A 252,848-nucleotide genomic window follows, 5' to 3' on the forward strand; every position below is an offset into this window, starting at 1 on the left:
CAGCACGGCACTCCCCTAACAATTGAGAGGGAAACTGGGTTTGGGGGAACTGAGCTAGCTGATTACGAATCAGATCTAGAAAGTTTCTCCCCCGAATGCCTGATTTCTGTCATCAACTAGCAAGGAGGAGGCGCTCCCAGTCATCATGACCCCAACAAAACTGTAGATCAGATTTCAGAAGACAATCTGACCCAAGACGCCCCACAAGATGAGGACGAAGCTACTCGCACAGCACGCAGGGCAACAAATCAACATAAAGGAGAACGCAGGGCTCGAGCTACCGAGCGTGCTCGTCTTCCCCCGTGTAACCTCAACAACGAATTCAACAACGTCGCGGATCCAGTCTTCACTACTCGTATCACCGTGATGACAGAAGCAACCCTGCGACTCATGCAGATGCCTTAAAACCCGGAGATGGAGCGCGTCATACACCTCGCCAAAAATGCTGTCGAACAACTTGAGAGATAAAACCCCTTGTCCTCGCTTTATGGCACCCGATCAAGGGCTACCGCGATAGTCATACCTCAAGCAAGTCGTATCCCCGGAGGACATCATCGCCAACAACGTCCGGAGCAGCAAAACCAAAGAAACCAAGAGGATTAGGAAGTCGCAAGCAACCATCACCCCAGGGGTGGCCAGCCACCAGCTAACCAAGCCCCTGGGCCGCAGCCAAACCGCAACAACAACAACCGAGAAGAAGTAGCCGATTCCAGCATGGACGCTCGGGACATTATCAACGCAAGACGCCGAGCGCAGCTTGCAGATAATTCTGATCGCTTTCCAGCCCTCAGCAGCGTCTTCAACAACGCCGAGTACCCAAAGGATTTCAAACCAACAAATATCCAGAAGTACGACGGTAAGCAAGACCCTGCTCAATGGTTACATTTATACTCGACCGCTGTTAGTGTTGCAGGAGGAGACACCAACACCAAGGTCCTCTACTTCCTGATGGCCCTGGAGCCCGCACCTCTGACGTGGCTCGAGAGCTTGGCGCGCAAGTCCATACACTCATGGGAGGACCTCAAGAAGGCCTTCATCGACAACTTCCAAGGATCCCTACATCGAGTAGCTACTCGACACACCTTGTCTATGTGCAAGCAGGAGCAAGGCGAATCCATTAGATCCTACATCAAGCGCTTCTTCGACACAAGATCCACCATCCCCAACGTCGCGAACGACGATGTCATCGACTACTTCTAGAGTGGCATTACTGTCCAATCTCTCTACCGTGACTTTGGGCGTAATCGCCCCAAGATAGTAGTGGAGCTACGCGACATGATGCAGCACTGGGCAGACGAAGAGGAGCAAGAACGCAGCCGCTTCCCGCGCCGTAATAACGACAACAACGGGAAGCATCACAACGATCATGGAGGGCCCAACAACCAGCGGGATCCTGCGCGCAAGCGCAAGCCTGACGATACTGTCGGTACTATGGATCGTACTCTGCGTGGTAAGAAGAAGGAAAAGCCGTAAGATCAGTTCGACAAGATCCTTCATAACAAAAGGTGCCCAATCGACCCCAAGAGCAACCACTCAATGTGGGAGTGCACGATCCTGCGCAAATCCTTCCAGTCGGCACCACCAGAGACTCCTAAGAAGCAGCAGAACAAGGATGACGAGGATGACAAGAAAGACCCTGATAGGTTCCAACAACAACAAAATGTCGTCAACATCATATTTGGAGGAGATCCTAGCTTCTCCAAGCGGGCCCAGAAGCTACTAAGAGAAATTCTTTCAGTTGAGCCAGCAATTCAGAGACCACTAAAATACAGCGAGAGCCCTATCACCTTCTTTAGGGAGGATCAATGGACCAGCTTCTCTGAACCAGGAAAGTTCCTACTAGTACTCGATCCGGTCGTTCAAGGATCTAAGCTCACTCGAGTACTCATCGACGGCGGAAGCGGGTTCAACTTGATCTTTGCAAGTACATTGGCTAAAATGGGCCTCAACTACATGAGTCTGCTTACTCCAAGCAAGGCCCCGTTCTACGGCATCGTTCCCGGAAATTCTTCTACACCAATTGGCTCGGTCACCCTTCTGGTCACATTTGGTACAGAACACAACTTCCGGACAGAGTACATCAAGTTCGAAGTAGCCGACTTTGAATCTTCCTACCACGCCATACTGGGAAGACCGGCACTGGCCAAGTTCATGGCAGTACCACACTATGTGTACTTGCTCCTCAAGATGCCGGGCAATATAGGAGTCCTTTCCCTACGAGGGGACCTCCTTAAATCCTTCGAGTGCTACAAGGAAGCAATAGATCATGCTGCCACAATTCGAGTCCCTAGCTCTGTCTGTGAAATACTTGCTGCCGCCAAGGAACTCTCACTCAACAAGGACTCGATGCCTTCCAAGAAGCCAAGCCAGTCGTCGGTTAAGCCAACCGGTGATGTAGGCACCAAGACTATTCAGCTACAAGAGGGAGATGACTCCAAAACCACCATCATAGGAGCTAGTTTGAGCGACAAATAGGAACTCAAGCTCGTCAACTTCCTTAGGGCCAACCGAGATGTATTCGCGTGGAAGCCAGCGGATATGACAGGGGTGCCCAAGGAGTTGATCGAGCATGCCCTGAAAGTCAACCCCAAAGCCACACCAAAGAAGCAATGGCTACGGCATTTCTCCCCGGACAAGCAAGAAGCCATCAAGAAGGAGCTGGCAAAACTACTCGCAGCAGGGTTCATCAAAGAGGTCTATCATCCCGAATGGTTAGCCAACCCTGTACTCGTCTAGAAGAAGAACAACAACGAGTGGAGGATGTGTGTTGACTACACCGATCTAAACAAGCATTGCCCAAAGGATCCTTTCAGGCTACCCCACATTGATCAAGTAATCGACTCCACAACAGGATGCATCCTATTATCCTTTCTCGACTGCTATTCAGGCTATCATCAGATTGCCCTAAAAGAAGAAGACCAAATCAAGACGGCATTCATCACCCCTTATGGGGCATACGCCTACAAGACCTTGTCCTTTGGGTTGAAGAATGCTGGTGCCACTTACCAGCGCGTGATACAGCTGTACTTTGCCGATCAGCTACATCGCAATGTTGAAGCTAATGTTGACGACGTCGTTGTTGAAGGCCCTTAAGTCCTAAAATCAGCCGTCAACCCCTGCAGCTTTTCATAACATTTCATCACCAAACTTAGTTGTGGGGCTTATATCTAATCAAGTTCCACGAGTTTTGGTGAATCATGGTCTGTAGGCACCCACAGTCGAAATGCAAGGGAAAAGACAAGTGAATGCAGAAGAAAGGCACACATCCAGTCATGCGTTACACTTACAAAAAGGGCCCACAAACCATAGGAAATGGGCGTGCCAAGCAAGATGCACCCAAGGGATAAGGTTAGGGCCCACCTTCCAGCTAGCCAGAGGAAGGAGGGCCTGGGGGAGTGCCGTCTGGGGCCGGCCGACCCCTAGGGTCGCCCAAACCCAGACGGGCACCCGTCCAGGTGCGTCTTGGGGAGGAGTAGCGCCTACTCAACCTTGATTCCTTCCATATATGCATACGGCGGGAACCGACCTCCTCAGGCTATGAAAGGGGACCTCTCTCACCCCTCATTTCACACACCATCCAAGAGAGTAGAGTAGTGCCACATTGCAAAGGCGACGCGCTAGTTCGCTAGTGTTTAGAATAAAGGAGGAGAGTGAGAAGTATTTCGGGGAAGCGCCGGCTTGTCGGTGTTCTTGTTCAAGCTTGTACCTCTACAGATACTGGCTTCTTTCAGAGTAAAGTTAGTATTTGTGATTCTCTATTCTTGCATAGTACTTATCTTTGAGTGAGATCAGTTCTCTTACTCGCGGGTTCGTCGCTCTGTTTTATACAGAGTACCGTAGTTTGCTACGGGGTACCAAACGTAGTTAGACTACGGTAGTAATCAATAGCATAGACTTGGTGTCTAGGCTAAGGGTTATCTTCGTTTGCCTTATATCCCACGGTCTGTGAGGTAGTCCACAGGTGGTGACAGCCATGTTGGTCCTTAGTAGCCCTCCACGTTCGGATATAGCGTAGAGCCGTTGGCCGGAGTCTCCTGATCATTTCAGGGGTAAGCCAGTGCCCGAAGTGAGTATCTAGCCCGAGAGATCGACCATAACTCATCCTTAGTGCTACCTCAGGATTCCTCTCTATCCCCGCCACTTATCTTGGTGTGTCCTTGGACCGACTTAGTAAGAAGTTAGTGCACACACGTTCCCTGTGGATACGATACCCTTGAATACTCACGGGTGAAAGCTACAACGGTATCCGTACGCTTGCGGATTTATTCGCATCGTTAAAATACCCAACAAGCTTTCTGGCGCCGTTGCCGGGGAGCGGTTGCTGTATCTTTCTTCTTGCCTAGTCGTCCTCGTATCTTATCTTTTCAAAAAAAAATCTTTTCTTTTTGTTCTTATCACTATCTTCACCCCTTCTATCATGGAGCAGCCCTCTATCCTAAGCTTCCCCGCTCCTAAGGGTGAGCTCATTGAGCCACCAAAATCCGAACACCCAATTCTTGCATCTAGCTATGAGCTCAGCCCCGAACTAATCGCTTTGGTTCAGAAATCTTCCTTCTCTGGGATAGATAGCGAAAACCCATACCATCATTTGCGGGAGTTTGAGCAAGTGTGTTCATGTCGTGCCATCGCAGGCATGTCACACGATACCCTCAAGTAGAAATTGTTTCCCTTCTCACTTGTTGAGAAGGCTAAACAATGGTACACATATACCGTAGGCAGCGTGAACGGAAGCTGGAATGAACTTAGAGACAAGTTTTGTCTCTCGTTCTTCCCCCAGTCCCGTATCGTCGCACTACGAAGGGATATCCTCTGCTTTCAGCAGAATGATAAGGAATCCATTGGTGCGGCTTGGGCCAGATTTTCACTTCTGCTAATGTCTGGCCCTAACCTGTCGATACCCGATCATGTGTTTCTTCAACATTTTTTACATCGGACTCGACACAGAATCCGCCTTTTATCTTGACGTTACCTCTGGAGGATCCTTTACCCACAAGACTCCATCCGAAGGAAGGAAAATCCTAGATCGTATCACCGAAAACACTTCCTTCGTTGCCAACTCCGAACCCTCCAACGAAGAGTGTACACCAAGCCATGAGGATATTCTAGCAGCCAAATCTGATCCTTTACCTCCCATAACTCTAGATTCAGCTCTAGAACCCTTTTCTGAACCACAGGCTCTGGAGGAAGAACTTCAACCTTCGGAGTTTCCTTTCGAGTTCGAGGATGATCTTTTTGAACACTTCGGAAACACCTCGAACTATCCTTGCACAAGGAAGCCGTCGGTTCCCATCCCCTCCACGGATCCTATAGAAGCCACATTCCTTAGGGAAAATGTTAAGAAGATAACATCCATTATGGCTAGTGAATGGTCAAGGGAGGTAGAGCTCTCACCGGAAGTTCTCCGGATCAACGCCCCTCCATCAACCATTCCTTGCAACATACAGGGAACCCCGGTAGACGTTCTTTATTGTCCCACTATCGGGGCCAAAATAATCTCCAGTGAATGCGCGTTCCAACTCTTGGGAGATGAGCCGTTGGTTCAAACTGACAAAACCTTCCAGACTTCCTCTAGAGAAATCCTAGAAGGAATTGGGATTTTTGCAGAACGTGACTGTTAAGCACAAGAACGTCGATGTGATCCTTGATTTTCATGTTTTCGATGTCCAAGACTTCGATCTCATGATCGGGCACCCCATTGAAAAATTGCTCATGGATACTCCGACTCAAGGTAAGCTCGATGTCCGTCTAGGGAAGGAAACGTTTTCTGTCCAAATCTCTAGAGCCACAAACTCTATGGCTGAACCTTCCCTTGGGACTGAACCGATCATGGAGGTTACGAGAATTCTCCCTTTTGACTCACTAGAATCCCTCCTTGAAAAAGATGCTGAAATGTTTATTAAAGAGGAGGATGAACCCACAGAACCCATAGACATATCCGAGTTTGAGACCGCCCATAGACCTCCAATCGAATTGAAACCCTTACCCGTAGGCCTCCGTTACGCCTTCCTACACGGTGATACCGAGTCCCCAGTAATCATTAGTGATAAACTTTCAGAAGAAGAATCTGCGAGACTAATCACCATCCTAGAGAAACATCAAGCCGTTCTGGGATACTCCCTCCATGATCAGAAGGGAATTAGCCCAACTCTTTGTACCCATCGCATCCCCTTGGAACCAGATATCACACCTTCTAGGGAACCTCAAAGGAGGTTGAACAATGCGATGAGGGAAGTCATTAAGAAGGAGGTCCTGAAACTCCTACGCGCCGGAGTTATCTACCCCGTGCCGTATAGTGAGTGGGTCAGTCTCGTTCAAGTAGTGCCTAAGAAGGGAGGGTTGACAGCTGTCCCTAATGAGAAGAATGAGTTGATCGCTCAACGTCTCCCTACTGGATGGAGGATGTGCACAGATTATAGGAAACTCAACAAGGCTACAAAGAAGGATCATTTCCCGCTGCCCTTCATTGATGAAATGCTGGAGCGGCTTGCAAATCATTCCTTCTTCTGTTTCCTTGATGGTTATTCCGGTTATCATCAAATCCCCATCCATCCCGATGACCAAAGTAAGACCACGTTCACATGCCCTTATGGAACGTACGCCTATCGTAGGACGTCGTTCGGGTTTTATAATGCACCCGCTTCATTCCAAAGGTGCATGATGTCTATTTTCTCGGACATGATTGAGCAGATCATGGAAGTTTTCATGGACGACTTCTCCGTCTATGGAAAAACCTTTGATCATTGCCTTGAGAATTTAGATAAGGTCTTACAACGATGCGCGGAGAAAGACTTGGTGCTTAATTGGGAAAAGTGCCATTTCATGGTCCGCGAGGGCATTGTCTTGGGGCCCCATATTTCTGAACGTGAGATAGAGGTGGACCGAGCTAAGATTGAAGTTATAGAAAAGCTTCCACCTCCTGTCAATGTCAAGGGAGTTCGTAGCTTCCTAGGCCATGCTGGGTTCTACCGCCGTTTCATCAAAGACTTTTCTCACATCGCTAGACCCCTCACGAGCCTCTTAGCTAAGGATGCGCCCTTTGACTTCAATGATGAGTGCCTCGCTACCTTTCACACTCTCAAAAAGGCACTCATTTCGGCGCTAATCATCCAGCCTCCAGATTGGATGCTGCCCTTTGAGATCATGTGTGATGCTAGTGACTACGCCGTAGGGGCCGTCCTCAGCCAGACTAAGGATAGGAAGCATCACGCGTTCGCTTATGCTAGCAAGACTTTGACAGGAGCTCAACTAAAATATGCTACCACTGAAAAAGAGCTCCTTGCCGTTGTCTTTGCTATCAACAAGTTTAGATCTTACTTAGTAGGAGCAAAGATTATTGTTTATACCAATCATGCTGCTTTGAAATACTTGCTCACTAAGAAAGATGCTAAACCACGCTTGATACGTTGGATCCTTCTACTCCAATAATTTGACATTGAAATAAAGGATAAAAAGGGAGTAGAAAACTTTGTTGTAGATCATTTGTCGCGTATGCATTTCACTAACATGCAGGAGCTACTGATAAATGACTTCCTGCGAGATGACATGCTCATGAAGGTAACGGACACCACACCCTAGTATGCGAATATTGTGAATTTTATGGTTGCAGGGTATGTACCACCAGGAGAAAACAAGAAGAAGTTGATCTACGAAAGTAGACATCACTTGTGGGATGATCCGTACCTCTACAGAGTTTGTGCTAATGGCCTGCTAAGAAGATGTGTACCCACAGCGAAAGGAATGAGAATCAATGAGAAATGTCATGCAGCACCTTATGGTGGACACTATAGTGTATACCGTACTCAGGCCAAGATATGGCAAAGTGGATTCTTTTGGCCAACCATGTACGAGGACACCAAAGACTTCATTCGAAGATGCAGAAGATGCCAACAGCATGGAGGAATTACTGCACGAGATGCAATGCCCCTACAAAATAACCTCCAAATAGAACTATTTGATGTATGGGGCATTGACTTCATGGGACTATTCCCAAAGTCTTATGACAGCGAATACATCCTGGTGGCAGTTGATTATGTGTCCAAATGGGTAGAAGCAATGCCATGCCGTGCGACCGACTCCAAGCATGCTTGACGGATGTTCCAAGAGATCATATTTCCTCGTTTTGGGACACCAAGGATGGTGATAAGTGACGAAGGGTCTCACTTCATTGATAAGACCTTCTAAAACTTTCTCAAAGAGCTTGGAGCAGAGCACAACATTGCAACTCCATATCACCCCCGAACCAATGGTCAAGCAGAAACATCAAATAAACAAATCAAAAACATTCTGCAAAAGACCGTACAAGAGACGGGGAAATCATGGAAGACAAAGCTACACGATGCACTTTGGGCATATCGAACTGCCTACAAAACACCACTGGGCATGTCACCCTATCAGCTAGTGTATGGGAAGACATGCCACCTGCCTGTCGAGCTAGAACACAGGGCACACTAGGCAATCCGGAGATTCAACATGGACTTTAAGAAAGCCGGAATGCACAGAAAACAACAACTATTAGAGCTAGAAGAATGGAGGAACAAAGCATACCATAGTGCCAAGATCTATAAAGAGAAGACCAAGAAGTGGCACGACAAAAGGATCAAGCAAAAGGAGTTCAAGCCAGGAGATAAGGTATTACTCTTTAATTCCAGGATTAAGTTATTTGGACATGGGAAGCTTCGAAGCAAATGGGAAGGACCGTACACCATTGTCGACGTCGCATCACACGGATCAATCACTCTTCTAGATGACTATAACACCCGGTTTACAAAAGGACATAAACCGAGCAATCATATACGTGCCAGGATCAAGTCACACATATATACAACAGAATGAACAGTATATCACAGTATATATCATGTAAAAAGATATAATAAAGTGAGTACAAATGTTATTTATTACATAAATGACAAATGTCTGATATAGAGTATGCGGAAGCGTAAAACAAGTACGAAACTCTCGGAAGCTGGGCGCCACAGGGACGTCGACTGGAAGACGAACGCCTAGAAGTCCTCGTACTCCTGGTAGCTCCGGGTGAACTCCTCCGCGTCGCCGGGAACTAAGTAGCAGTAGAGTATCCCCAAAAAGAACAAGGGAAAAAGAGTAGAGGAGGCAAGTGTGAGTACACAGCTTGTACTCAACAAGTATAACATAAACTATGAGGCTCTAAGGTTGGCTGACTTAACTGCATTAGCTTTTAATCTTGGCAAAATTTTATTAAACCTATTTACTACAAGTTGATGAATTACCATACCCCAGTTACATAGTAATTAATCAGAATTAATTATGAACTACTGAGAACCAAACCAAACCACCCAGGGAACCCCCCTAATCAAAGGAAGATAACCCCACTAATCAAAAGGAGGATCTGGGCTGCTCATAACCGTGAGCACGGCTAGTATACCAGTTTTACACTCTGTAGAGGTTGCACAACTTTACCCACAAGTCGTGAGCTACGCTAATTGTTCATCACACTTCCTTAGGTGAGATGGCTAGCAAGCACACTGCGAGGCCGTTACAAAGAATCTCGTTGGTAAGGAGTAACCGCGAGGGTTGGATCGGCGACGATGGAGCAGGTCTAGTGGGCGTCAAGACACGTAGCATAGACGAGGCCACTCAGTACGAGGGCTATAAAAGCTTACCACCCTTGCCCCGCAGGTAAGTTACTCCAAACTAAAAAGACCTAATTAGTAAGCCAAGACCGTCCCATTCCAATCTTGTGGTAGCACTGTTGTCCCAGGTTGTCGCTCTATGAACCGGTCCTTATGGAGAGTGGCCAACCAAGCACTAAGCACCGTGCTGGCCCCCTAAACCAAGTTTCTAGAAAAACCAATGTTTAACGAGACGTGAGCCACTCAAGCACAGAACACAGAGGGCCACTCTCAGAATTAAGTTGCATATACCATTAATCAAATTAATTAAAAAGGACCAAGTGTATTATAGCACGGCACCTAGCACAACTAACCAAAATGCAACCCAAGGGATATATAAAGGATAAATGTGGCTAGGAAATCCTTATAGGCATACAATATGAAAATGTATTTAAAAGTGATAGGTGGTGTTCATATTATACTTGCCTTCCTCAAAGTTCTCCTACTGCTCAAACTGCTGTGAATACGGTGGCTGCTCCGGGTACTGGTACTCCTCCGAAGGATCAACGTCTACTCACGATCGCAACGCCAAAACAAGTCCAGCACATACACATACATGCAAACAAAGGCAAACACTAAGAAACAGTACAACAATACATAAAAAAACAGCAAACAAAACTGAGCTAGAACTATTCTACGCGTTACAACGATCGTGTGGACATAAAGAACACCTAAAACGGAGCTAGAACGCGAAAACTAGGCTTAAAACAAGGACTAAGGGATAAACTGCAAGAAAAATAGAGTTCTAGGGGCTTCTGTGCAAAAACTAGGGGCTAAAACATAATTAAAGGATAGATCTAGGGTCTAACTCGCAAAACTACAGGGACTGGTCGGCGGGTTGTATTTCTGGAAAGGTCAGGGGCCTAAACGCTAAAAATTGGGCCTAACTGTAATTACTTTTGAACTGTCTAGGACATAAATCCGAAAAAGGGAACTATAGCATAACTCTTCTGCCTCATCTGAGAGATTCTCAAATTCTCCTATACTATATGTAGGCCGGGGTGTCACAAGAATTACCGATGCTGACGGTAATGAAGTACCCAACTCTTGGAACATCGAGCACTTGTGCAAGTTCCATCCTTGATTCAGTTGTATGATAAGGGTGTCAGCTGATCTCTTTGATAAAGTAATGGTTTCCAGTACCTCTCGACTATATTAAAGGCAGCAATCATACTAGTACTCTCTAGATCGACTACTATCATTAAAGAGTTTTTCCAATCAGGGTAATCTTTTTAGATTCATACCAACCTGGATAACCCAATTTGGATAGCCTACACAGTTTTTTCTACCGGGATAACCTATCAAAAGTTCATCCGAACCGGATAACTATACAGGCCACATCCCTATGCTCTATTTAGGACACATTTTACTCGCTCGCCCGAGTAGATTTATGGATATCTTTACAAGTTTGTCCAACTTGGATAGCCCAACGGGGTTCATCCTAACAGGTCAACTCTAAAGGTGACTCCAGCCTTGCGCTCAAGGCACAACTACTCGCTCGCTTTAGTACATTTTGGATATTTTTAAAATTTGTCCTACTGGGGTAACCCGACGGGGTCCATCCTAACCGGTCAATCTTAATAGTTACTCCAGTCTACAAGTTAGACAACCTACTCGCTCGCTCGAGTAGCATTTGGATATCTCTATACAGTTTTTTCTATCTGGATAATCCGACGGGATTCACCCAAACTGATAAACTATGGTGGTTACTCCAAAGCAACACCCTACTCGCTCGCTAGAGTAGTTTGTATATCAACTACTTATCCTATGATTTTAGATTAAGTTTCTGACAATGTATCAATGGGATAAAACAGTGATTTATACAACAAAAATAAGTCTGTACAGATCTAAGGAGCCATTACAGGCAGATCATTCTGCCAGGTTCTTCAGGATCTCCTCAACAATCGTTTTTGTTTCCTTACAATACCAAGGAAATCCTGATCTGAGCAATCAGCGGCTATTCCTTTTGCTACTGGAACTAAATTATGTTGAGGCCAGTAAGACTTTACAACTGCAAGCATGTGCGACAGGTAGTTCTTGGAGGTCGCCGTCATGAAGTCAATAATCTTTTTGGGAGCTTCTTCTAAGCGTTCGACCAGAGATCTACTACTCGATGCTTCTCCTTCTTGAGGATCAACCATGTCCACAATCGCTTGAGCTGCGGCTACTAGCCGAACTTGTTCACTTGATGGACCTGCAAAAGAACATTCCAATGATTTTGCAAACAATGGCCAAAAACTACAAGGTATATTTCGAGTATTTACATGCCTGGGCAGTCTGCAGTTGCTCCTGGAGTTTGGCTTTCTCATCTTCTAGGCCCTTGACTTGCCGCTTCAATTCCCAAATCTCTCATGTATGCTTCCGGTTAGCTTCATAAAGATGGTTCCGCATATCGAGCGCTTGGTCAAGGCGCTTGGCAATCTCGGCATTCTTCTGAATCAGGGTGTTCCGGTTGTCTACGGTCTTATACAAAGCATGAGACTTCAAGAAAGACCGGTTGACAATGTCCTATAAAGATGACAAGTCAAAGATAAAAGACTACTCGACCTAGAATAGGACTGGATGGGAGAATTCATACCTTGGTGAATTTAAAGCTCCACTGCATATAATATGCAAGCTTCTTTACATTCTCCACAGTAAGCAAGAGATCATCAAAGAGCTCCTTACCCAACTCTTCTTGAGCACAAGAAGGGAGAGATTGGAAGGGTACTAGTCGAACTCCAGATCTACCCAACCCTCCAGCCTCTCCACCAGTACTAGCAGCAGCAGTAGTGGCGGCATCATTAGCAGCCGCAGGTGGAGAAACTTGTTCTGTAGATGGGGAAGATTTCTCCACCCCATGAGCATCTTCATTTGATGTGCCAGAAGTACCCACTTCTTGGCATGTAGCAACATTAGAGCTCTCAACCAACCCGATTATTGGCGAATCGGGGGCTGATCGAGTAGATGCTTCTGGGTTATCTCCTATCCAGTTGCAGAAATCTTGAACCTGAGTCTTCTCATGCTCAGGGAGGTATTGTATCCTGAACAAATCAGAATCAGCACAAGACAAAAACTGGAACTAAGAGGGAAAACAAGGCACTTACTGGCCACTGTCGAGATGATATATTTTCCTCTGCAACAATGATCCAGGTGCTGCCTTCCGCTTCTTTTCATTATCGCCACCAGACTGGGCGGCATCAGTGAGAGACGGAGGCATACAATACCATGATTTGTAGTTCTTCTGCATGAGGTGGTTTAATCAGAAAGCTAAAAGAATTACGCATAAAAGTACTCGAAAATGCTTACTAGGATCTTACCCAGACTTTGTCGGGAGGATTACCAGCCCAGAACAATGATGGAAGAATCAGGGATTTGTAGATGTTATTGAGTACTTTGCAACATCTTTTGATTAAAACAAACTCAGCCATGGGTTCAGGAGACATCCTGGATGGATCCTTGGTGCCTTCATATCTGAAAACAGGATGTGTCTGATGTTGCAGTGGTTGTAGTCGACGACTCAGAAAGGAGAACACTACATGATCTCCAGTGACTCCATTCTTCTTCAATTTTGCAAGAGCTTCAAGGAGGCATGTTACTTGACCTCCACCAGGCCCGGCACTCATCCAATTTGCCTAGGCCTTGGGGGTGCCAGGAGTTCTCTCAGGAAGTGGAGATTCAAAGTTCCCGACAAAAAACCAAAAACTTTTCCACTCGACTCCCTTACCAGATGGCCGGTAAGATAAGTACTCATCTCGGTTTTCAGGACGGAGTACTAACTCGCATCCACCGACGACGACGGCAGGCTTGCTAGCGTCAGGGATTGGTACAAGGAAAAAGAAATGTTGGAAAATATGAAAATAAGGGAGGATGCCAAGGAATGCTTCACATAAATGTGTGAATATAGAAAGATGCAAGATAGACTGTGGGGTCAAATGATGCTATTGGATTCCCCAGAATTGAAGAAGGGCGTGGAAGAACTCTGAGACAGGCACTGCAAGACCGCATTCTACAAAATCGCGGAACATAACGGTCTCAAGAGTACCTTCATAAGGACGGTCTTCCCCCTCAACGCCACACAATTGGATAACCGCGCGACTCTGGAGCAGCTTCATCTCCTCCATTTCTTGCACGGCCGCATCGGACATCTTACTTTTCCTCCATCCCGTGGCAAGATCAGGAATTTCCTCGACATCAAGCTTGGACTTGTTCTTCTTGGGAGCCATCTCAGCGTCACGAGCAAAAATCTTAGCTCGGGGGCTAAGAGAGGGGCTAATGAAAGACAAACAGAGCTGGGAAACACTTTGAGGAGTTTGGATTTTAAAATGGCGGCGGCCAAGAAAAGAAAGGGTAGAAACCCTAAGAATTACCACACGGTTAAATAAGATTGCGAGTGGCAATTTTGTAAATTTCCGGAAGTTAAAAGGTTATCCCCCATTCTGAGCAGTTTTGCATATACCATCAGAACAGGGATATATGCCACGAGTTTTAGATCCTTGAATCTAATCAGAAAGATTTAAATTTAAGGCTCGGAGGCTGTGGGGTATGTGATATTAATGATTTATTTTTCAAAGTTTTTTGGAAAATAATGAAAGAAAAAGACTGAAGTGACCCTCAACCTGATTCTGCGATTCAACCTAAGGCTCGGGGGCTACTCCATATGGAGCGCGACTACTTCGCGCACCATATATGATCAAGATTTCGGGAGATGAGCACCTCACAGCCTCGGGACAACTGGAAGTACTTGGAAGACTACTCGACGTATCTGAAGGAAGGCCCAAAATTAACCAGAAGGATGTTCTTACTTGAAATACTCAAAGACGCCTCGCCAAGTACTCGACGCCTGCAGGACTCGGCTACGAAGAGCTCGGGGGCTTGTCAGACCCGGGGCAGCAGGACTGCTTATAGGCATAGAATGTTCCAGAGTAAGGGATAACACATGGATTTACCTTACCTTTCTTGTAACTACCCGAATAGGCGTAGAACTGGCTGTAGTACAAGGAAACTACCCGACCATGTTGTAGTAGGACTCCAACTATACTCGGCTAGGACTTTCCATGTAACCATGTCCCCCCGGATATATAAGGGCGGGCAAGGACCCCCTCGAAACACATCAACACCTAAGGCAATACAAGCAACCATACAGGACGTAGGGTATTACGCACCTCGCGGCCCGAACCTATCTAAATCCTTGTGTTCGTTGCACCATCGAGTTCCAGAGCAGTCGATCCCTACCTACAATCCTACTGCTAAGGGTATCCCTGAGCAGGCTTGGCGGTAAACACTGACAGTATTTGCCCATTCTTTCTACTCCCTCCATTCACTTTTGATAGCTATATTTCATCTTGACACAATGACCAAAAAAATAACTTTCATTATCATATAGTAAATGCAACACAAACTTTTTTAGAGCAAGTATTATGGCTAGCTGCAAGCTAACTGAATCCCTGCTGGCGGAGAGAGAAAAGGAGAGAGAGAGTGCAGCGGGCGTCTAGCAAAACGGCCGCTTGAGGCCGGCGGATACCAGCGCGCTGCACTCCCATTGGTTCTCTGTTGTTGGGCTCTCTACACATTGGCTGCATGCGCTGCTGCAAAGTTGATGCTGCATTAATTGACAGCCACGCTTCAGGTTATTTCGCCAGCAAGCAGGCTCTATCATTGCCCTTGCTTTTATTGGTGCTCTAATATTTTAACTGGAAACTCCTCGTTACTAGTGCTATTTATTGTCATAGGCCATGCCAATAGCGAATCTATCATTTATAAATATTTGAGTTTTTGAAATATATCTATCAAAGGTGAATGGAGGAGTACAACTGTCAAAAGAGAGGGGGAAAAAAGAGAAACTTTGTGATCTGTTCTTAAATGCAAGTGATGTTGCCAAGTGCAAAGCAACGCAGGATGAAAGATCTTGACAATGTGACCCTGCCTCTGATTACAAATGGTCTGTATAATCTTAGTGGAGACAAGTCGAATATGTACCAAAGCATGCATCATAACCCATCCCCATCGAATAAGTCGATCGTGCAAGTCAAGTGTTGTGGGCAAACCATTTCCCCGGCAACTCTTGGTGCTTCTACGATACGGATCACTCACCAAGTCACCAGTCATCACCTCATCATCTCCTAATCCACCCACCCACCCACGCACGCACGCACGCTCAGCCGTCCATCAGGACAGGGACGGCTGCTGATGTGGTCCAAGCCAACCTCCGGTGTCGAGACGCCCGCAGAGAGCAACCCCATCGGCCATCGCCTCCCAAGTCCCAACCAAACCACCGGCGACCATGGAGTCATGTCAACTCTTCTCGTCGTCTTCTTCCCAGTAAACTAAAAAAAAATACCCGTCCCGTATTTCCTACGTACGCTCTAGAGAAATTAATTAATTAATTAAACGCCGCTAAAATACAGTAATTAACTGACATCGATCACCGCTTGGGCGTCAGCATCTGGACGCGTTCGTGGCCGCATGCATCAGCTAAACCGCCTAATTGGCCGGTCGTCGCTCGCGTCCATGGATCGTCGGTGGCTGTCGTAGTGTGAAGGCAGGGAGTAATGCGAGATACTGATGAGGGATGACATGGACCTTCCGTGGACCGGGTCTATACGCCGGCGATTTTTCCTGCTGTATTATTGTACATATACGGTCGTCTTCGAGTTGCATACGTACGTGTATTTTGAGTCACGTATGCCTCTGACTGGACTAATTCACAGTGCATTCGTGTGCAGCACAGGAAGTGATGGGAGCTGACTGATGGCTGATGCTGATACTAACGAGTCAAGGGTGAGTTCAAATTTTTCCTGATGAATCAAGAGCGAACAATTCGAATTTTGAAATGGTTTTGATTCCGGATCGAGTGATTTTTGTCGGGCTTGTTCGTCGCCAGGGACGAGTGGATGTACGCACGAGGTGTCCGCCATGGATGAATGATCCAACGGACCGTGCCGTGCAAGTTGTGGTAGTATAAAACGTTGTAAAAACTACCACTAGCAAGTCATGAGCCATCACTATTTGGAAAAGAAGAAAAAAAGAATCAATTGTGCTTCGTAAATGCAGTATGTGAGAATAACGGCAGCAGCAAGAATTAGACCGGTCTTATGTACATGTGCCTTTTCCTTTTCTGCGACTCGTCTAGACGTCTAGAACATGTGTTTTGCATGACACTTACACCGGAAAAAAAAAGATATATCTCAGCTTTCATCGTTCTCCAAATAAACCTTGTATTGTTGCACTTCTGCAGACCATGTTTAGTCTCGAACATAGATGGATCCATCAGGATCATCGGCTCATCGCAGAAAAAATTCCATGGACCTGCAAAATCACAAGGATTGTTTAGCGATCCCCAAGCAGCTCCTAGAACTCTATGCACATACATTATCCTTTGAAAGGAAAAAAAAGAGAAAATGATAAAAAAATCTATGCACCTCTCATGGCGACCTGACTTGCCCATCTGACCTCCCTGTCCCACGTTATCTCCCATATTTTCTTTTGTCACCATCCATGGATCCACAGCCCATAGATGCATAGGTCATCTTCACAGAGTCATACGCCGTAGGGCCAAGGCAAACACCGACGCTTCCTTCCTTCCTCTCGTTCTCGCAGACGTACACATCACCCAACGCTCCAAAAGTAAACGGGGCGTAGCCGCAGCCCGGCCAGGCCCCTCTCCCCGGCGCCATTATCCTGAGCTCCGACCTCCATCCACTTGCTCCGCAATCAGCCACAGGCTGCGCACACATTGACCAGGACGTTAATGATTGCCTTTTAAAAATTATTAGGTCGATTAATTATGTGGGGGATGAGGCCGGAAGATATGTGTATCAAGATAACTAGATAAGTGCGAAGTGCTCTTCGATGCACCTGCCACTTCCTCCAGAAGTGCCCCGAGCAAACGCGAATCTTCAGTGCCTGATCGGCTGTTGGCTGTTGCTTTCGCCTTTTCCCTGTTCTGCGAAATCGTTCCGGAAAAGGGTTCACAACTGTCAGGAGAACATTGCGATGGGCCCATGTAAAGAAAACGAGCAGTTTCTTTTTGCAAGAAAGAAAGATCTGAATTTAAACTGTCCTAGGTCATAATTTCCATGGTCAAGTGATTTGTTCTCAAGGTTTTCATGGCGCAGAAACTTTCATGTGACATTAGGTTGGTGAAAACCACGGTCTGGTTTCTTATCAATTAAGAGTCCTATCATTGATTCAGAAGATATGCATGAATATATGCAAATATAGATTATATCAGCATGGTGCAATATTCAATACCAACCTGGGCTCCAAAAAGATATTCAGTGGCAACTTCCAAAGTTTGATGACGACCTAGAGAAGGATAACCAACTAAGGCTTTGTACAGGATAGTTGGACTTTTGCACGTAGAGTTGTAGCTACCGAAGCAAAACGTCAAACATGTGAAGTGGGCAAGAAAAGTATTTCCTTTTTTTTTTCCACTCTGGACTCTAGTGAAAAAAAAATATATGCTGGTGGCAAACGTGTAAGAAACTGATTTGGATGTGTCTGCAACATATACCTTTGCCATTTTTCCTCCAGGGAAGAAGACGAGGAAAGATCAACAACACAAAAAGAACAAACAGCTTCTTCCTCCACCATGCTGCCGTAGAAAGAACATCTGGTTCTTTAGCTAGTCAGAGCCCAAATCGAGCGCCTCTGCATCAGGGAGTTTCATGAGAGAATCATGCAGCCACTGAATTTGCCATGCAGCAGCAGTAGCAACTCAAAACTACCGGTGCCTTTCTTTGGCCTCGTCTTCGTTCTCCTACTCTCCTCAACCTCTCTCGTCAGCTCCTGCACGGAGCAAGAAAGGAGCTCCCTCATTGACTTCCGAGATGGGCTCTCGCTGGAGGGCAATGGCGGCCTCAACATGTCATGGATCAACAGCACAGACTGCTGCCACTGGGAAGGAATCATTTGCAGCACTGGTGGTGTGGTCACGGATGTCTTGCTTGGTTCTAAAGGCCTCAAAGGCAGAATCCCACCATCCCTCAGCAATCTCACCGGGCTGCTGCGCCTCAATTTGTCCCGCAATTCACTAGGAGGAAGTCTACCGGCAGAATTGCTGTTCTCCAACAGTATCATTGTCCTGGATGTCAGCTTCAACTACCTATCTGGTTCTCTGCAAGAGCAGCGGCAATCCTCAAATCCTGGTCTTCCTCTCCAGGTATTGAATATCTCAAGCAACTTCTTTAAAGGGCAGTTCCCATCCACAACACTGGAAGTGATGAAAAATCTGGTTGCTCTTAATGCAAGCAATAACAGTTTTACTGGATTGATGCCATCTTCTGTTTGCAACTACGCCCCATCAATTGCCATGCTTGACCTTTGTTTAAATGAATTCAGTGGCACAATTTCCCCAGAGTTTGCCAATTGCTCCATGTTAAAAGTACTCAAGGCTGGCCAAAACAACCTTACAGGGGTTCTACCTCATGAACTTTTCAATGCAACCTCATTGGAGCAGCTCTCTTTTCCAAGCAATGACTTACGAGGGATTCTTGATGCTTCCAACCTAGTCAGGCTCAACAATCTGATCATCCTTGATCTTGGATCAAATGGGCTCAGTGGTAATATACCAGATTCTATTGGGCAGTTGAGTAGATTGGAAGAGCTCCACTTAGACAACAACCTGATGTCTGGAGAGCTACCATCGGCACTAGGTAACTGCACAGGTCTCAGGTACATCACCATCAGAAATAACAGTTTTATGGGAGATCTTAGCAGAGTTAACTTTTCCCGGTTGGATCTGAGAACTGCAGATTTTTCAATGAACAACTTCACTGGTACAGTTCCTGAAAGCATCTATGCATGTAGCAATCTAATTGCATTACGGCTGGCTTTCAACAAATTTCATGGCCAGTTCTCACCAAGCATTGCCAATCTCAGGTCCTTGTCCTTCCTTTCAATTACAAATAACTCATTTACAAATATCACAGATGCACTTGAGAAGCTAAAGAGCTGCAGGACCCTCACCTCCCTGCTTATTGGAACCAACTTCAACGGTGAAACCATACCGCAAGATGAAGCAATTGATGGTTTTGGGAATCTTCAGGCCCTGACTATAGATGCTTGCCCATTGGTTGGGAAAATCCCTCTTTGGCTATCGAAGCTCACAAAGCTGGAGATGTTAGATTTATCAAACAATCAACTGACTGGACTTATACCACCCTGGATTAATAAACTGCAACTCCTCTTCTATCTAGACATATCAAACAACAGCCTTGCAGGGGATATCCCAATTGCATTGATGAATATGCCAATGATACAACATCAGAAGAACGCTGTCCAGTTGGACCCCAAGTTCCTAGAGTTACCAGTATATTGGACACCGACACGTCAATACCGGATGCTCAATGCTTTTCCCATTTCATTGAATATAGGCCACAACAGATTCACAGGTTCCATTCCCCCAGAGATTGGTCAGTTAAAAATGCTCGATGTCCTAAACTTCAGCTCCAACAACTTATCTGGAGAGATACCATGGCAAATCAGCAACCTCACAAGCCTGCAAGTGCTAGACCTGTCAAACAACCAGCTCACAGGTGAAATCCCACAAACATTGAGTGAACTGCACTTCCTTTCGGTATTCAATGTGTCTAACAATGAACTAGAAGGGCCTGTTCCAACTGGATGGCAGTTTGATACATTTGCAAATTCTAGCTACAGTGGGAACTCCAAGCTATGTGGCCGTATGCTCAGCATCCAATGTGACTCAACAAGAACACATACAACCCCCATGAAAAGGCGGAACAGAAAAAAGACCATTTTTGCACTTGCTTTAGGTGTGTTCTTCGGCGGGCTTGCTATACTTTTGTTGCTGGCACGTCTTCTTATATCCATAAGAACCACAAAATCTGCCAACAGAAACAAGAGCAGTAATAATAGGGACATAGGAGCAACTTCATTCAACTCTGTTTCAGAGCACTTGTGCGATATGTTAAAGGGAAGCATTTTGGTGATGGTACCTCGAGGAAAGGAAGAATCAAATAATCTCACATTCAGTGATATCTTAAAGGCCACAAATAATTTTGATCAGCAGAACATTATTGGCTGTGGAGGTAATGGTCTAGTGTATAGGGCTGAACTACCCTGTGGATCCAAGCTTGCAATCAAGAAACTCAATGGTGAAATGTGTCTCATGGAAAGAGAATTCACAGCAGAGGTTGAAGCACTCTCCATGGCACAACATGAGAACCTTGTGCCACTATGGGGTTATTGCATCCAGGGAAGTTCGAGGCTCCTCATATATTCTTTCATGGAGAATGGGAGTCTTGATGACTGGCTTCACAACAAGGATGACGCCAACTCATTTCTCGATTGGCCAACAAGACTCAAGATTGCACAAGGAGCAGGCCGCGGCCTTTCATATATCCACAACACCTGCAAGCCTCACATTGTTCACCGCGATGTCAAGTCCAGCAACATCTTACTTGATAGAGAATTCAATGCTTATATTGCTGATTTTGGCCTCGCCAGATTGATTCTTCCTTATAACACACATGTCACGACAGAGCTGGTAGGCACACTGGGTTACATTCCTCCTGAGTATGGGCAGGCATGGGTGGCCACGCTGAGAGGTGATATATACAGTTTTGGAGTGGTCTTGCTTGAGCTGCTCACAGGGAAGAGGCCTGTCCAGGTCTTGACCAAGTCGAAGGAACTTGTCCAATGGGTACGGGAGATGCGGTGTCAGGGAAAGGATATTGAGGTCTTGGATCCTGGACTTAGAGGAAGAGGACATGATGAGCAAATGCTGAATGTGCTTGAAGTCGCTTGCAAGTGTATCAACCACAATCCTGGCCTGAGGCCAACCATCCAAGAGGTTGTGTCCTGCCTGGACAGTGTAAATGTGGACCTCCAGGTGCAGATGTAGTTAAAGGACAACAGACTCTAGGTGGTCATCTTGTACTTCACCTAATTAGTTGTAACTTCTGTAGAAGAATGGTTTTCTAACAAATTGTACTCGTACAGTAGTGTGTGCAGTGTGTACATCTCTGAAAAGAAAAGGCTCACGGTTATGAGGCCCTTTATACAATTTTACTTCTTTTTTTTAAAAAAAAAACATGTACTTCCAAGCTCAATTGCATGAACATGGAAAGTGCATGAAAAGAATACTGAGATCTAGTTTAATTCATCCACATTTGGTATTTTGGTTTTCTAACAAATTGTACAGTTGCGTGTGTACTTCTGTGAAATAAAAGGCTCGCAGTTATGAGATTTATGTATTCACATTTCTTTCTCTTCGGTGGATATTGTGCGTTTCCAAGCTTAATTGCATGGACATTGAAATTGAAAGTGCAACAAAAGCATATCGAGCTATTGCTTAACCCATCTACTATTTCTGGTTTGCTCAGCATATTTGTACAAATAGTTATATCAAAAAAGTGGCAGATATGTGGACTGCATAATTCAGGAACGGGGCTGGATTTTGTTGGTTGCCCTGGAGGAGATGATATGAACTAGTGTTGCTTAAAATGTAACTTCGAGGCATCATCACTATTGTTCAGTTTCAATTGCTTCTTTCCCATATGATGTTCAAGTGCCTTAACTCCCTTCCTACAGTCCTACCAGATTCAGAGCAACCATAGCAGTACAATGGGAGAAGTAAAACCACCCAGTTTATTAATTGATTCGAGCAAAACGAAAACAATGCACACTTCGACAGGCCATAGTATCCTAACAGTCCGACAATTTCGCATGCGGAATGCTAGCATCTACAGACCATACAATTCCGACGAGCAAGCACTGGAAAGGACAGCACCGACATCCAAACAAAACAAATGTCAGGGGCATCAAATGATATACTGACCAACGGGGACTGGTCGCGGTAGCTGGCTGCAGTTGGTTTCCCAGCAGCGCCCGCGCGAATCCATGGCGGAATGGCACCGGCCGCTAAGGGAAGCCAGGCGGTGGCTGCGGCCGCCGGCGGGGGGAGGGGATGGATAGAATGGAAAGAGCTTGGGCCTGGGCCTTCTGGTCGTTAGTGGGCCGTCTATGCAAATTGCCGTGCGTTTCATCTTGTTTCCCAGATGTGATGAGCCTATGGGCCCTGACTGATGGGATGGAGTAAGGACGAAAACATTTACTCCCTCCTTTCCAAAATTTAGGTCGTTTTGATTTTTTTATATTCATATATTTTGTTGTGTATCTAGACATTTGTTATATCTAGGTGTTTAGCAAACACTATGAATCTAGAAAAATCAAAACGACCTATATTTTGGAACGGAGGGAGTATGTACTAGGCCCAAAAGGGATTAATACACATGAGACATATTCCTTCCTTCTTTGACCGAGTATACAAACGAATGCGTTTCAAAAAAAAAAATTGCAGAATCGATCATTGCACGAGAACGTGATCGACGATGGGTGTCGCCGGGCCGTGATGTATGGAAGATAAATGTTGATGCAGCTTTCTCGGAGAAGGACCTTGGGGGTGCATGGGGCTTTGTGGTTCGTGATGACCATTCCAGAGCAGTCTTGGCAGGTGCTGGTCGGATTGCGGTGGTGAGTGATGCCCTCTGTGCTGAAGCCCATGCTTGTATTGAGGCGTTAATGGTAGCAGCGAATCAAGGCATGCAACATGTCATGGTGGAGACAGACTCCCAGATCCTGGTCAAGGCTCTACAAACGGATGAGTTCGATCGTGTTCAGGGGGGTGTGTTATTCAGAGAAGCGAAGTTCCTGATGGCCACCATGTTTAGTTCGGCATCAGTGGTACATGTTCATCGTTCTTGTAATTCAGTAGCTCATGAATTGGCTCGTGCTGGTCGTATTAGGGACTTGGATCACCCAGCTGTATGGGTGCATCCTCTCCCAGACTTTGTAAACGCTTTATTGGTTCGCGACTCCGCTGAACCTCTAGTACCTTAAATAAAGTGAGGAGCCTTATCTCCAAAAAAAAAGATTAAAAAAAAAGAGTACAAACGAATGGAACTGAAGAAACCTGCAAATGTACAGTTATTTCCATCCGAAGTTAGCATCCGGTGGATCATGGTGAGTAATGGTTACAGTACAAATTACTGAAATTAGGCGTTAACAGACTGCAGAAGTTACAAGCTTTTCTTGGATCCCTCCCTGGCTCTGCACCCTCGGTTTTTAAATTGCTTTGCTCCCCGCTCCAGCTTCCAATCCATGCTTCTGCTTCGAGTTGCAGCATCAGCAGCACGCCGGTGGACAGGGGGATCTGCGCGCGCAGGCAGAGCAGCATAGGCATCGTACGTGTCCGGCGATCCAATCCAACACCGCACAAAAACAATTCGGACACCTCATGATCATTTATTAGGTACGCCTAATCAAGCGGCCGCGTCGGGCTTGGACCATCCTATCCGTTTCGAGAAGAAAGGGTAGCTCCCTTTTCCAGCTCTGAACCATGGCTGGTTCATGAGCAAGTGCACTGAACATTCCCCTGAAGAACAGCTTCAGCAGACATAGTTAACAGCGGCAGACACAGTTCAGCGGCAGGAAGAATCACCATCAGTAACTGTTAGCGGTAAATCTGTCGGTGCCGTACACCATTAGGAACCCAGGTCACGTTCCCCGCACGCGGCTGGCCGTCCTCCAGGAAAAGTTCGCCGCCTCCGCCGCCGGTCGCCGGCGCGTGCAGCTCGTACACACACGTACCGCGTGTACTCGATGTACCGTGCTCAAAAGGGGAGCGGTGAAAAGGCAGCCGAAGCTAGCTGGTGCTCGCCGGCCGGGGAGGGGCACGTGGCGGCGGCACGCCGCCGTACCGTACCGATCGGGGCGCCAGGAAAGGAGCCTTCACGTTCCAGCCATGGCTGATCACCAGCTAGCTCTGGTGCCTGCCCACCCGGCCTGTATTTTATCAGGCCTGCACGCGCGGCGCCCTCCACGCGCGCCAACAGTTGTGTGGCGGTCGCTTGACTCGCTCGCGCAGCCATGGATGATGGATCAGGACCGAGCCTCTGGCGCGCTCTCATCATACAATCGCTGCTGATCTTTGCTTCCAGATGCAGATGCTCTCGTCGTCTTATTACCGCGTTACAGGCTTAAGAACACTGCAGGATGTAAATTTAGAAACTGCGAAGTACATGGTTGCAGAGTTCAGACTTTCAGACTGTCTCAAGTCTGAACTAGAATGCCCCGAAATTCAGAGCATCTGCCGAACAAAGTGCGTCACCACGCAGCCTGATTAAAAAAATTACCGACCATCAAAAGGTAACTGCCCTCGAGAGTGCCTGCCATATTCTTCCTTCCTAGGATCCATTCCTTTCCTGCCACTGACTGATGAGACGCCGATCCCAACGCGAATGCACGACGACACTGGCAGAAGTGGCAGGCTGTCACTGAACCTGCAGGGTTCGTCTCCAGTCAGTCAGCGTTAATCAGACAGGTTAGCTACTTATCTGCGCACTTTAAAATTTTAACTGCTATCAACTTGCATACGCTGATAAACCCGACAATTTGGGCGCTACAGTTAATCAACCTCCACCAGCCCTGCGGTTCCTTGACGTGGCCGGGCGATCATTCAGATCGTCTCTCTCCTTGTTTATTCAGACATTCAGAGGGCACGCCGGGGGCACGATGCTTTGCAATAGTCTATTGCTGTTCCAAAACCAAAAGTGCCTCGAGTGTAAAAAAAAAAAAGTGCCTCAAGTGTGAAGACTACTGCTGCCACCGACTGTGACAAGACTTCAGGGTAGTTTCACCAGCAAGTTCAAACTGTCCCTGCTTCTTTAATGCTCGAAGTTCAGAAATCTGAATCGTGTCGGTGCAATGCCGACTTTCTGATTCTTGGGATTCAGTTTGAACTTCTGATCTGCAAAAGCATGTATGAACTGTTGTAGGAAAAAAACCAGCATGCAGTTAATTCTCTTGAGGCTTCCTGGTTTTGATGCAGCCATTGTTGAGTCTGATGAGATGAAAACTGAAAACTGGAACTTTCTAGGATTATCTGCATTACGGTTTAGTAATTAACAACAAGAAGAACAGATCAGGTGCTATGCTTCTACGGACTGACTGTTTAGGAGAAGAAACTTCCACCGGTAAAAGTGAGATGGAACAGCAGGAACCACGAACATCTTCTGCAGATCACGTGCCTACATCACGTGATCCAGCCACCTCCCCTGCAGAAAGGAACATGGCGAGCAGTTAAAAAACTGGCGCATTAGTCCAAGGGACCAACTAACCCCAGTCTTAGACCGAATTAAGCCTAAGGTTTTAGGAGTGCAGTCAAAGATGGAGCACATGCCGCCTAGTGGGAAGATGCCGGAAACAATCAGCACATGAATTCTGTGATGGAACCGTCAAAATTAAAACTCTAAATTAAGCGTAATGGCCGTCATTTGAACTTATCGGGCGCATTAGCTTAATGGTTTAATTTGATGGTCCTTTCTCAACCCACGGCCCGATCGAAACTACACCAGAAGTCCCACGCGAAGGCGGGCGCAGATGGTACAAGCACGACAAAATACTTGAAAATATACAAGGATGACAGCCGATAACGAGAGTTTTACTAATTGAGTTCAAAACACAACCTCACGAAATTTACATAAATTACATAATTTACAAACTTTACATAGCGTAGCCAAGCTCAAATGGAAGAGAAAATATACAACTACATTACTTCACTGGTTCAGTTCTAACACCACCGGTCAGACCGGTACGTCTCACCGGTCAGACCGGTGCTACCTGGCCCTACCAACCACCGGTCAGACCGGTCGAAACAAAACTGAGGGCTGCACACCCTTCCCTCAAGTGTGCAACCCGCCAAATCCCTAATCTAAGGGTCTCTATCCACCACTTCCCACCCCTCCGCATCTCTACGCATGAATTTGACGCAGCAGGGCAGAAATCAACGTCCGGTGTCCTGTAATAAAAATTGGTAGCAACAAACCCTGAGCAACTAGTACTCAGCAAGACTTACCCGACCAGTTGGTATAACTTAGCCCACATACCTAGACATGCGAGTCTTTTGGCTGGTGGTTAATTTTGCAGAACAAGCACTAGAAGTAAGTCCTTATTTTTCCAAGTTTTAGCTCCCAATTATATCAATAAATTGACTAACTATCTAGGATTTGCAAGGCTACAACAATCAAGGTGAGCAAACATTTATTAAATAATATCAGCCCTCATTGCATCTCATCTCATTCTTATTCCAATTCCTTTCTACGATGTGACCAAGAGATCAAGGCTCTCATGACCGCGAGACACGGCGAATCGATCCGATTTAACATTGTAAGGTGGACCTAACCAACACGGCACGCAAAAGACCCGTCAGACCCCACGCACCAACCTTTCCCATCTCCGCCTCGAACTACAGGAACCAGCCCAACAACATATAGTCAGTCGAGCCCTACGTGAGACCACCAAAAGTAAACATATGCGACCCCTTTCTCCGCGGCCACTCGACTCGCCCTAGGAGTTGGGTACGGGTTCCTGTACTTTCGAAGCAAAGCAGTACTCGGCTTACCGGTTTCGACTACCTCCTACTCCCGGCATGCGGTTAGTACAATTCAATCCCCGATCAGCACAGCCGACAACGGAACGGTCCTTAATCAACACAGATGGGGCTACACCTTCCCCCATCCGGTCTCCCATCCCTTTCCTTCCATTTTGAATGTAATAATTCATATACTGTAATATAAAGACATCCTATATCTCGCGAGTGACAGAATTATCACTCGACTTCTATCGAGCTCTATTAAGCATAGCAGTGCTAACGACCTATTCATACTAGTATGAGGCTCAGGAAAACCTAGGGATCATGCAACTAAGGTTTCAAACAATTCCTAAACCTAATGCACAATTATTAGAGACATATATAGGTGTCATAATTTGAAATAGTAGGATGTGCACCGGGGCTTGCCTTGAGTCTGCTGCTCAACACTAGGGTGAGTCGGCCTTGGGCCGACTCCTCGCAAACCTCATGCTACGGGGCTTGCCCCCTGGGGCTCCTGTGGCTCCGCAACCACTTCGTATACCACCTCCTCTGCCGCGGCTGCTACACGTATGCATATGATATGAGTTAATGTAAATACGATTTTATAATTACAATTAACCATCGACTGAGTACAACTACTAAAGATATACCCCAATTGCTCTTGTCCACCCAAAAATATCCAAAAACCCGGAGTATCCGGACACCTGCTCGGAGTATCCGGACTCCCAAGTCCGGAGTTTCCGGACCTAAACCCGAAATGTCTAAACCATCACAAACCCGGAGTATCCGAACCAGTGGCTGGACTGTCCGGACCCCTACCGGTCAGACCGGTCCCTCCGGCCGGTCAGACCGGTCCTGCCCAGATCAAAACCTAGAATTCTTGGCGCGGCAAAAATCGCCCACAAATTCTAAAACCCTTATAGGTACTAGTTCATGGATACATTTGGACGTTTTTGACAAGAGGAAATCTCCTAAAACCTCCTAGGAAAAGAGATCGGCCAACACAAGCGTCCTACCTTGAGTGAGCTCCTTTGTGCACAAGAACTTGAATCCCGGCCACCCCAGGGAGGAAATCGTGGGAAGGGTGATCCACCACGCCGATTTGATCCTTCCTTGGACTTGGAATCAAGTGGAAAGGGTGGATTGGTGGATTTGGGCTTAGAGAGAGGGAGAGCTCGGGGTGGGAGCGTGAGGGAGCTGAGGGAGGTGGGTGAACTGATGAGTAAGAGAGAATGAGTGATTTAAATGTTGTGGGCCCAACCAGTTGAACCCAGTTCAACCGGTCAGACCGGTTGCCCCCGACCAGTCAGACCGGTCCGGCTGAGCTGAGACCAAAAACTTTGGTTTTGTGAAGTTTGGTCGTATGAGTTTGTAACTAATGGCTGTGCTTAATCCTAATTATCAGTGATTAACACCTGAGGTGTTACAAATTCCCACAGGATGCTCTGGGTGGTGGTCATTGATATCTTGGTCACTGTATGTAGCGGGTTCGGGTCACCGTGTAGCATCCGACTCCGTTAGATGTTTTTTTAATCTTTTCGAAAATTTTCAGGTTTGAAGAAAGGAAAAAACAAAATCAGTGTGCATGCTGCATCCTGAAGAATTGTTTATTTGTACAGAATGTTTTTTTTTTTTGCCATTGTCATCGGTTGGGGCTCAGGAGTTTCATTATAAGCTTCTATTTGGAGAAACATTTTCTCATTGCACTAACACTATTTGTCTACTTGAATTTGAATTTTGAAATCATGCGGCTTGCGGGGGCGCAGCTAATGAGCGCGCGCTAGGAGTCGTATCGGCGCTCCATCTCAGACAGCTAGTCGTATCGGCGCTCCATCTCAGACAGCTAACGACTTTCCTTTTTAGGTAAATTTCTTTCTTCATAATTTTCTACTTTTGGAAAATTAGTTCTAATATATGTGTGTACAACTTTTTTCAGACAAATATCAGGTGATCTTTTTTCAACATAACTGCTAAATGATATATTTTCAGCATAACTTTTATGATACTTATAGTTTTTTAATTTTTACATATAATTTTTCAAACTAACTTTTTATAGGATAACTTTTTTAAACGGCATGTACAAATTTCACGCATAACTTTTTCAGCCTTCTTACTAAATGGTAACTTTGAACATAACTCTCACGCACAACTTTGGAGCATAAGTTCGTCGAAAGCTTGTAAAAATACAACTTATCGAGATAAGTTTTTAAATTTTTTTTTGCAGAGGATAATTTTTCAGCACAACTTCTATGAAAATTTTTCCTACAATCTTTGTCAAGAAAATTTCTCAAGAGAAAATATAGTAGAAACATCTTATCATCAGCAACGTACGGTAGTGTTTACAAAAAAAACAAGATAGCTGCGACCATTACGAAACACAGAGAGGAAAAAATAGAAAGTGAAAAGAAAAAGCAAATAAACCTTAGCTTGTCACGTGGGTGGGTATGGATAGGCGGAGTGGCGGACAGCTGCATCGCGCGCGCGCGATGGTTGTTTTGGATTTGCCGGCTTGCGGTCCGAATCTGCCACCCGGTCCGAGATCCGACCCGGTTACCAAATAGCGCCGCTTGCTACATGCTTGCTAGTGGTATGATAGTGATTATAGTATCCGGCACTGAAATAAAACCCGCCCAAAGCCCATGTTAACTCCCACCACCTCTCCTTGATCCTTGCTCTAATCCACACACCACCCACTACCTCCCCTGAGCTCGCACACTGTCCCAGGAGGAACAAACCACCAGGCACCAGGGGCCTGCACCTGCAGCCTCTCTGCACTTCTTCAGTCTGCAGATGATGGGTTCTTCCAGTTCCAGCAGGGTTTGTCCGGTAGCGCTGCCACTGCTGGTGGTGGCGCTCCTCCTACTCAGCTCGTGTCCAGCTGCGTGGTGCACGGAGCTGACGAGCGCTGCCAATGCGGGTGACAGCGGCCGACCGGCGGCTCGGCGGCTGCTGGTGTCGCGGCCGTCGACGAGCCGGCAGAAGGCCGAGCAGGCGCAGCAGCAAATGCGGGTCTACGGCCGGAGGACGCCATTCAAACAGGCCGCGGCGAGCTTCGGCCGGAGGATACCCAGAACCGGCTGGAACCCCATCCAGAACAGATGAGGTATACACACACTCACACACTCTGATGCTAGCTCATCATTCTTTTTCCCGATGGTGTAATGGACAAAATTGTCGTGTGATCCAAACTAAAATGCTCTGTAATTAAAACAAGTGGTAATTAGCAGCGTCCTCCCTCGATCATTCTTACACATGATCCGTAGTGCTCGTTCATGGGAATAGTAGTAGAGCAGGACCAAGCTCTGCAGCCTTCAACCTCCACTGATTTCTGCAGCATGGTGTCCATGTTTCAGGGATTTGGCGGCGGTGAGGTCCTTCCTGAACGAAGCCATGGACAAACCTGACCATCGGATGGTTTGGAAGCGCGCGCGATCGAGGAGCAAGGAAATCGCACACCGTCCGATCGAGCTTAGGATCGTCGCGTCTACTTGTACTAGCTGCTACTTAGCTTTTGCAATTTTGTAGTGTCAGTAGTTCAATAGTTTTTTTTCTTCTTCTATTTTTTGGTTTATATATATAGTTACTGTTAGTGTAAGTTAATTAGACAGTCAGACGGGCAGTAGCTAGCAGGTTATGTCAGCGTAGCTAAGCTCTTTTCCACTCTCTCTCTCTCTCTCTCTCTCTCTCTCTCTCTCTCTCTCTCTCTCTCTCTCTCTCTCTCTCTCTCTCTTTCAGATGTTCTTTTATTTGTTGGTTTAGCAGGCTGCAGGCAGCTGTAATATTATAAATTTTTGGTACATGGAAGAAACTAGCTTGTTTTTCTGGTTCCGAGTCTTGTGAATTTTATCCCGAGCGCCGTCATGCATGTGCCCGCCGAATGTTCTGGGAGCCCAGGCCAACTCAGAAACGCTGATTGGTTGAGTACTTTGTTTTTTTTTTCTTCTTTTTTGAAAATTACTGGTTGAGTACTTGAGTAGGCAACGGGTACTGCAAATCGTTTCGCAAAAAAAAATAAAGATAATGCAAATCGAACCTGCTGTGCTGGTCAGGTTCGAAAAAAAAGATAATGCAAATCAAAGATGATATACTAATATCTGAAAAAAAAGAGAGTACAAAAACTGTGGGGTACAAAACAACTCTGACCGACTCAAAAGATTCGACAGCTCTCGCAAGATCGCATCCTGCGCTGCACTTCATAAACTGATGCAGAATTCGTCGTTTCAATTTTTTTTTCAAGTAGGAGTCTGTCAAATTCAGCTCCGGCCATCAGGGACCTTTTACATCTTCGGATGACTCGCCGCCGATGGTGTCCACGTTCTCGAGCCCGCTGACCACATCCTGGATCGCCGGCCGGCTGAACGGCGCGGCGTCGACGCACAGGCAGGCGAGGTCGAGCACGTAGAGCATCTGCGCCTCGTCGCCGCCGCCGCCGCCGCCTCTCAGCCGGCGGTCCAGCACCTCGGCGTGCCTCCCCAGCGCCCGCATCCGCGACACCCACCCGACCAGCTCCCAGCTCTGCCGCTGCGCCGGCAGCACCTCCACGGGGCGCCTCCCCGTGAGCAGCTCCAGCAGCACGACGCCGAAGCTGTACACGTCCCCGCGCCGCGTCGCCACCCACGCCTGCCCGTACTCCGGCGGGATGTACCCCGGCGTGCCCACCAGCTCCGTCGTGACGTGGGTGCGGTCGGGGAGGATGAGCCTGGCGAGCCCGAAGTCCGCCACGAGGGCCTCGCGGGACGCGTCCAGCAGGATGTTGCTGGACTTGATGTCCCGGTGCACGATCCGCGGCGTGCAGTGCTCGTGGATGTGGAGCACGCCGCGGCTGGCACCGCGCGCGATCCGGAGCCGGTCGCGCCACCGCAGCGCGTCGGCGCCGCCGGGCCGGTCGTGGAGCCAGTCGTGGAGGCTGCCGTTCGCCATGTACGGGTACAGCAGCAGGCGCAGCCCGCCGCGGATGCAGAAGCCCTGGAGCGGGACCAGGTTCCTGTGCCGCGCCGCCGCGGAGGACAGCGCCTCCACCTCCGCGCGGAACTCGCGCTCCACCAGGCACATGTCGCCGTTGAGCTTCTTCACGGCGAGCCTCGTGCCGTCCTCCAGCTCGGCGAGGTACACGAGCCCGAAGCCGCCGGACCCGATGATGCTCGCCGGGCTGAAGTTGTTGGTCGCCTTGAGGATGTCCAGGAACGTGACGCTCCTCGCCGCGTCGCCGCCGGCCTCCGACGACATGAACAGGATCGTGTCCTTGAAGTCGTCGCCGTTGAGCTCCGCCGTGGAGGAGTCGAACAGCGACGCGTCCGCGATCTTCCCGCCGTCGCTGACTGATCCCTTCGACCTGACCCTCCTGACGGCGATCACCACGCATCCGAGCAGGACGACGAGCGACACCACTCCGAAGCAAACTCCGAGAACGATGGCCACGAGAACCCTTCTGCCGACGAGCTTGGATGACGACTCGCCGTCGCCGGAGGCAAGGGGTACGGCGCATGGGACGGCGATCGCCGGGCCGCAGAGCTTGGGGTTGTCCCTGAAGCTCCACGGCGGGAACGCGTCGAACTGCCCGCCCGTCGGGATTGGCCCCTCGAGGTCGTTGAACGAGACGATGAACACGGCCAGGAAATTGAGCTGGTTGAGCGCCTGCGGGATAGGCCCCGTCAAATTGTTCCGGCGCAGGACCAGAACCTGCAGCTTGGCGAGGTTGCAGAGCTCCGGCGGGATCCCGCCGGAGAGGTTGTTGCTGCTGACATCGAGCACCTGCAGCGTCACCAGCTGCCCGATCTCGCGCGGTATCGTGCCGGTGAGGTAGTTGTTGCTGAAGTTGAGCGTCGGGGCGACGCCGGACATCTGGTAGTACCCGCGGCCCTGCCTGCTCGCCGCGCCGTTGTCCGGCGTCAGGGTGAAGGTCAGTGGCATGTGGCCTGGTCTGAAATCTGCCATGGCCTGCTCCGACGTCAGCAGCGGCAGCTCCGTCAGCGACGGGGGGATCTCGCCGGACAGCTGGTTGCCGGAGAGGTCCACGTAGTAGAGCTTCTTCATGCTGCCGATCCAGCTCGGGATCGGGCCGGTGAGGCGGTTCTCGGCCAGATTCAAGATGCTGAGGTCCTGCAGCTTCGACAGCCACGACGGTATCTGCCCCGTCAGCTCGCAGTTCTTCATCACCAGCAGCCGGACATTCTTGACATGGTCGCCGACCCAGCCGGCGTCCGGCAGGGCCTCGCCGTAGAAGTTGTACGACACGAGCAGCGCGGTGAGGTTCCGGCATCTCCGGAGGTTCCAGAACATGCCGCTGATGTTGGCGAACGAGTTTATTGTCAGCGACAGGAACTGGAGCTGGTGCAGGTCGCCGATCTCCGGCGCCACCTGCCCTGCCATCTGGTTGTTCCCCACGCGGAGCGCCTTCAACGACGCGCAGGAGTAGATGCTCGGCGGCATGGTGCCGGTGAAGTTGTTGGAGGCCACGTCGAAGACGGTGAGGTTGCCGAGGCCGGAGAAGTCAACGGCGTCGAGGTCCCCGACAAAGCTGTTCGACCGGAGGTCGAGGCACCGGAGGCCGGTCCAGTTGCTGAGCGCCGGCAGGAGCGCTCCGGTCAGGTTGTTGTGCCCGAGCCGGAGCTCCTCCAGCTTCGGCAGCTGGCTGATGGACTCCGGCAACTCTCCGGTGAACGCATTGTCGCCGAGATCGAGGGAGACGAGATTGCTCAGCTTGGCAATGCGCTCGGGATCGAGCGTCCCTTGAATCTTGTTCGACGGAACCAGCAGCCGCTGCAGCGGCTTCACGTCGAAGATGTCGTCGGGGAGTTCGCCGGTGAGGTTGTTGCGGCCGACGTTGAGAACTCGCAGCTGCGAGCAGTTGGCGAACCCCGGAGGGATGCCTCCGCCGAACTCGTTGACGGAGAGGTCAAGAACGGCAAGCGCCGGGCAGCTCACGCAGAAGGATGGGATCGAACCTTCCAGGCTGTTGTTGCTAGCGTTGAGCGAGACGAGGCTCGGCGTGTGCTCCCAGATCACGGACGGGAACCGCCCCGCCAAGAAGTTGCTCGACACGTCGAGCACCTGCAGCGGGAGCGCACGGCCGCCCACGCCCACGGGCGGCGACAAGTCCGGCAACGAGCCGGAGAGGCGGTTGTTGCTGACGTCGACGACGGCGGCACTGGGCAGCGATAGCAAGGCCGACGGGAACGCGCCGTCGAGGCCGTTGCCGGAGAGGTTGAGGTGCGTGAGGGCGGTGAGGTTGGCGACCGCCGGCGAGATCGTCCCGCCGAGCCCGCGGCGCGGCAGCCACACGCGCGTGACCGCGCCATCGTCGCCGCAGTTCACGCCTTCCCAGGCGCAGCAGTCCGGCGACCCTTGCCACGAGGCGGCGATGCCGTCGCCGGGCCGCGGCGAGAGATCAGCGAGGAAGGACAGCAGAGCCTCCCTCTCCTCCGCCGTGCACGCGCCGGCGCGGTCGCAAAGAGACAGCAGCGAGACGCCGGCGCGGTCGCAAAGAGACAGCAGCGAGATTACTAGTAGCACCCCCGAGACGATGACCTGGTGATTCAGTTGCATCGGCCGCTGCCAGACCGCCATGAAATCGCTGAGTCCCAGGTGCTACGCATGGTGGTGACCAATGGTGTTACAGAACCCTCAAGTCTCAACTCTCAAGCGTAGTCGATGGGCAGCTCTCTTCGCTTAGTTTTGAAAAAAAAAATTATTTATCGAACTGTCAATTGTTAGCTGATGCCCTCTTCTAGAAAAGAAAAAAAAAGAAAAAAATGGTCATTAACATGCAGGTCAACTGCAGGCAGCTGAGCTGATGCTAGTGCGCTGCAAGTCATCTCGTAGGGGCAGGGTTGACTTTTGGGACTGCCCCCTCCCGGCTGAACCGTGATTAGGTGTTGAAAGGGCGGATTATTATTCTATAAGAGCAATATTAATAATACAAGCAAGTCTATCTTTTAGCTCACTTATAGTTAGCTCTTCACCATTAATATATGGTGTACTTATCTCTCTTACAAAGTTTTTTTTAGCTCTTGTGTTGAAGATGGCTGTAAGCCTATTTGCCTTTCTCTTAACCCTCTTCTATTCTTTCCCTCTCCTCTCTCTTCTACCTCAGCATTCAATATAGTTCAATCTACTTACTTACTTCATATTATTATACTTGCTCTAACCGTCGAAGTACCATGATGCAATTATCTAAAGCTGATGAGCTAAATGGTTAGTTGGTCAGGGAGAATATTTATAAGTGCATGTTAGAGTGGTAATGCTTTGGGTTCATGTACGTGTCGTGATGATGGCAACCGCAGGATGGCCTATTGCAAGGATAATGTTTTTATTTTTCCGTCCGGGTCAATGCCGAATGGGCGTGCAGTTTTCTATAATCTGGTGGATGAATTTCGTAACTGAAAATGTTAGAAACTAAAAGAGTTGAGTGCCTGTTTAGTTCCCATAATTTTTTCTGCGCTGCAGTAATATCAAACATTTGACCACTAATTATGAGTATTAAATGTGAATAACCGATAAAACTCATTCTATAATCCTCGGGTGAAATCGCGAGACAAATCTAATGAACCCAATTATGCAATGATTAGACAATGTCGTGCTACAGTAAACAATATCTAATGCTGGATTAATTAGGCTTAATAGATTCGTTTCGCGATTTCCCGTCCATCCATGTAATTAGTTTTATAATTAGTCCATATCTAATACTCCTAATTAGTGTTGTAAAGTTGCCAAAAAAATTTGTCCAAATTGTTTTCGGCAACTAAACGCCCCCTGAGTTTTTAATTATTTTTGTGTCATGGATTCAGTGCTACAATTGTGAGGCTACAAACTACTAGGGAGTGGATGAACTTTTTTTCAAGAGAAATATTGTACATATATGAACAATTAAATGCACATTGGGTTCATGTCTATTTGGGACAAGGATTAGTGGTTTGCAAGATTGGATATGATAAAGGAACTCAGGAGTGTCCTTTTCTTCACAAGAAATAACAAAATGCACCTTGGGGTGTTTTCTATTTGGGATGGTGACTAGGCATTGATGTGCAACCGGCTATTATAAAGAAGGGTTGGTCAAAGGAGAGGTGGTAGATGATTAGTGGTTTATGGAAGAAAGAGTAGGCAAACCGAGCCCACAACATTTGCAGTACGAGGTACTCGCTCTTATTATGGGAAATCAAAATTTTCTGTTTATAAATTCGTCATAAATTTTGCTAAGGGTGTGTTTAGTTGGTGAAAAAGTTTGAATTTTGGTACTGCAGCACATTTCGTTGTTACTTGACAAATAATATTCAATTATGGACTAATTAGACTTAAAAAATCGAGCTCGTGCTAATCAATTAGGCTATATAATTAGTTATTTTTTAATTATATTTAATGTTTCATGTATGTATTCGAAAATTCGATCACAGGGACTGTGTAATTTTTTTTGGGAAAACAGGGTCTGAGTGTCGATGGCATACTGAAATCTGAATCCGTTCCGGTTTCTGAACTTATCCAGAGACACAGGGTCTGGCTCGTCGCTCCGCCATACCGTTCGATCAACCCACCACATCGGATCCAAAACAAGCGGCCAGATTTTTGTTGGTCCCACTCTATGACATCTACTCAACCGCCGGTTCTGTCCAAACCAGATTCGCCGCCGGGCCGGTTCCGCTCCACCGCCGGCCGCCGGCCGGGCCGCAACTCGCGAGCGGACCGCGCGGGGATGGAGACGCACGGTATGCGTACCGGCTCGGCTCGGCGGCACGCAGTGCCGAAGAGTCGCGGAATGGGGGGAAGCGGCGGTTCCCCACTAGGCCACGGGGTACAGTCGATGGCGGCGGCTGGGCGTTCGCTGCTCCGGCTGCTGACACTGGCAGCGTGCGCAACGTCAAACGCTTCGAGCCTGCGTGGTAAAACTTCGAATTTTTTAAATCCCAGAGTGCATTCTGAATCCCCTTGCTGTTGTATGATTTTCTCTTTTTTTTTGAATTTTTGGTGGATTCAACAAAACACTTTAGGCGTTTATCTGCTTAAGAATCACCAAATCTGAATAGATACATGTAAATTGCTACTTTCTCCTTTCCAAATTAAAAGAATATCTAGGTATGTACTAGAAATTCCAGATTTACTGCAGTAGCAGTGCAGCATTTTTTTTGAACGAACCGCACAAGATAGTGCGAGATTCTATTGATATAGCAGAAGAATACAATACTACAGTCCTGGAAGACCATAGGCAGGAAAAAAAAGAAGAAGACTCACCCGGTTGGATTGGGACGTCAACACGGGGAACTCCGCAAATCAACTCTCCCGGGGAACTCCACACCTCAACTCTGACCCGATTGAATTGGGACATCAACACGGGTAAAACATTCAAAACTGCAGAGCCACGACAGTTGAGCAATGCCGCGGCTACCAACCTTCACCTGCCCAGGAAGTCGCCGTCGAAACACGATCTCACGTCGAAAAAAGTCGAGAAAAACAGACTGCATCACACCGAGAAGGCCACCACCATACAGGACCTATCGCCGTAATGCCGCTGCCCCACCATACACCATCCGATAGAGTGAAAACCATTAAATCCAGACCTCTCGCGGCTGCCTCGCCGTCACCACCGCGAAAACACAACGCGCGGGGGCCTTGCCTCATCCGCCGTTGGACCTTCTCCTCACTCTCGTCGCCACGCAGAAGACACCGCACGCGGGGGTCTCGCCACATCCGTCACAGTACTCTGTGTCACGGATTCGTTTTTTAAATCGCCATCAGAATGATGAATGGTGTTGCCCCGTATTTCAAGATCCCCATCAAACAGCAGGACCGCACCCACCAAACGAACGCATCACGTTGTGCCACCCACGCAACAGCCTCCGCCGCCATACTAGCATGCCAAGTTGTCACTTGCGCCATCTATCGACGATGTACCACACCGGAGTTGCCGACCAAAGCTGAGCAACCCGCGCGCAGTCCGCTGCAAGCCAAGCCATCCCACGATGATGGTGCCACAAGCGCTGCCTTCCGACGCAGTCCCACGCCGCACTAACAATTGCCAAGCAATGTCAACCGCCGCAGTCCGCTGCAAGTAGCAAGATCCAACATCCTTGTGACCACCCCCGGCTGCCAGTATGATTTTGGTCGCCGCCGCAAGAGCTAGGCAACCCCCTTCGAGCTCTCCACCTGCACCAAGCCGCCCCGCCAAGCCACCAGCAAGCCAACCACCGTCTGGCCGAGATGGGTCACCACCAACGACGCCTCCAAGAAGGTAAGGACGCCAATGGCACCGCCGTCGCTCGTCCAACAAGTGGACAGGGTTTTCACCCAGAGAAACCCGCGCAGGAGGGATGAGCTCCAAGATGACGCCCCAACAGGGAGAACGACGCCCTCGAGCGTCGTCGTCATCGCCACCAGTAAGAAGCCGGTGAGACTTTCGCCTGGAAAATCACGTCCCTAGCTGCACGCCCACAGCCGGCAAACCATGGAAGTCTTCCTGGGGCCGGTGGCGCCACCAAGCCAACACGCGCCACGGCCAACTTACGCCACCTTGTGCCGCACCGCCCTCAGTCGCACTGCCGCACACCGCAGCCACACGAACAGCCACTGCGCATCGCAGCCTTCCCGGGCCTCGTCGCGCCTCACCCGCCACAGCCCACGGCCGGCCTCCACCTGCGGCGGCCGCGCGCAGCCTGCTCGCCGCCCCTGCCACCGCCAGCTGCACCCGTACCTCGGCAGCGCCACCGGCCCGCCGCTGCCTCACACGACGCGCCGCTCGCCTCGTTCACCGCCCACCGGGACACCCCCGGCCTTGCCCGCAGTCCGCAGCCGCCACCCGCCCGCCGAGACGCCCAGATCCAGCAGCCTCGGAGGCCTCCACCTGCCGCCACCGCTGCCAGCCCCTTCCGCACCGAGCTCCACCGAAACCGCCCCGCCGTCCCCAGCTGCCGCGGCACTCCGCCGCCGGCCAAGAACTGCGCCCCCCGCGCGCAGCCATCGGATCCGGCCGGCACCATGCCGGATCCGTGGCCCTTGAGCTCCGTCGCCGTGGGAGACAACCCACGCCGGTGAGCACCCTCCGGTGGCTGCGGCGGCCGCGCCCGCCCAAATCCACCAAAGGAAGGGGAAGGAGCCCCACCGCCACCCTCATTGCGAGCCGCACGGGCTTCCGGCGGCCCGCTCGGGCGGCGGCGTGGCGAGATGCTGCGGCGGCGGAGGGGCGGCGGTGGGGGATTCGGGGGTCCGCCCGAGTCGCCTACGCGGGGCGACGCGGGGGAGGGCACCTACTGTCAGCATTTGTCCAGAGAATTATTTTACCTTTGTGCATGGGTTGATTTGAGAACCTCAGTTTACTTTATACACATACTACTTGATACTTCCGGTCACTTATTCACTTTATCAAATTTGGAAGCAATACACATGCCACGACAAAGTTTAAGAACTGGTAGTTCTAGAAAAGGTTTAATAAATGTACACGGGACTATCCGATTTAGTGAATGAAATTAAAAAGGCTAATAAAATCTCAATGCTCAAAGCATCATACAGTCAGTAAAGCTAGCGCCTCCGAAGGAGAACTATGTTCTCAGTGTGATCGTCATATACCAATTTTGCTATCAGGAAGCATGCAAGCAATGCAAGAGCGGCAAGTCCTCCAAAAACAAATCCAAAGATGACTGCAAGATGTGATCTGTGTTCTCGTGAAGTTGAGGTTGTATGTGTTACTGTTGAGTCACATCGGACGCTGACCATAGGGCCACATAGCTTGGAGTTCCCACTGTAGCTTGAATTTGCAAATGTATCAAACTGCCATCCAGTTGGAACAGGCCCTTCTAGTTCATTGTTAGACACATTGAATATCGAAAGGAAGTGCAGTTCACTCAATGTCTGTGGGATTTCACCTGTGAGCTGGTTGTTTGACAGGACTAGCACTTGCAGGCTTGTGAGGTTGCTGATTTGCCACGGTATTTCTCCAGATAAGTTGTTGGAGCTGAAGTTTAGGACATCGAGCATTTTCAACTGACCAATCTCTGGGGGAATGGAACCTGTGAATCTATTGTGGCCTATATTCAATAAAATGGGAAAAGCATTGAGCATTCGGTATTGACGTGTTGGTGTCCAATATACTGGTAACTCTAGGAACTTAGGGTCCAACAGGACAGCGTTCTTCTGATATTGTATCGGTGCCATATTCATCATTGCAATTGGGATATCCCCTGCAAGGCTGTTGTTTGATATGTCTAGATAGAAGAGGAGCGACAGTTTATTAATCCAGGATGGTATCGGTCCAGTCAGTTGATTGTTTGATAAATCTAACATCTCCAGCTTTGTGAGCTTTGATAGCCAAAGAGGGATTTTTCCGACCAATGGGCAAGCATCTATAGTCAGGACCTGAAGATTCCCAAAACCATCAATTGCTTCATCTTGCGGTATGGTTTCACCGTTGAAGTTGGTTCCAATAAGCAGGGAGGTGAGGTTACTGCAGCTCTTGAGCTTCTGAAGTGCATCGGTGATATTTGTAAATGAGTTATTTGGAATTGAAAGGAAGGACAGGGACCTGAGATTGGCAATGCTTGGTGAGAACTGGCCATGAAATTTGTTGAAAGCCAACCGTAATGCAATTAGATTGCTACATGCATAGATGCTTTCAGGAACTGTACCAGTGAAGTTGTTCATTGAAAAATCTGCAGTTCTCAGATCCAACCGCGAAAAGTTAACTCTGCTAAGATCCCCCTTAAAACTGTTATTTCTGATGGTGATGTACCTGAGACCTGTGCAGTTACCTAGTGCCGATGGTAGCTCTCCAGACATCAGGTTGTTGTCTAAGTGGAGCTCTTCCAATCTACTCAGCTGCCCTATAGAATCTGGTATATTACCACGGAGCCCATTTGATCCAAGATCAAGGATGATAAGATTGTTGAGCCTGACTAGGTTGGAAGCATCAAGAATCCCTCGTAAGTCATTGTTTGGAAAAGAGAGCTGCTCCAATGAGGTTGCATTGAAAAGTTCATGAGGTAGAACCCCTGTATGGTTGTTGTGGCCAGCCTTGAGTACTTTTAACATGGAGCAATTGGCAAACTCTGGGGAAAGAGTGCCACTGAATTCATTTAAACAAAGGTCAAGCATGGCAATTGATGGGGCGTAGTTGCAAACAGAAGAAGGCATCAATCCAGTAAAACTGTTCATCTCAAAAAATCCAGTAAAACTGTTCATCTCAAAAAATCCAGTAAAACTGTTGTTGCTCGCATTAAGAGCAACCAAAATTCTCATTACTTCCAGTGTTGTGGATGGGAACTGCCCTTTAAAGAAGTTGCTTGAGATATTCAATACCTGGAGAGGAAGACCAGGATTTGAGGATTGCCGCCGCTCTTGCAGAGGACCGGATAGGTAAGCTGACATCCAGGACAATGATACTGTTGGAGAACAGCAATTCTGCTGGTAGACTTCCTTCGAGTGAATTGCGGGACAAATTGAGGCGCAGCAGCCCGGTGAGATTGCTGAGGGATGGTGGGATACTGCCTCTGAGGTCTTTAGAACCAAGCAAGACATCCGTGACCACACCATCAGTGCTGCATAAGATTCTGAAAGTGATCGGGTGTTCTAGTTTAAGAGAGAGAGGGGGTGAACTAGGCACTAATAAAAACTTTGACCTATGGCTCCAACTAGTTTGCACAAAACTTAAACTAAAACAAACTATCTAAATGTGCAACTAGGTTGTTCTAGTGTGAAACCCCTATCCCAAAAGAGTTATGCACCCTATAGCCTTTCCTAACAAGAAACTACTCTATGAAAGTAAAGGCACAAAGATTGCAAGTAATAAATGCGGAATCTTAAAGAGCGGGATAGGAGATAGCAAACTCTTGACGCGGGTGTTTATCCCGTGGTTCGGTTAGTCACAAAGGCACACCTACATCTACGTTGTTGTAGCACTCACTAAGAGTATTACTACTCGGCCACCAAGTCTCTTCCGTGAACACAATCACGGTCACCTTGGCCCCGGGTTCCACTAAGGAGCTTCTCCATAAAGGATGGGGGTCTCTACGTCCCCCGCACAAAGATGTCGTCGCCGCTCCACACCAAGTCGGAGGGTCGATGACGTTGCCGGCGAGCTTCACGCTCCAAGGTGCCGGCGCACCAAGCTCTTGTTTTGATTCACTAGAGAACCACAGCACAAAGACTCAAGGCCTTGCAATCACACTCACTAAGAGCTAACATTTACACAACACTCTCAAAGTGTGCTAAGAGCTAAGGATATGATCTTGATGCTTTTGTATGGCTTGGAGATGTTCTTGGGTGTGTGTGGGATGTCCAGCAACTCCAGCAATCTTCAAATGGCCGGGGTGAGGCGTATATATAGGCCACCAAGTCTTGTAGCCGTTGCTCCAACGGTCAGCTGAAAACCTGCGTACCATCGGATGAACCGATGCCTCTGGCAGGGGTAGCATCGGTTCATCCGGTCACTCATAACCCGGAGTAGCCGTTGAACTCCTGACAGCTAACACAGTGATCATCGATTGAACCGATGCTTTGTTCCGATGCATCACCGGTTCATCCGGTGCTTAAGGATCTTCTCCTGACAGCTAACGTCATTACACCGATGGTATGCACCGATGCTTCACCGGTTCAACCGGTGCTGAAAAATCTTCTCCTGGGCTCTTGACGTCGTCTCTGGAACATAGGACGCCCAATGCACCGATGCCCCTTTTTAACCCGTCGGTTCATCCGGTGCCCATAAGCTGACTTGGCTTTGATTCCCTTCTGCCATGGCGTCGGTTCTTCCGACAACCATCGGATGCACCGATGCTTCATGCGTCGATTCTTCCGGTGCTTCCGACCGAAGAGCTTTCAGGGCGCTGCCCTGAGACCCGCGAGGGGCGGCTCCCCCTCGACCCCCGTCCGCTAACCAGGTAGCAGAACCCCCGTAGGGGCGTCCCTTCGGGGCTTGCTACGCCTATCTTTTCTTTCTCTTTGTCATCACTTGAACTTAAACCGTCTGAGAATGGTCATCTTAACAATCATATTAGTCCAAGTGTTGTGTTGTCATTCGATCACCAAAATTACTCGAAATGGCACAAATAGTGCCAAGTTCCTTACATATTCCTTCCCATTGGCAGCAGTCCGTGCTTTTGATCCATGACACGTTGAGGCCACCATTGCCCTCCGGCGAGAGCGCATCCTGGAAGTCAATGAGGGAGCTCCTCTCTTGCTCGGTACAGGAGGTGGAGAGAGAGGCAAAGGAGGGCAGGAGGACAAACGCCAGACTACAAAAAGGCATGGCCAGTTTGATGTTGTTGTGCTCGGAAAATTGAGTGGCTGCTTGATTCTCTCATGAAACTCACATCTGCTTGTTTGCTCAGTTTGGGCCCTGATTGGCTACAGAATCAGCGGTACTTTCTGCAATTGCATGGAGGAAGAAGATAATTGCTACTTCTGTGTTGTTGATCTTTTCTGTACTTTATTTATGCTGACCGACTAGTAGCTGCAAAAATCTATCACCACTTGTCGACTTCCATAGCGTGGCCCAATTGGATTCATCCCGTGGTCATCTCTATCTCTGGGAACAGGAGAAAAGTCGCCGAACCATCCCAATTAATTTAAGGTTTCACCTGATGATTATCAGCATCATGCCCTTTGTTTCTACCGAGTACTAACCACAGACTACTCAGTGTCTTTCATGATTTAATTTACAAACAAATTTCAATCTTGAGGACGACAATGGTACTGTAAAAGACCAATTTCACTGGTGGACTGCCATGGAGAGAAATGTGGGAGAAGCTGAGGTTCATCAACCCAGTGAAATATGCAGAAATCTAGGAGGGAGAACTCTACTCCTGCTCTGTCAGGAACAGGTGGACCAGGGGAAGGTGAGCAGCAGCAGAACAGCAAGGCCACAGCACGTCGTAGTGAATTTTTGTTAGTGTTGTTCAGCACAAAAGTGAGAGGTGACAGGGTTCTCATGAATCTGGACTGGACTGAGTAGCGCATTGGTTGTGTAGATCTAAAGATCTCAACGGAAAGGAGAAGATAGAAAGAAAACTATGCAAATTGAAAAGTTTTAAGCCCACTACTCTAGAGTTCTTTTTATACAAACCGGTTGTTACGTCGACTTCAAATGACAAAATCAGGAGAGCCAAACCACTAGGATTGGGGCAGAACCACAACGATAGTAGCTACACTTGAAGTTTACACACTGAAGAGGGGTGAGTACGGTCAGAGCCAGTGAACATTTCCTACCCCGTTGTAAATTGCAGAATGTTCATTCGGTATTCCAGTATAAAGTCTCCTCTATAGGATAAATACGAAGGAGCTACAATTTTGGTTATATTTTTGTAAACGCAGTGAGCTGTTGCAGTTATGAGGTGACAATAGGGTTATCAGCAGATTCATGAGAACGAGAATGACCAGTCATCCCAATGGGTTATCAGCATTTTCCGCATGAGAATAGGACTCAGTCGTTTCTCATCGTTTGGCCTGTATTCTTGTTGATCGCTATGCACGTCACTCTCAGTCAGAGGACGACCACTTCGAATTAGGACAGATCGTCTAGTTGCTGACATATTCATCTTGTCCCTACTCCAATGGTATCCAACTCAACAAAAAGGCATCACTAGGAAAGAAACGTAATTATATTTGTCGGTGTCCTCATCCGGCGGACCGGACCCAACTAGTGATGATGTTGTATATTCCTCGTCCCAAATGTTAATGCAAGAGGCAATACAGTAACGCACGAGTTTATCCTGGTTCCGGCCGTGGGGCCCTACGTCCAGCAAAGGGGTGTGCGAGAGCACTGTACTATCTTGCACCGGGGGTGTCTGTAGCAGGAGTTACAAGCGAGGCGAGAGAGGGAGGGAAGCTCCCAAGTCTTCTGCTAGAGGAGGAGTTGATTGAGGCGAGTGCCAATATCGGGGCTCAGAAGAGCGTATGTGCTCTATGAGTAGTGCTGAGTGTTGTGTTCTACCGAATGGGCCGAGCCCCCTAAGGGAAAGCCCGCCTCCTCCTTTTATAGACACAAGGAGGGACGGTGTACATGCACAAGGGATCGTGGAAGTCGTCGTCTTCTCCCCGAATCGCGGGGGTGCAGTGGTCGAGCACTGTGGGAAGTACACTGTGGGGTATGGCGCCGGGCGTGGCAGTCGTCCTGGGCATCGTCCTTGGTCTTGCGTAGATCGCGCCGGCGTCCTGGCGGCTCCAGCGAGCGGCGTGGTCGTTGCTGTGGGGGTACCGTCCTCCAGGTGTGGCGTGGCGGCGTTCCGAGGGTCCTACAGTCCAGCGTCTTGTCCTGTGTCGAGGCCGGAGCCGCTTCCGAGGGTCGTGCCCATGCCGTTTGAGGGCTCCGCGGAAGAGAAAGTACAAAGGAGGTATGGGGAGTTGGCAGTATAGTAGCTAGAGCAGTGCCGAGCACGTCTTGCACTGGGTCGCAGGTTCCCACAGTGTCGTCACAGCGTCCGGAATGGCGGAGCAGTGACCGGAGTTGGCGGACGAGACTCCGGTCACAGCCACTGTGGGGAATGACGGCCTGACGCCGTCTGACCCGGGCGCTGTGGAGGAGTGGTTGACATTAATGCCTCCGTACAGCGGGCGGGTGAGCGGAAGGTCCGTTTGTCCTTTCCGTCGAAGGGTGGCCTCGAGCGAGGCGGAGACGTTATGCTTTCTCGAGGGTAGGCTCGCTACCCTCGAGCGAGGCGGAGACGCGGGGCGCGGTCGAGGGCTTCGGCGGGGAGCCCTCGAGCGAGACGGAGATCACCCCGCGGGCACGAGAGGGGTGCGGATGGGCCGCACTGCGTACGTGGGCCGCGTGTTGAGCTTCTTTGAGTCTTTTTTTTTCTTCCAGATTGGAAGGAGCTTGTAGGCCTTCGTGTGCCTAGTTGCCCAGCATGTGTTTGCGTTTTTAGGACGGTTTTAGTCCCTTGATTAAAGTGCCCCTAATTATAGTACCCGACAATATTCCTCTAATAACTCCAACAATTAATAAATGGTGAAAAAAATGGAGCGGAGTAGAAACCCAACAAGGCAGCCACTACTGCAAATCTGGTCCTTAGCAGCACACAGTAAAGGAAATACTAGTGCAAATCTCTTGATCAAAGCAATGGATGCTACTCCGGCGATGTTGGCGGCTGCAGTCGCAGTCCTCGCCGTTGTTGCATCCCTCCCAGTACTGCTCCGCCTCCTCTCTGCCAGGGCCGGCGGCAAGAAGACGAAGCCCCCACTGCCTCCCGGCCCATTTGGTCTACCTTTCATCGGGCAGACGCTTAGCCTGGTCGGCGCCCTCCGCGCCAACACCGCCGACGACTGGCTCCGGCGCTGCGTTGCCGCGTACGGCCCCGTGTTGCGGCTCTCCCTCTTCGGCTGCCCGACGGCCTTCCTCGTCGGCTCCGCCGCCAACAAGTTCATCTTCGCCAGCGCTTCGGTGACCGCCAAGACCCCGGAGTCCTTGGCCCGGATGGTCGGCCGCCGGACGATCAGAGAGGTGGTCGGCGACGAGCATCGCCGCGTCAGGGCCATGATGGTCCAGTTCCTCAGGGTGGACGCCGTCAAGAGGTACGTCGCCAGCATGGACGACGAGGTCTGGCGCCACCTCGACGCGGAGTGGCGAGGCCGGGGCACCGTAGCCGTGATGCCGTCCATGAAGCTGCTCACGTTCGACGACATGTGCACGGCCATCTTCGGCCTCGGGAGGGACGCCGCCGTCCGGCGGGAGCTCTGGACGGAGTTCCAGCAGCTGGTGAGGGGCATCTGGGCGGTCCCGGTCAACCTGCCCTTCACCACCTACAGCCGGTGCCTCGCCGCGAGCCGCCGCGGGCGGCACGCCGTCGCTGGGGTCATCAAGGAGAGGAGGGCCAAGCTGGAGCGCGGGGAGAGCTCGCCGTTCAGCGACGTGGTCACCCTCATGCTCGCGGAGGGCCTGCCTGACGAGGAGATCATCGACAACGTCATGTTTCTCATGGTCGCCGCGCACCGCCACCCTCCTCACCTTCCTCATCCGGCAGCTCGAGGCCGACAAGGATGCCTACGACAATGTTGTCCAGGGTAACTAGCTTAGCTTGCGATCCTGATCATAAGCTAGCACTAAATTTTGATGGGTTCTAATCCATCCATGGACGATGGGATTCGATCAGAGCAAGAAGAGATCGCGCGGAGCAAGGCGCCCGGGGAGGCTCTGTCGTGGGAGGACATCATCAGGATGCGGTACACCTGGGCGGCGGCGATGGAGACGCTGCGGATGGTCCCGCCGGTGTTCAGCACGATGAGGAAGACGGTGGCCGACGTCGAGTACGGCGGCTACCTCATCCCCAAAGGCTGGCAGGTGATCCACGCGGCCAACATGACGCAGTGGGACCCGGCCATCTTCTCGGAGCCCGGCAGGTTCGACCCGGCGCGGTTCGAGAACCCGTCGGCGGTGCCGCCCTTCGCCTTGGTGCCGTTCGGCGGCGGCGCGCGCGTCTGCCCGGGGAACGAGTTCGCCAGGGTGGAGACACTAGTGGCCGTGCACTACATCGTGACGCGCTTCAGGTGGAAGCTCGCCGCCGGATGCGACCGCAGCTTCTCCAGGTTCCCGCTGCCGTACCCGTCCCAGGGCCTCCTCATCGACATTGAGCCTATTGAGAAATGAATGCTCGATTGCATCCGATTCAGGAATCCGTGTGCAGAAGCAGGAAGCGCCTTGAGAAAGCTCAGTAACAGCTGTAGTTCAGTTCAGTTGGCTTGATGTGCAGGTTTTCTGGCTGTGAATTCGCAGCATAATTTTGTGTTGCTTGTCAGTTATTATGCCAGTACACTGAAATATATAATCGAAGTTACAGTGATGTACTGAATATGACTATATTTATTATTTAAAACTAGTCGCACACATGCACGGGCAGTTGGCTACTTATAGTACAAAACTTAAGAATTATACATACAGAGAAGAATCATAATCACCCCAAAAATTTACAAAATGTACAACAGCTAATCTTTTCAGTTTTCACTATGTCAAAAATGCCCACTCTTGTTACTTTCTGCACATATCCAATGCGGATTGTTTCAGTTCTGGCACCTAACATTTTCGGACAAGAACAGGTACCGAAATCTTGAATCGAATGGGATAACGCTAAAACTGCGAACTCCTAGGAGACGCTGCTTGTGCGAAGATGAAGTATCTTGGATCGCAGCGATTTGGTCCGGGGTTAGATGACGGCAGATCCAGTCAGCAAGCAGAGAGTCCTCCACAATGCCCTTGGCATAGCTCTGCAGTAGCTTTGGGACTATAAGCTCTCCTTTGTCATTTATACCAACTGATGCTCGGATGTAGTCTCTCATTGATTCTTGAAGCTCCTGTCGAACATTTGCAGCAGAGAAAATCCGTACCTGGGTGACAACAAGTTATCGTTTCCACAATTGATAGGCAATAACAACACAGTGTAAATATCATGATAGCTATACTAGAGCACTGAACTTGAATTTCTTGTTGCCAAAATTTCCTGAAGCCATAGTATTTAGGATCCATGCTCAATTACTTTAAAGCATGTAATACTACCATCTGAGAAAACTTAACTCTAGAAACTACACACTGAAGCATCTGAAGAATTTCTTCTAACATGGTATGTAGCTTAACAAAGTCGTTTGAAAAAAAAAAGATATTTTAACAGAATATACTGATAACTTTTAGTTTCAGTAACAGAGTTCCACTGTAACTCATTCACTTACTGCAGGTGAAGAGAACATCCCACAACAGAGTGCAACGAGCACAAGGGGCTCAGTATCATCTATTGAATATTTTTTGAGCTTCTCTGAAGTTTTAAATTTGTGAAGGGCCAGCATCAAGGACTAAAAAGGAGGAAATAGTAAGATACGTTATGACTTGTATAAATATAACTGGCAAATAAGGAACAGAGTAGTACAAGCTGTGGCCGGTGCACTGGAGTCTTCATCTTCAAAATCACAAACTCAATTTCAGCTGCACTAACAGTCTGCCCACCGACCGTGTAACAGGCCTGCAATATTATCTCTACCTTGTCAAATTACCGTATGTTGAAAATCCAGCGAAAATTATAAGTCAAAAGAGATAATAGTCAAACCTTTTGCATTAGCGAGAAAAGCTTGATGTCATTTTCAGGGACACCATATGCCAAGTATGCCTGGTAAAGTCCAAGTAAACATGCAAAGTATTCAGGATGCAGACTATTTTTCAAATAAAGAACAAAAGAAAACATCATCTTCCATGTCTAACAAGTACGAAATCCTTAAGAAAGCCTGATAGATCATACTTACATGCATTATTAATGCATTGTACAAATTAATCCAAAATGCTAACCGTTCATCACAGTTCATAGAAGAAGGGTCAACCTGTGATAGTTGCTCCACAAGAAACCTGCAAAAAGAGAAAGGGAGGAACAGTTAACTACCACTTTACAAGTAAATTGCAGTAGTGCAGCTTAGTTGTATTTTTTTTCTCACATATTTACGGTTGCCTCCAAAATAATGTCGATTCACTTTTGCCAGGGTTGATCTAACTTTAAATGAATCATTTTTCGAACATGCGATGTGTCAATTAGAATCAATAGCTGAAGGAAAGTGTTTAACTGGAAACCTGAACTTCTTCAGAGCTCCAGATGCATATTGAAATTGTTCATTGACAATATACATCCAAGACACTTCAGTTACTGAACAATAGCTTCCAATGTCTCTCCGGGCTTCCTTCCCGTTAACATTGTATGGGTCAAAGATTTTAACTTCATCAACATCATCGTGGTGCAAGTCAATTGAAGGACTACGCAACACTGAGGCTATTACTGATGAATCTGATAAAGATGTCAATGTTGAACCAGATAGACGCTCTGCTGATGAAGATGAATTAGCAAAAGTTGCCTTTGGTGATATCTTGGAAGATGCCGATAAGTGAAGGAAGATATCTTTCATGGAGCGCACCATCTCTTCAGATAGCTCATTTGGATTATTCCACACATTTCCACCCGTGCTGCTTTTCTTCAAATTCGATTGGCTAAATGGTATTGCATCTATATTCTGATCTTCTTTGCTTTCTTTTTTCATAGAGCATGCCTCTTGCATCTGCAGGAATACAATTAGATCCTGCTTCACTGAAAACTGAATTTATGTACCAAGATGTGTAAAACTGAGGGAAATATAACTGCAGAATAGGACCTCTTCTTTTCGGTGTTCCAACAATCCAGTTAAAGAAACATCTCTGTGCTTTTCTAGCAGCCTATTTAGAGTTACCCGCTCTCTATCCTCACTGTCTTTTCCGTCATCCTGTAGATCTTCAGGTTCAGTAGAAAAATCTTCTTCCATTGAGTGATAATATCTGAACCCCAAATCTCTTAACATTGATACATGCTTAGAAAATTAACAAAGAATCAGTCACTAATTGCATAGAAAAATGTGTAACTTCTAAATTAGATTAAACCATGAAGATAATTTACTTCTTCCCCTGTACAGTCGCAAGCTGTGGAGGGTTGGCAATCTGATGATGTAGGTAGCAAGCATCCTGGATTATTCTCTGCAAGTAGCCTTTCATTCCTTGCATGGCATAACTGGTAATGTAGGTGATTTAGATCCTCCTCAAGCTTTGTGATAGCGATTTCCAAAGAGGCTATGCTAATCAGTAGTTCATGTGCCTTTAGAAAGGAGAGGACATCATAAGATTACAGGGTGCACAACTAGTGCCAGAAACAAATGGGTACATTATTATCTAAAGAGTGCACCTTGTCTGGAAGCTTTATAGAAGACTTGAGTATCAGTGCGGCGTTATATGTAATGGCATCCGCCAATGCCAGATGCAAGTCAATTTCTTCTTGGAGTTGCCTTTGCAATTTCTTAACCTGTAGAGGTATGTCAGGATTAGAGTATTACACTTAGTACTCAATCGCATCTGGGATTATTTGCTTTTGTTCTTTTAAACTTTGCAAAAAATATTCTTATGTTACCGAAGCTAGAGATTTCATGGAAAACTGCTCGAATCAGTTTCAAGAATAAACATAGTATATTTTGAACAAATTGCATGCATTCCCTGTGATTAAATGTTCGTGTCTAACATCGTGCAGGGCATGAAAAAACAAGAAATGCGCATCAGAGGACCACTCTGAAGAGCAATTTTCCATGAACCACTGGATATGCCCACGGCCAATAGCAGCCAGTCCCATTGGCAAATGCTTCCATTTAGCAGGCACAGAGCTCATCAAAACTCAAAACAAGCAAAAATCTTTAAACTTAAAACATCGTTCTACAAATTTCAAAATTTTGGAGTTCATAAACCAAGAAAGGCACTCACCTCCTGCTCCAGCTGCAACCTGTACTGCCGAATGCTGCACCTTCGCCCACCTTCCCTCTTGCCACTGCCAATGCTGGTGTCATCCTGCAAAGAAAACACAAACACCACCAGATCAGAGCTGCCATCAGACTCAATGCATCACCTGAAACTGTCATGGAACCAAGAAACAAGCACGCCATTGGATTGGAGGATACAGCCAAGGAGGAAGAAGAAACAATAGATGCCCCCAGCCCCTGCATGCATGCGAGTATGTGACCACTTCACAAGGGCAGAAGCAAAGGGGAAAGCGACATGTCATCTGGGCCTCCGAACACGGAACGCGAGCAGACAGCTTGTCTGAAGCTGCTACCGCCGCCTTACTAGCCTGCCCGATGGGGGACAGAAATGCACAAGACAACCGGAATTCTTGGAGCGAAAAATCCTCGAACGATGAACCAGAATGGCACAGAAATTGTCGTAAGGATTCTGAAAGATCGCAGTAGTGTGGCACTGTGGGCAGAAGAGAAGCTTCAGGAAGAGAGGGAACTTTGATCGCCAAGGAGGAAAGAACCAACCCCAGAGCAGCTCGCCGGCGCGCCGCCGCCGGCCATCCTCCGCACCGCCCTCTGGATCGACTCGCCCCTGCACACGTGCAGACCAAGAGAAGAAGAGCAAACTTTGAGCAAGACTCCAAGACCTGACGAAGCGTGCTTGCAAATTGCAGGAGGCAGCCAGAGAGCAGGGGCAGACAGGGTCACGGAGCGCATCTTGTCGGACGCCGCGGCCGCGGCTGCAGCGGCGGCCAGCGCGTCCTCCGCGCGCACGCACAGCATCCAACCCGCCTCCAATTCTTTACTCCGGCGCGGTACGCCTCCGGCACTAAACAAACCCGCCCGCCAAGGCGGCCGGAGACACCGCAAACGACAACCCCGCCGCCGCCGCCGGAGCCGCAGCGCATGTGCGGTGCGGCGGAGGATCAAAGAGTTTCTTTCCGGAATGGGACTGTGCTGCCGCGAGTGGCCGAGCAGCTAGTGATGGCAAGCAGGAATGGTGGCTACGCTATGATGGCTGCCATGACTAGCTCCATCACCGAGAACTACAGCTGCTACGACGCGGGTAGAGGCGATGGGCCGCGCGGTCAGACCCACGCCTTTGACGCCACACCTGTCGCTTCGCCGCGGCAATAATTGCGACGCCAGGACGGGGTGCGGGGGCCGTCAAAAAGGGCAGCGGAGGCCGGAGGCCCGGAGTGGTAGCTCAGGTTGGTCGGTTCTTGTTCGCGCGCGGCCGGCGGGGCCCCCCGGCGCAGCGGGAGGGGGAGCGGCCGGCCGGGGACGGGGAGAGTGAAGAGGGCACGAGCGGGTTGGGTGGAGTTGGTGAGCCAGGGGAGCAGCGTACCGGCCCGGAGGCTTCGGCAGCTTGCGCTTCAACTCCAAGTGGGCCCGCACCCGGCCGGGGGGGACGCCAGGGGAAAAAAGCTTTGCTCCGGCATGCGTCCGCGTGAAACTTTGCGCTCCACTCCAGCTTTCACTTTCTTTCTTTCTGAGCTGAGGCAGATCATCGGAGGATAATGGTTGCTGCTGGAGGCGAGCAGATCGTGGTGGCTTTGGCTTCGATTCGGATCTCGTGTCTTGCACATGAAACTTCCGAGGTAAGTGACGTCCGTGCCACGCCAACCGGGGCGGCTCGCTCACTCGCTCGTCACTCAGGGGCCGTTTAGTTCCTAAAAATTTTCGACTTCTCTTTGAACACATGTACGAAGCACTAAATATAATTAAATAATAAAATTAATTATACAGTTAGGATATACATGACGAGACGAATCTTTCGAGCATAATTAGTGCATGATTAGCCATAAGTGCTACAGTAACCCACACGTGCTAATGAAGCGGTCAAAGGTCTCAAAAGATTCGTCTCGCGGTTTTCAAGTTAGTTCTGAAATTAGTTTTTTAATTAGTGTCCGAAAAATCCTCCCAACATCTAGTCAAAGTGTCGATTTGACATCCAAATTTTTTTGTTTTTGAACTAAATTGGGATCTCCGCCGGGAGCCCGGGACAGCAGGTAGCTGAGCTTGGGCAGCGACAGCTGCAGCATTTTTTCCCCTTTCGGCCTTTCCCATGTCGCCCGCGGCTTTCGCCTGCGTCTTCCTTCCCGTTGGTCTGCTGCATCAAAAGCAGAGCCGTTGCAATATCTAGCTCTCCCAAGTCAATGCCAGGGTGTTTCTCCATGAATCCGTAATTAGCCATTTTAATTGTGATCTGCAGCTAAGCAACGGCTCGGGCCGGGTTACAACGTTTGGCATTGTTCATGTTACTATTTCCCAAACAAACTTTAGCTGAATCTTAACAGTTCAAAGCTCCGTCACTGGAAAAGTAGTCATCCTAAAAAAACAAAAGGAAAAGGCTATCACTCTTGAAGCCTGTTCGGCTGTTCCCTGCAAAGATTTGGTTGTGAACTTATGATCACGATACTGAACAATGCAAGGACGTTTGGATTTTAGCAGAGACAAGCAGACATCAGCTTTTGGTCATCAAATCCAACGTCCCTGTTTATGCAAAAAAGACGGCACAAAAGGAGGCCAATTTGAGCTGCTGATACTTAGCTTAAAACCAAGAATTTTTAGAGAATTCCTGAAACCAAGTGAAAGCATATCCGCCCGCATGCGTACCACCATTTCTTCTTGTTTTCTTAGAGATGATTCACTTAAACCTGACGAGACCTGAGAGTTTGTTTTACCCAATCGTCTTTTATTTGCGGAAGAAGTCTACATAACCCCATTAACTATTGGACATATACTACTTAACTCTCCAAACTACAAAACTGATTATTCTGCCCCCTGAATTTTCCAAAACCGGCCAAATAACCCCCAAGATGGTTTTGAAGGGTGGTTTTGTATTTTTCTTTATTATTTATTTCAGCTAAATCTTTGAAAAATCATAACAATTCACAAAAAAAATCCAAAAATTGTAAATTAAATTTTGTTGGACTCTAAATGAGTAGATCTACATAGTGAACATATAATATGGTATGCTTTAGTATAAATTTTTTGTTGTAGATTTAGATCTATACTTTTTTTGCAATTAATAGAAATAATTCATATCTGCAATTTCCATTGTCCAATTGTGGTGAAATTTTTATGGTGGGCTAACTATTGTATGCTTGAACTCTAGTAAAAACTTCATACTCATTGGATCATGTATACCTTTGTTATAAATTTATTTATTTTCATGCTGGTTAAATTTAAATAAATCTATAGCTAAATTATACATGATCTAATGAGTATGAAATTTTTACTCAAGTTCAGGGATACAATAATTAGCCCACCATAAAAATTTCATCAGAATTGGATAATGGAAATTGCATATATGAATTATTTCAATTAATTGCAAAAAAGTATAGATCTAAATCTATAATAAAAAATTTGTACTAAAACATACCATATTATATGTTTACTATGTATATCTACTTATTTAGAGTCCAACAAAATTTGATTTTCAATTTTTGTAATTTTCTATAATCTGTTATGATTTTTAAAGATTCAGCTGAAATAAATAATAAAGAAAAATGCAAAATCACTCTCCAAAACCGCCTTGGGGGATTATTTGGCCGGTTTTAGAAAGTTCAGGGGATAAAATAATCGGTTTTGTAGTTTGGGGTTAAGTAGTCTAGGTCCAATAGTTGATGGGGTTACGAAGACTTCTTCTTTTATTTGCTATTTATCATGAAATTCAGGTAAGTTGCAGCGCATAAAAGCAGCTGTGCGGCAGAGATGAAGCGTCCTGAAACGCAAATCCGGCTCAAGCGGAATCAAACGCAAAGCCCAAGCATTCCCCTTCCATTCCACTTCAACTACTCCAATCCCAGTATCCCACCAGTCGCATGGTCGATCGTTCTGGTCGGGCGACAGGCCCCGATTATTGGCGGAAGTCCACGCGACCTCGCCCATGGTCGACGCCACGCCGAGGAGCCAGGGGCCGGAGGCCGGTGCGTCCGTGGAGAGGACAGGAGCATGCATGATGCGCGGCGCGGGGATGCATCCTGCTCCTCTGACCTCTGCGTGTGGCAGCCCCTCGCTCCGATGGGTGTGCTTAGCTTTCTTGCCGTCCACGGCGACGTGGGCAGCACGGCGACGAGCGCAGCGTCGCTGGGCAGGAAGCTAGCTAGCCAGCGACGAGCGGAGGCCTCTCCTGCTCCTGCTCCCGTGAGAGCGGAGGGTTCGGACGAAGTTCAGACGGCAGCCGCATGCCCGGTGGACGGTGGTGACGAGGGACGCCGGAGGCCAAGCTTGCCTCTTCTCGGAGTCGTCGATGGTCTTGGCCACAGCCGGGCCTTCGTCGTTGCTTAATTTTGGGCTCCAGGTGGTGGCCATGGGGCCCGTGGTTGCGCCGGTGATGTCAGCCGGGTGCCCGGGTGACCTAGGCAATGGACGATGTTTCGTATACCGTCCGGGGTGGACGGCAAATGAAACACCGTCCACCCTGGATTCTCTGACAGCCGTCGGATGGGACATGTCCGGCCAAGATTTATGGCGAGAAATAACAAACGGAGACGCCTTTCTTCTTCCTCGCGCTCTCCACCGCGCCGTTCCCCTCGGCAGCTCGGGTGGTCTAGTGACGCAGTAGAAGCAGCTGTGACCCGTGGGAGCTCGCAGTGGAGTGGAGGCCGCGCCCCCGAATGCCGGGGTATCCGGGCCGGTGAATAGTTAAGGATCCGCTGGGCTACCGGCTGGAGGTTCAAGGTTGAAGCGGATGACCGCCGCCGAGGTGTTGCGGACCAGTTCAAGCATCTGTGCCCGGTCATTGTCAGCCATGGCGAGCGGTATTGTGCAGTTCGTCCTTCACTACTGTTATCCATTCATCAGCTTCGGCTTGATTAAAACCCACTCCCTTTGCCTTCACCGCCGCAGAGCTTTTTGCCAATTTGACAGTTCAAACGTTTGGCTTCGCCGATTTGCCACCGTCAACAATGGCTTCGCCGATTTGCCAATAAAAAGACTGCAACCTTGTTTTTCTTGCCATTTTGCTGTTTGGAATCCATTTTAATTTTCTCTCCCATACATACCCACGCGAAATGACAATCTTACCCCTTATCCTTCGTTCAAAGGATATCCCCTGGATGGCTGGTTCATTTAGTGCTCTCTCTCTCGTTTGCTCGTTCTGCCCTGCACCCGGTGCTTGGAGGTTCGACGGTGGCGAGCTTGGCAGGCGGATCTGCTGCTCCAGCCGAGGTAAGTGGTTCGAGTGCTCGTTGGCAGGCTGATCTGCTGCTCCAGGCAGATCCTTCCCATAATCTGTATAGGCTGAGTTCTCAATTTCTTCTCTTTCTCGTTGGCCTGAAATAGGTTTCCGATGCCGGCCAGGAGCAGCCAATGAGGACAGGAGCAGGCGGTAGAGGGTTGTGCCCCAGCTTGAAGGACAACACCGTTGGGTAATTTCTATTTCTCAGCCTATGTTTTCATTTTTAGTTGTTGCGTTGTGCATAAGGGGAACTGATGTTAGATCTAACTCTAACTCAGTTCATCCCTTTATCTTTGTTAGGGATGATCCGGATGGGGTTTTTAGTATTTCGATTAGAGTTCTTCCTTATGCTGTGAGGCTTGATGATGGAACCGTCAAGCAGTATGAAAGGCAAGATTTGGATTGGGATGTGTCCTTGAATGGGTACACAATGGATAGTTTTCTCACAGATCTCAAGCAGAGGTTGCATTTTGGCAGTACACAAGAGCCTCAGATCTGGTGCACTAACATGAGCACAAAGGCCCAAGAAAAGGTTCAAATCAGTGAGCATCTGCTAACCATATTCAAGGATAGATGGTCTACAAAGTGGGTGTGCTTCTTAGTTGAAATTGTTGACATAGGAAGTAGTTTTTCGTGCCAGTCAAGTGTGACTTTCTCGAGTAGTGGTACACAGGAACCCATAATTCTTGAGTCCCAGCCATGTGAGCAACCTGATGTTGAGTTGATTGATTGGGACACACTGGTAATTCAGGAAAGCCATGATGAGGAAGGAAGAATTGAAACCATTGGACAAGATGAATTGTACATTATTTTGGGGTTGAAGGATGAGGATGAAAGGGCAAAGAAGGCTGCAGAGGCTGCTGCAAAGGAGGCTGCAGCACAGGCTGCTGAAACCCAAGGAGATACCATGCCATTGGACATAGATGGTGCGGCCATTCCAGTGGACGATGTCATACCAGAGGAGTTGCATCTAAGATATGATAAGGATAAGCCACAAATGAAACTTGGCCTTTGTTACCCTGATATGGATGAGTTCAGGATGGCTGTGAGGCAGTATGCAATTAATGAGGAGTTTGAATTGGGTACAGAGAAATCAGATAAGAAGCGATTTAGAGGGTATTGCACTGGTGAAGATTGCCCTTGGAGAATAGTCGGCAATCGGCAAAGCGATAAGAGAACTATCATGGTACTAACTTGTTATTTTTCATGTGTTTGTAGTGCCTGACCTGCAGCTATTTTTCATATGTTTTCAATTGCTCATGTGAACTAATTTTCATCGCTACTTGAATGCAGATCACCCTTTTAGTGAATAAACATGATTGTATTTCAACCAGCAGAATAAAGACTACCACAGCTTCAAAATCCTGGGTGGCTGCAAAAGCTGTCCCTATCCTCATCAAGGACGAGAAAATGGGTGCTAAGCAGCTGCAGAGAAAGTTGGAAGATGACTACAACATCACTGTTGGGTATGATACAGTATGGAAAGGAAGGGAGATGGCTTTGAAACAGATATATGGGTCATGGGAAGAGAGTTTCCATACATTGTACAGTTGGAAGGCAGAGATTGAGAAGGTGTCTCCAGGAAGTGTAGTCGAGATTGATACCGAGGTTGTACAAGGGAGAGTTTACTTTCGTAGATTTTTTTGTGCACTAGCCCCTTGCATTGAGGGATTCAAGGCTGGTTGTAGGCCATACCTATCCATTGATGGGACTGCACTTAATGGAAGGTGGAATGGCCATTTAGCTTCTGCTACGGGTATAGATGGAAACAATTGGATGTATCCAATAGCTTTTGGATTCATAGATTCAGAGACTGAAGACAACTGGATTTGGTTTATGAGTCAGCTCAATAAAGCAATAGGGAATGCTTACCCTTTGGCCATTTGTACAGATGCTTGTAAAGGTTTGGAAAATGCAGTTAAACAAATATTCCCTCAAGCTGAACATAGGGAATGCTTTAGACACTTGATGCAAAACTTCATCAAGAGGTATTCTGGTGACACATTTGGAAGGATGTATCCCGCTGCAAGAGCATATAGAACTGCTGTTTTTGATCATCACATGGAAAAAATTTTGGAGGCAGATTCTGAAGTGGGGATGTACCTAGCTCAGTACCATCACCTATTGTGGATGAGGTGTGCTTTCAACCCAGCCATCAAATGTGATTACATCACAAATAATATTGCTGAGGTGTTTAATAACTGGGTAAAAGACTATAAAGACCTGCCTGTTACAGAGCTAGCTGATAAGATAAGGGAGATGATAATGGTACTATGGGATAAGAGGAGAAGGATGGGAGAAAGGTTTCATGGATGGTTACTCCCAACTGTAAGACTACAGCTAAGGGCGAGGACTAGAGGATTAGGACACCTGAGAGTTGTCGGCTCTGCTAGATTTTCTGCAGAAGTTTGGGACAACAGTAGAGATAACCATGTGAGGCATGTTGTTAAATTATTGGATAGAACCTGCACTTATGAAGAGTGGCAACACACAGGTAAACCATGTGAACATGCCTTGGCTTTTCTGACGACACAAAAGCAAGTCCCATTCAATGATTATGTTCATGAGTACTTCTCAGTTCAGAGGTTTATAGCAGCATATGAACGAGTGATTGAACTAATGACTGATAGAAGTATGTGGCCAAAGGTTGACCTTGGCTATGTCTTAGGGGCACCTCTTGGGAAAAGGGGAGTTGGCAGACAGAGAAAGAATAGGATCAAAAGCTTCCTAGAGGGAGGTAGCAGGAAAGGGAAAGTAGGAAATGATAATGAGAATGAGAAAGAAAAAGAGAAAGACATAGAAAAGGGAAAGGAGAAGATAATGATTAGAGGCCCAGTGACATGCCGTAGATGTGGAAATAAGGGCCATCGGCAGACTAGCTACAAATGCCCACTGAATGGCACAAAAAAGAAGCCAAGGAAGCCAAGGAAAAATAAAACAAAGCAGCTGAGAACTGATTCTACACCTATGAAGTCTAACATCACAAAGGGTCCACTACTGGAAGATAGCCCTGGGATGCTCACAAGAAGGTAATGAAGCTCCTTCTTCGCTAAAATTGCTTGTATTATTATTGTTTGCAACTTTACCTAATCTAGCTTTGTTTTCATATGAAGGCGTCTAGCGATGCTTAGGGGAGAAGGCACTTCCAATCAGAGCACTGCAGCAGCTCCTGCTACTCCAAGCACGCCAACAGCTTCAGTTAAGACTGCTAGCAAGACTGCAGTGAAAAAGATTACTCCAAAGAAGAGGAAAAGGAATCTGGAAGACTGCTACTAAAACCCTCTCTTTTGTACCATGAAAGTGCTCTATTTTGTTGAGCCATCTAAACTGTGTGATGACTCCTCTATTTTGTTCAGCCATCTAAACTTTGTGATGACTGCTATCTTGAATTATGATTTGTATGCTAAATAGTTGCAGTCTGAACCTTGCAACTCATTATGAATGAATGAATCAATGGACCATGATGCTGTTGGGTGTCAAATTAATTCTCAAATTTTCTTGTCAATCGGACTGGGGCAGAGCTGGTACGCCACCAGGATGAGCTCCTTTTGTGACATGCTTGCTGGTGGACCCAGACAAGAAAAACAAGAGGATGGGAGGGAGAAACGACTTCTGGGACGTGAGTGCTAGGGAAAGAGATAAGGGGTAAGATTGTCATTTCGCGTGGGTATATATGGGAGAGAGAATTAAAATAGATTCCAAACAGCAAAATGGCAATGAAAACAAGATTGCAGTCTTATTTGTGGCAAATCAGCGAAGCTATTGTTGCCGGTGGCAAATCGGCGAAGCCAAACGTTTGAACTGGCAAATTGGCAAAAAGCTCACCGCCGCATCCTACGATAAAAATTACACACATATCGCTCTCCCGCGAGCTCCAGATATTTTGCAAAAACATCCTCTGGTTTCGTAGAAATCACAGCCCAATCTAGCACACCCAAAACGAACAGTAACCACGTTCATATGTTTTACAAATAAACCCTCGTACTCAAATTTATTTCAACACAAAGAAGCGAAAAAACAAAAATGCTATCATTTTCACAAAAACCACCCCGAGGCAATTTTGCAAACACCCCCTCCCACCACCCAACCGGCCACCTCCCAACCGCAACCCTAACCCGGCTCCTCAGTCCTCCTCGCCGCCCGCCGCCGCCTGCCCTCCCATTCTCCCTCTCCTCCTACCTCGACGCTCCTCCCCGCCGGCTGGGGCCCTCGCTGGAGCGGCCGGTGCCTAGTGCCGCGGCGCCCTTGCTGGGACGGCCCGCCCAGCCTTGCGTCCCCCCTCTCGATGCGGCCGGTGCCACGGCTTGCGCGGCCGGCCCCAAGCACCGTGGTCCCCTGCCTGACGCAGCCAGCCCCCAGCCTCGCGGGCCCCTGGCTGCCGCGACCGGCGCACAGGCTCAACGACGGTGCCGATCCGGCGACACTGCTGTGGCACGGACGACGAATACCTGGATCCGGCGGACCCTCCATGGCTCGACCCGCCCCGCGGCTCGCTGCTCACCTGGGTCGGGCAGCCTCTCGGTGGCTTGGGCTTCCTCCGACGCACTCTTGGCGGTGCTGTGCCGCTGCGACTGGGGCGCCTGCACCGCTGTCGCGCGAGCGTGGCGGAGGCGGGGTGCCGGCACCGTGGAGGACGGTCTACGCCAAGTCGCCAGGCTAGGCACCCTGTCCGCGCACTGTGTCCTCGTGAGGGGAGTGTCGCCTCGATCCCGCACGCGCACTCGCTCAACCTCGATGAAATTACTGACAAATAGCTCACAGATTGCAGTATGCGCCATCAGTTTGCTTGCTTTGAAATTTCACTGATTATTGGAACTGACCCCGTCTGATATATGCTTTTCCTAGGAAGAAACTTACGAGTTTCGAGTATGTGGAGTCTAATGGAAAAGATGTTGGTCTCAACGTTCCAAAGAATCCTTAAACAGTTCTAGCCATTGTGGATTATAGGGAGATGGTCTCACCGTGTGAAAGAAGGCTGAAACAGTTCTAGCCATTGTGGATGATTGGGAGAAACTTCAACCAAGTCATTGAGAAGGCTGCTGCTAATAAGGCATTCACGTCTGACTTACTGATGCAGCACTATTCTTTTAGCAGATTAGCAGAATTCTCATCTTGACATGGATGGACCTCATTGTAGGTACTTCGGTTTGTCATCGGCTGAGGTAAAGTATAAGTCAAAACACAGGTTACACAGCATCATTTGGCAGTGCCAGCTGCGTCCATGTGCCTGCCCTGTTTTGTGAGAACTAGCTTGACTCTGATCAAAGGAAAAAATACTGTTAAAGTAGGATGGCAATGCAATCTGAATAAGAAAGAAATGGAATGAGATATGAATATAATGTTTAGTAAGTTAATTGCATCAAAAGGTAATAAAAGGACACTCGATAATAGGGTGTGGTGTATAGTGTACACTCGATAAGCTAGCATATAAAAGGACATTCTTAGCACAGGAGAGTTATCGCTGTCAACTAAGGCAAGAGTTCTCTTACATTTTCGCCTATGATTTTTGGAGTTTCAATTTTTACCTATGATTGTTTGGAGTTCCATTGCACTAATGCAACAACTTTCTAAACAGATATTACTGCCGTCCTAGGAAAGAAAGTACAATCCTACAGTGGATTAGAGGTAGTATTCCTCAACCTCTGCACTAGCATAATCTGATAATCATCAAAAGTCTCAGCATGCTTTTTAAGTTGAGTAGTTGACAATGCCGTACTTCTTTTTTTAGGTTTGGGCTGGGCTGCGCAGCAACAACAAGGCTGCTATTCTCTAGAATCGGTAGGACTACCATGAAACTATCACCACACAATGGTCAAACATCGGGTGTATACAGAGGGGGGGAGGGGTGGAGTGGTCTGTGATGCTTGGGACCAGTATCTTGGGATGGAGCATACTGACACTGCACTCTACATGCTGTATACAGTGAAACAGGTATGAAGTTTTCTTGTGAAATGATGATCTCAAATTCTCCACTGTTGATTTCTTCACCATAGTTGAGAATTCACTGTTATGCTAAGAGAGATGTATTTGCAGACTTTTTTTTTGTAAGAGTGCAATTCATTAATTCGAAAATGTTTACAATCAAGATGTACAAACTCATGAAAACAAGCAGTAGATTGATATCTCCAAACCGGCGAATGCATACAATCTTATGGAAGTATGTTGTGTTCTAGAGATAGATTCAGTTTCAGTTTCATTTTCAATTTATGTTCATGGCCATATTCAGAGCTTTGTCAATTTTTAGGAATTTTGACATTTACAAAGCTGTAAAGGATCCAAAGGCCTATGCAATGAAATTTCATATACTTTGGCCAAATGGTTTGGTAGTTATAGCTACTTTGTTTTATGGCACCCTGGAACTTCCAGACTCTTATGTGTGCATTTATATACCGTTTTGCCCTACATATAGTTAGAAATAAAAATAAGGTGTCCCAATTTAGAAATAAAAATAAGGTGTCCCAATTTCCACTGTGCAGAGGTTTCAGCAGTAAGCAAAGCCGTGTTGCCGAGATCACAGCCTCAAAGATAAGGTGCTGGAGTTGTTGTTTCTCTTGCTATCCTCTAGATTTGTGTGCCTAGAACTAGAAGATAGGAGTAAGATCAATGAATGAACTTGATCAGTCCAATTCACCAGGTCTATTTGATCATCTTTTGGTAAATGAAGACCAAACATGTAATTGATGCAGATCATTGCTACCTTGCCTAACCTTTTTTACATTGCTAATATAATTATTATTATTGTGTGAGCTCAACTTCCATTATCTATATCTGATATATTATGAGCTATAGAAAAGCAAAATCTTGCCTGTACTTCCACCATCTGGAACCATGCATATCTCACCATGCATATCTCAGGTTCAAATACTGCAAATTAGTTGTTTAGTAGTAGTTAAAAAAGTTAATGTCTTTTTTATTCCGGGCTCCTGAGGGGAATTGATTTAATTTAAAGAGATCTTTGGATCTTATCATTTTTCTAGATGCATGTGGGATAGGCTCATGATTTGTACTGATGCAGTGATGACGCCGATTTTTGTAGAAAGTTGGCAAAGGGGGAATCAGTCATGGTGTTGCCTGGTATGTGGTCAGAATATATTGTGTAGACTATAGAGCTGCATATTTATGCTACTCATTGAGAATGTTATTAAAAATGATAGTCAGTACTTGATTTTGTTAAGGGTATTATAGTCATAGCACCTAGTCTAGGGTTTGGGGGTATCCTCTTGTATTGTATATATAGCCCAAAGGGCCTCTATCAATACATACACACAGAGTTCAGTTCTCCTCTCTCTCATTCGTGACATGGTATCACAGCTGTAGGTTCCTCGATCCGGTCCGCCACCCTCGTCGTCCCGCTGCGCCGTCCCCGGGAGGATCCATTCTTCCCTCCTGGGGGCGGCAACCCCCAACCCCAAACCCAAATCCATTTGTTTTCGTAGATTGAGTCGTAGCAGCAGCAGCAGACATACCCATTCTTTTCCCTATCGGGATCCGTTGCTTCCATCCGCCGCCGTCGCGACTCAGCTCGTCGTCGATCCGCTCGCGGGAAGGGAGCAGCAGCCCTGCCCGTCATGGATTCGCTGTCGTCGCGCACTGTCGCGCGCCGCCGCCTGTCTGGCCGCCATCGTGGCTCTCCTCTGCCCGCCGTCGCGTCCGCCCGTCGCGGATCCGGCCGCCCCGCCGCCCATCGCGGCCGTCCTCATCCTCGTCCGCACCAGATCTGCGGCGGGAGCGGCCCGCCACCGCCCGTCCGCACCCGTCGCCGCCGGCCCGTCCTCTTCACCACCCATCACCGCCGGCCCGTCCTCTTCACCGCCCGTCCCCGCCGGCTCGTCCTCCGCGCCTGTCGCGCGGCCGCCGTCCGCTCCGCCCGCACGTGTCCATCCGCGGCCGCCCGCGCATCTGTCGCTCGGAGACCGTCCGCCGCGCCCGACGCGCGGCCACTGTCCGCGCCGTCCGCGAGCCTCCATCAAACCGGCCACCGTCGCGGCTACCTCCCCCGCCCGTCACTGTGCCGTCTATGGAGCAGGGGTGGGGAAGCTGGGGAAGAGGAGGAGGCCGCTCAGCTCTAGATGGCGCGGCCCGTTGCTGCCGCTGTCGATTCATCGCCGCCCTCCCGTCCGTCGTCGCAGCGGCCCGTCACCCCATCCTGTCGCGCGGCCACTCGTCGCCTCGTCTTCATCAACCGCCGCTCGTCAGTAGTCATCAGTGCCGCCGCCCCACCCTCCTGCCTGGCTGCCTGCTTGCAAGGGCAAGCTTTTGCTCGTGCTGTTGTCATGTTGGGCCTCATTTTGGACTGTTGCCTGCTGGAGGCCCGGTTGAGGAGGTTGCCCAATTTTAGTGCTGCACTGCTGCTCGCTGTTTTGCTGCTGCTCTGTTCATGTATCATGTCTTGCTTGAAGCATGCCAGCATTGCATTTGCATCCTTGTGCTAGTATCTACTGCCTATCTGCATCAGTCCATTGCCATCTTTTGTTGCTTGCTGCTTGCTGCTGCCTATCCATAGTATATTGACATATATTTCCGCTGTTTATCATCTCCATTGTGCTAGCATATTAGTCAGTGTCATGTTCTTCTGTGTTCATCTAAGTCATTATCAATCCAAGTCCAATTGCATATCTTCAGTTCGTCAATGCCGTGCGTGTCCACAAAATTCATTGTCAGATCAGCCAATTTCTTTGTTTTGTTTTATGGTTAGCCGAGTCCCGTCGATTTAGCTAATCACATCATCATTGTGGTGCGACAATGCCCTCTTGGTCTCTTTCAGAGCCGTTTTGCTCCACGTCATGATCAATGGCCGTCTATTTGTCGTCATCACCTTCCTGTCTCGCCACTTGCCGTCTTGCAGTGGTGCTTTCTACCTTTGGCTAGTTTGACACATCCCACTACTTTGTCGTGTTCAATTCTCCAAAGCAAGGCTCGTGTTTGAGGAGTCGACGTACTGGTTTGTGAAGACTCGAGGTATTTGCTCAAGTACTGGTTTGTGAAGGGAATACCCTCTTGTGGAGGAACTCATCTACATGACATGTTCAAGAGTTGCACGCTTCGACGATATCAAGATTTTAGACTTGGATGTATCTTTTTCCTTTTGTTGAGTCTAGTGCTTAGTGTCAACTCTCCAAATGCAACGTCATTGCATTCACGTGGCATTTGAGAGGGGGTGTTAAGGGTATTATAGTCATAGCACCTAGTCTAGGGTTTGGGGGTATCCTCTTGTATTGTATATATAGCCCAAAGGGCCTCTATCAATACATACACACAGAGTTCAGTTCTCCTTCTCTCTCTCATTCGTGACAGATTTATCGGTAGCCAACTACTTTTAGTGATTATATGGCCTAATCAGGCCTAAGTAAACAGGCTGGCTCTATAACACTGCTAGCAAAATGTATGTGTAGAATAATTTCTTAGATTGAGGCTCCAAGATGACATATTTTCATGTGTCCCCATGTAGTAATATAATATTCTCAATTTTAACTAAAGAAGGCAAGGGCACCGTCCTTCACTTTGTGGGTACTACAAAACGTTTCTTGTTAATTTGCAGGGACTGCCTTAGGCGTTTAAAACTGGCTGCACATAACCTTTGCTTCGGATCCAGCAAAGCTGAAGCAAGGAAAGGTTGAGATGCTGGACAGAACCCTGATGCATAGGAAAGCCTGGTGCTCTTGGATGTGTTGTAATATTCATTATTCAACAGACATCTAATGGCTAGGCCTATGATAGCTTCGTGATCGGATATGTTGTAGTATTTATGATTCAAATGCCGGATAGATATCTATATTGCCATGCATATAGTTTAACTAATACTTTTTGTTGTCTTATAATTACTGATACCTGATTGTTCAAACGGTAGGGCACGTGATGCACGCCGAATGTTCTAGTTGTGAGTTTCATCAGACCCGTAACCCATTGAGTTCAGGAGGCTACAGATAAAAACCAGAAAGGCAACAATTTTGGTCTGATAAAACTGAGCTTGCTGGCCCATTCTGACCATCAACCACATTTTTGAAGCCCATCCTCCTTTCAAAGACCAGAATTCTGTTTGTTCTACACAAGAGCCAGAGTCACCGACTGCCATATAAGAGTACTCGCCTACGAATTGGCTCGTAGTCCAATAGTAGGACGGTCTAGTGGGATGCTACCCATCGGGGTTCAAATTTAGGTGCTCGCACCTTTTCCTTGGATTTTCCTAGGATTTACAGGCGTTATGCATTAAGTGGTAAGCGGCATTCCCGTCGACAACGAGGCGCCAGTAGTGACTTCGGGAATCTTCAGATCTGTCGGTGCTCAGTCCTTCGAAGGTGTCAATAGTGGTAGGGTTCTAACTCGTAGTGATGATATAGGCACGGCACGATAAAGGGGCTGACACAATGGTGGCCTGATTATTAATGATAGTTGGATTGATTTGCAATAGTTCTAACCGTTGGATTGACTTACTCTAGGTATAAAAGCAAGTCTCTTCTCATTCTCTCTCATTTTTCTCTTCGGCTCGCCCGACGCCACCTCACCCATCGGCGGCGGCGGTGCTAGGTTGAAAGACCGAATCGTGTGCTCTAGCCTAAGAGGGGGAGGGGGTGAATTAGGCAACTTAAAACTTAGACCTATGGTCCAACTAAATTGCACAATATTAAACTAAAACATGCTATCTAAATGTACAACTAAGGTTGTTCTAGTGTGAAATCCCTATCCCAAAAGAGTTTAGCAACCTATAGCTTTTTCTATCAAGATACTACTCTATGAAAGTAAAGCCAAACAAGAATTGCTAGTATGAAATGCGGAAGCTTAAAGAGCGGGATAGAAGAAAGCAAACCCTCAACGCGGGTGTTTATCCCGTGGTTCGGTTAGCCACAAAGGCACACCTATATCCACGTTGTTGAAGCACTCACTAAGAGTATTGCTTCTCGGAAATCAAGTCTCTTCCGCGGACTCAACCACGGTCACCTTGATCCCTGGTTCTACTAAGGAGCTTCTCCACAAATGATGGGGGTCTCCACGTCCCCCGCACAAAGTTGTCGTCGCCGCTCCACACCAAGTCGGAGGGTCGATGACGTTGCCGGCGAGCTACAAAGCTTCAAGGGGCCGACGCTCCAAGATATCTTCTTGGTTCAACAAAGAACCATAGCACAAAGGCACAAGGCCTTGCTTTCTCACTCACCAAGAGCTAACCTAGCACTAACACTCTCAAGAATGTGTTAAGGGCTAAAGATATGATCACTAAGCTCTTGGATGGTTTGGAGATGTTCTTAGGTGTGGGTGTGATGTTCTTGAACTCTAGCAACTCCAAAATAGCCGGGGGATGGCATATATATAGGCCACCAAATGAAGAGAGCCGTTGAGAGCCGTTGGGGCATTCCTGCGTATAGCACCGGATAGACCGGTGGTAGGGCACCGGTGTATCCGGTCACTCACGGCTCTGACTTAGCCGTTGGGTCTTCTGACAGACCACCGGGTAGACCGGTCAGTTGCACCGGTAGTGCACCGGTTCAACCGGCCATGAACATTTTCTCCTCGCCCTCCTTGATATTGCACTGGTGCTTTACTCCGGTGGGGCACCGGTGTATCCGGTCCTGAAGGCTTGCTTGCTGGCCACTTGACATGCTCTCTGAGTAATAGCATGGTGGTTGCACCGATGCTCCCTTTTGTCATCATCGGTGCATCCGGTGACTCTTTGTTTCTCTTCACATGGCCTAGTCATTGCTCGGCCCATTACACCGATGATAGAGCACCTGTAACATCCCGAAAAATTTACCAAAATAAATCACTCTCTAAAAATAAATTTCAACATCCTTTTCAAGCGTTGAGCTCAAATCGTTTCATAATCTTTTCGACCAAGCTTCCGATCACCCGAAATCTTTCCCGGCAATCCGCCATCCCGACACTAGTACCAATCACCGTCCCATCTCTTTCTTTTCCTCATTCCGCGTGTCGCGCTGCGTACCGCCTGACCGCCGCGCGTGCTCGACCGAACCCGCGGTCGCCGCCGTGAATCCCGCCGCGTCTCTCTCTTTTCCCCCCTCTCTTCTTTTTCTTCTCCTTTTCCCCTTTTCTTTTTTTCTTTTTCCCTCCATTCTCCTTCTTCCTTCCTTCTCCCTTCTTCCTCCCTCTTCTCACTGCCACGCTCGACCACGCGCAGCACGAGCAGAGCTCGGTGCCGCCGTGCTCACTTGCGCTGCCCCACCCCCACCGGCCACTGCCACCGCCGCTACGCGCCACTGCCCCCCTGCTCGCCTCGGCGCCCGCACAGCACAGCGCTGCCGGCCACGCGAGCTCGGAGCACGCGGAGTCCGAGCTCCAACGCCGCCGTACCCCCTTGCGCCGCCCCCTACCCACTTGCCTGTCCCTCTATGCACGGCAGTCCTCTCGCCGTCGCCTCCGAGCGCCACCGCGCCGCTCCACGACACCAAAGCCGCCCCCACACCATTAATGGATGCCGAACTCGCCGTCCGGCTGGTCACCACCGCGCCCCCTCTTCCCCGCCCTCTCCCGGCCTATAAATGCGCCCTTCGCCGCGCCCTCGAGCTCCACAACTCGCCTGCTACCTCCAGCCCTCCACTCCTGCGCCCCAGTGCCGCTGCCACAAGCTCCACCGCCGCCTCCCGCCAGCACGCCTCGCTCCACCTTAGCCCTTGGTCAGTGGGGGAAAAGGATCCCCTCGTCGCTCTGTCCGTTTTCCCCCAACCCCCGACCGCCGCCGTAGCCCGAGGGCCGCCGGCCAGGCACTGCCGACACCGCCCCCCTCCCCTCCCCTGTTTTGGTCGCGGGAGGGAGGAAGAAGAAGGCAATTTTGCCTTAAGCCCCCAATCCTTTCCCCTTTTCTATTACGAGCCCTCCCTTCTCTAGGTTCTCTTCTAAAGAAGCCCTTCCTATTTTTCCTTTTCGCAAATAAACCCTCCCCCACATAGAATTAATTCTAAATAAACCCTACCCATTTTCAGAGTAGCCCGAATATTTTCTAAAATCCAATCTAGCCCTCGCCATCTCAAAAATAATTACAAAGAAGCCCTTGAACCCCCGTTTGACCCCTAACCACTCCTTCGACTCGTCATTTCATGCGCCAAAAATCCTCTGATTACTCCAAAACTTTACCACGCCAGTTCTAACATAATTTCGGCCGTGCCATTATAAAATCACCCAAAAAATATTACTCCTATCTCCATATCTTAATTTTCCCCGATTCGAGCTCAACGATAAAACCTTTATTTCTTTTTTTTATTGTGTGCATGTTTGTGTGTGCCGTAGATCACGGTGTGAACAAGGAAGAACCCATCGACGAGCAGTACCGCGAGTAAGAGTGCGAGGACCAGTACCGCGACCTCGAACCCGAAGGACAGTACCTCGATCAGGACTTCCCGGAAGGCTTTGTGAACGGCAAGTTCAATCTCATCCTTTGATGCATATTTTGTCCCAGTTTTATAAACACAACCTATTGGACTGTTTTACAAAACTGCATATACTTTTACTGCTAAGACATGGTTGGATAGCCACCCCTTGACTTGTTATGACCATTCCTTGACCACCTAGATTGATGTCTACATACGATTCGTTCTATGTGGATGTTAATCCCCGCTAGAATTGCTTAGGACCTTATACTCGTTCTACTACACATCAAATATGATTATTTATAAAGGAAAATGTGTGCATGTGTGGGAAGGGAAAAGGTGGATTTGTTGAAAATAAATGAAAGATGTGTCTCGATGAGATGGATGGCATTTCTGTGTGAATTGCCAGAAGGTGTGCTCGTACCTTTGTGGTTGAGCAAGAAGGTTGTTAGATATCCATCTTGTCACAATTAAGGACCAAGTTGATGTGTCATCTTGTCTAACTAAACTATCATGCAAACCACTCGATCGTTATATGTGGCAACGGCTTAGCATAAACCCCACTAGTTAGCCTGATAGTCGTCAGGAGAGCTGAGAGCAATGGGTGATCAAGGAGAAGGGATAAGCTCTGTGTGACTTATGCCCCGGTTAAACCTCGGTGAAAGGTCAATGACCCCTTGGTGGATCCCGTGTTGGCTTGTCAGGTCTAGCTAAGGTGGGTAATGGCTTTGTTGGGATCTACACCGACACTAAGGTGATCGTGCTGTGGTACCCCACTTGTGGGTAAAGTTGGACGCCTCTGCAGAGTTAAAACCTATTCGAATAGCCGTGCCCACGGTACTGAGAGAGTTATGGTTTGGTCACATAACTAGCGTTTCTTCTGGGGATGGTTGGAATGGCGTGAGTTATTTTTGAAAAGTGTCCGGCAGCAGTGCCGTGAGCTACGGCGGATGAGGAGTCCGGTAGCAATTTAAAACTTGAATCCTGTGTGGATTAACCCCACCGGCTATAAAAGAATTGTTTTAAGGAAAACACAGTTTCAAAATAAACCCATGCATAAAAATTTGCTTTCCACAAATCAAACCCTAGTCTTATCCTTGATTTATCATGTGCATATATTCTGTTTATACCCCCCTCCATGGGTGCGGTTGGACTTGCTGAGTACGTTTGTACTCACCCCTTGCTTAATTTTTACAGAGGAATATCCAGACTTTATTCCCGAGGACGTTGAGTAGGGGTTCCGTTCTGCACCCAACCTTGCATGTGGATAGGGTCACCCGCAGGAAACTTCGTATGGCGCAAGACTCTGATGACCTCTTCGTAGTTAACGTCCTTATTTGGGTTTTAGTTGTTATCCTCGCGATAGTGGCGCTTAATTGCCCATTACCGCGTAGAGTTGTATGGTGATGTACCATCTGATGTAATAAATGTGTAATCGGCCTCCTGGGACTAATATTTGTATCACATTTAAGTCACCTCTTATGAGGGGACGCTTCAGCACCGGTGTATACGATGCCAACCGGTTAGACCGGTGCAGTGTCACCGGTGCATCCGGTGCCACTGTTTCTGCAGAACTCGTCCATTTCAACGTTTATTTGAGTTCTTTCTTCGTATTTTACTTTGCTTGGCCTTTTTGCTTTATCCCTATGATCTATTAATGTTCACTTGACAAACTCATTAGTCCCATTGATTGCATTGTTACTCAATCACCAAAATCACAAAACAATGGCCTAATGGGGCCATTTTCCTTACAATCTTCCCTTTTTTGGTGATTGATGACAACACAATCAAAGCAAGTATAAATTTTGCAAGAATTTAAAAATTAATACCAATTGAAATCTAATTGAAACCTCTTACATTTGCTTGGATGCTTACCATCATCCAATGATGATTTAGCCTCCCCCTAAATCCATCATTCCCCTTTGTTTCTCCCCATTTTCGCTACATCTTCTTCTTTTTCTTCTCCTTTGGAATCAAAGTTGCTCCCCCTTAGAAAGATACTCATTTTCACCTTGTTTTGATCCAAACTTCTCCCCCTTTGGAATCAAATCACCTAAAAAGACTTGGCAAACCAAAATAGCTCAAAGGAAAAAGTTAGTAGTATAGGGAGTTAGTTCCATGAATCATGATCCAAATGTATGATATCAATGAAGATACTAATTAAGTGATTACTAAGGTGGATCACAAAATCACGAAACTAGTATGACATGAGCTAAGCTTCCCACAAAGTGTGTGCACAATATGATGATGTGAAAATTAAGTGCACAACTAGACATTGAATGAGAAAGTTTAGATCATTTCATGCACGAAGTTAGCCCTAAAATAACAAGGAATTGACAAGACTACCAATTGAAGGGGATTAGTCCATGCATACCCCCGGGAATGTGTAGTTACCTTGCATGTACCAATTTGAAGGTGACTTGTGTCAAATGATACCAATTGAAGTTGTATATCATTTGAAAGTCTTTGAGGTCAAAAACACTTGGTACACCAAGGTGAGTATATACATGAGCACATAGTCTATGAACTTAGATATAGAATTTTTGTTCAATAGATCATAGCTCAAAATGAGACTACAAGAAATAATCTTGCAAACACGTTAGTCTCCAAAATCACAAACCATAGGATGAACTCCCCCTAAATGTGTGCATTTAGTGTTTGAATCACTAATCAAAAGTATGCACATTGTTTTTTATAACAATGGAAAATTTACCCTATAGCTTGTGCTCATGGTACAAATGAAACACATACCTCATGAAGTCCATGTACCATGAAGGGTAACCTTGTCTAGCTTTCTACACACGTATCAAACCATGTAGGTTGCTCATGGGTTAGAATCATGACACAAGCAACCCACCATATATAACACTAGGTGATGCAATACAAACAACCTAACAAGGGCAATGGAGCTACATGATGCTTGAATTGAAATCAAGCTACCATTACCTTATGGGGGACTTGGGCACCGAATGTCCAAGTTGTGAGCTTAGCTTCTTTGGTTTGAACCTTCTGATCATCTTATAAGCTAAGCCTCCAAATCCTCTCGAAGTCGTTCTTGGGCTTCAAGTCTCCTTTGGAACCCACACCATTTGAGGCCCCTTCATATTGGTGATGACATCTTTGAGCATCCAAATAGAGTGATTCCAACTCCTTTCTTGCTTCCCAACTTTGTGAGCAACCACCTTGTCATTGATTTTCTTTTTGATCACATAGGAGGTGCTATTGCTTTTGTTCCTCCGGTTGGGCTTGGTGTAGATGAGAGAACTCTTGATTGTGAGTTTCTTCTTGTTCTTCTCATCCGAAAGCTTCTTCTTTGTTTGAGAACACTTGTTGGACTTGTGCCCTTTATGATCGCACTTTGAGCAAGTCACGGTGGACCCGTTCTTAAGCTTCTTCACCATGTCTTCACAGTTATCTTGAGAAGGTTGAACATTGCTCTCTATGCTTTTGCCTTTTAACCTAGCCAAGTCCTTCATGAGCCTTTGTACTTCTTATTTGAGTTCATCATTCTCCTTGGCAATGAGATCATCACATAATTCTACAACAACATTCTCATAGCATTTCTCATTGCAAGGGTTAGACTTATCAATTGAATCAAAACAAGAAGTTGAAGCATTATTAGTGTCATTAATGCTCTCAATTTTCAACTTGAGCTCTTCATGCTCTTCGCTAAGTAATTTGAATTTGCATAACAAATTTTCATAATTTGTAGCAAATATAGCATTAAGATTATTAAGACCATTAAGATTTTCAATTTCATTTAATTACTTCTTAATTACTTTTTGGTGCTCATGAACTAGTTCAAGAAGTTCTTTATATGAAGGAGAGTCGGAGTCATCATCACTTACATTGCTTTCCATACTTTTGGCCATCAGGCAATTGTTTGATGATGATCCAAAGTTGGTGCGGGTGGTGAATTTTTTGCTTGATTCATCATTTGAGCTTGCACTTGATTCTTCACCACTGCTTACCCATTCACCAAATATGGCAAATGATTCATGTTTGGGCTTCTTCTCCTTCTTTTCTTTCTTCTTCTTGAACCTCTTCTCAACCTTCATAAGTTGGTGATGAGGCCCATCTTTGAGGAAGATCATATACCCCATTGAGTAGATTTCTTGCAAGAATTTGTTCATCTTTTTGACTTGCATGTAGAGATTGGGGTCCATTGGCTCTTTTTCATCATTTGAGGAGTTTTGGCATTCCTCCTCTTTTTTCTCTTCACTTGAGCTACCTTTGATGGCCATCTTCTTCAACTTCTTGACTTGCTTGCATGCAAGTGCGCTATGTGTTGGTGAAGAAGGTGGCGCTCTTGGCTTGATGTCATGGCGTAGCTCATGGGCGATCACCTTGTTGAGGACTTGATTTGATGTCAATGTGTTGATTTCTTTCTCATAGAGAATTGTGATCACCAAATCATACTCTGACCTTCGGAGAGAGTGAAGGATCTTGCGAATGAGCTCCAAATCATTAATCTTCTTCACATCTAAAGAGTTAATCTCATTCACAAGAATATTCAACCGTGAGTATATAGATTCGGCATTCTTATGATCAAGTTGCTTAAAGCTATTAAGTTTATCAATGAGAACATACTATTTTTCATTTGCAACATCTTTTGTGTCTTCATGGTTCTTACTAATAGTTTTTCATAAATCTTTAGCATTTTCACAAGCAAACACACGGTTGAACACATTGTCACCAAAAGAGTTTAAAATAGCACATTTGGCTATAGCATCATATTGTCTCTCTTGTTGACTTTTACCCTTCATTCCCTCACTAGTTACCCTCCAAATATTTAGGCCCTTTGCTTGGAGGTGAGCTTCCATTAAAACCTTCCAACATTGGAAGCCCGTGCCATTGAACTGTGGAGGGAGTTCTAATGAATCCATCCGTTCCCCAAAGAGCTAACTCACTAGGCGGTGAAGCCTAACCGATCAAGTGAGCCAGTAAACACAAACTGCCAATGGAATTGACTTCCTTTGTGAGAGGTGTGAGTCCCGGTTCTGATACCAATTGAAAGACCGGATCGTGTGCTCTAGCCTAAGAGGGGGAGGGGGTGAATTAGGCAACTTAAAACTTAGACCTATGGCTCCAACTAAATTGCACAATATTAAACTAAAACATGCTATCTAAATGTGCACCGGATAGACCGTTGAGAGCCGTTGGGGCTTTCCTGCGTAAAGCACCGGATATTAAACTAAAACTAAAACACCGTTGAGAGCCGTTGGGGCTTTCCTGCGTAAAGCACCGGATAGACCAGTGGTAGGGCACCGGTGTATCCGGTCACTCACGGCTCTAACTTAGCCATTGGGTCTTTTGACAGACCACCGGGTAGACCGGTCAGTTGCACCGGTGGTGCACCGGTTCAACCGGTCATGAACATTTTCTCCTCAGCCTCCTTAATATTGCACCGGTGCTTTACTCTAGTGGGGCACCGGTGTATCCGGTCCTGAAGGCTTACTTGCTGTCCACTTGACATGCTCTCTGAGTAATAGCATGGTGGTTGCACGGATGCTCCCTTCTGTCATCATCGGTACATCCGGTGACTCTTTGCTTCTCTTCACATGGCCTGGTCATTGCTCGGCCCATTACACCGGTGATAGAGCACCGGTGTATCCGATGCCAACCGGTTAGACCGGTGCAGTGTCACCGGTGCATCCGGTGCCACTGTTTCTGCAGAACTCGTCTATTTCAATGTTTCTTTGAGTTCTTTCTTCGTGTTTTGTTTTGCTTGATCTTTTTGCTTTATTCCTGGGATCTATTAATGTTCACTTGACAAACTCATTAGTCCCATTGATTGCGTTATTACTCAATCACCAAAATCATAAAATAATGGCTTAATGGGGCCATTTTCGTTACATAGGTACAACTTGCAGCAACAACGAAGTGCGCTCGGGCGACCAGACGATGGTGACGCGTCCTCGTGAAGACTAGAAAGAACACGCGGCAGTTGCCGCGTGAGACCATTGTTGGACATGGATGAGGACTCAAGGCATACATATTGATTAAGCACTGTTAACCTATTTATCATCGAATGTATTCACATGGTATGATCGTGATTTGATTAATCAACAAACAGAAATATGTTTCTATGAAGTAGAAACATATAGATATCTGATCAAGCAAAATACTCCAATCAAGGGTATCGATATCTCTTTTACGACTGTACCTGCATATGGCCTGTGTACAACAGTGCAGACCTACATGGCAACCATTGGAATGCAGCTGGTGAGTATCGCAGTGAATATATTGCATATTCAAGGATTTAAACCAACTATGATCTAAGATCTCAGCTACTAATTACCTATTAACTAAATACCCTCTTGACATGAATTTCATCTTACACAAAAGGGAACAAATAATTTTGTACTCCCATTTATTTTCAGTACAGGATCTTTCCCCCCTATGGAACACTCGGAAAGGACAGTAAATAGTATGGAAAATTTTTGTGGAACTGCCAAACATTATCTGAAATTACCAATCATATGAATGAATTTGTAATTCAACTGTTGCAAATGACATAAGTGTATAAAAGTGATAGGTTCATAGCCCAACGGATCATTTGCAAGAACTTGGGCTTCCTAAACATGGTTTATCTTGAGAAGATCTGATCTTGTATCCTACTAAGTGAGGAACTGATATTATTCAACAAACTTTAATGGAGAAATAATTTTTTTTCATGTAAACCAAATAGTCGTATATAAATAAATATTACACTGAGTACATGTCTTAGAGAAGGAAAAAAGGTGCCTCGGCAAAGATAAGTACTTTATTTTCTTTCTTTCTTTCTTGATAGCCTTGAGCACATTTTTCTTTCTGTTTTTGCATCAGCTAATTCTTAGCCCCCTCGAGTTCCTGTTGAGCTATGCTTATGCCAGTAGGACATGAGACTGCTACGCCACAACAGCTTGACACTAAATCAGTCTTGTTGATGGAGCGCACATATTACAGTGATGCGATCAGATTGTTTTCATAAATGCTGAGACATAATCTATTTAACTATCCTGATATTTGATTGACATTGCTACTATTAATCTCATCTACTCAATAATGAGAATTGGAGAATAGAGAAACCGACAATTTTGAATATGGTAGAATAAATGTGACTCCTGCTTCGTGGTATCTCTTCTTGCATTCATGCATAGAATTCTTTGGGCCAAAGGTGGGCAATTCAACAGACTCAGGCTTTAAGCTGTTGCAGCTAATGATTTGGAAGCCACTTCCCTTCCTGTCCATTTGCTGGTGGTGATGCAGGACTTTTCCAGTTCCTGGATGGCCATATCTTCGTCATCATGTTGTCCTTCAAGTGTCTAAGCATACTCCATTTGCAGATGCAGTGCCACAATTAAAAAGAGAAGCCTTCAGCAGCAGCTGCTGCGAGAATACCACTGCATAAATCGACACTTGAGCAATTCATCGAATATCTATGGGACATATTAGCTATTTAGCTTCATTTAGCTGCTGCAGAAGATGGACAAAAAAGAACGGTGGTCGCTTCATTTAGCATGATGTAGATTTGGAGGTAGAGAGGAAAGGAAAGGGTGTGGTGCGTACAGTTCCGGAGATCAAGGAAGGCTAGGGAAACCATAAATCCTGGTCCAACGTGGCACAAAAACTTTTTCCATGCTTGGTCCTGCATTAAGAAGCACCAATGCATCAGTTCTCGAACAGACTTGGCTCGGATTGAACAAAATTTAAGTTGGGCAACAGAGGAGCCAGAGGACCAACTGCCGTGAGGCTAGGAGCTACAACGAACATTCGCGGACCCTTGCCTCTCATGCAGCACCACGAAGCCAAGATCAGGCAGGCATTTCCACAAACAGGCGGTGCGCACGCGGAAGGGTTCCAGTTTTCCATTAGCTAGTTGCTTGTACAGGTATGGAACGCGACGGGTCTCGCTTACCTTGGGCGCAGCGGGAGCGTTGCTCCCTCTCTGTCCGGCGAGCGCCTCGATGTTGACCACCACTCCCGCGGGCGCTTGCGCGGCATCCATCGGTAGCTCCCGTACGTGGCACGGCGATGGATCGAGCAGGCTCGTTCGACCGGAGTAGGACGATGGCATGGGAAGAGGAGGACGAGGCTAGCTGGCCGGCCGGCTAGGCAGCTATGCGTAGCTCTTCGGCTCTGGCTGGTTGAGAGCGAGATCGATCTCTGTCTGGGAGGGGCGCGGAAGGCGATGGATGGTAGAGGCGACGCGGCCAGAGGGGACGCGGGGTGTCGGCCAGGGTTGGGATATGGCCGGGGTAGGGAGGCACATCAGGGAGCTGGCCGGGGCGGAGGCAGCAGCGGCCCGGGCCGGCGCGTGAGGGAGGCGGCCGGGTGGCGTGAGAAAGCCGGCGGCGCTGGTGGGATCTGGAGCGTCGAGTTCGTCGCGCGTAGGGGAGTCGCGCCGCCGGGGATGCGCGACGGAGCCCGAGAGGATTCCCGAGGTTTCAGGTTGACAAAGAAACAGGGATCAAATCGATTCGCAATCGAATGGACAACATTGCGCGTTCGCCGGATCGGACGGCCAGTGGACTAACGGGTGACGTGGCCCTATCCGTTAGCCCGCTTTTGGTCCAGGATTCGTAATATAGAGATGCGACTGGGATCGATGGCGTCCTGCCATGGCGACGGGCTAGCAAAGCCCCAATGGCCTGCTGTGCCCATGATGACTGAGTGTTATAGTGCTGTGCCGGGACCGGAATGCTGGCACGATATGTACCGTATCGTGTCGTATCGTGTCGTGGCGGTTTTTTCTTTTTTATATTTTAAAAAAATAAAATTTCAAAAATATATGTCCGTTTTGAAATATTTCAAAAATATACCCCGGTCGCCCTCCCATTGGGCGACAGGCCCAATGTGTAATTTTTTTTTTCAAATTTGCAACGAAGTCCCTGGAGAAAAAAAACAAGCCCTGTCGCCCGTTGGGGGGGCGACAGGGGCCTGTCGCCCGGCCCACGGGGCGACCGCCGCTGGGCCCGGCCCACAGTCGCGGCAGGGGGCCTGTCGCCCCCCCCCCCCCCCCCGGGCGACCGGGGTCTCCCCCTTATAAAAGCCCCAGCCCTCCCCTTCCCTCCTCATTTGAGCCCGAAAATTCCACCAAAAATCCAGAAAAAAAGAGAGGAGTGAGGAGAAGGAAAGCGGCGAAGCCCTGCCGGATTCAGCACTTGTGATCTGCAGGTTAGTACATTTAGTTTAAATATTGTTATATTTAAGTACTACGTATTTAAATATGAGTAATTTAATTTAATTAGTGCTATAGTAGATCCATTTAAGTAGGAGTTCAATGATACTTTAGTTTGTAGTTACGTAGTAGTAAATTAGTTTAGAAAATTAGTTCTACGCATTTATTATTACAATTGCAGTGCTATTAGAGACATGTTTATAAATTAATTATGATTTAGAATAGAATTTGGCATATGAAGTATAGAATTCGAGAGTCATCACGTAGTTATGAATACTTATACGTTGTAGTTGAATTCCATACTTAGTTTTTACGGATTATTGAATAAGGTAGTGAAGTAAAGAGTATAACTCGATAAGTATTATGTGATATACAGATATGTCGAGCAAAATGCAGTTTCAAGTATTTTATGGTGAATACAATGTTATGTATGGGCCAAATGGAGTAGATCTTTCTGCCTTTAAGCGCACATCTAGCGGCATAGATAAACCTCTGGAAAGGAGTTTTGGTTCCATATGTAAGTGGCTGCAGCGTGGGTTCCATGTTGATCCGTTGACACATGTGATCACTGTCCAGTCTCTTGTTAATTGGGAGGTAGAAAGTGAATTATGGGAATTAATGATGATACACAGCACTGATGACTGGCAGAAGTACATGCAAGCAGCTCTAGAGCGTGGGTGGCCTCTGGCCATTCTTGTTCAAATCCGGGAGAAGACACAAAATGAAATCCAACATTGTGCAGATCAAGGAACTCCGAGTATTCGAAGAGAGACCAATTATGTTGAGCAAGATGAGTCAGAAGAGACAGAGAACCAAAACATGGGACCACAGGGCCTTGCTGATGAGGGAGAGAGGATACATAGCATTGTGGACGAGATGGAGGCAGAAGACCAAACCGCAATAGAGATGGAAGAATATGAGGACTCATCTGATGACGAGCAATACTCATTGCCAAAAGAGTGGAAAGAGCATGGTTTTGGCAGTCATATCGCAGAAGATGTACGAAATCAGGAGTGGGAGTACAGAGGGAATGAGGTAGAGCAAGGTGCAACATATCCAAACATTGAAGCCGTAAAAGATGCTGTGAGACTATGGGCAATCTCATTGAAACGAGAATTTAGAGTCGTGAAGTCTGGCAGTAAAGAATATGAGGTGAAGTGTGTGAATGTTGGATGTTCATGGCGAGTACATGCATTCAAGGGAAAATGGAAGTCAAACTGGAAATGTTCCATTGTCACAGAGCACACTTGTTTGCTGTCAGAAGTTATTCCCTCGCATCGCAATATATCATGCGACTTTATTGCAAAGCAAATGTATGTGTTTATTATGGACAACCTAAATTATGAGCCAAAAATGAATATTCGACACATTGAGCAGACTTACCAGTACACCATCAGTTATTTGAAGGCATGGCGGGCTAAACAAAGGGTGTTCGAGATGCGGTTCGGCACATACGATGCATCATATGATAACCTACCTCGTATGTTATCCCAGGTTGCTGCTAGAAATCCTGGAAGCTTTTATGACAGATACCTTTTACCAGCCGTGACTAGGGGACAAAGAATTATGCAACGAGTCTTCTTTTGCATAGGTGCTTCTGTTAGAGCATTTCAGTTTTGTCTTCCGGTGATCTGCATTGATGGCACATTTTTGACTGGAATGTATAAAGGTCAGATACTCACCGCAATCGGTGTAGATTGCAACAACCAAATTGTTCCGCTCGCATTTGCATTTGTTGAGAATGAGAACATAGACAGTTGGTATTGGTTCCTTGAACAAGTGAAGAATCATGTTGTTGCTGCACGTCCAGATGTGTGCCTTATTAGTGATAGGCATACAGGTATCCTGCAATCAATACTGAAATTGCAACGTGGAACTGCGACAACGCCTCCATTATGGCCTGATGTCCAAAACAGGTGGTGCATTAGGCATATGGGTGCAAACTTCTATGAACACTTCAAGAAACAAGGATCTTAAGAACCTGTTTAAGAGGTTGTGCACCCAAAATCAACAGAGAAAATTCAATGCATTATGGCAGATGCTTGATCAGTTGACTGCAGAGCTAGTGAAGGTAAGGGCATCAGGAGCAGGCACGAGTCAGGCTGCAGAGGCTAGGGATTCAATTGAAAAGCCATTTTCACACTGGATTCGAGGTGCACCTAAGGAGAAATGGTTATTCCTTTATGATACCAACGGAATACGGTATGGTATTCAGACAACGAACCATGCAGAGTGTTTCAATATGGTTATGCGTTCTTGTCGTGCCTTTCCACTTGTGGGAATTGTTGAGTTCATCATGTATGGGTGCATGAAGTATTTCAGAGAGCGTTACACAGCTGCAAGCATAAACATCAGCAACCCCCAAATTCAGTTTTGCAAAAGAGTGACACAATATATGCAAGAGAAGATTGAAAAGGCAAAACTGCACCGCGTCATATCCACAGGTACAATGGAGCATAGATTTGAGGTTCTATGTAAGGATAGAAGTGGTCGTGGTATCCGTAGAGATAGAGTGGTACAGGAGAGTTTGATTACAGTTGATGGCAAAGCATTCTGCTCCTGCATGAAGCCTAAGTTATTGCATATGCCATGCTCCTATCTCATTGCGGCATGTGCAGAGTCTGCGTTACAGCCAGGACTATTTGTTTCACCGTACTTCAGCAAGGAAGCAGCTGTATCCACATGGGGACATGAGGTATACGGGATTGGAATTGTGGGGCCTTTCACTCAGGATAATGAGAATAAGATGTTTACTCCTGATCCAGCCACTAAGAAAGGCAAAGACCGCCGTCAGACACGTCGTATTCGGAATGGTATGGACGAGTCGGAAGCAAGCAAGGCACAAAAGCGTTGCAGCCAATGTGGATCATTGAGTCACAACTACAAGAAGTGTCCTCAGAATGCACTTCACGATGCTGCTGACGTCGGTCCTTCCAGAAATCCCAGAGATGGAGCACCTCCTACGTTCAGACGAGCATCGGCGAGAATTGCTCGTGGAAGGCATTCGGTGTCATGATCCACAATTGTATTTCATTATTTGTAATATGTAGTAATGAAATATGGCAGGTATGTAATGAAGTATTATTGTATTTATGTGTCCAATTTGTATGAAATATATATTTACCTATGTGTTCTCATATATTTTTGAATGCAGGTATGGAGATGGACTCCTTACTAGACCCAGTGATCGACTCGAGCCACAGGTCTTACTTTGCAGCTGTTGAGCACCGAGCCCTAGAGGTGCTACGTCCTCGTCCACCCGGCGAGGCGATCTCTATACACCACGATTGGTGTGACCGGTATGTAATGAAATATTATTGTTTATCACTTTTGTATTCGCCGGTATTCCTTTGTTTCGACATTTTTTGTTTTTTTGCAGGTTACGTGAGGGCGGCCTACTGACTCTGAGCCGTCTTGTCGAGGTTGGGCCTATTCAGCTCGACCGATCCCTCCTGACTGCGCTCGTTGACAGATGGAGGCCGGAGACACACACGTTCCACCTCCCGTGTGGGGAGATGACTCCTACGCTGCAGGACGTGGCCTACCTCCTCGGCCTCCCTATCGTCGGGGAGGCTGTAGGTCCGCGTGTGGTGGCGGCCTCGTGGAAGGATGAGCTGGAGGCCCGTTTTGCCCTGGTTGACCGCGTGGACGAAGCAGGTCCGATCAACCCGCACCCGCGAGCAGCAGGTCCTTCGAAGACCTGGTTCCTACAGTTTACAGTACGTATTCATTGCATATATAAATTTAATTGTTACAATTCACATGTTCCATTGCCAGTTGAAACCATTAATCTTAATTGTTTATGCAGCCTGCCTTGTTGGCTGCGGATGCCGACGAGTACAGTGTGACCAGATCGCTAGAGGCGTACCTACTTTGGTTGCTTGGTTACATCATGTTCAACAACACTCATGGCAACTCGGTCGATAGGATTCTCCTTCCGTATGCACGGGAGATTGCGGATGGGGATGAGGACGTACCTCCCTACAGCTGGGGTGAGGCGGTACTTGCAGCCACTTACCGTGGACTCTGCGATGGGTGCATGAAGACACATGGGAACGCTATCTTGTCAGGGTGCCCACTACTGCTACAGCTTTGGTCGTACGAGAGGCTAGCCGTTGGTCGCCCCTTGGTCAGCCACGAGCCTTACCACGGGGGCATGTACGGCGACGAGGAGGACGAGAGGCCCACTATGGGAACTATCTGGATCTGGCGTCAGGTATGTTCGCAACAAACCTAATTTTGTTATTCATTGTTACATGATGTATTAGCGCAATTTTAATTTTACTTATTCGGAATGCAGAGGTCCTGAGCACATGCGCGGGTTAAACGCGCATATCCTGAGTTTGTTTCGGAGCTCGACATGCTGACGCCCGAGGACGTTGTCTGGGAGCCTTACAGCCCAGAGGCTGTGGCTACCCGTGCTCCAGCAGGCCTGTCTTCGCACTGCTCCGCGAATGCGAGCCTGTGGCTTACTTCTGCCGTCCTGGTTTATGACATCGCGGTTGAGGCATATTGCCCCTGGAGAGTCAGGAGACAGTTTGGGCAGCGCCAGGAGTTTCCGGTGCCCACCGCGTTGGAGCGTGTCAGTCGCCAGGACCACAGGTAATTATGAATGAACTTGGCTCATACATTCGTGTCGAATCTAACGATTCTTCGTGGTCCACTTTGTAGGTTGTCAAGGAGTGGCTTGCCGTGCTCTGATGATTGGCTCACCAAGATCCAGCCGTGGGTGGACCAATGGGAACAGGCAGACGAGCACTTGGTCCATCCAACAGGACCACACACAGATAGCTCCTTTAGGGTTTACCTCACCTGGTACTTACCCCGGACTCGGGCTCGTCTGGTTTTTGTTGACACTCACCCGCAGCCACACCAGGCGAGGCCTCAGGATGACTATGCCCGGCACCACGTGGAGGCACTAGCTAGCGCGGTGAGTCTCTTGATCATATTTGCATATATATATAATCATATTCATAAGATAATTCATGTGTTTGTAACTTTACTGAATTGATGCAGCTTCGCCTTTGCAACATGATGGAGACGGACTACTCGACTTACTTGACGAGGGTACGTGCCGGATCCCCAATGACCCAGTTTGAGCAGACAGAGGCATGGTCGATGCAGCGTGATCAGTTGCGTCAGGTAGCGCACAACTTCGGAAGCCGTGTGCAGTACGAAGACAGCCATGGGTCGTCTCAGGCCTCGTCGTCGTTCCCGTGTCCGTCGACCATGCACGGGCCGACGTCGCAATTCTTCCCAAGTGCAGGTAACGTACATATCTCTTTAAAATTACATCAAGTGTTCCTACATATTTACTAATATCACATACAGGATACGATCCAGCTACTGCGTTCGACCATACTGGAATGTTTAGAGGGACAGCACCAGTTGGCGGACCGTATCCAGGGATGGTACCGGGGCCACAGATACCGGCCTACACAGGTTAATTTATGTTTCGTATTTCGGTTTCTACATGTCATTACGAAATATACGAGCGTACGCTAACATCCACATTTTTTGCGTAGGATTCTACCTCGATGCGGGCGCCGGACCTTCTTCTTCCTCTTTTCGACCAGATAACGAGACATTCACCTTAGACGACTTCGACAGCTTGAGTCCAGAAGAGCCTGCCGCGCAAGGTGACCCCGATGTCTTGGGGTATTCACAGCTAGGAGGAGCACCACTTGGAATCTCTCAGCAGCAGACACCGCAGCCCCTTGCGCGTCCTGAGCGACAGGTGAGGTCTCCGGATGTTCTCACCTACTCCGAGGGACATGTCCGTGCCCAGCAGAGGGCTAAGAGGGTCCGACGCCCTAGGGGTGGTTAGATGTATATGATGTTTATTTGTAATGAGATAGCTGTGGACCGCTTATTTGTATCCGATGTTTATGATTGTGGTAGGTTACTTGTCATTTGTTTTTATAGATATTATTTATGTGAACTTATTATGTTTGTGGGTTCCATAATGCTCGTGAAATAAGGGAAGTTCTTGCGATTTTTTTCCGTGATTTAATGAAGGACAAGTTACGTGCGGTAGGAGTTAGCGGCCGAGATCTTGCCGACGATGATGACGAATACACGCTCGAATAGCTCAAAATAGGTCCCTGCAAAAATAAAAGTCCGAGAAAAAAAAGGGGGGGCCTGTCGCCCCCCCCCCCCCCACGGGCGACAGGGCCCTGTCGCCCGAGGGGTGGGCGACAGGCCCCTGTCGTCCGTTGGGGAGGCGACAGGTCCCCCCTTTTTTTCTCCAGGGACTTCGTTGCAAATTTGAAAAAAAAAATTACACATTGGGCCTGTCGCCCTATGGGAGGGCGACCGGGGTATATTTTTGAAATATTTGAAAACGGACATATATTTTTGAAATTTTAATTTTTAAAAAATATAAAAATGAAAAAAGTTCCGTGTCGTGCTTCGCTGTGCCGTGCCTGGACGGCCCGTTTGGTCAAGTATAAGCCCACGACGAGTCCAGAGAAGGAGAGGCCGTAGTACAGTCCGTCAGGAACCGGTCGCCGTCGACGCGCTCAGGCTGCCACTGGTCGGCTGGTGTCCTAGCCTCCTTGGTCGTGCTGGCCACGCTGGCGGCTCGCTGCTCTTTCAGAATCACAAAGCTCATCCTCGTGTACGTGTCAACGGGACAAAAAACCTGACGCAAAAGTCTCGCACAAAAAATAATCAGAAATTCCATACAAGAGCCACGCTTAGTCAAAGTCGCCGTTCAGACTCACCCACTCTGCGGCTACAAGGGGGGAGTAGACAAGAGGTGCGACTGCGGAGTAGGACTGGCCGTGCACAGGAAGCGGCCATGGCGCTGCAGGACAGCTCGAGCGGCCCGTGGACCGTGCTGGGGCAGGCCTCGAACGTGGCGCAGCTGGTCGGCGTGGACGCGCTCGGGCTGGTGTCCATGGTCGTGCAGGCCGCGCTGGCGGCGCGGCGGCACCGCGACGCGTGCCGGCGGCTGTCGCAGCACGTGGAGATCGTCGGCGGCCTGCTGCGGGAGCTCGAGCTCGCCGAGCTGATGCGGCGGGAGGCCACGCGGCGGCCGCTCGAGCAGCTCCGAGGCGCGCTGCGGCGGTGCTACGCGCTCGTCACGGCGTGCCAGGATTGCAGAGGTGGGTACCTCGGCCGCCTGTTCTGGGGAACCCGGATGGCCGAGGAGCTCCGCGCCGCGGAGCAGGAGATCGACATGTTCATCCGCCTCGTCCCGCTCATCGCTTTGGTGGACACTACGCATGATCGCCGGGTCAAGGTGAGGGTCTTTAGATTTTTTCGATATGTTTAAGTGCTAGTCTGAATGTCTGATAGACAGGATGATTGCGGTTCAGTTGAGTCAGAGTCAAATAGCAATTGCGACTTCAAACTAGACAACTTTGTATGAACTTTGCGGATTTGAAATTCATTGGCCGTTCATCTAGAAAAATAAATTCATATATAGGCCGTTTCAAAACACTGATGAAGACTATGCTGATCGATTAGTTGTACTTGTATATCGATAATAATTGTCATTTTCGTTATCCTTATCTGGCAGGCTACAGAGCGCTTGCAGAGTGTGGCTGCAAGCTGTTCAAGCCTTCGCACAAGGTTGGTTATATTTTGACTTGCCTATAAAACAATCGTGAGTATTGACGACTGACTTTAATTACTGATGGTGCATGACTGGTAATGTTGAATACTATGAAGTGTTTGACCATATATGGCCGAGTACCGATTAATGAGTTTTGAGATGCCAGCTGTGTTCTAGATGCCTTTGTACCGATTGATTCTGAAGCTCTAAGAAAGTTTTGTAGTACTTCATTCAACTTCATGGAATGAAACTATTAGCATCTTAGGAACTTCTAATATATTTATCCATACACCAATATTAATTTGATTTTGAGTGAATTTATGTGAAATCCCCATCAACAGTTAACATTGGATCTAATTATGCCTGTGATTGCGTTCCAGCTGTTCATTCCATTTTTCAATCAGTTCAAAATGTTACGCAAAATTAATGGAACTCATATATTGAAAGTTAATCTGGTATGGAATATTTTGTCAGGATTGAAATTAGAACAATTTATAGTTTTGGCACACAATGACAAGATTTTGCCCATTCTAGGACCCAGACAAGATTTGTGGAGTTTACTGAAATAAGTGTTCAAGGAGCCATTGCTAAAGTTGGGGAACAACTCTTAGAAGGTAGTTGCTATACCAATTCCCTATCATTTTTCTATTGGACTAAGGAAATATAACAATTAAAACCATTTTTATCCGCTTCCAAGAACTTGTGTATCTTTCTGCCATTTGTCAATCTAACAACGTACTACTCCTGCTTATTATACAACTATATTGCAATTAAGAAACTTCAGATTGCTGCTATGACATCATTTTACTTACGCATGCATCTTAGCTCATGACTGATATCGGAGCACAATGTAAGGAAGAGTACATGGTAGTATATTGTCATTATTAGTGTGTTGACGACCAAAATTGGCATAGACTAGGCCAGACCACTTTGACCGGTGCCCGTAAGCGGTCTGACCGGTCGGACCTATTTCGGATCCGGCAAAGCGCCGACCGGTCTGACCGGTGGGTTTGGTCTACCTGGAATCCGAGTACTACTATGACTTTTTGTAGATTTAGATCTACAATACGATTTCTTGCGGGATAAATCCACCCCTGTTACACCCGGTTTCAAAGGCAAAACCAGATGCATATATTACATGTGCGTCAGGATCAAAGTTTACACACATGTAACGACTCAGTGAATACCAAAAGACAGTGAAAAAACGTAAAGAGAGTATTATAATTATTACATGACCGAAAGTCTCATAAACAAAGCAAATAAGCGAGTACTAGCAGCGGAAATAACACGGACGTCTCCACAGGCAGTCGACTGGAAGCACGCTCGCCTAGAACTCGTCGAAATCTCCAGGGAGATCCTCAAATCTCTCGTCTAAGCAGCAGTCCGGGTAGTGTAAATGCAAATAAATAAACACAAGCGTGAGCATATGTCGTACTCAGCAAGAGGAGAATAGTATAATAAACATGCAAGACTTTATAAGTGGAAAGGCTGATGGGTTTAAGCGGTTGGCATTTTAGTTGGTCAAATTTTATTAAGCAACATAATTACTAGCAAGTGTAAGTGTATACCATCCCACAATATAAAATATCCTCAACATAAATTAAATGCACAATTTAAGTCCATCTTCCATAGTTTAATCATGTGAGGGTCCAGGCCGCTCATGACCGTGAGCACAGCTAACCGGTTAGTTTTACACTCTGCAGAGGTGGCACATCTTTACCCACAAGTCGTGTTTTCCATGTTGCCCTGGTTTGTAAAGCACTTAAACACTTCCTTAGGTGAGTGGCTAGGGATTCACTACGAGGTCTTTACAAAGATTCCCTAGTGCAGACTGCTCGCTAGGTTACATGACAGCGCAGTGTATAAAGCTCCCTTAAGGATAACGTGTCTTAGCTAAGCCCACAACCCAAACGAGCAGGTCTATACACCAACTACCGACACCCCCAGCCCTTTTCAGGTAAAGCATATCGCACACTAAGGTTTCTAATTAATTGACCAAGCCAGAGCCATATAGCCTTGTGTTTGCACTGTTGTCCTGGGTGGTCGCTCCATGTTCCGATTAATATTTATGGTCTTGTAATTGTATCATCACAGTTGAACATAGAGCATAAATAAGTATTCAAGTTGTTTAATACCATCCCAGTTAAGCAAACTAAGCAGCATCTACCATCAAAATTAATTAAGTAACCCGGCTACAAGGTAAGGGTAAAAAAATCTAGTCATCCTTGGTAGGAACCCATCAAAATTAATGCAAGCAATAAATAAACAATGTAATTGAAATGCATGTTGTATAGGTAAAGCGGGTATGCATCAAGGACACTTGCCTTCCACAGGATCCGAAGACTGCTCAGAGTCTTCAAAGCCTTCACCTTCAGCAAACTCCTCGAACTGCTCGTTCTCTACGCATCACACAACGGTACATACAAGCACACAAATAATAAAATAAGAAAACAGTACACTAATCAATATAAACAGTACAAAACGACATTACAGAATTGATGTACGCGTTACAACGATCGCGTGAGCGTAAGAATCGCTTAAAACAGAGTTACAACAAGAAAGTTATGGCCAAAATAGGGTTCTAGGGGTTTATTTGCGAAGAAATTAAAAGAACAAGGGCTCTGGTAAAGAAACCGAGGGCCCAAACATAATTAAACCTATTTTGCAGGGCTAGCAAGCAAAAAGGCAAGCTAGGGACGGCGGCTTCTATTTTACGAAAATGCAGGGGTTAAAACATAAAGAACAGGGCTATTTTGTAAATACTTTTGAACTGCGACGGACCGCGGGTTGATTCCAGGAAAGCCTAGGGTCTCTTTTGCAAATGTGCCCGGGTTGACCGGTATTGGTTTCTTTGACTCAGATCTGATCCGATCCGGGCCGTGGGATCTAGATACGGGCGGCTTAGGGTAAAAGGGCGGGTTAGCGGCGGTGCTGGTTCGCCGGCGGCGACTCTTGCGGCGGCGGAGCTCGCCGGAGTTCACCGAAGCGGTGACTCAGGGCTCAACTTCGACTCGGGTTTGGGTTTGAAGCGAGCTAGGGCCACGCGGAACACGACTAGGGCATCGGGATAGGGCGCCAAGGACCGGAGAGGGGTGTTCGACGGCGAGGGGCGGACGGCGACGATGGCGGACGATTGCCGCGGCAAAGAGGCGCGAGAGAGAGAGGGAAAAGAGGGGGGCGTGGCGTCGCTCACCCTGAGGTGGAGCTCCGGTGATGCGCGGGCGTCGAGGGGAGGCGGCTGAGAAGCAGTCGACGACGACCCGAGCTCGTGTGGAGCTCCAATGGCAGCGGCGGTTTTGGAGCTAGGGTTTGGAGGTGAGGCGGCTGCGGCGTCAGGAGGTCAAGGAGGGGGCCACGATGCACTATATAAAGCGGCTGTGGGGCCTCGGCGTGCGGCCCCGGGAGAAGGCGCGGCGGTGCGACCTAGGCGAGCTCGTACTCACACCCGAGTCCGGCTCCGCGGGGAAGACGGGGCTGACGGGCGGGCCCCGTCTGTCGACGACAGGGAGAGAGAGAGGAGAGGCGCGAAAACGGGCCAGGCGCGAGGAAAAACTGGGCCGGAGATGGGCTGCGGCGGGAAGGAGGAAAGAAAGGAAGAGAGAAAAAGAAGAAAAGAAGAAGAAAAGGGCAAAGAAAATGAAAAAGGTATTTTTGGTGAGCAGAAAACAAAATTAACTCATAGAAAATAGGTAAAAGCTTCAGAAAAATCTGAAAATTTTCTGGAAACTTCATAAACTCAAACACAATCATACAAAAATAAAATATGCACCAGCATGAATGCAACAAATCAAATTAGAGCTTAAGATGAGTTTTAAATATTGCTAAATTAATTCCTTTTGACTCCAAAAATTAAATAGCTATTGTGAACAGTTTCAAAAGTAAATTTTAGGGTGTTACAACCCCACTCTATAAATATAAAGGGTCACGGCTGATTGAGGGTATCCAATCAATCAATCAATACAACTTTTATATTTTTATTTTCTCTTGCCCTAATTTTTCCAATCTACTACTTGCTATTCCTCCGTCGTCTCCACGTCGATTGAGGGCATTCTAGGTGGCCTACCGACCCTAGAACAACCCTTCGTGCGCCTGCCCCGACGGGTCTTCCCGGGCTAACGTTCGTAGGCTTCGTCACCAATTCTGCCGGCGGCGACCAGTCTGACCGCTCCAAGGAACCGGTCTGACCGGTCTACGCAGGAGGCGCCGCAGCGAGCTCCTCCTCGCGCCGCACGTTCGAGTGCGTTCGTGTGTTGATCCCGAAAGGCGTCAACATAGTGGGAAAAGATGCTTAGGCTCTGCTTCGATATATGCAAGAATTATTCTACTCAACCTCTTGGATTGGCGGAGGAAATTTGTTCATACCATTTTTGCCCCAATCTAAGGGGATTGGTTCATTTAAACTTAACCTAAGTATCATACGATTTTAAATTTGATGAAACAGAGAACATCAATATATGCCATTCCAGTGTCAGTTGGCTCATATAGTCATCTCCGAGGCCGGTGAACTGGCTTCGAGCCCCACTTGGGCAATATAAAACCATCAATTTTTGTAATAACAATAAGTTTAGCATTTTTTATGATAGCAACGTTTGATGTAAAGATATTGCCATGGTTCAGAAAAGGTGCATTTTGAAGAACAGAATATCAAGGATGTGGAAGAGTTGGTGAAGCTTTTTACCTGTACTCAAGAGAGTTACCCAGGATTTAAAAAGTATGATTTGTTTCAGATAGTAGATGGCACAGAAAATTTTTCAGAGAAAAGAGTCATTGGAAGTGGTGGATTTGGTACAGTTTACAAGGTAAATATTAACAGAAACAATAATCATAGATTTACTTGATAAAATGTCATCTGAACCCTACTGGTAACCATTTCAGGGGAAGCTGAGCGATGGAACCATAGTTGCCGTCAAAAGATTCAATGACCATGCAACAGATTTCAACAGTGAACTGCAGGTTTTACGTCTTCAACATTGCAACATAATTAAGCTGTTGGGATGGTGTGTACATGGAAAAGAAAGGATTCTAGTATTTGAGTTCATTCACAATGGCAGCTTGGACTCCAGCATCTTTGGTATGTGTACCTATAGTTTGCCTAGATGTGTTTTTTTCCCATGTCTCCAATATATACGAGAATGAATTATAAAACAACTATGACCAAATGATTAGAACAGTTCCATTTCAGATTAATGCTTTCATATGTGGTGTAAATACGTATGAAATTAAACAAACAATTCTTTCTTGTTTAAATATTCTGCAGATAAAACAAAAGGGCCATTGCTAAGTTGGTATAAGCGACTTGGCGTAATTAAAGGCTTAGCTGATGGGCTTGTTTACATGCACAAGCACTCACTTTTATGGATGATGCATGGGGACATGAAACCGGAAAACGTTCTCTTAGATCATGACATGAACCCAAAGATCGCTGATTTTGGATCAGCTAGAACATTGAGTTCAGAGGCAGGGCAAGGGCAAACAAGTAGAGTTGTGGGAACCAGGTAGGTGATGTGCAAAATATTAATCACAGCACACTGCAACAATTATGCCCGGCCTAGTGTGATAATACACTTGTGATGTCTATTTTCAGTGGTTATATAGCTCCCGAGTATGCATCTAGAGGCCTTTATTCACTCAAGACAGACGTATTTAGCTTTGGGGTGTTGGCTCTTGTGATCATCAGTGGACGAAAGAATGTCATTCTACAGCAGCAAGGTGATACTGTTGGCAACCTCGTACGAGATGTGAGTGAACAACTGAACCGTGTGCATTTCGAGCATTGCCTACTTGCCGCTGATTTAACACTTAGATATATCATGCTAATCATCTGTGCATATAGTTGCATTAAGATTTGCGCAACAAATTAGTCATTATCGATGCTAAAAGGATGTGATTATTTCAGGCATGGCATATGTGGAATGATGGAAGGCTGCATCAGCTTCTTGATCCGATTTTAAGTGATAGTAGACACGAACTTGCTGAGATAGTGCGATGTGCTCAGGTGGCGCTGCTATGTGCTCAAGAAGACCCAGCAGATCGACCCACCATGTCAGATGTTGTTGCACTACTGAACTTGGAAAGTGTAAGCTTATTGCCGAGTCCAAAGCAGCCGTCTGATCTGAGTAACGGAGGTGCTATTGGCGACAAGTTGTCAGCTCACTTCGGCCAATCAAGTAGGACAGTAGACATAACCATCACGAGTTCAGCTCCAGTGTCAACTAGAGTGCGCATCATTTTAGCGCCACAAACTTAATGTGAAAAACAACTTTATCTGGTCGCAGAAAGTTTTACATGACTATGAAATCATGAACTTTAGGTGATTAGTGATACTGTAAAACAACCGACAGGTATGCAGTTGCTACTGCAATTTTCCTAATTCTGTTTAAGAAAACAGCAAAGCCAAAGAGGAAAGAGAGAAAAAGGTAATCTAGTTATGTGTACAGAACCCTGCCCTCGCGTCGCCCCCGCGCGGGCGGCTCGGGCGTCCCCGAAACCCTAGCCGCCGCCACCGTCAGCCGCGCCGTCGCCGGAGCGGGCCACCGAAAGCCCGTGCGACCCGCGATGAGGGCGGCGGCGGGGCCCTTCCCCTTTCCTCCGGTGCTCTCAGGCGGGTGCGGCCGTCCGGTCCATCATTGGAGACTCGCCGGCGGGGGCGGCATTCCGCAGCCGCGGATCCCGCGGGGCCTCGGATCCGGCGTTGGGGGCGGCCCGGCGCGGCGGTGGCGCGGCGCGGCGGCTGCGCAGTGGAGGTGGCGCGGCGCGGCGTCGGCTGCGGGCGTTGTGGGTGGTCCGGCACGGCGCAGTGGAGGAGGCGCGGTGCGGTGGTGGCGCAGCGATGGCGGCGTGGTGCGGCGTCGTGACGGGGCTGTGCACCATGGCTGCCCCCCAAGGTTCCTCGGTTGGATGCTGCGCGTGACGATCTGCTGCGATGCGGCGGCGGCTTGAGGCCCACTTTGTGCGGCGACGGCGACGGCGACGGCGTGTGCGGGACGACGGTGGCTAGGGTGTGGCGCCCCTGGCTGCTCTGGAGGTCAGTGGGCGGCAGCGGAGGTGCGTCCAACTGGGAAGAGGCAACGCGATGGTGCGAGTTCCGTGGCGCGAGGTGGCACGGCAGTGGCGCCGTTGGCCCTGGGGAGGCTTCCGTGGTTTGCCTGGCGGTGGGCATCCAGGTAGGGACACGATCTCCGGACGAAAGTCTGGCCGGCTACATGCTGGTGGTGATGACGATGGCGTCCGAGGGCATCATTCTCCGCATTGGCAGCTTCATCTAGAAGTCTGTCCCTGTTGCACGGTTTTCTCTGGGTGAAAACCCTATCCACATATTGGACGAGCGACGGCGGCGCACTTGGCGTCGTTACCTCGTTGGAGGCGTCGTTGGTGGAGACCCATCTCGGCCAATTCATGGAAGACTCGCCGGTGGCCTGGCAGGGCTGCACGGTGCAGAGTGGGAAGCTCAAAGGGGGTTGCCAAGCTCAAGCAGTGGCGACCGAAATCATGTTGGTGGCAGGGGTTGTCACATGGATGTTGGTTTTGGCTGCTTGCAGCGGCTGGCATTGCTTGGCAACTGTCGGATCGTTGTGGAACTGCGTCTGAAGATGACGCTTGCAGCAACAACATTATAGGATGGCTTGGCTTGCAGCGGATTGCAGCGGGTTGCTTAGCATTGCTCAGCGACTTCGGTGTGGTACATCGTCGATAGATGGCGCAAGCGACAACCTGGCTTCCTGGCATGTTGATGGAGGCTGCGTGCGCGGGTGGTGCAACGAGATGCTGTCGTCCTCAGGGATGGTTCGGCTGTTGATGGAGAGCTTGGAAACGAGGCAAAATTTTCATCATCTTGACAGCGATACAATAAATGGATCCGTGACTTGGAGTACTGTGGCGGACGTGGCGAGACCCCCACGTGCGGTGTCTTCTGCGAGGCGACGAGAGCGAGGTGGAGTCCAACGGTGGATGTGGCGAGGCCCCGTGCGTTATGTGTTCACGGTGGTGACTACGAGGCAGGGGTCCGGATTCGGTGTTTTCACCCTGTCAGATGGTGTGTGATATTGCAGCGGTACTATAGCGTCGGATCCTGCATAGCGGTGGCCTTCTCGGTGCGGTGTGATCTATTTCTCTCGTTTCTTCGTCGAAACGGGGGCTATGCCTTGCCGGCGACTTCATGGGATGGAAAAGGTTGTTAGCCGCTGCGGCTATGTTTCGTTTCTGCCTTCGTTGCCCTGAGGATTGGCCCTGTCCGTGTCAATGCCCGTTTTGCACACCGTCATACTTGGAGGTACTAATGGAAATCACTGTTCACACTTGCTAATAGTGCTTGATGACCCTGTCGTTTGATGGACACGACCCCTGTGAGTTTGTGTGCTGGCTTCGCCCCTGCATATTGTACTGCTGGAATATCGCTACGTGACTTGATCAAGAAACGAAGCCGAATTAAACTTCATGTATAAGCAAGGGATATCGTGCCACTTCCATCACAACTCAAGCACGACAATCATATCCAGCTTATTATATTGCCGAGTAGCAAAAAATAAGTTACCAGTATTACACACGGAAGCAAAAGCCACAGCATCAGACATATAAATAGTGGAGTAATGTCCGGAAATTAAAGAGCAGAGCACACATGGACCAGAAAACAGAATGAACAATGGATGATGGCCACGAATGTTGCCATAGATGATGATTCGGCAGGGAGCCAGGGAGGGATGGAGTTTATATATATGCTCGGCTGAGAGCTCGCGGAGTAGGTAATCTGTGACTTCGTTTCTCCAATCACCACTCCAGATCGATGCGCTTGCCAAAGCTCCAAACTGAAGTCACATGCAGTTGATTTCTTTTCTGCAATGTGAGGATAGTAAAGCGTGTTAGCACGTTTCAATCACAAACCTGCTAGTTGATGAATTGAATTCGCTGGAGGGAGCACGACCCTGGAGCCGAGCCGGAGGCATACCTTTAGGCGAGAATCCGCCATCAATGCTGTATGAGAGTTTTCCCTTGATAATGTTTTACGACAGGGACATGACGGGTGAGATGGTAATCCTCACCAGAACCCACTGCGCATCTCATGCTCAGTGCTGGGCAATCACGAATCACAATTTTCTTAAGAGAGGTGAAATCTTGGATGAAACTTGGCAGCTTCTCCAATCCTTTGCAATCATTAATGCCAACATATTCGAGAGAGGACGCAGCGGATTTGAAGCTATCCGGAAATCCCACCAACTTTGGATGGGCAAAAAGACTGAGCGTTCGAAGGCAGCACAGCCCGCTCAAGGCTTCCTCTGGTTCCATCAAATCAAACTCGGCGCAGTTATGAATAGCCAGCATCTGGAGTGCGGAGAGCTGACACGTGGCGGAGGAAAGAGAAACCAACTTTGGACAATTGAAGATGCGGAGCACTCTGAGGCAATGGCGAACCCAATGGGTGGGTCATGTATGCCATAGCATACCTAAATATTTTGATCCACCTAGTAAATAATAGTGTTATTGATCAAATTAGTTAAGAGTTTGATTATCAATTTATTGTGATAGACATGGAGTTGCTTTCTTGTATATATGCCTTCAATCATTCCAACTCATTTGCTTCTTTTGATGCATAAAAGGTACGTAGACTAGCTGAGTGAAAGTGATCGAGTGCTCTAGCCTAAGAGGGGGAGGGTGAATTAGGCACTCTAAAAACCTTAACCTATGGCTCCAACTAGTTTGCACAAAACTTAATCTAAAACAAGCTATCTAGATGTGCAACTACAGTTCACCTTAGTGTGAAACCCTCATCCCAAAAGAATTTAGCAACATATAGCCAATCATATCAAGAAACTACTATATGAAAGTAGAAGTACAAAAATTGCAATATGAAATGTGGAAGCTTAAAGGAGGGATGAGAGGAAGCGAACTCTCGACACGAAGATTTATCCCGTGGTTCGGATTGCCACAAAGGCGCCTCTACGTCCATGTTGTTGAAGCACTCACGAAGAGTATCCCTTCCCGGCAATCAAGTCTCTTCCGTAAACACAATCACGGTCACCTTGATCCCGATCTTCACTAAGAGAGATTGCCCACGAAGGAGGGGTCTCCGTCCCCGCACAAAGTTGTCGACGCCGCTCCACACCAAGCCGGAGGGTCGTAGACTTGCCGGCGAGCCACCAAAGCTCCAAAGATGGCCGGCGCACCAAGATACAATTTTGGTTAACTCTAGAATTACAACACAAGGATCTAAACCTTACTTGATCACTCACTCAAGAGCTAACTTAACACTAACACTCACAAAAGTTTGTGCTAAGGACTAAGGATTTGATCTCTATGCCCTGGGATCTAGAAATGTTCACTCAACAAAACCATTAGTCACATTGATTGCGTTGTCATACGATCACCAAAATCACTCGAAATGGTATAAATGGTGCCATGTTCGTTACACTGAGTTCTACCCTAACAACATGATTTGGTGAAACTTGATTTGCAACTTGACAATTATATTGATGATGTGAGACAAAATGATAGCTTCAAAGACATGGTGAATCTTGCTTACCTCTCTCTAAAGCTTGTGCACAAACAAATAGACACACGTTATATAATATGGTTTACACGCTTTTTAAATTGGCATGGCTTTTACCGATTGCGATGACAAGTGTTGAAAGGGTATTATACCGTATAGTAAGTGAAAAAAATATCGTGGCATACCTTCTATAAAATCCTAGGTTCGCCACTGCTCTGAGGGCAGCTAGGCTGCCAGATCCCTCTGTCAATGATGTTAACTCGGGACAGGTACTCAAAAACAAATTTGCCAGGAAAGGCCAACTGCAAAACTCGTCCTTTAACAAATATTTCTGCTTTGATGTTACGGTCAAAAGCGAAAGGTTAACGAGTGCCTGCACATCTCTTGGCAGCTCCATTAGTTGTTCACACCGACCAAGATTAAGTGTTTGTAGATTCACCAGCTTGCATAAAGAATTTGGAATGTATTTGATTTTCCTATTCCATCTTAGATCTAAGTACCTTAGGTGCCTTAAATTTCCTATAGAACTTGGTAGTTCTTCAAATCCAACATTGCTGAAAATCAGGACACGAAGGTGCTTGAATGTTGAGAAAAGATCTTCAAGAAAGGATTTACTCACAATGCCAGTGTTACGCACGCTTGCAAATGTCCTTGCCCGGCATGCCTTTTTTAGTTGCTTGGGAAATTTCGTCTCCGTTGAGAAGTTCTGCCAGTCCCAAACTAGATGTTTCGTCCGCTCTGACATACCCTGGCCACCCTATAGGTCCACCAATGGGGTATGTCTAATATTAAGGTCAGTCTCAACGGGGAGTGTCATCTCACGGTTACCTAGACTGTGAACTAGGTAACCGAGCCGGAGAAGTGTCATGGTGATGATACTCCTCTCACATCTCATAACACTCTCATGACCCTCTCATTGAGATTGGTCTAATCTCACTTGGACACTGACAGCACAAAAGGTCCATTCAGACTTTCAGAGTATGGAATTTCACATTTATTCTCTTCCCTGAAATTTGGCACCCGCAACAATTAATGGCAATGGCTCTCTTTAGTACCTACGTGTCCATGCCAGCTCAACTTATAGAGAGTACAATAGGCGACAACTTCAACGATTCATCTTTAGCACAGAATCCACCATAAATATGGGTCCCATATGGCCGCCGCATGCTTGCCGCGTGCCTCTTCTATCTGCACCCCACCTCCCCTAGGTCCATAGGGAACAAGGAAAGCACATAGTGGGCCAGTTCGGCGTCGAACGAACTGCTGACGACTCTCGCTACGTCTAGCGACCATTCTTTCTCTCTCTCTATTTCTCTCTCTTTCTCTCTCCGACGTGGCTTTCCTGTAGAGAGTGCTATCGGTCCGTTGCGGGCGCCGTTAGACCCTCCACAATGTTGGCTTTGAGTGAAGCTAAAAAAAGAGAGAGTGTTTGGACATCACTTTCAACATTGCAGCTAGTGATGTCTAAGTGATGCCTAAGCTTGAAAAAATGGGAGCGGTTAATGTTCTGGCATCGGAACTTGTTGATAAAATATTGAATGGAGAAGAGAGACTAGATGGGAGGAGAGAGAACCTGATGTGCAGCTGAGAGAGAGATGAGATGAGTTGCTTTCAGCTTTTGAGGAGAGAGAACCGATACTAACATTGTGGAGGGCCTTATGAGCATTCGCAGTGCTCTCTGGTTCATTTTCAGGCTTCGAAAGGCTTGTTTGAGCAGTACTGATTCACTGCCCACTGCACTGGTTCCCTTGTCAGATTTGATATCATTCTCTGATGCACATATTCGCTACGCACATCTGATGCACTCTCCAACCTAGCAGCATCTGCATTGAGGTTTTGCTGAAATGCTTCCCTACTGTTAAGCATCAAGTGTGAGGGCTCTACGTAAAGTTGTCTGGGCACTCAAATTTGGATACGCAGGTCCAATCTCGTGTCCTCCATACTCAAATCTTCTGGAAGTTCTTTTGCATGATGAACTTCTTGGATCTATTTCAGCCTTCAAGCTACCATTCTGAAGAACACGATTGCCGGATTTCACCTCTTCAGAGAAATTCCCTAGTTCCCCCCTTAGTGTTTTCTAGATAAAGGAGAATCCTGGCCTCGGCCACTCGTAGGTGAGCGCATGTAGCCAAAAGAATAGAACACGCAGTACGCAGACTGCATAGCCTACAGCTTAACAAAACACAACCCAAAGCGAATAGAACATGCTACCGGCTTTAACCACTATCCTGCAACCTTCCTCTGAAGTTCCAGGCACCATTTGCAGTGTACAGTCGCCAATCTCAATTTCTTGCTAAGTTCGACGACTATAGGCTGAACTTCATCACGAACTTTTCAGTGGCCCCCGTCTCTCAGACTTTACACATCAAAATCAGGATTCGCGTTATGTGCATACTATTTACAATATTTATTATTTTCATCCTAAGCATTTGGTCCAGCCAAACGGTGCACATAACGCGAAAAAAGATAACTATTTCATGCTGGGCTTGCTTCCTTAAAAATGGGGGTATGATTTCATGCTGGGCTTGCTAATATTTGCCCACTTCCTATGCTCTGGGCCAGCCAAACGGTGCACCTCAAATGAGCTCTGCTTGTCACGCCTCCTAAATTATAAGCCCATAAACTAATGCGGCCCAGAAACAGCCCAAAAAAGAACATCGCACTTCGCAACTATTTGTGTACCTGAACCTTTTTGCGAAGGGGAAGATATATTAAATTGAAGAACAGTACAACCCCCGTTTTACATATAGGACCCTAAAGAAAAAAATGACAAAGGAGTCCGAAGAGCTCCAGTTCGTCTTCCTCATCTCAGAGATCCTGTTAGTCAAACCGAGCTCCGATTCGCCTGCACCAGGACCAAAATCGAAGCACCCACTTTCAGATCCACCGCCGGCAGCCTCCAGAACTCGGAAAAGCCGCAAGAACCACCACCCCAGACCTCCTATCGAGATGAATTTGAGCCACTAAAAGGATATCGGCGAGCTCACCGCTGGGGGGAGAGGAAGAGCAAGCTCCAGCAGAGGGTGGCTCTGCCTCCTCCCACCAGAATCAGCAGCCCACCAGAGATTCCGCAGCCGGCAACTCCGACCCGGAAAGAGAAGCTCACGGGGGAGCACGCCAGATCCCTCCCCGACGCAAAGAGAAGGACCACGGAGAGGATCACTAACTTGACCAAAAGATCGCCGAGGTTGACGGTAGGACTGCCGTCGTCGTCGGCGAAGACTTGCAAAGCGGGGGAAGGACGTTCCCCTCTCACACAAAAAGAGGAAGTCACTGATCTCCCGAAAATCTCACCGGTGATGAAGCAGTACTTGCCGCCATCACCGGAGATCACCTTTATTCGCCAGCAGAGGAGCGCCATCACGGCCGCTACCCCCGGCAACCCTAGCTGCACCGTCGTCGCCGACGGCGAGCAAACCGAAGGTCTAGATGGAAAACTATCTAACCTATATACATTCGCACGGCGATTCACTGGCTTGCCTCCCTCTCCGGCGCCGTACCGGCCGCCGGAGAGGAAGGGAGCTGGCGAAATCGCCGCCGAAAACCGCTGTGGGACCGGTGTCGCCCTTATCGCCTCTCTACTGTAGCAAGGGGAAGAGAAGGGACCCAGCATGACTCGATTTACCTGACGACGATCTTGGACATTTTTTTTATAAGAACACGATCTTGGACATTTATTTTCCCCTCCAAATAAAAAAGCTTGGACACTGATCCCACTCCTGATTCCTCCCCCAAATGAGTCGGTACACTAGCCGCAAAAAAAAAGGATGCGTTTTTCTTTTCGGCAGTGTGGCAATACGAGGCAACGGTGAATAAAAAAAATACGAGGCAACCGTGAATAAAAAAAATACGAGGCTACGGGCAATGGCATGGACATGCTTGACACTGTAGCTGTAATAACGCAGATTTGTTTTCGCCATTTCTAGAGACGTGACACTGATAAGAGAGAGTTCTCTCGGCACCGTCGGCCGTCGGTGTCAGCAGGGCAGCAGGCCACGGGGAGGAGCTCCCTTTTGGCCTTTTGCACAGTGGAACCGGTGGCAGAAGCCAGCAGAAAGGCCCTTGGCTTCGATCCCCCGTGCAGAGAACGCTCGCTTCGCTTCGCTTCCTTCCCTTGTTTATAAGCAACCGCCGCCGCCCCACCCATCTCACACCCCGGCCAGCCAGTAGTCAGTCACACTCACACCCACCTGAAGTTCTGAACCTGTTCCATGGCCGCACGCATCCGTGGACTTCACTTGAGAAAAAAAATCACAAGAAAGAAGAAGTAAAACTTGCACGGAAACGCATGTGTTTGTCAATGGGTTGTACAGCCGCACGCCAGTCAGAGTTATGGCGAACGGTTGAAATTCAGACAAAGCTTCCAGTTTGAGATTCGACGCTCCGATCGCCGCCGCGGCACGCCGCCGGGCGCACGCGATAGCGAGGCTCCGCTCGCAGCGCGGCGAGTTCGCAGTGACCGTGATTTTCACGGCATGAATTTTTACAGCTCTGTGTCCTAGGTGAGCTCGAAAATGAGGTGTCGCCGTGTCGGGTTCCGTTCAGCTCAGCTCAGCAAGCTGACAGGCTGAGGTGTGCTGAAGGCTCGAGCTGAGCTCTGGCACTGGCAGTCTGGCTCTGCTGGTGGTGCTGCGTCTGCTGGTAGCGCAACCGCCGGGGTCCTGTCCGAGTCCGGTCCACCGAGCACCGCGCCCAACCCACCCCGGGCCGGGGCCGGGACCGCCGCCTCCGTCCACAAAACGCCCGTCGCCATCACTCGCTCAGGCCTCCCCCGCGACACTCGCGAGCGCACCACCCCTCCCCTCGCCGTTACTGCCCATCAATGCCCGCTCCCATTTCCCTCCTCCTCCGCCACTTCGTCGCGTCCCGTCTCCCTCCTCCTGCTCCTCTGCTTTGATCGCCGTGCGTGCTCATTTCCCTCCACATCTCCGGCATTGCCGTGGCCAGAGGAGAGATGAAGCCGCTGTACCTGCGGAGCAGCGGCAGCTTCAAGAGGCTGCTCCTCTCCATCGGCGGCCACCGATCACCGGCCAAGCCCGCCGCCGACGCTGGTAAAGAAGCGCCGGAGTCCCCGCACAGACCCGCGTGGCGGTGCTTCTCCTACGACGAGATCAACCGCGCCACCGGCGCCTTCCACGAGGGCAACCTGGTGGGCCGCGGCGGGTCCTCGGAGGTGTACCGCGGCGAGCTCCCCGACGGGCGCGCCGTGGCGGTGAAGCGCCTGATGGGGGCGTCGGCGTGCGAGCGGCGGGAGCGGGACTTCCTGGCGGAGCTGGGCACGGTGGGGCACGCGCGCCACCCCAACGTGTGCGCCCTCCTGGGCTGCTGCGTCGACCGCGACCTCTACCTCGTCTTCGAGTTCTCCCGCCGCGGCTCCGTCGCCGCCAACCTCCACGGTGCGGTACACGCAACATTACAGTAGCCGCCGCCGCCGTTCGTCGAAACGGCAGCGATTTGGCGAGTGAATGAATGCGCCGGTGCCTGACGGTTTCTTGCATGATGATCGGCAGACGAGGCGTCGCCGGCGATGGGGTGGGCGGCGCGGCGCGGCATTGCGGTGGGCACGGCGAGGGGGCTCGAGTACCTGCACAAGGGTTGCCAGAGGCGGATCATCCACCGGGACATCAAGGCCTCCAACGTCCTGCTCACCGACGACCTCCAGCCACAGGTGCGTGCCGTGGCCCCGCTCGTGATCCTGCAGCCAAATCGTCAGAAAAGTGACTGGATTTTGATCGCCCTCACCTTCACGTTGCAGATTTCTGATTTCGGGCTCGCCAAGTGGCTGCCGTCGGAGTGGACGCACAGGGCGATCGCCCCCATCGAAGGCACCTTCGGGTAGTCCTGACTTGCTCTTGATCGAATCGAAGAACGAAACGAAGGCGAATGGCCATGGGGATGAAATGACGGCGTGGTTTCTTGCTGATCAGGTGCCTGGCGCCGGAGTACTACACGCACGGCATCGTCGACGAGAAGACGGACGTGTTCGCATTCGGCGTCTTCCTCCTGGAGCTCATGACCGGCCGGAAGCCGGTGGACGGCGGCCACCGGAGCCTCCTCAGCTGGGTAAGCAAAACGTCGCTACCTGCCACGCCCGCTTTTCCAACCAGTACGCTACGGATCAGTGATCACTGAAAGAAAACCGCTCGTGAATTCTCGCGCGCCGCCGTGCAGGCCCGGCCGCTGCTAGCCGACGGCAAGGTCGACGCCCTGGTGGACCCGAGGCTCGGCGGCGACTACGACGGTGAGCAGGCGAGGAGGGTCGCGTTCGTGGCGTCGCTGTGCGTCCGGGCGCCGGCGACGTGGCGGCCGTCCATGACCGAGGTGCGTGGGGTCAGCTCAATCTGAAGTGGCAGGTCACCGTATGCGCCTTAACAACGCAAACAGTGCTTGTCTGCTTCCGAAGCACTGTGCTTAGGCTGGATTTCAGCCTACATTACCGTCAACTTGCAGGTTTTTTTTTTGTTAGCGTTTCGAGGTAAATTAGGTCGTAGTTTACGGCCAGCGTCCGTGGCAGGACGCCCGAAGCACATGTCTCCGTGCGTGAAGCTTACTAGTGACCCACCACAAACCACTCCTCCGTTGCTTAATTTACCTGTAACGGTTGTGCCATTAGTGGTAATGTAATGAGGTGGTCTATGGATTAACGTTGATGGTGGCAGGTGCTGGAGTTGTTGGAAGGCGGCGAGATCCGGCACGACCGGTGGGCGATGCCGGAGGCGGCGGCCCACGATGAGGAGCCATGGTGGTTCGACGGCTTTGACGACGACGAGGATGAAGAGGACGACGAAGATGAGAAATTCAACACCCCGTCCCCCTCTTCGTCTTCATCGACCACGAGCAATTAGCATGCGTCATAACCTAAACAAATTCTGATGTGATTCTTTTGTTAGCCGTCCTAAACGTAGGGTGGGCCCACTTTGTACATACAAAGGTTATCTTCGTCTACCGTCAGTGTACGAATACGAAAAGGAAGTACTACAGTACCAACCAGTCCGTTGATCGTGACATGATCCACACACACGTCACACATGCACACATCAAAAGGCTGTACTTTGCATCGCGCTAATACGGGCGATCGCGAGCACGATAGTGTCTTAACTCGGAGGCGAAATAGCCGGAGGCGAACTGAGATTTCGTCGGCCGGGCGCTGACAGGCTGACTTGTCACTTTGTCAGGTTGCAGCATCAGTTGGGTTACAGTTGGACGAAGGTGACCGAGCGCGTGACACTAATTTAGTGGGCAGTTGGGGGTGCGCCGCTGCCCCGACCACACCGGGCGGGTGGTTAGCTGCCAATGCCAAGTGGTGGCGTGGCTGCTGGGGGCTGCGGCGAGGACCGTGGCACGGTGGCAGTTTGGGACAGGTCGAGCTGTGCCCGGTAAAGCCGGGATACGTGCCCGCAGCCAGCGCCACAAGGACACGCCAGGCATTGCCCGGGCAGCTGGGCTCCGCTTCAGGGCTTGGACGCTTGCCCCTGCGATAGTGTGATGCCATGGGGAAAGGCGAAGGGTCAAGGATCCTATGGGAGTAGCAGCTGCTGAATGCTGATGCCCATCTTTCCAAGGCTATGGAAGTAGTCGAGGGTGTCTGGAGCTCGGCAAGCAACTCCCTCTGAAGAAGGGCAGGGAAGAGAGGGGTTTTGTTTAGAAAACGATTACATGGTGGGGTGCTAGCTAGAATGGAGTACTCGGGACTCAGGTCTCCACGCGTACAATGGCCCAATCGAGTGTACATTGGTTCTAGAGCAGATTAGTATTCGGTGCGTGTTCTTCTAGTACAATTGTAGTGCGAGTACAGTAACATGAATAGTGGAGTTGGCACTCGATCTCGAAGCCTTTTTTGGGGGGCCTGCATGCTTGGACGTTCTGCCAAATGATTTGTTCTGTAGTTGCACAGTACAGTAGGGCAGAGTACAGTGGCTTTCAGTTGGGAGGAAGTGAGCCAAGAAAAGAATCCTGTGTGACTGGTGATGGAAGGGAGCAGGATAGTTTTTCAAAAAAAAAGAGAGAAAGGGAGCAGGATTTCGTGACCCTTTTTACGTGTCACCACTCACCAGTGTCCGCCTGTCCGGAAGGGAATAATATCTTCGCTGTTTTATTAGGGGGTTTAGGTACCCAAACCCAGACAAGGACCAAATTTCGACTTGTCTCGACTTATTTTCTCTCACATAATACTATTCATTCTACCAGCCGAAGACTATTCATTTAGTCAGCCAAACAGCCTCAAGGGCTAACACATGGCCAATGCACATCCAAGCGTGCAGTGTCTGACCTATTCTGACCTATTGGGAAAGAAACAAGACCTTGCTTCTTTGCAAACGACAAGTGAGGGGGTTCAATGCTGGAAATGACAGTGTCAAACCTACCGTGTCCTCAGTATGCACAACAGCTCAGTACTTATGGTTGGCAAAGTTCAAACCAAACTGGAATTGTTTCCGCTGCCTAAACAACATTGCAAGTTGGAAATGACGTGGGACAGAGAAATCACAAGCAAACATTTCCGATGAGCACCTGCGTCAACGAAAATAAATCCATATTTTCTAAGAACTTCGGCATGACCTCATCCAAGAGTCAGCAAATTAGGCATCTCTATCTCATTAACAATTTAAAGACGAAAAATTCCCATGGTCATCTCTTGCACAGCTGCACCAACTAAAATGCTACATATGGGCTGCCTGAGGTTAACTGCTGTTGACAGTCCACCAGACCCGCAGCTAATGTTCCCACAGCACAGGAATGAAAGGTGTTGTTCAACAAGGGTACCATGCTTTTCCTTAAATACAGCTTAACCGTTTGGATTACAACCTCAATTAACAAAAAAATAGTTTTTTAATGGCCTAATTTCCTTGCTGATGCATCATGACGAAAATAAGCCAACAAAAAAAACAAATATAGTATTGAGATAATGTCAATATCAGCAAGTTCTTTATTTATGACATTCATTTTGGAAGTCTATGGTAAGGACTACCGATCAATAATTCTGGTACATGGATGAATGTACAAATGTTTGACTTGAATTGATTAACAGGCATTAGAATATAAGCTAGTGTTCTATCAACAAAAAATTCCAGAAACATGTACGGGTGGCTACTACTTGTATTGTCTTAATGGTTTGGAATACTATGGGGCAATCAAACAAAATGTGCTGGCAGGGTTCAAGGGAACCAAATGTGCTGGCAGGTTCAAGGAAACCAAACGTGCTGGGAGCCTGGAAAATGACACCCTCATGTAATTGCCTATTTGAGATAATGTCTTATTTCATCTATATCATGGGTTCTATGCATGTTGCAGGAAACATGTTCATGAGTATACAGCTACAAAACATTGGACAATCAGAAGATAAAAAACCAAAAACATTGACCTGGACAACAGCACAGTATGGACCTGGTGCCGATGTATCATATCATGCACAACTCTAAACATATTGTTTGCTGATGCAAGTGAGATTTAGGAACAAACATCGGACATGGTATATTAAATATCCCAAACATCAAACCGCACCAGAACGTTAAGTACAGTATAGCTAATGCAGGATGCGTTTTAAGACGTCACCCACAACGCATGCTTCATATTCAATTCACGGAGAGCTATTATATGCCATCTTCAGAGTAAATATAATGCAGAAGGATCTAGCATAACCTGTAGAAGGTTCCAAGGTTAGTAGTGTATTAGCAAACTGGTATTGGTTAGATAGGAAAATTAAGAATCCTTTTTTAGGACGTGTACAATTCTGATCAGTAGATGGATTCTCAAAATCCTAGCTTAGGTGAGCATACTCAAGAAGCTATTGTGCACAATTATTGTCCAGAGCAGATGAAGACTTATTTTGACAAAGTGGCCTAAATGGAATAGAATGTGTTCAACATATGAGTGTAAGACCAACTGAAATGGTTGACCTTACAATTTGAAGAGTGAAATTTTCAGACCAAACCCCTATTCTTTGATTCATTCTAACTGTTTCTTATTCGATCCCATGGCACTTTGCATAGGGCAAGACAGAAATACTATATTTGAAACGCAGGTTCAACTGCAAACACCAGGCAAAAAATTACCAACCAAAAGAGAGGCTGAAATGGATGCTGAACACCAAGTTTATCTCCAGAGTAAACATACTAAAAATAAAATGGGTAAGATCTCATCATAAGTTCAAAACTCATAAGCATAAAAAGGGGGGCTAGATAAGCATGGAAAGAAATGGATGAGAAGATATCACCGTATATCTCAGTACTCAATTAAGAAACAACAACAAGCAAACAGTACTAAGCAGGTCCATCCAGCAACTCCCACATGCTAATGGTCAGCATTCCAATCGATCTGCATGTCTGAGTAATTTACTTGGCAACTAACACATGAGTGCTATATGTACAAAATGAAAATGTGTGCTAGACATGGATACTCAAAGCATTTACATGCATGCTGTTCAGTACCTATAAACTGGAACGAATGTCATATATTGTTATACTAGTCTTGAAGATGATTGCATCGATGATCGATCAGCCATTTACAACAGACCTGAAATGGTAGTCATCGATGGTGGAATAAAGGCAGGCCAAGTCAACCAGCTGCACAGCAGTGACCCTGCAGATTTAAAGATAACATTAATACTCAGCATTACGCATATGCATGTGTTGAAATATTGGGGGGGGGGGGGTATACAGAATTTGCGCTCTTGTCATTCCAAGTCTCCTCGCCACTTCATCAACATGTACTCCATCTTCATGTGCGCTGAGTAACAGTGGAGGCATGGTCAATTCAGAACTCTAAAACAAGAATACTTGCATGGAAATCAGTATTTAAATACTAGGCATCTAAGTTGGGCAAATCAGCATTAAGTCATGTAACTGTTGAAGGACAACACAAACAAAATAAATCACAGAGTCAGTAAGATATCCAGCCTGTCCCAAAACGAGATTTCTGCCTGGCAAGATACCAATACATAATATGCCCAATGCAAACTTGGAAAACATGGAATTTTGTTGTGACTAAAAGTAAAAAGTAGGAGACAAATCAAAGAAGCCTTAATACTTGAAAAGTCAGAAGACCCCCAAACAAGTACCATACTATAACTTTGACAAATATCACTCGAAACAGCTCAAACAGTCACATAAGTTATTTATAGAAAAGACTTCAAACAAAAGGATCAAGCAACCATTAGATTACTTGATTCTTTGTGAGGCTCCATAATATAGTTACAGCTTACTTCACGACACATTGCTTGCATGAAAACACAAGACGTAGGCGCCAAACCACTTTTTATGTGCATTATGATTAAAGCCTTTCCATGTTATTTCAGGGTTATTTTTGCTGTTTATGTAACCAGACCTTGTACTAACAGCATAGCTCAGCATCACTTTACAATATCAAGAGTAGTGGAGATTTACTAAAGCCAAAGCAGCAAAACATCATATTCATTTAAATCTCAAAAGATGTAATAACATCAACACATTGCTTTTAAGCTTTAATAAAGCTGGCCAAGAGCTCTTTGGTCAAAAACGAAACATTACACAGCTACTCCTTTCGCTCAAAAAAAAAAGAATGCAGCTCTATTCTTTCTCATGAGTCAATGCCAATCCATGTTCTCTTTACTAATCTTTGAACATCTAATTAGTTTATGTATATTTACAAGAAAAGGGTAGTTTCTTTTTGGAACACACCAAAAGATTCCTACATGCAGGGCACCAAACAAGCATTAAGGATGTAACTTGTAAGGCTGGAACTGACTTGCAACCACTGATTGGGATTAGGGGCATAGGGCTAATCAATTTCGAAGCTTTTTAATATCTTTATCATTTACTCACAGTTTTCAGCAAAGAAGTAGAACTTACAGTATATCTGGTTGTTGCATAACTTCCATAACCCTTCTCTGCAGACCATTCAGCTGTACACCAGTACCTGGGTGAGCTGAAAACTGAACAATAAAAATTATCTTAAACAATCAGTTACACATAAGAGGTAGACATAGTTACCCAACAAAAGGGTGGTTATGGATATAAATTGATGGATAAAATTAAAGACAGTGATGAAAAATTCCACCACAGGCAATAAACTAAATTCATAATACCATAATGCTCAAGTGTAAATTTGCAGATCAGGATCAAATCAACACAATCAGATTCAGATCCCTAACATGATTTAACTCATAGATTCAGCTATTCTCCTTTAGCAAGGAACTCCGAAAAGTGAAAGAATGAAATGATTTCTTACTTGGTTTGATCGAGGAGTAAAATGAATTTGATGGTCTCTCACTCCACCAGAAAAGGGTACATGAGTAGATGTGTTTGTTTGAACTGACGGATGAAATCGCCCTTGGTTTACTTCAGAAGAAAAATGAACTTGATGCTCTCTTACTCCACCAGAAAAAGGTGTACAAGCAGGTGTATTTGTTTGAACTGTGTGAGGGACTTGTCCTTGCATCTCATGAGTAGATGCATTTGTTTGAACAGCGTGAGGGAGTTGACCTTGCATCTACAGATGGAAAGGAAATAACAGTTTGTGCTTTCTCAGATTATCAAAATAGAACTGTCAAAAAATTGAGTCATTTGCTCTAATTACCTTTGGCCGGACATTTTCCAAATGCACATGCATACATTCAATGAAATGCAGCACAATTTCAGTGAAATTGGTAACAGGCCTGTAAAACACATTACAAAGATTTAAGTACTAGTTGTAAGCAGCTGAAACAAGTATTAATCCTTACAGACTAGACATCGCAAGAAATAATTTGGTTTCCTCAAGTATTCATAAACAAACACTACAATAATAAGCTAGATTTCTACAGATCAGTTGCTCGTCACATTCTGCACTGTGAATGTAATAAGAATGCATAGAGAATATTAATAAATCCAAATTCCATCTTGGATGATATTTCAGCTGCCACTAGGCTTCAGAAGATCAAACCAAAGGAAGAAGGTGCACAAGGAATGTAATTACAATACAGTTCTTTAGTGCAAACTGTGGAGATATTATCAACACTTTAACAGTGCTTATCATTCACTACGAAATGTAACCAGCACAGCTTCAAGTCAACCCCAGCCAAATGCAAGCACAAAGAAGAGTGTGAATACACTAGACAAACTGAGAAATACAGGAACAAAAATAATGACAAGATAGAGCTTGTTTTCCAGACAAGTAATAAATGAAATCACATGGGACCTTCTAAGTTCTAATGTCAGTTTCATCCAATAATAACAAATAACAATCATATGCAAGATAACTGGTTACAGCCCAGAAATAATTAGTATGAGCAAGGCCATGGTCTCAACCAAATTAAAAGGTATGCGGTGGACCGGTGGTGGACCACAATAAAAGAGACAAGTGAGGCAAAGCCTATAAAGAATTATATTCACTTGCCCCTACATCTTCCTCAAAAGAATGATTGTTTGCAATTCTCCCCTCTGTTTCTGATCAGAATATCCTAATAACAAGGCTAGCATTCCATTCAAATGATAGACCTTATCTCACTGAAAAGGTAATAAAATGTTTACCGTACAAACAGCATTCAAGCTTTGTTCACAGACAGAAGTACAAAACTTTGGAACAATAATTTTTTAGACAAAGTAAACAGCCCCAACACGCTCTATGAACATTGAAGCTCCATCTTACAGCAACAAATTATATTAAAACTTTGCAAACAAGACAAGCACTCCACCTGAATTATAAATATAATCAAAACTTAATGCATACAGAAACAGAGGGGAAAAGACCATAAATACCAAAGAAACTTAGATCCTTTACCTGATAGAGCGTGCAAAACCCTGCTGCTTAGCTTTAAACCCTACGAGAGTGACTTGAACCTTGAGGTACACTCCATTCCTTCATACACACCAGCCAGGTAAATAATAACTGTATCAAATCAGTTTCCCAATAGCAAAAAGCTAAATGCCAAAAATATCAAATGACTTCTAGAAAGCTAATACTAAAACTGAACACATCTCAGAGCCTATCAACATCACATTGACATACTGGACAAAAGCCACCTCGTTAACATCCATCTGGTCAGTGATCCTGCGTTCCAAGAAAAGTTGTCACATATACAGTATAGGATCAGCACTGCATCCACAAAAAGAAAAAAAAACATGGAACACTAATCGCAACTCACCACCGCACCAGGGCGATCTTCCCAGTGCCGTCGTCGAGCGTGAATTGCACGCCAGCCTCCATGTTCACCAAGCTCACCACTCTCCCCAGAACCCAAACCTAAACGCACGAGTTGGGGATTTTTCAGAGGAATGCGGAGCTAACCGAAGCGACACGGATGCAACGCTAGAGGGGGCTTACGTTGGTGGCGTCGACGCCGTCGATGGAGATGACGGGGTCGCCGCCGCCGGCAGCATCGGCGGCCGCGGCCGCGGCGGCGAAGGAGCGGGCGATGTGGCGGACGGTGGCGGGCGCGCATCCGGAGAAGCGGGGGTCCCGCGACTGAGAACGGAGAGGCGGATGGGGTTAGGGTTCGGCGGAGAGGGGGAGGTGGAAAGCGGGGTCACGAGGGTCACGGACCTTGGCCGGGGAAGGAGCGGCGGCGGTGGCGGCGGCGGAGTTGTCGGGAGCCGCGACGGCGCGCTGCGACGGCATGATGGCCGGGCCGGCGAAGTAGGAGGAAGCCGCGGCGGCCATCGCGCTCGGGTCGGCGCGGGTGCGTTACTGCGGCTTCGGTGGGGACGATGACGACGAGGAGGGGATTTGATCGAGCGGGGTTGCGGTTGTTTGAGCGGGAAAAGAAAAAAGGAATTGGATTCGCCGCCGCGGCGAGCGGGTGCCGCCGGGTGGGGGTAAAATGGTCCAAGTTGGACAGCTGTCACGGTGTATGCATAGGTGGCGGCGTGGGACCCGAGCTCCAACCTGGGGCCGCTTGTCAGTGAGGTAGCTTTGCGGCTCACAGACGTGGCACGCCGGCACGTACGGGGACGGCAACGAGCCAGCGAAGGGGAAGCGACCGACTGCGGCCCACACCTACCGCGGTAGAACCCCGCAGAGCGCCTGTTCGGCTGGCTGGTTTCGGCTGGGCTCATGCTGCGGCTGACCCAGCCAGCTGAACCAGCCAGACAGCTTTCAGCCAGCGCAGATAAGTCAAATTTTAGATGAAAGTAGCACTGTGCTAGAGCAGAGAGGGAATGAAGGAGGCTGAGGCTGCAGGTTCAGACCAGCTGTTCGGCTGCAGGTTCAGACCCGCTGTTCGGCTGGACTGGAGCTGCCGAATGGCGGGGCTTTAGCCAGATCAGCCCAGCCTGCCGATTTCCAGCAAGCCGAACGGGGTGACAACGACGTCAGCTCGAGCAAGAGGCCGAGACGCGAGACGCATCACGAGCAGCCGCCTCCGCCCACCGGTTCCGGGGAGGAAAGGAATCGGACAGTGGGTACTCTTCACCGACGGCGACTCGTACTCGGTAGTATGGATGAAAACGGTCGGAAACGATTGGAAGAAGCCTCAATTGTTTTCAGTTTCACATTTTTTCTCGGAAATGATATTGATAACAGTATTGACGGAAACGAATACGGTGCCGATAATACGGGAACTTCGGAAACGAAACTATCCGATTGAGAATAGATCGATATCGGTCGAAAATCGATAATTTATAGGTTAAAAAACGGTTAGACATGACAATACATAGGTTCAATAAGACAAGATCATACGGAAAATATTATCAGTTTATCACATCAACATGGCGACACGTCAACATAAGTAATAGAATATTATAGCACTACAGCAGGTCAAGTTCAACCTTAGCCATTAAACAAAACACACGACAGGGTTCAAAAGTGACATAGTAGTGCTAGTGCAGTGCTGCTGCTGCTACACACACATGCACATATGACATATCAAAGTTTGACGCATTTGACAAAGAAACAAAATAGTGCAAATTTGGCCATCTGAAGCTTTAGACATCTAGCTTGCTACAGATGAACAGCAGGCATGTCATTATCATCAGCAGGCACCTCCATCTCCATTTCCATGACCTCCTCCTACACGGAGGATATATTATTCAAGTCAAAAATCTTGTAGTGCAATGGTAATATATTACAAACAATAAAATAGTGGTAACACCTACTTATGACCGGTCAATTTACTTTTCATAGTTTTTTTCATACCTCAAGTTCAGGTTGAATCTTCATATTCTCGCGGACCTCAAGATCAGAAACAATTGAAGAAACCTTCCTTGTACCTACAAAAAATAACAACAGCTCCATTGGTAAACTATACAAAATGGCAATTGGAACGAACAAAGCAATACCAATACAATACAATATTTTTTTTTAATGTTTTTACCTTTTTTATCAGCAAGTATCCAATCTCTTGTGCAAACCAAAGCCTCTACCATCTCAGGATCAAGACGACTACGATATGGATCAACGACACGACCACCAGCACTAAATGCGGATTCAGAAGCAACAGTTGATGCTTGCATGGCCAACACATCACGGGCAAGTTGGGAGAGAATAGGATATTCATCCTTTTGATTTTTCCACCATGCTAAGATGTCAAATGTATGCTGATTGGCTTTACTAACCTTAATGGTTGGTTCAGCCAAGTATCTTGTTAATTCACTTGATTCCTCAGGGCCATCACCATGTGTTGCATTATCAAATAGGAAGCTATCTAGCTCAGTATCTATGCTGTCCACGATCTGATTTGCATCCATTGAAGCCGCAGGAGCAGGAGCATCACACGAGGAAGGAGTAGCAGCAGCATAAAAGTGATACATCTTCTTAAGAACAACATTGAATTTGTCAAGCTCAACTTGATAGGACTTACTGTATAGCTTTCTCAAGTAAAATTCAACAATTCTCCTCTTGAACCTAGGATCAAGAACATTCGCCACAGCGAGAGCGACATTGGACTTCTTCCAGTACTTGTCAAACTTAACAATCATAGCATTGGCCATTTCACTAATGGTGGGGTCTGTACTAGAACACCATTCATTGAGCATGAGCTTAATTTCACAAAATCCTCTAAAGAACAAGTTTGCAGTTGGGTATGAAATACCAGATAATATTGCAGTGAGGTCATAAAACTTTCTCAAGAATGGAAGTAAAGTTTCTGCATTCTTCCACTCCTCAGCTGAAGGTGAAATATGCTCGTACCTTTTGCGTTCATATGACGTGAGCCTGTCGAAAGCCAGCCTATAATATATAGCATCCTTCAACATCAAATAGGTTGAATTCCACCTTGTGGAAACATCAAGTGACAGCCCAGAGTTTGTGTCCAAACCACACTCAGTAGCACACTTTAGAAACTCCTCCCACTGCACAGTAGATCCCTTCACAGCTACTATGAATGCTCTAATGTTTTTAGTTGTTGACTGAATCACACGCATACCATCTCTAGCAGAAAGATTAAGGATGTGGTTGGCACACCTCACGTGAAAAAATTGGCCATCACAGACTAAAGGACTATGCTTCTTGAGTTCTACAATCACATCCTTAACAGCAACTTCATTTGCAGCAGCATTATCCAAAGTGAGAGAAAACATTTTTTTTCAACATACCATTTCAAAAGACATGAAGTGAAAGTATCTGATAGCTTCTCACCGGTATGGCGTCCTTGCACATGGAGAAAATTAGCAATTCACTTCTGAATTTTCCAATCATCATCAACCCAGTGGAGGGTGATACACATATATCCCTTGTTCTGATTAGAAGTCCACATATCCATAGTCGCACTAAAACGGCAGTTAATAGTTTTGAAGTATTCATACATATTTTCCTTATCTAGCATACAGAGATCCCTTACTTCTTTCCTCACAGTGACACGAGACTTAAGAGGATAATGTGGCCGCAAGGATTTAACCCAATCTTGAAAAAATTCATGCTCAGCCATATTGAAGGGGTACTCATGCACAATCATGGCCATGTAAAATTTCTTCAGACTTTCTTCTTGATCATATTTGAAAGGTTTAACAATAGTTACACCATTTTTATCATCATTTTCTGTTTTTATTTGCTGCTGGCCTTTAACAATACTGTGATAATACCTTAGATGAGTCCAAAAACCTATTGTTCCAAACCTGCTCTCACATCTACCTTTGCTGGTCTTGTTTTTACAGCCTTGGAATTTACATTTTGCCCAGTGCTGCTGCTCCTTCTTGCCATTTACCTCCACTGTCACCCAGTACTTGTCAAAGTACTCCCAAACACCTGATGTACACTTCTTTTGCTTCTTCTCGGCAGGTTCATCGTCACCGCTCCCACCTCCATCTTCAATATTGATGACACCAGCATCCTGTGTGCCACTTCCGCCTGTTGCAGGACTTGGCACTAATGCTACGTCCAATGAAGCTGCAGGTGCTCTAGGTGTTCCTGAAGAGGCGGCCAGATCAGTCTGGCTCTCCGCTGAAATGAGAAATGGAATATTTAGCTAATGAGTATTGATTCATTTAAGTGGAAACAAATAGCCTGATAAATGACAAGGAATATATAGAAATAACAGGTGAAAAGTGAAATAGTAATCACTCTGAATATTATAGGATATAATACAAGAGGAGTAACGTACTGTACTTTAAACACTAAACGACAAGAGACCATCTCATGTCAATGTGTTGAAGTAATAAATAACTAAATCGCACTACAGCTCACACAAACCTGGAGGTTGTCCACGTGATTTACTAATTAAGAAATGCCTCAAAGCAGTACACCCATGCAACGTCTACACTCTCATGCACGCATGTACGTCTGTTACTGTCCTACGCAGCGCTGGAGGCGGAGGAGCACGCCGCGGCACCGGCGCCGGCGGCGGACGCGCAGCTGTGGCAGATGGTGGACGCGGCCGCGGCGCACCACGGGGTGCTGGCCGAGCTGAAGGCCGCGGTGGCGCACACAGAGCTGAGCTAAGATTCAAGAGACCAGTGGACCATGGTCCCCTGCTTAGTGCTTAGTGCTTAGTGCTTAGTGCTTACCACTCGCACTGAACGGTGCTGCTGGAGATTCGGCTGTCCGCCGGGTTGTTGGAGCCACGGATGTCGGCGGCGGGGGTGGTTCCATCAATCGGCGGCGGGTTGACGGTGGCGACGGCGGCGATTCCTCCGTCGTTAGTCCTCGGTGTCGTGTTGTCGTAGGCGCCATCGATGCCGATTTGCTGGAGTCTGAAGCTGGTGGTAGACGAGGCGCTTGGCCAAGGCCAAGGTAGGCGGCGGGCTGGCGGCGAAGTCGAAGCGTCAAGGTCTCGAGGAGACGAGGATCGAGGAGTCGCCGACTGTGGTCGACTAGGGTTCTGGCCTTCTGGGATGGGGTGACGGATGGTTAAAGTATTTATTTGACTAGAGTGGAGATGGGCCGAGCTGGGCCTTGGGAGCTCGATGGGAGATTGGGAGAATGGGAGTACCTGTCGGACAGGAAGGTTTTCCGGTAAAATACCAGCGGAAATTACCGGGGAAATACGATAAAACGCGGAAACGATCGGAAAGAGGTAAAATCATTTTCGTTATCGTTTCCGTATTTTTTTACCGTTATCGTTTCCGTTTCTTTGGTTACCGTTATCATTTCCGTTCATTTCCGTTTTCTTTGAAACAGCGGTAAAACCTCGAAAACAGCCCCGGTAAACGAGATTTTCGGTTACGGTTTTCATCCCTACTCGGCAGAGATAGCCTGCCCGCCCTATTAGGCTGACCACAGCGGAGGGAGCAAGAGCAAATTTGCTCCCTCCTCATTTCCCACGCCCTCTTTGTCTACAGTGCCAAACAGTACATCTACAGTGTCAAACAGTGTATTTGCTCTTTCATTTGCTCCCTCCACTATGGACGGTCTTAGGGCTAGTTTGGAAGCCCACCATCCCGGCCTTTTCCCCGGGCAGGCGCCCCACGCGGAAATCTGACCCGGCTCATGATTCCCCGGCCTTTGGAAGCCCACCCGCGGGGCGAGCCCGACCTGATCCCCCCCCGTTTTCCCCCGGGACGGCGCTCCCCACCTCCCGAGTCCGGGCGGCGCTTCCCTGCGCCTCCCGATTCGACTCCTCCGCCGCCTCCCGAGCTGCACCACCCGCCCGCCCCTCCGCCTTCCGTCCAGGCTGCGCCGCCCTCCATCGCCTCCCCGGATCTCCTCCGTCTGCCTCCCCGTCCAGCCACCATCGTCTGCCTCCCTGTCCAGCACCGCTCGTCCGTCTCCCCGTCGAGCCGCTGCGCCGTCCGCGCTCGCCGGCGACCCGGACTACCTCCAGGACCTCTGCGTCGCCGAACTCAACCCCGGTAAGCTCCAGCCTTTGCCCTGCACCTTACCGCTACATCTTTGCGCGACGCCAAAGATGTTCAGTGTTGTTCGCATAGTTGTTTGCTGTTCAGGGACAGATCCAGAGAAGGCATGAGAACAACTCCATTACTATTTCCCCCTTGTTCCGTCGCGTAGAATCAAAATCCATCCAAAACAAAATCAAATAGCCACATGCTACCGATACGTAGTCCGTGCCGTCGACATGAAGTTCGTAGCTTGCTGAAACGGCTGGATTTTGTTTTGTCAGACCCAAGATTGAAGCCAGGTTTTACTGAATTTTGTGTGCTTGCTAGTTGCATCAGATTACTCTTTGCAATTTCTTTATCAGATTACTCTTTGCATCAGAACCAGGCATATAGATTTGGCGTAAACTTGTTCTAAATTGTGTGTTTTCAGATGCATAAAAGACAGTTCACTTGTAATTGGAAAAACGTAATATCGAGTGTAATAATTATCTGAATCCAGATGCACATTGACATTTAATATCCAACAGTATCTGCAACTTTTTTCTAGTGGTCAATGCAGAAGTTTCAGAACCTGAATGCAGAAGTTTCAGCGTTTTTCTTTTCTTCAATTTGTAGGCAAGATTTCCGACTTTAGCAACGCCGATGTTGCCGTTGATCAGTACCACCGTTTTAAGGTTAGCAGTTCTCTTCAAGAGTGGCATATATGCAATATATGTCATGTGCCAATTATTTTTATGATGGTTTTGGACTTCTGTTTTTCAGGAGGATGTACAGCTCATGGAAAACATGAGAATGGATGCTTACCGGTTTTCGATTGCCTGGTCGAGGATTTTGCCAAGTATGTGGCTTCAAACCAGAATAGCAATGCTCCATAGATATAGCAAGGGTCCATTGATATATTTCAGCTTCTTCCATCTGAACATGTTCACTTGCCGTCAGTTACTATTGTTATACTCATTTTGGCCTTGAATTATTCTTGTTGCTTCAGATGGTACCGGCCAAGTCAATCAGGCTGGCATCGACCACTACAACAAAGTGATTGATACAATAGTATCAATCAGTTAATTTATCAATTTCGGTGAAATTGTCTTACCGTTCCCTTCAAAATCACATTATTTTCTTTCTCTGGTTCAGGAAATCATTAGTTCGATTGTTTGACAAAGTTAACAGTGGTTTACTGAAGGAAGGTAAGAAGCTATCCGAAAGGATACTAGACATGCATCGGAAAAGGTATCAAAATAAACGATTGATGAACATAATATGAGTACTAAAAGACAATTACCTGTGCTTGTTGTTTTATCTTTGATCTTGTTTGGCTCTTCAGACAAGGCTCTCCACGGAAACGAAAAGGTCCCGTCTCGGGAACAAAGGGCAAAGACAGGTTTCGGTCAGAAGAGGCGTTTTATGAGAATCCTCTTCCCGACTGCATGTGTCAACCAGGGTCTCCAGACAGCGATGATTCTCTTGTCAGCATCTAAGCAACTACCCGTACACTGCAAGAGCAACTACCCGTACATTCCTTTTTCCGGCTGCAATTCCTGTGCAAGTATTTGTAGTTGAATGTAACTAGGAAACTCACTGAAGATACAATAATATGTCATATAATCTTCTGTCAATTGCCCGAGCAGAGATGCAGTAGCCCAGTTTTTCAGTGTGGGATTGGACTACAGTTTTTACAGTCAACAGTTTTTCAGAGCTTCTCCACTTCTTAGAAAAATGATAGTTCTAGCTTAGTTTCCAAAGGAACTTCGAATGTGGTCTTTATGTTCTGTTTGTAGTAAAGTGCTATTGTATTAAGAAAGAACTATGTATTTGGAGAAAAGTGAAATAAACTGTAGTCCAACAAGGAGCAAAGCTTACACTTGTCATTTCTCTTCAAGATGATCAGTCATCACAGTCAACACGTTTAGAATTAACCAAGCAACCATTCAAGAAGCTCAACAGGATGAACAGAGAAATGTAAACAGGGCGGCATCAGACCAACTGGCGTTTCACTCCAAGCTGCAACTGCTGCATGTCTGAACCAATATCAAGTTCAGATTTCACGAGGACATTCTCAAACGATGGGCAATGCAAGGATTCACAAGAACACAAGCACATGAATACAGATTAGATGTCATTACGCCATTACTCATGAGAAGTTCATAGCAAGATCATCAGGAGTCGTCGTCATCACCATCATGAACCAAAACAGGATGAACTGAAAGGCGAACACGGCTACTACTGGTTCTTGAGCACTGCTACAACTGAACTACGAGACCTGGACCGATCGTCCGATCGGATTCCATCGCCCTCCCCTACTCGACCTTGACCTGGAACACGTCCTTGCGGTCCTCGACCTTGATCTTGGGCAGGTTGACCTTGAGCACCCCGTCCTTCATCTCCGCCTTGATCCGGTCCATCTTGAACGCGTCCCAGGATAGCGCGATGCAGCCGCCGTACCGCGCCGGGCCCTCCTCGTCGTCGTCGCCGGTGTCCTCCCCCGCGATCACCAGGGCGTCCTGGTCCGCCCACACCTTCACGGGCGGCGCGGCGCGTACCTGCGGAGAAGAACTAGGGGCCGGAGAAGTCGCGCACGCGGCGGCAGCGGCGGCGGTCGCAGAAGACGTCCTCGTCGCCGCTGGACTCCTCGTAGTCGTCGTCGTCGTCGCGGCGGAACCGCGCGCCCCCGGTGTTGAAGAGGCGGCGGGCGGCGGCGACGGACGCCGGGCGGAGCGCGATGGGGACGCCAAATGCTGCCCGGGATGGCACCCCCGCGGGGAGAGCGCACCCCCGGGGTCCGATGGGCGCGGGGGGGTCCCCCTAGGGGGCGGGACGCGCGCTGAGAGAGAGAGAGAGAGGGAGGGAGCGCCGATCTGTTTGAATTGCCGGCGGCTGCAAGGGCATACATTGGGTATGTCTCCTGGTTCATTCTTTGCGCTATAGAGATCTTGGTCTTATGTTGGCATTCTTTTTGAAGAGAATTCTTTTGGCCATTCTCTGTTCGCTGTCATGGCCTAACTCGGTTGGATTGCAGATGACGGATCGACCACCACAGCACCAGAAGTAAAAAAACTCGACCTGCCAAAAAGGAGATGGCGTTCAAGATGCCGAAAGGAGAGGATCAGAACTGACACTCCCAGAGGTACGAAATAGTGATGAAATTCCTTATCTTGACTGCGATTGTGTTTTGATGTTATTATTCGAGAATATGGGAATTATTCCATTTATGTTGATTTCTAACCCCATGCTTCTTGTGCAGGATTTACTTTATCACATACATGCTCTCATGCCAATGAGAGATGCTGCCTGTGCTGCTAGTGTGTCCTGGGGATTTCTCCATTCTTGGGGATCCTTTCCCAATCTCATATTTGACATAGAAACACTTGGCATAAATGATGATGATCATAAAATAGATGAAATAACAACAGATTTTATCACTAGAGTTGACCACATTATGCAAAATCACTCTGGCATTGGGGTGAAAATATTTAGGCTTCTTACCTACCCTTGTGCCAATGTGCATCCTAGCTATGTTGGCCGTTGGCTTCAAGTTGCTATCACACCTGGTATTGAAGAATTTGAATTGCGAATGCCCTTTTTTTTTTTGAACTTAAGGCAGGAGCGCTGCCAGATCATATAAGAAGGAGAAGAAGTACAAAGTTCATACAGGTTGTGATTACATAAATAACTAAATGACTCATACTCTTAGAAACGGAAATCATTATGAAACTACATTATTCACCCGAAGCTCACAAGCCTGCTGCCGGAGCGCCATCTCCTCCTTGATGAGCCCCAGAATTCTTTGCGGTGCCTGAACGACTCCCTGAAAGATGCGCCTATTCCGCTCATTCCAAATGTTCCACGCCGTGTAGATTAGTATAGCTGCAACCCGGTTCCTTTTTGCTGCGTCAGGCATTGCGAATGCCCTGGCAGAACAAGATTGAGTACAAATTTCCATGTTCACTATTATCTAGCGAGAGAGGAAGCTCAATGCACTCCTTTTCCCCAAGTAACTGTGCTTTCCATCCTGCACTTGAAGTGCGTGTGTTTGAGTTATGTCCACATTACCGGGGAGGAACTATGTGGCTTTCTGTCCAAATCTTTGGCCTTGGAGCAATTGAACCTTTTTGAGTGCAGTGATATAGTTTGTTTGAAGATACCTTCTGTGCTGTTACAGCTTAATTTCCTACAGGTGCAAGAATGTGTTATGCTTGAGTTGATTGAAAGCGATGCGCCAAATCTTTCTCTGTTCTGTTATACAGGACACCCAATCCATCTCTCACTTGGATATCCGTTGAGACTGAGGCACATACAGATGAATTCTGGTGAGTCTAACATGCTATATTGCGCCAGTGCCAAGCTTCCGTCCGTTGCACCAAACTTGCAAACTCTTTTTCTGACATCCCGTTATGAGGTTAGTGTCTGCTTTTGCATACTAATCTTTTGCACTTTGCTTCAAAATGCCGGAACTATCTATCTAATTCCTATACCTTTGATGCCCAATTAATCTTTTATGCTCATTTTTTTTCAGATTGTCAATACGCCCATGGTGCTTGGAAAGTTCACACATCTCAAGTACCTGGAGATAGTGCTTCTCCAACCAAATCAATCACAAGACTATGATTTTTGTTCTCTAGCCTCTTTTCTTGATGGTTCACCTTCTTTGGAAACCTTCATCTTACGTGTAAGCCATTATCCTCTCGAAGCTATCAACAGCAAAATAATAGTTGTCCTTGGGAACTTATCCTAAAAAATAAACTTGACATAGTAATTTTTTACTAAGATGAAGAGTACATTGGATCCTTTTTGTTCTTTTGATTAACTATATTTAGCACTAATTGTGTGATAAGGCACATCGTACCTATTGCCATGCTACACATGTACTCACACTTTTATGTCTATATTCACTGAATTTTTTATTGCGTTGAAAAATAATTAATCATTGACTGATCCTATGCAGATAGAATTTCTAGCTATCAGGCATGATTCAATTCTTGAATATCCTGATTATAGCTTGTTGCATCCAAGGCGCCTTCCACAACAGAGACATGACAACCTAAAAAATGTGTTGATCACAGGTTTTTGCTCTGCAAAGAGTATGGTTGAGCTTACAAATCATATTCTTGGGAATGCTCCAGCCCTAGAGTACCTCACGTTAGACACCAGCCGTGGCCATGAAAGAATGATAGGCAAGTCGATCATATGCAAGCATGTGTCTGAGGAGGTTCTCGTTGAAGTCCAAAGAGCTCGCTTGGCTATCGCGCGGTACGTGGAGGGGAATGTGCCCTCGACTGTTAACCTGAAGCTCATTGAGCCCTGCAGCAAATGCCTGTCCTATCGGGTCTAGATGTTTGTAAGTTGGTAAAATCTACCTTGCTCATTTAATCCTCTGTTCTTTTGCTGGGAGTGACTACGTATCACTCTAGTGATTTTTTATTTGAGTTTCAATCGATTTTTTAAACCAATCCAATCATGCCACGTATAGCAGAGGAAAATCGAGGGATAAAACAAGTAAGATCCAATCTATTTTAATCAAAATTAAGACTAGGAAAAGGTGAGTGAAAACCAATCCAGAATCAACCAAAAAGTGGCAAAAAAAAATGAAACAACGGCAGCTACTCAATCGTAGATAGTACCTGATCTTGGCCCGTCGAAACCCGATTGTGTGTTCAGAATCAACTGGTGTCCCGTGCTGTATGCATCAAGAAAAACAATTACTACAATACATCCACAAGCAGTGACTGCAAGAGGAGAAAGTAGACATGAGCCTAACTCAACAATTACAAAACAATACCAGCCATCCATTAGAAACATCGAGTGATAACAAAAAAAAAACAGTGGAGCACTCATCCCCACGAAATAGCAACGCTCCTGTCACCACGGCCGGACTCATGCACGTTGATGGACCGGGCTCTAAAATTCACACATCGAAACAGTAAAATGCAAAGAGGAAATTACTCGTGTGGTAGTTAGAAATTTCGTTACTGGTTTCAGATTTAGGGGACATCTTTTATGGAAGTGCCTTTGCTGATGCACCTCAGACCCTCATGACTACGGGATTCAAATGGAAAGCATCTGCTACTATAGTCTGGGCAGTGTGGAGTTTTATTTTTCCGGGAGCCGGCGGCAAGTGGCATTAGGGGAATTTTTTTATTTTTTATATTATTTATTTTCTGATTTTTCAAAAATATATACCTCAAATTTTTTTTGCAGATCTGACTCTCTGTCGCCAGTTCAACTGGCGGTAGGAGCTTACCGCCAGATAAACCGCCGGTAGGGGGTACTGTAGCGATGCTATCGCCGGTTCATCCGGCGGAATTTTTTTAGACCTGAGCAACTCATTTTCAGAAAAACATAACTAATTTATATGAACTCGGATGAAGATAAACTTTATATGAAAATTATAGATCTCGACGAGAACTACAACTTTTTTTATTTGGAGCCATTTTGGTGCTCAAATAATCAATGCAAATTTCAGATCTAAAATTTAAATTTGGTATGAACACTGGGTAGCACACCTTCAAAAATTCATAATTAATTTATATAAACTCATATGGAGATAAACTTTATATAAAAATTATAGATCTCGATGAGATATACAACTTTGTAGTTCAAATTTTTTTCATTTGGAGCCATCTTGGTGCTCAAATAATTGTCAAAAGCATCAAATTCAAAATTAAATTTGAGATCTGGAGCATTTATCGATTATTTGAGCACTAAGATGGCTCCAAATGAAAAAAGTTTCAACTACAAAGTTGTATATCTCATCGAGATCTATAATTCTCATATAAAGTTTATCTCCATCCGAGTTCATATAAATTAGTTATGATTTTTAAAAAATGAGCTGCCCAGGTCTGAAAAATTCCGCCGGATGAACCGGCGATAGAATTGCTACAGTGCCTCCTACCGCCGGTTCGTCCGGCGGTAAGCTCCTACCGCCAGTTGAATTGACGACAGGAGGCCAGATCTGCAAAAAAAAAATTAGATATATATTTTTGAAAAATCAGAAAATAAATAATATAAAAATTAGAAAACTCGGCATTAGGGTTGGGCCTTAGCCCATTATTCCGTAAATATATATATATATATATGCCGAGGCCTATAGTCTGTAGGCCAGGCCCAACCCCGAAAGGCGGTGGACGGGTGGAGGCCTCCTGACTCCTGACTGACCCAAGCGCCGACGTCAGCAACAAACGCGGCCGCCTCGCCCTCGCCTTACTTCTCTCCTCCCCCTCTTCCCCGCCCCGCCGCCACTTCTCCCACCACTCTTCACCACCGCGCCGCCGCCGCGAAGAAGGCGAAGCGGCACCGGAAGGAGAAGAAGCGAAGCGAGGCCCTTCCCCGCCCGTGCCCGACGAGGCAAGCCGAATCCGGAAGCGAGGGAAGAGAAAGAGAGAGCGGCGCGAGGATGCCGACGGTGACCTGCAACGCGTGCAACGCGGGGTTCGACGACGAGGAGCAGCAAAGGCTCCACTACCGCTCCGAGTGGCACCGCTACAACCTCAAGCGCAAGGTATGATAGCCCTTCGCCGCAGCTGTCCGTCTCCTGCGAGCGGGTTCTAGGGATTAGGGTTCATCGGTTCATGCGGCGGGCAGTGCCTTTCTGTAGGCGACATGATGTCTTGGGTGCTTTAGGGGCGAGAACGGGAATCAACCGTAGCGGTCCTGAGCCAAAGCTTTGCTCCGGTATCGGAATTTTGGGTTTACGACTAAGGCCTTGGAATGCTTGACCCCCAACATCTGAACCTGAGTTTTTTATTAGATTTTTATGGATGTGTGTCGCTTGTATGAATAATTTGAGACAGAAATATCACTGTGGATTGGTAGTATTTGAATTTTGTTCCTTCTAGATGTTTTAGAGTTCCAGCTCATCCATGAGAATTTGTTAGAAGATAGAAATTCAAGATATTTTGATATTTTTATGGACTTGGATAGGATAACGATCCTATATAGGCAATTGTCTCACCTGGTATTATGGAGATTACTTGTGGATAACTGGTTAACTTATGTTTGCCCTTTTTTTATGCTATTAGTACTTTGTTGCTTCCTTCAGTTGGAAATTCCTGTTGTGCTCTGCTTTGTCTTGATATGTTAAATGGCTTCAGGTGGCTGGAGTTCCTGGTGTGACCGAAGCTCTGTTTTTGGCTAGACAAGCTGCTTTAGCGGAGGGGAACAAGCCTGCAAGCGCCCCTATGCTATACAGCTGTGCTCTCTGTGGCAAGGAGTACAGGAGCTCCAAAGCTCATGCACAGCATCTTAACTCGCGATCACATCTTCTGAGAGCCTCTCAGGAGCCCAATGCCTCAATTGCTGGAATTACTATAGTCAAGCCACTTCCTGAGCGAGTTCCACGTAGAGCTCCATCTGCAGTAGATGAGGATGAAGATGAAGATGAGGAGGAAGAGTGGGTTGAAGTTGACCCAAATGAAATGGAGTTGGCTGATGAGTCTACTTCAAACATGCAAGTAGATGAGCAGTCATCCAAATCTGATGATGATATGGATGATCTTGAAGAGTTGGATATCTCGTTGTGTTTCATGTGTGATCTCAAGCATGACACAATAGAAGACTGCATGGTCCATATGCACAAGAAGCATGGTTTTTTCATACCGGACAGTGAATACTTGAAGGATCCCAGTGGTCTTCTTACTTATGTTGGACTGAAGGTAGAGTTCATCTGTAACATCTGATGGTTCATGTGTGCAAACATGCAGTTTTGATCTTTAGGTTGAATTGGTTATCCTACCTGCAGGTGAAGCGTGATTTTATCTGCCTCTACTGCAATGACAGATGCCAGCCCTTCCTAAGTCTAGAGGCTGTCAGGAAACACATGGATGCAAAGGGTCACTGCAAATTGCAGTATGGGGATGGTGGAGATGATGAAGATGCTGACCTTGAGGATTTCTATGATTACAGCAGCAGGTTTTTATTAAGCTTAGCTCTATGTTACTAATTCTTTTTGTTTATATGTCATTGTTTGTTCCTGTTTCTGTGACAGCATGAAAGGATTTCTCAATGAAAAGGGTTTCAATTTGGTAATTGAGCAGTTGTCTATCCCTTAGCGATTTACTTAGGGAATGGGCTTGTTTTGTACAATATTCATTTGGAAGTCGCATTGAACTGCTCTATGGAAGGGTTTTAGTAAGCTACACTTCAAAAGCATATTGGGTTGGTGGATGTGTTTTGCAAATTTTAGAAACTCAATCATGCTATATTATTACTATGTGGTCATGTTATGCTACTATTACTACCTGGTCATGTTATGCTATTAGACCACCTGGTTTGTGCTGTTGAGTTATGACACCCTGATATTCCATAAAATAAAATTGCTTAGAATGATTCATCATTCATTGGTACTCCCTTTGTTCCAAAATTATTGGTCGTTTTGGCTTTTCTAGGTTCATAGTTTTTGCTATGTATGCAGATATAGCGTATATCTAGGTGCATAGCAATAACTATGTACCTAGAAAAGTCAAAATGACCTATAATTTGGAACGGAGGGAGTAAATAATAATCTTGTGAGTGCAGACTGTTATTCGGTCATTTATGATGGGGCAATGTTTGTGTTTTTTAGAAAGATGAATTATGGTTGAGACAGTTTTGTAGATAAAAATAATCTTAGCTTTGGTGGGTCGTTGAAGTTTGGACACATCTAACAATTTTACTCACTGCAGTTATGTTGATGTGGAAGGCAAGCAGTTGGTTGCTGCTGATGACGCTAACAGCAACTTTGAGCTGGGAAGTGGTGGGTCTGAGCTAGTAATAACGAACAAGAGTGAGAAAGGAACTCGTGTCAGAACTCTTGGTTCTAGGGAATTTATCCGCTACTACCGCCAGAAGCCACGGCCTTCTGTTGCGACGGATCGTGCTCTTGCACTTTCACTGGCTTCCAGGTACGAATCTTTGTGCTGTCCACTCGTCCGTTTCAATGTTGACTCATGTTATTTCACTCATGAAATGTCTAAACCTTTGGTTTGACACTGGACTTGTGATTTCTATTTTCCCTGCAGCTACAAGAGCATGGGCCTGGTAACAGTTCAGTCTAAGGAGCAGATGGTAAGGCTGAAGGTTCTCCGGGCAATGAACAGGACTGGGGTCGAGACGATGCGAACCAAGATTGGTATGAAGAGCAATGTGATCAGGAACCTCCCAAAGAACTGCCCATATTAGTTGATAACACCTCATCGTGCTTGGGTCCAAGCCCATGTCTCATGTTTTTTGTCCATCACTGGCCATCGTGATGCTTAATGTATTCCCAATAGCAGTATACCTTCCATAAAGTGTTTTTTTTTTGGGTGAACTCTGAGGTGCGATGGCCGAAGTTATATTCTAACTATTCTGTGACATGTTGAGCTGTGTTGATGACATGGTATGTTATCCTACATTACTGTGTTTGCGTCATGTGCTGATCCTGGCGTGTGTTCGCTGATGCGGCCTGCTGGTGGATGAATGGTGTGGCCGCCCGTTGCATCAACAGTCAGCTGGACAGCAACAGAGTTACTGAGCCGATCAATGACGACGAGCTGACCGTGAGGGCTTGGAACAGCCTGTTGCAACATGTAACTGCAATATGCTGGCAGCTATCAGCCTGATTGCACCTTTTCCTGTGGCTTGGATAATATTCAGTTGGAAAAGCCCCCTTCTTTTGAGCTTCCTTGTGGTGCAAGGAGTCCATGTGGTCCGCCCGTTGACTTCAATTTGCCACAACAAGATTGCCAAATTTGACTTTTGCATTCATGTTTTGTCCAGCAACGCTTTTGCCACATCAGGGCTACTTTCAGAAGTTTGTGCGCTTCTAAATACTTGCATAGTTGTTTGTTGAAAATTAGTGGTCAGGCATAGGGATCAAACTCAAACTTGTTAATTTACTTAAGTTTAATTACTATAATTTTCCATCTACAAAAATAAGGAATTCTCGTATTTGTTGGGTTTCAAGATCAAAATGCCTCTCCTGAGATTGACATGCCAAAAACGATGTTCTTGCAGCACAGAATTTCAAAATATAAACCCACAAGGTCAGGATTTGATGCTAGTCTTTCTAATCACCGTGCACAATCGTTTAATGCCACAAATTTCACGTGAGCAACTTGGTTCCTTGGAAACCAAGAACACGTGAGCAACTTGGTTTCTTGGAAGGTATACTGCTGCCGGGTCCTAACGGGCCTCAGTTCTAGGAGCCTATAACTTGCCACTCCTAGAGTCCTAGTCCTAGAAGGGGAAGAAGAAGAGGGCGGTCGCGAAAAGAAGAAGAGGGAAAAGGAAAGCGAAGCTCCATTGCAGTGCTGCTCGTCCCTGCCAACCGAAGCAACCGAACCGAGAGAGGAGAAGAGAAGGGGGGAGCGAGGATGGCGACGGCGAACTGCAACGCGTGCAACGTGAGGTTCGTCGACGACGAGCAGAAGCGGCTCCACTACCGCTCCGACTGGCACTGCTTCAACCTCAAGCGCAAGGTATCGATCGCCCCCTCCGCCGCGGCTCTGACGCTTCGTGCTGCATGCGTTCTCTGACGTTTCATGCTTGTCAGGTGGCGGGAGTTCCTGGCGTGACCGAGGCTCTGTTCTTGGCTTTGCAAGCTGCATTGGGGGAGGGGAGCGAGCTCACGGGCACTCCAATCCTGTACGGCTGTGCTCTGTGCGGGAAGGAGTACAGGAGCTCGAGAGCTCACGCGCAGCATCTCAGCTCGCGATCGCATCTGATGAGAGCCTCTGATGAGGAGGGGCCCGATTCCTCCATTGCCGGAATCACAGTCGTCAAGCTCAAGCCACCTGCTGAGCGCAGAGGCCCGGCTGCGATGGAAGAGGATGAAGAGTTGGCTGGTGATTCTGCTCCAGACATTCAAGTGGATGAGGATCCCTCCAAATGCGATGAAGAACCTGAAGAGTTGGACCCCTTGCTCTGCTTCATGTGTGACCTTAAGCATGACACAGTAGAAGACTGCATGGTCCATATGCACAGGAAGCATGGGTTCTTCATACCTGACAGTGAATACTTGAAGGATCCCCATGGTCTTCTTATCCACGTTGGATTGAAGGTGGACATTTTGTTCTGATTTGTGTAGCATCTACTACCATCTAGTGTTCTGTTTATGCAGTTTAAATCTTCATGTTCAATGGTTGCTCCACCTGCAGGTGAAGCGGGATTTTATCTGCCTCTACTGCAATGATAGGCGCCAGCCCTTTCAGAGCCTAGAGGCTGTCAGGAAACACATGGATGCAAAGGGTCATTGCAAATTACGGTATGGAGATGGCGGGGAGGATGAAGATGCCGACCTGGAGGATTTCTATGATTACTGCAGAAGGTTTTTGTTCTAGCTTGATTTTACTAAGTTCCTTCTAACAAAAGTTCAAGATCTCTTTTCCTGTTTCAATGAACAGGATGTGAAATTTAAAAGGTTTAAACTTGGGGATTTTCAGTGATGTTAGTATTCTTGTCGGGGAAAGATCCTGTGGGGATACCCTGCTACTATATTCATCTGAATGTCACGTGAATTGTTGTATGTATAGATTTCAGTTATTAAAATGGATGGATTTCAGTTATTAAAATCTAGAGATAATTTAACATATCTAGGTTGTCGTCATGGATATATTTTTCAATTTTCAGAGATTCAAGTCATGTTATGCTGCACATGCCTGATTTAGGCTGTTGAGTTGTGGTTCTCATATTCCATAAAGTTACTTGGGTCGGACTCTACATTAATTAGATTTGTTAGTTCTGTTATATCATGGCATGTTTTTAGATAAACAGAATCTTCTTTTTTTGGATAATAAAGTAATAAAACCAGTAAGCATCTGGTCTAACAATGTTACTCTCACTGTAGCTATACCGATGTCGAAGGTAAGCAGTTGGTTGCTGCTGGCGATGTTAACAACAACATCGAGCTTGGAATTGGCGGGTCTGAGCTAGTAATCACAAACAAGACTGGTAAAGGGACTCGTGTGAGAGCTCTTGGTTCTCGAGAATTTACCCGCTACTACCGCCAGAAACCACGGCCTTCTGCGGTGACAAAATGTGCCCTTGCACTCTCCCTGGCATCCAGGTAGGTCATGCACTTGTCCATTTAAAGGTCTCTACTGTGTTAGTACATAACGCATGACGCCTTACTGTTTGTAATTTTTTCCATTCAGCTACAAAGAGCATGGATTTGGTGACAGTTCAGTTTAAGGATGAAAGTTGTCTGAGCAATTTCAGTTGCAAAGAAAGTCTGTGAGCAATGAACATGAGTGAGGCCGACGAACCGAGATCGGTGCGAAGAGCAGTTTGATCCAAAACCAAAACCGAGTGTACTAGTGTCAAGCTGTGACAGGAGCTTCACCATGACGCTTTTTATGGTGTCTTATGTTTATTTCTGTCCACTGCTGACATATTTTTTTGTGCTTACGACCGGTCTACATTTCATGCAAATCTTTTTGTGTGATTTTTTTTAACGAATCGGGCTGAAGAGCTACCGATTATATTAAAAAGAAGATCAAAACTTAGATTGAGCAATACAAAAAAAAAACCGAAAAATGCAACAATCCAACACCAAACCTCTTCAACAAACATATCACACCACTCAAACACACCTCAAATCATACGTGTTTCTTCTCTGTTCTTTTTGCTGAATCTTGCCACGAGGAATTTGTATTCGCTGTTATAATTTGCTCGTGGCCAAATATGTAACTCGTCCCTTTGTTTTCTCCGAGAACCCTACACAATCATTACATCAGCAGCGTCGATCTGTGCATCAGTGTTCAGAAGATGTCTCCATGGACTGCACGATGCAGCAGCCATCAGTGTCATCTGCTCATTCCCTTCGCATCAAACGTCCAAGGCCTGTTTGCAACCAAACTTTTTTCAGAAATCTCTATCACATCAAAAAAAATCTTACTATTTTATAGTATTAAATAAAATCTATTTATAAATGTTTTTTTTGACAGCTGAGTGCTTTTTCGCGAGACGAATCTAATGAGCCTAATTAATTCATAATTTGCTACAGTGATACTACAGTAGCCATCCGCTAATCATAGATTACTATACCTCATTAGATTCGTCTCACAATTTAGCCCCAGGGTTCTGCAGTTAGTTTTATAATTAACTTTTATTTAATACTTCTAAATACTAAAAAATTCCAGGGACTTAAAAAATTCTTAGAACCAAACTTTTATTTAACTTTTATTTAATACTTTTAAATACTAAAACTTTTGTCTCTCTCTTTTGGAAGCTACCACATTTCTCTTCCAGTCTTCCTCCCTGCTCGCGTCATCCACACTGACCTGTTTGTCGCGTCACCATTGTCAGAGTGAAAGCCCACGCGGCCCACGGTACTTTGTAGTTTGTACACGGTTTTTCCCATTTACAAACGACGGATTTTTCACGTCTTTGACGACGACAGTGAAAACACGCCATTTGAAATTTCAACGCTCCATGACCAAAACTACTGTTTCCACACAAAATTCTGACAAACTAATCCATCATAAAACTACTATTTAAATGTGTTTTTTCCGAATCGTCCACCGCTGAAGTCTGTAGCATACTTGGAACACATGAAGTATATGCAAATAATTTAAATTTTGTTGACGTTATGAATGATTTTTTTGAAAGCTAATGAATGAAAAATATAACACTCGAAGAAATGGGGTCATCATATTCAGAGACCACTATCATGGCCTCATGGGAAGATGAAAGTGTTCAACACGTGACCAAACATCTGGGAAAAAAAAGATGAGAAGAAAAGAAAATACTAAAAAGTCGCGGAGGCAAGCGGTGGAAAATGTCAAACAAGAGCCGAGAGCGGCGGCAATCGCCGGCCCGGCCCCAGGCCTCTCTCTCTCTCTCTCTCTCTCTCTCTCTCTCTCTCTCTCTCTCCCCTCGTTTCTCTCTCTCTCCACTCGACGCACGCAAGCGCAAATGGCTCTAAAAGTCCAACTCCAAACCTAGACTAGACTCTCCCCGAGGCGACGCCGCAGCCGAGCGCGACGCCGCCGCCCCTCCCTACCCGTCCCGTCCCGCGCCGCGCCGGGCCGGGCCCACCCTCCCTCCGCCGGATCCTCCATCCGCCGCGGCGCCGCCCCTCTACCGGTCGAGCGGAGCGGAGATCCGTGGTCGGTCTCGTCGCCTTTTGCTGGTGAGTAATCGCTCCTGCTTGTTTCCCTGGATGGATTCCCTTTCCGGCGGTTTTGTTCGCAGTCGAATCCAGAATTCCGAATATTTCCTGAATGGACTCGATTCCGTCGACGTGTGGATTTGTATGTGCTTCGTTATGCCATCCAGTTAATCCAATCCATCGGCGCGCGAAATCGATCGATCTCAAGTGACATCGCGCCGCGCCGCGCCGCGCCGTAGAAGTTGTTGTAGGTGCCTGTTCGCGCGGTTTATTTTTCCGAAAATTTCGGGGGTTCAACTGAACCCCCCACCCCCCGCGTCAAACTCCCACCGTGGGACGAGATATTTTGGGATCCAAATCGGATTCTGACTCACGTGCGCTTGGTTGTTTCTGTTGCATTTCTGGGGTTCATAGAGTTTCTTCAGAACTGTAAGTTGTATGAAATCATTGTGTGGATGAGTTCTCTTAGTCCCTTTCCACTGTCAAAGTAGTCATGTGGGTTTACGGGGAATCATTACATGGATTGATTGGGGGTATTAGGATGTTTGTACTTGCCGTGCTGTCCTTTGACGGAATTGCTAATTATATTAGTTCGTTCCCTCTGTTGTTGTATACGGAATGTGCACTATGTTTATGATGGAGTAACTTGGAATCCATCTGATTACCTCTTGATGTCATACAGGTTTGTAATGAAAAGTTGCGCCTGTTAGGTTCAGGAGTTTTGGTTGGAAGTCTGTCATGGGCTCAGGAAACCTGCTCATGAAGAAGGTGGTAAAGCACAGTTCTTTTGACCTGGACATACAGCTTGATAAGAGTTGGTTGGAGGATGTTACTTGCCCTATCTGCCTTGATTACCCTCACAATGCAGTCCTGCTGAGATGCACCTCTTATGAGAAAGGCTGCAGGCCGTTTGTCTGCGATACAGACCAGACCCGCTCAAACTGCCTAGAGAGATTTAAAGGTGCATATGAGCTGCCGGCCAATGTGAAAGTTTCTTCGTTGGCTGTGCCTCCTCTCGATAGTATTATTCATATTGTGCCATCTAATGCAAACAACCGCCCAAGCTGCCCTTTGTGTAGAGGTGATGTTATTGGTTGGATTGTTATCGGTGAGGCTCGGATGCATCTTAACCAGAAGAAAAGGTATTGTGAAGAGGATTGCTGTTCGTTTGTTGGTAACTTCAATGAGCTTCAGAAGCACACACAACAAAAGCATCCAGATTCACGCCCTTCGGAGATTGATCCTGCTAGGCAAGTTGATTGGGAGAACTTCCAGCAATCTTCTGATATCGTAGATGTGTTGAGCACAATACATGCACAAGTTCCCAATGGAATTGTTCTGGGAGATTATGTGATTGAGTATGGAGATGATGACACTGGAGAGGACTATGAAGTTTTCCGCAGGGTCAGGACAAACTGGTGGTCATGTATGTTTTGCAAGGCATTTTCAAGGTCTTCTAGAAGCCGTAGAAGAGCAAGAGCGAGGGAAAGAAGAGGAAGGAGGAGTGGCAATCAGGCTAATTTGGAAAATTTCAATCTCGAGGTTCCAGCACAATCTGTTGAATTAAGGGAAATCAGATTTGATGAAATTGATGATGAATACATAGTAACAGGTGCTATTCCTAGTATTGCAGCACCTGGAAGAATGGCTAGTTTCCATTACAGGTATGTAAAGTAATCGATTTTCAATTTCCCGCACAGTAGTTGGAGTATGCTATTGCAAATGTTTGGCTACTAAGAACCATGTGCCTTTCAAAAAGATAAAAACATACCCGATTGCACAACAGGATCATGCTGTTTGAAATATAAACCAAATAAAATCCCTCACATATTTGTATAAAACATGGAAGACAAACATATTGTTCTTTTCTGTAGTTCATGTTGTACTTCTATAATGGCTACCTGAGCTGGTGAGCTATTCAGCTATATAGATTTTTTATTTTATCTTACTCTTTGCTATGTTTTCTATCACCCCTGCCGATGTCAATATGCACTATGAATGCCATCTGAATCCTATTTATTCTGTCTGATGCATGTTCATGGGGTGCCAGATTAGGGCATATTGATTTAGTAGGGACAGCAGAAAAAAATTAGACAAACTTTTAAAATGTACACGGAGTCTTGGGGTTGGAATTTTGCTCGCATCCTATGGACAGTATTTAAAGCTGCTCTCTAAAATCAGCCTGAACTACTGATAATAGTATTTACATCTTGTAAAAGAATATTTGATCAAATCAATTAGATTCTCAATGCTGATTCTTTTCATATGCTTCTCCTGTGGATGCAGAGATACAAGATATGGACGTTAATTCATAGAATCCATGGTTAAAAAGAAAAGGGAGAATAGCTGTTATGCGATGTATCCATCGTCGTAACCATTGTACCTCCGCTCATTTGAATTTCTTTGCACCTCTGTCCTCGTAGGCTCTGCCCCAGTTTAAACTTATCTGTGCATAAAAAGTAGCAACAGAACCCGCTGTTCGTTTGCAACAAGCCTCATCATCCTAGTTTTATTTTTGTATATATATTGACAGTTCTTTTCGCCATGCTTCTTTGATGTAGCGCAGCTTTGCATAAATCCCCAAAACAAACTTGAGTTAAGGATTTTTTGGAGACTTCTGTCTCACTGGGCAGTGCAGATAATGTAGATGTGGTTGGTATTTTCCTAATAAGACATTGGGATAAGACACAACATCTTGGGCTTAATCGTGTGTCAGTTCTGTGCTCTCAAGTTGAAGCTTTCCTCAGGCAACTTCAGACAGGTGTCTGGAAAGCTACAGGTGGCCAAGTTGCTCTTCCCTTGTGCTGGTGGTAGGTTCTCTTTCTCCTGATGGGCTTCCGTGTTGAAGGTGCTGAGAACTGTTACCAGCAGGCTCTGATTTCTCGCGTGCCATCCATTTGGATCCATGGCGATGGTGTTCACATTTGTCTATGATTCCCGCTGCACTGTCAGAGACGTGTATTGAGATGAGCAAGGAAGGTACATGTTGCTGGAGAGCCTGTTTGACCCTACCACCTGTGTTATTCTAAACTGGGATTTGAGTACGGGCTGAATGCATGTCTGGTACATGCTCCGTCGTGGTCCAAATAATTGAGCTTTCGGCTTGCCTTCGTGTTACGTTTCAATTCTTTAGGTGATCTGGCTGGTGATGGCCTCGACAAGGACCTTGCAAATTATTTCGATTAGCTTTTCATTTTTGTCGGTTTGCCTGTTCTTTAACCATGTCGCTGACATTAAGAGCCTGTTTGGCAGAGCTCCGGTTCCTCTGGTGGAGCGGTTTTTTTGGTGGAGCTAGAGCCGTTTTAGAAAACATTTGTCAAAATAGCTTTAGCTATTGGATTGAGATTGTGAAATGTCTAAATTGCCTCTTTCTATATTTTTCTTTTACCTTTGCTTTTTTTTTCTTTTTCTTTTTCCTCTCCTTTTCTTTTTTTCCTCCCTCTTTTCTTTTTTTCCTCATCTCCTCCTTATCCAATCGTCCACCTTCTAACCTCTCGTCTGCTCCGCCTCCCGATCTCCGCTGCGCTGCAGCCTCTCGATCTCCGCTGCACCGCCGCCTCCCGGCCTTCGCCTGCATCGCCTGCTCCCCCAGGCCCCTCCCCGCATCCGCCGCCAGCATCCTCCTCCCCACGGCCGCCGCCGGGCCCCTCCTCCCTCCGCAATGGCGACGGCGCCGGCAACGTGGCCGCCTCCGCCTACGCGCACTGCCCGGGGCTCGACCTCTTCTTCGCCGACCTCCGTGTGCCGTGCCACTTCGGCGAGTACGGCTGCGGGAGCTTCGTCCCCTACTTCCGCAACGACGAGCACAGGGGCGCGTGCGGGCACGCCCCGTGCCACCGCCCGGAGCCCGGATGCTACCTCGTCTGCTCGCCGCGGGCGCTCGCAGCCCACCTGTCCGGCGAGCACTCCTGGCTGGCCGACGAGATCACCTACGGCACACCCCCTCATGCTCGCCCTCCCTCCGCCGCCGCCGGCCGCTCGGGCCCCGCCCCGGGCGCGCGCTCCCTCTGCCGCCGCGGCCACCTCAAGCGCGCGCTGGCCGAGACCCGCCTCCGCCGCGCGCTGCCGTCCTTCTCCACGCCGCCAGCTGCCTCGGCATCCTCCTCTGCCTCCGCCGCCGCCGCCGGCCGCTCAGGCCCCACCTCGTGTGTGCGCTCCGTCCGCTGCCACCAGGGGAGGGGCATTCTGGGACCGAGGGGAGGGGGGCGGAGCCGCTTGGAGCCACGAAAACGTGGCTCCGCCTCCCGTATGGAAGCCACGACCGACTCCAAGTCTGGCTTCTTGTTTGGAGCTGAAGCAAAAATGGGCGTTTGGCAGGGCTCCGGCCGGAGCCGCTCGTGGAGTCCTGCCAAACATGGCCTAACATATTGATCTTATCCTGATCTCCGGAGTCCGGAGCATCAAATCGAGGTATTTTATACTCTTCTGCAATACGGATTTCGGAATGGGGCGATCTGTCCGACTGTCCGTAGGTAGGGTACCACGTTGCATTTCTGGAATGATAAGCTAGAAAATCTCTCTTGTTTGTTTAGACAAAAGAAAGACATTCTGGAATAATAATCGAGTGGGTTTTCAGACAAAAAAAAAAGCCACGTAGGCCCAACGTCCCAGATCATGCTCAGCCACGACGTCGTATCGGTGATCAGTCCATTCTCTCAAAAGAAAAGGAAAAAAGAAGTATAAGGAAGGTGTGTCCCTTGGTGTTGGGCCTTCTACTCATTTAGCCCACCGGCAGAAAACAAAGTTGGGCCATTCAGTTCCGGGCTTTGATGACAGTGAAAGCTAGTTCGAAGTTTGGAGCTGCGATTCATTGAGGAATGGATAGCGTCTCTGATTTCTTCCGTGTTTTCAGCAAAAGGCATGTTGGAGGAGAGGGCGCCAAAGGGCAGCTATAATGAAATTGAAACCCTACCATCTCCCTCTTTGAGTTTATGAATTATTTTATTTAGACTTATCTTTGTATAGAGGCACCATAGCTGCCAACTTGTGATTAGACTCTGGATCATTTCGTTTATCGTCACACAACTCGTCACTCTGTCGTACAAGTATAGGTACGATCACATAGTGACATAGACAAGCTGGATCACAGAAAGACTAAGGCCCTGTTTGGGGGAGCGGCAGCTTTTCCAAAAGCGCTTCCTGGAGAAGCTCACCCCGCTGGTGTAGGAATCAGCTTTTGGAAAAAGCTAGCTGTGTTGTTTGGGGAAGCTTCTCCAATGGAGCTTTTGGCGAGGATGGCGGCGCGGCGGTCCAAGCAGAGGGGAGGGGCGTCGGCCGGGCAAGCCGCGCGGAGGGGAGGGGCGGCGGCGCGACAAGCCGCGCGGAGGGGAGGGGCAGCGGTGCGTCGATCCACGCAGAGAGGAGGGGCTCCCGGGCGGAGGCGGCCGGCGAGCCGAGCTGCCGGGGCGTGGAGGCGGCCGCGGATGGATCCGTTGGGCGGAGCTCGGCAGAGGCGACCGCCGGGCGGAGCTCGGGTGGAGGCAGCCGGAGCTCGCAGCTCGGCTCGCCGGCCGCGAATGGAGGGGGACGTCGGGGTGGGCTCGGGTGGAGTCGGTAGGAGCTCGAGTGGAGGCGGGTAGAGCTCGGGTCGAGGGTGGATCCGTCGGGTGGAGCTCGGCGGAGGTGGCCGGCGGGCGGAGCTCGGGTGGAGGTGGCCGGCGGGCGGAGCTCGGGTGGAGACCATTAAAGGTGGCGAGGAGAAGAGCCGCCGGCGGGGCCGCGCGGAGGGAGGGCGGCGGGTGGCGACGGATCTGGGGCGGCGACCTCGAGGGAGGGGGACGCGCGGAAGGGAGGAGGGACGCCAAAAGCTCGGGAAGCTGCTCCGATGGAGCTTTTCCGCTTGTAGTGTAAAGAAGAGCTTTTGGAGCTTCCGCGGTTTGGAGAATCTGACCCCGTTTGGGGGAGCTTGTGGCTTTTGGAGCTTCCTGGAGAAGCAAAAGCTCCAGGAAGCTCCCCCAAACAGGGCCTAAACCAAGCTAGGATACACCAACGGCCGAATAATCTAATCTAACCAATACAGTGTACACTGGGACGCAAGACAGGCTGCAGTGTCCGAACTTGGATCGTGAAAAATAAGTACTAGCTCTGTTTTCAAATACATGATGTTTAGAACAAGCTAGCAGGTTCATTTTTGGACTTACTAGCATGAACTAAACGCTATATATTTAAGAATGGACGAAGTATCCTGAAGTCATGAGCACTTTCACTTCTTAACCCCGGGTAAAGTTAATTCATCAAACTGTTTTGTCACTTTTTCTAGCCTAGAAGAATATTGTGAGACCGGACTATATCCGTAATCCGTTTATGGTTACAACCAATCAAACCTGTCTTAGACAGGGCAAAATATGTAAGGTTTGTCATCAATCCAAACAAGCCCTAATAAAGTACACAGATTTTAAAACTCCACCAGCAGGCCATAGATGGGCACATACAGAGTGGAGGAAAACAAATTCGGCTCTTTTACAGCAACTCATCAACAAATTACACGAGCTAGGTATCAGAGACGTTTCGGACTTGGACCATAAAGTTCAAAACCTGTTCATGATCAATAGTACATGATGTCTCCATAATGATAAAACATGTCAGACAATAGGAAAATGCAAAAAAACATAGGACAATGCAAATACAACGAGCTAAGCTCACCTGACTGAAACTAGCTACGACATATTACAAGTTTTACAAAAAGAGGGTTTATCAGTCATCAACTATCAAGTTGTCAACAAGTACCGTACATCAAAAGATTAAACTATACAGCATAGTCCTTTGTGCCCTACCATATTGCAAGTCAGAAACATCTGAGAATACATATAGAATTTGGTACTCGTCTCACAATAGCAGCTTATGAATTGTAATTATCTGGTAAAAAGGCCAAACAAACAGCAATAAAAATGAACATATCACTACCCTTTGTCTACATAAAGCGAGCAATCCCGAGTAAGCTTATTATCTTCAAGCCAAGCCAAACAGCTGCCAAAAGATTCAGTATGCTCATTCATTCTTCCAGTCCTGTCGGTGAAGACAATCAATCAAGCTTCAGGTCGGAATAAGAACTCACATTAATTTGCAAGGAAAATGACTAGAACCCCTTTGGAACTCAAACTGAGTTGCTAACCAGAGAAAGCTCATGTATTTCTGTAAGCACCCACTCTTCTCCAGTTTGTCCACCAAGCACTATGGCTTTTGTTCCTCCAACAACACAAGTGCTGTGGCCCCAGGCGAAGCGAGGAGGACGCCCGGGAACATTCAGTATTCTCCAGGTAGGCTTTTCTTCAGTCGGATCCAACAGATACAGCTGTGACGCTGAGTGCAGACCTGCCACTGAGCCACCAAATATCAAAATCCTTCCACCAGGCAGACTCACCGCGACATGATCAAGGCGAGGAGGTGGACCTGCCCCGGCTGGATTTCCAGCCCCAGGCATTCCACTACCAGTGAGGCATCGCCAGCAAGGCTCTTCTTCACTTAAGTCCATTGTGTAAACATCACTAGACCGGAGTCGCAGAGGGCCGCTCTTAGCAAGACCACCAAACATCAGGATTTTCCTGCCACCATAGACAGACATTGAATGGCCCAGTCTAGAAGGTGGTTTCCAAGATGCAGGTACCTCTCTCCAAACTGGCCTGTCCATGGTCACATCGAGAAGATATGTGTCACTGAGTAGTACACCTGAATCAGCACAGCCACCAGAAACCACCAACTTTGTCCCATCCAAAGTGCAGGAGCTGTGCCATGAACGTGGAACTGGGGGTGCAACTCCAGGTATCTCACGCCAGGTTGGTTGTTTTGCATCCAAATCCAGCATGAATACATCATTCAGCAGACCCTGCCTCCCACATCCACCAAAAACAACCAACCAAGATCCATTTAAGCATGACAGAGTATGGCCCCAGCGACCTGGAGGAGCTGCGCTTACATTGATGTGCCTCCACTCTGGATTGCTAGCATTTAAATCCAATACAAATGTATCATTCATTGGTTGCATGTTTACACCTTCCCCACCAAAGAGAACAACACGGTTCCCTACAGCACAGGCACTGAAATTACATCGAGATGGTTCCACAGCACCCCCAACTGTCAATTTCCTCCAGGCAACAGCTTCCAGTGTGGTCAGTTCTCTTGCCAGCCGACCCCAGCCCAATCTTCTTGCAGCAGGCACTGTCTCAAGAGCTTGAGTAGTCTCACTGCCCCAAGCATTCTGGCAAACCATTCTCCAAAGATCTTCATTTCTTGTTAAGTGGTACAAGCGCCTGCACACAGAGCTCACAGATGCTATATCTCTTGGTGACAACCTTGACAGTATACTTTGACAAAGCACTTCATCCATCAATTGGAAGATACTTGAGTATTCCCGGCAGAAATTGCTCTCTCCAGGCCCCGTGGATATGGGTCGAAATGAGTTATCTGGAGCAAACCTTGTAGATCTCACAGGTTCCTTTGTTATTGAGCCAGGCAATGGTCCCAAATCAACATTAGCATTAGTGAAGAACTGAATGCCCATATAGTGGGTTATGGTTTCATCATCTCCATATATAGGGGTCAGATGCAACCTGTTCATCAATGGAGAGCCATCCTTTCTGAAATTTAGTAAATCACCGCGGAACTCAGTACCATTGTCTATGCATCTTCGAATATTTGAAACCACTGCAGCATCAACTAGGGGGTGCCTCCTTTGAGCAAATGGCCCTCTACATTGCAGGAACCGGCTGAAAGAGAGAACAAAATGGTAGTGTAAAAATATTTAATGAATATTAATTAACTAATAAATAACCGCACAGGCTATATTGTGACATAATTCAGGAAAATAATGAAACAAGCAAAGAGGAGAGATGCATTCAGACGTGATATATTTTTGACTTCCATTGAACCTGGGAAATTCATTTTAAACCACATTTTAGCAAAGCAGAATTTCTGCCTCACGCAAACACCAAAGTACTCATAAGCACTCTCCCGTGGAACTAAGGTCATATGCTTAGATTTCCATTGAGAATACACTTAATCCCTGCGTATGTTTTGACATGAACAATGGTGCTTGACAATCAAATTACACAACAAATGTAAGAGCAAGCATACGTAAATCCATAGGGTAAGAATCAATTAAGCTGCATCACACAGATCCTGGGAGTTCAGAATTGCACAGGTCCCTACTGTATGTCAGTACAACCATCTATGAGCCCTAATTAATTGCTAACTAGGCAGAGTGACATGGGGGCTCACTCTAAATTCCTGTTGGCAACACAGCTGTTATATCAGATCAACAAGTATTTAGTATTGTGTTGGGGCATTTACAAATTTGACGCTGGTTTTTATTTTTGTTGCAAAAAGACCACTTGAGTGACAGTGTTAGTAGCATTTTTGCAATTCTCCAGTGTCAAGCTTGCAATAACAGTTCAAAGGAGTATCAATCTTGCAATTTCCCCAAACTTTAAATATCTTTGAACTGTAATTCAACATATATAACATGAAAGTGCACTTGGATTACTAATTAGCCATAACAAACAAGATAATGTTTCTGCAGTCTTGACTCAAATGAAAAGGTTGAGGGAAATTAAGATGCAAATCAGCCAATCAAGTTACAAACCAAGTATAGAACCTCAATGTGCAATTCTTAGCATTACTATTTCCCTATTTTCACTTTTACTTACTACCTTTTAGCCACATTACTGATTTTGCAATTAATAACACTACTATTTTTTTTCTCTTTAGAGTTACAGCAAGTGGAGTATTCTTCTCGTCTAGGTTAATTGTTAACTATAGGAAGAATAGAATTGGTATAATTGATGGATTGTATTAGCTTGAGGCCTCGGCCGGTATATATAAGAGTACAAGGCTTGGGGTGCAAGGCAACCCCACCGGATATGTATGGCAGTCCGGATACAATAACTAAACTACCAAATATACTCTAACATCCCCCCGCAGTCACAGCGGGAGCACTGCAGACGGTGAGACTGGAAGAGAAGCCGAAGGTAGGAACCAACAGACTGACATCCCCCCGCAGTTGTAGCGTCGGCGCAATGCGGATGCTGCGACTGGAGAGAACCGGCGAGAAACTCATGCGGATGGTAGCCCTTTGTGCCGATGTCGAAGAAGCCGAACTGGGGCAAGTAGCCGTGGTCGAGGAAGTCGTGTGTAGGGTAGCCGTGGTCGATGGTGAGCTGTCGAGGTCGCCGATGGTAAGGAGCCGCACAGGAATCCGCGGTCGCACGAGGAAGCGCCATGGTGGAGTCGTAACGGAGACGAAGACGGCGACGCGTCGAGGGAGTCAAAGAGAGAGTCGATGCTGCAGTCGACGCAGACACGCCATCGAGCGACACATCCCTAGGTTTGCCAGACCCGTGAATGCATCGGGGGCGATGGCACGCACCGGTATTGCCAAGACCGGACGTGCGAGGGAGAGTGCACCACCAAGACGCCGTTGTCTGAGGGACCAGCAGAGAAGGCCTCCACGACGGTCGCAGGCGCAGAAGAACGGTGAGGAAGAAGATGCCGATGCAGCCCGCAGTTGCTGGAGTAGACGAAGGGGTAGAAGTGGACGGCGACGATGGCGACGAGGTGGTGCTGGACGAAGCGACGAGGTAACCCCGGATGATCTGGCGCAAGGTCTGATGAACCGGAGGACGCAGCGGCGGAGCTCGAAGAAGGCGACGAAGAACTCGAACAGCTCGGTGAAGACCATGTGCGCGCAAGGCGCGCACTGACGTAGTCGTAGACGATGTCGAAGATGCGGTCGAAGTGGCCGGCGTGGACGAAGTCGAGGACGTAGTCGGCGGCGGTGAAGATGCAACGACGAGGAACACCACTGACGGTATCGCTGCTGCCCGAAGAGGCGAAGCAGCAACCACCCTCCATACTCGGGGAAGAGGCGCGCAATACGATGATGGACGTCACGGGAGCCAGGTGGATCGCGCACGTCGGCTGATCAGACCGAGTATGTGCGAGGCGAGACGACGATGGGCGAAGTCGGTGGAGGCGTCCCGATCGGTGGAGGCGACGACGAGCCGGCGAAGATCGACGTGCGGACGAGGCGACAAGGTGGGCGGCACAGATGGGCGTCCCCTAGGGCACCGTCCATGTCGCTATGCCGCACAGTCGAAGACGAAGAAGAGGCCGGTGAAGCCGATGCTGATGTCGAAGTAGAGGCGTGCGGTCGACGGGCGGTGGGCGACTCAATCTCGAGCAGTGCTCGAGTAAAAAACAGAGGAATTACCAAAAAAACAAATCAGCAGCAACTCTCGTGTAGCACCTCTGGGTGCGCGTAGCGCAATCCTCTCAATCTCCTCTTTTTCTCTCTCTCGTCACGGTCAATGACCGCATCTGAAGCGGAAGAAACAGAGTGAGGGACGGCGGACGGCGATGAGGGAGGCGGGCGGCCGGCTCCCTGCGGCGGCGCTGGAGGTCCTGCGCCGGGTGGCTCCCCGCCGAGAGGGGCCGTGGAGGGGCGGTTGAAGCCGGGCGGCTCCCTCCCTTGCGGCGTCTGGAGCCCACTCGGTGAAGGGGCGGCGCCGTCATGCATGCCGCCGGCGACGAGGTCGACGCGCCGTGTCGGGGCCCTTGCTGCCACCACGGCAGCACGGGGTAGGGCACAGACGCCAGAGGAGACTGCGGCTGCCACCACGGCAGCGCAGATCGGGGTCGTCGACGACAGCTTTCATGGCGGCGGTGGCGAGGTATGTCACGATCTGCTGCTGATAGACGGGAGGATGGCGGCGGATTAACTCGATCTGCCGCGATGGAGGGCGCTGCCCCCGGCGGAGGTCATGGGAGGACCTCCCCGGGGGCGTGCTAGGAGGCCGTCGAGGGGGCGCCCTGGATGGGAGCCGTGGGGGACGGCCGGCGGCGCGTAGGAGGCAGGAGGGGCGCCGGCCGCTAGGGTTAGGACAGCGGAAGATAGCCTAGGATCTCAAACCCTAATCTCGTGATACCATGTAGGAAGAATAGAATTGGTATAATTGATGGATTGTATTAGCTTGATGCATCGACCGGTATATATAAGAGTACAATACTTGGGGTGCAAGGCAACCCCAACGGATATGTATGGCAGTCCGGATACAATATCTAAACTACCAAATATACTCTAACATTAACTACCTTGGAAAATCTCTTTAAACAATATGGACCTACCATTGAGTTTCTACCATCTAGTGTTAGTTGCAGACCAGAGGTGAAAACTGAAAAATATCAGTACTCTTGAGTACTTATCACTATCAGGTACCAACTGTTCAGCCGTCAAAAATTAAATTATTCCAGTAGACACAACAGATAAAAGACTGATTAAAGATCCGCCCTAAACTGATCAGGTCCATCATTTTGTTTCCCTAGAAATCAAACATTCTATTGATTCCATCTGATGGTGCTTGCTAACATTAGAGAATTTTTCCTCCAAATAACAATGGTTAAAGAATATGACCTCAAAACATCGATATCATGCAAGTTTGAGGCTCTCGTGATATTTTGTTTGGAATCAGTAGTACGGTATCATGCTAAATAATCCTATAATGAAGTAATTATAATAATGGTGAAGCATGAAAGTTAAGCCACATACTTGCACGGTAGCATTAGATGCGAGATTTTCAAATCAAATAGCAACTCAAATACCATGGTCTCAATCTAGCACATCAGCCAAGATATGATTAAGTAAGTATAATATACAGTAAATAGAGCCCCCCAAAAAAACCTGTTAAGCAAACCCCACACAAGCAGATGCAAAACACCACAGCACTCTGCGGTGTTAACTTCTAGTCTTCTATGCTATCAGCTGTACACTATATGACCATAAACCAAAGACCACACATTTATAACATAGAATGAGCAAGCTGAACACAAACTGCGATACCAGGAGGGACTTTTCTAGCAGCTGAATGAATAAATATCAATAGTTTCCATTTCTCTCAAAGAGCTTGTCTTCAAAAACAGCAAAATCGAGCATGTCCCATTCTAATATCCAGAACCACCAAAACAGAAGCCCACAACGAAACCGACAGAAAAGCAGTGCTACACTTTCCTTGATTCTAAGTACCAAAATCCTCGCACCTAAAATTAGCAAACGGTTGCCTGCCACTACCTACTTCCTTAAGAGGTTGAGGCTTCAAACAGCAAAACCGAGCACCTTCCAGTCCAGTCCACTTCTGATACTCAAAATCACAACAGAGATGCTTACGACGTGTCTACGAAAATAGCAGTAGGTTTGCTCGTTTCTAAGCGGAACAAGCTAACCCTTGCGTCGAAATCAAATTGGTCCGAAGCTAATTAATTGAGTGGAACGCATGTGGGGGAAAGGGTGACGAGGCACCGACCAGTTCCTGCCGAGCACCTCCTCGGCGCGGTATCCCGTGGCCTCCTCGAAGCCGCGGTTGACGTAGATGATGGGGCAGTCGGGCTCGAGCGCGTCGGTGACGACCAGCCCGCACGGCCCGGACGCGCGCAGCATGCCTTCGATCGCGAACGTGAACATCCCGCCGGCGGCCGCCGCGTCACCGGCTCCCGCCACGCCCACCACCTCCTCCTCCTCCTCCTCCTCCTCATCCTCTTCCTCCTCGCCGGCGCCGACGCTGCCGGCGCCGTCGGACTCGCTGTCCCACTCCATGGCGGAACCCTAGCTCCGGATCCGGGGCTCCCCACCGCGGCGCGGTCAGCCCATGGAAGGCCGCGCGCGTGGCGCGGGGGATTAGGGTTTGGTGGCCTGGCTGGCTGGCTCGGGATTGGGTTTTGCGGGGTAGAGGCGACGGGGAGGTGGGTTCGGGCTTTGGTTTGGGTTGGAAGGAAGCCAGAGAGCAAGCAGCCTCGCTCTCTCCGGGTCCGGGGAGACGCCAACGAGTGGACGGGACAGGGGCACAGTGCCCGTCAACCGACTCGCCTGGGCGCTGGCTGGAAGCGTCCGGTCCGGCGGATCTGCGCCGTTGGGGTATCCTGGTGGGGGTACGTGGACGGCTGGAATGGGCGGGTGGGTGGAGCCTCCGTGGAGGCCAAGGCCAGCGGCCGCGAGACGGATCAAGTTGGTCTGCTCTGGACTCTGGTTGCTTGCTGGTTGCTGCTGCTGCCCCTTGTATTCGCTCGCTGCTTGTGCGCACCAGCAAAAGTACCCGCAGCGCCGGTGGTTTGTTCGTCCTGTCTCCCCCGTCGCTGTGTTCTCGGCCAACCAGCAGTATTATTTTTTTCATATTAAATTAACATCAGCCACCAGCTACTAGCCAGTCAATAATATTATTCTCTTATAATAAATTATCACCAGCCATCAGCCACAGCGAACAAAGCGATTGCTCGCCCTATCTGCGGACCTTCACCTCGCTCTCACTGCACAATCAATGCGGTGGAGCACAGTGTCTGTGACTTAGGGTCTGTTTAGATTCAAAATGTTTACACCAAAAAACATCACATCGAATGTTTGGACATATACATGAAGTCCTAAATAAAATCTATTTAATTTTTTTTGCACGGATGGACTGTAAATCGCGAGACGAATCTAATGAGCTTACTTAATTCATGATTTGCAACAGTGATGCTACAGTAATCATTCACTAATCATGTATTAATTACATTAGATTCGTCTCGCGATTTACAACCCATTCGCACAAAAAATTTTATAAATAGACTTCATTTAATACTCTAAATTACCAAAAAAAATTCAAAAATTTTTGGGCAAGAGATCTAAACACGGCCTCAAGGTAATGCAAAAATAGATTTTGTTTAGTTGCAAAATTCAAAATTCCAATACTAGCGTATCGAAAAAAAATCTTACATGCATGGAGTATTAAATCTAGACGGAATAAAAAACAAATTGCATAGTTTGCTTGTAAATTGCGAGACGAGACTAATTAAACACTAAATTGATACAGTAACTGCTACAGTACACATGTGCTAATGTTAGATTAATTAATTTTAATAAATTTGTCTCATAGTTTACAGGCGAATTCCGTAATTAGTTTTGTGATTAGTTTATGTTTAATACTTCAAATGTGCAAAAATTTTATTTTAAAAACTTTACACACGCAACCGAACGAGATCTAAATCAATCATTGTTGTAGTAGATCTGAATTTCAATTTTATAATGTCACCGAAAGCCTATTTTGTGTTGTGTTTTGCCATGTTGTTTGTATGATTTCACTTTTTTAATACTCGTGTTTTTTCTCTCTATTCTGTTTGTATTAGCCTACCTTTAAACGTTGATGGTTACATAACTCTTTTTTTAAGTTGGGCGAAGCCTTGAAGGATGGAGAGCTTGAAAAAGGAATGGAGCGATCTGGAGGCGGGCGGCCGGTCCTCCAGGCCGCCCGGCAGAGGAGCGGCCTAGGGGCGAAGGAGTAGAACGTGGCCGGCGTGACGAAGGCTCGCGGCTCAGCTCGTCGTGGGCGTCGGTGACTCGGCGTCGGTGTCGACATGGCTGTGGCAGCTTGGTGCGGCGCGGCTCCCCCAGTGGCTCCTCCACGTCCTGTCCTCCTCACGCTGCTCCGGCTTGGCGTGGTCGTCGATGCAGCGGTGTCGCTGCTTCCGGCACGGCAGCTCTTTCGGCTCGCGGTCGGCGGTGTAGTGCTGCCCTCCTCCCATTGGCTGCAGCTTGCTTGCTTGCTGATTGGACAAGGGAGCAGTGCTAGAGTGGGCAGAACTCGTTCAAGGGAGCAGCGGCGGCCGGTTGCTCTACTTGCTTCTAGCGTGGAGAAGAAAAACAAAGAGGAGGGAGAAGGCGCTGCTGGGTGCTGTTTGCTTGCTGTGGAAAAAGAAGGCGTTGGGGCTAGCTCCTTGTTTGCTCGGATTAGAGAAATCAGAGGAGGGGAATCGATTGGAGAGAGCTACTGGTGTTGGGATTGCAGCTCATGCTTGCTCGGTGGTGTGGTGGAAGAGAAAGGGGATGAGGGGCTGCTGCTACTTGCCGTGGGTGGCTCAGTGGGGAAGAAGAAACAGAGAGGGAGGTGAGATTGCAGTTGCTTGGCGTGGGAAAGGAACAGAGGGAAGAGGGTGGCGTTGGGATGCTGCTTGCCACGGGAGAGAGCACAGAGGAGGAGGGGAGATGGCTGCCTGCCGCCGCTGGCTTGCTGTGGAGAAGAGAGAGGAGCAGTGGAGGCGCCATGGAAGAGGTGTGCTTCACGGGATGAGGCAGAGGTGAGAGCGTGAAACGAGTGTTAACGCGGCTCACACCGACAGAGAGAGAAAGAGCGAGGGAGCAGTGGCGCGAGGACGGACGGCGTGCACCGCGTGCACGCGCTGGAGCTCTCCCGGCCTTGAATGCGCTCGTCCAGCGCACGTCCTTGGCCCGGGCGGCGCGGGAGGAAGACGACGCGGCGCTGGCGGATTCGACCGCTGCACAGGGGATGAGGAAGATTCGAGGTGGCGCACAGGGACAGGGGAGATCGGGCCGCGCTGTGCTGCTGATTGACGCGGCTCGGAGGAGCAGCGTCGTGCTGGCGGCCGTACGCGAGCGGCGCGGTGAAGCAGCGGGCGGCGCCGGGGCAGTGGACGCGCGGCGCGGGGAGGAAGAAGACGGCGTCGCGGGCGCTGACGAGCGGGCTCGAGCGGCAGTGGTGCGGGGAAAGGAAAGGCCGTTGGGCCGGCCGGTCGCCCCGCAGCCTGGGGGCAGGCTGTCCTGCTGCCGGGCAACCGGCTCTCAAATACCTGCGCGTAATTTTTTTTGTGATTTTTTTTAGAAATGTCCTTGCCGCCCCGCTGCCGGGCGGCCGGGTCCCGGCTGTCCGGTAGCGGGGCGGCCGGGATATATTTCTGTAAATTTCCAAATCAAAAATATATTTTTATAAAAAACAAAAATAAAAAATAAAAAATAAAAAAACCGCGCCGGTCGTGTGCCCATGTGGGCTTCGTGGCCTAGGATTCTTGTAAGGCTTCATCCAATGAGGCAGACAATTATCAAACATTACTTGAGCTCAAATCGTACCAAATGTGTGAATGACTTTCAGGCTTCATCAGTTGCAGACAAATTAAAGCCTGAAGAGTTCCCGCATGAGGTACCATACCAAACTAGAATTGTGATTGCTGGTACTAAATGATGCATTCAAATTTGAAAAATGAACTCAATGATACGAGAAGATCTGCATCAATGGCTAGAGCAACTGACCCAGCAAGATTTACTAATTGCAAACCAAGTCATTTTTGTGGTGTTTTATGAGCTTTAATAGGTATCTTGTTTTGCACCATAATGTCGTGCCCTACATGGAAGAAAATGTAGCTAATGACCTTATAAGGATCTCTGAGAGTGGAGACCACTAGTCACCAACAAACAAGTGAAGTCACCTAGCTGTCGCTGTCAGTATGCTCATGTTCAGCCTATCAGTTCACCGAACTTGTCCCCGTCGTTGAGGCTGTTTGGCTAATCTGATCTATAATGCGGCTTGACTTATTTTAATTTATTTCCTCTCACATAATACTATTTGTTCTACCAACCGAATATTATTCATTTTATGAGCCGAACAGGACTGTTGCGCAGGATGGCAGCTGCCACGGCCGTCTTCGCCCCAGCCAGCGCCACTGCTCAGCTTCTTCTTCACCGCCGCCGCAGCCACAGCCGCCGCATCTACTCGTGCGGCCCTGCGATTGCACTTGCACGCTTGTCCTCATCGTTGTGTGGCGGTGTCCGCCAGCGCCCGATATCGCCGTCGTGCGGCTATGGACGCGCCCCCCTGGTTCCGGCGTCTGACAACTGGGGCAACTGGACCTTCCTCCTGAGCACCGCCGCGCTGGGCACCTGGTCGGAGAAGCGAAGCCCCGTGGGGAAGGCGCTGACCGGAGCTCTGGTGAGCTTGCTGCTGGGTCTGGCGGCCAGCAGCGCCGGCGTGGTGGCGGCGGGCGCCACGGCCTACCGCGTGGCGCTCGACTACCTGCTGCCGCTGGCCATCCCGCTGCTGCTCTTCCGCACCGACTTGCGCCGCCGCCGCCGCGGCGTGTTCCGCTCCACCGGCTCGCTGCTGCTGGCCTTCCTGCTCGGATCTGGTACGTGCCTGTCGATTATCTTCCTGCGCCGTGTGTGTCGCATGCCATCTCTGAACATCTTCCGGTGCTATGCTTGCTTTCGCAGCGGCGACGGCGATGGGCACGGTGGTGGCGTTCCGGCTCGTCCCGATGCGGTCGCTGGGGCCGGACAACTGGAACATCGCGGTAGCCGTGATGACCCGCCACATCGGTGGAGGTAAGGTATACATCCCCTCTTGCTCCTGTTCATCCGCTGCGGCGGCATGCCTGAAACTAGTCTGAGCTCTGAACTGACGGTTTGCCGGCTCCCCGGCCGTCAGCTCTCAGCTTCGCCGCCGTTTGTGAAGCTCTTGGAGTCTCTCCATCAGCGCAGGCAGCCGGGCAAGCTGCTGGCGACGCCACCTTCGCACTCTACTTCACAGCCCTCTTTGCGCTAGCTGCCATGATTCCTGCGGAAGACTCGCGGCCAACGGGAGAGGGCTCCGACGAACAGTTAGCCGCCGCTGGCAATACGCCACCTGCTGCGTCAAGCGCCACGGCCGTGGCGGCGGCGTTTGCCATGTGCACAGCAGGAAAGCTCGCGACGAGCATGCTGGGGCGGCAGTTGGGCATACAAGGGGCAAGCCTTCCCTACGCAACAGCGACCGTGGCGGTGGCTTTGGCAACCTTCTTCCCCTCTCAAATCGGGAAGCTTGCGCCGTCAGACGAGGCCCTGGCTGGGATTTTGATGCAGGCAAGCATTTTTTCTTCTTCTTTCTACCTTCCTTTCTGAGATCAACATACACAGATACTATGTGAATGAATAAAGCATATTTTTTTGAGGGAAAATAAAGCATATTGATGCAATGAAACATACAGATACTTTGTGCAAAGTAACAGCTGATACCTGTGCATTACTGCATTTCACTGAACTTGTTGCATTGGCAGGTACTCTTTGCAGCTGTGGGAGCTAATGGAAGCATCGGCAACGCCATCAACAAAGCGCCCGGCATATTCGCGTTCGCGTTCGCGTTCGCGTTCGTGCAGGTTGCGGCGCGTCTCTTGGTGACTCTCGGCGTGGGGAAGCTGCTCGGGTTCGACCGGAAGCTGCCGCTGGTGGCCTCAGCCGCGAACGTCGGCGGCCTGACCGCAGCCGGAGGGATGGCCGCCGCCAAGGGCTGGACTTCCATGGTGGCTCCGGGGATCCTCGCGGGCATCTTGGGAATCGCCATCACCAGCTTAATGGCAGCTGTTCCCCTAGCGATTTGTTTCTACTTGTTCTTCCAGCGCGCGTTCGCCAACCCCATCACCATGGCCGTGGCAATCGGAATCGGTTTTTTTTTGGTAATCGGTATCAGTGTGCTTGCCCTCCTCAACTACAGGAACTTCAGGAAGTAGCAGTGAGAAGCAGGGTATGCGTTTCCATGTCTTCCTAGTCCATCCCATAGTCACAGAAATCGGGATCGAGGGTACGTTCCTCGACCCGGGAACATCGATCCCGTCCCGGAAACGCGGGGTCATTTTCGTCCCCACCTTGTAAAAACCTCTCACAAGGACCGTATCCCGTTCCTCGACCCCGTCGACTCCGAATCTTTGTGACTATGGTCCATCCTACTCTCTTGTGATTAGACCTAGGATTGGGTTTGGATAATCCAGAGTCTAATTGGACCTTTTTAATGGTCATGGGCCCAAACAACTAATCAGCAGGTCTCATGGTCTGTTATCCCATCTAATCGTTTATTTACGTATCATATACAACTCGGAATCAGAGACCTCAAATCACTTAGTTAGATGGCGATTCACGTACAAATTAGTCAGTTTCGTGTATTATATTCATCACGGTTGCGCATGAGTACTACCAAGAAAGAAAAAGACCTCACTGACACTGAGCTTGGTAACCAAATTTGTAGAGATTCTATCTATTTTGCGATGAGCAACTTTGTGCAATATATTTGGAAGATGAACAGAAAACATATGGATGTTAGCTGACATCCGAATTGAGGTAATTTTATCTGCCAGAAGCAAATAGCAGCATTTATATCAGACCAAAATATATTCACAGCATTGACACTGCTACTTGAACTTGTATTTCAGACAACACCAAGTATTTAAAGTATCCTTATTTTTGTCAACACACTCTACCTTAAAAAAAGGCACAGCTAAACCTCTGGAATACATATACATCTCAGCCTTCCGACAGCTGAAGAATCCATTCCTGTATAACAGATCTACGAGATGATTGCACCTGCAGGAATGTCTTCACCAGTTGTAGACAAAGCCTGAAAGAGTTCCAACATGAGGCGCCGAATTACAATTGTGATCACTCCTGATACTAAAAGATGTATTGAAATTTGAAAATAACCTCCATAACACAAGATGATTTGCATCAAGGTATGACCAAAGCAAGATTTACGAATTGCAAACAAGTCATTTTGCGGTGTTTTATGAGCTTTAGGTATCTTGCTTTGCCTCATAATATTGTGCCTTACATGGCAAGAAAATCTAGCTAATGGCCTCATAAGGATCTCCAGAGATCATTAGTCACCAAGAAACATTCACGAGCAAAATACGAATTGGACACAACCAAGCTCATCTAGTGATGATTGTGGTAGAAATATTTCAAATGAAACTAGAAATCTGATCCCACCAGGCAAAAAGGAGTAACTTTATGATATGCCTGCCAACTCTTTGAAATAATTGGTTCCAGCAACCATATTTAAGCGGATATTTAGATTAGATATTTGAAAATGATATATGTTAGACTTCTCAAAAAAGAGAGGAGAATTTTAGCAAAAAAAAAAAGTTCGCACAAAACCAGAGTTGTGTTCTGGAGGTCAACTCTATCTGGTTCCATAATCACTAATTTAGTGATTGGATGGTGTAATTACCAAAAAAATGTATCAATGAAGTCAGACCATGGAGAAGACTTCGGAACACAATCATACCATAAGATTAATGAACAAGTGCATGGAAAGGTTGAGGGAAAAGAAAATGATACTAGAACAAGATGCAAGAGAACTGAAATTCACTGATATACCAGTAGACTGGTCAATGCTAACACAGTATATTCAGGTAAAGCCTTGCAACTCAATGTTTTTTGGATGAAGACACTGATGATAGAAACCAAATTAATAATGCACAACTAAGTATTTTTTATCACAATCTACTAATAATAGTTACCCCCCATCTAGTCCCTCAACATACACTGGCCAAATATAACATATGAGATGAAATATTCAAGTTTAGCCCAGTGGTCACAACTGGGTCTGATATCACGCAATACATTTCAGCAATGCAATTTTAGTGGGAAATTAACAAAGGCCAGATCCGGTTACGTGGCTAGATATTGCCATTTTAGCTCATCAATTTTGGCATGCTTGCGCTAGTTTAACCTGCCATCGCAGTTCCATAAGATATAAACTTGGGATTCAATTGGATATGGAGATTTGGTTTTAAATCCTAATGACTTTGTACCGATTTGAATAAAACCCCCATAGCACAACTCCAAATAAACAGTTTCAAAGGCATTATGAAAACGTAGCCTTCTTAACCAGGATCCATTTTTGGTGAATTTATTGTATTGCATCCTGAAAGCAAGAAAGTGCCTTGTATATTTCTTGATCAGCAGTTCAGCACAGACACTTGCGAAATCTCATTGAAAAAAAAATCCCCTACTAGAGTACCCAGAATTAAGGATCCTAGAACAAGCAAACATATTAAGATGTGCAGTCTGTTTTTGTTTTCCTCTTGTCTGAATTCTGCATTTAATTCAACAGAATGAAACCTTACTAGGTCTCCTTCAAACTGATCAAGTCATATCATCACTGAAATCATTACATGCACAAATGCATGCTCATAAGAAATCACTAAGAAAATACTGCACATGTTATCATACACTCAAAATTCTACTGCATGCTGAAAAGAGTAAGATTACTCTACCTGGTGATGGAACCATGAGTCCAAGGCAACCATGGCAGCTTCTCTTTTGAAAGAAAACAGGATATAACAAAGCGCAGGCAACTAAGAGGCCTAGTAAGGTATGTGTTCCGTGTACATCTAGAGAACTTATGAGCGACTGATTGTCATGCAAACTGCCTCAGTGCTGAGACCACTCGATGCTCTTGAGGTCAATGCCAGCCTTGGCCATCTCATACAGTGGGCTCATGTCACGGAGTTTCTTCACCTGACGCACAGTGAGCTCAATTGCTCTATCAACCTCTTCCTCGGTGGTAAAGCGGCCAATGCCAAAGCGAATAGAGGTATGTGCCATGTCCTCCTCCACCCCAAGCGCTCGCAGCACATATGAGGGCTCCAAGCTGGCACTAGTGCAGGCACTACCGCTAGACACAGCCACCTCTTTCAGCCCCATCAGCAAGCTCTCTCCCTCCACATATGCAAATGACAAGTTCAGGTTGCCTGGGTAACGGTGTTCCATGCTTCCATTGATGACAACCTCATCGACCTGCGCACAGATGCCATCGAGCAGCCTCTGCTGCAGAGCACTGACTCGCCTATGGTCATAATCCATCTCTTGAGCCGCAATCTCACAGGCAGCACCAAATCCAACAACAAGCGGTGTGGGCACCGTGCCACTGCGGATGCCACGCTCCTGCCCACCACCACTCATCTGCGGCTCCACCCTGATACGCGGACGCCGGCGAAGGTAGAGCGCCCCCACGCCCTTGGGGCCATAAATCTTGTGCCCGGAGAGGGACATGAGCCCAATCCCCATCCTGTTCACATCAATCGGGATCTTCCCCAGCGCCTGCGCAGCGTCAGTGTGGAACGGCACGCCTTTCTCTTTGCAGATGCGCCCAATCTCCTCGAGCGGCTGCACGACGCCGATCTCGTTGTTGACGGCCATGACGGAGACGAGGCCGGTGTCGGGGCGGATGGCATCCTCGAGCTGCGCGAGGTCGACGAGCCCGTCGCTGCGCACTGGTAGGTAGGTGACCTCGAACCCCTCCTGCTGCAGGTAGCGGCAGGAGTCGAGCACGCACTTGTGCTCGGTCTGCGTGGTGATGACGTGGCGGCGGCGGTCGCGGTAGAAGCGCATGACGCCCTTGACGGCGATGTTGTTGCACTCGGTGGCGCCCGAGGTGAAGAAGATCTCGCGCGGGTCGGCGCCGACGAGGGAGGCGACTTGGGCGCGCGCGGCCTCGACGGCGGCGTCGGATTCCCAGCCGTAGAGGTGCGTGCGGGAGTGCGGGTTCCCGTAGCGGGAGAGGTAGAAGGGGAGCATGGCGTCGAGCACCCGCGGGTCCACGGGGGTCGTCGCCTGCATGTCCATGTACAGCGGGCGGCCCGAGATGCGCACGCCCTTCACGGTGATGGATTCTTCCTCCTCCGAGGCCGTCGCCGCCGCGGGCGCGGCAGCCGTGGAGAAGGCGCGGACGGCGGGGGCGCCGCCGCGGAGGAAGAGCGGGAGGAGGCGGCGGGAAAGGGCCATGGCGTGGGGTGGATTGGGGTGGGGTCGTGGGGAGGGGAGGAGGTAGGGTTCAGAGGAGGGTTGGAATTTGGGGGCGCCGCCGTAGGGCTCCCGTTTCGGCGGAGGGGTGACGTGGGCGCAGCCGGAGCGAGAGCTGGGGCAAAGTGACAGCGCCCCTTTTTCTAGAAAAGACCTAGTGTTCCAGTTAACATTCAAATACGGTCCAAAATTGGATCGCGATTAATAATCGCGATCCAAGTTCGGACCTCTGTGAACCGTCGGATCATATAAGTGCGGCTCCAAAACGGCGCGGAGCAAATTGACAGCGGTTATTTTACACAATACTCCTCATTGTTTACATATACTGTCAAACAGACCCCAAATCGGATCGCGATTTCTGGATCAGTTTGAACCGTCCGATCGTTCACCCGCGCCTCTGGTCTCAGCCGAGCAGAATGGCAGTTTCGGTGGCACCACGACGGCGGCGGCGACCGGCGACGAGGGGTGAAGCCGTGAACTGACCCGATTTCGCAGCAGAGCAGGCACGTGCTCGAAGCTTCGAGTCCGCCATGCCCCAAGCCACGACGGCCTCCGCCGCAGCGGCGACGGCGAGGCTCCCCTGTGATGCCCTCCTCCGCATCGCAGCGCCGCTCCGCGAGCCCCTCGCCGCTGCGCCCTACGAGCCCCCCGCGGGCTCATCCGCCTCCGTGAAGTCCCTCCTCGCCTCTCTCCTTCCTTCCACTTCCCCGGCCCAGCCCCAGCCCGGGGCGGGCAAGGAGGCGGCGGACCTGCTACTCTTCTGCGCCGCCGTCCTCGCGAGCTCCCCAGAGCTCCCCGCACTGCACTGGGTCCCGTCGGGCCTTGCGGGGGCGGCCGCCACCGCTGTGAGGGAGATGGCGGCGGCGGGTGGGTGGGGCAGCCTCGGGGAGATGGTGGTGGCAGTGATGCCGGAGGTGGTGCCTCCTCTCAAGACCTTGGTGAAGGACTCGTGCGTTGACGCTGACAACGACGAGATTGGGGCTGTGAAGCCGCCCAAGGAGCAAGCTGTGGTCGCCGCACACCAGTTCCGGTGGCTGGTGTCTCAGGTTTGTACTCTGTGAATAGTACTTGAGCGTCGTTCTCGTCAATAGATGGGTTGTAAAACTAGTACAAGTTTGCAAGGAGAAAATTTCACTGCTCTGAAAATCTTTGGCACTGAAGACTAGTACTAGTATCCACAGCAGGCCAGCAGCAGAACAGTATTACTAAGTGAAATAGTAAAATTGTGGCACTGGAGATGTTTACTTCAGTATCTATTTTTGTATTTCAGGTTTGTTACCCTAAGCTTGGTGATTTGTGTTGGATAGTCATTCCGTGTGCTCTGACAACCTTGGATCACTGGTCACCAGAAGTTAAGGTATGGACATATGGCGTTGTTGTTGATTGTTTGGTTTGTCTAGTGAGGATAGCAGTAGTATAGTATGGGACTGCATATTAGTGCCAACTTTGTCTTAGTAGCATTTATTTAAATTTTGGATGCTAACTACACAGTTCAACCTTTGGTCCTGTTATTGAACATTATTCCATATAATTGACAGGAACAGGGAATGGTTAGTTTCATACACGTAGCGAAGAACGTGAAAGTAACAGAATTAAGTTTGTATGAAGATGCCATACTTGACGCATGCTGCCATAACATTCCTGCCGACGATGAGTTATGGCATCGTGTTGTTGAGGTATCTGTGCTATTGTTAACATGCACTCAGCGACATAATCCCCGTAGCCCCTGGTAAAATCTCTTTGCAGTTCAATTTCCCCCCCTTTATTTTCAGTTAAGTTGTGAACTTGTAATCAAGTCTGTTCTAGTGCTCTTCCTAGCTTATAAGTTCCATGTAGAAAAAAAAACTTATCCTGTTGTATTTTATTGGACTATGCATATTCAGAAATATATATGTGGTTTCTATTGCTCCCTTTCAATTTACGAGCTGTGCACTATGGTATCCCATTTAAACTTTACAACTAAAAAATAGAGAGATGACTGGGGAAAATGATTTGCCTTTTGTTTTAATAAAATTAAATTGAGGTACTGCAATTTACATGATTTCATCTGGTGTGAAATTAAAGTTTACCTATGGAATGGTTTGGAACTTTGAAAGCTTCAACATATTTTAGGGAAATACATCATTTGCTGTACATAATTGAGATACAGAATCATTTTTGAAGAGCCTAAGGTACAATGTTTATACTTTATTGGTAACTGTGGAGAAGGCAAGCTAGTAAAAATAGATTTACTGAAGTTTTCTTAGATGGATACTGAATTAAGTTACTGGCCTGACTATTGGCTGATATTTTTCATGCTAATATAAGTTCCAGAGTTCCATGATTACATTGCATAATCGCAAAATCTGGCTCAACTCTAATATAAATATCCACAAAATGCCTTGTGTTTTTTTCTCAAACTATCTCATATCCTCTTATTTAAATTAATTTTTTAATTGGTTGCAGGTATGACCGTATGCTAAGTGAGATGTTAGGCCACCTGGAACGGCAACCACTAAATAAAGAACACCGTGTTGCATGGCTGACCCTTATTGGGCCAGTTTTTGATGCTATGGGCCTCTTCTTATTGGCTCATTTTCGCCGCCTTTTTTCGCTCTTTTTCCAGTGGATGCACACTGATGATGATAAGACAGTTCTTCTGGTAAGGAAAAATTTCGTGGTCATGTGCAATACACTTAATTACTCTTTAGAGTAAGGATGACTGCGCTAAATTTTTTTATAGTATGGAGTTTTCTTATATAGTTCATTATGGAAATTTGATATTTTAACTGTGAATTCTTTTCAGGTTTTGGAGCAAATGCATGCCATCATCAAGCTTACATGGATTAGGAAATCACCTTATACTTCAAGGTATTAGGAGTTGTGATTTATCATTTATGTCATAGTTCTTACTTACCATGTTCTGCTTGTTGTGCTCACTGTATCTGAAAATTCCAAAGGTGTAATAATGTGTAATTAGCAAGTAGTTGCCTCCAACTCACTTCCGTTGTGTTTAGGTTGGTGGATGAACTTGTTCTCTTGTATAAAGAGTCAGCGACAAGGAGCAGCCGTGAGGTCATACGAACTCTTATCCTGGAAATGCTTGTACTGCTTCAGAAGTAAGGAACTCTTCTTCACTAGCACTTCTAGTTTCTAGATCACATGCATAGTATCACATTAAGAGCTACTTAGTGGTGATGAGACCAATGTTTTACAGTCGTCCGACTAATCGCGATTAGTCGCGATTAGTCAGGTTTATCGTTCCCTTGGCACCGATAAGGAGCAACGACTAGGTATGAGCGACTAGAATTCTAGTTGTTCGATTAGTCGTTCGACTAGGTAGGAAAACGATCAGATTTGCAGTAATGGGCCGCGTCAACTGTGGTTGGGCTGCTGGGCTGGCATTAGGCCCATTAGGTTTTAGGTATATATGCACAAATGCATGTGCCTCAGACCCGCTGTCACCCAAATCTCACAAGTGAGTGACCAACTGACCATCATTGCGGTGTTCATGCTTGATATACACTATGTAATGTATAGTATACATATCATATCAGTCCTAGCATGATAGGACGACTATACAGACGACTAGGCTCGACTAATCGGCCTGATCGACGACTAATCACCTTATCGGTGCCATGGCGACTAGGTCCGACTAGATGACTGTAAAACATTGGATGAGACTTTAAAAGTCCATGTGGTTCAAAAGAATTCTTTAAACCAGTGCATTCTCTGTCGCTGGCTACTATTCTACAGCCTAGGTGTTCCTAGTTTGAAGAGTCGATAATGTTCTTCATTTAGTTGACCTGTTTGGAATGTTTGAGATGACTTGTGCTATTGATTGAAGATAATTTATCCACTGCGGCAATGCAATTATCAGAATGGACTTGCTGCTGGGGCCACACTATTCCATTTTGAGGGATGGGCCTGATCTGAGCACAGCACACATCTATTCTCATTATTGTCATAGACAGCTGAGATTTGTTGGTTGTCTCTAATCATTTTGCACTAAAAACCCCCCTTTCTCCTGAGGGATGAGAGTAGGGTGTGCTATTCACATATGCCATGTTTTTTTTTACAACAAGGAAGCAATCAATTGCCTTATGGTATTAGTTGTGCCACTTGGAAATTTGGAGAAGTTGCTTGTATGTTAGGTTTCATTATCCACTATTTAACATAACACAATCAAGCAAACATGAAAATGTGATCCATATGAAAATGTTAACATGCAATTTCTTGTATTTACTGCTGCATCCCACCGCTGTTTTTGCCTTAGATATATCTTTTCTTAAGTAATGGTGTGTGCTATTGCAGTTGCAAGGGACAACAATTTGAGGAGGCTTGGAAGAAGCATGAACTTGACCCAGACTTGACAATGCTGCTGCCAAGTTTCAATCAGCTTTGTATAAAAAACATTTCACCAGGATGTTGAGTTTAACTAGGTATTCTCAGTGTAAATGTAAATATTTCACCATTTCTATTCCGGATGGCTTGGCTGAGGTTTCTTCTCGGTTGTAATGCCGCGGGGGCGATCTTCCCCTGCTGGTCGAGTTTTTTTTTCTTCTCCTCTGCCATTCTGGTCTACAGAACGAAATCAGCTCTGATTCTTGTGGCAAATCCCATTCAAAATTTCAAAGTATCTGTAGGGGCAACTGGGGCAAGGTATGAACTACTCATTCCTTGTGTTTCAGTGTTTAGTTCAGATGAAATGCCACTGCTGCTGCACCAGCTAGATGCTGCAAAGTGTATATTGATAACAGCTTGTTCCATTCGTTGCTAAGCTCCATAGCATAGCATAGCATACATCGATACAGCTTACTGATGCTCCCAGGTACTCCCAACTGAAGCCTAAAATTAGCCGGATGCATGTGCATTTTTCTTTATATGTATGAAGATTATGTCTGTGTCTGGCCATATTTCTCCGGGAAGCTGAGTATCTGCGGCTGCAGGTACTTGCCATGGTAGATGAGCCTGGACATGGCCCTGTACGCCGCCTGCGTCATGTGGATCCCGTCCCAGCTCACGTACGCCGACGGGTCGGCGCACGCCGTCGCCCCCTCGAAGCCGCACATCCGCCGCCAGTCGAAGTTGTACTCGCCACCGCCGGCGCCGCAGCAGGCCTTGCGCGTGCTCGCCGCGTCGAAGCCCAGCGAGGAGGCGTTGCGGAGGAGGGCGAGGAAGGAGTTGTAGTAGTCGGCGTAGGCGACGGACGCGCCTGGGTGCGCCGCCTGCAGCTCGCCGACCGCGCGCTGGAGCCGCGCGTTGTGCTTGGCGGCGAAGTGGTTCAGCTCCCGGAGGCACCCCGCCGCGTCGTAGTCCGCCGGCTCCGACGAGGCGGCGTTCATGGCCAGGTACCCCGGCACACAGCCGATGGGGAAGTTGCCCGGGACGATCACCCTCCTCGCGCCCATGTCGAGCACTTCCTGCATGCGTGGTCGTCGCAACAGTTCAGTCAGGAACAGGAATTACCACAGCTTGGCGTTCTCCTTCGAGTCATCTTAAAAACTTAGCGATGCGGTGACAACAAGTTCATCATCGGTAGAACTGGAGTAAGTGTGAGACGTTTACCTTGGCAGCGTCGATGATGGTCTTGACAACCCCAGGGATGAGTTTCTCCACCTCGGCTACAGGCTTGTACTCGAAGAAGGCGTAGTTGTAGTCGTTCCCTCCGATCTCCCCGACCAAAACCAGAGAACTCCGAAGCCTCTTGCGTATCTCTGAAATCGCACACAAAAATGCATGTTTACACAGAGATCTTTGAAGTTACTTTCAGATCTCAATTGTTTGAGAGCAGAGCGAGTGTGGTGGTGTACAGTGTACTGACTGATCAGTGCGAGGAATGTGGGCAAATGAAAGGAGAAAAGGAACGAGCTAGGAATTGCCTTGGTCGGTTCCGAAGCTGGACTTCATGAAGTCCTTGAACCACCGGAGCTGCACCTTGAGGGAGTTGGAGGCGAAAGGCATGGGCACGGTGAGGTTGAACTGGTCGGCAGGGTCCACGGCGGTGGCTCCGGCGACGGCGAAGTTCACGCCGTGGTCGAAGCTCTTGTTCTTGCCCAGGTACGGGTTCAGGAACGGGAGACCCAGGTCCTTAGCTGCACTCATGTATAAGCGAAACATCAATAATGCGTGTCACAAGTCACAATCTACTTGTTCGTTTTTTTTAATCCAGTGAAGTGAAACGCATCTAGTGTGTCCAAGTTCTGAAACAACGTTTTGGCTTCAGTAAACATGAGTGCACGTACCCAGGAAGTCGATCATGAGGAGGCCGTCAGAGCAACGTCCAGTCGGGGTTCCCATGGTGACGCCGTACGGAAGGTGCTTGATGGTCTCGAACATGCCGGGGGGCGCCTCCTTGGCCAGGTTCCCCGTGTCGGTGATGGAGTCGCCGAGGCTGTAGATGGCAGTGACGCCACTGCCGCCGCCGCCGCCACTGCCCTTTCCATGGCAGCAGCAGAGGTGCAGAGCGAGGAGGGAGAGAACCAGGAGGAAAGCTGCGGCAGAGGAAGCCATGGAGGAAACCTACTTGCAAATGGCTCGGGAAGGAGATCGAATCGAGAGTGACGAGGAGGTACATGGCGGCCCCGGCCTTTTTATAAGCACCGCGGGTGGATGTGCAACAGGAGGAGGAGGAGGGGCAGGTACTTGGGTCTTGGGCGCGCACCATGCATGATCGGCAACCGCATGTTCTAGAACGGGAGCATGGATGGGTGGCGATTTCGCCGCCCAGAAGGCTCGGTCGGCCGCGCGTGTAGATGGGGGAGACGGCTTTTGATCGAGGGCCGTGCTTCTGTCACCCTGTTACCGAAAAGAATGCATCGTAAGATCGGATCGAGTCCGAGATTACGGGGAGCTCCTTTTGACCACAGGCACCATCTTGACTGACAGTCTCGGCCGCAGGTAAATGAGTCCAGGGACAGACTGTATTAGCCTCTCATCGGTGTTCAGTTCAGGTTCCCATACATAGCAAAAGAGGGGAGAGGACATGCAGGAATTCCTGGTACTTTCATGCTGCCATGCCAATAGAAACGCAAAGATTCAGAGAATTCCGGGCCTGAATCACTGACAGGTTTTTGCGCCACGGAATTGCAACTTTTGAACTTTTTTTTTTATGAAAGCAACGGCTGAACTTGCAATGGCATTGGAGATTACCATGTATAACTCACGAGATCGAGATTCAGAGAATTCCGTAGCTGAATAACTGAATAATGCACATCATTCATCATTAGTTGCATGCAGTGCATTATTGCTGCCGATGCGGTAGAAAAAGCCTGAGCTTTCAGTAACAGAAAACGGCCTCGCGCGCACGCTGGGGCGGGGAAAGTGGGCGGCCGGCTTCCCGGTGCGCTTCTTTTTCTCCAGCTTTTCGACCGGCTGATATGGCGGTGGATGCGATTGGGCTGAGCGGATTTGCTCACGAGTGCGATGGGAGCCACGGAGTCCCTGCGATTCCGTGCTCTGGAGGCCGAGAGCGAGAGCCACGCCTGGTTTGGGCGGCTGCCGGGGGGGCCGAGAGGCGAGCTGAGAGCTAGTGGCCGTGCGCTAGCTGCCTACCTAGCTTCTTCTGTGCCTTGGGGTGGTCGGGTCGGGTCACAAGGTGTGTGATGGGCGTGTAAAGAAGTTCGTGTGATCGGGGGAGGAAGGCATCGGCTGGGTCGCGTGCCTTTTCTCTTGTGTGTGCAGTGAGGCGCCGGTGGATCGCTAGACTCGGAAGCTTTGCCTGATTCTGAACTTTGGCAACGTGCAGAATGAGCCACACACGTATCTGACCCTCATCTGCACCACGACTAGTATTCAATGTTTTTTTCCCGCACGAAAAAAAAGGTACAATGCTCTCGCGAGAAAAAAAAAGTTACAATGAGTGGCAGGGGAAGCTTTTTTTTTCTATGGAATTGGAAAACGCAGGCTGCATGTGGGCCTGCAGCCTAGGGAGCCGGCGAGACGGTCCAGGCCCGGTTTATGCTGTTGTGGCCCAAGTTTCACCCACTAGGCAACGACCTGCGCGGCCCAAACCACTTGGTTGTCACTCCCGCGAGCCCGCGAAAAAACCAGGGCCCCCGAAAAACTACCTCCCGTTTCGAACGAGAAATTTCAGAATATGGGATCAAATAGAACTGCCTTTCAGAATTATGGGCCTTTCAGAATTTAACCCCCAACTCATGAATTGTTTTATTTTAAGGGTTTTCCATCCATTTCTTCAATTTTGCATCTTTTTTTTCCTTTTTCTTTTACAGCCCACCTGAAATGCCAATCCTACCCCAGCCCCTACAGCTCTTGTCCTCTCACGATTGAATCGATCCGTTCTGTTCGCTTTCTCCTTCCTGCGCTGCCGCTCCTAGGGTTCCTGGGGAGGAACACAACCAGTAGATGCGCACAGGCGGAATGGGCTGAATGGACATGGATCCCTCCGATTTACCTCCCGGGTAAGGCCTCTCCTCCCTAATCACTGTCCTGGTTGGGTTTCATACAGTTTCAGTTTCTTTCGATTTGGAGGAACTTACTGATCCATATACTTGTTTTTTTTCTCGGTACACGGTAGGATTGATCCGGATGCTGCGTTTAGATTGTCGGTCCAGATTTCTCAGTTCTTAGCAAAGATGGATGATGGTAGCTCTGTTGATGTGCCGCGAAAATACTATGAATGGGTTGTAGACTATTGCTGTTACACCATGTTATCTTTAGAAAAGGACTTGGCAGCAAGAGTGACTTGGGGAAGCTCCCAGCACCCTGTGATATCTGAATTTGATATGTGTACCGGCGGGGAAAGAAATTTGGGTGATGACGCAGCTTTATTATTGGCATTCTTTCAAAGAATTTTAGAAAAAAAGTTGAAGCTTTTTTTTGATGTCGAGGACAAGTCTGGACAAATGCAGTCTACTGTTATAGAGGGAGGCATGAGTAATGTCGTGTCTGACAATGTTGGCACACAAGTGGATTCAACTGATCCTCTAGATGTTGGAAATGTGATTGATTGGGACAGCCTAGAGATAGTGCCAATTCCAGAAGGACAGATAGGTGCTCCTGTCACATTGATGGATGAATATGTTATGTATGAATTTGTTGGGCTGAGAGCAGAGGATGAGAGAGCAGAGCAGGCAAGGATTGTAGCTGAAAAAGAAGCTGCAAATGGGTCTGCTCTTTTGGATAGCAACTAGAAGAGCAAGGCTTACTTGTTGATGATACAATTCTTGGAGAGGAGTCAGTTGTCTATGACATGGAAGATCCTCCAATGAAAGTTGGAACCATCTATGCTAGTATGAATGAATTCAGGGCAGCAGTGAGGCAACATGCTATAAAGGGATAGTTTCAGCTGGGAACAGAGAAATCTTGTAAAGATAATTTTAGGGGATATTGCAAAGCTGCAGGATGTCCATGGGCTATTGTGGCTACGTTGATGCTTGATGAGAAGCAAGTCAGGGTATAATCTGCATTTGTTTATATATGTTAAATAAAGAGCCATATTTAGTGCTTCTTTACTTAATAGTTGTTGTTTGCCTATAATTAACATTTATTCAATTATGCAGGTTACTCTGAACAAAGGAGATCATTTTTGTGCATCTACTGCAAGAGTTAGGACCAAGATGGCTTCATTTCATTGGGTAGCAGAGAAGGCCATTCCCTTTCTAAAGAAGGATGCTAACATGGGTGCAAAGAAACTGCAAAAAGAGTTGCAGGGAAAAATATAATGTCACAATAGGATATGGAACAGTGTGGGCTGGTAGGCAAATTGCAGCTGAAAAGATATTTGGCACCTGGGAAGAAAGTTTTGCTTTGTTGTTCAACTTCAAGGCAGAGGTAGAGCTAAAAATGCCTGGAAGTGTGGTAGAAATAGATGTCATAAATAAAGATGATGGTGTGTATTTCCACAGATTCTTTTGTTGCTTTAAACTAAGCATTGATGGGTTCCTAAATGGTTGTAGGCCATACTTGATTATAGATTCCACAGCATTTAATGGCAGATGGAATGGGCACATGACTTCAGCAGTTGCATTAGATAGACACAATTGGATATTTCCAATTGCATTTCGATTTTTTGATAGTGAGACAACAGATAACTGGACTTGGTATTTGCAGCAACTACAAAAGGCAATTGGCAACCCACCTTATTTAGCTATAAGTTCATATGCTTGCAAGGGCATAGAGAATGCTATAAAGCAAGTGTACCCTTGGGCTGAGCATAGAGAGTGCTTTTTTCACTTAATGAAAAATTTTGTTAAACAATTTCAAGGTCCTACTTTTGGTAGGATGTATCTTGCTGCCAGGACATATCAGCCAGAATATTATGAGTATTTGATGAATAAGATGTATGCAGTAAGTAAAAAGGTCAAGCCATATTTGGACAAACATCATAGTCTGATTTGGACGAGGAGCAGATTTTCAGAAGAGATTAAGTGTGAGCATATTGCCAACAATGCTGCAGAGGTCTGGAATAGATGGGTCAAAGACATTAAAGACCTTCCTATAGCTGAGCTTGCAGACACTCTAAGGTCCAAATTCATGGAACTCTATGCAAGAAGGAGAAAAATAGGTGAAAAGTTTCACGGCCACACTATGCTTCCAATTGTTGTTCGGCAATTCAATGTACTAAGTAGGAACTTAGGACACTTAAAGGTTCAAGAAGGTGGTAGGGATGAAGCTGAGGTGACTGAGATCACTACTACCCACAAGGTCATAAGACAGGTGGTGAATCTAAAGAATCAGACATGCTCATGCAGGGAGTGGCAGGTATCAGGAAAGCCGTGCCCACATGATTTGGCACTCATTATTACAACAAGAAATCCTAAGATGGAAGATTTTCTCCACCCATACTTTTCAGTCTACCATTTTAGGCTAGTTTATGCTGGAATAATTAAACCATTACCAAACAAGTCTCAATGGCCCAAGGTGGAATTTGGCTACAAATTATTGCCTCCTCTAGCAAAGAGAGCTGTAGGGAGACAGAGGAAGAACAGGATACCTGGGTGTTTAGAGAGCAAAGGAGATAAATCTAAGACCAAAGGTGCATGGAAGGTTCAATGTAAGACTTGCTTCCAACATGGTCACAGGTCATCATCACCAAAGTGTCCTATGAATGGACCCAAAAAAGGTATAAATGACTTAAATTTGCTTATTTCGTGCCAACATATATTGTAATCTCACCTGATTTATATTTGCAGGAAGAGTCGTGCAAAGCAAGGAAGACCCTTGGGTTCAGGGAAAGGAGATGCTAGTACCAGCACACCAAAAAAACAGAAGATGGCAAGGCAATCTGGAGAAGTCACATCTAGTCCTGGCCCTGTGAAGGGTCCCCTCATAAGAGGTGATTCAAATGTGATACAAATATCAGTCCCAAGAGGCTGATAACACATTTATTACATCAGATGGTACATCACCGTACAACTCTACGCGGTAATGGGCAATGAAGCTCCACTACTGCGAGGATAACAACTAAAACCCAAATAAGAACGTTAACTACGAAGAGGTCATCAGAGTCTTGCGTCATACGAAGCTTCCTGCGGGTGACCCTATCCATAGGCAAGGTTGGGTACAGAACGGAACCCCTACTTAACGTCCTCGGGAATAAAGTCTGGGTCTTTCTCTATAAAAATTAAGCAAGGGTGAGTACAAACGTACTCAGCAAGTCCAACCACACCCACAGGGGGGGTATAAATAGAATACATGCACAGGATAAATCAAGGATACGACTAGGGTTTAATTTTGCGGAAAGCTAATTTTTATGTATGAGTTTATTTTGAAACCGTGTTTTTCTTAAAACCATTCTTTTATAGCCGGTGGGGTTGATCCACACAGGATCTAAGATTTTAATAGTGGCTACCGGACTCCTCATTCGCCGTAGCACACGACACAGCTGCCGGACGCTTTTCCCAAAACAACTCACGCTAACACAACCATCCCCAGAAGAAACACTAGTTGTGTGACCAAATCGTAACTCGCCCAGTACTGTGGGCACGGCTATTCGAATAGATTTGATACTCTGCAGAGGTGTGCAACTTTACCCACAAGAGGGGTACCACAGCACGATCACTTTAGTATCGGTGCAGATCTCAACAAAGTCATTACCCACCTTAGCTAGACCTAACTAGCCAACACGGGATCCACCAAGGAGTCATTGACCTATCACCGAGGTTTAACCGGGGCATAAGTCACACAGAGCTTATCCCTTCTCCTTGATCACTCGTTGCTCTCAGCTCTCCTAATGACTATCAGGCTAACCAGTAGGGTTTATGCTAAGCCGTTGGCACATACAACTGTCAAGTGGTTTGCACGATAGTTGAGTCAGGCAAGATGACACATCAACTCGGTCCTTAATCATGACAAGACGGATATCTCCCAACCTTCTTGCTCAACCACAAGGGTACGAGCACACCCTTTGGCAATTCACACAGAAATACCATTCATCTCATCAAAACACATCTTTCATTTATTTTCAACAAATCCACCTTTTCCCTTCCCACATACTCACACATTTTTCTTTATAAATAATCATATTTGATGTGTAGTAGAACGAGTATAAGGTCCTAAACAATTCTAGCGGTGATTAACATCCACATAGAACGAATCGTATGTAGACATCAATCTAGGTGGTCAAGGAAAGGTTATAACAAGTCAAGGGTGGCTATCCAACCATGTCTCAGCAGTAAAAACATATGCAGTTTTATAAAATAGACCAATAGGTTGTGTTTATAAAACTGGGACAAAATATGCATCAAAGGATGGGATTGAACTTGCCGTTCAAAAAGCCTTTCGGGAAGTCCTGATCGGAGTACTGTCCTTCGGGTTCGGGGTCGCGGTACTGGTCCTTGCACACTTGCTCGCAGCACTGCTCGTCGACGGGTCCTTCCTCGTTCACACCGTGATCTAAGGCACACACAAACAAACACACAATAAAGAAAAAGAAATAAAGGTTTTATCATTGAGTTCGAATCGGGAAAAAATTAAGATATGGATATGGGAAAAATATTTTCAGGAGATATGGATATGGCGCGGCCGAAATTATATTAGAAATGATGTGGTAAAGTTTCGGGGCAAACAGAGGATTTTTGGCGCATGAAATGATAAGTTAAAGGTAAGTTTAGGGGCTAATCCGGGGTCTAGGGACCTATTTGTAAATACTTTTGGAAAGAAAGGACTGATTAGAATTTTGGTAAAGGTTCGGACTACTCTGGAAATTAGACAGGGACCTACTCATAAATATTTTATATAGTGGAGGGGCTTATTCATTAAAAGAAATAAGAGAGGGCCTTTTTGGCAAAAGAACCTAAACAGGGGGGAGGGCTTTTAATAGAAAAGGGAGGAGGGGAGGGGCCTTTGGGCAATTTTGCCCTTCTCCTTCCTCCTGCCGACCGAAAATAGGGGAGGGGGCGGCACACGGCGGTGGCCTTGGGCCGGCGTCCTGGAGGCGCGGCGGCGGCCAAGGATGGGGGGGGAGCGAGAGGGGACCAAGAGGATTCTATCCCCTACCTCGGCTCGAGCCGGGGCGCAGCGAGGAGGGCTGGCGATGGTGGCGGGCGGCGGCCGACTCTAGAGCTCGGCGTGGCGGTGTTGCAGGCCGAGGAGAGGGGGCACGCGGTGGTGGGCGGTTTGTGGTAGTCGTGGACGTCGCAAGGGACCTATTTATAGGCCGGGAGGGCAAGGGGAGAGGAGGGAGCGGTGGCTGGCCGGTGAGCTAGAGGACGGGCAATTAATGGTGTTGGGGCCGACGGTGGTGCTGGTGTGACACTGGGCGGTGGCGTGTAGCGTGGCGAGGCGGCGAGAGGACAGGTGGGCCGAGGGAGCGGCACAAGTGGGAGGGGGCGGCGGCCAATGGCGTGGCGGGGCGTCGCCGAGCTCGGCTCAGCCGTGCTGCGCGCCGAGGCGGCAAGTGGGTACGGCGGCGCAGCGGGACGGGACGGGACGGGACGGGACGGGGCGAGCAGAGGGCGGCCGCAAGCGGGGGAGGCGCGTCCGGGGGGCTCGGCGCTGGGAGAGGGGCCAGCGTGGGGGCGCTCGGCGTCGAGTAGAGAGCTCGGCGTCGTGCTGCGCGTACGAGGAAGGAGAGAAGGAAGAAGGAGAATGGAGGGAAAAAGAAAAAGAAAAGGGGAAAAGGAAAAAAAGAGAGGGGAAAGAGAGAGAGACACGACGGGATTCGCGGCAGCGACCGCGGGGTCGATCGAGTACGCATGGCGGTCGAGCGGTACGCAGCGCGACACGCGGAACGAGGAAATGGGGCGGCGATTGATTTCGGTGTCGGACGGCGAAAACGCCGGGAAGGATTTCGAGGAATTGGGATCTCAGACGGAAGAAGAATTTGAAATGATTCGAGCTCAGCGTCGAAAAGATTTTGAAAATATATTTTTAGCGAGTAATTTATTTGGGTGAATTTTCGGGATGTTACACCTTGTAACAAGGAGCCAATATGCAGTTAGCAACTCTAGCCCTGGCCATATGACAAGAAGGTAAAACAATTTCTGCAGCTTCAATTGTTTTATCTACTATTCTTTTCAAGAGATTTACAGTTCCTCTATTTATGTAGCCAAACTAGAGATGCAGCAAGTGGCCATGTGTAGCAGCACCGTCCAAATTAAACCGGCTTAAATGCACTAACCATCATCTTAATACTTAATCCAGTTACTGTGCACTTAAAACGGTGTAACCTGACAGGCTGTCGGGTAAAATCCCGATTAAACTACTGTACTCCAAGATCACAATTGCACTTAGACCCGTACGAAGACGAGCACAGGTGTTATCCGCATACAGAAATCTTCAAATTAAATTACAACACCAGTTTTACATAAAAGTCTTAAATACAAACAACAGAGTTCAAACGCACAGCGGAAGTTTAAAACTGAGTTCGAATACAATACGATAGCTACGACGACGATAAAAGGTGAGCTCCACATCCTGCCCACCGATGTGACGCCAACCTGCCCAATCTTCACGGGGAAGACGGGGCCCACTCGACGGTCCAACCTGGAGGAAGCGGCTGTCCAATCCAGGACGCACAGATCTCCTCGAAGTCCGCAGGGACACAACCTGCTCAGAAGGGTTACAACAACAACCCTGAGTATACTAATACTCAGCAAGGCTTACCCGACTCTGGGTATACTTAGCCCATTACCTAGACATGCAAAGCTTTTTGGCTCTGGAGTTCTTTTGCTGAAAAGCTGCTAGAAGTGAATCCTTACTTTCAATATTTTAGCTCCATTTAGTATACCAAGTATTACTAAGTTCGCCTATTCATCTAAAGCACACATGGTGGAACAGATTATCTTTTAGTAACTTCCAAACTAGTCTTTTCCATCCCGTTTTCAATTCAACTTCTTACTACGATGTGACAAAGTGACCAAGGTTCTCTTAACCGAGAGAGACGGCGAATCGATCCGATTTAACCTTGCAAGGTGGACCTAACTCACACGACACGCGTAAACCCCGTCGGGCCACACACGTCAACTGTTCCCATCATCACCCCCGACGTCTGAATCACGCCTGCCAAAACCCGGGTGAAGGGTCCCTCACAGCGAACTCCCAGAGAACTAGGAGGCGACATACACTCCCACACCCGCCATCATTCCACTCCCAGAGTAGCAGGTCGCGATTCAAAGTATCGTTGCAAATCAGGTAATTAGCTTACCGGTTTCGACTACCTCCTACTTCCGGCATGTGGTTAGTACTGTTCAAACTCAGTCATCACTGCCAACAACGGAACGGTCCTCAAACGACACAGGCGGAGATTTCTTTTCAACCATTCTATACCATTAATCCAACTCACTTCCGCCCGGTCTCCAATTCTCTTACTCAACAAAACATTTCAAAGCCAAGGCTAAGGGATCAAGATCCTAAACTCGCGAGTGACAGTAATCACTCGACTTCTACCGAAATCCTATTTAGCAGAGCATTTCTACCGACACCTGTATACTAGTATAGGCCCACGGTACCTAGGAAAACATGCATACTATGGTTCCATTCAACTCCTAGAACATAAATGCACAATACTTAATTAAACAATGCATAATTTAAATTATGGTTATGCTCCGGGGCTTGCCTTGCAGGTCAGCGGGGTTAACTAGGTCTGCTGGAGCGTGCTCAACGGCGTCCTCCTGCTGCGCTCCTGCTCGTGGCTCCTGGACCGGCTCAGCAACTAGCTCGTGGACAGCGTTGGTCGTGGCGTCTACACGAATAAAATATGTCATGCAACAATTTAGAACTCAGTGCAAGGCATAAATGCTTACGATGCGAAAACAAAGTTCAAACATTTAGCCTGAAGTGTTTCCTGCCAAAAACAACTGACAACACTTAATTAACGAAAAGAGCATGACTATGGCAAACTATAAGCAAAACCCTAACTTGCAAACATGATCTAGCAACACAATTAAACAGCGTAATGCGAAGACAGTAAAGCATGCCAAAGAATTTTTTTCCAACAAATAATGATATAGAAACACATTTCTTTTAGCCCTAGAAAAGGAAAGCAAACACTAACAGATGTACAACCACGCACAAAGGCTAAGCATATGAAAATTTTACCGTGGATTACACATGAAAGGATAAAGCCACTGCAAATTTTTCATAAGTTTTAGAGTTATAGAACAAGTGGTACAAAATAAACTAGGTTAAAGATAAAATGAATTTTCACCAGAGCAAAAGTGATAAAATGCATGATTAAGCATTTTTCCTCTGAAGATCATGATTTTAGAAAGCTAACAAAATTGGTTTGGTATTTTTCGCATTTTTCTGCGATTTTCTACGCAATTACAAAGTTTCAGCCGAGTTAAAGGAATAAATCTCAAAAACATAAAGATAAAAGGGGGCTGACAGCCGGGGCCCACTGGTCAGTGAGCCCGACCCGCCCCCCTCCTCTGCTCCCCGCGCGCCAGGCCGTGGCCGGCGAGGCGGCCAGACACCGCGGCGGCGGCGGCGGCTTGGCCCGCCCGCGGCGTGCCAGCGGTGCGGCCTGGCCCGCCCGCGGCCCAGGCGGCCCGGCGGGGCCGGCGCCCGCGGCGGCGCGGCAGGGCTCGCGCTCAGCGCGGCTCGCGGCGGCGCGGAGGCAGGGCACGGCGGCGCACGGCCGTTCCGGCCCGGCCGGCGGCGGAGGCGGCGCTAGGCGACGGGGGTTGCGGGCTGCGGCGGCTTGCGGCTGTGGGGCGCGCGACGGTGGCTGGCGGGGCGCGCGCAGAGCGGCCCGCGGCACGCGCGTGGTGGCGGCGGCGCTGCCATGGCGGCGCGGCGGTGCGGCGGCGGCGGTGGTGGCGGATTTCGGCGGGGAAAAGGACGGGAAGCGAGAGGAGGTGGCTGTGGTGCTCACCGAGGGTTCGTTTTAGGCGGGGAAGTGCCGGAGGTGGGAGCTCAACGAAGAGGGCGAAGCTCGGGTGAACTGCAATGGCGGCCGGGACGATCTGCGGCTCGATTCGTCGGAGTAGGGGCTCGGCCGCGCTCGTGGGTGGTCGGAGTGGGTGGACGGCGAGGCTGCGCAGCTCAGGACGCGAAGGATTCGAGCGGGGTGGCGAGCTAGGGCCGGGAGGGCGAACGGCGGCGAGCTCTGCTCGAGCTCGGCGTGCACTGAGGAAGAAAGAGAGGAACGGACTGGGACGGGAAGGTTCCAGGGTGCTCGCGACGATAAGGACGGCGCTCGGGCGACGAGGATCACCGGCGGTCGCGACGTGTGGCGACGCTCGCCGACGGCAGACGCCGGCATGGGCGGCCACAGTGGAACTGCTGTCGCTACAGTGAACTCGTGTGAAACAAAAATGACTCGAGTTTGACCCGTTGAAAGTCCAAATTCCATAAAGAAACTTGAAATTTGGCCAAAATAAAAGTTGTAGAGGATTAAAAGATATACAACTTTCGTTTTGGGCGGAAGTTGATTTGGAACTCAGATCAAGGACAAAAACGAGATCGAACATCGCTAAGTAGATGTTGACTAAGCGAACACGATTAGCGCTAACGACGAATTTGAGTCCATGATTAGCGAGTTAACTCAAGATTAACGAGACGATTAACACAGGGTTGTTACACCATGCAACCACTCCTAGTAGTCCAATAAAGTCTCCAGCAAAGAGAGCTGTCAAGAAAAAGCTCACTCCAAGGAAGCCAACCAAATAAGGGACATCTCATATATGTTTGTTTGGCTGAAATAATTATGTGAACCTGACAGGCAACATTGAACCTGTATGGCTGCATGCCTGCTTTTGTAATATTATTTTTGTCCATTTCTGGACATGAAACTTGGATCTGGATGTTTGAAAAATCTTGCTATGAATATGAAATTTGGTCAACCTGGATGTTTATATAAAAAGACAACTTTCTGTCAAAATTCCCCTCATATGTTAAGGCAACATGCTGTCAAATTTTCAAACGAAAAGTGGCTCAGATTGATAATTTCATTGCATAAGTAACACAACACATAACATTAGATGGTCGCCTTTCATTGCATAGTTAATCCAACAGACAACATAAGATGGCTTCTGACACAACACATCATTTTCTACTTCAGTACATACAAAAGGATGCCAAACACCACTAGGACTATATTGATGCATCCCATAACTACACAACAGCTACTTATTTTAGGTTCTATCATCTCCTCCTTGACCTCATCTAATCCCATCTGCAGTTGTTCCAATTCTTGCATCAATTCAGGGACAGCATTCATCGAAAGATTTTGCCCAATAAATCTCTTTTCCAGGAAATAAGCTTCATACACTTCTTATCTGCATTAAACTGAAATCAATCAGTATTTGATCCACAACAATTGATTAGAATTGGACTGAAACTAATGAATTCTAGGGAACAACTAACATATTCATGATTCAACAGCATGAGGAGGCACCGGGGCAACAGCTGAGAGGAGGGGCGGCGGCGCAACAGCAAGTGGCGGAGGTGCCGTAGCAGCAAGCACCGTTGGTGCTGCCACAGCAAGCGGCACATGACCGTGCCTAACCCTAGACCTGCTGCTCGCGGATGCGGATGCATGCGGCATGCCAAAAAATGGAACTGAGGGGGAGTCGTGAGATGCAATAGGAGGGGAACAGAGAGAGGCTCGCCGGAGGCGGATGGGACAGCAGCGCCGGCGGCCGGGATGAGGGCTGTCGATGAACGTGTCTTCGGGGGAGAAGTCAACGAGAGAACAGAACGGATCATTCAAGAGCTGTAGGGGCAGGGGTAGGATTGGCATTTTAGATGGGCTGTAAAAGAAAAAGAAAAGGGAAAAATGCAAAATTAAAGAAATGGATGGAAAACCCCTAAAATAAAACAATTCATGAGTTGGGAGTTAAATTCTGAAAAGCACACGAATTGAATCCCTAATTCTGAAAGGCAGTCCTATTTGATTCCATATTTTGAAATTGAGTAAATTTCACCGGCGGTCCTCGAACTTGTTCCGCGTTCTCATCCCGGTCCCGATACTTGCAAAACGTGCATTCAACATCCTAAACTTGTTTTATTGTATCATTGCCGGTCCAAACAGCCCCCGCGCGCGTCCGACAGCTGACACCGTGGATTTGGCGGGATTTTTGCCGCCTTTGCTATCACGTGGGGCGTGCATGTAAGTCTGGGCACAGGTAAAATAAGCAGAACCCCCCCTGACGTTTCCTCACTCTTATTTCGCCCCCCCCCCCCCCCCCCCTCCTCTCTTCATCGATCAGACTACCATAGTGGCAGCAGCGAGGAACACAAAGCGGCAGCGGTGGCGAGGAACACGAAGCGGCGGCGACGACGAGGAAGGCTGTTGCTTGGCCCAACCAAAGACCACGACAGTGGGGAGAGGGTTGGGCGGGTGTCTCCATCACCCTTGTCCTCTTCCCCATGGCCCCACGGAGGCGAAAGGAAGGGGAACCACCCCCTAAATACGGTGACTGCCCCTCTTCCTCATGGCTTTAGGATCTTCTCTGGTAGTAATAAATTAGGATTCGAGTCATACCTCACTGTTGTAGGTAGAAAGATTGGTTTATCAGGGGTTAGGGTTTGTTATATCTGTTGGCATGTTAGGGATTTATGGTCCTGGTAAAGCGATTTGTGGGTTTCTGAAGTAAGCTTATTTGTTGTAGGTCCCAAATCTAAGATTTTTTCAGTAGAAGTTCACCATGGTGGAGTTTTTAGTGGCATTGGAGTTGACCGTGCCTATGTAGGTGGACAGTTGGATTGGTTTGATAATGTGGAAGCTAGTAGTTGGTCTTATTTCTGGATAGAGGAATTCATCATGCTGCTTAACTATGGTTTTAGTCCCAGAAATCTAAAAGTGTATTGGTTATTGCCTGGCAAGGAGTTATCTGATGGTTTAAGGACTTTAGCATCTGATCATGACATTGAAGTGATGAAGGCAGTTGCTGATAAGGTGAAGAACTTTGTTCTCTTCTTTGATCACGAGTGGCATGAAGAACCAAAACCTGCAGCTGAACCTGAGGGGGTTAATGATCCAGAGTTTTTGGACAATGAAAACGATGTAGAAGGTCTAACCCTGGTAGCACATTGTTCCTAAGGCTATCAGATGGGCACTTCAACAACTTGTACTTTGCACTTGATGCTTGCAAGAGAGGATTTCTAAGTGGCTGCAGACCAATTATTTGTTTGGATGGATGCCACATCAAGACTAAATTTGGTGGGCAACTTTTAACTGCTGTGGGAATTGACCCAAATGACTGTATATTTCCAATAGCAATGGCAGTAGTAGAAGTAGAGTCCTTGAGCACATGGAAGTGGTTTCTAGAAACACTCAAAGAAGAGCTCAACATTGGCAACACATATCCCTGGACCATTATGACTGACAAACAAAAGGTAATTAGTCACATTTTTCATATTATTTTCTTGCAAGTTCTTATGCCATTATTTATTTCTCATGATCATTAATTTCTGTCCATGCAGGGTCTCATACCTGCAGTACAACAAGTCTTTCCAGAATCAGAGCATCGGTTTTGTGTCCAGCATCTGTACCAAAACTTCCAGGAACATTTCAAAGGTGAGAATCTTAAGAATCAGCTATGGGCATGTGCTAGGTCGAGTTCTGTTCAACAGTGGAATATTAACATGGAGGCCATGAAGGTTCTTGACTCTGATGCACACGCTTGGCTTGAGAAAATGCCACCAAACACTTGGGTAAGGGCTTTTTTCAGTACTTTCCCTAAGTGCGACATCCTTCTTAATAACAGTTGTGAAGTATTCAACAAGTATATACTTGATGCAAGAGAGCTGCCAATACTCAGTATGCTTGAAAGGATAAAGGGACAGCTCATGATTAGATTCTACAGCAAGCAGATAGAGATCAATGAGAATTGGACATGACCTGTTTGTCCAAAGATCAGAAAGAAGCTATTGAAGAATTCAGACTATGCTAACCTATGTTATGTGATGCCAGCTGGTAAGGGCATTTTCCAAGTGCAGTATAAGGGTGCTGACTATATTGTTGATATTTGCAACAAGACATGTGATTGCAGAAGATGGGATTTGACAGAAATCCCATGCAACCATGCTGTGGCCTGTCTTAGGCATGAAAGGATTCCTGCCGAGGAGGTACTCCCAGTATGCTATTCCACTGAAACATTCAGCAAGGTGTATGGTTTTAATATAATGCCTTGTGCTGACAAGAACAATTGGGAAAAGACCAATGGACCTAAAGTACTACCACCTGTGTATGAGAAAAAGGTTGGGAGGCCACCTAAATCTAGGAGGAAGCAGCCCCATGAGGTGCAAGGCAAGGATGGCCCAAAGCTGTCCAGACATGGTGTTATCATTACTTGTAGCTGGTGCAAAGGCCAACATCACAATAGAGCTGGATGCAGTCTTAGGAAGCTGGGAGTTAATCCTATTGCTCATAGCAATCCAAATCCTGTTATTGATGAAAATGTGCTAGATGATGAACCTGTCATCACCCAGGTAATAGTGTTACCTCATACATGCTCTCATAGTGTCACAAATGCTTTTATAATATCATACATGCATGCATTCTGATCCTAGTGTCTTTGTCGGAAACTGGTCACTCGCAAGCTGCACATGTTCAACTTCAGGACACCATGTTATCACAAATGATACAAGAGGTAAGGTGGGCAAAAACTTATTCTTACATTGCAATCATTTTTTCATTGACACCATGCTAAATCTGCAGGCTTCAAGTATTGTTGCTCCATACCAACCTCTAGGATCTCCGCCAGATTGTTCTTATATTGCAGCCAACCAACCTGTTCCACAGCCTATTCCACCCACCACTGCATCCAAAGCTGTCAAGGCAGCACTGAACAAGCGCAAGGCTGCAGGAAACAAGTCGAAGGATGCAACAGGGAAGAAAGCAAAGGCCACAAGGAGTAAGACTGTGGGTAACGCTACAAAGAAGAAGTAATCAAGAAGCCACCTTTTGTGAATGGCCGCTTCTACTAACCCATTTTGTGAATGAAAGAAGCTGAGACGGTAACGGGCTGGCTCGCCACCGCCTCCTACAACGCCGTCTCGTTGTTGGTCGCCACATCCACGAAGTTGTCTATGGTCACAACCTTCTCATTCACCTGCAATTGAAGAAGAAGACGCAAATCGACCTCGATCATCATCAGTTCCGATCAAATTGCAATCTAGTGCAGCAGGTTGTTAGATGATGCAGTACCGACCCGGTTAGCGTCACAAGTGCCGTCCGTTCCGGTGAATGGGTAGTCGGCCTCGGTGTCGATCCCGCCGTTGTCGATGACGAACTGGAAGGCGTTCTGCATCTCTCCGCCGTTGCAGCCGTTGTCCTGGCCGTCGCAGTCGATCACCTCCTGCTCCGACAGGGAGATCAGGTTGCCCGTGACGATCGAGTTGATCCCCTCCATGGCTGCCACTGCCGAGAACGCCCAGCACCCACCAGCGTGCATCGCTCACGGCCAAGAGATCATCAGATAACTCGCCGGACTACCGGAGGAGAAATACTCTAGCAGCTCCACTTCGTCAGCGAAGTTATTAATGGAGCGGAGCACGGACCGCATTGCGCTTGGTTCTTGACCCCGGTGACGGCACCGAGCTGGCGCCAGTCGACGGTGTCGGGGAGCTGGTCGCCGTGTCGGCGCGGGTAGCGGGTGCTCCCTGCCCGGCGCGCCGCGGCGGCCGCGGTACTCCTCGACGGTGAGGTCGGCGAAGGGAGTGAGGCCTAGGCGGAAGCCGTGGAGCCCCGCGTCCGCCTCCGCGTTGTGGGCGTCGATGTAGCGGAGGTTGTCGCGGAACACCTCCAGGCGCAGCCGGTCCTCCTCCTCGCCGCCGGCCAGGTCGCAGTTGCCGGCGGGCGGGCGCGGGCGGCCGTGCTCCGACTTCCACGCCGCGTACATGCGCCGCACCTCCTCCTCCGCCCGCTCCGCCGGCGGCGGGACGATGGCGTAGGGGTGGCGGGCCGCCACGGCGGAGGCCAGCGCCAGCGCCACCGCGAGCTCGAGCAGCGCCGCGGTGGGCACCTGGGAGCGTGGTGGACGCATGGCGATCGTTTTGAGTTGGCGAGAGAGACGATGAGAAGAGAAGATCTGTGAACTGTTGCGTGTCACTGCCGGGGGCCGTGGCTTAGCCTGTGAACGGCCCGAGCATTTTATAGCCGAACGAGGCAACGAACTGGGCCACCCGGGCCCACCGCTAACACGACTCAGCAATAGGGTGAATCCTATACATCTTTCACGAGATTTTTTCATATCCAACTTTCAGTATTTGAGATTCGTACAAACAACTATAGCCCTTGGATCCAACTAACCCCTAGCTTCTTCTCTCTCCCTCCCTCCTCCTTCCTCTCTCTCTCCCCAGCACCTCCCGCGCGCTGCGCGGCATCGGCGCCTTGCCGCAACGCCGGCCGTGCTCCACGCACCGGCGCCCTGCGTGCCCCGCAGGCCCCGCGTGCTCCGCCGGCCACGCGCCACACGCCGCCACGGCCTCGGGCGTCGCACACGCCCCCGCCGACCGCCGCGGGCCACGCGCACCTCATGCACCCCTGCCGGCTGCCGCGGGCCATGCGCCCTGCCACGCGCTGCCGCGGGCCACGCGCGCCGCCCGCACCCCGCGCTGCCGCTAACCGCCGGCACCAGAGAAGAAGACGGAGGAAAAAATATTTGTGCAACATTTTTAAAATTGGTTCAACATTTTTGAGATGTTAGTTTAACATTTTTGAGATATTGGTTCAACATTTTTAAGATGCTGGTCCAACATTTTTGAGATGTTGATTCAACATTTTTTTTCAATAAAATGTTAAATGGGTCATCAGTTGGGTCTTAGTGAGCTTTATAGATAAGTTGTTTATCCATCTTCCGGAAAACACATAGGAGCCCCCTGCAATAGCTCTGTCGCTGAGCTGGATTCTATATATCTTCCAGAAATTTTTTTCTTACTCATCTTCCAGTGTTTGAGATTCGTGCAAATCAATTATAATTCTTGGATCCCACTCAAACCCTAATCCCCACCTCCCTCTTCCTTCTCCCTCGTCTCTCCCACTGCCCGCCGTCCCCATGCCCCTGCCCGCCGCCACCCACCGCCGGTTGCCGCGCCGCCGTGTCCCGCTGCCCCAACAGCCGCACGCCGCCGTCCCGCGGCCGCGCGCCGCCGTCCCCATGCTGTTGTGCGCCGTGCGCCGCTGCCAGTGCTGCACCGCACTGGGCCACCGCATGCGTCGCCGTCCCCTGCGCCGCTGTCTTCGGCCCCGCCGCCGGTGCTGCGCCGTACCGAGCCGCGCGCCGCCCAGTGCTGCGCCGTAAAAAATCCCGCCGGGGAAGACGTTCACCGGAGAAGAAGTAGCTGCGAAGAAGTTCAACATTTCGATTTTACCATTTCAATATTTTGTTATTCTAGTTTCAACAATTTGTCTTCACAGTTTCAACATTTTGATGTCAAATGTTGAACCTATTTAAGAAAAATGTTGACTTAATTCTATTAAAGTATTGAACATATTTGCAGTAGCTAATTGGGCCAAATGGATTTTAAAGATGAATGATTTATCTATCTTCCACAAAATGTATAGAAGCCCCCCATCGCTGAGGCCTGACGCCTGTCTCAAACAGAGGGAGAGAGCAGCCGCCACGCCACCATGCATGCCAAGGTGCTGATAATATAGGATGCATGGCTTGGGATTTTTTTGGTATAATATAAAAAAATCCTAGATCAAATTGCACGTGCTAGGTTGCATTTTTTAACAGAAAATGGATTAAATCATGTGAATAGATGTGCAAATGAGATCAATATATATCCATCTCAATTCTTATAGACCAAACGAGCCGTCATGAACTAAATCCTCATATGTTAGGGAAAAATTCATCGGTGAAAGAAAAAAAAACGAGAAATCTGATAATCGTGTTTATCGGTGGTGACCGGTTTGTAGAAATTTATCAGTAACTTCGCATCCGTGCCCATCCTCTTCCTCCTAGTCCATATATCTTCTCATTTCTATACGTTATGATGTCTTCCTTTTTTTTGTTAGATTATTTGGACATAATCTAGATTATTGTGTACAGTTTGAGAATTTTTTTTAAAAAATGTTTGAAAGAAAAATGATGAATCCGATAAATTTCCAAAAAATCCGATAAACGCGTTTATCGTCCACCTACGATTTTTTTCCTATACCGGTATTACCAACATACCATGTTATTTGTCTGTCATTGTATAATAGAAGTATCACATATATGTTTATATCAGACATGAGGCTACTTGAAGGAAAACAGATATGGATCATCTGATCATTATTATTCAATTCGGATCGTAGTTGGCTGATTATATATAGAGCTTAACAACAATCAAATTATCCACGGTCGCACTCGCACCCTCAGCAGTGGCAATACGAAAACATAAAATCTCCATCAACAGGGGCGGATCTAGCGTGGGGGCAGGAGGGCTCAAGCCCCCCCTTCCCCCCCTCCCCGAAACTCCATGGAAAGTAGAGGCAAGAAGGGAGGGAGAAGAAGGGGAAAGAAAGGAGGGAGGAAGAAGAAATGGGGGGGCTGGAGGAAGAAGAAGGGGGATGAGCCCTCCCAAAGGGCAAATCGTGGATCCGCCACTGTCCATCAACATGTGACCAAACTGATGTGGTGGGTAGGGCGGCTTCAGGGCCTCCACCGATGGGTGATAAGGTACTCGGGTTTGGACGAGCCCTCTGCACGGCCGCGGGTAGGATTAGAGCGGCCGACCGGTTTAACGAACACGATCGAGAGTAGTGGCACCCCATTTACCCCCAAGCAAGTTGAGCACATCATGCTTTTGCGTCTAATAAAGTCTTGCCACCACTAGAGGCATCGAGATGCTGATTGGCACCGTGCCTTCGCACTACTCGAACGCTCCCCAGGAGTGCACCGCTCTTTTGCCCGGAACTGTGTGCGCCGGCGGGCGGAACCGTGAGCGTTGCGTGCAGCCATGCCGCCGCCGGCGGGCTCCGTCGGCTGCGACGGTGAAGAACCGGGGGAGCTGCCCCTGCCCGGCCGGTACGGTGGTGTCGCTTTTGGCCAACCAGCGCCTTTTTGCGATTCCAGGAGACCACGTACGAGGCCTCTCCCTCTCCTGCTTTTTGGCGCAAGAACGGCGTGCAGGGCACGCTCGAGGAGTGGACGTTTTAGTGCAATATCTTACCAGGGTACACAGCTCTTGACGTCCGTTTGAATTTTTTGTATTATCTCTTTTTGGAGTAAAAGGTTGCACGCCCCCCCCCCCCTCCCCGCTCCTCTGCTCCTGAAACTGTTCCTGACACCATCAGGGGCACTGTATCTTCATGCTTTCAGAGTTCATATTCCTGAATTTTGATCTCCGCGCCTTTTCATTCTGTCTGGCCAAATCCATGCAATGTACCGTGGGATCGCACTCTTCGAAAGATTGCACAGAACCAAACACAGAAATTGATCTGCGCGCACACAGGATGTCAGAAAATTCCTACAGGCTCCTGTCCCTGCAAAATTAGCATCCTACCCACTTGCTTATCCCTCGAGTTAACGTCAACGTTGAGCTGCCGTCGGGCCTTGACCTCGGGCACGGCGAGCTGCCGCAGCAACGGGAGAGTCCAGTCCGAACTCCGGCAGGAGCTCCCCAACGGTGAGGAGGACAAAGAAGAGCCGTTCACAAGGAGGAGGCGACCGTCACCGTCGCCGGATGCAAGCAGCGAAGCGCGGGACCAGCGATGAGGTCGCCATGAGCTTGAACTCCTCATTGCTGACGGTGCCGTCGATGGCTGTGCCTACGAGGCTTGGTGCTGTTGCAACCACGATCTAAGGCGCGTCGTACTGCTGCAGCGCCGAGCTCGCCCTGCCCGAACCCCCGGCGTTCGTCGCGTCCAGGAGCACCTACGACGAGGGATGAGCCAGCCATTGTGTTCGGCGTCGGCCGGCGCGCGCGGCGCTCCATTCCTCGGCGACAAGCTTTTCGACGCACGCCGCGAATCTCGAGTGCGGCAACGAGTCCGGCAGCGGCCCGCCGGACGCCAGGGGCAAGCCCGGCGTGGTCGGGAACGACCAGGGGGGTGCCGGGGTGGACGGTAAATGAAATACTGTCCACCCCCAGGGTCCCATCACGGCCGTCCGATCAAACTTTTGCGACCGAGATTTGCGTATTTACCGTTCTAGAAGGACCATTTGAAGAAATTATTGACCACGAGCCTGTTGTCGAATAAAAAGGGTGGGGGCACGGCGAAGCCAGCAGCGCACCGGCACCGCGGCGTTCATCACGTCCGCCACGACTCCATGAAGCCATCTGCCGCAGTGAGTTCCAATGATGTTGTTCACCTGATGCCGTGCCGCCCTCCAGCTCCAGGCCTCCAGCTTCCTACCACCTATGTTACACGGATACTGGTACGGGTATCGGATACGATACGTATCGGATACGCGGATACGCACTTTCCCAAAAAACACTGATACGGGGATACGGCCAGGATAATTAATAATTATATATAAATATCACATAGATATTCAGCAAGTGAGATTTTACTCTTGAGTAACTTCCCATATACTCAGATGTGCAATACTTGCATGTCCATATAACATTACCTCTATAACTAGCCTTCTCTAAAAGCACAACTGATTCCACAAGGGGTTCTTCAGTTGCTGCTCATCTAGTTCTATTGCAGCAAGTTCATCATTTTGTATCATCTCTTACTACCAAAACATCATTTGAGTGGGCTGATTACTGCTTTGGGCTGTATCCCATCTGGCCCAAAAGTATCGGATACGCGTATCCAAGCAAATACGTATCCATTTTTTCAAGATACAGCTAGAAATGTATCCGAGGTGTATTCGGGGAGTATCCGTATCCGATACGTATCAGATACGGATACGCCACCTCCTAGGAGTATCCGCGTAACAGAGCCTACCACCATCAGACGTGGCCGGTACTCTGTTCAACGGCTGCAGGCTTGACGAGTTGCAAGCAGCGTCGGCGCGTACCTGCCTGCCCACCGCGTCGTCCTACGAATTGGACTTCGGCAATGAGCTTGAACTCCGTGTCGCTAATGGCGCCGTCGCCAGCTCTACCTAGGAGGCTAGATGTAACTGTGAGTTTGACCGTGACCAGCGCGCCAACAGGTCCTCGATCGACTTGGGCGCGGCGCGCCCTGCTGCCGGCTGCAGCATTGAGCTCGACAGCTCGCCCTGTCCGAATTGAACTCCAAACCCCTGGAGTTCACCGCATCCAGGAGCTTATACGTCTACGATTTGCCGGGCATTGCGTTCGGAGGCGTCGGTGCGTCCGTGCGTGCGGCGTGACCTCGGGCATGGCGGCACTGCAGCAGCCCTAGTGAGCGCAGCTCGAACCGCCGGCGTTCATGGTGTCCAAGAGTTCCCGCGTCCTATCAACAAGGAGGCGGTTATCGGCGCCTCGCCCTCGCCGGACGGGACGGGCGGCCTTGAGAGCGGGCGGATGGCGAACTGCAGCAGCAGCCGCGCTCGGCGAGACACGGCCGGAAGCCATGGCGTGGTCGCGAAATGAAATAGCGACCTGGGGTGGACGGTAATTAAAATGCCGTCCACCCCTGGGGTCCCTCAAAGCCGTTTGATCGAGATTGTGAGGCCAAGATTTGCAGTCTCATCGAAAGGGTGGGGGTCCGTCGCCTACCTCGAGCCGAGGAGCGCAGGCGCCGGCTGAATGCACCCGCGTGCCACGGCGTCCATCGCATCCGCCATGACTCCATGAGCCAGCTGCTGCGGTGAGTTCCGCCGGAGCCGTTCCCCTGCAGCCGTGCGCCATTCTCCAGCTTCGTGCCACCACGGATGTGGCCGGTTACCCTCTTTTCCCTGGCTGCAGGCCGGCTTGGCGAGTTGCAAGCGGCGTCGGCGCGTACCTGCACGCTGCGTCCTCCGCATCGGACTCGAGGCTCAGGGTGCAAGCAGCAAAGCCCGGGGGCAGCGACGAGGTCGGCCATGAACTTGAACTCCTCATTGCTGATGGCGCCGTCGCGGGCTTTTGTGCCTGTGTGCCTACGACGCTAGGTGCGACCCCGAGCTCGACCGCGCCTCTGGGCCTCAATCGATCTGCAGGCAGCACTGCAGCAGCAGCAACAGCGAGCCCAGCTCGAACTGCCGGCGTTCATGGTGTCCAGTCCAGGTGTTCCTGCGCTATCAACATGGAGGAGACCGTCGGGGTCGGGCGTCGCCGTCGCTGGACGGGATGGGTGGCTTCGAGCCCGGGCAAACGGCGGACTGCAGCAGCCGCCGCGCTTGGCTACACATGGACAGAAAGGCCTGCCGCCCTGGGCATGGCGACTGGCGTGGTCGGTAACGAAATAACGACTTAGGGGGTGGACGGTAAACGAAATACCGTCCACCCCTGGGTCCGTCGAAGCCGTTCGATCGGACTTGTGCGGCCGTGATTTGCAGACTCACCGTTACAAGGGGATAATTCGCGGGTTTTATTGACCGCTGTCACCTCTCGGGCGAGCAAGAGCCGGACGGAAAGGGTGGGCCCGGCGGCGACCTCGAACCGCGAGTGCCGGCACGGCGGACGGCGGCAGCGCACCTAGCGCGAGCACCCCGGCGTTCATCAGGTCCAGGAGCACCTCCACCGTGAGTCAGCCGCCGCGGTGAGTTCCACTGGAGCCATTCCCATGCCGCGCGGCCGCGCCATACCTTCCAGCTTCCCACCACTACCAGAGGTGCCCGGTGCTCTGGTCCATGGCTGCCGCCTGCAGCCTTCTCGACTTGCAAGCTTTGCGTTTTCGTCTTGTACGTTACTCAGCCCACGGAATATCATAGATGAACACCACGGGTACACAGCAAACTAGAAACCGTTCCAATTTCCAAGTGTAGGTGTGGCAGCGTAGGTTCGATCTAGAGCAGGTCGGCCATGAGCCTCTGAACTCCTCAATGGTGATGGCGCCATCGCCGTCGCCGTCGCCGTCGCCGTCGCCGTCCAGGCACTCGACGATGGCCGCGCAGTCCTCGGCGCTGGCGGCGCCCACGACGCTGAGCGCCCTGGCGAGCTCGTCCGCGCCGACCTGCGCGCCCCCGTCGCCCTCGAGCGTGGGCAGCGCCGACTGCAGCAGGTCGCCGAGCGCGCGAGCTCCCCGGCGTTCATCACGTCCAGGAGATCCTCGACACTGAGCCGCCCGTCGCGGTCGGCATCGGCGTCGGCGCGCGCCAGCATGTCGCGCCTTGACCTCGGGCATGGCAAACTGCAACCGCAACAGGGACGGCAGGTCTGCCCTGAGAAGAGCCGAGGATGAGCACAAGTCGGATGACAACAAGGAGATGACCGTCATCCTCGCCGTCGCCGGACGCGAGGGTGGCCACGGCACACAAGCTCGAGCACGGCGGAGCGCAGCGGCGCCGCGCGTGGCGAGACGCGGGGCCTGGCCGTAGCTTGGTCGGGCGACGAAACAACGACAGGGGGTGGACGGTATTTCATTTACCGTCCACCCCTTGGGTCCTTCGCGGCCATTTGATCGGGATTGTACGGCCGAGATTTGAAGAAGTTATTGACCACAGTCAACTCTCGGGGCCGCGGAAGCCTGTCGTTGGATCAAAAGAGGGGGCCGGCGGCTACCTCGAGCCATCGAGCGCCGGCGCGGCGGGCTGCAGCCGCGCGCTGAAGCTCCACGACGTTCATCACGTCCACCGCGAGCCAGCCGTCGCGGTGAGTTCTGAGCCATTCCCCTGCGGCGGCCGCGCCGTACCTCCATGCCGGCGAGGCAGCCGCCACGGCGCCGGCGTGTACCTACTTGCCGCGTCCTCCGCGTCGGACTTCGAGGATCAGGATGCAAGCAACGAAGCGAGGGTCCGGCGATGAGGTCGCCATGAGCTTGAAGTACTCCTCATTGCCGACGGTGCCGACGATGGCTGTGCCTATGAGATTGGAGCTTTTGCAACCACGACCTAGGGCGCGTCGTACTGCAGCGCTGACCTCGCCCTGCCCCAACTCCCGGCACTCGTCGCGTCCAGGAGCACCTACGACGAGCCAGTCATTGTGTTCGGCGCCGGCCGGCGCGCGCGGCAAGCCACTCCTCGGCGCGATGGCGATAGGCTTTTCGTATGAATTGGAGGCAAGCTCGCCGCGAAATCCGATGGCGGCGACGACGCCATTGGCGGCCGCCCAGACGGACGCAGGGCACGGCGAACGCGGGCACGTGGGAGACTGCAGCCGCCGCGGAGCTCGACAAGGCACAGACCGAAACCCTGGCGTGGTCGGGCAATGAAACAACGACCGGGGGTGGACGGTAAATGAAATACCGTCCACCCTGTGGTCCGTCGCAGCCGTTTGATCGCACTTGTGCGGCCACGATTTGCACATTCACCGCTTCAAGAGGATGCTCGGGCGAGCAAGAGCCGGACCCAAAAGGGTGGGGCCCGGCGGCTACCTCAAGCCGCGGAGCGCCGGCACGGCGAACGGCGGCACCATGCCGAGCGCGAGCTCCCAAGTGTTCATCAGATCCAGGAGCACCTCCACCGTGAGCAGCCACCGCGGTGAGTTCTACTGGAGGTTCCCCTGCCGCGCCGCGGCCGCGCCATACCGTACCTTCAGACTCTAGCTTCCCGCCACCATTAGAGCAGGGTGGCCGGTGCTCTGTTCCATGGCTGCAGCCTGCAGCCTTCACGAGGCCGTAAACACGCGCGTTCTCTTGCACGTTGCTCAGTCCACGGAGGATCATAGATATGAACATCCACTTGATTATTTGCAGAGAAATCTTTTTTTCGAAAAAAAAACACGCACTTGATTATTGTCAAGCTCAGTACATAGATGAACACCACGGTCACAGAACATACTAGACACCGTTCCAAGCGTAGGTGCAGCAGCCTAGGCTCGATCTAGAGCAGGTCGGCCATGAGCCTGAACTCCTCGATGGTGATGACGCTGTCGCCGTCGCCGTCCCCCGTCCAGCACTCGACAACGGCCGCGCTGGCCAGCATCTAGCTTTACTTTTTATTGATAGTATATGTTTGTAACTAGGAAGGTGACCCGCGCAGTAGCTAGTATTTTTTATGTTGATATTTAAGTTTTATTACTTGAAGAAACGGGTGTATAGTTTCATTTAATCCTGTTATGGAAGTCCTAATGATCTAGACTGAAGATATCGCCTATGTTTTCTTCACCATCATATTTTGTGCCTTATTCTTTTGGTAATATGGGTAAGAAGAAAAAGGGAACAGTTTATGTAGAGATATTTTTTAACTCAATATACACTTTAAAATTTCTTAACATGAGTATATTTTTTAATTATTAGCTGGTTATGTAAATTTTTGTTTCAGAGTCTTTGCTATGTGATAAATTCCTTAAACCATTAAAAGACGATCCAGATGAGTATCGATTAGAGATAATATTATTAATTTAATTGAGTTTGAATTTTGAAATGATACCTTAATGCGCATAAGCTAGATTATCTTTTTCTTACGGTGATTGTACCTTTTTCCACCATTAATCATGCACCAGGGTTAGCAAACTCATCGTTGTATTGGTAATATACAATCCTTTCCTAACTAATTAATATAAGACTGTTCCACTCTAGATATTTCAGCTTCAAGTTGTGGAGTCGCTCCCAATTCAAACACCATTACTCCACAAAACTTAGAGTAGCTGTCTTCATGAATATGAAGGCCTCCCCTCCTAGTTCATGCATTTTTGTGGATTTGAAAGCCATGTAAAGTGGTGCTTCAGAAATTTGTGGAGATACACCACCATGGAGTTTCTGGAGTGGACCTGGAAAACTGGAGTGAAGCAATCTCAAACAGGTCATGTGCTCACTTTGTCTCTCATCATTGCCCGTGGTCATCACAATGCCTCAGCTCGGTGATGACATCGATGCTCTGGTATGTCAGGGTGATACATGACCTCCTGACTCGATAGGGATTGTGTTGCGACGTGCGCTCTCCAAGTCGAGCACTAACTCTCATCACTTTCTAGATTGAGATTGTTTCTTAGCCCTACTGCCCTTCCTCTTCTATCTTCTGCTCGTGGAGGCTTCTCCAAATTTGTTGTCCAACTGCGCTTCTTCATGGCTAACACATTGCTTTCACCACGGTTGTCGTCAGCCTCTTGAAATCTTGCCCTCTTTCATCATCATGTAGATTGCAATCGTGTCAAATCTCTACCATGGCCACACCATCCTCACATTTTTTTTCTCATTTCTAAATTTTGATAGTAGTTGTTCCCCATGTGTTACCATCAATTTGTGCCTCTCCAAGTCTCCATGATCTCTCCAAAAAAAAATTATTAGCCCCTCTCAAAATTGTGCATAATCCCATTGCCTTCAAGTTTGAAACCACATCACATCTACATAATACCTACACCAAACCATTGTTGTTTTCGAGAAAAAATGGTGTACCCCTTTATGCAAACTGTCTTCAAAAGATCTTTTGGCTTCGATTTTGATCCTTGCTACAGCGGATTTAAGGGGAAATATCCATTCGGCAAACAAAGCGTTGGAGGTAGTCGCTATGTATATATTTCCCAATAACAAATGGAGAAACAATAATATATTCTTCTTTTGTATTCTTTGTTTTGTGTATACCTTTACCTTTCATTCGTGATCAATTGAGCTGAGAATGATCGATGTAACAACTTAGCTTCTCTAAAAAAATGCCACAATTGTTCTCTCGTTTTTAGAAAATTGAATCATTGTATCTGGAGCAAAACATAACATGTTTTTGCTCTTATTCTCCGTTAAAGGGCTGCACAATTGAACTTTTTCCCATGTTGCTCATAGCTAGGCTGCTTCCTTGTGCCTCGGATGCTTGGGAACAATTGTACATGGATCTCTACTGTGGGTATGCGTGCTCCTCGATTGAGAAAGCTAAAAATGTACCCGCAAAAAGAGCTAAAATGTATTCTAGTTTCATATTTTTTTGCAAGTAAAGAGAAAATTTTATTAATTATTCAAACACTTCAGAAGGGGATTATACTATCCAAGCAATTAAAGATATTTATTGCTTTTAACGCTTCAGAGAGCGATCATGCCATACTACGCTATGGTTTAGCAGCTTCGTGGTCTAAGCTAGATCATTTGTGATATTGTTCTGCTCTCTTTCACATGACTCGATACTAATTTTGAAGCATTCTTGCAATATGTAGCCTCTTGGTTGGTGAATAACAGAATAAGTATGGCGGGCCCCTTATTTCGATAGTAGTGAATGACCGCCATACAGTCGGACTAAATAATCTATGTAGGCTGAAAGTATGACTTTACATGTGTGATCCCCACTCACAAGGCCAATACCAGCTTGTGATTCTGCATAGAGACAACATCATCAACATTGATTTTGATATGTCCAGTATCAGTGTCAGGAGGCTCCCACAACAGCAATCTCCTCTCATCATGTCCCGGCCATCAGGTGCAAGTGACGTTCGTTCTTCTCTCCTGTCATGACTCATGTCCAGGCCTAAATTTTGTTGGACGGAACACAATCAAAGAATTTCAATGGGCCGCCAATAGTTACCTTAGAGCCTGATATTTCCTAATTGGCTAATTGGATTTGGATATTCATGTATAATGACAAAATAAGGACAACATACGCATTGCTACAGCTGCCGGTCTACCTCTCCCTTATTTGGGTTGTTGTTAACCCAGGCTAAATCAGCTAACAGCTTCCTTCTCCCTATCACAGGATTGGACGGGCAAGTACACGTGCAGCGGCCAGACCATGTGCCTGCCGTGAGGCGCGGCCTAGTGCTACCCGGCCGTTCGCTTTCTTGTCCGGCTAGAGCAGGGATGTTGCTATTGTTTTGTCTCGCAGTTTACCCCGTGGCTCAATGCCTTGCAATCGTAGTATCTAGGGCAAATGGAGTCGCCAGCCTTGCCTTTGCAAATGGAGTCGCCACTATGTCCTACATGAGCTTTGAGCGCACAAAAGATGGCCTAGCAGCTTTTGTCTGGAAGAGTTGTTTGAGCTTTTGTGAATGGAGTTGTTTGAGCTTTTGTGAATGAAAGATAGATTTCTTTTGTGATGTAATTTGCTCCAAAACTATGTCTGGAAGCTTACATCATTTAATATCTCCTAGCTAGATGTGTCGAAGAGTTGTTTGAGCTCTGTAAAAGAACTAAATCAGGGCTCTGATCCATGGTGCTAGCACCAAAAACCTTATCTGGATGCGATGGTCATATGGTATATTAAGCTAGATGCAATTCCCAGCTATTAATCTACTGTATTATCTCCTTCTCGTACAAATATCATTATTACTAGATTTTTAGGGGCTTCAAGGGCTTAGATGCAAACTTGCATACATAGATTGGGTGGAAACAATTGCAAAGGCGGCAAAAATCCCGCCAAATCCACGGTGTCAGGTGTCAGACGCGCGCAGGGGCTGTTTGGACCAACAATGATACAATAAAACAAGTTTAGGACGTTGAATGCACGTTTTGTAAGTACCGGGACCGGAATGTGAACGCGGAAAAGTTCGAGGACCGCCACTGAAACTTACTCAATGAAATTTCTCGTTTCGAACCGGGTCGCCCGTCGTCTCCCATGGCGCCGCACCTCGCTTCACACCTGCGCCGCGGCGCCGCACGTCGATGACGCAGCGACGCCGGCATGGTGCACCTCGCCCCGCGCCACCCCACCGCGCGGCTCCCCGCTCCACCACAGCCGCCCCCGCGCCCGCCGCCCGACCTGCCGCTGCCGCTCCTCCCGCCGCCGTCGCTCACCTCGCTGCTGCTCGCCGCCGTAGCCTCCTCGCCCTCCCTCCCGCACCTCCATCACATCCACGCGCTCGTCGTCCGCCTGCCCGTCCCGAAGACCTCCGTCCCGTTGATCCTCTCCCGCCTGCTCCGCCGCCTCGCCGCGCTCCCGCTCCCGCTCCCGCTCCAGCTCCCGCCCGCGCGCGCGCCGCTCCGCTACGCGGCCGCCGTCTTCAACTCCCTCTCGCCGCCCGACCCTTTCCTCGCCACCGCCCTCCTCCGCTTCTGTCACATCACGCAGCCGCCCCTGGAGACCTTCCGCCTCTTCTCGTGGCTCCGCCGCGCGCGCGGCGGCGAGCTCCCGTTCCTCCCGTTCGCGTTCTCCCCGCTGGCCAAGTCCGCGGCAGCCGCGCGCTCCCTGACCGCTGCAGCCGCCGCCCACGCGGTCTCGATCCTTCTAGGAGGGTTCGATAAGCGTCGGTTTGTTGAGAACTCGCTGATGGGTGCTTATGTTGCATGTGGCGATGTCGGTGCTGCACGTAAGGTGTTTGATGATATGATAGTGAAGGATGAGATTTCCTGGACAAGCATTGTGGTGGCGTACTCTAAACGTGGGGATATGGGGTCAGCTGAAGAGGTGTTTGTGCAGTGTCCGGTGAAGGATATGGTGGCGTGGACAGCGATGGTCACTGGGTATGCCCAGAATGCCATGCCAGTGAAGGCATTGGAGGTATTTGAGCAGATGGCGGCCGAGGGCATGGCCATTGATGAGGTTTCACTGACTGGCGCCATCTCAGCTTGTGCTCAGCTTGGTGCGGTGAGGCGTGCCTCCTGGGTTCAGGAGATTGCAGAACAGAATGGTTTCGGAAGGAATGTGGTTGTTGGGTCAGGGTTGGTGGATATGTATGCCAAGTGCGGTCTCATTGACGAGGCGTGTAGGGTTTTTGAAGGGATGAAAGAGAAAAACGTGTACACTTATAGCTCAATGATAGTTGGCCTAGCATCACACGGGAGGGCTAATGATGCAATTGCTTTGTTCAACGACATGCTTAGCAGAGCAGATGTGAAACCGAACCATGTTACCTTCATCGGAGTACTGGCAGCTTGCAGCCATGCAGGGATGGTTAGAGAAGGGCGCTTCTACTTTGCACAGATGAAGGACAGGTATGGGATATTGCCTTCCGCAGATCACTATGCTTGTATGGTGGATTTGCTTGGTCGGGCTGGATTGGTGATTGAAGCCCTTGATCTAGTGAAGTCAATGACCGTGGAGCCTCATGGTGCTGTCTGGGGGGCACTGCTAGGCGCTTGCCGAATCCACAGAAATACTGAAGTTGCTAAGGTTGCCGCTAAACACCTTTTTAAGCTCGAGCCAGAGGGCATAGGGAACTATGTCTTGTTATCAAATACACTTGCATCAGCAGGAGAGTGGGATGAAGTGTCGAAGGTTAGGAAACTGATGAGAAATCGGAGGCTGAAAAAGGACCCTGCAGTTAGCTGGTTTGAAGGCCAGGATGGTTTGGTGCATCAGTTCTTTGCTGGTGATAATACTCACCCAAGGACAAGTGAAATAAAGAAGGCATTGCTGGAGTTAGTAGCAAAATTGAAGCTTGCAGGTTACGTGCCACATCTGAGTTCAATTGTTTATGATGTAAGTGAGCAAGAGAAAGAAAGACTGTTAATGGGTCACAGCGAGAAGCTTGCTCTGTCGTTTGGATTGCTCATACTAGGGTCTGGAACTACAATTAGGATCGTAAAGAATCTAAGGATCTGTGAGGACTGCCATTTGTTTATGTGTTTGGTGTCAAAAGTTGAGTCCATCAACATTATTGTCAGGGACAATATGAGATTCCATCACTTCAACGATGGAGAATGCTCCTGTGGTGGATTCTGGTGAACACAGAATATGAGTTTTCAATAAGTAAATAAGTGGCAGAATAGTCTCAAATGATCAGTTGTCTAACTTATTCATTTGGCTTGTTTCTGAACATAGAACACTCAGCTTTGAATTCCAGAACAAGCTAACTTCAGATTAAGAATAGATACATGACGCAGACCTAGTTGTCAATGTTTCGATAATAGAGTAGTTCGGTGTTCGATTTGGAAAGTGTTTGTATTAACTTTGAAAATTGATGAAGCATTGAATATGTAGAACACACATGCTATAGGAGAAACTCGTTTTTGTGACAGCAGTGGATATTAGTATGTAACTATTTCTATGGGAAAACTGAAATCAGATTTTTTTTTCCAAATATGATGTTTGCTTGATGTAGTTTCCTCTTTGTTCTGAAACTCTACATTATGGGCAAGACAAAACAAGAACTGAACTTCCACCAATTCTTTGCTTGGTATTGTATTAATGCAGTTCTTGCTAGTATTCATGCCTGACAGACTGACAGGCCCTAGATATTAGCATAAAGATTTCTAGTGACTAAGAAATAATTCTGATCAAAATTTGATGGAAGTATTTCGAAGCTGCATTTTTTTTCCCTCAGATGTCTTGGGAGTTAAAATTTTGCAATCTTCTTTAGACATGTATTTCCACAAATGCATATGCCCTTTTTTATGGAGGCTTTGTCTTCCACATAGTGAAACTATAGCACTGTGCCATTACACCTCTAACTAACTGGTCCAGTTAACCAATTTGTTTCATCGATGCTGACCAGAAAGGTTCCTATCCCTGCTGCCCGAGAATAGCCAGTGTGGTTTTTGTGTTGCAGGTGAACTGGGGCCGATACTTAGTTTGAGGTCAAGATCACTCTCAACAGTGGCACTCCAATTTTCATCCTTAACTGCTTTATGGCTGTCTACTGGGTTTTCTGTGCCGTTTCCTCCTTTGACTGCTGAATTGTCTTCACTAAAGAGGCTTAAGCATGTCCTTGGCCTGCATTCTTGAAGACCTAATTGTTCAGGTACTTGTGGAGGAGCAGATTGTTGTGCAATACCAAGGCAAGCCGGTTGATTAGTCTCTGAGGTGGAAGGACTTCTGTTGTGGTTTGATCTTGATCCCTGCACCATTTCTTGAGTTTCTTCTGTTCTAGATTGGAAACTATGCTTCCCACAACCACCTTCAGTCATTAGCGATTTCTGTACATAATATAGCCGATGCAGTTCGTGCACCTGATGCAAAAAGACAGTATAAATGCAAAGGTTATGTGTTGCTGGAATTAAAGGATAACTTAGATATGATTAGCAATTGGCCGTCAACCTACCTCTAGAAAGATGAAAGTGTATTCATAGTAAGTAGTAGTATGCACTACATCATAACAAGAACCTTGAACAATCTGTTAATTTGCTCATTTCTATGTACAAATATACGTTGCAAAATCAAAAGTTTCAGGAGTCTCTGTTCTTAATTTTTTTTGAAACGCAATGGCAGGAGCTCTGCCTCTCAATTAAGGTAGGAAAAAGAGTTTAAATACAAGAGTTTGGCGGCCCCCGAACCGGGAGCTAAGGAGTATCTGTTCTTAAAGCACAGCTCTCCTGCATTTTCAAGGGGAAAATTTGCTCGGGAGTGTCTGATCTACTTGCTTCTGATTTCTTTAGATATCTGATGAATCCTATCATTTATGAGATGGCTAACAAGATTACAGGGCTACTTGTTGTGTACCTGCTGTCTGAAGACCTTATCATGCTCCATGATTGTTCTCCGAACAGATTCCTTACTATCATGCTTGAAATACTCGTCCATTGGCTCTTCCAAGGAGTACAATGGCTTTTGTCCACTAACTTTCAGCAATAATTTGGCTATCTTCTTGATAGAATCTCTACTCTTTGTATCCCTTGTGATGGATTCCTTTATCTCCAATAAGGCAAGGAGGATTCTGTGAGTACCAAGCAGATCAGCAGCCATTCCTGAAAACACCAGTTTGGAAGGTCAGTAACTTCAGTGGCAGCCATCTTATAGGATTGGAGAAAATTGTCTAGAAATTTAAAACTGTAGCCTGTGTCAGTTTCACTATGCTTGCCAGTCAATTATATTGTTGACTGCAGAGTATGAAGGCAGGTGACAATCGATATTGGGTTGACACTGAATCAAGAATCAAGTAAAGAGGGAATTGCATGGAGATTTACTCACCTTATGGCCTGGTTTCTCATGTTTCAGCTGCTTATCTCCCATTTTTCCTCTTCTTTGGTTACAGGTCGTGACCTCTGGCAACCTCCATATGCTAGCAGATAGCTGAATTGGAGGAAGCTTGGTTAAGTCTATCCTCAGCACCCATTACTCATTTCAGAGCCTTAACTACAGAACACCTCTGAGGAAGAAAATTTGTGAGTAGCTGCCAGGCTCTCTCTCCTTGTGCTTATGAAGCAAGCTTCATACTTTTTTAGTAGAAACAGGAGATGCCATCTAAAACGGAAGAAAAGGTAGTAGTGCAATGGCTGACAAGCTGTGTGTGAAGCTGAAGGGTAAGCCGGGTGCAAGGGCAGCAATGCAAAAGCTGCGAAGTTGGAGATCGTTGGCAGGACGTATGCCGTGTCGCTATTTGTTTAACAAACTCAAGGAAAGATCAGGGAAGTGCATCCATCAACCAATCGGAGAGGCAAATCTGGTTGGTTTAATGAAACAAGAAGCCAGCCTAATAACATGTGAAGCAGATATTCCACACAGGTTTTGCCGGGATTGAAGATATCAAGGTTTTGGACTTGGCAACCTCTCTCTTGTGTGATAGATAAGCTAGGCCATACATATCTTCACATGTTGGTAGTTTGCAGTAGAGATCTGAAGATACCAGGGGCCCACAGCCATGATTTATCCTATGCTGTCCATCCTCGTTACAATCCCGACTCTGGGATCTGCCCACAGCCTCAGAAAAGTAAATTGGCGTTTAAGCATCCATGTGAGTTGCAAGTCCCTTTGTGTGTGTTTCTTTAACCTGGACAGGTTGTTGCTGTACTGTTGCCTCAGCATGTTCCGTCCCTGCCTTCCCAGTGTTCTTGGACGGCTGGATCTCAAAGCCAGGATCTTGCTAATTCATTCATCCCACCGACACAGGTACTAAACTAATGCCTCCTGCTGATCTAAATCACATTTGAGTTGCTTAGTTGACTTGCTGCACACCAGGCTGTTGATCCGTTCATGATTTGATGTAGTAGATTCAGTACTTATGAAACTCCTGATGTGCAAAATATTCTAAATATTTATCGGGTTTGACTTCGTTTCGTTACATGGATGCCCTTGAATCTTTCCCAGTCTCGCCACATGAACGTTATCTATAGCTAGATGCAAGATTGCTGGAAGAGCTTAACGTGATTTTCTCTGTTATGGTACACACATAGGACAGTAGTAGTACATGCATAGGATAAGATTATGGTGCCTATCACTTGGCTTTCCAAGATTCCTTTGTCAACAACTAAAGATTTAATGCCGGGACCAATGATAGGCCTATGTATGCTGCATGTCATGTATTCCAACTCCAATATGCATTCACTTCTTATAGGGTTTCCTATCTTCTCCGCGAAAGAAGGGATTCTGAAATCACAGTCACTGTTTTCTTGAAAAGGATGAGCACTTGGATATAGCATCTTTAAACTGTTGACCTCATTTTTTTTTGTTTTGTTTTAGTTTTCATTTGGGAAAACACTACTTGTGTCTAGGTTGGTTGCCACCAGTAGTATACCTCCCAGGTGAGAGTAGCCTATATCCACCCTCGTTGTGGAAGTAGTGTGATACTGACACCATTGCTGTTCTTACTTGTATTGATCCCTAAATTACCTTTTTTTAGAGTATTAGGGCTCATGCCCCCGTCTTTAAAAGACAAGAGAACGTTTACAGAGCAGTTCCTGGGGACTCAGCCCACAGTTCTTTTGAAAGCTCAGTAAGAACTCGATACAACTCTGAAAACAGACATAGAGGAGCTAAAGGAAACCTAAATTACCTTTCGCGAGCTAAAAAAAAAGAATACATCCGAAAACTATAAATATCTAGCTAACTTGGAAAGTTGGAAAGGAACTTTGCAGCATCATGGCCATCCACGTACCACGCAAAAGCAAAACCAGTAGCATCACCTCATATACGCGGATAAGCTTGACAGCGATCAGATTGGTTGTTGCTGTCTGTGCTCGTAGACTGTTTATCGGACATAGCAGACAGCTTGTTCGTAAAGAGTTAGAAACATAGTTTCTTGGTTCCTTAGCACTGTTTGAAAATCCTGTTGCACATGGGAAATATTTGCAGCTCACTTGTATATTCTGAAACAAAACTGCAGATACACATGGAAATGACGCTATTGCCTTCTCTGATGCTACTGCACTGGCACTGGGGATGGAATCAAACGCATGGATCCCAAATCAGGAGGACCAGGCATCAGCAGCAGCCAAATAATGTAAGCAACTATCTGTCACCGCCGCACTCCCCTCCAAAGGCCGACAGGCTATCTGCCGTTAATCCTTTTCGCCGGTGTCGTGATCCGCACAGGTGATGCCGCCATGTTTGCATCTGCACTGGCCATGGCCAGCACGAGCACCATCAAACTGGCTGGCTGGCTGGCCGGCCGGCCGTGGCTCACATGCACATCAGCTGCTGGCCGCTAGCACCGGCCGGCCGGCCAAGGCAATTTGCAAGCTCCACTCCAGTCAGATCTATATCTACTTGCAGATGCAGATCAGGTTTGCTTGTCAGTGGAGAGCAGTTTTCGTGCGCTTTCTCGGTTCAAGTCCTTATCTCTTTTTTTTTCTTTCTTTCCTCCTCTCAAGTGGATTACAAGTAGTGGCATGGTAAGCGATTCCTTTTGTGGGGGGGGGGGGGGGGGGGGACAAGAGCGCATCTCTCTGGGTGGTGTTTGTGTGGCCAGGATCAGTTTGGGGATACCTGTGGGCACATCGGTGATCTGGACAGACTCTGAGGTGAAGTCGACTTGCATTGCATCCTAACCTGGGCTCTCTATCCATGTTGGTATCCAAAGACTTTTCTCCTTCCATATATGGTGCATGGGAAAATAATTGTCTAGTTATAGTTTGTATGGATGGCGACCTACTTATATTTGTTAGAACATGTGCTTACTGTACTTGACCTCACCTAATGAATTGTTGAAATGCATGCTTGCAAGACCACAGCTCCACAAAGCTCCATCTCTTATATAGGAAGTGTAAACCCTTGATATAAACTCTTTTCTCCATCTACCCTCCTTTCCAAAATTCTTCTATGCAACAATTTAGCATCAATAAAAATGTTCAGGCTGGTTACTTTCCTGTCGTAGTTCCCCTAAAAAAAACAAAGCTCCATCTCATAACCAGTCGCTGCGCAAGTATTTACCTTGCGTTTTGGAGCCTAGATGCTAGATAAACGTGATACTTAGTAATTAATATGATGCAATTTTAAAGTTAAAGCAGATCTAAGCGTTAAAAATCGACTGGAAACACGCTTACAAATCGCAAGCATAAACAACCTCCCGAGTCAATGAGTCATGGCATCTGTTAAGTATGGGCTTGTAATATTACAGGTCTTCTCGGTCCGTTTTGAAGGCCCCGCCCCTTTCGAGAAAAAGAAAAGAAAATAATGGGCCGGCCCTAAGTTATGGGCCGTGGGCCAGCATGCGCAGAGCTAGGAAAGCTCGGCCCAACAAAAGATCCTCTCGGCTCCGGCGAACCACATCCTTGGAAACGCATCAGCTAACGGCTGAGCTTCTTGCCTGGTGGTCGACAACGAACTCCGGCCTCATCTACCTTGCCGTCTCTCTGCCTCGTCTCCAACGGGGAGGAAAAAAAAATTAGCGGGGATTCAGATGAGGCTCTATCTCCGGCAAGCGGCGGCCGCGGCCACGGCCACCAGCTCCCCCCTGGCGGCCACCATCCGCAAGGTAACCTCCCCGCCTCAACCGTTCTCCCTCTTGGCTCCACTGACCTGCCCACGATTCTCTCCACAGAATTCTCCAAGCTCCCTCACCCATGGCCGGCTCGGCTTCAGCCACGCCCACACGTCGCTGCAGACGACGCCGAACCACCGCGGAAACCGACCAGGTTCGCCACAGCTCTCCTGCAAAAATCGTAGCCACAACACGCAACAAGTACTAGTCAAGAACGTATCAGTCACTTGCTGCTAGAGCTGCAAGACCGAAGGAATCAGGAACGCAATGTGTCGTGTGTGATCAGGGTGGGCGGTGCGCGTGCTTCCCCTGACGGAGGAGAACGTGGAGAGGGTGCTGGACGAGGTGCGGCCGAGCCTGATGGCGGACGGCGGCAACGTGGCGCTGCACGAGATCGACGGCCTCGTCGTCGTGCTCAAGCTGCAGGGCGCCTGCGGCTCCTGCCCCAGCTCCACCATGACGCTCAAGATGGGCATCGAGACGCGCCTCCGCGACAAGATCCCCGACATCCTCGAGGTCGAGCAGATCGTCGACACCGAGACCGGCCTCGAGCTCAGCACCGACAACGTCGAGAAGGTCAGTCCTCAGATGCTCACCGGCCATTGCTCAGTAGTCAGTATGCGTGCCATCGACTCTGATCATTTCGTTAACCTGCAAATAGAAGTGTGCTCTGCTCTGCTGCCGATGATCGCGATCAAACTGTAATTCTGAGGGTTGCTTGATGTTTTTCAGGTACTTGATGAGATCAGACCATACCTCTCCGGCACCGGAGGTGGAGGCCTCGAGCTGCTCCAGATCGATGGATATGTCGTCAAGATTCGAATCAGTGGACCTGCAGCTGGTGTAATGACAGTTCGTGTAGCTGTGACACAAAAACTGAGGGAAAAGATACCTTCTATCATGGCTGTTCAGCTCACGGAGTAGGAAACATGAGTTCATTTGTGCATCAATCAACAGAACGAAATTCGGTTTTCCGGTGAATGTTCGATGCCAGTCTTATACCTTTGAGTCATTACACTGGAATACAGAACCCATAGCCAAAGGGAATACATAATGTGGCTACTATGCTATTTCTACTATGGAAAGCTCCTACTTAGATTAGAAATTTCCTGATAAAGCTGCTATTGCAAGGTAAACTCATATTGGCTAAAAGAATTGACATGTACCAAGAAGTCTTTGACTTAAAAAAAAACTCGGCCGGCGGGGGAATGACCGCCCCCGCGGTATTGTGTGATAGAGAAGACCGTCTCACACCGGCCAAAAAAATCCCCGAACCACTGCCCCACCCTTACACAGGGGCACCGTAACCCATGTGAGACGACTACGACCGGGGCTGGGTGCGCTTTGGCACTATGGGACAGACGAGGGGATTTTTTTTAACCTCAATCTGAAATTCGCTCGCATGGGGAGTCGAACCCAGGACCTGAGTAGTGCCACTGGGTTCCTCTAACAAACTCAGCTAGAGGCCATTTGGCATCTTTGACTTAAAAGGAATATCACTGATTTGGATAAAACAATGCTTGCAGCTTTTTTTAACGAGATTATTCAATACAGCCTCCCAATATTATTATTTCAATGAATTATACTCAAATTTTTTTACATTGTGAAATGTCAATGTACCGGTTTCAAATTTTGAGTACCTTTCCTTGACAAAGACAAAGCTTTTCCACAAACTGAAAACAGCAGCTCCTGCAGTTGAACCTGCAACCCCACTAAATCCTTTGATATTAACAGTTTCAAGGTTAGCCTCCATATCTGTTCGTCTCAAATTGACAGCTTCAGGCAATCAGGCTATCCAATCATTCCCTGTTCTCCACAGTTCTATAAAGCTGCATTAAAAAGAAACCACAAGAGTGCTCAAACAGCCGCTACAGTTTGATGCCCCTCCAATTTGATCGCCTTCATCATTTGACAGGTCTCCTCAACCTTCCCAAGTTCCCACATCCACCTCGGAAACCCTTCCAAAACCCTAAATTCTCATCTCTGTAAATGATCGAGTTCTTTTACACTTTAATTCAGAGACCAGAAGATTCAGATTTCTGGTGACTTTTTCGTTTGATCTTACAGTTCTAATTTCTGAATACTACATGACTTGTCATGCACACGAATTCTTTGCCTCGACAAAACAGAATTGAGTTCAACAAAAAAGGAACTCACAAGCCAAGTCTGAAAGATAATCAAACAAAACCTCCAAGTTACAACTGTTGAACTGAATATATAATCATTACATTTTGCACTGGATCATATCAATGCATCAGATTCATATTTCAAATCCTTTTCTTGGTAAAGGCTAAGGCTTTTTCACGAAACTCTGAAACTTCAAGCTTCAGCTTCTAGAGCTGAAAATTCTTTCACAAGAATCTCTTAGCTGGGTCTGGAATTCTTTAACAATTGGAAGGTTTTCTATATCTGTTAGACTGGTGCTCTCAAATTGCCAGCTTCAGAATATCGATCTTTTCCCTGCTATTCACAGATGTAGAAAGCTTGGTCACTGCAACATTTCACCCTTGCCACTACAGACAATCAACAATCGTGGTAATGATTCCATGATTTCCTCAGAGGAAAAAACAACTACAACGGTTCTCGTGCTCACACAGCCTCTTCTTCAATCTGATGCCCCTCCAGCTGGGCAACCTTCATCATTTGCCTAATCTCCTCAACCTTCCCGTATTCCCGTGTACGCCTTAAAAACCCTTCCAAAACCCTAAATGCTCGCTCTGTAGGTGCCATCCCCATCTCGATTATCTCCATGAAACACCTGTATGCCTCAGAAACCACACCTCTACAGCATAGACCGGTAACCAGAATATCCAATGCGTGCCGGTGAGGTACACATCCCTTTGCCATCAGATAATCCCACAGCTCTAGCCCAAGGTCAGGTCGGCCATTCTCGCAGAAGACCTTCATGAGCAACATAGTCGTCCTGGTCCTTGGCATAAACCCTGAACCAACCATCTTGGTGTACACCTTCCAGATCCCCTCCAAGTCGCCAACTCTCTGAAACCCACAAAACACTGTGTTGTAGCTAACATCATCCAAACCGATCCCCTTCCTCTCCATCCGGTCCATCACCGCCATTGCAGACTTCAAATCCCTAGTCCTCACATACGCGCCCATTAATGCATTGTGAGCACCACGGTCCGGAATCACACCCCATTTCTCCATTTCGTCAAACAGGAGGCGTGCCCGCGTTGCGTCCCTCACAATCCCAGCTCCATATATCAATGTGGTGAAGACCTGCAGCGTTGGCTTGCAGTTTTTCCTCTTGCCCATTTCATCAAGCAGCTCGAGGGCGTCCACAAACCTACCTTTCTTGCAGTAGGCGTCCATCCTCACACAGTACGAAACGGCGTCCGGGACGAAGCCGCGCAGCACGGCGTCATGGTAGAAGAGGTCCAGCGCCTGGGCGTGGCCGGCCTCCTTGAACCCGAGCAGCAGCGTGTTGAAGGTGCGCGTGTCGGGCGGGTACGCGTCGCAGTAGCGGTGGAAGAGCGCGCGCGCCTCGGCGACGCGGCCGCGGGCGCAGAAGGCGCGGAGCAGCGCGTTGAGCTCGGCGGCGCCGAAGGCCCGACCCGCGCGCGCCCAGACGCGGGCGGCTGAGTCGAAGCAGGTGACGGCGGCGTCGAAGGACGCGCCGGGCGCCGACGCGGAGAGCGCGGTGGAGAGTAGGACGGCGAGCGCGGGCGTGGAGAGGAGGTGCGGGTGCGTCGACGGGAGGGACTCGAGCAGCGGGAACGATAGGTTGGCGTGGCGGCGGGAGCGCGCGAGGAGGCGGAGGAGGACGGGGAGGGAGCTCTCCGGAACGGGGAAGTGCGGGAGCGCGAGGAGGCTTCGGTAGAGGGAGAGCGCGGGGAGCGGCGGCGAGTGCGAGAGGAGGAGGTGGGAGAGGAGCGGCGTGAGGAGGGCGGGGCAGGCCGGGAGGAGCGCGAGGAGGAGCGGTGGGGTGGCCGGCGCGTCGGAGAGGAGGAGGCGCGCGAGGTGGGGGACGGTCGGGGCAAGGAGTGGCGCGGCGGCGCGGCGAGGCGGCGGGAGGAGGCGGAGGGGCATGGGGAGCGTGGCGCCGCCGGTGCGGAGAGCCGGAGAGGGACGAGAGAGCTCGAGGTGAGTGGGCTGTTTTCCTTTTCAGTTTGAGCTCGGTGGGCTGGCTGATAACGTTGAGATTGGGCTGAGAACCCACAAGAGGTGTTGGTGGGCCGGCCCGTTGAGCAGATTGTGGGCCCCTCTGTCTGCCACTGCCCAGTGGCCACATATTTTTGCATTTTTTATAAGAGTATTTCAGAATTTCGAAACGTCACCGTGCTAATCTAAGAACTAGTTTAAGGTCATATGATCACTCTGTCTTTGAATATATTTTTTTAAAAAATGTTCGAACTCTTTTCTTATTGTATATGGGTTTCTATGTTTTTATTTGCAAATGGAAGCCGATGATCATGCGGCCAACCGGCCAAGCCTCGAGTGAAAAACAAGTAGAGAAACTGATGCTTGTCAAAACTTCGTGTGATATCCATAATTTGCAAGGTCGAAGAACAATGGATAAATTTTAAACAACCCATAACGAATCCAAATTTAAATGAGATGTATTGTTCGATTAAAAATATGCCAGTCCGTCAAATTTAAGTGCAACCCGTGGAAAGCGTGGAGACAAGTATGAGTATCATGATCCATGACAAGACACAAGCTTCCTCACAATCTGCCATTAACATTTTACCTGACCATGATGAATCAACAAAAATATTCACTAATTCGTTCAGACCTGCAAACTTGAATACTTGTATTACCATATGTAGTGTTTCCAGTTTTCCCCAGCATATTTCCTCCAGACAAGATGGATAAAGTTAGATTTTAGTTTAAGAAAATACCTGCGCAGCCACAACTGAATGGAAAGTTTACTCACTTAACAGAAATCAAATTTAACATCTGCCGTTCCAGTATGGAACTGGAATGCTCGATTGCTTTTGCTACTTGCTTCTATTGTTCAGTTCGTAGAAGTTATAAAGGGCTAAAGGCAATATTCAATAACTAAAATTTAATGGAAAATAAAAGGTAAAGTGAGGGCAACTAAGTTTTTTAAAAAAAGATCAGTTCATCAAGAGTGCACAGTCATTGAGCATCTGGGTTTAACAAAGAAAAATAAACATTGCAAGGCTTACATCTACAGCATAAAATGCTATTCCTGTCTTCTGGTTGATCAAAAACATAACCAAACTCACTCGGTGGCACTGATGTGCCTGCAAATGAATAGATCAGGATGAAGCTGAGAAATAGGAGTTATTGTACATAGCTATGCAAATTTTTTTTTCTAAGAGCACTGTTATGCAGTTGCACTCTTTGCATTGCTCAAACACAACCATCTTACCTTTCATACCTGAACCAGAAAATGTGCAGGACCGCCAAACAGATTAACCTAAAGCTGCAGAGGCATATGGTTTTCTGATTTGCAACAGGAAGAAATCAGGCAGATTCTATGAAGTAAATTAATCCGCTCAAAATCTCATCTATCAAAAAGCAGTTCATAAATTTGCGGTACAATGGCATCAGAATTATATTCTATGGTTATTCTGCATTCACAGCTTCCTGACTATTACCAACTGAATTACAGAATTTGCTTTTCTTTTGTAACCATTTGTAACCCAACATAGTATCAAAAACTTTATTGTATTCTTGGATGAATCCTGACGAGTGGAGATTATTTAAAAGTATCATGCACTGATCCTCAGAAGGACAAATACCCATCTCTTCCATTTCTTTTAGCAAATTAAAAGCTTCAGTCAGTTTGCTCTTCCTGCAAAGGCCATCCAATAAAGCAAGATAAGATGTGCAGCCCATGAGAGCACCTTCTGCCAAAAGGGCATCATGTAGCATCAAAGCCTTATCTAAATCTCCTTTACAATGAGACTGTATCGTGTTATTTATCACATCTAGAGGAACTAGTCCTTGATTTATCATGTCTGTAAACAATGAGGACAAGTGATCTGTATCACGTTGTGAAGCTTTCTTCTGTTGCAGCTCAACAAATATTGTGTGTGCTTCACTGAGTTTCCCAGCCTCATCAAGTCCTTTTACAATTTTTTCAATAGTCCGCACGTTAGGCATTATGTTTTTGTCCATCATCACGTGGAGAAATTCCACAGTTTCTTGCAATTTTCCACGTTTGCAGAAGCCATGGACCAAGGTGTTGAAAGAAGAAATACTTGCATATCCCCTAAGAACCATTTCTTCAGTTATAAACAAAGCCTGCTGAAGGTCCCCGGAATTTGAGCAGCCAGAGGTAAGCACACTATAGACAAAAGCATCTGGGATTACCCCTCTTTCTAGCATTTCCTGATAAAGACCAATAGCATCATGGATCTCACCAGCTTTGCAGTATCCATCTATCAAACTTGTATATGTCACACAGTTTGGCAGTAATCCCTCAATTAACATGCTATTGAATACAATGCGAGCATGAGAAATATTATCCGACTTGCAAAGTCCATCGATTAAGGCATTATAACACACAATACCAGGCTCTACTCCTTTTTTAACAATCTCATCAAGAAGACCAACAGCTTTCTCCACGTCAGCTGTCTTGCAAAGTCCAGATATCAATGAGCTGTATATATGCAAATCAGGAGCTAACCCATTCTTCTCCATCACTGAGAGAGCTGTAAACGCTGCTTGCATTTGTCCAGACCTGGACAGATTGTGAATCACAATTCCATATAAACGGTTGTCTGGAATGACTCCCCTGTCTAACATGGATTGAAGAATAGAGGAAACCTTTTCAAGATTATCTGACTTAAAGTAAACTTCTAGGAGGTGAGCATAGATGAAGTCCTTGGGCTTTAGTCTATTAAGCATCTGATGGAGTAACTGTTCAGCCTTTTCTAGATTCCCATTCATACTATAGCCATGAATCAGACCATCATACGTGAACTCATTAGGGCGCAATCCTTGCTTCAGCATCTGATCATAGTACTCTATGGCTTCCTCCATCTTTCCCTCCTTAGACAGTCCAATTATAAGAGAATTGTAGCAGTACAGATCAGGCATTACATTTGAACTGGTCATCTTTTTGAGAGCTTCACAAGCCAATGAGAATTTGCCTTCCCTGCAATACCCTGAGATAAGAGGCGCATAAACAAATGCATTGGGCTTTATACCTTCTGCAACCATTTGCTCAAGGAGACCATCGGCTGTTTCCGATTCACCAATTTGGCATAGTCCATTAATCATTATGCTGCAAGTGTATACATTAGGTGACATACCATCCTTTCTCATTTCATTAAGCAGCCAAAAAGCTTCTTCTTTGTTATGCTGTCGGAGATGACCCTCAATGAGATGGTTAAAAGTGAAAGTGTCAGCGATATGACCAATTTTGACCATTTCCTTCAAAACTTCAGCAGCCCTGCCCATCTGCCCCAATTTACATAGGCCCCGGATGAGATTGTCGTAGGTGATCTTGTTCGGCTGCACACCAGCAGCAGACATCTCCTTGATTATCTTAAACGCCTCATCCGCATTGCCCTCCCTCATGAACCCATCAACTAGAGATGCATAAACAACAACGTTAGGCATTAACCCAGCACAAGACATCTCATCCAGCAAGCACTTCGCCTGACTCGGCCTGACACGCTTGCACAGACCATTAATGATTGCACCATAAGTAAATCCATCTGGAACCAGCCCATAAATCTCCATCTCCTTCTTGAACCCAAACGCCTCTTCAACAGCTCCGGCTCTGCACAGACCATCAATCAATATGTTGTAGGTTACTGTGTTCAGGCTGCATCCCGTCTCACGCATTTCCTCAAGCACCTTCTTCGCAGCATCTAAGTCCCGGACTTTGCAATACGCCTCGATCAATGTGGAGTACGTGTACACATCCGGCGAAATACCGGCGCCCTCCATGAAGCCGCGCACCTTCCAGAGCAGATCCATGGCGTCCGCGCGCAGCAGGTCCTTAAGCAGCGCGTTGCAGCAGCGAAGGCTGGGCGCCAAGCCGAGATCCTTCATCAGCAGGACAACCTCGGCGCCGTCCCGGACCCTCCCGGTCTTCTTGTAGGTATCGACGAGCACGTCGAGGACGACCGGCCGGCGGTCGTGGCCGGAGCCGGAAAGCGCGCGGTGGACGGAGCCGAGGACGAGGGGAGGGGTGGGGTAGGCGCGGATCATCCGGTCGAGGAGCCCGTTAGCCTGGGGGAAGAGGCCGGCGGCGCAGAGGGATACGGCGAGGTGGGCAAAGTCGTCGGGGGCGGGCGCCGAGGGCCCGAGGTGGGGGCGGGACCAGTAGAAGAAATCGAGCAGGAGCTTGGGGTGGAGGCGCGAGGAGGAGGTGCGCCGGAGGAGGGAGGACACGGCAGCGGGAGTGAGGCGGGAGGGGAGGTCGGAGGCGGCGATGGCGAGCTTCCAGTCGCCGGAGCAGCGGGAGAGGAGGATGGCCACCTCGGCGGCCACACCGTCCGGGTCGGGGGCAGAGGACGAAGAGGCATCGGTGGTGGTGGGGGTGGTTGTGAAGCGTGCGGGCGGCGGTCGGATCGGGCGGAGGAGCGAGGCGCCGGCGGCTGGACGCCGCACGCGCGCGCGGAGGAGCATCGTGGGGGCCGGTTGGCTGCGGAGGCTGAAGAATGTGAGGGACTGTTTCTTCTGGACGTTTAAAACGCCAGATCTGTTACCCGCTTTCTTAATTTTTTTTGTGTATCATGCTGAAATCCGTGTTCTTAAACTTCACCGATTTTTAAAGTTATTCGTTTAAAATCTAGTTTGATAAAATCTGATGAAATACCATGTATTCACGTAATACAACACACCAGTATTACACACCAGTATAACGTAATAACAGACACACTAAGGGTCAGTTTGTTTCCGATTATAATGGACTTATCGGTGGAAATAAGCGATAATCCCACCAAACACCTCGTTTTATTTTCGCTTTTGTAGTAATATGCTTCAGAGATTTGAACTACGAGAAGCGAGAAGTGAAAAACGAAAAAATCTTCGCTTCTCTCGGCCACGCTTAATTATAAGCTAAGCGAAAATAAACAAGGCCTTGATCGGGCTTTAAGGCTCCTCCCTCTAACATGGCATTGTAACGCGTAGCGGTATCAGAGGAGGCGGAGCCGAGCCATAGTTTGTGATGACGAGGATTCGGTGCAGTAACTGCACGTGCAGTTACTGCACCAGATCTCTCTCCGATCTGTGATTCCTCCAGGCTCCAGCTTATGGCTCCTCCGGCGGTGAGAGAGAGGGAGATGGAAGAGAAAATAGATTCCCGTGGTGTCAAAAGGAGCTGGAGCTGCAGCAAACACACCCTAAAGCTAACGTAACTTGCAGGATGTTATAATGAAAATTGAGATTGGCTCCAGTGGATTAACCAATCTCATCTCTAATACCAATTTACGTTAGTAATGGCCAGAGTCCAGCTCTCTCTTACCTTAACGAAGGGATACATCCTTATCTCTAATCAATTAGTAAATTTGACGGCATTTCATAAAAGTGAGAACAGAGAGGACGGGAAAAAAAAGGGGAGAAGGTTGGAAGGAGCCGTAACTAGTTGCTGAGATTTTCTTTTCTATGAGAAAGCAAGGCACGATAATTTAACTAGTGCGATACGGTGATACATGGTAAATTTAGACTAAGTGGCAAGGTAAGATGACATTTTGTGAAGAGACATTTTATTAATCTCTAGCTGTTATATCTTTTTAACCTAACCATTTTAGTTATGCACTTTGTTGGTGATTAGAAGTTTGTTGCTAAAATGACCTCCACGCTCACTCTCGGTTTGGGCTGCCCTCCACGCTCTCGAAGTTGAGAATTCAAATCCATTTACAACTGCGTCGGCTTACAAATCACAATTTACGGGATACAATAGAGCAGCGCTGGGAGGCAGACTCTGGAAGACATGGGCGCCGCCAAAATGCAAACTTTTCATCTGGCTAATCACCCAAAACAAAGTCTGGACTTCTGACAGACTGGCACGGAGGGGTGGGCCACACTCGCCTTTTTGCCCTCTATGCCGCAGCGTAAGGGAGTCGGCGCGCCACCTCCTATCGGAATGCAGATACACTAGAAATATTTGGCAACACATTGCGGATTGGGTTGCCTACCCGGAATTAAGCCCGATCGCTTGGAGACCGAGCGATAGTGCGTGCACCTGGTGGTTAAACATCGCTACAATGCTTGGGGTGCCGAAGAAGGCAGTGCGGAGCCTTGCCATGTTAATTACATGGGAAGTATGGAAGGAGAGGAACGCCAGAATCTTGAATCGACAGGAAACTTCGGTAACCATGCTGCTAGAGAAAATTAAAGCGGAGGCTAATCTTTGGATAGTGGCAGGAGCTAAAGCTTTGCGAGATGTAATTGTACGCTCGTAATTTTCCTTTACAAATTCTAGTTGTACTCCTCTTTTCTCCTATATCAATGAAATAGGCACAATTCGTGCCTATTCGTTCTTAAAAAAAAAAGAGAATTCGAATCCAGGGCTTTGTAGTTTGACACTATATACAATTTGTTTTAACAATTAGTAGTCACTCTAGATGATATTCTCATTTCATTTCACTAAACAAAATTATAAGTACAGTTTCCTCTTGCCTCCATACATGACTTGTCAAGTTCCATTCCTGGATATTAACAAGAAAAAAGTTCGCCATGTTCAACATGAGGATCAAGGATGAGGTTCGTTACATACTCATACACCCTAGCTAGCATCGATGATCAGTAGTCGTCGTAATCGTCATCGTTCCTGTTGAGAAACCGCCTGACAGCTCCGACGACGAAGCCCAACACCAAGAAGAGGACGAGCGTGTCGAAGCCGCCGCCGACCCCGACGGCGACGCTCGGGCCGGGCGCGAAGAAGGTGAACGGCGACCACCCGTAGCCGCCGAAGAACGGGCTCCCGTAGCCGTACCCGCCCAGAGGCGGCGCCACCGGCGGGTTGATGTAGATGTTCGTCCTGCGCACGCACCGGACGTTTGCATTAGCAGACGCAGAAGCATGTCACAGCTGATTGAGCTGCCTATCTTATTAAGGTAGATTCTTGCTAATGATTGAGAGGAACTGAACGATCAAGGTTGCACGAGGAGGATCACAAGATGTAAGAATTCAGAGATTCAGAGCCTGTAACCAGAGGCAAGACTACATCTTCTAGTCTGAACTCTGAATTGAACACGGCTAGAACTGAACTTGGTGTACGATGTAGTAAAAGATCTATCAGACAGATTGCTTTATTACTGATTCAATGAGTCTGCGCAAGGCGCTAAAGGTTACCTGGAGTTGTTTATCCGAGGGCCCGACGACCGTGGCGCGGACCGGAACGCCTGCCCGCCGACCCTGCCGCCGGACTTGGCCGCCATGGCGCCGTCGACGGGCCCGAGCGCCAGCACGCCGGCGGCCAGCGCGACCATCGCCAGCTTCCCGAGCTTCAACCCAAGACCATCGCCTCCCGACGTGAGCTTGTCCTTCTCATCGCCGGTAGCCTTGCACGAGATCCTCGACGGCCTCCTCGCGAGCCTGGGCAGCGTCGCCGTGCACACCGGCCTGCCCGTGAGGAAGCACTGGAGAGGCGTGGGTGCCAGAGCCATGGCCGTACTCGATCGGTCGTTTCTTCCTTTGCTGAACTTGAACACCAGCTTGCTTCTTGATTTGCTGCGGTTGCTGAGTAGGGAAAAGAAGAGGCGATGGTGGTAGGAGAGGAGGGCTTATCTTGAGACGGCGAAGCGGCCACTTGGCCGAATTGGAGTGGATGGTGAAAGCTTCTGGAGGGGTGAGAGATCTTTTGAGCGCTGGTTTTGTTCTCTAGCTCACGTTGCTCCGATGTCTGAACACGGCTGCATGGCACGGCCCCGTCTGGTACTTTTCCTCTTTTTTCTTCTCTTGTAATTTTCTTGGTCCATGGAAAAATCGATCGATAGTTCTGCTTGCTGCTCGTGGGAATGAATCTTATCTCAGACCTTCTCAGAAAAGTTCGAAGTGGTAATCGAATTGATGTTTCCAAAATGCTTTTGTCTGGATAGAGATCGATAGCAAGGTGTTTTCCAAATCAACATTTTAAATTAAGAACTCACAAAATATAAAAGTACACATTTTACCAAGTATCTTGACTAACAGACAGAAACCGAGTGAGGGGCATGTGAACCCTACTAATAAAAGATTTCATATTTTCATTCCAATCCAGAGAAATAACAAATGAGCTCAGGGTCCCGGTTAAGCCATACGTGAGCCAGTCACCAAATGCGCCATCCTAATATATGTTTAAATTTAAGGGAAAATTTATTCTACGCGCCCGTGCAGTTGCTTTTCCACATGTATTTTGTATGTATTCTATAATGTAGGATGTACTTGATCCAACAAAAAAATATGTATGTAGAGTATGTGATCATACTAGACCATCTATGAGGGTATTTATGCTGGGTATTTGACCATACATGTAGAGTGTAATTATAATATATTTTGTATATATATCTTTGAATTATATCTTAGAATTAGTACATGCCCAAAATAATAAATGAATATGTGGATATATGCATAGTGGTATACGAATATGAGAGTAGCTACACGTGAGTATAGATAAAACTCATCCATAAATAATTAGATTAGTTTCTACAAGCTAAGCGCTAAAAAAACTACACCACATGAACTCTAGAAGATAACCTTGATAAATTTGGAGTTGAGATTCAGCTTCGCTCCGTTATAATCTTTTTTTTCTTTTGAACCATAAACGCAGCGAGGGAGCCCCCACTGTAAATTTTATTATTTTTTAAATAAAAGAGAAAGAGTAAGACAAACTATTTGACCAAGCTAGGAAGGGGATCTTCAGAGTATCCTTCATTCGATGACATGGTCAATTAGGGCAGTCCCAACTCTGCTGATTAGGATCGTTTCTAACATTTATTAGACTTGCCACGTAAGCATTTTGATGATGTGGCGTGGGTATTAATGAGGAGTGAGGGAGAAACGGTTTCTTCTTTGAGAAACCGAGTCTTCGATTTTCTCGAGGACGGAAGAAACGAGTAGACATGCATTGGGGCGTTTTCTCGTTTCCATCTATGGGCCCGCTGCCGCTCGCGTGAGAGCTTATGAGTGAGCACCTTGTCGCTGATGGCTGCCGCGAATTGATTACGGGCCCACGCGAAGGCTTCATGCGTTGTGCGTTGCAGTTTCTAAGCACGATGTATTGCTGATCTGGCAGCTACGGAAACTATTTCTGGGCTGGGACTGCCCTTACACCTCCACGAGAGACGAGCCATGAGCTACGGCTGCACCTTTTTCGGCTGCACCTTTTTCAGGCTAAAAACCAGGGCACTGCATGCCGCGCTGTGAAACCCATCATTCAGCAAACATTCTTCTAAGGATCACATGCCAGGTATTTACCTAAGATAAAGTATCTGGTACTTTCAAAATGTGGGACCAAGTATCAAAAAGTGGGACCGAATACTAATTTAATTTAATTTAATTTTTATAAATACTTTCCCTAAATGAATGGCTAGAAAAAAGTTTAAGGTAAAAGCACCTAAAAGAACCCATTGGTACTTTACAATCATGATAAAAAAGCTCATATTTTAGATGTACGTGAACTTGTGAAGTTTAATAGTTTGTATGTATACTTAGTTGGTGCATAGTCCAGAAGTTATATATGCATCTTTCGTCTTAAATCGAATCAGCATTTGTGATGTTGCAGCTCCTATTGACACCATCTTGAGACTCATTTGACCAACTATATTATGCAAAATGTAGCTTATATGTTTGGTTAAGTGTCTAGGGGCTTATTTGTATTATTCTTCAACATTGAGGGCCCCTTTGCAAGATGGGCAAACCAACAGGGAGCCCCTTCTCAGTAGTGACTTGTCCTTCCCCTTTGGGGGGTGAGAGGGCGAGAAAGGAGATATGAGGGGTGAGCCTTTATCTACCAAATCCATCTATTAGAGAGTGAAATCAGAGATTTGGAGCCTCACCCAACTTTGTTGGCCCCCACCTCTTGTATCTTCATCTTCATAGTGGATTGTTTGTTTGTTGCCGCCCGTGGTTTTTACCCGCAAGGGGTTTCCATATAAATCCTTGTGTCTACTTGTGATTTGGTATTTATCTTACCATACTTGTTGATTGGTTGCTATCTTGCTGGCTATTGATGCCATTTTGTTCAAGTTCATGGTGTATGGATGAGATTGACATATGATGCATACATGAGTTCTTTGATATGTTGCTGATAGAGATTGATGTGTTAGCTATTTGATCTTTACAAGTATATCTCTTCTTGTGACGTTTGGACAGCACCATGTTTGAAGAATCGACATTATATACTATGGGGTTATTTTGTTACATAAGGTGTTCGGTGAAATGCTTGTGAGTAATTAGTTTGCTAATCTGGAGGCTTCCGCTGGACCCTGTGCTCATAGTATTAAATCAGAAAGGTTAGCTCTTGATCGTTATGGTCAGTTGGTAGCTATGGTCTATCCATTTGAAACTAAATTGTCTGAATTCTGTGGTTCAGTCCGAAACCGAAACTAAATGATTTCATCTATCAAACAACCCTACACATAACCCAACTATATGGGGCCGGCATGTACATACCACACCTCACATTTCACCCGTACGGCCCAACAGACTACAAGCATTTTAAATATTCCGATAGTGAAAATTAATTATTTTATGGTATATGACTGAAATATTTTAGCAATGAAAATTCTTTTGTTTCAGGCCTATAAAATTATATATTGCATCTGAAAAACAATAAATGCTAATTTAGTCAATTACGAGGATTGTTAGATAAAGTAGAAAGGGGAAGACGAAAAATGGAATGATACTTTATTACTTCCATAGGTGGAACAAAAGAAATGTTCTTGCCTTCCCACAATAGCTAGGTCCACTCACCTTTCTCCCTCTCTTCTACTGATAAGATCATCTTCCTCATGTCTGGTGACAATTATAGACCTCTTCTTATCCTTGTTGCACTAATCCCCTCATTAATGGGGGAGGGTAATCAATAGGAGACTGTGGGAGGAAGCACTTTGGATTCATACAGATTGAGCAAATTTGCATTTCACTAGAATTGTTGGGATGGGAAGGGGAGAGGGATGGTGTTATGTTGTACAGGACAGAAGAAGGGAGCAATGGTGAGGGGAGTGAAGAAAAGAACGAAGTGGTTCCTAGGAGGAAGAAGACGAAACGGTTGACAAGCAAGTCTACACATCATGGGTATGTGACCAAAATGATGATACTCGCCATTAAACATTCATCCCATTGACCACCCTGAGGTTCTGTACCCTCTCTCGTTCATAGGTCCTATCGCCTATCCATTATCTCTGGTCTTATGCCCTGTCGTGGCTACGACCAGTCATAAACTGTGCAGCTTGCTCAAGTCGTGCCCGAGCTCTTATGTTTTGACCTACTGACAGGTTGCTTCCACTTGCTTCACTTGAGCACCCTGTTGCTACCAGAGGTGATCATTCTATTTTTCTGTTTATACCTTGTTCTTCCACTCATCAGTTCATCATCATGGATCCATCCTACTAAGCACACCGGCCTGCCACCACCAAGCTAGTATATATGCACCCCAACCAAGTCAATCTCCTTCTACGCTACTGATCCATGACTTCTATGGTGCCCTATTGATACATGATAAAGCTTATCTCTTTTATTTTGCTTTCTTAAGATAATGATACATAGATGTAGATAGATAGATAGATAGATAGATAGATAGATGTTCACACAAAGAGAAGTCATCAACCACACCTTTGTGTAAACCATGTAGTCATGATCATGATCATGACTTTGGATGCTCATGGCCCCCATAGAAAAACTTACCGTTGACGATAGGGCTCACGGCATAGGCATTTTGATTTGTCTCGAACTTGGGCAAATCCCCAGTCAGGGGCCAACCATGACCATTCCGATCAACGAGTTGAATGTTTCTTATGGATGCGACATTCTTGCCATCTGCTGGAAGGTACCCGCTACCCATTGGTGGTGGGTTTGTGATGGGTGCCACCACAACGCCACCGAACAGTATTCCATTTGCTTTGTCAGCAAAGCCTCCGGTGGAGAGTGATCTTGGGAAACAACCAATGAGCTCAGGTTCTCGGTTGATCCCTGCGTGTGTTACGCGAAAATCAACACACTGGAATTTGAAGGCACTGTTCGCTAAGTTTCAGAATGCAAACCAAGCGTGCCAGTCAATCTGACCTGTTGATTGACAAAGAAACAGGATAAACGTTAAATTCGAGGGTGTATCAGCTGGATTTCCGAATAACTCTCACGCAGTGTATCAGCAAGGAGCTGCCGATACAGAAAATGACAGATCGAACGGGATAAACAAGTATTAAAAATGATCTGCGGGAGATCGGCAAGAAACTGCCGATATAGGTAGCAACAGACGGCTATATCTAAAGCCGACACGTGCCAGATAACAATGCACAAATCCACGAATGTATGGATCTGAGCAAAGCTAAGCTTACAACTGATCTAATCAGCTTTTCAAGATCTAACGCTATAACAAAGGAACTGATAGCCGATTAAACAGATTGCTAAGCCAGGTAAATTGTGAATAAATCTAGACGAGAAAACATCGATGCGCCAGAGATCAAAGCTAGATGAATTCGATAACTTTTGAATAGATCTGAACGAAGCAACAGCGATGCGCCCGGAAGTTAAAGCTCAGATTTACTCGGTGAACGAAAACTTACCAACAGATCAAGTCGCTCGAATGTGAGGCGTCTTTGATCAACTCGAAAGAACTCGCAGAAAAAGAAAATAGCGAAGCCGCCGACTGAATAGTAATTTGCAAGGAAAAAGGTAGAGTTTGTTGATTGGTCGTGTGACAAAACCTTTACATAATAAATGGGGTACGTATTTATAGCCTATACACCCTAGCCGGTCACGGCACACCCAACTTGCCAAAGAAGAAATATCTAAACAAACTAATATTAAGATACATGCACTCTGATTTCCTTTCTACAGAATCCTCGTCGATGAAGCTTCTGACTCGTCTCGGCCAATGCATCTAGATTAGGAAATATTTAATCCAATAGGCCGAATACCATCTCGTGGTCATCAATTACTTTATTCAGCCCCGCATGCACACGCTGGCCGCCATTCAATTTTCCGTTAGGCAACCTGACCCTTTCTTCTTAATTATTTGACCCGGCTATCACCTTTCCTTTAATCATCTTGTATGCGGACTGCCGTCCAGGCCTTTAGTCGTCTCGCATGCAACTCCCCATCGGCTGATGCCAACTAAACCATCGGCTGCCATCTTTCTCACATCGGCTATTGTCATCAACAAGCCTACTGGCTCATAGCGATTGTATAGTTTTGCTTACTAGCCGATGGCCAAACAGAGTTGCCAATAAATTAATCTTCTAGCTGCCTTCCCGTCATTAGTTGCTTTCACGTACAAACTCCTCGAATAAATTAATCCAACTAGGATGCTAAGCACGCTTGCTTCCTTTTTCTTTCCCAACGTTCTCCACATCTCCGTGCGCAGATCGTGATCCCTTCTGATACAGACCAATCAGCCGATCACCTTGTAATTCAGATTACATCGGATTTACTGACAAAATCCGGTGTCAACAGCGTATACGAGCCAGTCACCTGAAGTGCCATCCTAATATGTGTGTACAAAAGAAATTTCTCGATTAGTTTCTACAAGGTAAGCGTGAAACAAACCACAGCACACACACTCTAGAAACTAACCTTGATAATTTTAAGGTTGAGATTTGGTTTGTCTCCCTTGGGATTTGAGACATGGTCGATGACGCCTCCAGGAGCTATGGCTGCACCCTTTTCAAGCTGAAAGCTGGGGCACCGCATGTTAATGCAGCCCGTCCTTTGAAACCCATCATTCTGAGTCCGATTATAGAAGGAAACACTATTTGTTAAAACAAAGATGCATGTTACCATAAATGGTGATCGTTCAAAGAACTCACAGTCCACTTGGTATAGAAATAGGTGCGTGAATCACAGGTGAATATCTATGGCTTAACAGAGAAAGCAGTACACAGACTGCAGAGCAAACAAGCAACCAAGTTTCAAAATATAAGGCTTAAACTGACTAAGACACAGACCGAGTAGTTTAACTTAGAATGGAATGCGCCCCTCTGTCAGATTACTAACCACATGAAACTAGCCTTCTATTCTTCTCCGAAAGTTCCAGCCACTCTTGGCAAAGACCTCCAGCATCACACTAGATCTCCATTCTTCTGCACTTTCATTTAAAGAATCCTTCGCTTCCTCTTCAGCCAATTGCGACCAATGTTTCACCCAGAAAGTTCCCATGAAGATGACCTGCAAATAAGAGTTACAGAACGTTCTGCAGAAAACAGCATCTTCCATTCCTATATAGCCAGATAACCCACCAAAAAGCCACCATTCCAGCTAGAACTTGTTTTCTCATTTTTAGAGCAAAACCTCGAATCCAGACACCTAGCAAATTATCAACACTGGTAGGAGGTTGAATACCAAAGACCAAGCCTAATGAATTCCAAACAAATCTTGCTACATGACAGTAAAAAAAAAGGGTGCTGAATGGTCTCTTTACAGTTACAAAAACAACAAGTGATATCCCCCTTCCAATGCCGCTTGCTTAAGTTATGTTTTGTCAGGGTTACCCCTTTTTTTAGATACCACAAGAAGATTTTAATTTTTAGAGGGATCTAAGATACAATCTTTAGGTAAGCTGTCAGCCATCATTAAGTCCCTGTACATGGATTTAACTAAAAACAGCTTGTTTTTACCCAACCTCCATTCCCATTTATTGTCTGCCTCCCCAAGATTCACATTTAGAACAAGAGAAATCAGTTCAGTCCACATTCTAAGCTTCGCTCCCATCAAAGCTCATCTGAAAGAGATGTTTAGTGGTTTAGCACTAATGGCTTCTGGAACTGTTTGGTTCTTCTTCCTAGCAATTCTGTACAACTCAGGGAATTTCATCATCAGAGGATTTCCCCCAATCCACCAGTATTCCCAGAATCCTACTCCCTCCGTTCCAAATTATAAGTCATTCCAAGAATCTTGGAGAGTCAAAATTTTTAAAGTTTGACCAAATATATATAAAAAGATAATAACATTTATGATACCAAATAAGTATCATTAGATTCTTCGTTAGCTATATTTTTATAGTATACTTATTTAATATCATAAATCGTTGTGTTTCTCTCTATAAACTTGGTCAAACATTGATATGGTTTGACTCTCCAAGATTCTTGGAATGACTTATAATTTAGAACGGAGGGAGTATCTGTTTTCCATTTTGCACCACAAATTTCCCCCTAAGAAAGAAATGCTCCTTTACTTCCATTAAGCCAGACCAAAATTGGAAATCACCTGGTTGTTTCACCACCTGAGAGATGGTCTTATTTTTCTAGTAAAGTACGTAGGATTACTTTTATATTGAAATAGTCATCCGATCCATGTACCACGGCCCACCCCAAAGTCAACCATCTGGAGTTGGAGATTGTACATGCAAACGTGAGATCCTCTATGAACAACACAATGGTTTCACTGTCACCTGCCTGTTATGGCATATATAACGGCTGGTGATTGATCATCATCGTCACCATCATGTATGATCGATCTCCAATTTTTGCCCCTCAACCTGACGTTGCGTGCTCATCTAGACATGCTGTTTAGGGCATCATGACGTTTTTTTTGAACGAACGGCACTCAACGAGTGCGTTTCTATTGATATAGCAGAAAAATACAAGATTACGACCCTGGAAGGCCATAACTAGGCAACAAAAAGAGAAAGAAAAAGAAAAATAGCACCGGCGGGTTGGATTGGGGCATCAAAATGCCGAACTCAACACTACTCAACAAATCAGGCCGGTCGGATTGGGGCATCGACGCAGCCGCACAACTCATCTTCACAGCAACTCCACGCGACAAATTCAGCAAAAGCAGAGCTCGCGGTGCTCACCGAACCATCCACACTCATGTAGTTGCCGAGAACTCCAGACGTGACCCTGCGTCAATAGGGAACCGAAAGATGCGGACCGCACCGCACCGGGAAGACCACCGCCATGCGGGATCCACCGCCGCCGTGCCGCTGCAACACCACCGACCACCTGACGGACACTGAAACCAGACCTCTCGTAGGCTGCCTCGCAGTCGCCACCACAATAACACAACGCGCGGGGGCCTCGCCACTTCCGCCATTGGACCTCACTCTCGTCGCCTCGAAAAATCACCACGCGCGGGGGCCTTGCCACGCCCGCCACAGTACTCCACGCCAAGGTTTCATTTTCTTTATTGCCGTCGAGGTGGTGAGCAATGTTGCCCCACGTAGTAGTGGCGGAGCTTGAGCAAGTAATCAGGAGGGGCCAGCTATGATACTTTGTCTTGAAAACCAATAAACAGTAGCTTTAGTATTTAGTGCATATTTTCAAAAGTAGGGGGGCCATGCCCCCTTTCAAATGCACTATGCTCCGCCAGTGCCACGTAGCCTTACTATGCCTTACGCAGGGACTGATCAGAAACCTAGTAGCAAGCAGCTTCGACGATCGACCATGGCAGCGCTCAACCCAGGCGGCCTCGAGGAGGCCTCGGCCCTCGGGAGACTCCGTCAGGCCGCCCCCCGTCGTCACCGTGCACACAGTGGTGAGTCAGAGCTCTGGCCTGCGAGACTTTGGGCTCGTTTCTCTTGGCTACGTGCTGGGCGGGGTCTCCGTGCTGCTCGCGGTGGGATTGATCAAGCTTCGTCATCGTGGCACCAATGAAGCCCCAGCGTTGCCGCTGGTGGTAGTTCAGCCGGCGCCGGCGAAGGGGTACCCCTACCAGCCGCACCCGGACCCGGACGCGGCACCGCAGCCACAGCAGGCCTGGACGTTAGGACCGGAGGACATCCTGCATGCACCGCGTTGTCAGCCTAATAATCTGTTACTCTAGTTAGTTAGGGTTACGTACAACAGTTTAGACAGCTGCCGTCTAGTTGATACATACAGACAGCCTTACAATACAATAGAGTTGTCTATTTAGCTGTCTATGTGATGATTAATACATACTCTGGTTAGTGTTGTTTTGTATGGGAGCATGGGCCAAAGCAATGGATGAGATAATAGACATATTAACACTCTCTTCCTCATTAAATGATGGTCACATCAGAGCAAAGATAATGGTGTCGCCCACACGCCGGGGTCTTACAGTCCAGCTCACCAGCTGGTTGCAGCAGGCTCCACAATCATTTAATGGTCTGCGCAGCTCGCAGCGAGGGGCAGCGAATGGGGATTAGAAAGCGATGATGGCGGCCCCACAAATATGTATTCACCTGTTCGTGGACGGCTCGCGAGACGTTGGCTGAGGGAATCTTTCCCTCCCTCCCTCCTCCACCTCAGCTCTTTTGCTGACGAGGTGGACGAATCGCCCACCATAATACTTGCTCTCAGCTCATTTTGCTTATGTGGCAACAAAAAAGAAAATTGTTGTCTAACAATTATACATGCCCTAACCGTACGACAAATCCGGAGACCCTGTGCGAAACAATGAACTGGACCCTAGTAGTCTAGTAATAACTAATAACTACCATAAAATAACATATATGCTATAACATAGTACATGTAAACAAGATGTTTCAAGAATTATCATACCTAGTCAGAGTCGCGACGCGGCCGCCACCGACGTCGTCAGTGCAGACTGGCGGTCTGCCGTTTGGGTGGATGGTGGTGGTGAGTGAGGGGGTGTTTTGGAATAGGGACTTAAAAAAAGTCCCAGGGACTTTTTAGTATTTAGAAGTATTAAATAAATGTTAATTATAAAACTAACTGCAGAACCCTGGGGCTAAACTGCGAGACTGTAGCATCACTGTAGCAAATTATGAATTAATTAGGCTCATTAGATTCGTCTCGCGAAAAAGCACTCAGCTGTCAAAAAATATTTATAAACAGATTTTATTTAATACTATAAAATAGTAAGATTCATTTTGATGTGATAGGGACTTCTGAAAAAAGTTGGGATCCAAACAGGGCCTGAGGCTGTGTTGATGTGGGCACTGGCCTGGCGGCGGTGGTGTACTAGGTAGGTTGGCACTCGGCAGGATCGGGAATACCATGCGACATCAGCCGACAAGCGCGATGCGCGAAAGGAAGCAGCAAGCGATACACCTACGATGATTCATCTTCCAAGAGCAATATGGGCTATGTTTTGTCAGAAATTGGACTAACAATCAACTAAATTAAAGTATCTACATAATTATACTTAATGTAAACCTAGTATTTTAGGGCCATGTGCGGTTGCACGGTTTGCACGTGCCAAAAACGGGCCTGATGCCCTAAGTGTGTTCTTTCCTCTTCGTTGTCGAAAAAGCTAGTTCGAGACCTCGATCGATCGAAAAGACTACAAATAGAACTACAAGCTATAGTGTACTAGTACATTTCATCCACCGCGCGCGTCTGTTATGTGCACCACTACTATTTATGTATGCAGATCTGAGTTAAGTAATATCAGCTAATTAATGCATGATTTATATTTGAACTGCTGGGTGGAGTTTGAGTGTATCCCATGCTTGTATTTTCTTGGGAATTGATATGCGCGCGCAGTTCAATCTTTTGTATGATGACATGCTTAAAGAATCGTAGTCTTGAATTAAAAAAATCTACGTCAAATATATATATGTAACTAAGTTTTGGATCAATCATATCGTGCAATCTGAAAGTGGACATACATCAAGGCAATCAGGGGCGGAGCCAGCGTGGGGGCAAGGGGCTCAAGCCCCCCCCCCCTCTACCGCCAAGAATTTCATTGAAGGCAAGGAGGAAGGAGAAGGAGGAGGAGAGAAAGGAAAGAAGGAAGAAAAAGAGAGAGGAATAGAAATGAGCTCCCCCAAGATGCTGAGACTGGCTCTGCCAATGAAGGCAACATATGCTCCCACATGGTGGTAAATTAAAAGAGTATCCCTTACACCAACAGAGTAAAAACGTGTGGACACATCCATAGTTGAATTCCAATTATGTGGAGTACAGAGAAGCAAGCACGATCTGAAAGATGGTACCTGGTACCAATTACGTGGCACTGGGCCATAGAAGTAAATGGCACGGCAACCCTTTCCTGATCTTTGCCTGGGCTTGGCAGGAGACGGGAGTCCTTTTTTTTTTGCGGGTAAAGAGAGATTTTATAGATTACTTAGGGAAAAGTTACAATGACAAGAAATCAACTGTTCGACACAAACTAGCAAGCGGCTATACCATACAGCGCTATGATTTAGCCGCTAAGCCATTTGTGCAAGCTCATTTGCTACTCTATTTCTATCTCTCTTTATATGACTAAAGTCGAGAACCGGAAGCCTGCTAGCAGCCCGCATCGCCTCCTGGGTGATGAAGTGGCAGGCAGGTCTCATAGTCTTTGCCTCCTTAAGGTACTGGACGATCATGGAGCAGTTTGATTCTAGTATTGCCGGTAAAAGTTCCCATTTTGCAGCAAGAAGGATCCCTTCCCTACATGCCAACGTTTCTGTTTCTTCTGCACTGAAGGCGTCATAGATGACTTGACATTACCCAAATGGTCCCGTATGATAACACCGATCCCAGCTTGGCCCGACACTTCAGAGTAAACTCCATCGATATTTATTTTGATCCAGCCCGGCTTTGGAGGTTGGCACTAATTTGCGTCAACACACCTGGATGTGCTAAAACACACGAACGATCGTCAAAACGATCAACTACGACGAAATCCTGTGCCGACCGGTCTGACCGATAGGGCAAACCGATCTAACCGGTTATGCAGAACTTCGCGCCTAACCTACCACCTCGAGCTCGGGAGGGACCCCGTCAGAGCTCAAGGAACTAGGGTTGCTCTAAGATCAGTTGGGCCACTCAGAACGCCTTTAAACACCATCGAGAACACCGTCGAGACGCAGGAAGAACAGCAATTAGGGTTTGAAAAATACTAGGGTTTAAGAGAACAAAGAGAAATGTAAAATTGTATTGATTCGATTGGAAATATCCTAAATCAAAATTAGCCTTCATATATATAGGCCGGGGAAGTCGTACCCCTTCCAAATCGGTTTACACAAGAATTCTAAAAATAAAACAAATCGTACTCGGATTACAATTGAGTAGACCGGTCTGACCAGTCGGCCGCTGACCCGGCCAATTTTGGCTGTTAATATATGCCCCCCTACTTTTTGGTGAGCTTTACAAGCCAAAAAGCAAGTACTAAATCTAGCCTGATATAGATGTATTATACATAATAAAAGGTCTAAAAATAAAACTAAGGGCGATATCCAATACCGGTTATCTTCGTTTTCATGCAATCTGCCACACGATAGGGTAATAATTCTTCAAGTACCTCCCATTGATAGCTCTAGGTAGATGCTCTCCTTGCACTGTCTCCATCATATATGAATTTTCGGAGATAACTCGATAATCTTGTATGGACCCTCCCAACTTGGCAAGGATTTAACTTTTACTTTTTTGTTGTAAGCTCTAGCCATCCGAAGCTTGTCCTTTTCAATTTTCTTTAAAGCCTTCAAACGCTTGTCGGTTACTACATCACTATATATTATCCATCATCAAATCATAATAATCAACAGCGGAGAAGTTATTTTGTTTAGTCAATCTATAAGCGTCCAGATTTACCTTAATGGGTAAAACGGCATCCTAATCATATACAAGCACAAAAGGAGTAACTTTAGTAGCACCATATCTAGATATACGATGAGTCCATAGTGCTTCGGATAATACCTCATGCCACCTCCTAGGATTTTCCTCTATCTTTTTCTTGATAAGCTTGATCAAAATCTTATTACTTGATTCGGCCTATCTATTGGCCTGAGCATAATATGGAGATGAATTGAGCAATTTAATTTTGTAAGATTCGGCAAAGACCGCCCCTCCTTTGATATAAATGAAGAGCATTGATCCGTTGTCAAAGTCTATGAAATACCGAATCTATGAATAATATGTTTCGTAATAAAATCAATTTCCTCGCTATGTGTCATATTTTTCAAAAGAACTATTTTGGTCCATTTAATAAAATAATTCATAGCAACCAACATGAAGCGATACCCCTATGAATAGGGATGAAAACGAAAATGGTAGTTTCTGATTTTCGATGATCGTTTTCAAGATTGTATCGATTTTTAAGGCTAAACGAAAATAAAAACAATTATCGACAAAACAAAAATGAAAATGGTAAAAAAAAATATGAAAGTGAAAAACGAAAATGATTTGAGCATTTTCCGATAGTTTTCGAGAAATATCGTATTTTTGCGGTATTCTACCGTATTTTATCGACAAAAATATCGTATTCACATACAATACCAGCATACCATGGTATCTATAATTTTAAAGAGTCATGAATCATTTATCCTAACCCTAAATCACAACCAAGCAATCTAAATTCATGGGTTTCATGGATGGCTATATTAATGTCTACATTTTGAGTACTATGAAATGAGATACTTGTCATGGATGGATGAGTACATGGATTAATATATTAACCATGAGTACTTGTGTATGAAATGTTTCAGGTCATATGGTTAGTGTTGTGCTATATGGTTTGACATATTTACCATTTTTTAAAATATCGTTTCGATAGGTTTCGATCGTTATCGATGTGTTTTCGATCATATATTTTCGTTTCTGAAATTACCATAATACCGATGCCGTTTTCATTTCCAATAATATCGTATAGTTTTCGCTTTCGATGAAAAAATGTGAAAGTGAAAGTGATGGAGTTTTTCTCCGATCATTTCCGACCGTTTTCATCCCTACCTATGAAGATGGAGGATTAATTTGTCCAATGAAATCCAACCCCCAACCTCGAAATGACCATGGTTTAATAATAGATTGCATTACTATAGCTGGAACCAACTGCAAATCACCGAACTGCTAACACTCTTCACATTCTTTATAATATTTAAAACAATCAGACATCATGGTAGGCTAATAAAAATCTTTTTTTTAAATAACCACTTCATTTTGGGAGCCGATTGATGAATACTACAAATGCCTTCATGAACCTCGCTTATAGACTCTGGTCTGATCCAAATCTAAACATTTGAGAAGTAAATCTTCAATGGTTCAACGATAAAGTTCATCGTCAATCAAAACATATTTAAAAGTCAAATGCCGATATTCCTCTCTGCACCGCGACCAGAATCTCTTAAAAATGATATAAGAGGAACCCTCCAATTCTGATCTTCGGCCATGATGATCAAATTAACTTTTACAGCCGAACTGGGGTTATCAACAGAACTATCAGTCAGACCGGTTGTTCCGACCGGTCGGACCGGTTCGTCTAGAACCTAAAACTCGGTTTTCGCTAGCATTGGCTTTCGAATGTTAAAATATTTCTTTGTAATATTATAACCAAACGCTTGTTGAGCCAAAACGTTTGCCTTTCTATTCTCTTCCTTCAGGAGATGTCTTATAACAAATTTATCAAAGAAAGAAATAATATCAAGACATCTCTCAAGATATGCATTTAAAGAACTATTATAGCATTGGTATATCTTGGATACTTGTTGTACCACCAGAAGAGAATCTCCAAAGGCTTCAACATGTTTTACACCTATTGTAACACCCCTGTGTTAATCGTCTCGCTAATCAAGAGTTAACTCGCTAATCGTGGACTCAAATTCGTCGTTAACGCTAATCGCGTTCGCGCAGTAAACATCTACTTAGCTGTTTCGATCTCGTTTTTGTCCTTGATCCGAGCCTCAAATCAACTTTCACCCAAAACGAAAGTTGTAGATTTTCTTTTTCTCTACAACTTTTATTTTGGCCAAATTTCATGTTCCCATATGAAAATTTGAGTTTCAACTGGTCAAACTCGGGCAAAAATCATTTAAACGAAGAAACAGTGCATCTCCTGCTCGCACTGTGGCGCTCGCCGGCCATACCGGCGACTGTGCTCGTCGGCGCCGCTCCACGCGTCGGCAATCGCGCCCGACCTCGGCGTCGGCGTCCTTATCCTCGCGAACACCTCGAAGGTTCCTGTCCCGTCCCGTTCCTCCCTTCTCCTTCCTCGGGGCAGCGAGCGGAAGCGAGCAGACCTCGCCGTCGACGTTCCTCTGGCCGAGCTCGTCGCCCCGATCGATTTCCACGCACCCAGAGCTGCGCAACCTCGTCCTTCATCTCCTACGAACCTCCGCGAGCCCGTTGGAGCTCCACCACGGCCGAATCAGGCACCCCCGCCGCGGCCGCCATTGACGTTCATCGCCGAGCTTCGACCTCTACGCCGAGCACCCTCTTCCGGCCATCCTCCGCTTCAAATTGGACCACGGTGAGCTCAATCGCGGTCTCCTCCTACTCCCCGACTTATTCCCCACCCGAATCGGCGCCGCCGCCGTCGATTCGCCGCCGCGCCGCCGCGGAACGCGCCGCCCGCCGCCCGCACGCGTCGCCAGCCGCCCCTGTGCCTCCCCGTGCGCCGCCTCCGCGAGCCCTAGAGCCGCCCGGGCTCCCCGGAGCTCGAGCCGCCCGCCCCCACCGCCGGCCGCCCCGGTCCAGGCCGGAACGCGGCCGCCGCCGCGCGCCCTGCCCTGGCGCCGCCGCAGGCCGCCGCGCCCCGCCCTGCGCCGCCCTAAGCCGCGCGCCTGCCCCACTGCCCTGCTCTGGCCGTGGGCGGGCAATACCGCGCCGCCGGCGAGCCGCGGGCGGCTTAGACCGCCGCCGCCGCCGCCCCGTTGGCCGCCGAGCCGGCCCAGAGCGGCACGGGCGAAGCAGGGGAGGGGGAAGGCAGCTGGGCCGGCGCCCACTGCCATGTGGGGCCCGGCTGTCAGCGCCCCCTTTTTACCTTTTATTTTTTTTTCTTTTCTATTCTATTTTCGGCTGAAAGTTCCTAATTGCATATAAATTCACAGAAAAATGAGAAAAATGCCAAACAAATTTTGTTAGGTTTCTAAAATCATGATCTTCAGAGGAAAAATACTTAGGCATGCATTTTGTCACTTTTTCTCTGATGAAAAATTCAATTTGTGTTTAACCTAGTTTATTTTGTACCACTTTTTCTATAACTCTAAAAATTATGAAAAATTCGTAGTGGCTTACTCTTTTCATGTGTAATCCACTGTAAAAGTTTCGTGGCCTGTTGCTATGCGCTTTTGGTAGATCTGTTTATACTTCGCTGGCTTGCTAGGGTTAGTTATTTTGTTTCGTGCATGCAAAGCAAATTCCTGTTAATCCATGCTAACCTAAGTCGTTTTAGTAGTTGTTTTCGAAGGAAACACTTCAGGCTAAATGTTTAAACCTTGTTTTCGCATCGTAAGCTCTTATGCATTGCTCTGTGTCCTATTTGTTGCATGACATATTTTATTCGTGTAGACGCCACGAACGAAGCTGTCCACGAGCTGATCGTTGAGCCGGTCCAGGAGCCACGAGCAGAGGAGCAGCAGCAGGTCGCCGTTGAGCACGCTCCAGCAGACCTAGTTAACCCCGCTGACTTGCAAGGCAAGCCCCGGAGCATAACCATAATTTAAAGTATTCATTGTTTATTTAAGTATTGTGCATTTATGTTCTAGGAGTTGAATGGAACCATAGTATGCATGTTCCCTAGGTACCGTGGGCCTATACTAGTATGCAGGTGTCGATAGAAATGCTTTGCTAAATAGGATTTCGGTAGAAGTCGAGTGATTGCTGTCACTCGCGAGTTTAGGATCTTGATCCCTTAGCTTGGGCTTGAAATGAATTGTTGAGTAAAGAGAAATGGAGACCGGGCGGAAATGAGTTGGTTTTGGTATGGAGTGGATGGAAAGTTAGCTCCGCCTGTGTCGATTGAGGACCGTTCCGTTGTTGGCAGTGCTGATCGAGGATTGAACAGTACTAACCACATACCGGAAGTAGGAGGTAGTCGAAACCGGTAAGCTGTGTACCACCTTACAGCGGTGATTTGAATTCCGCCATGCTACGCTGGGCGTGGGAGTTGGCGGGTGTTGGATAGGATGCCGCCTCCGGGTTCTCCGGGAGTTCACTGCGAGGGGCCCATCACCTGGGTTTTAGCAGGCGTAGTTCAGATGCCGTGGTAATGTGGAAACAGTTGACGCGAGTGGCCCGACGGGGCTTGCATGTGTCGTGTGAGTTAGGTCCACCTTGCAAGGTTAAATCGGATCGATTCGCCGTGACTCGCGGTTATGAGAGCCTTGATCTCTTTGTCACATCGTAGTAAGAAAGTGGAATGGAAACGGAATGGAAAAGACTGGTTTGGAGTTGCTAAAAGATAATCTGTTCCACCATGTGTGTTTTAGATGAATAGGCGAACTTAGTAATACTTGGTATACTAAATGGAGCTAAAATATTGAAAGTAAGGATTCACTTATAGTAGCTTTTCAGCAAAAGAACTCCAGAGCCAAAAAGCCTTGCATGTCTAGGTAATGGGCTAAGTATACCCAGAGTCGGGGAAGCCTTGCTGAGTATTAGTATACTCAGGGTTGTTGTTGTAACCCTTCTGAGCAGGTTGTGTCCCGGCGGACTTCGAGGAGATCTGTGCGTCCTGGATTGGACAGCCACTCCCTCCAGGTTGGACCGTCGAGTGGGCCCCGTCTTCCCCGTGAAGATTGGGCAGGTTGGCGTCACATCGGTGGGCAGGATGTGGAGCTCACCTTTTATCGTCGTCGTAGCTATCGTATTGTATTTCGAACTCAGTTTTAAACTTCCGCTGTGTGTGTTTGAACTATGTTGTTTGTATTTAAACCTTTTATGTAAAACTGGTGTTGTAAATTAATTTGAAGATTTCTGTATGCGGGTAACACCTGTGCTCGTCTTCGTACGGGTCTAAGTGCAATTGTGATCCTGGAGTACAGTAGTTTAATCGGGATTTTACCCGACAGCCTGTCAGGTTACACCGTTTTAAGTGCACAGTAACTGGATTAAGTATTAAGATGATGGTTAGTGCATTTAAGCCGGTCTAATTTGGACGGTGCTGCTACAGCTGGCATCAGAGCTCTAAATTGCACTGGGGTGATTACCTTGCAACGATTTCGGGTTTTCGAAAAGTTGACGCTAGATGCGCTAAGGAATAGAATAGATAGTTCGTATGCCCTAATTATGTTATATAGGTTAGGTGGCAACTAAGTATCTATTTTATTCCAGCACTTCCAGCTTTTACTTTTTGTTAAACCTTATTTCGGTAACGACGCACCTACGTTGAGGTAAGCAAGGTAAGCATTCTGGTAGTCCTTAGAATAGCCCACGTGTTTCATACGTGCGCGGGTCCCGTATGTTGAGCATACGAGGAGGTGATAAGGCTCGATTCAAACGAGCCTGTCGCTATCTGCCGCCTGATATGGAGTGCGGATTTCATGCCGTGTGATTGTGATCACGGCCATTTCGTAAGGCAATGTTACGAGATGTAAACCTGTCATGCGGTTGGCCATGACCGTGACCCTTGGGACACGTCTACCCTTGGATGTCCCGTAAGGCGAGTGTACGGGAAGTGAATACGTTGTTATGACGTATGCAGCGCTGCCCATTCAGCGTCGAACGTCTGGGTGCCATCTCTATAGTGGATGGTAATGTATGTGTGAATATGTGGGAAACTGCATATGCGTTACCCGTGTGGCGTAGGACACATGGGGGCCGTTCGTGTGTGCTGGCACGAAGGGTCCAGAAATGGATATTTATATCTGTCTCTGTGTTCTTCTGCAGGAAACTAACTTCGTAAGCGCGTTATAAAATCCTTGATCGTAGGAACGACTAGTCTATATATAGGGAGAGTACGTAACTGTGCCACCAATTGTTCTCGTATACCATATTTTGGTACTTGTTTGGGTGAGATACGCTAGAACGTGGCATGCATCTTGTATTCCTGAGTTGTGTGTTTGTTTTGTTACCTTCGGTTGCGCTTCACAAAAATTTATTTGGATCACCATGTTTTTACTATGTGTTCTTAAAAATTTATTTGTGTTGCGTTGCCAAGTTTAAACCTGTTCTTTTGAAAACTGTCACTTACGTCAGCGCTATGTGTTCTTACAGATGGCTAGCTTCACGCACGTGATCGTGGACGCTGAGGGTTGGGCGCACTCCAGTGCCCTCCACACCGGCCACTTTCCTCGTCTGCTGTGGCAGATGCTCAGGGCGTTTGACTACACTGAGCCCCCACAGTACTCCGGACACGAGTCTAGCTTGCTGGGCACCGAGCGCTGTCAGATGGTTGTGAAGATTCCTGCTTGCCCCGCTCGCCTGGACTGGGACTCGTGGCAGCTCACTGTCTATGGTAGGAAGCTGGCAGACTCCTGGGAGATTGCAGCTAGGAGGGCCATTGAGGAGTTCTCAGAAAAGCATAATGCAGAGGTGATAGATACTCCTTACAGTGTGTTTCCTCTGAGGGATGAGACCACTCAGGCCTATGCAGATCGGGTTAACCGCAACCTGAACATCATGATGCCCGACTACAGTGTCAGGACAGCACTCTCGTTCAGCTACTCCTCAGCTTTGAGTAACATGTATGAGCAGCTTCGTGAGGAGAATGCGATATGCAGGAGCAAGGCTCGAGAGGCTCACCTCCATGAGCAGCACATGATTGGTACCCAGGACAAGATCAAGACCCTGAAGGCCAAGTCCAGAGCGAGGAAGATCAGGATTCAGGAGTTGCAGGAGGAGTTAGAGAACAGGACTCAGATGGTGCAGCACCTTGAGGGGCAGCTTCAGCAGGCCCAGGAGTGGATTGAGGACGCCCAGGCTCAGGTGCAGGCAGCAGCAGAGATGGAGGCTGATGCAGCAGAGGAGGAGCCAGAAGAAGAAGAAGAGGAAGAGGACCCTGAGGAGATCGAGGGAGTGTCTGGAGTCGAGTCGGGACCCGGGACTCCGTGAGGACGTGGATGTATAGTGTTGATTCTCCCCTTGCAGTGTAGCCTTACTGTAGGATAGTTGGGTAGGATGACCAACATAGAGCTTTAGGCTAACCTTGGGTTGAGAATTCTTTTGTGGCTCAGTAGTTTGAGTCATGTAGGATAACCCCTCGCTAGTGTGGTGTGTAGCCGGGTCGTGTAAGACCCCGTAGGGGTGTGTTGTAGGGTCGTTTGTGAACCCTTCTCCCATGTTAGTTTGTTGCCGTAGCACGGCTTGGGTTGTACTGAACCTTGTTCCAGCTGAAGCAGCGTGGCTGCTTATTGTAAATTTTACTTCCGTAATGATCTTTTCTGTCAGTGTGTGAATTTTCAGATTTGAGTTGTGTTTGGATCGTCTTCGAATCTGAAACATGGTTGAGTGAGGTTCAGTTTTGCATACGTTAGAGCTACGTTGGACGAAACTTGTTGTGTTGATGCATTTTCAACCAAAGCAAGTAAATTTTAATTCCCTTGGTGAACCATCTCGCGAGAGAAATGATTCATGCCGTGTGTTCATATTATATATGCACATTCTTTACTTGCATGGATTAGTCTTGCTAGCGAAATGGCTAACCAGGGGAATGATTCTTTTTGCAGATGGGTGATAATCATGACAATGACAATCACGAGGCACTGCCCCAGCAACCTCCCTCTTTGGCTCAAGCTGTTGCAGCTCTTATCGCCGACCGCAACGAGCAGACGGAGTTGATAAGGCAACTGGTGCAAGCCCAGGTCAATGCCGGCAGAGGTCGACATGCTCCCCCGCTAGCACCAGCAGAAACTGACTATGTCGGTTTTCTGGCCACCCAGCCACCTCTGTTCCACAAGGCCGATGATCCCCTTGAGGCTGATGCCTGGATTCGCACCATTGAGGATAAGTTCAGCATCCTCAATTGCACAGAGATGGACAAAGCCGCCTTTGCAGCGCAACAGCTGCGAGGACCTGCGAAAATATGGTGGGTCAATCATAAGGCTCTACTTCCCGCTGGTACACGTCTCACTTGGGATGAGTTTGTGGTAGCTTTTAAAGCACACCACATCCCTACCAGTTTGATGAGGAGAAAGATGGCAGAGTTCCTAGCCCTGAAGCAAGGGAACAACACCGTGCTCCAATATGCTCAGGCCTTCAACCAGCTATCCCAGTATGGTGGTTTTCATGTGGACACTGATGAGAAGAAGCAAGATTGCTTCAGAAGGGGACTTAGCACAAAGCTTCAGGACAAGCTAGCCCTCACCACATGCAACAACTTTACCGATCTGGTTAATAAGGCCATCACGCAGGAAGATGCCACACTGGCACACAAAGCTGATAAGAAGAGAAAAGCACCTGCTGGATCCTCCAGCAATGCACCCCAGAGGTACAAGCTGGTTCAGACAGGGAATCAGCAGGCTTCAAACCGTCCTCCACAGCAGGGCCGTTGGGTCGCTAGGCCACCCCAGCAACAGCAGCCGTGGGTACCTCGTTTCCCGACACAGCAGCAGAGGCCCCTAATGATACAAGCTCCACGCCCCACCAACTACCCTTGTTACAATTGTGGTAACCTGGGGCACTTTGCACGAGACTGCCGTCTGCCACCTCGGCAGAATATCTACAAGACTCCAGCACTGAGTCAAGGTTCCAGCCAGAAGGATCAGAAAAAGAAGATTGTACCTGCCAAGACTGGTCGTGTGAACTACACTACTCTGGAGGAAGTTCCGGAGGGCACCCAAGTGATGGCGGGTACGTTCTCCGTTAATCACTGCCCTGTTACTGTGCTATTTGATTCTGGAGCATCTCATAACTTTATCAGTGAAGCATGTGTGGCACGACTTCACTTACAAGTATCATGCCTAGAGAAACCCTACGTTATTCAGACACCTGGCACCCGATTAAATGCTGGCCAAGTAGTTCGAAATGTTCCCCTTAACTTGGGTGGGAAAATTTTTCCACTTACTCCCATTGTTCTTCCAAGTCATGGGATAGATATCATACTTGGAATGAATTGGATGAAGAAGCATGGCGTTATCATCAATACCTCTTCTCGTATCCTTCATTTCAACTCTTCCATGTATGGTTCTATGGACATTCATCTTTTCCAGCATGCAATTCCAGCCACTGTCATATACCATTTGGAGGGGAAAGTTCTAGAAGTAATTCCGGTGGTTTGTGAATACCCCGATGTGTTTCCGGAGGACTTGCCTGGTATGCCTCCCGATCGGGATATTGAGTTTGTCATTGAGTTACAGCCTGGCACAGCCCCCATATCTCGAAGGCCATATAGAATGACTCCCAGTGAGTTAGCTGAATTAAAAATCCAGTTACAAGAGTTGCTGGATAAAGGCTATATCCGACCGAGCACCTCACCTTGGGGTTGCCCGGCTCTGTTCGTAAAGAAGAAAGATCACGGACTGAGGCTATGTGTGGATTATCGACCGCTGAATGCAGTCACCATCAAAAACAAATATCCACTTCCTCGTATTGATATCCTTTTTGATCAACTAGCCGGAGCTAAGGTATTCTCAAAAATAGATCTTCGATCTGGCTATCATCAGATAAAAATCAGACCGGTGGATATACCAAAAACAGCATTCTCTACTCGTTATGGGTTATACGAGTATTTGGTGATGTCCTTTGGATTAACAAATGCTCCAGCCTATTTCATGTACCTCATGAATTCGGTATTCATGCCGGAGTTAGACAAGTTTGTCGTGGTATTCATTGATGACATCTTGATCTATTCGAAGAATGAGGAAGAACATGCTCATCATCTTCGTATAGTACTTCAGCGTCTGAGAGAGCACCAGCTTTATGCCAAATTCAGCAAGTGTGACTTCTGGCTGAAGGAAGTACCATTCCTCGGTCACGTCATATCTGCTGAGGGCATCTCTGTGGATCCCAGTAAAGTACAGGATGTACTCGATTGGGAAGCTCCCACTTCAGTTCCTGAAATCCGCAGTTTCTTGGGTTTAGCTGGGTATTATCGACGATTTATTCCAGAATTCTCCCGAATTGCGAAGCCGATGACTGAACTTCTGAAAAAGGGTGTCAAGTTCTATTGGAGTAATCAATGTGAGGAAGCTTTCCAGAAATTGAAGACACTTCTCACTTCTGCTCCAATCTTGGCCCAACCAGATACTACAAAACCTTTCGATGTCTACTGTGATGCCTCGGGCACAGGACTCGGCTGTGTCTTGATGCAGGAGAACCGAGTGATTGCTTATGCTTCTCGATCACTCAAGAGGCATGAAGAAAACTATCCCACTCATGATCTTGAATTAGCAGCTGTGGTCCATTCACTGAAGATTTGGCGACACTATCTTTTAGGTTCATTGTGCAACATCTATACGGATCACAAGAGTCTCAAATATCTGTTCACTCAAGCTGATTTGAACATGCGTCAAAGAAGATGGCTTGAGTTGATTAAAGATTATGAGCTCGAAGTGCATTATCATCCTGGCAAGGCGAATGTAGTTGCCGATGCGCTAAGTCGCAAAGCTCACTGTCATTGCATTTCAGCTATATCATTAAGCGAGTCTCTTTGCTTTGAAATGGAAAAGCTGAACTTAAGTATTGTACCACATGGCACATTGGCTCATTTAGAGCTTACTCCTACTCTTCGCGATCTCATCATAGCGGCACAAAAGCTAGATAAAGGGGTGAAGGAAATTCAGAGAAGACTATCAGAAGGAGACCCTAAAGTGAATTGCTTCCACCAAGATACTGAGAATGTGTTATGGTTCAAGAACCGATTAGTGGTGCCTAAGAATTTTGAGCTCAGGAAACAGATCCTTGATGAAGCCCATACGTCACGATTATCAATTCATCCGGGTAGCAACAAGATGTACCAAGACCTGAAGCAACGATTTTGGTGGACTCGGATGAAAAGGGAAATAGCCAAGTATGTGTCGGAGTGTGATATCTGTCGGAGGGTTAAAGCCAGTCATCTCAGACCAGCTGGGACTCTTCAGCCCTTGAGTATTCCAGAATGGAAATGGGAAGATATAAGTATGGATTTCATCGTCGGCTTACCTCGAACTCAAAAGGGTTACGACTCTATTTGGGTTATAGTGGATAGATTGACCAAGTCGGCACATTTCCTTCCAGTTAAGACGACGTACTTGACTAAGCAATATGCGGAATTGTACATGGATCGCATACTTTGTTTACATGGTGTGCCAAAGACTATCATTTCCGATCGAGGAACTCAGTTCGTTGCTCGTTTTTGGGAGCAATTACATGCTTGCTTGGGAACGCATCTTATTCGTAGCTCTGCTTACCACCCTCAAACAGATGGCCAAACAGAGAGAATTAATCAGATTCTGGAAGATATGCTTCGTGCATGTGTCTTGACCTATCCACAGAAATGGGATCAATGTTTGCCATTAGCTGAATTTTCTTATAACAATAGTTATCAAGAAAGCATCAAAATGGCTCCATTTGAAGCCTTATACGGTCGTCGATGTCGTACACCTCTGAATTGGTCTGAAACTGGGGAAAGAACAATCTTTGGGCCCGACATGGTTCAAGAGGCCGAAGAACAAGTTCGCCTTATCCAAGCCAACTTAAAGATTGCGCAATCTCGACAGAAGAGCTATGCAGATAAAAGAAGAGATCCACTCGTCTTTAAGGTCGGTGACCACGTCTATCTCAAAGTATCACCTTGGAAAGGTGTGCAAAGGTTTGGAATAAAGGGAAAGCTAGCTCCTCGCTACATCGGTCCATATCCAATTGTGGAACGATGCGGTCCTGTGGCTTATCGGTTGGATCTTCCAGTGAATCTTTCTGCAGTTCATAACATATTCCATGTATCGCAACTCAGAATGTGCCTTAGAGTTCCGACTGAAGCTGTGGCAAGTGACTCGATTCAATTAGGGTCTGATCTCACCTATCCTGAGCATCCTATCAAGATCATTGATCGCAAGGATCGAGTTACTCGTCGCACAACCAACCGATTCTACAAAGTTCAATGGAGTAATCACTCCGAAGATGAAGCGACTTGGGAGAAGGAGGAATTTCTGAAATCCAAGTATCCGAAATTTTTGAACACTCATCCAGGTACTACAACTTCGAACCCCTTCTGCCTGTCTTTATTCCTTTGTGCCTGAATCTCGGGACGAGATTCCTTTAAGGGGGGAAGGCTGTAACACCCCTGTGTTAATCGTCTCGCTAATCAAGAGTTAACTCGCTAATCGTGGACTCAAATTCGTCGTTAACGCTAATCGCGTTCGCGCAGTAAACATCTACTTAGCTGTTTCGATCTCGTTTTTGTCCTTGATCCGAGCCTCAAATCAACTTTCACCCAAAACGAAAGTTGTAGATTTTCTTTTTCTCTACAACTTTTATTTTGGCCAAATTTCATGTTCCCATATGAAAATTTGAGTTTCAACTGGTCAAACTCAGGCAAAAATCATTTAAACGAAGAAACAGTGCATCTCCTGCTCGCACTGTGGCGCTCGCCGGCCATACCGGCGACTGTGCTCGTCGGCGCCGCTCCACGCGTCGGCAATCGCGCCCGACCTCGGCGTCGGCGTCCTTATCCTCGCGAACACCTCGAAGGTTCCTGTCCCGTCCCGTTCCTCCCTTCTCCTTCCTCGGGGCAGCGAGCGGAAGCGAGCAGACCTCGCCGTCGACGTTCCTCTGGCCGAGCTCGTCGCCCCGATCGATTTCCACGCACCCAGAGCTGCGCAACCTCGTCCTTCATCTCCTACGAACCTCCGCGAGCCCGTTGGAGCTCCACCACGGCCGAATCAGGCACCCCCGCCGCGGCCGCCATTGACGTTCATCGCCGAGCTTCGACCTCTACGCCGAGCACCCTCTTCCGGCCATCCTCCGCTTCAAATTGGACCACGGTGAGCTCAATCGCGGTCTCCTCCTACTCCCCGACTTATTCCCCACCCGAATCGGCGCCGCCGCCGTCGATTCGCCGCCGCGCCGCCGCGGAACGCGCCGCCCGCCGCCCGCACGCGTCGCCAGCCGCCCCTGTGCCTCCCCGTGCGCCGCCTCCGCGAGCCCTAGAGCCGCCCGGGCTCCCCGGAGCTCGAGCCGCCCGCCCCCACCGCCGGCCGCCCCGGTCCAGGCCGGAACGCGGCCGCCGCCGCGCGCCCTGCCCTGGCGCCGCCGCAGGCCGCCGCGCCCCGCCCTGCGCCGCCCTAAGCCGCGCGCCTGCCCCACTGCCCTGCTCTGGCCGTGGGCGGGCAATACCGCGCCGCCGGCGAGCCGCGGGCGGCTTAGACCGCCGCCGCCGCCGCCCCGTTGGCCGCCGAGCCGGCCCAGAGCGGCACGGGCGAAGCAGGGGAGGGGGAAGGCAGCTGGGCCGGCGCCCACTGCCATGTGGGGCCCGGCTGTCAGCGCCCCCTTTTTACCTTTTATTTTTTTTTCTTTTCTATTCTATTTTCGGCTGAAAGTTCCTAATTGCATATAAATTCACAGAAAAATGAGAAAAATGCCAAACAAATTTTGTTAGGTTTCTAAAATCATGATCTTCAGAGGAAAAATACTTAGGCATGCATTTTGTCACTTTTTCTCTGATGAAAAATTCAATTTGTGTTTAACCTAGTTTATTTTGTACCACTTTTTCTATAACTCTAAAAATTATGAAAAATTCGTAGTGGCTTACTCTTTTCATGTGTAATCCACTGTAAAAGTTTCGTGGCCTGTTGCTATGCGCTTTTGGTAGATCTGTTTATACTTCGCTGGCTTGCTAGGGTTAGTTATTTTGTTTCGTGCATGCAAAGCAAATTCCTGTTAATCCATGCTAACCTAAGTCGTTTTAGTAGTTGTTTTCGAAGGAAACACTTCAGGCTAAATGTTTAAACCTTGTTTTCGCATCGTAAGCTCTTATGCATTGCTCTGTGTCCTATTTGTTGCATGACATATTTTATTCGTGTAGACGCCACGAACGAAGCTGTCCACGAGCTGATCGTTGAGCCGGTCCAGGAGCCACGAGCAGAGGAGCAGCAGCAGGTCGCCGTTGAGCACGCTCCAGCAGACCTAGTTAACCCCGCTGACTTGCAAGGCAAGCCCCGGAGCATAACCATAATTTAAAGTATTCATTGTTTATTTAAGTATTGTGCATTTATGTTCTAGGAGTTGAATGGAACCATAGTATGCATGTTCCCTAGGTACCGTGGGCCTATACTAGTATGCAGGTGTCGATAGAAATGCTTTGCTAAATAGGATTTCGGTAGAAGTCGAGTGATTGCTGTCACTCGCGAGTTTAGGATCTTGATCCCTTAGCTTGGGCTTGAAATGAATTGTTGAGTAAAGAGAAATGGAGACCGGGCGGAAATGAGTTGGTTTTGGTATGGAGTGGATGGAAAGTTAGCTCCGCCTGTGTCGATTGAGGACCGTTCCGTTGTTGGCAGTGCTGATCGAGGATTGAACAGTACTAACCACATACCGGAAGTAGGAGGTAGTCGAAACCGGTAAGCTGTGTACCACCTTACAGCGGTGATTTGAATTCCGCCATGCTACGCTGGGCGTGGGAGTTGGCGGGTGTTGGATAGGATGCCGCCTCCGGGTTCTCCGGGAGTTCACTGCGAGGGGCCCATCACCTGGGTTTTAGCAGGCGTAGTTCAGATGCCGTGGTAATGTGGAAACAGTTGACGCGAGTGGCCCGACGGGGCTTGCATGTGTCGTGTGAGTTAGGTCCACCTTGCAAGGTTAAATCGGATCGATTCGCCGTGACTCGCGGTTATGAGAGCCTTGATCTCTTTGTCACATCGTAGTAAGAAAGTGGAATGGAAACGGAATGGAAAAGACTGGTTTGGAGTTGCTAAAAGATAATCTGTTCCACCATGTGTGTTTTAGATGAATAGGCGAACTTAGTAATACTTGGTATACTAAATGGAGCTAAAATATTGAAAGTAAGGATTCACTTATAGTAGCTTTTCAGCAAAAGAACTCCAGAGCCAAAAAGCCTTGCATGTCTAGGTAATGGGCTAAGTATACCCAGAGTCGGGGAAGCCTTGCTGAGTATTAGTATACTCAGGGTTGTTGTTGTAACCCTTCTGAGCAGGTTGTGTCCCGGCGGACTTCGAGGAGATCTGTGCGTCCTGGATTGGACAGCCACTCCCTCCAGGTTGGACCGTCGAGTGGGCCCCGTCTTCCCCGTGAAGATTGGGCAGGTTGGCGTCACATCGGTGGGCAGGATGTGGAGCTCACCTTTTATCGTCGTCGTAGCTATCGTATTGTATTTCGAACTCAGTTTTAAACTTCCGCTGTGTGTGTTTGAACTCTGTTGTTTGTATTTAAACCTTTTATGTAAAACTGGTGTTGTAAATTAATTTGAAGATTTCTGTATGCGGGTAACACCTGTGCTCGTCTTCGTACGGGTCTAAGTGCAATTGTGATCCTGGAGTACAGTAGTTTAATCGGGATTTTACCCGACAGCCTGTCAGGTTACACCGTTTTAAGTGCACAGTAACTGGATTAAGTATTAAGATGATGGTTAGTGCATTTAAGCCGGTCTAATTTGGACGGTGCTGCTACACCTATGGATTGCAAGAATTTCAAGCCAAATAGAAGTGCTTCATACTCAACTTGATTATTTGTGCATTCTTCTTTCAATCGGTTTGGAAACTCAAAAACAATACCATTCGGAAAAATAAGAACGTCACCAATTCCTTGACCATCATCACAAATCGATCCATCAAAGTACAACTTTCACGGTGTGCAAGTAACATAGCCGACTTCTAAATCATGCTCGTCATTAATCCAATGCTCAGCAATGAAATCCGCTACAATTTGGCCTCTCATATATTTCAAAGGTTCACAAGCCAAATCATATTCAACTAAAACATAAGCTTACCTGTCTATTCTGCCACTCAAAATCGGCTTTTGCAACATATGCATGATCACATCGGTTTGACATACCACTTTTAATTACTAGATAGTAGATAATGTCTCAATTTGGTATAAACATAATAGAGGGACAAACACAAGTTTTCACTGAAAGTATATCTTATCTTTGCATTAATAAGTTGTTGGTTCAAATATATAATGATATATTCCTTGCTGTTGACTCAAAACAGCTCCGATGGGGGAAATGCTCAAACCAAATGTGATTTTTTTTTAGTAAACCGAATGGGACAACGCTAATGCGCGACGGGTCGCGCGGCTAACGCAACACGCGACACCATTTCCGTCTGCTTTTACCATGCGCAGCGCTATCCTGTGAAATCCGTGTCTACCTTTTCTCGTGATCTATAAAGATATACTACATTAAGCTTTTTTTGTATAACACAACTTTCTAAAAAATGTTTTATGTCTTTCATACAAGCTCCGTTTTGAATAACGATTGCACTGCTATATTCCACGTGATGAGACGGTTAAAACAAAATCCCACTTGCATATATTTTAAAAATATTTTATACGGATAGCAAGTTGCTATATGCTATACACATAAGTTGCCACAAAATAGAATGTTTCATACACATGATTTGCCACACATATAAGATATAGATATAAGTTGTCACGCATACAAGATAAAAATTGTTACAGAAACACCATCTATTATACACATGAGCTGCTCCACCTCTATCTATAAAAAGTTATTGGAAATAAAATTGATAGTATGCTCGTATATATAAGTTGATATAAAACAATAGTCGCTATACATATAAGTTGTTACTACAGTCGTATGATATAGACATAAATTGTTACATCAAAGAGAGAAGTCACCACATAAGTTGCTATTAATATAAAACATCGTTAAAACATATGAAAGTGCGGTCTAGTTTTGTTCGTCTTGTCTTGTAGAACACATTAATGCAATCGGTTCTCAAAACGAAAGTAATATGAAATAGATAAAATATTTTTTAAATAGTTTCAAAGAATCATTTTCCTCTCGTCCTTGCTGCGGCATGCAAATACGACAACGCGTAGGCATGCGTGGAGTTGCTGAACCAAAATGCAAGTAATTTTAGATTTTTCTCATTTTTAAAGTGTGATCAAAACAAAAAGGTACGTGGGCCATAGCGGCCCACCATCCTCTGTCAGGCCACCAAGGTCGCGACGTTGTGTGCGGGCGCGACCGTTCGCGCCTTAGAGTTTTCCAACCGAATGGGACCTATTGTCCGGTGACACACGCAGTCGCGCACTCCAATCACAAAACACAAGAGAGATAGATGGGCCCCGGTCCGGTCCAACCATTAGATTTGGAATATCAAACGACCCAACACACCACCAAACTATATGGGCTGCTGTGTACGTACAACGCACCACATTTCAGCCGCCCGGCCCAACAGGCCCGTATCTTCCCAAAAGACACGCGGCCTGCTTGACTTCTGAAGTCAACAGTCAACACCGACACCCAACACGACCGGCACACCACCAACCACTTGTTGTACAAAAACCGTCGCGCAACCAGAAGCAGGAGAGCCCCGATCGATCAGTTGGGGAACCTGCAGTCGCGGCGAACCTCACCGTCTTCCGCCGTCCTGACCCCAACCCTGCCGAGCCTGGTCATGGCCGCGGCGAAGTCGCGGAAGAAGGCGCCCTGGTCGGCGGCGTAGCGGTCGACGGCGCCGCGCGACCTCGCGTCCGCGTAGAGCGCCTGGTCGGAGGCCAGGAGCCCCCTGCCGGCGCGCAGGTTCCGGTAGTACTCGTTGTCGAACCGCAGCGGCGTCGCGGCGTCCAGGAACGCGAACCCGCCGGCGGCGGCGCCCGGGCAGCTGCCGCGCAGCTGGTCCGCGAACGCCGGGTCCATGGCCGCGTCCGCGCCCACCCGGTACCCGAAGAAGCCGCACGACGCCGCGCCGATCGTGTGAGCCCCTGCTTTGAGCCGGCATGCCACGCGCACGACACGGACCCGCACGCAAGAACGGCCGTTAGCAACGGACACGACACGACGCCACCATGCAATCTGGAAAGTAAAATGTATGTCTCGCAATAATCTAGCATGCTCTTTGCGTGTTCTAGCTAGCTAGCTAGCACCTGTAGCTGATACATTCTTGATCTGTGCACGTCCAGTTGTAGCTAGCTACCTGAGAGTGCGATCATGTCGGCCTGGGAGAGGCCGAGGCCGGAGAAGAAGCGGTTGAGCTGGTCGAGGTCGAACGAGCCATGGGGGATCAGGACGCTGGCTTCCGTCGACACCCGGCCGTCGTACCGGCCCAGCTCCACCTGGTAGTCCGGCCCTCCGCTCTGCACGGCCGTGTTGTGTGTGTTAACGCGAGGCACGGTCACGATCCTGACGGGGTTGATTGGTGTTGGGCGGCGCGGCTTACCAGGAAGACGGCGTCCCTGGCGGCGAGGGCCAGGATGTCGGCGCACGACACCATGTTCCGGCACTGCGGGTCGCTGTCCACCGCCGCCTTGGCGCTCATCACCGTGTTGAACCCCTCCGGCTTCAGCGTGATGCCGTCGAGGCTCCGCCACTCGTCGTCGCCGTCGGGGTTGATGAGCATGATCGACGCGTCGCAGCCCTTGATTAGTTCATCACAAGGCGGCCGATCATATCGCACGGCATCAACAATTACTAATCACAAGTCAGCAGCAATCAGTACCCTGACGGCGCAGTCATGGAAGAAGAGCCGGAGCGTGGCCGGCGCGGCGACCGGCGAGTGCGCCACGGACATCCGCACGGCGTCGCGGACAATGCTCTCGAGGTCCGGGCAGACGTCGGCGTAGTAGTCCGGTGCCAGCTGGGCCCCGGCCATCGGCGGCGGCGGGAGCACGTCGGGCGCGAGGAGGAAGAAGGCGGCCAGCAGGAGCCGGAGGCGCCTCATGATACGCACTGAGTTGCCGCTCTTAATAAGGCCGCCGTTTGTTTACTCATCTCTCTTAAATTAGCCAAAGCCGTTAAACTGCATGAGCTCGGGGTGGTTTGCAGGCGATGACAGCGTGGGTTTATATAGAAGGGAGGACGAGGCGTGTGGCCGCCTCGCGCTCTCACCCATTAACCTAGCTTCATTTTGGATTGGATTTTCAGATTTGAGAAGGCTGGTGTGCAAGCGCTTATTATTGTTTAATAGAGGTATTATTATTGGTCAACAATGTGAGATCGCAGCTCATGACCTGGATGTGACATGATGAAAACTGCAAGTTCTTGTTTCCTCGCCTATATTTTTACTTGCTCATATTATCTGAGGAATTATTTGCTAGTGCTTGCACTACTTGGTGAGGGATGAACAATTCCTCAGTCAGAGTTCAGGTCTTCCGAATGTCTGTACTAGAGAGAGAGAGAGAGAGCATGTTGAGAGAGAGAGAGAGAGAGAGAGAGAGAGAGAGAGAGCATGGTGCCACATCTGTAAATCCGAAGATGAATGGGTTGTTTGCACGGATAGGTTTCTCTGATTAACTGAAGCACGTACTAGTATCTGATTCTTTTTTTGACTCAAACTTTCTGCCGCTTTATTTAACTAGCACCAGGCTCAGTGGAATCACGAGCCAAAATGTCACTTACAAAACAAGGGAGGGGAGTCATCCAGAACACAGGATGATCCGGGTCCCGACCGTGGCCAAGACGAGCTACCTCATGAGCAGCATAATTACAGCAACGTGGAACAAAAACAACCTCTGCTGAGCCAAACATGGTGGCCATAATGAATTTGGCCTCTCTGAAAAGCACCCCTCCATGTGAACGATCATACTCTTCTGATAACAACGCCTTCCTTAAGATCTGGGAATCAGTTTCAAGGACAATATTTTGCATTCCTTGATCAGCAGCTGCCTGAAGCCCTGCGATGCAGGCGTGAGCTTCAGAGCACAATGCATCCATTACCACATTCAGAGATCCTGCACCAGCGATGGCAGCGTTGCCTTGATCATCTCGTATGACAAAACCCCAGGCACCCTTCCTCTCATTCTCCCATAAAGCGCCATCGATGTTGATTTTCCAGGTCCCGGGTTGTGGGGCACTCCAGCGACGACAACGGTCTGTCAGAACAGGAGGAGTTCTGGCTTGTTCTTCAGTCTCTACTGTAAAAAGCACTGATCTTGCTTCATGTATGATATCAGTCACAGATCTTCTTTGTTCTCCTACATTGGCTTTATTTCGTGCATCCCACCATGACCAAAGAAAGCAAATGATGAGCAGGCTTTTGTTCTCAGGCAACCCCAGAATGTGCTCAGACACTTCCTGCACTGAAGTTCTTTCACACAAATTGATCCTCACATCTTCCAGATTCAAAGCTCTCCAACATTCTTTAACATACTTGCATTTGAGGAAGCAGTGGCCACCATCGTCATCCAATCTCCAGCACACCGGGCATCTTGTGTCAATCTCCATACCTCTTCTACTAATATTTTTCCTCAACGGTAGGCTGTTGTGTGTGAAACGCCAGAAGAAGTGGCGTACTTTCGGCGGGCATTTAAGTTGCCAGATATCCTTCCATCGGAATCCCCTCATGCTTTCATGGCTTGGCCCTGAACTATTTTCACCACTCTGTTGTTTAGGTTCCCTTGTATAACAATCATGGAGCACATGATATGCTGATTTAACAGAGAACAATCCTTTCTTATCAAAATGCCAAGCCAACAGATCATCCATCCCATGTTTGATAGGAATTCCCAAAATGCGTATGGCATCCTCTTCCCAAAAAATATCCTTGATCAATTGGCAGTCCCACTCACCGCTAACAGGGTCTATTAACTCTGAGACTTTTGTAACCAGAGTCTGGCCTCTTGGAGTGATTGGCCTTCGTGTGACACCATCAGGTATCCAGGGATCCAACCATATATTGATGTTAGTTCCATCCCCCACCCTCCAGATAATGCCCTTTTCCAGAGCTTTCACTCCACGGACAATGCTTCTCCACGCATAGGAGATCCCTGGGCCTTCCGTCACCCCAATAAGGTCGCCATCCGGAAAATACCTAGCTCGGAGAACCTGGGCACAGAGGGAATCCGGATACTGTAATAGCCGCCAGCCCTGCCTTGCCAACATCGCCAAATTGAAAAGATGCAGATCCCTGAATCCCAGTCCTCCCTTTTCTTTTCTTGAGCATAATGTTTCTTGTGACAGCCAATGTATTTTCTTCTCATTGTCCTGTTGTGTCCACCAAAACTGGCAGATCATGGCACTGATTGCATCACATAAAGATTTTGTGAGATCAAAGCAAGACATAGCATAACTCGGGATGGCTTGGGCCACTGCCTTGATAAGAATCTCCTTGCCGGCCTTTGACAGCAGCTTCTCCTTCCAACCTTACATCCGTTTCCAAACCCTATCCTTCAAATATGTGAAAGTCTTCTCTTTGGCCTTGCCCATATACACAGGCAGCCCAAGATATTTTTCATTTCGAGCCTCCACTGTTATTGCCAGTGCATTCATCATTACCATTTTCTCGGCCTGTTTTGTGTTACGGCTGAACATAATAGAGCACTTCTCTTTATTTATGGTTTGCCCCGAGCAATCCTTGTACAGTGAAAGGACATGTTGCAGGTGGTTTGCACTTCTTTCATCAACTTTTAGAAGTAGCAAAGAGTCATCTCCAAACAGTAGATGATTTATGCTCGGTGCATTCTGGCATATTTTAACCCCCATAAGTTCCCCACTCGCCTCTGCAGCATGGAGGAGGCATGAAAATGCTTCAGCACATAGAAGAAACAAATAAGGGGAAAGTGGATCCCCTTGTCGCAGGCCCCGCTCCGGGGTAATAACATCTGTCAGTACTCCATTTACTTTGATACGATACTTCACAGTAGAGACACACTTCATAATTATCTTTACCCACTGCTCATCGAAGCCGAGTTTGTACATCATTTTTTCCAAGAAAATCCATTCCACACGGTCATAAGCTTTGCTCATATCCAATTTTACTGCAGCAAAACAATTGCCACCCCCTCTCTTGGTCTGCATATAATGTGTTAGTTCATATGCCAGCAGCACATTATCTGTTATCAAGCGCCCGGGTACAAAAGCACTTTGGTTCATAGATATGATCTCAGGCAGAATAACTTTCAAACGATTGGATAGTACCTTGGAGGCGATTTTGTAGATGACATTGCACAAACTTATTAGTCGAAGGTCCTTTAGGCGCTCTGGATGCGGCACCTTCGGTATCAGCACCACAACTGTACCATTCCACCCATCTGGCATATCTCCTCCTCTCAAAAAATTCTTCACTTCCTTGATGATATCAGCACCTACTATATCCCAGAACTGCTTGTAAAATAGGGCAGGCATCCCATCAACACCCGGCGCTTTCAAGTCTCCCATATTATCCCGTGCTTCTTTGATTTCATCATCAGAGAAGTCCTTCATTAAGAAGAGGTTCATCTCCTGAGAGACTTTTGGTTGTATGTGCATCATAAGTTCATCATATCGGGTACCTGCACAACTATGAAAGAGATCTTTGTAAAAGTTAGTAATAAGGTTCCGCATCTCCGCCCCCTCCTCCACTACAACTCCATCCTCCCTCACTAATTTTTTTAATTCTATTTCTCCTTCTCCTTTCACTGGCAAAACCATGAAAGAATTTCGTGTTTTTATCACCATGTTTCAGCCAATGAGCTTGCGTTCTCTAGTGCCAATACAGCTCTCTTTGCCCCTCAAGCTTCTCCAGCTTATATCTCAGAATCTCTTCTCGAGCAGCGCTTTGAGAATTAATCGCCTTCCGTCTACATTCCTCCAGATCCTTCTTCGCCCGCTTTATTCTTTTCTCCAGATCACCCAACACATTCCTGCTCCAATCCCATAGCTCCTCACCCACCTCTCTAATCGCATCCACCACGTTGCCACCTCTAGCATCTAGTGTCAGGTGCCAAGCATTTTGGATAATCATCTTGCAATGTTCCTCCTGCACCCAACTAGCTTCAAAGTGGAAAGCTTTATCACCAGCAGTGCATCTCTCCCTTTCGTCTTTGTTCATGATCACAATAATTGGCCTATGATTAGAGTGGCGTGGATCACCATTAATCACTCGGTAGTCGGGGAATCGACCACACCATTCAGCGCTAGCCACAGCCCTATCCAACCTCTCACGGATGTAATTTTCACTGCAGTGACTTTGATTCCGCCAAGTAAATGGATCACCCACAAAACCAAGATCAGCCAGCAGACAGTCCTCCAAAGCATTTCTAAATTTGTCCATACACCTTTGGGCTTTTGGCAGACCGCCTTCTTTCTCACACCCCAACAAGATTTCATTGAAATCTCCCATGCTCAGCTATGGACGACTCCGTGCTGCATTGAGCGCCCTGAGTGCCTTCCATGATAGATCTTTTTGGTCAGTTTTTGGCTCTCCATAAAAACCTGTGAACCGCCAAGTGAATCCATCTTTCTCCACCACATCCGCATCGATGTAGAAGCGGGACACCCCATGCAAGTGCAAGTCTATCTCCTTCTTCCAAAAGATCGCAAGACCACCACTCTTCCCCTTGAAATCTTTGACCACCAAGTTTGTCATGCCAAGTTTCCACCGTAAACCTTCCATTCTCCTAGAGTCCATTTTAGTTTCGAACAAAAAGAGAATATCGGGGTCCTCCTCCTTCTGAAGGTTCAGAAGGCTACGAATTGCCGGGCCGTTCCCCAAACCCCGGCAATTCCCAGCTATAAGCTTCATTGATCCCCGCAGGGCTGCTCCGACAGCCCCGCTATCATATTTTTGTCTAGCTCAGCACCTCCATCTTGAGCCGATCTCCTCCCTCTTTTCGCATCCCCCTCCATGTTTAGATCCGCATCCTTCATACTCCTCTTCCTCCCATCTCCTGTGACAGCACTAGGGCTATCTCCCCCCGCATTAGCCGGGCGTGGTTTCTTCTTATAAGTTCTGCGAGCAGTCTTAACACCCGAAACATCTCCCTTCCCAGAGCCTTCCTCAAGAACCTCCTCGACGTCCTTGTCATTAGTAGCTTGGTCTACCTGCATGCTGTGCATGCTACTGTTAACGTGCGTTGGAACGCCATCACCAACTACCACACCTGCAACATCATTGGCGGCCAAAGTTGCACCGCTTTTATCACCAGCGAATGCTAACATCTTTTTTGCATTCGTCTTCTGCTCATCAGGGACAACATGGGCTTTGTCCCCAATCTTGAGAGGACTGGCCACTTCATCCTCATCTCCCGCCTTTCGTCCCTTCACACCGTCATCTCCATCACTATTTCTCCTCCACGATGGGCCATCACTTCGGGACCCATCTGAAACCCATCTTCCACCTCCTAAACCACTCGACGCGCCTCGCCCCAGCAGCGAGCCAGTTCGCCAGAGCCCACTTCTTCCTGCCTCCAATTTCCTCTGCCCCCCCTCCTTCACCTCTACCTCTCTGTGGGATGAACCTAAGTGATTTGTCAAATTGCGATATTTCACCCTCCTTTAACTTTATGGAGCACCACTTCTTAGTATGCCCAATTACTCCACATATGTAACAGAAGTCAGGCAGGTATTCATATACCAAAGGGCACCAACGATCAAGTTTGCCATCTTCCTCTTGCACCGTCACACCACGCATTAGGGGCTTGCGAATGTCAAGCCGAACACGTACCCTCAGAAACCTCCTGATCGGGACATCCCCATCTTCAAGATCAGCCATCATGTATTCCCCCATCTCCTTGCCAATTGTGATCCCGACATCCTGTTCATCAGTCCCAAGGGCAGATTCATGATCCTGACCCAGATTGGAACGGAGACAAACATGATCTCGTCAAGGGTTTTGCTCCTATCCACGTCCGCCATCACCATCAACTCCTTGGAGATCATCCACGGCCCTTCATCCAGCGCTCTCCTCTTTCCCGACTCCTGAAGAAAAGTGATTCAGATAAACATGGTAGAGTAGAAAATTACTCGAACACCGTGGAGACATTCCCTAATTCTATCCTCCCAATCTCCCCCCATCTGGCGATCCCCACCGTCTCCCCAGGACCACGACCGCTGCACACGCTTCGCCTACCCTCTGGATCCATCCATCTCCGCCTCTCCGGCTCCAAGCACGGCAGCGATGCTGGAGGCCAAGAAGCTCCCGCCCCCATCTCGGCTCCAACCCCCATCAGCTCCCGCCCCCAACCCTCTCCCCTACCATCACCACTACTACGGCACCTTCCCCCCCGCCGTCGCAGCCGCCGCCCGTCGGAGGCGCCGCCTACCCCGCCTCCCAGATCGGTCGGTACTCCCTGCCCCCCGCTCGTACACCCTCGGCTCTCGCTCTTCTTGTTTCGAGGAATGATGACTCGATGGTTCCGTGTATTGGTCGGCGCACAGGGTTCGCTAGCCAGGGCGTTGTGGCCTTCCCAGGCACAGTCCAGCAGCAGATCTTCGTGGAGGGCGTCCCCGTCCAGGAGCCGCCCCTGCCCTTCTGCGGCATCGGCATTGGCTGGTTTCTGTAAGTGCGTCTCATGGCGATACGGATCAATCTCATGCGGTGGGGAAGTTGTAGATCAGCTAGAGCACTGAAACTGCATATACATACTGCTGCTGTTCGTTGATCAATAGCATTTGACAGTAACAAAGTTGAACCCCGGGGTATTAGAAACTTAGAAGTGGGCTACGATATGGCTTATAGATTGCTTTTGTGAATTCTTAGTAGCAGTTGCAAAATCTTTATTTAGACTTATCTATAAATCGTGTCCTGATGTCCAAGACAAATAGACGTTTCACAATCATTTGGATAGTTACATGTTACTGCAGTGGTGCATTTCCTTAGGATGTTTTGTTACATGCTAGCTTGCAGTCCGACAGTGGTAAACATATGCTATTCAATAACCATGCAGAAAAGTCAACGTTCCAATAAAAGCATATGAACTATGGTAATGTGGTGAAGTGAATTGTGCTCTGCTCTCTGATAAAACTTCTGATTACAAAGTTCGCTGTGATGCTTTAGTGGCATGAAGTAAATCGGCTTGTGCGCAACATTTATCCTAAATTTTGGAAATTTCTATGGAAAATACAATTTTCCACCATATAAACTTTACTTCTGTGTTTCTATTGAAGGTTCTTATTGGGGTTCTTCTTGGCTGTCATTCCCTGGTATGCTGGTGCCTTCCTTCTATTCTTTGTTGCTCTGGACCACAGAGAGAAGCCTGGATTAATTGCATGCACCGTTGTTGTAAGTATCCCATTTGTTAAAATAAACAATGAAAAATGTATTTTTTTTTTACCTTGTTCTTTATGCAGCAGAATTAGAAAACTGTCTCTGTTCTTTAGTTGTGTTATGCATGATACAAATGATCCCAATAAACCTGAAAAAATATAGTATAGTGTTTTGTGCCTATTCATCCTACAATTGAAACTGTTGTCTCCCTTTGATTAGTTGCCATCAAACTAAAAGGGCGAAAGAGTTCCATCAAGTGCTATGAAAGAAAAAATTTGGTATTTTCCTATTTCTGATTAGTTTGAATGATAATGATGGTAGTGAAAATAAACATAACTAGCATCATCGATTTGTTTACATTATAATATTTGCTGTCCCAGTCACATTCATAGTTGAATTACTTGGCATAACTCAGTCTGAACTACTGAGAAGACATAGACTTAGAGTAATAAGATAAGATACAATGACCAGCTGAGCTGAGTGGTTGACTTTTTATTTACTAGAATAATTTTCTTATACTAAACACTGTCCAACAAGCTTTGCTATTTTGACTGAAAAACTGATATAGTATAGCATGATGTTGTATACTGATCTAAGCAATAAATAGGAGGATATCACCATGGTTTCATCCCAAACAACTATTCTCATTGTGGACCCCTGAGATTTGTGATCTCTGAATTATTTTTACTATTAACTTCATGCGGTTAAATGGTATCATAATCATTCCATTTATCAATTTGATTATTCTCATGTAACAAATATACAATCTTGAGATAGTATTAAGCAACTTTCAAGATTAAATTAAATGTGCAAGCATAGTGCATATCACAACGTTGTAAATAAAAGTTGTATTGTGTTATTCTTTACAATAGTGTAATTTAGAATGTATTGGGAAATAAAAGTAAGTGTATTTAGTTAGCAATACTTTTTTGCGGACAACTTCATTACCCTATTATCATGCACATGCATAATGCAGTTATGCTTGCTGGTACATATTAGTATATATGTTTCTAACAAAGTGACACAGCCAGAAGATTTTGGATGTAGGGGGTTCAAAGCATAAGATAAAACTAATCAGTATTATTTATGGAGCAAAAATAGTATACTGGGTTGTATGGCTAGATGAGTCACACTGCGTACTTATTTCATTTTTTGTTGAAACAAAGAAATTCAATGGAATACCTATTGCACATGCTAATTCCGCCTTAGTGTAAAAAAATGCTATTTCACAACAACTTTTGTTTTAAGGATTGTGTTGTTATTTGTTTCTTATTTTTTTTATTGGTTCGTAAGTTGTAACAGGGAATTCTTTTGTAGGGCATATTTGCACTAGTCCCACTCATTCTGAACGGTATCAGAATGCATCCTTTCTGGTGACCAATGCTGGATGTCGCCAATCAAAGTCAATGTGTAGCTAACATTCCTGGGCCCACATTCGATATGTCCGTACTCCATAGCTGTATTGTATTTGCTCATGCCTGTGTAGAACAAAATATATGTACGTGAAAATTTATTCATCATGTTGTCATATGCAAGCTCCCATGTGTATAATCATGAATTTTTTTTGAAGGGTCAACGGAAGGGGAGAGGATCCCCCACCTGGTAGCATTTCTTGTAATCATGAATTGTACAGTTTATCTATATGACTTGGCTCCATTCTAACAGTTTACCAGAGCAGGAGCAAGTATTTATATACCTGTGCACCATGGTCGATCTCTTTGCTTCACAACTTTACTTGCTAATCCTTTAAATGTTGCCTTACAATGTTGCCAATCTCCCATGCATATTCGCAAGTCACTGCATTCCACCAGTTTTTTTTTTTTTCTTGGATGCCTCTTGTATAGCTCTTGATCAAAGGGGTCTGGGGCCTGGGGACACGCATGCCCCTAATTGGCCCTTACTACTCCACACCTGGAGTAATTACATCTTATAATATATGCTTATATACTGTGTTGTGAAGAGGGTATAACTAGCATCCTGATGGAGATCTACCAATGAGCTTTGTGATTAATAATGTATGATGTTTGCTTACTCATACGTGTCATGGTATCACCTTAATGCTGTCATAATAAAGAACAGTCCGAAGCTCAAAAGAGATTAAGCTTTCTGTCTCTAAGAGAAAAAAAATGCATTCTAGTTTATCATAATTCATTTGGTATCATAAATATAATATTAATACTCTTTGTATAATAAATTTGTTTAAACTTAAAATAGTTTGATCTAGGATGAATCTAGAATTGCATTGTTTTAGGACTAGGACCGAGGGGGTAGAGCAGAGACTGGAATTTGTTATTCCAACCATTATTTTAAAATAACAGTGCATCTTTGTCAAGTCAACTTTGCCGTTGCAGCACTTGCAAGATTAAGCGTAAGCCGCTGGTCGAAATAAACCTACGCAAACATGCGCCGAAATGGGCAGAATTCGTACACACGGAGACACCTTCGTGTAATCTAATTCCTCAGGAAGGAATAATCCAGCTCTGGGCATGCATGTGCAGAACTGTGCCGATCAAGGAATTTCGTTCAGCTCTACGAGTAGTTCTCATAAAGAATCGCTTGCTTCAATTGCGGCAAAACGACAAGGCCATCAAGAGACTTCTGAGGGAAATACAAGTATTGGCACTATACTAGGAAGGATTGTGTGATAGCGTGATGATCCTAAGAAATCTAACGTTTTGCAGAAATTTTTTATTTCCGCAATTTGCTATGGCTTATGGGAACACTGACGTAGTTAGCACATAATTGGTTGGCAACTCGGCCACTGCATGCAGAGAATGTACTGAATGCTTATAAAGTGTTACAGTACTATGTTACATCGTTGTTACTATTAATCAAAATTTGTTCAAATCCAAGTTTTAGAGACAACTAATTAGTATG

The 252,848-nt window shown here is 47.7% G+C and overlaps 31 protein-coding genes, 5 long non-coding RNA genes and 6 pseudogenes across 57 annotated transcripts; 20 read left to right on the forward strand and 22 right to left on the reverse strand.

Moving 5' to 3' along the window:
• Positions 1–16,648: 16,648 nt before the first annotated feature.
• LOC120668584 lies at positions 16,649–22,585 on the reverse strand. 3 transcript variants are annotated; one of them, XM_039948330.1, is made up of 5 exons: positions 18,142–18,277; positions 17,884–17,933; positions 17,484–17,571; positions 17,048–17,350; positions 16,650–16,934 (listed from the first exon to the last, which is right to left on the reverse strand). In XM_039948330.1, exons 1-4 carry the CDS (start codon positions 18,148–18,150, stop codon positions 17,093–17,095), a joined length of 405 nt encoding a protein of 134 aa, XP_039804264.1. In that variant the 5' UTR covers positions 18,151–18,277; the 3' UTR covers positions 16,650–16,934; positions 17,048–17,092. The 3 variants fall into 3 exon arrangements, 2 of the variants coding, with proteins under 2 accessions (XP_039804264.1, XP_039804263.1); XR_005672483.1 differs by lacking the exons at positions 17,884–17,933; positions 18,142–18,277 and adding an exon at positions 22,432–22,585 and having other exon boundaries at positions 16,649–16,934; XM_039948329.1 differs by lacking the exon at positions 17,884–17,933 and having other exon boundaries at positions 18,142–18,278.
• On the forward strand, positions 18,158–21,847 carry LOC120668583 (tyrosine-sulfated glycopeptide receptor 1-like). The gene has a single exon (XM_039948328.1). It carries the CDS (start codon positions 18,307–18,309, stop codon positions 21,493–21,495), a length of 3,189 nt encoding a protein of 1,062 aa, XP_039804262.1. The 5' UTR covers positions 18,158–18,306; the 3' UTR covers positions 21,496–21,847.
• Positions 22,586–31,088: 8,503 nt separating the features above from the next.
• On the reverse strand, positions 31,089–34,590 carry LOC120669482 (tyrosine-sulfated glycopeptide receptor 1-like). The gene has a single exon (XM_039949223.1). It carries the CDS (start codon positions 34,588–34,590, stop codon positions 31,291–31,293), a length of 3,300 nt encoding a protein of 1,099 aa, XP_039805157.1. The 3' UTR covers positions 31,089–31,290.
• Positions 34,591–36,587: 1,997 nt separating this feature from the next.
• Positions 36,588–43,399, forward strand: LOC120668589. Of its 2 annotated transcripts, none has more exons than XR_005672486.1 (2): positions 36,588–36,896; positions 43,083–43,399. It is a non-coding gene; the product is annotated as an uncharacterized LOC120668589 (long non-coding RNA). The 2 variants fall into 2 exon arrangements; XR_005672485.1 differs by lacking the exon at positions 43,083–43,399 and adding an exon at positions 39,589–39,847.
• Positions 39,341–43,280, reverse strand: LOC120668588 (annotated as a pseudogene).
• Positions 43,400–45,856: 2,457 nt separating the features above from the next.
• On the forward strand, positions 45,857–47,815 carry LOC120668591 (annotated as a pseudogene).
• A 13-nt stretch (positions 47,816–47,828) lies between these two features.
• On the reverse strand, positions 47,829–52,513 carry LOC120668590. Of its 3 annotated transcripts, XM_039948333.1 has the most exons (12): positions 51,962–52,500; positions 51,787–51,853; positions 51,233–51,316; positions 50,667–50,783; positions 50,385–50,579; positions 50,107–50,298; positions 49,535–50,013; positions 49,216–49,315; positions 49,023–49,082; positions 48,846–48,938; positions 48,652–48,771; positions 47,829–48,312 (listed from the first exon to the last, which is right to left on the reverse strand). In XM_039948333.1, the coding sequence occupies exons 1-12, from the start codon at positions 52,042–52,044 to the stop codon at positions 47,989–47,991; spliced, it is 1,914 nt and encodes a 637-aa protein (XP_039804267.1). In that variant the 5' UTR covers positions 52,045–52,500; the 3' UTR covers positions 47,829–47,988. The 3 variants fall into 3 exon arrangements, with proteins under 3 accessions (XP_039804267.1, XP_039804266.1, XP_039804268.1); XM_039948332.1 differs by having other exon boundaries at positions 51,787–52,508; XM_039948334.1 differs by lacking the exon at positions 48,652–48,771 and having other exon boundaries at positions 51,787–52,513.
• Positions 52,514–56,117: 3,604 nt separating this feature from the next.
• Positions 56,118–59,913, forward strand: LOC120668592. The gene is made up of 5 exons (XM_039948335.1): positions 56,118–56,439; positions 56,554–56,639; positions 56,750–57,635; positions 57,743–59,478; positions 59,563–59,913. Exons 2-5 carry the CDS (start codon positions 56,581–56,583, stop codon positions 59,723–59,725), a joined length of 2,844 nt encoding a protein of 947 aa, XP_039804269.1. The 5' UTR covers positions 56,118–56,439; positions 56,554–56,580; the 3' UTR covers positions 59,726–59,913.
• A 659-nt stretch (positions 59,914–60,572) lies between these two features.
• Positions 60,573–66,276, forward strand: LOC120668593. Of its 5 annotated transcripts, none has more exons than XR_005672489.1 (6): positions 60,573–61,611; positions 62,025–62,074; positions 62,178–62,380; positions 62,926–62,979; positions 63,084–63,523; positions 65,988–66,276. It is a non-coding gene; the product is annotated as an uncharacterized LOC120668593 (long non-coding RNA). The 5 variants fall into 5 exon arrangements; XR_005672491.1 differs by having other exon boundaries at positions 60,575–61,611; positions 63,427–63,523; XR_005672488.1 differs by having other exon boundaries at positions 60,575–61,216; positions 61,295–61,611; positions 62,926–63,523.
• A 10,142-nt stretch (positions 66,277–76,418) lies between these two features.
• Positions 76,419–78,168, reverse strand: LOC120668596. 2 transcript variants are annotated; one of them, XM_039948338.1, is made up of 3 exons: positions 77,663–78,168; positions 77,314–77,392; positions 76,419–77,147 (listed from the first exon to the last, which is right to left on the reverse strand). In XM_039948338.1, the coding sequence occupies exons 1-3, from the start codon at positions 77,819–77,821 to the stop codon at positions 77,062–77,064; spliced, it is 324 nt and encodes a 107-aa protein (XP_039804272.1). In that variant the 5' UTR covers positions 77,822–78,168; the 3' UTR covers positions 76,419–77,061. The 2 variants fall into 2 exon arrangements, 1 of the variants encoding a protein (XP_039804272.1); XR_005672492.1 differs by lacking the exon at positions 77,663–78,168 and adding an exon at positions 77,488–77,656 and having other exon boundaries at positions 76,419–77,392.
• Positions 78,169–85,648: 7,480 nt separating this feature from the next.
• LOC120668597 (cysteine-rich receptor-like protein kinase 10) lies at positions 85,649–92,795 on the forward strand. The gene is made up of 8 exons (XM_039948339.1): positions 85,649–86,171; positions 86,451–86,503; positions 87,021–87,100; positions 91,104–91,285; positions 91,362–91,557; positions 91,744–91,981; positions 92,071–92,224; positions 92,383–92,795. Exons 1-8 carry the CDS (start codon positions 85,728–85,730, stop codon positions 92,731–92,733), a joined length of 1,698 nt encoding a protein of 565 aa, XP_039804273.1. The 5' UTR covers positions 85,649–85,727; the 3' UTR covers positions 92,734–92,795.
• A 2,163-nt stretch (positions 92,796–94,958) lies between these two features.
• On the reverse strand, positions 94,959–95,704 carry LOC120670142. Its single transcript, XR_005673066.1, has 2 exons — positions 95,428–95,704; positions 94,959–95,315 (listed from the first exon to the last, which is right to left on the reverse strand). It is a non-coding gene; the product is annotated as an uncharacterized LOC120670142 (long non-coding RNA).
• A 6,003-nt stretch (positions 95,705–101,707) lies between these two features.
• LOC120668705 (probable receptor-like serine/threonine-protein kinase At5g57670) lies at positions 101,708–103,971 on the forward strand. Its single transcript, XM_039948457.1, has 6 exons — positions 101,708–102,362; positions 102,477–102,634; positions 102,722–102,801; positions 102,894–103,029; positions 103,138–103,287; positions 103,626–103,971. Exons 1-6 carry the CDS (start codon positions 101,921–101,923, stop codon positions 103,809–103,811), a joined length of 1,152 nt encoding a protein of 383 aa, XP_039804391.1. The 5' UTR covers positions 101,708–101,920; the 3' UTR covers positions 103,812–103,971.
• A 2,354-nt stretch (positions 103,972–106,325) lies between these two features.
• On the reverse strand, positions 106,326–111,666 carry LOC120668598 (replication protein A 32 kDa subunit C-like). 3 transcript variants are annotated; one of them, XM_039948341.1, is made up of 11 exons: positions 111,460–111,663; positions 111,241–111,381; positions 111,062–111,159; positions 110,926–110,967; positions 110,698–110,775; positions 109,516–109,594; positions 109,168–109,428; positions 108,789–108,871; positions 107,620–107,688; positions 107,476–107,541; positions 106,326–106,602 (listed from the first exon to the last, which is right to left on the reverse strand). In XM_039948341.1, the coding sequence occupies exons 1-11, from the start codon at positions 111,574–111,576 to the stop codon at positions 106,593–106,595; spliced, it is 1,044 nt and encodes a 347-aa protein (XP_039804275.1). In that variant the 5' UTR covers positions 111,577–111,663; the 3' UTR covers positions 106,326–106,592. The 3 variants fall into 3 exon arrangements, with proteins under 3 accessions (XP_039804275.1, XP_039804276.1, XP_039804274.1); XM_039948342.1 differs by lacking the exon at positions 106,326–106,602 and having other exon boundaries at positions 107,151–107,541; positions 108,789–108,841; positions 111,460–111,666; XM_039948340.1 differs by lacking the exon at positions 106,326–106,602 and having other exon boundaries at positions 107,151–107,541; positions 111,460–111,661.
• A 924-nt stretch (positions 111,667–112,590) lies between these two features.
• On the reverse strand, positions 112,591–116,446 carry LOC120669483. Its single transcript, XM_039949224.1, has 4 exons — positions 116,428–116,446; positions 115,854–116,175; positions 114,043–114,081; positions 112,591–112,923 (listed from the first exon to the last, which is right to left on the reverse strand). Exons 1-4 carry the CDS (start codon positions 116,444–116,446, stop codon positions 112,839–112,841), a joined length of 465 nt encoding a protein of 154 aa, XP_039805158.1. The 3' UTR covers positions 112,591–112,838.
• A 363-nt stretch (positions 116,447–116,809) lies between these two features.
• LOC120668599 lies at positions 116,810–118,979 on the forward strand. The gene is made up of 5 exons (XR_005672493.1): positions 116,810–117,137; positions 117,741–117,799; positions 117,888–117,963; positions 118,114–118,355; positions 118,450–118,979. It is a non-coding gene; the product is annotated as an uncharacterized LOC120668599 (long non-coding RNA).
• A 443-nt stretch (positions 118,980–119,422) lies between these two features.
• On the reverse strand, positions 119,423–121,023 carry LOC120669484 (26.2 kDa heat shock protein, mitochondrial-like). Its single transcript, XM_039949226.1, has 3 exons — positions 120,861–121,023; positions 119,733–119,860; positions 119,423–119,665 (listed from the first exon to the last, which is right to left on the reverse strand). The coding sequence occupies exons 1-3, from the start codon at positions 121,021–121,023 to the stop codon at positions 119,423–119,425; spliced, it is 534 nt and encodes a 177-aa protein (XP_039805160.1).
• Positions 120,751–122,599, forward strand: LOC120669485. The gene is made up of 3 exons (XM_039949227.1): positions 120,751–121,521; positions 121,639–121,836; positions 122,053–122,599. Exons 1-3 carry the CDS (start codon positions 121,315–121,317, stop codon positions 122,452–122,454), a joined length of 807 nt encoding a protein of 268 aa, XP_039805161.1. The 5' UTR covers positions 120,751–121,314; the 3' UTR covers positions 122,455–122,599.
• Positions 122,600–124,267: 1,668 nt separating this feature from the next.
• LOC120668600 (cytoplasmic 60S subunit biogenesis factor REI1 homolog 1-like) lies at positions 124,268–127,489 on the forward strand. The gene is made up of 5 exons (XM_039948343.1): positions 124,268–124,620; positions 125,213–125,773; positions 125,860–126,029; positions 126,782–127,000; positions 127,118–127,489. Exons 1-5 carry the CDS (start codon positions 124,516–124,518, stop codon positions 127,275–127,277), a joined length of 1,215 nt encoding a protein of 404 aa, XP_039804277.1. The 5' UTR covers positions 124,268–124,515; the 3' UTR covers positions 127,278–127,489.
• An 829-nt stretch (positions 127,490–128,318) lies between these two features.
• LOC120668924 (cytoplasmic 60S subunit biogenesis factor REI1 homolog 1-like) lies at positions 128,319–130,597 on the forward strand. The gene is made up of 5 exons (XM_039948733.1): positions 128,319–128,557; positions 128,632–129,138; positions 129,236–129,405; positions 129,925–130,143; positions 130,232–130,597. The coding sequence occupies exons 1-5, from the start codon at positions 128,453–128,455 to the stop codon at positions 130,266–130,268; spliced, it is 1,038 nt and encodes a 345-aa protein (XP_039804667.1). The 5' UTR covers positions 128,319–128,452; the 3' UTR covers positions 130,269–130,597.
• Positions 130,598–131,896: 1,299 nt separating this feature from the next.
• Positions 131,897–134,785, forward strand: LOC120668601. Its single transcript, XM_039948344.1, has 3 exons — positions 131,897–132,210; positions 132,872–133,853; positions 134,476–134,785. Exons 2-3 carry the CDS (start codon positions 132,928–132,930, stop codon positions 134,495–134,497), a joined length of 948 nt encoding a protein of 315 aa, XP_039804278.1. The 5' UTR covers positions 131,897–132,210; positions 132,872–132,927; the 3' UTR covers positions 134,498–134,785.
• A 3,930-nt stretch (positions 134,786–138,715) lies between these two features.
• On the reverse strand, positions 138,716–145,962 carry LOC120668604 (adagio-like protein 1). Its single transcript, XM_039948345.1, has 2 exons — positions 145,479–145,962; positions 138,716–140,891 (listed from the first exon to the last, which is right to left on the reverse strand). The coding sequence occupies exons 1-2, from the start codon at positions 145,766–145,768 to the stop codon at positions 139,283–139,285; spliced, it is 1,899 nt and encodes a 632-aa protein (XP_039804279.1). The 5' UTR covers positions 145,769–145,962; the 3' UTR covers positions 138,716–139,282.
• A 3,653-nt stretch (positions 145,963–149,615) lies between these two features.
• LOC120669486 (uncharacterized membrane protein YjcL-like) lies at positions 149,616–151,649 on the forward strand. The gene is made up of 4 exons (XM_039949228.1): positions 149,616–150,117; positions 150,203–150,313; positions 150,417–150,829; positions 151,024–151,649. Exons 1-4 carry the CDS (start codon positions 149,616–149,618, stop codon positions 151,471–151,473), a joined length of 1,476 nt encoding a protein of 491 aa, XP_039805162.1. The 3' UTR covers positions 151,474–151,649.
• A 407-nt stretch (positions 151,650–152,056) lies between these two features.
• Positions 152,057–155,682, reverse strand: LOC120668606 (cysteine desulfurase, mitochondrial-like). Of its 2 annotated transcripts, none has more exons than XM_039948352.1 (2): positions 154,111–155,667; positions 152,057–152,356 (listed from the first exon to the last, which is right to left on the reverse strand). In XM_039948352.1, exon 1 carries the CDS (start codon positions 155,522–155,524, stop codon positions 154,172–154,174), a length of 1,353 nt encoding a protein of 450 aa, XP_039804286.1. In that variant the 5' UTR covers positions 155,525–155,667; the 3' UTR covers positions 152,057–152,356; positions 154,111–154,171. The 2 variants fall into 2 exon arrangements, with proteins under 2 accessions (XP_039804286.1, XP_039804285.1); XM_039948351.1 differs by having other exon boundaries at positions 152,062–152,354; positions 154,015–155,682.
• Positions 155,683–155,933: 251 nt separating this feature from the next.
• LOC120668607 (uncharacterized protein At2g39910-like) lies at positions 155,934–160,223 on the forward strand. Its single transcript, XM_039948353.1, has 7 exons — positions 155,934–156,588; positions 156,813–156,899; positions 157,081–157,271; positions 157,988–158,183; positions 158,328–158,392; positions 158,539–158,640; positions 159,836–160,223. The coding sequence occupies exons 1-7, from the start codon at positions 156,073–156,075 to the stop codon at positions 159,951–159,953; spliced, it is 1,275 nt and encodes a 424-aa protein (XP_039804287.1). The 5' UTR covers positions 155,934–156,072; the 3' UTR covers positions 159,954–160,223.
• On the reverse strand, positions 160,187–162,116 carry LOC120668608 (acetylajmalan esterase-like). Its single transcript, XM_039948354.1, has 4 exons — positions 161,767–162,116; positions 161,404–161,616; positions 161,090–161,238; positions 160,187–160,944 (listed from the first exon to the last, which is right to left on the reverse strand). Exons 1-4 carry the CDS (start codon positions 162,032–162,034, stop codon positions 160,417–160,419), a joined length of 1,158 nt encoding a protein of 385 aa, XP_039804288.1. The 5' UTR covers positions 162,035–162,116; the 3' UTR covers positions 160,187–160,416.
• Positions 162,117–163,767: 1,651 nt separating this feature from the next.
• LOC120668605 lies at positions 163,768–166,922 on the forward strand. Of its 3 annotated transcripts, XM_039948348.1 has the most exons (5): positions 163,769–163,944; positions 164,061–164,939; positions 165,046–165,316; positions 165,442–166,607; positions 166,678–166,922. In XM_039948348.1, the coding sequence occupies exons 3-5, from the start codon at positions 165,222–165,224 to the stop codon at positions 166,800–166,802; spliced, it is 1,386 nt and encodes a 461-aa protein (XP_039804282.1). In that variant the 5' UTR covers positions 163,769–163,944; positions 164,061–164,939; positions 165,046–165,221; the 3' UTR covers positions 166,803–166,922. The 3 variants fall into 3 exon arrangements, with proteins under 3 accessions (XP_039804281.1, XP_039804282.1, XP_039804280.1); XM_039948346.1 differs by having other exon boundaries at positions 163,770–163,944; positions 165,046–166,607; XM_039948347.1 differs by lacking the exon at positions 164,061–164,939 and having other exon boundaries at positions 163,768–163,944; positions 165,046–166,607.
• A 6,971-nt stretch (positions 166,923–173,893) lies between these two features.
• On the reverse strand, positions 173,894–174,633 carry LOC120668609. Its single transcript, XR_005672496.1, has 2 exons — positions 174,296–174,633; positions 173,894–174,207 (listed from the first exon to the last, which is right to left on the reverse strand). It is a non-coding gene; the product is annotated as an uncharacterized LOC120668609 (long non-coding RNA).
• A 488-nt stretch (positions 174,634–175,121) lies between these two features.
• LOC120668610 lies at positions 175,122–178,025 on the forward strand. 2 transcript variants are annotated; one of them, XM_039948355.1, is made up of 5 exons: positions 175,122–175,346; positions 175,543–176,269; positions 176,357–177,363; positions 177,456–177,525; positions 177,594–178,025. In XM_039948355.1, exons 3-5 carry the CDS (start codon positions 176,840–176,842, stop codon positions 177,822–177,824), a joined length of 825 nt encoding a protein of 274 aa, XP_039804289.1. In that variant the 5' UTR covers positions 175,122–175,346; positions 175,543–176,269; positions 176,357–176,839; the 3' UTR covers positions 177,825–178,025. The 2 variants fall into 2 exon arrangements, with proteins under 2 accessions (XP_039804289.1, XP_039804290.1); XM_039948356.1 differs by lacking the exon at positions 175,122–175,346 and having other exon boundaries at positions 175,355–176,269.
• Positions 177,919–178,329, reverse strand: LOC120669487 (low-temperature-induced cysteine proteinase-like). Its single transcript, XM_039949229.1, has 2 exons — positions 178,087–178,329; positions 177,919–177,987 (listed from the first exon to the last, which is right to left on the reverse strand). Exons 1-2 carry the CDS (start codon positions 178,327–178,329, stop codon positions 177,919–177,921), a joined length of 312 nt encoding a protein of 103 aa, XP_039805163.1.
• Positions 178,274–178,980, reverse strand: LOC120668611 (annotated as a pseudogene).
• A 6,632-nt stretch (positions 178,981–185,612) lies between these two features.
• LOC120669488 lies at positions 185,613–186,028 on the reverse strand (annotated as a pseudogene).
• A 5,280-nt stretch (positions 186,029–191,308) lies between these two features.
• LOC120668615 (pentatricopeptide repeat-containing protein At5g44230-like) lies at positions 191,309–193,765 on the forward strand. Its single transcript, XM_039948358.1, has one exon. The coding sequence runs from the start codon at positions 191,404–191,406 to the stop codon at positions 193,384–193,386; it is 1,983 nt and encodes a 660-aa protein (XP_039804292.1). The 5' UTR covers positions 191,309–191,403; the 3' UTR covers positions 193,387–193,765.
• Positions 193,766–193,917: 152 nt separating this feature from the next.
• Positions 193,918–195,842, reverse strand: LOC120668616 (annotated as a pseudogene).
• Positions 195,227–198,233, forward strand: LOC120668618. Of its 5 annotated transcripts, XR_005672499.1 has the most exons (6): positions 195,227–195,365; positions 195,483–195,535; positions 195,632–196,330; positions 196,423–196,485; positions 197,699–197,815; positions 197,908–198,225. XR_005672499.1 is itself a non-coding variant. In XM_039948361.1 (5 exons), exons 1-5 carry the CDS (start codon positions 196,238–196,240, stop codon positions 198,208–198,210), a joined length of 489 nt encoding a protein of 162 aa, XP_039804295.1. In that variant the 5' UTR covers positions 196,207–196,237; the 3' UTR covers positions 198,211–198,233. The 5 variants fall into 5 exon arrangements, 1 of the variants encoding a protein (XP_039804295.1); XR_005672500.1 differs by lacking the exon at positions 195,483–195,535 and having other exon boundaries at positions 195,229–195,365; XR_005672501.1 differs by lacking the exons at positions 195,227–195,365; positions 195,483–195,535 and having other exon boundaries at positions 195,986–196,127; positions 196,209–196,330.
• An 864-nt stretch (positions 198,234–199,097) lies between these two features.
• LOC120668617 (nifU-like protein 3, chloroplastic) lies at positions 199,098–200,373 on the forward strand. Of its 2 annotated transcripts, XM_039948360.1 has the most exons (4): positions 199,102–199,288; positions 199,355–199,448; positions 199,581–199,870; positions 200,027–200,373. In XM_039948360.1, exons 1-4 carry the CDS (start codon positions 199,214–199,216, stop codon positions 200,216–200,218), a joined length of 651 nt encoding a protein of 216 aa, XP_039804294.1. In that variant the 5' UTR covers positions 199,102–199,213; the 3' UTR covers positions 200,219–200,373. The 2 variants fall into 2 exon arrangements, with proteins under 2 accessions (XP_039804293.1, XP_039804294.1); XM_039948359.1 differs by having other exon boundaries at positions 199,098–199,448.
• A 1,510-nt stretch (positions 200,374–201,883) lies between these two features.
• Positions 201,884–203,341, reverse strand: LOC120669489 (pentatricopeptide repeat-containing protein At3g61360-like). The gene has a single exon (XM_039949230.1). It carries the CDS (start codon positions 203,339–203,341, stop codon positions 201,884–201,886), a length of 1,458 nt encoding a protein of 485 aa, XP_039805164.1.
• A 1,404-nt stretch (positions 203,342–204,745) lies between these two features.
• On the reverse strand, positions 204,746–207,902 carry LOC120668619 (pentatricopeptide repeat-containing protein At5g39710-like). Its single transcript, XM_039948362.1, has one exon. The coding sequence runs from the start codon at positions 207,866–207,868 to the stop codon at positions 204,848–204,850; it is 3,021 nt and encodes a 1,006-aa protein (XP_039804296.1). The 5' UTR covers positions 207,869–207,902; the 3' UTR covers positions 204,746–204,847.
• A 1,881-nt stretch (positions 207,903–209,783) lies between these two features.
• On the reverse strand, positions 209,784–211,028 carry LOC120668620. Its single transcript, XM_039948363.1, has 2 exons — positions 210,539–211,028; positions 209,784–210,224 (listed from the first exon to the last, which is right to left on the reverse strand). The coding sequence occupies exons 1-2, from the start codon at positions 210,850–210,852 to the stop codon at positions 209,987–209,989; spliced, it is 552 nt and encodes a 183-aa protein (XP_039804297.1). The 5' UTR covers positions 210,853–211,028; the 3' UTR covers positions 209,784–209,986.
• A 30,362-nt stretch (positions 211,029–241,390) lies between these two features.
• Positions 241,391–242,729, reverse strand: LOC120669490 (peroxidase 45-like). The gene is made up of 4 exons (XM_039949231.1): positions 242,508–242,729; positions 242,229–242,426; positions 241,986–242,145; positions 241,391–241,773 (listed from the first exon to the last, which is right to left on the reverse strand). The coding sequence occupies exons 1-4, from the start codon at positions 242,727–242,729 to the stop codon at positions 241,391–241,393; spliced, it is 963 nt and encodes a 320-aa protein (XP_039805165.1).
• Positions 242,730–246,467: 3,738 nt separating this feature from the next.
• Positions 246,468–247,037, reverse strand: LOC120669492. The gene has a single exon (XM_039949232.1). It carries the CDS (start codon positions 247,035–247,037, stop codon positions 246,468–246,470), a length of 570 nt encoding a protein of 189 aa, XP_039805166.1.
• Positions 247,038–248,442: 1,405 nt separating this feature from the next.
• LOC120668623 lies at positions 248,443–251,668 on the forward strand (annotated as a pseudogene).
• Positions 251,669–252,848: the final 1,180 nt, after the last annotated feature.

This window comes from Panicum virgatum, chromosome 4N, assembly GCF_016808335.1.
Source record: "Panicum virgatum strain AP13 chromosome 4N, P.virgatum_v5, whole genome shotgun sequence".
In the NCBI taxonomy this organism is placed as follows: Eukaryota; Viridiplantae; Streptophyta; class Magnoliopsida; order Poales; family Poaceae; genus Panicum; species Panicum virgatum.

What these genes read in the sequence shown, in the direction of transcription:
- LOC120668592 (XM_039948335.1), top strand. Translation starts at nt 56,581, where the DNA reads ATGAGGACAGGAGCAGGCGGTAGAGGGTTGTGCCCCAGCTTGAAGGAC. An exon ending in TTGAAGGACAACACCGTTGG is followed by an intron (nt 56,640 to 56,749) that starts GTAATTTCTATT and finishes TATCTTTGTTAG; the next exon opens with GGATGATCCGGATGGGGTTT. An exon ending in CCTGGGATGCTCACAAGAAG is followed by an intron (nt 59,479 to 59,562) that starts GTAATGAAGCTC and finishes TTTCATATGAAG; the next exon opens with GCGTCTAGCGATGCTTAGGG.
- LOC120668618 (XM_039948361.1), top strand. Translation starts at nt 196,238, where the DNA reads ATGATTTATCCTATGCTGTCCATCCTCGTTACAATCCCGACTCTGGGA. An exon ending in ATTGGCGTTTAAGCATCCAT is followed by an intron (nt 196,331 to 196,422) that starts GTGAGTTGCAAG and finishes CTGCCTTCCCAG; the next exon opens with TGTTCTTGGACGGCTGGATC. An exon ending in ATCAGCAGCAGCCAAATAAT is followed by an intron (nt 197,816 to 197,907) that starts GTAAGCAACTAT and finishes TGATCCGCACAG; the next exon opens with GTGATGCCGCCATGTTTGCA.
- LOC120668606 (XM_039948352.1), bottom strand. Translation starts at nt 155,524, where the DNA reads ATGGCCCTTTCCCGCCGCCTCCTCCCGCTCTTCCTCCGCGGCGGCGCC.
- LOC120668583 (XM_039948328.1), top strand. Translation starts at nt 18,307, where the DNA reads ATGCAGCCACTGAATTTGCCATGCAGCAGCAGTAGCAACTCAAAACTA.
- LOC120668924 (XM_039948733.1), top strand. Translation starts at nt 128,453, where the DNA reads ATGGCGACGGCGAACTGCAACGCGTGCAACGTGAGGTTCGTCGACGAC. An exon ending in GCTTCAACCTCAAGCGCAAG is followed by an intron (nt 128,558 to 128,631) that starts GTATCGATCGCC and finishes CATGCTTGTCAG; the next exon opens with GTGGCGGGAGTTCCTGGCGT. An exon ending in TTCTATGATTACTGCAGAAG is followed by an intron (nt 129,406 to 129,924) that starts GTTTTTGTTCTA and finishes CTCTCACTGTAG; the next exon opens with CTATACCGATGTCGAAGGTA.
- LOC120668604 (XM_039948345.1), bottom strand. Translation starts at nt 145,768, where the DNA reads ATGGAGTGGGACAGCGAGTCCGACGGCGCCGGCAGCGTCGGCGCCGGC. An exon ending in GAGGTGCTCGGCAGGAACTG is followed by an intron (nt 140,892 to 145,478) that starts GTCGGTGCCTCG and finishes TCTCTCTTTCAG; the next exon opens with CCGGTTCCTGCAATGTAGAG.
- LOC120669483 (XM_039949224.1), bottom strand. An exon ending in AGCACCGTTCAGTGCGAGTG is followed by an intron (nt 114,082 to 115,853) that starts GTAAGCACTAAG and finishes TATATATTATAG; the next exon opens with GCTGGCTTTCGACAGGCTCA. An exon ending in ACGTCATATGAACGCAAAAG is followed by an intron (nt 112,924 to 114,042) that starts GTACGAGCATAT and finishes TCCTCCGTGTAG; the next exon opens with GAGGAGGTCATGGAAATGGA.
- LOC120669484 (XM_039949226.1), bottom strand. Translation starts at nt 121,023, where the DNA reads ATGCCTGACGCAGCAAAAAGGAACCGGGTTGCAGCTATACTAATCTAC. An exon ending in GGCGCTCCGGCAGCAGGCTT is followed by an intron (nt 119,861 to 120,860) that starts GTGAGCTTCGGG and finishes CATCCCGGGCAG; the next exon opens with CATTTGGCGTCCCCATCGCG. An exon ending in AGTCCAGCGGCGACGAGGAC is followed by an intron (nt 119,666 to 119,732) that starts GTCTTCTGCGAC and finishes TCTTCTCCGCAG; the next exon opens with GTACGCGCCGCGCCGCCCGT.
- LOC120668620 (XM_039948363.1), bottom strand. Translation starts at nt 210,852, where the DNA reads ATGGCTCTGGCACCCACGCCTCTCCAGTGCTTCCTCACGGGCAGGCCG. An exon ending in CCTCGGATAAACAACTCCAG is followed by an intron (nt 210,225 to 210,538) that starts GTAACCTTTAGC and finishes GTGCGTGCGCAG; the next exon opens with GACGAACATCTACATCAACC.
- LOC120668605 (XM_039948347.1), top strand. Translation starts at nt 165,155, where the DNA reads ATGCTAACATGGGTGCAAAGAAACTGCAAAAAGAGTTGCAGGGAAAAA. An exon ending in TATGAATGGACCCAAAAAAG is followed by an intron (nt 166,608 to 166,677) that starts GTATAAATGACT and finishes TTATATTTGCAG; the next exon opens with GAAGAGTCGTGCAAAGCAAG.
- LOC120668610 (XM_039948355.1), top strand. Translation starts at nt 176,840, where the DNA reads ATGCCAGCTGGTAAGGGCATTTTCCAAGTGCAGTATAAGGGTGCTGAC. An exon ending in GATGAACCTGTCATCACCCA is followed by an intron (nt 177,364 to 177,455) that starts GGTAATAGTGTT and finishes AGTGTCTTTGTC; the next exon opens with GGAAACTGGTCACTCGCAAG. An exon ending in TATCACAAATGATACAAGAG is followed by an intron (nt 177,526 to 177,593) that starts GTAAGGTGGGCA and finishes CTAAATCTGCAG; the next exon opens with GCTTCAAGTATTGTTGCTCC.
- LOC120668615 (XM_039948358.1), top strand. Translation starts at nt 191,404, where the DNA reads ATGGTGCACCTCGCCCCGCGCCACCCCACCGCGCGGCTCCCCGCTCCA.
- LOC120668600 (XM_039948343.1), top strand. Translation starts at nt 124,516, where the DNA reads ATGCCGACGGTGACCTGCAACGCGTGCAACGCGGGGTTCGACGACGAG. An exon ending in TTACTTATGTTGGACTGAAG is followed by an intron (nt 125,774 to 125,859) that starts GTAGAGTTCATC and finishes TCCTACCTGCAG; the next exon opens with GTGAAGCGTGATTTTATCTG. An exon ending in TTCTATGATTACAGCAGCAG is followed by an intron (nt 126,030 to 126,781) that starts GTTTTTATTAAG and finishes TACTCACTGCAG; the next exon opens with TTATGTTGATGTGGAAGGCA.
- LOC120668597 (XM_039948339.1), top strand. Translation starts at nt 85,728, where the DNA reads ATGGCGCTGCAGGACAGCTCGAGCGGCCCGTGGACCGTGCTGGGGCAG. An exon ending in TGGGGAACAACTCTTAGAAG is followed by an intron (nt 87,101 to 91,103) that starts GTAGTTGCTATA and finishes GCCATGGTTCAG; the next exon opens with AAAAGGTGCATTTTGAAGAA. An exon ending in AGTAGAGTTGTGGGAACCAG is followed by an intron (nt 91,982 to 92,070) that starts GTAGGTGATGTG and finishes GTCTATTTTCAG; the next exon opens with TGGTTATATAGCTCCCGAGT.
- LOC120669489 (XM_039949230.1), bottom strand. Translation starts at nt 203,341, where the DNA reads ATGCCCCTCCGCCTCCTCCCGCCGCCTCGCCGCGCCGCCGCGCCACTC.
- LOC120668608 (XM_039948354.1), bottom strand. Translation starts at nt 162,034, where the DNA reads ATGGCTTCCTCTGCCGCAGCTTTCCTCCTGGTTCTCTCCCTCCTCGCT. An exon ending in CCTCATGATCGACTTCCTGG is followed by an intron (nt 161,617 to 161,766) that starts GTACGTGCACTC and finishes ACATGAGTGCAG; the next exon opens with CTAAGGACCTGGGTCTCCCG. An exon ending in CAGCTTCGGAACCGACCAAG is followed by an intron (nt 161,239 to 161,403) that starts GCAATTCCTAGC and finishes GTGCGATTTCAG; the next exon opens with AGATACGCAAGAGGCTTCGG.
- LOC120669492 (XM_039949232.1), bottom strand. Translation starts at nt 247,037, where the DNA reads ATGGACAAATTTAGAAATGCTTTGGAGGACTGTCTGCTGGCTGATCTT.
- LOC120668596 (XM_039948338.1), bottom strand. Translation starts at nt 77,821, where the DNA reads ATGCCATCGTCCTACTCCGGTCGAACGAGCCTGCTCGATCCATCGCCG. An exon ending in ACGCTCCCGCTGCGCCCAAG is followed by an intron (nt 77,393 to 77,662) that starts GTAAGCGAGACC and finishes TTCTTAATGCAG; the next exon opens with GACCAAGCATGGAAAAAGTT. An exon ending in CTTCCTTGATCTCCGGAACT is followed by an intron (nt 77,148 to 77,313) that starts GTACGCACCACA and finishes CGATTTATGCAG; the next exon opens with TGGTATTCTCGCAGCAGCTG.
- LOC120669485 (XM_039949227.1), top strand. Translation starts at nt 121,315, where the DNA reads ATGCTTGAGTTGATTGAAAGCGATGCGCCAAATCTTTCTCTGTTCTGT. An exon ending in TTCTGACATCCCGTTATGAG is followed by an intron (nt 121,522 to 121,638) that starts GTTAGTGTCTGC and finishes ATTTTTTTTCAG; the next exon opens with ATTGTCAATACGCCCATGGT. An exon ending in TCAACAGCAAAATAATAGTT is followed by an intron (nt 121,837 to 122,052) that starts GTCCTTGGGAAC and finishes AATTAATCATTG; the next exon opens with ACTGATCCTATGCAGATAGA.
- LOC120668598 (XM_039948340.1), bottom strand. Translation starts at nt 111,576, where the DNA reads ATGGCCGCCGCGGCTTCCTCCTACTTCGCCGGCCCGGCCATCATGCCG. An exon ending in GGTTTTGCACGCTCTATCAG is followed by an intron (nt 109,595 to 110,697) that starts GTAAAGGATCTA and finishes TGTGTTTTACAG; the next exon opens with GCCTGTTACCAATTTCACTG. An exon ending in ATGCAACAACCAGATATACT is followed by an intron (nt 107,689 to 108,788) that starts GTAAGTTCTACT and finishes ACTGTTACTCAG; the next exon opens with CGCACATGAAGATGGAGTAC.
- LOC120668617 (XM_039948359.1), top strand. Translation starts at nt 199,214, where the DNA reads ATGAGGCTCTATCTCCGGCAAGCGGCGGCCGCGGCCACGGCCACCAGC. An exon ending in CCACCGCGGAAACCGACCAG is followed by an intron (nt 199,449 to 199,580) that starts GTTCGCCACAGC and finishes GTGTGTGATCAG; the next exon opens with GGTGGGCGGTGCGCGTGCTT. An exon ending in GCACCGACAACGTCGAGAAG is followed by an intron (nt 199,871 to 200,026) that starts GTCAGTCCTCAG and finishes GATGTTTTTCAG; the next exon opens with GTACTTGATGAGATCAGACC.
- LOC120668590 (XM_039948332.1), bottom strand. Translation starts at nt 52,044, where the DNA reads ATGCTGTGCGTGCGCGCGGAGGACGCGCTGGCCGCCGCTGCAGCCGCG. An exon ending in CTATAAAGCTTCCAGACAAG is followed by an intron (nt 50,580 to 50,666) that starts GTGCACTCTTTA and finishes TCCTTTCTAAAG; the next exon opens with GCACATGAACTACTGATTAG. An exon ending in GGAGCTCTGAAGAAGTTCAG is followed by an intron (nt 49,316 to 49,534) that starts GTTTCCAGTTAA and finishes CTCTTTTTGCAG; the next exon opens with GTTTCTTGTGGAGCAACTAT.
- LOC120669490 (XM_039949231.1), bottom strand. Translation starts at nt 242,729, where the DNA reads ATGAGGCGCCTCCGGCTCCTGCTGGCCGCCTTCTTCCTCCTCGCGCCC. An exon ending in TCCATGACTGCGCCGTCAGG is followed by an intron (nt 242,427 to 242,507) that starts GTACTGATTGCT and finishes GAACTAATCAAG; the next exon opens with GGCTGCGACGCGTCGATCAT. An exon ending in CGACATGATCGCACTCTCAG is followed by an intron (nt 241,774 to 241,985) that starts GTAGCTAGCTAC and finishes GGCTCAAAGCAG; the next exon opens with GGGCTCACACGATCGGCGCG.
- LOC120668607 (XM_039948353.1), top strand. Translation starts at nt 156,073, where the DNA reads ATGCCCCAAGCCACGACGGCCTCCGCCGCAGCGGCGACGGCGAGGCTC. An exon ending in ATGATAAGACAGTTCTTCTG is followed by an intron (nt 158,184 to 158,327) that starts GTAAGGAAAAAT and finishes AATTCTTTTCAG; the next exon opens with GTTTTGGAGCAAATGCATGC. An exon ending in ATGCTTGTACTGCTTCAGAA is followed by an intron (nt 158,641 to 159,835) that starts GTAAGGAACTCT and finishes GTGCTATTGCAG; the next exon opens with TTGCAAGGGACAACAATTTG.
- LOC120669482 (XM_039949223.1), bottom strand. Translation starts at nt 34,590, where the DNA reads ATGGCGGTCTGGCAGCGGCCGATGCAACTGAATCACCAGGTCATCGTC.
- LOC120668705 (XM_039948457.1), top strand. Translation starts at nt 101,921, where the DNA reads ATGAAGCCGCTGTACCTGCGGAGCAGCGGCAGCTTCAAGAGGCTGCTC. An exon ending in CGTCGCCGCCAACCTCCACG is followed by an intron (nt 102,363 to 102,476) that starts GTGCGGTACACG and finishes GATGATCGGCAG; the next exon opens with ACGAGGCGTCGCCGGCGATG. An exon ending in GGCGGCCGTCCATGACCGAG is followed by an intron (nt 103,288 to 103,625) that starts GTGCGTGGGGTC and finishes TGATGGTGGCAG; the next exon opens with GTGCTGGAGTTGTTGGAAGG.
- LOC120669486 (XM_039949228.1), top strand. Translation starts at nt 149,616, where the DNA reads ATGGCAGCTGCCACGGCCGTCTTCGCCCCAGCCAGCGCCACTGCTCAG. An exon ending in GACCCGCCACATCGGTGGAG is followed by an intron (nt 150,314 to 150,416) that starts GTAAGGTATACA and finishes CCCGGCCGTCAG; the next exon opens with CTCTCAGCTTCGCCGCCGTT. An exon ending in TGGCTGGGATTTTGATGCAG is followed by an intron (nt 150,830 to 151,023) that starts GCAAGCATTTTT and finishes TTGCATTGGCAG; the next exon opens with GTACTCTTTGCAGCTGTGGG.
- LOC120669487 (XM_039949229.1), bottom strand. Translation starts at nt 178,329, where the DNA reads ATGCACGCTGGTGGGTGCTGGGCGTTCTCGGCAGTGGCAGCCATGGAG. An exon ending in GCACTTGTGACGCTAACCGG is followed by an intron (nt 177,988 to 178,086) that starts GTCGGTACTGCA and finishes CTTCAATTGCAG; the next exon opens with GTGAATGAGAAGGTTGTGAC.
- LOC120668619 (XM_039948362.1), bottom strand. Translation starts at nt 207,868, where the DNA reads ATGCTCCTCCGCGCGCGCGTGCGGCGTCCAGCCGCCGGCGCCTCGCTC.
- LOC120668601 (XM_039948344.1), top strand. Translation starts at nt 132,928, where the DNA reads ATGGGCTCAGGAAACCTGCTCATGAAGAAGGTGGTAAAGCACAGTTCT. An exon ending in ATGGCTAGTTTCCATTACAG is followed by an intron (nt 133,854 to 134,475) that starts GTATGTAAAGTA and finishes CTGTGGATGCAG; the next exon opens with AGATACAAGATATGGACGTT.
- LOC120668584 (XM_039948329.1), bottom strand. Translation starts at nt 18,221, where the DNA reads ATGGTGGAGGAAGAAGCTGTTTGTTCTTTTTGTGTTGTTGATCTTTCC. An exon ending in CTGGAGGAAAAATGGCAAAG is followed by an intron (nt 17,572 to 18,141) that starts GTATATGTTGCA and finishes ACGATTTCGCAG; the next exon opens with AACAGGGAAAAGGCGAAAGC. An exon ending in ACTTCTGGAGGAAGTGGCAG is followed by an intron (nt 17,351 to 17,483) that starts GTGCATCGAAGA and finishes ATGTGTGCGCAG; the next exon opens with CCTGTGGCTGATTGCGGAGC.